At 51.8% G+C, this 261,423-nt stretch overlaps 28 protein-coding genes, 4 long non-coding RNA genes and 1 pseudogene across 82 annotated transcripts; 16 read left to right on the top strand and 17 right to left on the bottom strand.

Moving 5' to 3' along the window:
- Positions 1–23,022: 23,022 nt before the first annotated feature.
- On the bottom strand, positions 23,023–24,248 carry LOC140639689 (uncharacterized). Its single transcript, XR_012036315.1, has 3 exons — positions 24,064–24,248; positions 23,395–23,515; positions 23,023–23,277 (listed from the first exon to the last, which is right to left on the bottom strand). It is a non-coding gene; the product is annotated as an uncharacterized lncRNA (long non-coding RNA).
- LOC140639688 (dehydrogenase/reductase SDR family member 4) lies at positions 23,757–35,764 on the top strand. Of its 2 annotated transcripts, none has more exons than XM_072837962.1 (8): positions 23,757–24,008; positions 25,112–25,289; positions 30,744–30,845; positions 32,863–32,933; positions 33,030–33,081; positions 33,388–33,522; positions 33,714–33,769; positions 35,229–35,764. In XM_072837962.1, exons 1-8 carry the CDS (start codon positions 23,878–23,880, stop codon positions 35,341–35,343), a joined length of 840 nt encoding a protein of 279 aa, XP_072694063.1. In that variant the 5' UTR covers positions 23,757–23,877; the 3' UTR covers positions 35,344–35,764. The 2 variants fall into 2 exon arrangements, with proteins under 2 accessions (XP_072694063.1, XP_072694064.1); XM_072837963.1 differs by having other exon boundaries at positions 23,778–24,008; positions 32,863–32,942.
- Positions 35,765–36,508: 744 nt separating this feature from the next.
- On the top strand, positions 36,509–53,643 carry CARMIL3 (capping protein regulator and myosin 1 linker 3). Of its 12 annotated transcripts, none has more exons than XM_072837969.1 (40): positions 36,509–36,664; positions 38,155–38,249; positions 38,584–38,634; positions 38,735–38,794; positions 38,880–38,995; positions 39,211–39,308; positions 39,549–39,619; positions 39,718–39,791; positions 40,028–40,103; positions 40,187–40,275; positions 40,760–40,854; positions 41,081–41,167; positions 41,390–41,499; positions 41,640–41,717; positions 42,283–42,359; positions 42,440–42,544; positions 42,639–42,708; positions 43,196–43,277; positions 43,402–43,498; positions 43,661–43,715; positions 43,796–43,968; positions 44,246–44,314; positions 44,529–44,622; positions 44,712–44,810; positions 45,233–45,361; positions 45,546–45,659; positions 46,106–46,281; positions 47,070–47,157; positions 47,294–47,431; positions 47,711–47,774; positions 47,918–48,126; positions 48,512–48,615; positions 49,320–49,635; positions 50,032–50,160; positions 50,822–50,888; positions 51,003–51,092; positions 52,575–52,693; positions 52,780–52,960; positions 53,131–53,226; positions 53,340–53,643. In XM_072837969.1, exons 1-40 carry the CDS (start codon positions 36,625–36,627, stop codon positions 53,366–53,368), a joined length of 4,110 nt encoding a protein of 1,369 aa, XP_072694070.1. In that variant the 5' UTR covers positions 36,509–36,624; the 3' UTR covers positions 53,369–53,643. The 12 variants fall into 12 exon arrangements, 9 of the variants coding, with proteins under 9 accessions (XP_072694070.1, XP_072694071.1, XP_072694069.1 ...); XM_072837970.1 differs by having other exon boundaries at positions 53,343–53,643; XM_072837968.1 differs by having other exon boundaries at positions 43,805–43,968; positions 53,116–53,226.
- Positions 53,644–55,479: 1,836 nt separating this feature from the next.
- On the top strand, positions 55,480–61,972 carry CPNE6 (copine 6). Of its 3 annotated transcripts, none has more exons than XM_072837973.1 (17): positions 55,480–55,595; positions 56,949–57,120; positions 57,504–57,683; positions 58,037–58,111; positions 58,277–58,351; positions 58,503–58,586; positions 58,678–58,767; positions 59,123–59,227; positions 59,455–59,541; positions 59,763–59,822; positions 60,078–60,211; positions 60,299–60,353; positions 60,440–60,491; positions 60,807–60,940; positions 61,078–61,314; positions 61,499–61,676; positions 61,785–61,972. In XM_072837973.1, exons 2-16 carry the CDS (start codon positions 56,953–56,955, stop codon positions 61,634–61,636), a joined length of 1,674 nt encoding a protein of 557 aa, XP_072694074.1. In that variant the 5' UTR covers positions 55,480–55,595; positions 56,949–56,952; the 3' UTR covers positions 61,637–61,676; positions 61,785–61,972. The 3 variants fall into 3 exon arrangements, with proteins under 3 accessions (XP_072694074.1, XP_072694076.1, XP_072694075.1); XM_072837974.1 differs by lacking the exon at positions 55,480–55,595 and adding an exon at positions 56,218–56,351; XM_072837975.1 differs by lacking the exon at positions 58,277–58,351.
- A 1,737-nt stretch (positions 61,973–63,709) lies between these two features.
- Positions 63,710–67,289, bottom strand: NRL (neural retina leucine zipper). The gene is made up of 3 exons (XM_072837713.1): positions 66,495–67,289; positions 65,934–66,341; positions 63,710–65,068 (listed from the first exon to the last, which is right to left on the bottom strand). Exons 2-3 carry the CDS (start codon positions 66,312–66,314, stop codon positions 64,736–64,738), a joined length of 714 nt encoding a protein of 237 aa, XP_072693814.1. The 5' UTR covers positions 66,315–66,341; positions 66,495–67,289; the 3' UTR covers positions 63,710–64,735.
- An 8,944-nt stretch (positions 67,290–76,233) lies between these two features.
- PCK2 (phosphoenolpyruvate carboxykinase 2, mitochondrial) lies at positions 76,234–85,161 on the top strand. The gene is made up of 10 exons (XM_072837976.1): positions 76,234–76,392; positions 78,327–78,572; positions 79,036–79,220; positions 79,307–79,510; positions 79,878–80,065; positions 80,392–80,554; positions 80,823–81,041; positions 83,781–83,918; positions 84,178–84,273; positions 84,515–85,161. Exons 1-10 carry the CDS (start codon positions 76,364–76,366, stop codon positions 84,967–84,969), a joined length of 1,923 nt encoding a protein of 640 aa, XP_072694077.1. The 5' UTR covers positions 76,234–76,363; the 3' UTR covers positions 84,970–85,161.
- A 7,903-nt stretch (positions 85,162–93,064) lies between these two features.
- Positions 93,065–101,398, top strand: DCAF11 (DDB1 and CUL4 associated factor 11). 7 transcript variants are annotated; one of them, XM_072837977.1, is made up of 15 exons: positions 93,065–93,369; positions 93,851–94,225; positions 95,132–95,259; positions 95,483–95,610; positions 95,887–95,951; positions 96,261–96,361; positions 96,591–96,737; positions 96,945–96,999; positions 97,574–97,642; positions 98,004–98,061; positions 98,162–98,347; positions 98,791–98,944; positions 99,337–99,489; positions 100,334–100,440; positions 100,541–101,398. In XM_072837977.1, the coding sequence occupies exons 2-15, from the start codon at positions 94,071–94,073 to the stop codon at positions 100,673–100,675; spliced, it is 1,641 nt and encodes a 546-aa protein (XP_072694078.1). In that variant the 5' UTR covers positions 93,065–93,369; positions 93,851–94,070; the 3' UTR covers positions 100,676–101,398. The 7 variants fall into 7 exon arrangements, with proteins under 7 accessions (XP_072694078.1, XP_072694082.1, XP_072694080.1 ...); XM_072837981.1 differs by having other exon boundaries at positions 93,216–93,722; positions 93,851–94,202; XM_072837979.1 differs by having other exon boundaries at positions 93,227–93,369; positions 94,019–94,225.
- Positions 101,399–104,332: 2,934 nt separating this feature from the next.
- On the top strand, positions 104,333–105,854 carry FITM1 (fat storage inducing transmembrane protein 1). Its single transcript, XM_072837984.1, has 2 exons — positions 104,333–104,838; positions 105,217–105,854. The coding sequence occupies exons 1-2, from the start codon at positions 104,573–104,575 to the stop codon at positions 105,827–105,829; spliced, it is 879 nt and encodes a 292-aa protein (XP_072694085.1). The 5' UTR covers positions 104,333–104,572; the 3' UTR covers positions 105,830–105,854.
- Positions 105,855–108,269: 2,415 nt separating this feature from the next.
- Positions 108,270–111,079, top strand: PSME1 (proteasome activator subunit 1). Its single transcript, XM_072838021.1, has 11 exons — positions 108,270–108,456; positions 109,079–109,111; positions 109,256–109,318; positions 109,433–109,543; positions 109,632–109,677; positions 109,780–109,877; positions 110,130–110,198; positions 110,284–110,351; positions 110,459–110,513; positions 110,592–110,678; positions 110,853–111,079. The coding sequence occupies exons 1-11, from the start codon at positions 108,418–108,420 to the stop codon at positions 110,931–110,933; spliced, it is 750 nt and encodes a 249-aa protein (XP_072694122.1). The 5' UTR covers positions 108,270–108,417; the 3' UTR covers positions 110,934–111,079.
- EMC9 (ER membrane protein complex subunit 9) lies at positions 111,070–113,234 on the bottom strand. The gene is made up of 5 exons (XM_072838022.1): positions 112,803–113,234; positions 112,586–112,662; positions 111,661–111,730; positions 111,477–111,571; positions 111,070–111,314 (listed from the first exon to the last, which is right to left on the bottom strand). The coding sequence occupies exons 1-5, from the start codon at positions 112,998–113,000 to the stop codon at positions 111,134–111,136; spliced, it is 621 nt and encodes a 206-aa protein (XP_072694123.1). The 5' UTR covers positions 113,001–113,234; the 3' UTR covers positions 111,070–111,133.
- A 1,088-nt stretch (positions 113,235–114,322) lies between these two features.
- Positions 114,323–118,451, bottom strand: PSME2 (proteasome activator subunit 2). 4 transcript variants are annotated; one of them, XM_072838016.1, is made up of 11 exons: positions 117,713–118,451; positions 117,372–117,404; positions 116,898–116,960; positions 116,576–116,662; positions 116,426–116,456; positions 116,242–116,339; positions 115,395–115,463; positions 115,143–115,210; positions 114,928–114,982; positions 114,532–114,618; positions 114,323–114,440 (listed from the first exon to the last, which is right to left on the bottom strand). In XM_072838016.1, exons 1-11 carry the CDS (start codon positions 117,758–117,760, stop codon positions 114,360–114,362), a joined length of 720 nt encoding a protein of 239 aa, XP_072694117.1. In that variant the 5' UTR covers positions 117,761–118,451; the 3' UTR covers positions 114,323–114,359. The 4 variants fall into 4 exon arrangements, with proteins under 4 accessions (XP_072694117.1, XP_072694120.1, XP_072694119.1 ...); XM_072838019.1 differs by having other exon boundaries at positions 114,532–114,638; positions 117,713–118,445; XM_072838018.1 differs by having other exon boundaries at positions 114,532–114,680; positions 117,713–118,445.
- A 163-nt stretch (positions 118,452–118,614) lies between these two features.
- On the top strand, positions 118,615–129,064 carry RNF31 (ring finger protein 31). Of its 4 annotated transcripts, none has more exons than XM_072837986.1 (21): positions 118,615–119,023; positions 119,110–119,256; positions 119,405–119,560; positions 119,794–119,853; positions 119,946–120,021; positions 120,253–120,430; positions 120,912–121,314; positions 121,478–121,768; positions 122,021–122,269; positions 122,385–122,570; positions 122,675–122,881; positions 124,707–124,880; positions 124,963–125,061; positions 125,159–125,248; positions 126,375–126,489; positions 126,605–126,723; positions 127,006–127,119; positions 127,269–127,326; positions 128,020–128,116; positions 128,630–128,798; positions 128,913–129,064. In XM_072837986.1, the coding sequence occupies exons 1-21, from the start codon at positions 118,835–118,837 to the stop codon at positions 128,964–128,966; spliced, it is 3,231 nt and encodes a 1,076-aa protein (XP_072694087.1). In that variant the 5' UTR covers positions 118,615–118,834; the 3' UTR covers positions 128,967–129,064. The 4 variants fall into 4 exon arrangements, 3 of the variants coding, with proteins under 3 accessions (XP_072694087.1, XP_072694088.1, XP_072694086.1); XM_072837987.1 differs by having other exon boundaries at positions 118,659–119,023; positions 119,794–119,862; XR_012036324.1 differs by having other exon boundaries at positions 118,668–119,023; positions 119,794–119,862; positions 126,941–127,119.
- Positions 129,065–129,501: 437 nt separating this feature from the next.
- Positions 129,502–134,262, top strand: IRF9 (interferon regulatory factor 9). Its single transcript, XM_072838003.1, has 9 exons — positions 129,502–129,640; positions 130,424–130,604; positions 130,929–131,112; positions 131,319–131,449; positions 131,543–131,621; positions 131,725–131,796; positions 132,338–132,679; positions 133,532–133,647; positions 133,807–134,262. The coding sequence occupies exons 2-9, from the start codon at positions 130,425–130,427 to the stop codon at positions 133,933–133,935; spliced, it is 1,233 nt and encodes a 410-aa protein (XP_072694104.1). The 5' UTR covers positions 129,502–129,640; position 130,424; the 3' UTR covers positions 133,936–134,262.
- A 3,971-nt stretch (positions 134,263–138,233) lies between these two features.
- LOC140639717 (uncharacterized) lies at positions 138,234–143,165 on the bottom strand. The gene is made up of 2 exons (XR_012036328.1): positions 142,793–143,165; positions 138,234–138,447 (listed from the first exon to the last, which is right to left on the bottom strand). It is a non-coding gene; the product is annotated as an uncharacterized lncRNA (long non-coding RNA).
- On the top strand, positions 142,807–148,549 carry REC8 (REC8 meiotic recombination protein). Its single transcript, XM_072837998.1, has 19 exons — positions 142,807–142,995; positions 143,098–143,166; positions 143,271–143,413; positions 143,499–143,574; positions 143,684–143,804; positions 144,776–144,860; positions 145,215–145,294; positions 145,511–145,643; positions 145,735–145,807; positions 145,890–145,975; positions 146,128–146,177; positions 146,518–146,661; positions 146,992–147,058; positions 147,185–147,318; positions 147,510–147,558; positions 147,803–147,869; positions 147,965–148,096; positions 148,166–148,272; positions 148,393–148,549. Exons 1-19 carry the CDS (start codon positions 142,940–142,942, stop codon positions 148,482–148,484), a joined length of 1,764 nt encoding a protein of 587 aa, XP_072694099.1. The 5' UTR covers positions 142,807–142,939; the 3' UTR covers positions 148,485–148,549.
- A 36-nt stretch (positions 148,550–148,585) lies between these two features.
- Positions 148,586–157,557, bottom strand: IPO4 (importin 4). The gene is made up of 30 exons (XM_072837988.1): positions 157,154–157,557; positions 156,983–157,069; positions 156,784–156,863; positions 156,652–156,693; positions 156,088–156,217; positions 155,807–155,986; positions 155,506–155,571; positions 155,300–155,401; positions 155,135–155,218; positions 154,491–154,655; positions 154,349–154,402; positions 154,094–154,203; positions 153,691–153,799; positions 153,399–153,528; positions 153,095–153,208; positions 152,878–152,991; positions 152,525–152,645; positions 152,247–152,358; positions 152,038–152,153; positions 151,849–151,926; positions 151,716–151,773; positions 151,510–151,615; positions 151,224–151,417; positions 151,045–151,089; positions 150,527–150,652; positions 150,210–150,418; positions 149,971–150,103; positions 149,777–149,881; positions 149,052–149,121; positions 148,586–148,951 (listed from the first exon to the last, which is right to left on the bottom strand). The coding sequence occupies exons 1-30, from the start codon at positions 157,220–157,222 to the stop codon at positions 148,821–148,823; spliced, it is 3,240 nt and encodes a 1,079-aa protein (XP_072694089.1). The 5' UTR covers positions 157,223–157,557; the 3' UTR covers positions 148,586–148,820.
- On the bottom strand, positions 157,558–163,544 carry TM9SF1 (transmembrane 9 superfamily member 1). 6 transcript variants are annotated; one of them, XM_072837995.1, is made up of 6 exons: positions 163,244–163,544; positions 162,252–162,613; positions 160,780–161,401; positions 159,945–160,130; positions 158,752–159,025; positions 157,558–158,214 (listed from the first exon to the last, which is right to left on the bottom strand). In XM_072837995.1, the coding sequence occupies exons 2-6, from the start codon at positions 162,594–162,596 to the stop codon at positions 157,821–157,823; spliced, it is 1,821 nt and encodes a 606-aa protein (XP_072694096.1). In that variant the 5' UTR covers positions 162,597–162,613; positions 163,244–163,544; the 3' UTR covers positions 157,558–157,820. The 6 variants fall into 6 exon arrangements, with proteins under 6 accessions (XP_072694096.1, XP_072694094.1, XP_072694092.1 ...); XM_072837993.1 differs by lacking the exon at positions 163,244–163,544 and adding an exon at positions 162,972–163,227; XM_072837991.1 differs by lacking the exon at positions 163,244–163,544 and adding an exon at positions 162,921–163,207.
- Positions 163,271–164,414, top strand: LOC140639716 (uncharacterized). The gene is made up of 3 exons (XR_012036327.1): positions 163,271–163,412; positions 163,705–163,876; positions 164,177–164,414. It is a non-coding gene; the product is annotated as an uncharacterized lncRNA (long non-coding RNA).
- A 2,940-nt stretch (positions 164,415–167,354) lies between these two features.
- LOC140639713 (large ribosomal subunit protein eL37 pseudogene) lies at positions 167,355–167,845 on the top strand (annotated as a pseudogene).
- Positions 167,846–169,321: 1,476 nt separating this feature from the next.
- TSSK4 (testis specific serine kinase 4) lies at positions 169,322–171,751 on the top strand. 7 transcript variants are annotated; one of them, XM_072838008.1, is made up of 4 exons: positions 169,322–169,694; positions 170,052–170,266; positions 170,651–171,044; positions 171,407–171,751. In XM_072838008.1, the coding sequence occupies exons 1-4, from the start codon at positions 169,470–169,472 to the stop codon at positions 171,569–171,571; spliced, it is 999 nt and encodes a 332-aa protein (XP_072694109.1). In that variant the 5' UTR covers positions 169,322–169,469; the 3' UTR covers positions 171,572–171,751. The 7 variants fall into 7 exon arrangements, with proteins under 7 accessions (XP_072694109.1, XP_072694107.1, XP_072694111.1 ...); XM_072838006.1 differs by having other exon boundaries at positions 171,480–171,751; XM_072838010.1 differs by having other exon boundaries at positions 170,681–171,044.
- A 1,117-nt stretch (positions 171,752–172,868) lies between these two features.
- Positions 172,869–177,178, bottom strand: CHMP4A (charged multivesicular body protein 4A). 2 transcript variants are annotated; one of them, XM_072838015.1, is made up of 6 exons: positions 176,998–177,178; positions 175,328–175,477; positions 175,063–175,240; positions 174,158–174,272; positions 173,619–173,754; positions 172,869–173,187 (listed from the first exon to the last, which is right to left on the bottom strand). In XM_072838015.1, exons 1-6 carry the CDS (start codon positions 177,155–177,157, stop codon positions 173,129–173,131), a joined length of 798 nt encoding a protein of 265 aa, XP_072694116.1. In that variant the 5' UTR covers positions 177,158–177,178; the 3' UTR covers positions 172,869–173,128. The 2 variants fall into 2 exon arrangements, with proteins under 2 accessions (XP_072694116.1, XP_072694115.1); XM_072838014.1 differs by having other exon boundaries at positions 172,869–173,190; positions 176,998–177,157.
- A 411-nt stretch (positions 177,179–177,589) lies between these two features.
- Positions 177,590–179,023, bottom strand: MDP1 (magnesium dependent phosphatase 1). The gene is made up of 6 exons (XM_072838024.1): positions 178,843–179,023; positions 178,682–178,742; positions 178,503–178,613; positions 178,067–178,174; positions 177,890–177,975; positions 177,590–177,738 (listed from the first exon to the last, which is right to left on the bottom strand). The coding sequence occupies exons 1-6, from the start codon at positions 178,877–178,879 to the stop codon at positions 177,647–177,649; spliced, it is 495 nt and encodes a 164-aa protein (XP_072694125.1). The 5' UTR covers positions 178,880–179,023; the 3' UTR covers positions 177,590–177,646.
- A 665-nt stretch (positions 179,024–179,688) lies between these two features.
- On the bottom strand, positions 179,689–190,594 carry NEDD8 (NEDD8 ubiquitin like modifier). Its single transcript, XM_072838023.1, has 4 exons — positions 190,003–190,594; positions 180,813–180,860; positions 180,565–180,647; positions 179,689–180,037 (listed from the first exon to the last, which is right to left on the bottom strand). Exons 1-4 carry the CDS (start codon positions 190,018–190,020, stop codon positions 179,941–179,943), a joined length of 246 nt encoding a protein of 81 aa, XP_072694124.1. The 5' UTR covers positions 190,021–190,594; the 3' UTR covers positions 179,689–179,940.
- On the bottom strand, positions 188,060–189,538 carry LOC140639718 (uncharacterized). The gene is made up of 3 exons (XR_012036329.1): positions 189,399–189,538; positions 189,213–189,272; positions 188,060–188,189 (listed from the first exon to the last, which is right to left on the bottom strand). It is a non-coding gene; the product is annotated as an uncharacterized lncRNA (long non-coding RNA).
- GMPR2 (guanosine monophosphate reductase 2) lies at positions 190,400–197,809 on the top strand. Of its 2 annotated transcripts, none has more exons than XM_072838004.1 (10): positions 190,400–190,619; positions 190,986–191,106; positions 191,246–191,365; positions 194,585–194,668; positions 194,813–194,986; positions 195,747–195,828; positions 195,915–196,021; positions 196,209–196,251; positions 196,830–196,989; positions 197,191–197,809. In XM_072838004.1, exons 2-10 carry the CDS (start codon positions 191,020–191,022, stop codon positions 197,378–197,380), a joined length of 1,047 nt encoding a protein of 348 aa, XP_072694105.1. In that variant the 5' UTR covers positions 190,400–190,619; positions 190,986–191,019; the 3' UTR covers positions 197,381–197,809. The 2 variants fall into 2 exon arrangements, with proteins under 2 accessions (XP_072694105.1, XP_072694106.1); XM_072838005.1 differs by lacking the exon at positions 190,400–190,619 and adding an exon at positions 190,681–190,818.
- On the bottom strand, positions 195,252–200,922 carry TINF2 (TERF1 interacting nuclear factor 2). 2 transcript variants are annotated; one of them, XM_072838002.1, is made up of 9 exons: positions 200,390–200,922; positions 200,144–200,248; positions 199,920–200,021; positions 199,732–199,839; positions 199,549–199,645; positions 198,951–199,410; positions 198,790–198,857; positions 198,593–198,684; positions 195,252–198,471 (listed from the first exon to the last, which is right to left on the bottom strand). In XM_072838002.1, exons 1-9 carry the CDS (start codon positions 200,621–200,623, stop codon positions 198,340–198,342), a joined length of 1,398 nt encoding a protein of 465 aa, XP_072694103.1. In that variant the 5' UTR covers positions 200,624–200,922; the 3' UTR covers positions 195,252–198,339. The 2 variants fall into 2 exon arrangements, with proteins under 2 accessions (XP_072694103.1, XP_072694102.1); XM_072838001.1 differs by having other exon boundaries at positions 195,252–196,284; positions 200,390–200,763.
- Positions 200,923–206,484: 5,562 nt separating this feature from the next.
- Positions 206,485–221,848, bottom strand: TGM1 (transglutaminase 1). Of its 2 annotated transcripts, none has more exons than XM_072837990.1 (15): positions 221,710–221,848; positions 218,402–218,719; positions 218,081–218,269; positions 216,850–217,098; positions 216,324–216,442; positions 216,107–216,214; positions 215,499–215,673; positions 214,981–215,119; positions 214,744–214,847; positions 213,285–213,373; positions 212,628–212,781; positions 212,239–212,520; positions 211,953–212,113; positions 211,434–211,570; positions 206,485–206,917 (listed from the first exon to the last, which is right to left on the bottom strand). In XM_072837990.1, exons 2-15 carry the CDS (start codon positions 218,712–218,714, stop codon positions 206,689–206,691), a joined length of 2,448 nt encoding a protein of 815 aa, XP_072694091.1. In that variant the 5' UTR covers positions 218,715–218,719; positions 221,710–221,848; the 3' UTR covers positions 206,485–206,688. The 2 variants fall into 2 exon arrangements, with proteins under 2 accessions (XP_072694091.1, XP_072694090.1); XM_072837989.1 differs by lacking the exon at positions 221,710–221,848 and adding an exon at positions 219,439–220,002.
- RABGGTA (Rab geranylgeranyltransferase subunit alpha) lies at positions 221,806–227,913 on the bottom strand. Of its 2 annotated transcripts, none has more exons than XM_072837999.1 (17): positions 227,774–227,913; positions 227,407–227,463; positions 227,137–227,247; positions 226,643–226,767; positions 226,269–226,456; positions 225,823–226,026; positions 225,429–225,512; positions 225,259–225,341; positions 225,069–225,170; positions 224,856–224,961; positions 224,714–224,765; positions 224,459–224,547; positions 224,217–224,305; positions 223,998–224,114; positions 223,060–223,173; positions 222,703–222,790; positions 221,806–222,020 (listed from the first exon to the last, which is right to left on the bottom strand). In XM_072837999.1, exons 2-17 carry the CDS (start codon positions 227,407–227,409, stop codon positions 221,872–221,874), a joined length of 1,704 nt encoding a protein of 567 aa, XP_072694100.1. In that variant the 5' UTR covers positions 227,410–227,463; positions 227,774–227,913; the 3' UTR covers positions 221,806–221,871. The 2 variants fall into 2 exon arrangements, with proteins under 2 accessions (XP_072694100.1, XP_072694101.1); XM_072838000.1 differs by having other exon boundaries at positions 227,682–227,777.
- A 10,993-nt stretch (positions 227,914–238,906) lies between these two features.
- On the bottom strand, positions 238,907–240,704 carry LOC140640645 (large ribosomal subunit protein uL15-like). Its single transcript, XM_072840240.1, has 2 exons — positions 240,645–240,704; positions 238,907–239,439 (listed from the first exon to the last, which is right to left on the bottom strand). Exons 1-2 carry the CDS (start codon positions 240,702–240,704, stop codon positions 238,951–238,953), a joined length of 549 nt encoding a protein of 182 aa, XP_072696341.1. The 3' UTR covers positions 238,907–238,950.
- On the bottom strand, positions 239,452–247,189 carry DHRS1 (dehydrogenase/reductase 1). Of its 6 annotated transcripts, XR_012036338.1 has the most exons (10): positions 246,979–247,188; positions 246,344–246,517; positions 244,846–244,989; positions 244,614–244,693; positions 242,793–242,925; positions 242,343–242,489; positions 241,740–241,809; positions 241,354–241,434; positions 240,895–241,165; positions 239,452–240,769 (listed from the first exon to the last, which is right to left on the bottom strand). XR_012036338.1 is itself a non-coding variant. In XM_072838048.1 (9 exons), the coding sequence occupies exons 2-9, from the start codon at positions 246,491–246,493 to the stop codon at positions 240,753–240,755; spliced, it is 822 nt and encodes a 273-aa protein (XP_072694149.1). In that variant the 5' UTR covers positions 246,494–246,517; positions 246,979–247,189; the 3' UTR covers positions 239,452–240,752. The 6 variants fall into 6 exon arrangements, 5 of the variants coding, with proteins under 5 accessions (XP_072694149.1, XP_072694151.1, XP_072694150.1 ...); XM_072838048.1 differs by lacking the exon at positions 240,895–241,165 and having other exon boundaries at positions 246,979–247,189; XM_072838050.1 differs by lacking the exon at positions 240,895–241,165 and having other exon boundaries at positions 241,354–241,453; positions 246,979–247,189.
- A 56-nt stretch (positions 247,190–247,245) lies between these two features.
- Positions 247,246–252,778, top strand: NOP9 (NOP9 nucleolar protein). 4 transcript variants are annotated; one of them, XM_072838033.1, is made up of 10 exons: positions 247,251–247,594; positions 247,997–248,455; positions 249,397–249,507; positions 249,726–249,867; positions 249,989–250,181; positions 250,801–250,941; positions 251,321–251,446; positions 251,603–251,839; positions 252,053–252,158; positions 252,495–252,778. In XM_072838033.1, exons 1-10 carry the CDS (start codon positions 247,354–247,356, stop codon positions 252,650–252,652), a joined length of 1,914 nt encoding a protein of 637 aa, XP_072694134.1. In that variant the 5' UTR covers positions 247,251–247,353; the 3' UTR covers positions 252,653–252,778. The 4 variants fall into 4 exon arrangements, with proteins under 4 accessions (XP_072694135.1, XP_072694136.1, XP_072694134.1 ...); XM_072838036.1 differs by having other exon boundaries at positions 247,457–247,594; positions 247,965–248,455; XM_072838034.1 differs by lacking the exon at positions 249,397–249,507 and having other exon boundaries at positions 247,246–247,594.
- On the bottom strand, positions 252,745–255,643 carry CIDEB (cell death inducing DFFA like effector b). The gene is made up of 5 exons (XM_072838051.1): positions 255,461–255,643; positions 255,009–255,153; positions 253,943–254,092; positions 253,495–253,685; positions 252,745–253,332 (listed from the first exon to the last, which is right to left on the bottom strand). Exons 1-5 carry the CDS (start codon positions 255,499–255,501, stop codon positions 253,194–253,196), a joined length of 666 nt encoding a protein of 221 aa, XP_072694152.1. The 5' UTR covers positions 255,502–255,643; the 3' UTR covers positions 252,745–253,193.
- On the top strand, positions 254,798–259,172 carry LTB4R2 (leukotriene B4 receptor 2). The gene is made up of 2 exons (XM_072838043.1): positions 254,798–257,598; positions 257,916–259,172. Exon 2 carries the CDS (start codon positions 257,926–257,928, stop codon positions 259,003–259,005), a length of 1,080 nt encoding a protein of 359 aa, XP_072694144.1. The 5' UTR covers positions 254,798–257,598; positions 257,916–257,925; the 3' UTR covers positions 259,006–259,172.
- Positions 259,173–261,423: the final 2,251 nt, after the last annotated feature.

The raw sequence follows: 261,423 nt of genomic DNA on the forward strand, positions 1-261,423 counted from the left end.
GAGCATTTCTAGTTTTCATCAAAAATGAATGTCTTTATATACAACTGGTCCTGATAAGCATATAAATGTAATCATATTAAACATGAAAATGTCACCGATGAGATTTGTTTATTCCCCAATAATTGGACCAATTATAAAGCCAACTAAGATTATTAAGTGTTATTTTTCATTCTCAAAGAAAAGAGAATTTTTTAAAAAAATAAAAACTTCTTGGTCACAGCAAGAACCCAAAGGACTACTCTCCCTGTCTCTTTGCATGTATTTTACCTCAAACACACAAATACAAAAATCCACTTCAAACAAACCACTATCATTGACTCAAATCTGATCAATATAATCAGTAGAAGAGGGCTTCTGTCCATGTCATTAGAGAGAAAATACATTACCATTATTTGGGAGGCCTAAGAAGAAGCAGATCTAAGACATTTTTCCCAGGATCCCTGGGTGGCACAGCGGTTTGGCGCCTGCCTTTGGCCCAGGGCACGATCCTGGAGACCCGGGATTGAATCCCACGTCAGGCTCCTGGTGCATGGAGCCTGCTTCTCCCTCTGCCTGTGTCTCTGCCTCTCTCTCTGTGTGTGACTATCATAAATAAAAATTTAAAAAAATTAAAATGTTTTTTCCCTTGGAAATAGTAAGAAAAGTAAATAACAATCTTTTAGATTCGGTGAATGAGGCCATATGGGCTAGAATTTATTATGCAAGGTCTTAATAAAATCCTCATGCTACTCTAAATTTAACATTAGAGGGTCACCTGGATGGCTCAGTTGGTTAAGCATCTGCCTTCTGCTCAGGTCATGATCTCAGATCCTGGGATCAAGCCTCACAGGGGCGGGCCCCTGGCTCAACAGAGTCTGCTTCTCCCTCTCCCTCTGCCCCTCCCCATCGTTAGTGCTCTCTCTCGCTCTCTTACACTCTTCTGTCTCTCTCTCTCTCTGTGTGTCTCTCCTCCCAAATAAATAAAACTAATTTAAAAAATAAATTTAACATTAGAGTTTTGTTAAATCTTGTGGTAGAAATAACTAAGATGCATGCGTTATGAGATGAAACAGTAAATTTTGCTCTACTAGCTGCAGTGGACTTCAGTGCTGCCGGCCCCCAGACAGATTGTCTTCTCATCTACAGAAAGCACCTGTTATTTCCTCAAGATCTGGAATAAGACAGCACAGCAGTTCCATAAGGGGCTCAGGATGGACACCAAGCAGCGTCACTTGGTGCAAGTGGAACAGAGAGCAGGGTCAGCAAGGCCAGGTGCCTGCCCTCCCAGGCTCCCGAGGAACAGTGTGCTGGGGCCAAATGAATGGAATGTGCTATGGAGATGTCCAGCACCCACAGCACCCACCCCCTCCTTGTATTCTGCTGTCTTAGAAGATGTGTATAAAAGTGGCCTCATGTGGGGGAATAAACATTTTGTATATGCACACGAAACAGTTCTCATTTTAGGTGTCTACAGTTTAGAGGGATTCTCCAATATGCCTCAGCTTCCTCAGAAAACATGATAGCCCTCAGTCCCATGGGACACTGGATCTGAGATCTGGCTCATTCCCACACAACTTAGAAAGAGGCCCAGGATCAGGGTCCCACACCAGACAGTCCTGCTTACCTCCACCACAGATAGCAGGACATAGTTGTATATGCATACATGCACCACGTACACAAGTATACAGTTGTCTGGGCGGGGAGGGGGTTAACTAATAGATTTCATATTTTTGAGTAGTTTTAGGTTCTGGGTGATAACGACGTGTCAATGTAGATTCATGGGTTGTAACAAATGTGCTACTCTGGTGGCAGATGTTGACGATGAGGGAAGTTGGGGAGAGGGGCGAGGGGTATAAGGGAAATCTGCGTGCCTTTCATTCAGTTGTATATTTGTAATGTTCAAATTTAAGCACATATGCTTAGACTTGCCCTTTCCAGAGATAGCCCATCATCCATATGACCTAAAATAATATGAGTGGTGATTACAACATGTTTTTTTTAATGCTACCTTGAAACTAAAACTATTGCTCCCCTCAAAGACTGAGAATGGTTGATCAGCAGTGTTAACAATGACAGCCTTGCATTCATGCAAAATTATTGAGAGAAGAAAAAAATCATTTATGCCCACTGAGCACTTCGTATTGTGTCATTGTCCTAGATGTTAGCAAATTGGGTTCTTCTTCCTCTTTTCTTTCTAGTTTTTAGTAGCTTTGCCACCACCCTAGCTAGAAATCATAAAGTTGGGCACCTGGGTGGCTCAGTGGTTGAGCGTCTACCTTTGGCTCGGTCCTGATCCTGGGGTCCTGGGATCGAGTCCCACATCGGGCTCCCCACAAGGGGTCTGCTTCTCCCTCTGCCTGTGTCTCTGCCTCTCTCTGTGTGTCTTTCATGAATAAATAAATAAAATCTTTAAAAAAAAAAAGAAATCATGAAGTCATCTTTGCATTGTCAGTCACCAAATGGTCTGATTCGACAAGCCTCAGATGTCATCGCCTCCTCCTGAGCCCTACTGCTCCCTTCGCTCACACCCTCAGGGCTCCCACCTGGCCTCCTTGGTGTCTCCTCATGCCCACCCATTCTCTGTAGCCACCAGTGCTGTCTTTCATTCATTTACCAAATGTTGATTTCTTACCATGAACAAAATTGTATGTCTCTTACTTAAGACACAGGGGTGGATAAGACATCTCTCCTGCTCTCAAGGATCTCACATCTAAAAGGCAAATTCCCTTTTGTCACTCACTCTTCAGGGGACTCTCATTGCCTGTAGAATGAAATCAAAACCTCTAAGCACAGCACACTTTGTCATTGTTCATACTCATGGGATCTGGCCCCCATGATACTGCTCTGTCTTGTCTCCCACATTCTCCCACCGGCACCCAGGCTGCAGCCCCCTCAGCTCCCTATATCCTGTCCCCACCCATCCCCCAAGACTCATGCAAAACCACATCCTCTACCTGGAAGCTCCTCCCTCTAGGAAATCCCTGGACTTTTCTTCAAAACAAATGAAATCCCCTCCTCTGCCTCTCTCCCCGACACAGTAGATTCGTCCTTCCTCTTCATATATGGCTGTACAATGTCCACACTGATCTGTCTCTTGGGGGGCTGCCAGCCTGGAGAAAGGGTTAAACAGGCAATTTTGTTTATTCATTCGTCATTTGTCAATTATGCCTGCTTTGGATGAGAGCCTGACAGACACCCCATCCAGCCCTCCCAACCATCCCAAGTGGCCTTCCAACGTAGAAGAAAAGGAAGAACGCAGAAGATGTGCAGAGGCAGCCCACTGGGTCCCTGCCGAAGGGCCCGCAGGACGTTACCTTGGAGAAGTCGCCATGGCTGAATGTCTTCCTCTCAAGCTTACAGGCTCAGAAACCTAACTTCACCAACACAGAGAGAGTAGGAGAGTCTCTCGGGGCGCCAGCATCTCAGAGAGCCTAAGCTCCCGGAGTGTGATGTGGATGAGCCAGAGGGCCAAGTCAGTCACTCTCCATGTGCACCACAGCGAGTGCATGGCACCTACTATGTGCCAACCACTGAGTGCTCGGACGTGACTTAACTCACTACTCCTCACCAGTAGGAGGCAGGAACTCTTAGTATCGCCATTTTACAGATGAGGAAACAGAGGCACAGGGAGATCCAGTCACATGCCCAAGGTCACCAGTTAGGAAGTTGCAGAGCCAGAACTTTTCTCTTTAAGACTTCAGCTTGGGGACACCTGGGTGGCTCAGTGGTTGAGCGTCTGCCTTCGGCTCAAGTTGTGATCCCGGGGTCCTGGGATCGAGTCCCGTATCGGGCCCTCCACAGGGAGCCTGCTTCTCCCTCTGTCTATGTCTCTGCCTCTCTCTCTGTGTCTCTCATGAATAAATAAATAGAATCATTAAAAAAGAAAAAAGACTTCAGCTTTTTTACCGAAAGGGTTACAGAAGGGCTTTAGCCAGCCAGACCAAAGTGCACATCATCATGGGACTCCTCAGATTCTTCTTCTTTGCTTCCACTTTCTCCTCAGCATGGACAGCAGTGGTGCAGGGTTGGGGGGGGAGTGGGGGTTGGAGGGGAGCAGGACTTCCTGATGGAGCAGGTCCAGCACCCCTACCCAGTAGGTGGGGTGCCCAACCTTGACCTCAGCCAGGGCCTTTGCAGACAAGCCTGGCCGGCAAGGTTCAATGTTCACAACCGCTGCTTTAATGAGGGCATTGATCCTAGGCTCTGGGACTGTCACCACACTGCTGCCATGCAGGATGATGGCTGAGTAGATGCCGGTGAGCTCCCAGATGAAGGCCGTGGTGCCCGTGAGCTGGGCAGCGCTGCAGGGCCCAGTGCTAGTCATGGAATGAAGTGCCCTCACCCAGCGAGGCCTTAGCTCCAAGGACTGAGCTCCTTGGTGGCCACTAAAGAGAGGGGAGGCAGAGCTGGAATTTGAACCTGGTCCCCAAGTTAGTGGGGGTTTTTTGTTTGTTTTTGTTTTTAATTGTATTATTTATTTGAGAGAGAGAGAGAACAAGTGGTGAGGAGGTGGACAGGCAGAGTGAGAGAGAGAAACAGACCCTCTGCTGAGCAGGGAACCCGATGCAGGGCTCAATCCCAGGATCCCAAGATCATGACCTGAGCTGAAGGCAGACACCAAACTGACTGACCCACGCAGATGCCCCCGAAGTTGGTGTTTTTAACTATTTTGGTGAACATAGAGAAACAACTTCCAAAGGGACCAGTTAGTTATTCCCACCCTCCCACAGGAGGTTTTATCCTCCCTGTGGGGGCAAGCAATGTGGGAAGCCAAGCAGTGCCACAGGAGGGTTACTCGGTGAGCATGTTACCATGACTCCAATGTGTGATGGGGTCAGAGTAGCCAGAGGCATCCCTTTCCACAAAAACACTACACCTGTCCCTTGCCTGAGCAGCACCTAGCCAGTGTAGACACCTGCCACTCTTCAGGGCTATGTGCTTCCTCAGCTCTTGTTCTAACAAGAACAATATTTTTATTCTAATAGTTTTATTTAGGCTTTGGTCCATCTCAAGTGGCCTCAGTCTTTCTGCCTCCTTCAAGTGATGTGGCACTCCTCTGTTTTGATCTGTTCTATGCTGATTTTATCATTTCTAGCTCAGAGAGCACTTAGCTCCCCATTTCCACCTGTGCAGGTGACCTTGCTGTTGCCTCCTCATTCTGCCTCCGGGTAATATTACCCATATTTGAGATGACAAAACAGGGATTAAGGTCACAAAGCAGGTCTCAAGAGCAGACTTGAACCTAGGCCTTCCCAATACCAATCATGTTCTTTCTACTTTGCCAACTATTTAAGAGAAGAGTTAAGATCTGCAGCTACCCTGGGGCGCCTGGGTGGCTCAGTCAGTTAAGTGGCTGGCTTTTGATCTCAGCTTAGGTCATGATCTCCAGGTCCTGGAATTAAGCCCCACATGGGGCTCCGTGCTCAGCGAGGAGTCTGCTTGAGATTTTTCCCTCTCCTTCTGTCCCTCCCCCTGCTCACATGCACAATCTCTATCCATCTCTCAAAAATAAAGAAATCCTTAAAAAAAATAAATCCTTAAAAATCCTACAGCTACCCTACCTCCCCTGACCCTAGATCCTCGGGCCCAGTCTGGTGTATCTGCTTCCCCCACTTGGCCTCAGCAACCCACCCCAGGACATTCCCCTTGTTCCAAGCCTCCGTGGTGTCCCCACTTTACTTCCCCGGAGGCCCTGGTCCCACTCCATGCCCTACTCCCTGGTTGTATCTGCACTATACCTCAGGAGCAGTCCTGGCCTCTCCCTCCTAGCCGTTGCATCACATGCACTGCCCTTCTGGGGCCTTGTCCCCATCTCTACTCACCTTCACCTTTCACACTGCATCTCTCTGCTCTTTGGCCCTCAACCCCAAGATCTGACCAGATCTCTACTGCTTCACCTGGACTCCCAGGAGGACCCACTCCCGCCTGGTGCCTTCTGTCTAGCTTCAGCTTGGCTTCCACTCCCCATCCTTCCAATTATTCGACACGCTGACTAAATTATCTGGATTTTCCAAGGCCACATTGATTTCAACTATTCTGTCTCATCATCAGACCACTTGGCCCAATTTTTGGATCAGAAATCCTAGTCAATGGAGATTTATTGCACCCGGATATCATTTTCAAAATTGGTGCCACATACACAGGATACAAAATTCAAAAGGCATCAAAGAAGATCGAGTACAAATAAAGTCTCTTCTCAGCCGTGGCCCCAGGCCCACAGGCCCCCAGATCCCCTACTCAGACACTGGGACTTCGAGCAGTTTCTCATCCTTCCAAAGAGCCCACAGATCTCTAACTCGAATGGGACTGGCCATATTTCAGAAACAGCACTGCAAATTCTTAATAACTTATAAATTTTAAATTATTTAAAGAAAGAAATTAGAAAGCTCAGCTTCAATCCCATTCCCTAAATGAATTTGTGTCATTCCTCTAAACAGCATTCCAATTTTTATCTATACACACACATTTTTCATTGTTTAATCATGATAATATGAAAAATTTAGATCTACTCCCATTGCTAATTTCATACACACATTTCGTTTTCATTATTTATAATGACTTACATAATATTCATTTGGGCTATAACCCAATTATTGGGGTTTTATTTCAAGTTTTAACAATTATAAATAATATCAGTATAACCACCTATAACTTTCTTCTTTGAATTGTTGCTCTCAGATAAGTTCCCAGAGTGGTAGTATTGAGTGTAGGGACTAGTTCCTGTCACATTTAGCCAAATAGCTCTTAGAAAGGTGACAGAAGTTTGCAATGCTTCATACAGGAATGAAGAAACATCTTACTTTCATTCCATAAGTACAATAATTATGATTATCAACAAAAAAATGCTTCCTCGTACTTTCTCACTTAGCTCAGGTCAATGCCACCTATTTAGGTTTCTGTGTTTGGTGTAGGCTTCTATTAGAGGCAGTCCTCAGAGCTAATTGGACAAGGTGACCAGTTGACTTACTAGGACCTTGGCCAGGTATTTGTGGCATCCCACATAGAGGGCACTTTGGCAAGGTCATGAATGAATGGGCACATTCTCATTCTCTCTCTCTCCCTACATCCTTGGTGATATTGTTCCATATTCACCAAGCTCTTTTTATGTTCCTAGAAAGGGCAATAGTCTTTCCAATTTACATTCTTTTAAAAGTGATTTTCTCTTTTCAAGTGTCACTGCAGTTGTATTTTCCTTAGAGTGTAAAATGTGTCTAAGACCCTCCCACTCTGGAGAGCGAGACTTGGACTTGAACTTGGACTCTGCACTCGCTAGTTATATCTCTTTGACAAATCACTCAGCCTCTCAGAGGCTGAACTTCTACCAGTAAAATGAGAGAAAATAATATCTGTCCACCTCACCTAGTTGTTGTAAAGGGCAAATCAGAAGATGTAAGAGCATAAGAACTGTGTTATAAATAATGTCACTCTTGAAATATCCTTAGGACTCTGAGGCCATATGACTCTTCTCATTTCAGATCTCATCTCTTATTGGTTCTGGGAAAATATCATTGCATCTTCAACTATTGACTCAGTGCCTCTTATTTTGTCTGCTTTTCCAGGAAGTCTAACTGCAGAAATTGCAATGCTGAACTCTGTTCCCCAGAATGGCCCTCCCAAATGTTTCATTTCTTAATTCAGTTTCTTAAAATTCTGAATATATTGCTCAAGACCTTTTTTTTGTTCGATTTAAGTGGCAATTCCACTTTGTGCAACTTAAACAACATCTTCAGTTTGTCTTTTGCAATGATCGTTACCTTCATTCTTTTTAATTCTGACCCTCTCTCACTTGAGAGGAGATGGTATCCACTTCATTTCTTTGAAAAGAGGCTGCAACCGTTTTCTGAATTCTGTGTGTGGCTCCCCATGGTTGCTCTTTCTTCAGGGTTAATTAAAGCAAAGTTTTCTGTATGTTCTCTCTTCTTTTTTGAGTGATGACACTTTCTCAGAGAAGGCCACATTAAATTTTTCCAGCTTAATGCATCCTCCCCCCCCTTAAGTTATCTTAGTGACTGACCTCTGCTCTACCATGGAAAACTCTTTAGCAAAAATTCTGATTGATTTTAATAGAATTGGTGATTAGGATTTGATTTGATTTGAGTGAGTTTCTACTCACTCCACCATCTTCCTGGATAATATTCCTACCATGTCAGATCCTTCTATCCTCTGGTTCGAGAAAGTCTGGAAAGAACCCAAGACCAAAGATGGGATTAGAACCAAAGACCAGAAAAAAATGCTTTTTTGTGCTTTGTTGCTGCTTTAAGGCTCATGTTGGACCTAAGAAAAGGAGAGCAAGTATGAAGGACTAAAATGAAATCTTACCACAAACCCCTTAATAACTCGATTTTTTTTTAAGATTTTATTTATTTATTCATGAGAGACACAGAGAGAAAGAGGCAGAGACATAGGCAGAAAAAGAAGCAGACTCCCTGCAGGGAGCCCGATGTGGGACTCAATCCCAGGACCCCAGGATCACCACCTGAGCCAAAGTCAGATATTCAATCACTGAGCCACCCAGGTGCCCCTAATAACTTGATGTATTAGCTGCATTCCTAAAGTTTCTGAACTTTCCAGGCATCTTGTAAGCAGCAAAGGCTGTGTGGGTTTCTCTAGCAAATGAGGGAGATGCTAGATTATTTCCAAGGTCGTTTTCCAGCTCTGAATTTCTTCAACGTTAAATAATATTTAAGCTGTGGGTTCTGGCATTCACTGTGGTGACCAGAATTATCCCCACTTCCTGCTACCTCACCTTCAAAGTGCCCCCGTGTGCGTTTGTGCCCATGCGCATGCACACACACAGACACACCCCTACTCTGACTTCCTCATTGGTCAATTTTTCAAATCAACTGTTATTAAGCATAAAATGAACCCGTGAAAGGGACAGAGAGGAAACTGAACAGGACACTGGTCTCTTTGGAATCATGGCAGCTCTGCTCCCCGAGATCTGCTCCAGCACATGAGGTGTCTAAGAGTAGACCCCACATGCCAGCACCCCCAGCCTAGCATGGCTGAGGCACCAAGTCTCCACCCCGTCTGGACTCTGAGGGGAAGCCCTGAGGCCCTCTGGTGGACACACTATAGGATCGCAGTCTTCCATGCTTTGCAAAAGGCCCAGGAGCCCACCTGACACGAAAGCCTCTGGCAGCTTTGCCCCAGTGACCTGAAACCCTAACCAAGGGCCTACCTGTGAGGGACAGGCTAGGTCTTTGCCTCAGAAATGGTGACCTGTGTTATTTTGGGGCACGCTATTCTAGCAGCTGTTAGATTCGAGACTCAAAAAAACTAGGCTGGTTTTCAAACTGGGTGATGTTAAAGGCCTACATTTGTACTAGTATTTTGGGTAATCCAAAATCCGGAAGAAAAATTTTTTTTAGATTCAGGCAATTCAGAATGAAGCTCCTCGCCCCAGGGATCTTGTCTCTCCTTTGAACTTCAGTTACACTTACTTTACACAGGGCAACCCATTCTCAAGAAGGCACCTGTGGCATCTACTGGCAGAGAAGTGAGGCATGGCATAGTGTGAATGGAGGATGTGGCTCCCTTAAACATCGATCAGCCAACATTGTCTCTTTGCTTCTTCACTCATGTAAGCAACAAATATTTGTGAGTTTACCTTGTGCCAGTTGTGGCCTATTTGCTCTCAGATCTCTTCCCTGCCCCTTGCAAACACTGTTCCCTGTTTACTCTTACCAACTGCCTTCCAGCTGGAATGGCCAGTAGGAGACACTAGAAACTGGTGGGAGGCTGGGAAGTAAGAGAAGCCAGGTTAGTTTTTCCATCCCTCTCTCCTTATTTTGAGCACCATTTTCCTGCAAATGGGCCTACCTCCTCACCAGACAGCCCCTCCCTGCAGGGTCCTGGGCAGTCCCTTCCATAGTGCAGACTCAGCTTGTGATTCTAGTGACACCATCCCTCCTCTGTGTCCTTCGAGCCCTCTTGGTAGCAGCACTGTTCTGCGGGTGCTAATAGCTAGTCGTTTCTTCAGTCCATTCAGCTTCTCACCTCTGTCCATTACCTAAGTGATCCATTCCCTGTTTTTAAATCCCCTCTTTGAAGTGCCCAGGATGATGCTGTACTCAGTAAGAGGGATATAGCAGTGAGCAAGACAGTCCCTGATCCCATGTCACTCATAGTCTATCAGGGAAAACAAATACTTAATAAACAATCTTAATATATATATTTCAAAAGGGAATTATGTCAGAATGTACAACAGAGAGACCTGATCTAAAATAAGAATAAACTTTGTAGCTCCACAGGTAACATTAGAGATTCTGAGTAAGTGGGTCTTTACACAGGGACGCAGCCTCACGAGCTATGGGGGCAGCATGGCAAGCTTGAATGCCCCTTCTCAGCCTCCCTGGATCCAGCAGGGAAGAAAGGAAAGGTCTATAGTGAAAGAGGGAAGCTGGGGCTTTCAAGCAGGATTCCATTCACAGTAGCCACAGAAGCAGGAATGGAGTTATTCTGTCCACCTGCAGTTATTCTGTCTGCCAACTAAGCTCTGCCTGGTCCAGCCAGGGAAGAAACCAGAATCTCGGAGGAATGCATTGTCCATCCCCCTGGCAACCTCCAGAGCATGGGAGTTGGGCAACATCCAGGCCAAGGCTGCCTCAGAGAAAACGCAAACATTTAAGCTCCAACGTGACAGTATTTTCTAGGCATCCTCCCAACCCAGCCCCACCTGGTGAGAGTGAGGACAGGAGAGCCAGTGGCTGCTGTGCTCTTTTGTACCAAAAGGTTCCTGTTGTTGTCTTGCTGAGCTCAGGGCACCCTTATCTTCTCTGTTTACCCCGTCAATATTGACAAGTTCCAAATTCATTCAATGCCTCGACTCCTCTTGCCAAATCATAAAAGCTCTAAACTTGTAGATCAGATGAGGCAAACATACACCTTCACCTTTGCTACTTACATCACTGTTTACAAGATCTAAAGTGTATATTTTCAATGGAGGTTTTCCAACTGCAGACTACAGACGAGAGTCACGACTCAAATGTATGGCCATCCCAAGTCACCCCTGCCTTGCAGAGTCCTCGCATACAGATTGAGGGAGAAAGCATGTTTTAGAGTCTTCTTCTCTTTCCAAGTTCACTGCCCAACCTAGGTTAGTATTAGACCTTAGTATAGCTACTAACATTACAATTCAACATACTACTGATGTGGTTTTTGAATGTAGGTGAGGTTTGGTGGGGTCCAGGGCCGATGGCCAAGAAAGAATTCTTGAGATGTCTTCGGTGCAAAATAGTGGTTTTATTAAAGCACTGGGGACAGGACCTGTGGGCAGAAAGAACTACTGCTCCCTGCTGCCTGCTGCTGCCCCGGGTTTATGAGGGGCCACTGATTATATACTTTAGGGTTGAGGGAAGTAAAGACAAGGGAAGTTCCAAAAGGATTTTCATATGCTAAAGATTCATATGCTATCCCACTGGATACAGGAGGCCTTGCTATTTTCAAACTAAGGTTGCTTTTCCCTCTAGCAAGACATGAACATTAAGACAATTGGGAGCTTCCTGGAGGAACATTATACTCTGCTTGTCTCAAGTATTTGTCGATGGGCTGCAGGTTATGTGGACATCTAATTTTATCTATATTTCTTTCTGCCTTTGTTTCCCATTTCACTACCACCCACAGGGCTCTAGTCTTGCCTTTGAACTCCAATTACTTATAGTCTACATTGTCAAAAATCATGACTCAAGAAGTCATGATGGGTCAGTTATGGTTACTGAGTCAGGCCAAGAAAAGAAGGGAGCCCCACTATTGCTTGAGACCCTGGGCTTTTTGAGAAAATAAAGCCATAATGTCTTAAGGCATCTACTGTATGTAATGAATTAGCTTGTGTCTCTTCTGCTTCTAGAATGGTACTAGCTATGCACCATCCTTGGGAAAATTGAGGAAATAGTCCCCTGAATAATATTCTATAGACCTTAGTTCTCTTCTGGAGCCCCTGTTGAGTAAGGCTGGCCCAAGAGCTGAAGCTGGTTCCAGCAATACTTCTGTCACTCTCTTGAACCTGTCTAGTTCAAAGGACCACCCATGAATGATTACACTCACAGCATTAGCACTAGTCTGGGAGGAATGTTTATTTTAAGAATATAGGTATAAAAGCATAGTGAGAGAACCTGGAAAAACAGCCAAAGGAGCTCCCAAGAAGTCCACACCCTGGTCTCCTGATGGCCTTTTATCTTCCCTCTGCGTGTGTGAGGCTCAGCAGATGCTTATCAATTTAACAAGGTACTCATTCAACTAACCAAACCCATTCAATTTTAACAGATAACAATAAAAAACATTAGACCTATTTTTATTTGACCCAATCGCCTTTGCAGGACCCATTTTCTGGAGAGATCTCCATAGGAACCCCTACTCCCCACCTCACCCCACCCCACCCCACCCCCCCACACAGAGCCTGTGGGCAGGGAAAGGACTAAGATGCTAGAATGAGGAGCCAGTAGGGTAGAGTAAAGGCATGAGAGGGAGGATTGTGTTATCCACCTAGAACCTCCCAAGCCCTGCCCCCTGGGGCCAGGGAGAGCTGGGGCATGAAGGGGGAGAGTGAGAAGGAGGTACAAATAAATAACACTTAGTTTAGCACTTTTTTTACAGCAGTTGTTTTCTGGATGTTTCATTGATATGTCCTAGCTCCTCAGGTAGACTGTAAATTCCTTGAGTGCAAGGACTAAGTTCATGCTGTAAATCTTTACAGTGTTTAGCACAGTGCTTCTCCTGCAGATACTTAATCAGTATACTGTTGATTAATTAGAATCTGCTTTGGGGAAAAAATTGTGTACCCTTGCAACAATTACAATATGAGGTTTATGTGAAAGTACTGTATGAATATTATAAAGCTTAAAATACTTACTAGTTGTGCACTATGAGCCATCCCGGACCCTCACCATGCCTCCTGGGGGACACTCCATCACACCTCAAATGTCCAACAGCCAGCACTCTGAGCTAGGGAGCCTGTCGTCGCCACTGGAATTGAGCACAGCTTCCCCTAGAGACAGAGCCTAAGGATTTCTTTCTCACTTAATTTTCCAGAAACAGTAGTCAGGACAGAAACTGAGGGCAAAACTAACCCCTCACACACACACCCCACCCCTACTCTGCTCCCTCAAGTCAAAGCTTTCTCACCCCTCCCCCTATGTGAACACCCCCTTTATGGCTGAATTCTAGAGTCTCAACAACAGTCAGGAACCAGCTTATATTGCCTCCCCTGGGGTTTGTGGCTCAGCGAGGCAGGGGTCTGGTGCTCTCTGTGGTCCGAACCAGTGAGATCTGACTGCGTGTTTCAGGCTGGGCCTCACAGGGTCCTTCCTCCTGGCATGGCTCTCAGACTGGTCAGCCTGAAACATGGATAGTCAACACTTTGGGGTGGGGAGGGGCATATGATACTGACTCTCACAACCTGAACTCACATGAAATTGATTTAGTCACAAAAGCCAATAGGTTTTTGCAGCTGAATAGGTTTTGGTGGGGAACGTTACCTCCCAGTGACAAAAAAGATGTTAGCTGAGATCCACATCTCCTACCTGCAGTAACAATCAGAAAGCAGTGGAATGAATGCGGAATCAGGTGGGAGGGAGTTGGCTGATGTTGAAGGATCCTGCAACCAGACATTGACCATGCTAATGAACATCTACCTCCCACACTGCAGTACACCTTTGTGGTGACCAAAATGGCCACATCTACCAGAAAACATGGCTCTTCCCTGGGACAGTAGTAGAGACCCTACAAATTCTTTTTTTTTTTTTTTTTAAGATTTTATTTATTTATTCATGAGAGACACACAGAGAGAGACAGAGGCAGAGACACAGGCAGAGGGAGAAGCAGACTCCATGCGGGGAGCCTGACATGGGACTGGATCCTGGGTCTCCAGGATCAGGCCCTGGACTGAAGGTGGCGCTAAACTGCTGAGCCACCCGGGCTGCCCAAGACCCTACAAATTCTTAACTCACAGCCATCTTCAACCAAATCCTCCTAAGCTGAGCTCTCCTTCCTTTTTTCTTAATCATTCCATTGAATTTTCAATATATCTTAGTTCTTTATTAAATACGGACACAATCTTACATCATGTACTAACAAATAAGGATCTTCAACCGATACCACGATGGCAGGGCTCCCAAGGCCTTGCAGGAAGATAGGTCTCTTGCCCTTTCTCTGCACTGCTTTCCAGATTTCATCTCTACTGTACTTTGGGGGTTGGTGTTTTCTTCTATTTGTGGCCTCCAGTGGGTTCTGGCAGCCAGGTCTGCCCTGGGATCTCTACTGATCTGTCCAACAGAAACTTGCCTGACTTCTTTGTTAGGTCTCATCAGCTGTTAGTATTGTGATGTGTCATCTTCCCTTCTTTTAACGGCACTGTCTTGAGGGGTAATTGCGGAGCAATTCTGAACACCCCACTTCTCTCCACCAAAGCCACAGTTTTGGGCCATAGCTCTGGAAAGAATATCCTGCCATGCAGTCAGGTATACCCTCTGGCTCTGCTCCAAGGCAAACTTGGTCTTCCTATTTCTGCTGGTCGGCAAAAAATTAACAATCAACCATCATGACCTTTATACCATAGCAACCTTAGCAAAGAGAAATCTGGACTTTGAAAGCTATTTGGCAGGCTTGATTGCCCAAAGAAGTTCAAAGAACAGCCTAACCAATTGTGTCAAAGTCGATGGTGTTCTCTAGACCCATGACTGATACATTTTTATTCAAAATATTTTAAGTTGCTGGACTCAAATAGGCAATAAGACCTGGAAAATGATCTGCCATTCTGATTCTGGAGCACCCAGGAAACTTTCCAGCTCAATGAATGCTATACAAATAGAGACAGTTTAATGTGTTATAGGACAGTGGCTTTCAAACTTTTTGGCTCCCCAGTAAGAAATTCAAGTGAGGGCAGCCCGGTGGCTCAGCGGTTTAGCGCTGCCTTCAGCCTAGGGCATGATCCTGGAGACCCGGGATCGAGTCCCACTTCAGGCTCCCTGCATGGAGCCTGCTTCCCTCTCTGCCTCTCTCTCTCTCTCTCTCTCTCTCATGAATAAATAGATAAAATCTTTTTAAAAAATTTCAAGTGAAATGGCAACCCAATATATAAACACACATGCACACACGCACACACGCCTCCACATAACTGAACCAAAGCTTTCTTGAGACAGTACTGCCTTAGAGAAAGATGCATGTGAAAGAGATGTATTAAGAAATATTTTCAGGGAAAAGAGAGGAAGTGAGGAGGCTAGGCCACATAAGGTGCAATATCAAGCCAGAGGGTAATCTGGACTCATTCCCACAAAGGACTTGGGGGACACTGCAGGTCACACCTCAAAGCCATCTCAGTGAGAAGACAAAAAGAGCTAGAATATGTATATCTCAACCCCACAGTCTTTGGTTAAGGGCTATGGAGGGAAGGAAGGGACATTCTTAAGCCCCTCCAGCTCTCCCGTACCTTCCAACATCATGCTGGCTTTGGGCAAAGAGCTGGCACTGGATTTCCCTTGCCATGCAAGGAAGTACAGGGATCCCAGGTAACGTGGGTAACGTGCTGTATTTTCTACTCTGGCTTTTCATTGCTGTGTTTGGTTTTTTATTGCTGGCCATGGATTTGAATCTCAGTGCAGCCACTTTTGATCTGTTATTTTACCTACTTGAGGCTTTTCCTCATTCCTAAAATGAGAATAATAATATTAACTTTGCTTGTTGTGGTGAGAATTAGAATTGACATAGGATATCCCTAGCAAATAGTAGGCACTCAACTTGTAGCTATTATAGTTAATAAATGTATCCCCAAAATGACTCAAAAGGGTAGTACAAAAATTTCTTAATGCTCTTGACTGTATTCAAGACATGCATACATAAAAACCCAAGTGGTGGACTTTGGGCTCCTTTGCAGAGATACAACAGGCATCTGCACAGATATTCAGCACCTCCTGCCTCCATGTCTTTGTTTTTTATTCCCTTTGACTAATGAAGCTCATTTAAGCTCTATCTTAAATGTCTCTCTTTCATAAAGCTTTTCCAAACCACCCAAACTAAAAATACTCTTTCCCTCCTCTGAATTGCCATGCCACTCCATTTGAAATTATTTTATGGCACTTTTTCCACTTTCTTTTTTCCTCTCTGCAATAGCTATTAAAATCCTGACTTGGGAAGAGATAGACGAATCAATGGAATGAAATAGAAACCAGAAATAGGCTCAAATATATATGGGAATAATAAAGAAATTAAAACATGGGGGAATAATTCCAACAGGGCTGAGATAACTGGCTAACCATTGGAGGAAAAAGTTAACCTGGATCTCTATATCACTTCTCATACAAAAACAAATATCAGGGCAGCCTTGGTGGCTCAGTGGTTTAGTGCCTGCCTTCGGCCCAGGGCGTGATCCTGGGGTCCCGGGATCAAGTCCCACGTTGGCTCCCTGCATGGAGCCTGCTTCTCCCTCTGCCTGTGTCTCTGCCTCCCTCTCTCTCTGTGTCTCTCATGAATAAATAAATAAATAAAATTTTAAAAAATATATCAGATGCCCTAAGGATTTAAACAGACACATATTAAATATACTACATGAAAAATATTGAATAACTACATGAAAACATGAGTGAATTTCTTTATACTCCTGTAAGAAAGGCCTTTCTAAACATGACATAAAACTCAGAAGCCATAAGAGAAAAGACAAATACATTTGATTCCATAAAAATGTAAAACATATATATGACATCCAAAAGACAAATTCAAAAGTCAAACTGAGAAAAATATTTGCAACTCATGACAGTCCTTTCATAAAGAGTTTATAAGAATAGATAAGAAAACAGAGTAACAACCCAATAAAAGTGGACAAAGGATATGAATAAGCAGTTTATGAAACAAAACATATAAATACCTGTAAATATGTGAAAATATATTCAATCATCTTAATAAAGAAATGTAAATTTTTTAAATGTTTTCACCCAGACTGGCAAAAATTAAGATGTTTGGTGAAACTGTGCTCCAGGAGGTTGTGAAGAGCTAGGCATCATCACACTGAATTGCCCTTTAGGAAGGTTCCCTGAGACCAGAGAAGGGCAAGCTTTTCTGGAGGGCAACTGACAATTTCTATCAAATGCCAAAGTACATACGCTTGGCTTAATGACTCAACTATTGGCGTGGGTTTAGTACAGAGTCCTCCTAGCTATGTGGACCAAGATGCTATTGCAACATCACTTGTATTCGAGAAAAGGCAAAAACGACTAAAAACAATAGAGAACTGACAAATAATAATCCATCCAGATAATGAAAAAAGGAACAAGAATGAAGTAGATCTGTATGATCCCGCTAGTCAAAGATCTCTAAGATATACCAACAAGTTGAGGAGTGTACAGACACACACTGACACACATAAAAGAGTGCACATAAAAAATGAACACTGAATAGGGTCTTTGCTCTAGTTAACAGTATCGCGTCAATGTCAATGTCCCAATCTTGATATTGTATTACAGATGTCACCTCTATAAGGTGTCATCACTGGGGGAAGTTGAAGGAAGCATACACTGGGACTCTAGGTACTGCTTTTGAGTCTATAATTGCTTCAAAATAAAAAGATTTTTTTAAAAAACAAGGCGCAGAATGTGTGTATTGTATAATCCTTGGGTTTTTTAAGAAGTATCAAAAGATGAGAACAAACCCTTTGTCATTACGTTCAAAATGAGTGGGTAGAGTCTATGCAACCAGAAGGACAAACACACCCATCCCCTTCACTCCCAAGGGTTTGCTTGCAGCAAAAGGATAATAAATCCTTAAATTACCCCCATTTCCTTTGCAGAGATTAAAAGAAGTGCAGTTTTGTTCAAGAATTTGATCTGGCCCAACAAAAGAGAAAACCCTCAGAAGTAGACTGCTCTGTCCTTTGGCAAGTCTTGTGACAGGCCTTATTCATTTCAGACCATAGGCCTCTTACACTGTTCTGTAAAAGCAAGGCAAAGGAACTGAAGCTGCTTTGCATAAGAATGTCAAATGCTATCTCCAGAGAGGGCAGGCTGGCACCTTTAGGGACATGGTTCTCTTTCTTACTGTAGCTTTGGATAGCATTCTCCCTAAGAATCACTATTGGTTCTTAGAAGAGTGTGTGCGTGTGTGTGTGTGCATGTGTGTGTTCAGTTCCTCACAGGAAAATGGAATACCTTAGGAGAGACAAGGGGACTTTCATCTCATCCTCCAGTGAGATCTCAGGGAAAACATGGAGCTCCAGAACTGGACTTGCACTATCGTGGTGGCCGAAGTCAGCCAAAATGCACCCTGCAATTTTCTACTAATGCCCCTCATCAAATAAGTCAAACTGGCAAGAATTAATAGCTTCAGAAGACTTTTGCTTCAGAGTGCTCTGATGCTCTGATTCCAGGACAAGGACGGATCCTCTGGAAGACCAACTCCTACTGTCGCATTGGAAAGATTCTGAAGAAAATGTTAACTGTGTTTCAAGCAGCCTAAAAGCTATATACCTTTAACCAACTGACCTGTGTCCTCTAGCTGTTAACTTGACTAATTATAGCTTCTTTGAGATTTCAACAGAACACTGACTCTGGGGAAATAAGGAACAAGATGTTCTAAGATCAAGCTTGACCATACTAGAAACTAGCCTTCCCTGATGCTAGCAAGTCTGCTTGAGATCATACCAAGAATAATTAACTGCTGTACTATTGGTTTCCTGCACGTGGACCTTCACCACTTACCAGTGCTTCCCCCTGAACAACCCCCTGCTTGGTCCAGGACTTTGGAGATGGTCTTTGGACACTAGTCCACCATCTTCCCAGGTTACCCGCTTCCTAAACAAAGCAACCTTTCCTTCCCAACCAATTCGTGTCTCTAGAGTATTGGCTCTCGAATGTCAAGCAGCCAAACTTGGATTTGGGTAATGAAAGAGACTGCCAGTGAGTCCTCAGCAAAGCAAATGCCTGATTGGAGTCAGGAGTCAGAAGAAGGGTGGAGTAGGAATAACGCCTGCAAAAAGAGAGGGAGGAAGCAGGACTAAAAAGGAGCTGTTGGACAAGGTCTGACAATAAGGCCAGCCCAATAGGAAGCTCTAGAGCAAATATGGCCGATTAGAAGAGCCCTGTGTGAGGCAGAAATAGGATAGTCCTTGTCCGCTGTCCTGCTGGGTCAATGGCTGGGTCCAGTCTGAGAAGGAGTTAATTGTCAGCTGAAGGCTAGCAGCTAATCAGGCTCCCAGCAGACAGCACAAGTCCTTTCTAGAAGGAGGATCTGAGCTGTTTCCTGCATCTCCATGTCTGCATCTTGCAAGGCCTGTCTCTGTGGGAGGAAAGGGGGAAACCACAATTTTGAAAACAGGGTATTTGTGCCTATAAGGGACCCAAGGAGAAGTCATAGTAGGCATCCCTTTGGGGGGATCTGCCCCTCTATATTGTAATTCACACTACCCACAATTCCTCAGTGAATTTCTTGGTGTGATGGAATTGTAAGGAATAAAGAATAAAGCAGCTGGGGAAGTGTGATCTTCCCCATCTTATCCCTGTCCCAAAGCTTGTGTCTCAGCATCCACGTGGAAACCACCAGAAACCTAGAATCCTGGAGTTCCTGGAAGCAACCAGCAGCAGAAAGCACTAAAGACCAAGACAGAGCCAACTGCTACCTGAAAATAGACTGGGGAACACCCCACCACCACCACTACCACCCGTTCCTAATCCTGGAAATGGGGAAAAAAGAAGCAATCATGGGCGTGGGGAAAAGAGAAGCCAATGACTGTCTTATAAGAACCTTTTAAGAACCCATAGCACAGAGTTCCTGAGAAGGACCTGTACAAAGACTGGATGCATGAAACTAAATGGTGTTCATGAACAGTTGCCTAAATACAGGGCAATCGGGGAAAAATTGAAAAACCAGAAATTCAGTAAGCTATACAAGAGATATGAGATTCTAGATAGGCCAGTATCTCACAAAATTAATAAGCCTTGCCATTTATATTTTTCTTTGTTTTGTTTTGTTTTGTCTTATGTAAACTTGACACCCAACATAAGGCTTGAACTCACACCTGAGATCAAGAGTCACATGCTCAACTGACCGAGCCAGCCAGGCACCCCAAGCAAGCCACTGCAACTGAATGAGCAAAGACCCAGCCAGTCTCTAGCACTGACAGATACATTCACTGCTTTAGTTTGGGGTTTTGCTTTGGGGGTGCCTTGTGGGGGGGGAGGGGTTGCTTTCTTTTTAAGTAAATTACTTGCCAACATTCAAAAATCAAAGAGTTCATATTAAAATTCAGATTTCTACCTTCTGTTTAAAAATTCCTAAGATCTGGCATCACAGGGCTGGCATCTTCAATGCCAAACTTGGGTGGAAGTGAGTACACATCAAGTGTGCAGGCTGCAGGTCAGCAGGACCCACCAACCTCTACGGGCTCCCAGCCATCAAGGCCACACAGTGTTGCCAACACACTGTGTTAAGCTTCAGCTATCAACCAAAGTTTAAACTTTCCTATGTGCTACGTGGAAGAGGGTAGGACAACAGGTAAACTCACTTTAGAAAAACAAATCCATCAGAACTGGTCAAACCTTTTTTAAGGTAATTTGACCATAGCCATTAATTGAAAACATTTGACCCATGTTACAAATGTTTTTGCACCAAACACAAAAAATATATACATGCAAGCTTGTACACTGAAGCATTGTTTGAAATAACAAAACACTAGAAGTGACTTAAATGTTCATCAGTAGGAGACTGGCTAAATAAATTAGGGAATATCCACACAATGAATATACTGTACAGCTATTTTTAAAAGGGAGAGAACAAAGTAGATCTATTGTGTACCACTCAGAACATTCTCTAAGAATGTATTTTAAGAAATGAAAGAAATAAAAGGAAAAAGGGGATAAAGAAGAGCAAGCAGTTTGAAGGACAGTATATATAGTGTTCTTGCACTCATCTGAAACATTTTTAAGGGAAAAATGCATGCAATGCATAGGAAACTTCTAGAAGGATACACCAGACCAGGAGCTCTACAGGGAGTAAGTAGAAACAGCATAGGGAAGAGTTACTTTTTCAGTTTTCACCTTAAAACATTCGGTCTCTTTTTAAAATCATGAGCATGTGTTATTTTCATAATTTAAAGACTAGATATTTAATGATTAAAACAACAGTGCTGAAAGTAAAATTCCAATTCAGAGAAAATTAATTTCTATGAAAACCGTCATTCCCCAACAATGTCAGAAAAAGGAAGCATAGCTATTCAACATACACAGCAGGTCAGGCTGTCATGACTCACTCTGGTTTCACATCTGGGGATGAAAATGCCTACCTCACCAGATTAGAAACAGTCAATAAAATTTATAAAAAGCACCAACACTTGCCACACTCAGTGAGTGAGCATTCAGTAAAGTTTGCTGTTATCCCACAGCCCTCCCTCCCACGCCACCCAGTTCTGACTTGTGTCAACGACCATCTAGGATGATTACTGCAAAATGCAAGACTTAAATTCCATCCCAGGTGAATGTCAGCCCTCAAGGAAGATGGGAGTGTCTCCCCAACAATGAAGATCCTCAGGATCTGCAGATGGTACCACCTCCACATACACCGCAGCAATCCCATTGCCTATTACTGCTCCCCATTTCAAAGAGACTCCTACACACCCAGGTATTTCCCCCAAAGATTTCCTACCCCTCCTACCATCTCCAACAAACCAGCTTGATGAAGAGTAGGAGCTAGAGGCTCCCACACCACTTGCCTTCCCTCTACGCTTTTCTATCCACAGATCCCCCTCCCTAATGTCCCCTGTGCTCTCCCAAAAGAAATGGTCCTGGAGGCCAAATATCAACCTTGTCCATGTGATGTTCACCAAGCTCCCAGGCCAGAATTCTCTTTTTCAGAACACTTTGGTCTTTGAGGTGTGGTCTCCCTCCTCACCCCAGCCTCAGCCCCTGGATCTGGCTGCCTGCCTCTGCTCTGGATGAAGAGAGATCAGATCTGCTGTGATGGCCTTTCCCTGTGAGCCCAAAGCCCTGAGAACCCCCACTCCAATCCTCCTACATACTCTCCCCAGGGCCCACAGGTGGAGAGCACTGGGAAGGGTTCCCACAGTGCATTAGCTCTGAATGGGGAGGGGAGGGGGAATGTCATGCTATCCAGCCTCTGTTATCAATAATTCATGAGGTTCAGACTGAGGGGCACCAGTCAGAGAGTCAGTTTTCCCCGGATATGGGGAAAACTAGACTCGGCTCTCTTATCTCATCAGGATGTGCTGAGTACCAAAGCTGAGGACCGCATCTGTAGCTCCTTGGTTGAGGAATATACTATAAATCCAGTGCATGCCTGATAGATCACTTGCTACCCATACATCCCCTTTTGAACGTTGAAATCTCTTTTTAGCTGCTCTGCAGAACTACACGTATACTAAATGAATTTCTAGCAAGTATGAATTCTATTAAACAGCAATCCCCAGAACTGAATTTCATAGACTAGGACTCTCTCTCCTCTAATTGTAAGGACTGATATAGAGTTGCCAGACTGGTGATTTTACCAACTAACAACACTTTTCTCAACGTACCCATCTGCTTTCATCATCTTATCTTAACAAAAAAGACTAACACATACACACACACACACACACACACACACACACACAAAAGGAGCAAAACATATCCCCGGATAAAGAACTGTCAAGTTAAATAAGCTTAGCTTTACGAATCTCACTATATTGCCTTTCTCTGTCTCAGTTTGCCTTGAAGGAGTGCAAACTTTGCCATGGATCAGCACTACTTCTCAGTCTGGCGTTTGGAGGCCACTGTGTTCAACCAATCCAGACAGATACTTGGGGGTCTTTTGGGGCCTTTCTACAGTGTCCCATATGCCCTCCAGATTTATTAATTCTCTCAGAAACCCAGAGGAGAGATCATTCCAGCCTGCTCAGCAGAAGTGTAGGGTGCAGTCTCAGATCCAGAATATATAGCTTGAGAGGACTTTATCCATCATCTCCCCTGGCATCCTCTGTTTACAGATGAAGAGCCTAGCCTGTAGCAACGATAATAATAACTCTATGGTGGCAAAAATTACTACGTGTTTAGTAGTTTCCAGTTTATAAAATGCTTTTACCTTCAATAAATATTTATTGAACTGGGACAAAGGCTAAGATCTGGGGACATGGTGATTATGGAGAATTGAGTACCCCTGGGTTTGTGTTTCCATCACTGGCTGGGAGATCCTCTCCCCTCTTGCTACCACTTAGGCTCTGTACAATGGGGCAGTCCTCTTGGAGTAGAGGGTACCAGAAGTCTGATCCAATCAGGATCTTCTTCCCTCTGCACACTGGTTACCATAGTGATCAGAGTCTGCCCTCCGGGCCTATGAGGATGGAGGAGACCGTCAGCCAGTGTGAAGGGCAGTGCCAGACCTAGCCCGGCTGCTCCTCCCCATCACATCTGTCTCCCAGGCTCCTCCACCCTCACCTGAGACCCTCACCTGATGACTCCGTAAGGACCACAGGCCTCACTTCCACTGGCAATCTCCAAACATTTGCTCTCTTGTGAGCTAGCTATCACAGACCCAGACTTTCTTGGAGGTGGAGGTGCATCTCGAAGTTCTGGGAAAGAAAAACAGCCAACTTTAAGGCTCTCCCGCCCCGCAAAGATAACAAGGTCAAGCGGCGGGACGTTGCCGAGGGCAGGGAAGTCTGTGGGTTCCCGCCAAGAGGCGGGCCCCAAAGGGACGGCCAGAGCGAAGCCGAGGACAGCAGGGTGCGGCAGCCGTGGGCCGGCAGGGGGCGCTCCGCAGCCACAGCCCGCTCCCGGGAGCCAGGGGAGCGGGGCGGAGCTCGGCGAGCCGGGCTGGGGGCGGGACGGAGGCGTGGCGCCGGGCGAGGAGCTCGGCCAGGTCCCGGTTCCTCTTCCTCACTGCGGTCGTCCCGCCCGGGTGTCCCGCATTCCTGCACCGCCAGGCGGTGCCATGCAGAAGGCCGGGCTGTCGCTGGCCTGCGGCGCCCGGGCGTGGAGGTCTGTGCGGAAGGCCAGCTCCGGGATGGCGCGCCAGGACCCGCTCGCCAATAAGGTGGCTCTAGTAACGGCCTCCACCGACGGGTGAGTGCCGGCCCGGAGTCTCGGGGGCCCCAGCTCTCTGCAAACAGGTACTAACCCCTTGACCTCTGCTTCCCGGCCTCCGACTTCACTCCCGGGCCAAGTCCGACCCCAGAAGGAAGGAGCCACATGGTGGGCCTGCAGCGCCTCCGAGCCCTCTTGCCTTCGCCCCCCTCCCACCGGTCTCCTGGCACAGCTGCCCCGGGTTCAACTGCGCCACTTCAGAGCAGCCTCCAGCAAGCCAGGCTCCCAGGGCTCCGGGCGGCCCCAGGCAAGCCCCAGGCAAGCGGCCCCACCTAGAGTCTGGGAAGACCAAACACCAGGAATCCGAGAGCTCAGGATTCAAAAATCCCATCCCACGGCCTCCATCGACTGTGGAAATGTTCCAGCCACTGCATTTGGCGCCCCTTAACCTGGACAGGACACAAGACCCATGTGTCCAGGTGTTTTTTTTTTTTTTTTTTTAGCTCAGTACATTTTGCCCTTGCCCTGTTTCTCACCCACCGCTCTTGTCTATCCATTTCTCATCCCCACAGGACTTTGCTAGATGCCGGCACTACACAAATCTAAAATACAAATATATGCAAAATGCTAATGGCAGACACTTCCAGAGTGTGTAACCCTTACTCCCACAGGAGTAATGTAAAAAATTTACATTTTTTACTAGAGACCCACCCTTTCACATGCCCCCCCCCCCATAATTAACAATATAATTTTGAACCGATGTAGAATAAGTAAGGGAGGTATCTGGGGCAAGGGCTCTTTCAAATGAGACCCTTCAACCATGGAAGTGGCTGTTGCTCATTTCTCTCCTCTCAGTCCCTATAGGGTATGGGGTGGATATGAGGAAGATATTATCAGTTCCTAGGAACCTAGCCCGAGGGCCAAAACCCTGGGGGGAAATCAGTAAATGAGTGCTAAGAACATGTTAAGCCCGTCCATCTGTGCGGTAATGGCTGTGCCACTAGCCCGCTTTTACATGTAACGCAGACAGCACGTCCAACAGAGGCAGAGCTGGAATTCAAACCTGGGCATTCTGACTCCGGAGCCCACCTCTCAACCATTTCCCCTGTCCTGGCATTGACAGTTATTTCTCTCTGCCGCAGGATCGGCTTCGCTATCGCCCGGCGCCTGGCCCGGGACGGGGCGCACGTGGTGGTCAGCAGCCGGAAGCAGCACAACGTGGACCGGGCGGTGGCAGCGCTGCAGGGCGAGGGGCTGAGCGTGACCGGCACCGTGTGCCACGTGGGGAAGGCCGAGGACCGGGAGCGGCTGGTGGCCACGGTGAGCAACAAGGATATGGGCACCGAGCCCGGAGTGGCAGAAGGGAGCCAGCCTGAGCCTCCTTCCCTGCTTTCCTAGACATCACTGATGTGATCCAAGCCAGCAGTATTAACTAAGACATAACCGGTAGTTCTGCCTCCCCGCACTAATCCTCCAGCACGTTTTTATTGTGTTCCTTTCTGTTATGTCTCTGAGAATCATCCCATCCCAGTCAGAAAATCAAAAACCACTCTAATGCTTCAACCCTGCATCATCCCTTCGGTCACCCAGAAAAACAGCTGGCCCTGGTTCTCCAGTAGTTTCCAATCTTTTTTCTTTTTTTTTTTTTTTTTTTAAGATTTTATTTATTTATTTATTTATTTAAGAGAGAGAGAGAGAGAGCATGAGCAGGGGGAGGGGCAGAGGGAAAGGAAGAAGCAGACTCCCCACTGAGCAGGGAGCCTGATGCTGGATTCCATCCTAGGACCCTGGGATCATGAACTGAGCTGAAGGCATACGCTTAACTGACTGAGCCACCCAGGCATCCCTAATAGTTTCCAAACTAATTGGGAAGATGAGAAGGGTAAATGCAATTGCAAAATAGATGTTCCCAGCTACAGGCTAGTAATCAATTCCCTGTTCTTTAGGTTATAGAGTTGAGTCCCTGGGAACCTCCAGGAGGCAGCCCGCCATGTTTCAACCACCTACTGTGTGCCATCCACTTTGTTCAGAGCCTTCATGGGTTATCTCTAAACCTGACAACAACCCAAGCAAGGCAAGGACTATTCTCCTGGTTTCGGAACATTTGGAACATTCTGCTCCGAAAGCTGGAGTAGCATCCCAAGGTCCCTCAGCCAGTTAGAAAGAGCTGTAAGGCAAACCAGACCTGCTGAGCTGACTACAGATCACCAGGCATTTCTCCATTAGCATCAGGTCAGGTCGTTGGTGCCCACTTGGATGTAAGTCTCAAAGAAAGTGTCTAAGCCAGTGTCAGAGTTGGTACTTGGCACCAGCCTTCCAGCTACACAAGAAAATACGACTATCTGGCAAAGGAGGCTGCTCTTCTCTCAGGCTCAGAGCACACACATTATGCCCTGGAGTAGAAGGGAGAATCTACCCTGGATAGAAAGTACAGGATGGTGCTAACAGATTGAAAGGGTGACAGAAATAATTTGGTAATCATCATAGAAGAGGGGTACCCTAAACAATGGTAAACAGTGGTAGGATAGACAGGATAGAATCATTCTGTTTTAAGGAACCATTTGGCAGATGCTTGAATGTGCATTGGAGAGAGCCAAATGTGTGTCGGAGAAAGTTACCTGGGTGGCTCAGGTCATGGTCTCTGGGTCCTGAGATCGAGGGCTCCATGCTGAGCATGGAGTCTGCTTAAGAGTCTCTCTCTCCCTCTCCCTCTGCCCCTCCCCACCCCCTCTAAAAATAAATAAATACACCTTTAAGAAAAAAAAAGAAGAAAGGAAGTCACCTAGTCTGGCATAGGTGGCTGGACAGAGCCTGAGATCGGGACCTTGCTCCTAAGGGTGAAGAGAACCATCTGGGAGATCCAACTGGGATCAGCCAGTTTGCTGACTAGCCATATGAAATGTGCTTAGCAACTTAAGGTCGAAATCCCACCAGGGAAACCACCTCTCACCCCACCAGGTCCACTTAACCTGTCCTACAGCCCTGGCTCAGAGGTAGGGGCTTGAGCTAGACCTCCGGGAGCAGGGGAGACTGGACAGATAGAGGAGGAACAGGGTTCCTGATGATCTTGCAAAATAAGCAGCCAGCCAAGGAGGGACTGAAGGGAACAGGGGAGCCCTGTGAATCCACAGCAAAGAACACAGGCTCTGGAGTGCTGGTGGGAAGTTTAAGGGACGAGGGTCTCCATAGCCTCCTAAAGGAGTTCAGATGTTCTTGGAGGAAATAAGCCATGTGAGGTTTCGAGCAAGATTTGAAAAGGATAATCTGGCACTGGTAAGAAGACATATTAGAGTAGAAAAGACTCCGAGACAAGAATGTTAGCAAGGAAGCTGTTTCTGTCATTCAGGTCTAGAGCAGCAGCAGTGGGACCAGAATGGATACACCCAAGAGACATTCAGTGGGAGCCAAGTGAGATTTTCTTTTTTCTTCCTAACCCACTGTCGAGAAATGGGAAATAGGAGGGATGAGACAAAAATAACTCTCAGGTCATTTGGATGGCCAGTGTCAGGGTGGAGAATGCCAGGAGAGGAGAGGATACTTATTAGTATTGGAGATGGGTTCTGCGTGTTGCCAGCTGCTACCCTGCAGTGGGGAAGGCCGCTCCTTAAGAATCGTTACTATCCGGGGCACCGGGGCACCGGGGCGGCTCAGTCGGTTAAGCAGCTCACTCTCGATTTCAGATCAGGTCACCGTCTCAGGGTCATGATATTGAGCCCCACGTGGGACTCTGAGCTCAGCGGGGAGTCTTCTTGAGATTGTCTGTCTCCTTCTGCACCCCCCTGCCCTGCCCCCACTGAAGCGCTTGCTTTCTCTCTCTCTTTCAAAAAATAAGTAAATAAAAAGACTGGTTACTATCCACTGGCTTCCAAATCTGCACTGCAAAGTTTCTCAAAGGTGTGGGGAACAGAATCCAGATCAGCCACTTCTCCACTTGACTATACTCTTTCTAAAAAATATACCTGTCGGAACACAGAACACTCAACTCCTAACCACTTCAGTGTAGTGATCACACAATTTAGAGTAGGCTTAGGAGACACCTGGGTGGTCATTGTGCCTTTCTCATGAGTCTTCTATGGGTCTTTCTCTCTGTTCAATCAAAACCTAGACCTTTCTCCTCTCCAAGCTGCTGGGTCCCCTGCCCCCAACCATACACTGGCAGAGTACAGCACACACCCCTTTCTAGCTGATTCTACACTTCGCTCATCACAAGTCCATAGCCAAGACTTACACAGAGCCAAGACAGGTGACCGGAGCTTTGTGCCGAGACACCAAAATTTAAAGAGAGCACCAGACAGTATATTGATACTGGTTTCAAAAGCTTATGTGACTTTAAATTTTGTTAAATTTACATGTTGACAGCCCAAGCATTCCTTCCGCGGTGTGGAAGCAACTGAGCTTAGCACCTGGTTAGCAAGAATAATTAGTTAAAACGGGAGCCAGCAGATGGTACACATTGTTAATAACACCCCTCTGTGTGCCAAATCATGAAGCACAAAGTTGATTGAGGGCCCATTTAGTGCTGCTCGCCCAAGGCATCAGAGTCGCCTGTTCTGGGTAAATGCATAGTCTGGTTTTAGAGCCACGTATCGTTGGCAGATTCTGGTTGGCCACTCGTTACTCTGGCACATGCCTTCACTGCCTACTTTCAGTTTATTAGCGAGGTGAGATGTTGCCGTATCTTGGCTTCCCCAGTTTAAATCTCGGTTTCTGCCTTGAATCTTCCCCACCTCCATGCCAATAAAGGGGGGAGGGGAAAGAGAAATGACATAACTGAGTGGGAAACTGCTTTAAGCCCAGGCTGGTGGTGTCTTCCCCACTGTGGCTCCTGGGTAGCCACTTTCATAGTGACCCCAGCTCACTTTTAGAGGGCTCTTAAGAATTACCTCTGTGGTAGAAGGGAAACCATGCTCAGATCTGTTGCCACTAACTAGGTTGTGCCCTAAGCAGATCACTTGGCCTTTCCCAAAGACCCAGTGAGCAGGCCTCCTGTTCCTTAGCCAACCCTCATATGTCATTACTGAGAAATTCACTTCCCTGGACCTCAGTTTCTTCACCTGCATTGGGCTGAGTGATCTAAAGGCCCCTCCCAGTGGTGATGTCCTGTCAGTCCATTTAAAACAGTGTCTCCGGAGTGCTCAGCAGCTGAGAGTCTGCCTTCGGCTCAGGGCATGACCCCAGAGTCCCAGGATCAAGTCCCACATCCGGCTCCCCAGAGGGAGCCTGCTTCTCCCTCTGCCTGTGTCTCTGCCTCTCTCTGTGTGTCACTCATGAATAAATAAATAAAAATCTTTTTTTTTTTTTAAATAAAAATCTTTAAAAAAAAAAAAAGTTTCTCAAGGGGCACCTGGGTGGCTAAATGGTTGAGTGTCTGCCTTTGGCTCAGGTTGTGATCCCAGAGTCCTGGGATCAAGTTTTGCATCACGCTCCCCATGAAGAGCCTGCTTCTTCTCCCTCTCCCTCTCTCTGTGTCCCTTATGAATAAATAAAATCTTTTTTATAAATAAATAAATAAATAAATAAATAAATAAATAAATAAATAAATGAATGACAGTTTCTCAGGACATCTGGGTGGCTCAGCAGTTGAGCGGCTGATCCCGGAGTCCTAGGATCAAGTCCCACATCTGGCTCCCCACAGGGAGCCTGCTTCTCCCTCTGCCTATGTCTCTACCTCTCTCTCTCTATGTCTCTCATGAATAAATAAATAAAAATCTTTAAAAAATAATAAAAAATATTAGCTGAGGGGCACCTGGGTGGCTAAATGGTTGAGTGTTTGCCTTCGGCTTAGGTCATGATCTCGGGGTCCTGGAACTGAGCTCATGTCAGGCTCCAGGCTCAGTGGGGAGTCTGCTTCTCCCTCTCTGTCTGCCCCTCCCCCACACTCATGCTCACACTCTCTCTCTCCCAAATAGATAAATAAAATCTTTACCCCCCTCAAAATAAATATATAAATAAAACATTTTCTCTGTTCAGGTAGGTGTGGACAGATTGAGTTTGAGATCATGGTAACTCAGTCAAGGAGAACTGGACAGTAGGCATTTGGATAAATGGGACTGGGACTTGGTGCGAAAAGTAAAGAAGTCTAGAAGTGGGTTTTTTTTTTTTTATTTTTTATTGGTGTTCAATTTGCCAACATATAGAATAACACCCAGTGCTCATCCCATCAAGTGCCCCCCTCAGTGCCCATCACCCAGTCACCCCCACCCCCTGCCCACCTCCGTTTCTACCACCCCTAGTTCGTTTCCCAAAGTTAGGAGTCTCTCATGTTCTGTCTCCCTTTCTGATATTTCCCACTCATTTTTTTCTTTCCCCTTTATTCCCTTTCACTATTTTTTATATTCCCCAAATGAATGAGACCATACAATGTTTGTCCTTCTCCAATTGACTTATTTCACTCAGCATAATACCTTCCAGTTCCATCCACGTCGAAGCAAATGGTGGTATTTGTCATTTCTAATGGCTGAGTAATATTCCAAAGAAGTAGGTTTTGAGGTGGGACCTGAAGCCATGAGAATAGAGGAGCTCCCCAAAGGGAAAGAGTAAAAGGTCAGCAACAACCCTGGAAGTGGGGGCAGGAAGAAAAGACCACAAAAGAAACTAGACCCAAAATGTTTAGCAGTAGAACTTAAGGAAGCTGGGGAGGGAAATGTTTCAAGAAAAAGAGATGTCATTTTGACATCAATTTGTTCCTAAGAAGAAAATCTTTATCCACATTGATAAATGCACCTCCCTCACTGACCTGCCGTCCTAATTCAGACCTTATGCCTCTCTCTCCAGGCTGTGAACCTTCATGGGGGCATTGACATCCTGATCTCCAATGCTGCAGTCAACCCTTTCTTTGGAAACCTAATGGATGTCACTGAGGAGGTGTGGGACAAGGTGAGAGGCGATTAAAGGAGCAGGAGAAAGGCCTTAGCAAACAGCCAGAACAAACTCAGGCTGCTTTTAGAATGCATTTGTCAAGTGCCTCTGTACATATGAGGAATCTTTGTAATTTGCCCACACCTGGAGTGCACCTGGTGAAGGGCAGTGGGAGGTGGCTTCCTCTATCCTTGCCCCTCTTTCATTTCTGCTTCTCCCCAGTTTGGCTCTTCCCTTTGCTCCTTGCTAGCCTTCTTCTGCTTCACTCCCCATCTCTCTCCCCGCACCTGCTCATCCAGGCTCTTCTTCCTGGTGTTTTTCCAGCAGAGACATGGCAGCTCGATGCCAATAACTAATACACTTAAGCCTACACACACACACCCTCCCCACCCCCTTTTCAGCTGCCAAAAAAGAACGATTTCTCATTAGCTGGAAAACTTTAATAGCTGCTAGTCAAGCGAAATGACCTGTTACCACTTTATAACATACAATGTTTGAAAAAGACCCATGCTCTTTCCTTCTTAACCTCAATGTCAAGAGAATCTGAGATCCAGATGTCTAACTTCAAGTGTGGAATATAGGTTTTTATGTGAGCACACATAATTATATTTGTGATGTATTTCACATACCTACAGCTTTTAATTATGAAGCCTTAATTAAAATATTTGTCTTTGTTTACTAAGGTTAATATTCACACATATTTGGAAATGCTGAATTTTTTATGATCTCCCCTGGTTTGGCTTTTCATTCTGATGTCATCAATAACTTCTCAACACTGAAGTTTAAGGATACTAAAATATTATAGTTTGTTTATCAGTGTTTCACAGACATAAAGACCAAAGTGCCAAATGCACTTCAGTGAGTCAGTTCCTGATTGATATTCTTTAAAGTAAAGAAACATCTTTCATGAGCAGTCTGAATAAAGACCACATGAAAATCAGTTTTAAACTAAGTAATTTTTCTTTTTAATTTGCATTTTTTAAAATGTCACAGTACATCAAATATAAATTCAGTGGTTGATCCTTGATTAAACCCTGGATTTTAAAAATAAGGACATTTGAGGAGGCAATTGGGGAGATTTTGTTATGGACAGCGTATTTGGCAAAATCATTATTACTAATGTTGAATGTCTTGGTGTGATACTGGTTGGTGGTGTGTAAGAATGTCCTTATTCTTTGGAAAAAATGCTAAAGTTTTACTGATAGAGCATTGTGATGACTGCAACTTATCTTCAGTGGTTCAGGAAAAAATTATGCAGCTACAGAGGTAGGACACATGGGGGAAAATGTGAACAATTGGTGAATCTAGGTAAACGATATCTAGAGATTCATTGTACTTCTATTTCAACTTTTCTGTAAGATTAAAAATTTTTAAATAATAAGTCGGCATGGAGGGTATGGGAGGGGAATATCCCAGCAGTAACTAGAACAATGTAAATGAGGATTGTGCATTTGTTTTAAATTATGGATGTGGGGTTTGACTGTAGACTATGTTTCAAAAGTACCCCCTCAGGATCCCACTTTCCAATAAATGTCCATCCAGACAGTCCATCCCGGAGGGCCAAAAGCATCTGATTCCTCAGCTCAGAAGCCAGAGAAATGGCTGGAACCACCCCAAGTGCCCGAGGTCAGGCCACATTTTCCCTGAGCAGCACAGCCCACTCTGGGGGATGTCCAGGAGGCCAGCCCAACTCCAGGTTCTTCCTAGTCAGAAGAAACACAGAAAATCCAGCTCAAATCCAAAGTATTCCAGCTAATATAGGCCAAATCGTGCTCGGTTGGTTAGGAAACAAGATAGACCAGGTTCCTTTGTTTCCCATAGGAACCTAATATGTCATTCTCTAGCTGGATAAGCCTCTGAAAGGGGCTTCTCCCTGGCCTCGGCTCCTGCACTTGCAGGCTCCAGGCAAACCATCTTTGAGATCTGCACCAGGACCCAACAAACATCTCAGGAAATCCGCCCTGGGAGTCCTCATCGCCCTGCCTTCTCCAGCTCTTACCTCATGCTCTTTCTCCTTCTTCTCTCTTGGTTTCAGATCCTGGACATTAACGTGAAGGCCACAGCCCTCATGACCAAGGCAGTGGTGCCAGAGATGGAGAAACGAGGGTACAGACAGTAAGAGGGAGCCTGGGTATGATAGACCTCATGTGGGCTGAGGGCCAGGATCCCATTGGGAAGAGGATCATTGTCTTCTTTTTCCAGAGGTGGCTCAGTGGTGATTGTGGCCTCCATAGGAGCCTACCTCCCGTTTCCTGTAAGATCCCCCTTCTTTACCACTTCCATTCCCACCCCCACTCCCGATCCTACATTTTTCCACTCTCCCAGTCACCCTGAGAAGTATATGTCCCCTTTTAGAATCATACCACCAAGCCCCTTCCGACAAAATAGACACCTTGCCTCTACAAACCTTAACCTATGTGTGACTTCCCACAAGACAATTTTCTAGCTAGGACCCTCCCTTTAGGAGACTCCTCTATTATCTACTGCCCTTTATGCCTTACAGTAAGAACCAAGAATGAACTGGAAACAAAGACGCTGACCCGCTGTCTCCTTTCCCCAGGGCCTGGGCCCCTACAATGTTAGTAAAACAGCATTGCTGGGCCTCACCAAGAACCTGGCCAGAGAGCTCGACCAAAGGAACATTAGAGTGAACTGCCTGGCACCAGGACTCATTAAGACTAGCTTCAGCAAAGTGGTGAGGACTGCCAGGACCCTAGAAGGGTATCTTCCCAGATGACGAACCCCAGTATCTTCCACCCCCACCACCCTGGGCTTTTGGACAACCTCCCCCCTTCCAGCCACCTGTCCAGAGCAGACCCCACATGCACCTTTCTCCCTCTCTGTCTCCTCTTCTGCCACATAAAAAGATGTCCCTTTTTCCCACAGCTTTGGATGGACAAGGCAAGGGAGGAGAGCATTAAAAAAGTCATGCAGATAAGAAGGTAAGGCTGTCACAGGGGAGGGTTGAGAAGGACCAGGACGAAAGGTCTCGTCCCTCACACAGCCCACAGCTTGCTGTCACTTGGTCCCACAGCCAACACGAGCTCTCCTCTGCCGCAAACACAGACCTCATAAGTCCATGAGCACTGCATCACTACAGTGGCGCGTGCTAGAGGTCCTCTCCCACTGCACAAACCAAACACAGAAGCTCTGGGTTTCAGCAGAGCGCTGCTCTGGGAGAAGCCCTGACTTCTCTCTCCACCTGGGTGTGGCCTCCATCTCTGGGCAACCCTAGCGCCCAGGGACCAAGACCAAAACCAGAACCTTTTTTTTTTTTTAGTTCCCTTTGAATAAAAAGCCATGTTTCTAAAGCTCAAATTGATGATCCTCCAATACAGATAAAAGGACTGAAGAGCTTCACGGCATCCCAAAACTCCCCTTGCTAAGAAAACTCACCTCTTCCCCACAGGGCTAGCCAAACTGTTCAGGCCCCTTTGTCTGGCTCCTCTTCCTCTATCTTCCCTGCCTCCAGCTCTTGGCTACCCTGTCTTGTCCCTTCAAGTACACATTCCAGCAATGCCTAGTCTTTACTGGTCCAAACATCCCAGACCCCCTCAGGTGCGCCCAAAGCTTTTCTGATGTCAGGCATGAGCCGCACACCTAGTTCACAACTCGCTGACATGTCAGAGTACCATCATCCTGGAGCCCCAGTGAATGTCTACATCCTTGGTCTTAGATGTGCATTAGAATCATCTAGGCACTTGTGAAACGACATATGTTCAGGCTCTACTCCCAGAGTTTCTTTTTCAATTGGTCCAGTGTAGGACCTAAGCATCTTTTTTCACTGCACGTTACAATGTGCAGCTAGGATGGAGAACCGCACTAATCCAGCCTTCTAGGTTTGAAGTGACCATTCTGCCCACCTCTAGACCATTCTACAGCAGTTAGGTTACAGTGTTCCCTAACTATGCAATCACTGATACAAGCACTGAGAATTAGCACATTCTCCCAAAATGAACCTGACTTTAAGGGACAAAAATAGATTCCTGAAAAAGTTGTCTGTGAATTGAAGCCATACAAATGCAACCGTTTTAAACAAACCATTTACTGTCTCACAGACTCCCAGACACTGGAACAGTATACACACACGCGAAACAAATAAAATCGCTGCTCACCAGTTTATCTGTATGACGTCAGATTTTGCTGTCCTGAGTTCTCTAAAAACCAAAGTATCTCTGTATTATTGAATATAATGTGTGGTGGGTTTTGCAGGGTACAGTATTTATACAGTATTTATTACGACAGCTCATCATCATGCCAATCCTATTTGATTGACAGGAAGCTTGTACACTGGTCCTGATAAATCACCTGATACTTCTTGATTAAACAAATTCATTCCCTGTGGGCCAGATCAGGGGTTGTTTGATTTTCACTACCTTCCTTGTTGCCCCTATTCTCCAGGATGGGCAAGCCAGATGACTGTGCAGGCATCGTGTCATTCCTGTGCTCTGAAGATGCCAGCTACATCACTGGGGAGACAGTGGTAGTGGGTGGAGGGACACCATCCCACCTCTGAGGACCTGGAGAGACCTCACCAGGGCAGAGATTGGGCTCCACACCTGAGTTCTCTTCTAGTATTCATTGACTTTCCTTTCCCACCTCTGCCTAATATATTGCTCACCTTACACCCCGCCCCACCCCCCAAATCAGTTCTGCTCTGTGAAAAGATCCAGCCTTCCCTGTGGTCAAAGTATCCTCTTGTGAGGATTCCCTCTGTTGCTGTACCCTTGGATACAAACTTCCCCTGAGAGTGTAGGGCAGGCCTGCTGAGAAAGCTATGTCTACCTTGGCAAAAACCAACCAGTATCTTTTTCCCTTGCATGGGGGAACTTGAGGGAGATGGGACTGAAGGAACCCAGGTGGGAAGAGCAGGGTGGAAAATCAACAACCTGCAAAGGGAGATGCAAATAAAATGCGGATGATTGTGTTGCTTTGAATCGGTGTGTTCATTTTTCATAGGAGTGGTAGCCAAGCAGAGATCCTAGGTGGACTACATGTCTGCATTTCCCCCTAATCCTCCTCCCTGTCTCCAGGACCTCAGCTTGATGCTCAGGGGTGGATATGTCTGCAGAACTGCCGGCTGAGAGGAGGTGGCTCGGGAACTCCCGAGTGATACTCTCGGCCTCACACCTATGGGGCTGGTGCCAAGGGCACTGCAGGAATCCCCACAGCTGGGCAAGTGGGAGGGAGGATGAACATCCCCAGATCTGGCCAGGTCCTCTCCTGGCATCGCCCTCGATCCTGAGTTCCCTTGCGGGTCAGCTTGTAGGAGCTGGACGCGCGTCCCTAGCAGTAAGGCAAAAGGGAGGGGCCTTGCAAGGATGACCCAGGAGGGGTCCCCGGGCCCACAAATAAAAGAAATGGGTTCTGCTCACGGGGCCCAAGGAGTGGATGGCACGGAAAGTGTGAGCCACCCCGTCCCGGAAGCGGCCGGCTCCGGGGGACACGCACGGGGCGTCGCACTCGGGAGCCGACGGGAGGGGTGGGCGCGAGCGCGCGCGGGGTCTCACGCGGCCCGGAGGCGCGGCGCGCATGCTCAGTCCCGCACCTCCCCGGGCGGGGCGGGAGACCCGGGCTTCTAGGCCCGGGAGCGGGGGGAGCGGGGGAGCGGGCGGGAGTGGGGGGGAGGGGGGAGGAGCGCTCGCGCAGCCGCCCCTGACAGGAGCGGGCTCGGCGGCTGCTGCAGCGCTGAGCGCCCGGGCCCTGCCGGAGCCGGGTCTAGCATGTGCCGCGGCTCCCCGGCGGCGGCGGCGGCGGCGGCGGCTCCTCTGCAGCAACGGCGGCAGCAGCGGCCGCCATGGCCAAGCCCGGCGCGGAGCTCACCCGCGAGCTGCAAGGTACGAGGCTGCGGTGGTCTCCGGGACGCCCCGTCCCGGAGCATCCCAGACCCAGTGCGTTCCTCCCCGCGGTGCACCCCTGCCCCGGTGCCTCCTCCCTCCCCGCGCCCCAAGCATTCCGGCTCCAAGGCAGCCCCCGGCCCCTGCACCCTAGCTCGGGGCATCGCAGTCCCCGGAGCATCCTCCACTGCCCGCCTCGCCTCACCCCGTCAGGACCTTCCAGCCCCAGAGCCGCCCGACGCGATCTTCGGTGACAGGTGCAGTCCCCTGGCGCTCCCTGGGGCTGCCTCTCATTGCTCCTGGCCCATCCCTCGGCGAGGCGTCCAGTCTCCCCTCCGGAGAGTCCCCGCTTCCCCGCCGGGCGGGGCCGCGGGCGCTGCCCCTGGTCCTGGCCGCCTCTGGGCTCAGCACCCTCCCTCCTCCCGGCCCCGCCCCGGAACTAGCCCTGAGAGCCCCTCCGGCAGCCCGGCAGCTCCCAGGCCAGTGGGGCAAAGAAGGGAGTCAGGGAAGAGGGCCCCACTGGAGCTGAAACCAAGAGCAGGGTCTCTGCAGCTCCCCTCCCACAACCCCCGTCTTAGCCTGCCCCTTCTCCCTACTTCTACCCACACCTCAAGGTCTCTCCTGTTTGTGAGGTTCTCACACTCAACCCAAACCAGGGCCCGACCCCCAGCACTATCACAGCCCTCACTGCCCCCTGCCCCAGGCGGGAGCCTAGTCTAGCCCACGCAGAAACCAGGACGCTCAAGGGTACTCAAGAGGCATGCTGCGCCGTGGCAATTTCCCATATCTACACACACACATAAACACGAGCATCGGATGTGTGTGTACACACATCTTAACAGAAACTGCACCCCCACCACACAAGCGCATGCACACACACGCACTAGGATATCTGGATGGTTTTACTAGGAAATTTAAACAGTAACTCCTTACCACCACCACCACCACCACCCCTGCCTCCCACCCTCATCCCCAAAGCAGAGCCGTCTTTCACAACTACAAGCATGGCACACTCATTCACCTATCCACCCCTACTAACACCACACACACAGCCTCCCTGGCGTCGTCAGAAGGCAGGCACGCATGCATAGTAAAAGGCAGATGCTCACACCCAGACCACCCAGAATATAGTCAAAGGGACACCCCCACACCCCCACACTGACTCACTATGTATGTGTTGATGGCTGCTGGAGAACATGGGTTGGAAAAATCCTTCACACCCGCCAAAGTGTAAGACACACCCTCCCACAGACAGTGTCACTCAGCAACTGTCCCCTGACTCAGGAACATCAGGAGCCAGAGTTTTCTCCACACCCCCCTTCCTCTCTAATAGGAAGAGAAAAGCCACCCAAGAAGGAAAGCCTCTCTCTCTCTCTCTCTCTCTCTCTCTTTCTTTGTCCTCTCATCTGACCCCACCCCTGGAGAACCCTGGGGAGGTGGGGATGGCCAGGGTAAGGGGAGCTCTGAGCAGGCCCCTCACCCACCCACAGATAGCATCAGGAGGTGCCTAAGCCAAGGGGCTGTGCTCCAACAACATCGGGTGAAGCTGGAAACGAAACCCAAGAAGTTTGAGGATCGAGTTCTGGTGAGGGCACTGCTCTTAGGCTGGGGGCTGGGGGAAGGAGCAGGCTGTGGGAGCATAATCAGGGGCAGCTGGGCTGCTGAGAACAAAAACACCAGGAGGCAGGGGAGACTAGGGATGGTGGGGGTGTGAGGAGACCAAGGCTGTGGAAGGGAGCAGGCCGGACTAGGTGGCTGTCTAGGAGCCCAGGGTGGGGCTGAGAGAGAGGGAGGACCCCTGGAGCAGGGGGCCACTGCTGATAGGAGTTGCACACAGGCTGAGGGGGCTGAAGGTGGACGGGAGGCCTTGGGCCCAGGAACTGCCACTGGCTGCTGACATTCTTTCCCTCTCTCTGAAGGCCCTGACGTCCTGGCGCCTCCACCTCTTCCCTCTGAAGGTCCCAGCCAAGGTGAGTCTGGCTGAGGAGCAGGGGTACCCCTGGACTACTCCTTCCAGAGTTAGGCACCCTAACCTCAAGATGAACATCCCCATGCCCACCCCCTCCACAGGTGGAGAGCTCCTTCAATGTCCTAGAAATCCGCGCCTTCAATACACTCAGTCAGAACCAGGTGAGTAGCAGGACTTGGGCCCTACTCTTGGGCCAGCAGGAGGAAGGATTTGATGTCCAAGGCCTTGGTTCCCTCTTTCCTCCAGATCCTAGTGGAGACGGAGCGTGGCCTGGTGAGCCTGCGGCTGCCATCCGCAGAGAGCGTAGACCAGGTGACGCGACATGTGAGCTCTGCCCTCTCCAAGGTCTGCCCTGGCCCCGGGTAAGTGGCAAAGGAGGAATCTTGCAAAGGATTAGACAACAAGGAGACTTCTCCTTCATTCTCTCCTTCCCCTGGACCTGGGCTCCTGGCACACCGAGGGGAAGAGCCCATATGTCCCCACTCGTGCTTGTTCCCAGGGACCCAGAAGCTATAACAGGAGAAGAACTGAGAGCCTCTTTCCACCCCTCTCTGGGATGGATTTGTTCGTTTTCCAGGTGTCTAATCCGGCGTGGAAATGCTGACACCCCAGAAGGGCCCCGAGACACATCCCCCAACTCTGAGACTTCCACATCTACTACTCATAGCGTCTGCGGTGAGCAGGGACAGACTCGATGGAAGTGGAACCTCAACTACCCTGCCCTTGTCCAGAGTCCCTTGTGCCTGAGGCTTTACCTGCCCCGAGGACTCTGTAGCTCTCAGACCTCAGAGGTTCATGGTGTAGCGGGTACCCAGGACACTGGCCACATACAATGACCTTCACCTTTCCTTGAGCCCCAAGCCTATTCCCCACACCCTTACCCCTCATGGAGCCAGCTCATGTTCTGCCCCACAGGTGGCTTCTCCGAGACCTATGCTGCCCTGTGTGACTACAATGGACTGCACTGCCGGGAGGAGGTGCAATGGGTACGTTGGGCAAGGACCCAGCAGGTGGGCAGGTGGGACCCAGAGGGAGAGGGCAAGGGATAAGGGGAGCAGCTGTGAGCCAGTTCCACCTCCCCAAGGATGTGGACACCATCTATCATGCCGAGGATAACCGGGAGTTCAATCTTTTGGATTTCAGCCACTTGGAAAGCCGGTAAGCGGATGGAGCAGAGACTCAATCCCCCCCTTCCAGCCTCAGCCCAACCCTGGCCCTTCCAGGCTCCCTCTTCTAGTCTTGCCTACAGCTCCAGCTCTATCTCCCCAACCCCACTCCCCCTTTCCCTCTACCCATCTAGACTTTCCCCAGCCCAACTACCCCATCCCTAGATTCTTCTTTCCTGCCCTGGCTACCTGCTCACCACTTGCCTGCCCCCTTCAATCTGCCCACAGAGACTTGGCCCTAATGGTGGCAGCCCTGGCCTACAATCAGTGGTTCACCAAACTCTACTGCAAGGATCTGCGACTGGTAGGGACTAGGAGGGCTGGGAGGAGGGGCTGGAGAGTGGTGTCCTCTCTGGCTCCTGATCAAAAAACCCCCTCTGTCCTTAGGGCTCTGAAGTGCTAGAACAGGTGCTACATACCCTGAGCAAGTCTGGGAGCCTTGAAGAGCTGGTGCTGGACAATGCTGGGCTTAAGACGTGAGGCCAGCCTCCTCCCTGGGCAGTAGTGCCCCAATGATGTAGGCTTAGGGTCACAGAACCTCAGAGCATGATGCGGCCTCCAAGCTATCTCCTCCAGCTCCTCACTTGACAGAAAAGGAGACATAGGCCCCAAAAGGGCACAAAGCAAGTCTGTGGTCAAGCTGGGACTCAGACCCAAGCCTCCTGGCCCCCCAGCTCCAGGGCTTCTCCCAGTATGGTCCATGCCCCATCCCTCTCTTCTGTCAACTACCCAGCAGGGTGGGCTGCTCTAGTCTCAAGGACCCAGAGCTAGGCTTTGTCTTAGTACAACTTCCCAACTTCCCACTTCCTTCAGAGTGATGACAAGCTCCCTGGCAGGGCCCAAGCTGGTCCCCACCTGTGGGGGCCTCTGACCTTTCCAGAGCCATGCAGGCAGGCAGGTGGAAGAAGAGGGGAAGCCCAGGGGCTGGGACAAACAAATCCTTCCTCCCCTTCCCTGAAGGGACTTTGTCCAGAAGCTGGCCGGGGTGTTTGGGGAGAACGGGAGCTGTGTGCTGCATGCCCTCACTCTGTCCCACAACCCCATCGAGGACAAGGGTGAGCCCCAGCCCTGAATCCTACCCCCCACAACACAGACCCCTGTCCTCGCCCAGAGCCCAACGCCGGGCTGAACAGGGGCTCTATGGCCTGATGCCAGCCCTTGCCCCAGTACTACTGTCCTTGACCCCGGGCCTATACCCCCTTCAACCCCTCACCCTGACTCTGCACCCCTGATGCCCACCACCTGCCCCTCACTGGGCCCATTTCTCTCTCCACTCCCCAGGCTTCCTCAGTCTGAGTCAGCAGCTCCTCTGCTTCCCCACTGGCCTCACCAAATTGTGCCTGGCCAAGACTGCCATTTCCCCTCGAGGTACTTGCACCAGGACCCCCGACCTCTGACCTCAGCCCCCCCATCCCACCCTCCCTTAGCATCCTCTGGAGCCTTGAGTCCCGGAGGTGGACCAGCACACTCACACAGTATCGCAGGGATCCAAGGAAGGGAAATGAGCCACATCTCAGGGTGGGGAAGAATTGTGGAGAAGGGGAGAGGTGGGGATGGGGGCCAACCCAGCTCAGTGCCCACTGTGCTCAGGGCTCCAGGCGCTGGGCCAGACCTTCGGGGCCAACCCAGCCTTTGCCAGCTCCCTTCGATACCTGGACCTGAGCAAGAACCCTGGGCTGCTCGCCACAGATGAGGCCAATGTGAGTCCATGGGACATAGCTGAAGCCCTGCAGAAGCATGCTCAGGCTTCAGGACCTGGGAATCTCTGCCCTATAGCTTGGGGGTAGAGGGGCTCTGTCGCCCCTTCCTTCCCTGGCAGCCCCTCTGTCCTTGTTCCCAGGCCCTCTACAGTTTCCTGGCCCAGCCCAATGCTCTGATGCACCTGGACCTGGCAGGGACTGACTGCGCCATTGACTTGGTAAGGGGTCGGAGACAGAAGAGGTGATTTAGGGAGGCTAGGGTGGGTCCCTGCCTCACCACCCTTGCCTTGAGTGGACAGAGCTGGCAGGATGACTCGAAGTTCAGCTGAATTATAAGGCAACGCCAGCTCACACCTCTGGGGTATGCTATCCCGGCCACTGCCCGAGGTCCGACTGGCTGTGCCTGAAAGCCAGCCCTTCCTCTACTCCGCAACTGTGCACCCTGGCATAGGGCTGAGCCCATCAGGAGGAAAGGGCTCTTCCTCTAACTTAAACACAGTGCCTCATGAGCCCCTGGTAGCCCTGGCTTTACACATTCACTACCTGTGAGACTCTCCCCACCCCTGGGGGTCAGGCAGGGAGTAGACCCACTTTCCACAGAGGGGAAAACTGAGGTATTGAGAGGCAAAGTGGGCATTCATAGAAGGGCTCACACAGACCAACTGCTGAGGGTGACGAGGGTGATGAGCCAGGACCTTGAAGGGGAGGGAGGGAGGAGTCCTTGCCAGCCCCTCCCCACACCCCTCTCAGCCCCTGTGACACCCACCATGTCTCTCCCCACAGCTTCTGGGAGCCCTGCTCCACGGGTGCTGCTCCCACCTAACCTACCTCAACCTGGCGCGCAACAGCTGCTCCCACAGGTGGGAGCACGAGGGATGCAGGGAGGGATGGGGTGAGCCACACCTTCCCCCTCCCTTGCTGATCCCAGGAGTCTCTGCAGGAAGGGCAGGGAGGCCCCGCCGGCCTTCAAGCAGTTCTTCAGCAGCGCCTACACACTGAGCCACGTCAACCTGTCTGCCACAAGGCTGCCCCTGGAGGCCCTCAGGTCGGGTGGGTGCAGGGTTGGGGGGCGTCCAAGAGGGAACCATGAGAGAAGAGGGTGAGAGGTAGAGATGGGCCCGCTGACCTTCCTCCCACAGGGCACTGCTCCAGGGCCTCTCCCTCAACACTCACCTCAGTGACCTGCACCTGGACCTCAGCAGCTGTGAGGTGAGCCCCCCTTCCCCCAGCACCACCGCCAGTCCCCCACCCATAACCCCACAGTTCATTTCCCCAACCGTCACCAAACGCTGGCTCTATCTTGCCTCTGTGCTGCACCCCTGCGGCCCTTGGACCCACCACACCTCCATTTTCCTTCTTAGTCGGTAGTTGGCACGCTGTCTTCAGAAGTCATTTTCAGCCACCCATCTCCTCCTCCCTGGAAGCTTTGGAGCGAGAGATACTAGACATTTCCACCAGAGGGCAGGAGCGAGCTATCTCAGAGCAGCCACCTGGAGAGATTTCGGGCTAAAGGGAGACGGGGAGAGAGCCCTGGGGAAGGATCTGGTGTGGAGAAGGGGCCTCCTGATTTGACACCTGAGACCTGGGCTGGCCTTGAGTCCTGGTGTGACTAGTCTCTGAGCATTAAAGGTGCCCTCCCTCCACCCCCACCCCTGCTCTAACCGCCCTCCCAAACCCCCCCACCGTGTCCCTGCAGCTCCGCTCAGCAGGAGCCCAGGCTTTGCAGGAGCAGCTGGGGACTGTCACCTGTGTGGGCAGCCTGGATCTGTCAGACAATGGTGAGTAGGGGCACTTCCCTTCCTGGGAACCAGTGGGGTCAGGGCTGGAGCATGGGGAGAACCCCCAAGGATGCTCCAGTGAGCCTCAGGCCTCAAGGCCAAACTTCTCCCATCTGTTGGCCAGGGTTTGACTCCGACCTCCTGACGCTGGTGCCTGCACTTGGAAAGAACAAGTCCCTCAAGCACCTGTTCCTGGGCAAGAACTTCAACGTCAAGGCCAAGTGAGGCCCCTCCCCATACCCACAGACCCCACTCCATCATCCACCTACCCTTTTGTCTCACTGTGGCCCCTCTGCCCCCTCTCCTGCTCAAGTCACTTCCTGCTCCGCCAGTACCTCGACCCCGGCCCCTCCCCTCCTGCTCTGAGCCCTGACTCCCCACAGGACCCTGGAGGAAATCCTCCATAAGCTGGTGCAACTGATCCAAGAAGAGGATTGTGTGAGTTCCTGGGCCCTGGGAGGGACCCACAGTGGCAGGGGCTACGGGGACCAGGCCCAACCCCACTCTTGCCCACACAGTCCCTGCAGTCACTGTCTGTGGCAGACTCGCGGCTGAAGCTTCGCACCAGCATCCTCATCAATGCACTGGGAAGCAACACCTGCCTAGCCAAGGTAGACCTGAGCGGCAACGGCATGGAGGACATCGGGGCCAAGATGCTGTCCAAGGCCCTGCAGATCAACTCCTCCCTCAGGTGCAGTGCACAGCTGGGCCCCGACCTGGAGCTTTGGTGCCCCCCCACAACACACACGGACACAGACACACACGCACACAGGCGCACACAGGCGCCCTCCCCCCCCTTGCCTGTTGCTCTGTACCCCAGCTTCCAGGACACCCTCAGGCCCAGAACCATCCTGGAGTCAACCACATCACCCAGTAAAGGAGGGAGGACTCCAGAGCAGGCTAATGTGCCTGCCAGAAACAGGGACCCAGAGGGAGGAGCCACCAGCTACTGTTCACTGTCTCCCTAGAACCATCCTATGGGATCGGAACAACACATCTGCCCTGGGCTTTCTGGACATTGCGAGGGCCCTGGAGAGGTGAGCGGACCAGGGCTCTGCCCTGACCCCAGTCCCAGCCTCTCTGGGCCTAGACCAGGCCTGTTAGACCAGCCCTTACCCCAGCTTGCTCAACCTATTTGCACAGAAATGCTAGGAAAGGCCGAGGGTGAGGGAAATGGTCGGCAAGGGGGTGTGGGGAGCAAGGGCCGGTCCCCCCCTCTCCCCCACCCAGCTGTACCACTGTGCCCCACAGCAACCACACACTGCGCTTCATGTCCTTCCCTGTGAGCGACATCTCCCAAGCCTACCGCAGTGCCCCTGAGCGCACCGAGGATGTCTGGCAGAAGGTAGAGGCCTCGGCTGCCGGGTAGAACAGGGAGGGGCAGAGGCCAGCCCATGTCCCAGGCCCTGATCCCTCCTACCTCATCCCCTCCAGATCCAGTGGTGCCTGGTGAGGAACAACCACTCCCAGACGTGCCCCCAGGAGCAGGCCTTCAGGCTGCAGCAGGGCCTAGTGACCAGCAGCGCCGAGCAAGTAAACGTTTCCCTCTGGGACACATGGGGCATGCATGGGGCATGTGGGGCTCAGGTCTGACACGATGGAGCATGCACATGCTTGGGGGCAGGACATGAAAGAGGCATTTTATGGCATCTATAACTGGACTGAGTATGTGGGACAGCAAAAGACAGGACATTGGCAGTATGGCCTCAAACATGAGAGGACGTGTGGGGGGCCCCAGACAAGGAGTGTGCAGGACTGCAGGAGCTCCCCTGGGCATTCAAGGGCATCCCAAGAAGACGAGAAAGCAGACCCTCCAGAGACACCACCACCACCCCATCAATGCCAGCATCAGGAGCACTGCCCCAGGGGACCCAGGAGTGGGGTGCCTGGGGTCCCACCTTAGGAAGATAAGGGTGCAAGTGTCCACCCTGACTCTTCTACTGGCTGTGCTCCAGATGCTGCAGCGGCTGTGCGGCCGAGTGCAAGAGGAGGTTCGGGCACTGAGGTTGTGCCCCCTGGAACCTGTGCAAGATGAGCTGCTTTATGCTCGGGACCTCATCAAGGATGCCAAAAATTCACGGGCGGTGAGCCCTCCATAGCCCCAGCCTCCCTCACAGACCGAGAGCCCAGGAAGGCCAGCCACACTACTCCAGGAGTATCCGGGCCCTGACCCATGCATGCATCTGCTCTCCTCACCCAGGGCCCCCAGGGACATGGTCAGGCCCAATTTTGACACACACACCCCCATGATAATCCCTTCCTCTGCAGCTATTCCCCAGCCTCTACGAGCTGGGCCACGTGCTAGCCAATGATGGGCCTGTACGACAGAGGCTGGAGTCGGTTGCTAGTGAGGTGTCCAAGGCTGTGGACAAAGAGCTGCAGGCAAGTCCTGAGGGAGGAAGCCCAATGTTGACCAAGGGTCAAAGCCAAGGGCTAAGATCAGCATGGGGATATTACTGGGGACAAGAAGGAGACACAGAGTGGAGGCCACCCACACTCCCAGTATGTCAGGCATTGCTGGCAAACAGGGCTTGGATTTTTTTCTGCTATCTTCCACTTTGGCCTCTGAACTCCAATCTCTCCCCTCTGGACTCTGATCCTTGGACTGACTCTCCCCTGTCCATATGGTAGGGTGGAAGGGACACTTGCCAGGATGTGGGGGAGCCTGAGTGTCCCAGGCTCTCCTGGTAACCAGACCTGGAATGTTTGGTGGGCCTTTCAGTCTCACCACAGGGGGCTGGAGAGATAGGCTGGAGGCTCTCCTGGTGTGGTGCCAGCCCTGACCCTGCCCCCCCATGGGGCTCTGGCCTCCCTTCCCCCCATACCAGGTGATCCTGGAGTCGATGGTCAGCCTAACACAGGAGTTATGTCCCGTGGCCATGCGAGTGGCTGAGGGGCACAACAAGATGCTGAGCAATGTGGCCGAGCGCGTCACTGTGCCCCGGAACTTCATCCGAGGGGCGCTGCTGGAGCAGGCAGGACAGGACATTCAGAACAAGCTGGAGTGAGAGGCGGAGGGGGTTGGCACTGGGACGGGGCTGGATTTGGCCCAGAGCACTTAGGGACTTGGGGCCCAGCTATCAGCAATGAATAATGAATGGCACAATCTCCATTACAAGGGATAAATCTTTAACTAACTGCAACCTTGCTATTTAGGGTCTGACTGGTCTTTGCCCTAGAATCTAAGTGCTGAGCCTGGGTTTAGGAGCCTGGCAAGTACACACAGGAGTACACTCACACACACACAGCCACGCACAGACACCAAGATTTATCTCCCAAAACAAAGCACAGCCTCTTCAGAGGCGTGGACAAAATTGAAGGGGGGGGGGGTGCGTGGTTATATTCTGCCCCTTCCAGTTCTTGTTGCCTGCACCCCCGCCAGAGCCCTCATTCTGGGTACCACCCTTCACCAAAGCAGAAGAAAATGATCACACACATACATGAAACGGCCAAGCTCAAGCCAAAAAGTTTCTGGGCTTACAGCAGAGACCAGCAGGGTTTATTCAACACCCCAGTTTACCCAGCTCTGCTTTACTGGAATTCCAGGAGCCTGGCCTGGAGGCCTCTTGCTCCCCTTCAACTCCTCTTTGCCCGCCCTCCTGACCCACACACACCTATGCTGGGGGTCAGTGGGTGGGACGGGGCATGTCTTTATGGAGACATAGGGGAGACCTAAGGTGCCTCTATGGACAGCGAGGCCAGCTGCCCACTCCCCTAGGCATCTGAGGAAGGGTGGGGCCGAGGCCCAGGGGCCTGGAAGGGGTGGCTGAGCAGTCCTACCTGTACCCACAGCGAAGTGAAGCTCTCAGTAGTCACCTACTTGACCAACTCCATAGTGGATGAAATCCTGCAGGAGCTCTACCACTCCCATAAGAGCCTGGTAAGACTTCAGAACCCACCAGGCTCAGGTGCACCCTCCACCCCACATCGTCCCATCTCCCCCAAGCAACCCTTCCCCAAAGCCCTGGGAAGTGGGCAGCTTCCTTGGGAACCTGTTCGTGCCTGTCCCTCCCCAGGCCCGGCACCTGGCCCAGCTAAAGACACTATCAGATCCACCGTTGGGGCCAGGCCAAGGGCAGGATCTGTCCTCCCGGGGCCGAGGCCGGAACCACGACCATGAGGAGACCACAGATGATGAACTTGGGACCAATATTGTGAGTGCCTCCACCCTGCACTCCCCACCCTAAACTAGAAACCTGCAAAACACTGTCCCTTTCCATTTCCCTGGGCTCCCCTCTCCCCGGTCACTGGGCCTGGGTTTCATCCTCCATCCCAATCCAGCCTCGCCCCTTCCCTCATCCCAATCCCTCAGCCACCCAAGGACAACAGGGAGGCAGGAGGGTCTCTAAAGAGTAGGCTTTTCAAGGAATAGCCTTCGGGTGAGGGTCCTGGGACTTGCAATCACTCCCCACCCTTCGTCTCCATTTCTGCAGGACACCATGGCCATCAAAAAGCAGAAACGCTGCCGCAAGATCCGGCCAGTGTCCGCCTTCATTAGTGAGTCCCCAGCCTCAATTCTAATGTCCTCCAGGTTCCTCCACCCTTCCCAGGCCCTGGTCCCTTTCTTTTTAATTCTGTCTCGCCAGCCTGCTTTCTCCCTGTGCCTCCTGCTGGTCCTTCTAAGGCTACTGTGCCCACAGGTGGGAGCCCTCAGGACATGGAAAGCCAGCTGGGGAGCCTGGGGATCCCCCCCGGCTGGTTCTCAGGACTCGGGAGCAGCCAGCCCACAGCCAGTGGCTCCTGGGAGGATCTGTCTGAGCTGCCCACTCACGGCTATAAACTGAGGCATCAAACACAAGGCAGGCCCCGGCCCCCCAGGACCACACCTCCAGGACCCGGTCGGCCCAGTGTGAGTCCCCAAATCCTCCCAAGAGGACCAACTTCACTTAGCAATGCCACAGCCAGAGGTTCTAGCTTTAGGACCCAAATGCCAGAAACATCAGCCTTGGGAGAGCAGGCAGGGGCCGAAGAAGGCCACCAAAGAGAGGATGGGATTATCCAGTTCTCCGAGATAGGAAATCTCTATCTGCCAGACAGCAGCGGTTCCCATCTGGGTGAGGAATAGAGCCAAGAGCCACCAAACTTAGGAAATGCCCCATGTGCACTGAAGTCTCAGTTTCCATGGGACAAACAAGAGGCAAGTCCAAGTCCAAAGAGGAAGGCCCTGAGTGGATGGGGGCAATGGGGAGGACTTCTGCATCCAGATGAGATACCCTCCAGGACTTTCCTCCCAGCAGATGCCAGTGACTGGGACTCGTCAGGAGAATGGGATGGCCACCCGCCTGGATGAGGGGCTGGAGGACTTTTTCAGCCGAAGGGTCATGGATGAAAGCTCCAGGTGTGGCAACTAGATACAGTCCCATTTTCTGCAGGCCCACAGGCCCTGTAGGGCTCCTGTGTCCTCCCAGCAATCACAGGGGCCTCTCCAATAGCAGGTTCCAAAGCCAGTCCCCCTGGAACATTTCCCCACGTTCTCATCCTTCCCCACCCAGCCCTTAACTCTCAGGTTCTCTGATTGTCCTCAGGACAGCTGGAAGGGATGGCCAGGGTGAACCACCACAATGGCATGATGGAGACAGGGGTGGGTGAATGGGGGAACAGCAGGCCCTAAGATGGGATGGCAGTCAGTGGAGAGAGGCCTGGAGGGTATATTCTCCGTCACAGTCCTTCGGACTCCCTAGCATCTGTCCAGAAGAAACAGTCGCCTGGAAAAGCAGAGAGAAGGGTGAGGGGTCAGGGCCAGGGGGTGCCTGGGAGGAAGGAGTTGCTGTGGAGATGGGGGGAAGGAGGCTGCTGGAGGGTTTTTACAGGGAAGTTGAGGACACCATCTCCCCTGAGAACAAAGTGGAAAGGATTACGGGGTAGCAGGAGAGGCTGGATGGGAGAGGGAAGTGGGAGGTTTATTAGACCTAGGCCTACACTAGTGCCAGCACTGCCAGCACCAGCCAAGGGTAGGGGGTGGGGGTGTCCTGATCTGCCCCCGTATTTGGCATTTGCATCTGCCCTCATGGCTTTGTCACTAACTCACCCAACCCTGCCCAGCTACCCCCGGACTCTGCGGACCCTGCGGCCAGGCCTCTCAGAGCCACCGCTGCCTCCACTCCAGAAGAAGAGGCGCAGAGGCCTGTTTCACTTCCGCCGGCCCCGGAGCTTCAAGGGGGACCGGGGCCCAGGGTCCCCCACCACCGGGCTCCTCCTCCCTCCGCCCCCACCCCCACCCCCAACTCAGGAGAGTCCTCCCAGTCCAGATCCCCCCAGCCTCGGCAATAACTCCTCCCCCTGTTGGAGCCCAGAGGAGGAGAGTGGCCCCCTCCCTGGATTTGGGGGGAGCCGAGGGCCTTCCTTCCGCAGGAAGATGGTAAGTGAGGTGAAGTGCTGCATCCTTCCTGGTTGCTGTTCTGCACATAGCCCACCCATGTACCCAACCCAGGTAGTTAATGGGAGAAGACTAGGACTCAGGATTCTCGGGAGCTTTGGTCATCCCGATGGCCCCCTACCCCCCCCCCACCCCAGCCCCACTCCTTGAGCGGCCTAAGCCTGGTGACCCAGAGCATGCTGGGAGTGCTGCATGCAAAGGAGGGCAAAAAAAAAAAAAAAAGGACTCCTCTGAGGAGTCAGAGGAGGGCCAGAGGGCTGGGGCAGGGGAGCCCCCGGGCTGGGCGCTGAGGGGGGAAGGGCCCTCCCTTGCTCCCTTGCTGCCCTTGGAGCCCCTTCTCCATCAGGAACTGCTTGTAAACCCTAGGCCTTGTTCCAGGGCACTGAGGGGGCAGAGCCAGGGGAGGGGGGCCTGGCCCCTGGGACAGCACAGCAGCCAAGGGTCCATGGTGTTGCCCTTCCTGGGTTGGGAAGAGCCAAGGGTTGGAGCTTCGACGGGAAACGAGAGGTGAGGGGGAGCCCAGGCACCCAACCGTTCCTACGGATCCCCCGTCTGCCTTCCCTTCCATGCCAGTCCCTGCTGGGCCAGCAGAGAGAGTGAGTCTGTGGTGTTAGAAGGTGTGAGCCGCAGGTCTGCTCCCGTCAGTCCGCAACCTTGCCTGCCTCGAAAGCCTGGGCAGGTCACCTCCTCCTGGAGCCTCTACCTCCTTGCGAAATGGGCAGTCATAGAAATACTGACTTCTAGAGCTCACTTTCTGAAACTTTGGTGACTTGATTACCACCTTCACAATGGATTTTTACCCTCTCCACCTACCAACCTGTATTACCATTTACACATTTTTCTTTAAATCAACTTACCTTTTTAGCTTTGGTCCTAAGCATTATTTTTTCAAAGCGTGGGCTTCCTGTACTAGTCATGTTTTTTTTTTTCTACCACACATAAAATAAGCAAATAACTATTAAAATAACAGTATGCTCCTTCGTCTAAACCATTTCTTATGCCCCTCGGGTGGTAGGGGTGCCACTTTCAGAGGGAAGAGGGTCCAAGGGTCTAGGGACTGATGCCATGAGAACAGCCTGAGAGGCCAGAACAGAAACCCTCTCCTCACTAACCACAGCCCCAGTGTGGAGGATATTTTTCTTATGACCTGACTCTGCTGTCCTTTCAGGGCCCAGGCCCAGACCTGGAGGGCAGTGTCCAGGCTTGGCAGAAACGGCGCTCTTCAGACGACGCAGGTAAGAACAGTTGCCCTCACTTCCTTTCCTTGACCCCTCTCTCAGGGGCCCCTCCTGATGTGCCTCTCCCCTTCCTCCCTTTCCCCCTTTCCCCATCCCCTCCCCGTGCTCCAGGGCCTGGGGCCTGGAAGCCCCCACCGCCACCCCAAAGCACCAAGCCAAGCTTCAGCGCCATGCGCCGAGCAGAGGCCACATGGCACATAGGTATGGAGCGCCTCTTCTCGGGCAGCGACACTGAAGGCCCAGGGTGTGCCCAAAGAACCAGAACCCACAGCCCCTGTGTTGGGGAATTTACAGCCAGGATGGGGCAGTGAGGATGTCACCACCGTAAACGTGTTTACGGATATTTACAAAGCTACGTGCAAAAGAAAACGAACAAGCCCATCCAAAGCAACGTCCTACAAAACAAGTTCTGTTTGCCAGCCAGGGTTAGCAGATAGGAACAATACTTTGTGGGTGGTTCCAGGGAACTCTGGAGGGCAGGTGCCACCTCTGGCCACCATCAGCAGAGTGGCACTTCTGTAAAGAAGGCCTCTCTCTCTGCACCTCAGGGGGTAATAGGGTGGGCAAGTACCCCACCTCAAACAGGGCAGTCTCCTCCAAAAGTAGCTTGCCACGCTATCCTCAGTTCACTCAGAAACGTGCCTCAAGGAAGGGGCAAAAGGCATGCGTTGGAGATCAGAAACTGGATCTCAATCCCAGCTCAGCCACCACTTCCCAAGTCGACCTTAAGCAAATCATTTACTTTCTGGCTTCAGGACTCTGAAGGAGTAAATAAACTGTGACATGATGCTTTCTTTCTGCAGGAGCATCTTTCACTTAAGGAGCCTCTAAAGGAAACTTGGTCAGCTGGGCATCAACTGAATTGCCCACAGGCCTAGAATATGACCCTCCAACAACATCAACATGGACAAATCTCCCCATAGAAGTAGACACTTGCTCCCCTGCCCCACTCCCATTGCAAGGCTAGGGTACAAGGGTGTGATGCAGAGCCTGTGCTCCTGGCCCGTCCTCCGAGGCCGTCTTTGCCACTTATCCCATCCCACACACAGACCAGTTCAAACACCTAAAGTGAGGCTCCATCCTTCATTTAGAAAACTAAAAGAGTCAGATACTCCACTGTGTACACACCTACCACCAGCACCTTCCAGGTCCCTCTTATACCTCACATATACACAACACAGACAACACCTTCCAGTCAGCATACCCTTGGGTCAGATTGCATAAAGCCACAGAGGCGGCAGGAGGAGGGTGTCAGGACATCTCTCCCCAGGGCTCTCACCATCTAAATCAGACTGGCAGACAGAATCCAGCAAATGCCAGGCTGCAGCCTTGGCAGGGCCCCGGGGCACTGCAGCCCTGAATAGACAGCCATGCCTGTGGACCCAGCGGTCCCTGCACCCTGGCTCTGCTCCAGCAGGAACAGGCCTGGGGACTACTCTTCAAGAGGAACAGCCAGGCCAGAGCACCCATCCTCCAAAGGCAATGGGCTCCAGACAGTCCTGGAGGCCAGGGGCTATGAAAACATGAGAGTGAGGGATACATCCAGGACAGACACACAGGAGCAAATGGGCTTGGGGGCAGGAGTGTGTCCTGGCTTCTAGGGCGTCATGAGGACAGAGAGGGCAGGACGAGCTATGCAAGAATGCCTTTTCCTGCAGCTTCTCCTCTCTTCTCATCCCCCAGCGGAGGAGAGTGCCCCCAACCACAGCTGCCAGAGCCCCAGCCCAGCCTCTCAGGATGGGGAGGAAGAGAAAGATGGGGCCCTCTTCCCAGAGAGGACCATTCCCGCTAGGAATGCCAAGGTGAGGGCCAGCAAGGCAGATGAAAGGGGTCCTTGGATGAGGTGAAAGGACTAACTGACTGACCCAGCATTTTTCTTCTTCTGCAGCTACAGGACCCCCCTTTAGCTCCACGGCCTCCCAAACCAGTGGCTGTGCCTAGGGGCCGCCGCCCCCCTCAGGAGCCTGGGGGCAGGGAGGAGGCTGAAGCTGGGGGTACAGCCCCAGGAATGAATAAGCCCAGGCTGAGGCTGGGCTCCCAGCAGGACCAAGAGGAGCCTGAGGTCCAAGGTCTGCCACCCAGCCAGAGGGGGGGTCGGGTGCCTCAGAGGCCTTACTGCCCACATCAGGACCCCCTCCTGGGCTTGGAATGAGTCATAGCCTGCATAAGTGCCTGGCCTATGAGCTCTACTCTTGTGTCGGGCCTGCCTTGACTGTCATTTCAGGGCCCCCTGATCCAGGCCGCCGGACTGCCCCCCTGAAGCCCAAGAGGACACGGCGGGCACAGTCCTGTGACAAGCTGGAACCTGATAGAAGACAGCCCCCTGACCCCACAGGTGCCAGTAGGGTGGGCAACAGGGCGGTCCCCCTCTGCCTGACGTGGCATACGCCCTGCCGAGAGGCTGGCTCTCCCTGTCCAGGAAACAGGACTCCCTGGATTTGTCCCCAGCAGGAACCAGTGAGCCAGGAACAGACTGACAGCTACTGCAGCACCCTGCCCAGCCCTCCTCTCGACATGTGCCTCACAAGGACTCAGACCCCAACCCTTCCACCCACACCTCCAGGCCCTCTGCCCTCCCATCCCACAGGGGCAGGATGGCAGGATGAGGTGTGGGGACAGGAAGGGAAGGGCCACCTGGAGAGAGGGAGGCAAAGCTTGGGACAGAGCCGTCCTCTCTCCTGGAAGGGCGGATCTGTCCCTCTATCCCCAGGGACTCTCTCCCTCCTTGTATAGAATAAAAAACCAAAATCACTGCCTGCCTCATCTCTGCTGTCTTCCCCCATTCACTGCCACCTCCACCCCCACCATCTGCTCCCCTTTAGTGCACAATGTTTGGTCGCAGTAGGGAAAAGTAAGGAATACCCCACAGGAATGGGAACAGGAGCCCAATAGGAGAGGGATGGACCTGAGAGGTACCAAATGGGAGGGTACTGAGAAGTGCCCCCTGAGTGGGTGGCAGGGGTCACGTGCAGGATCGGGGCTGAGCTGACTGGAGCAGAGACTGAGATGACACAAATGCTGATTTCTCTGTGTGTGTGCCCAGCTCTGGGAGGTGTGGTGGGATCAGAAGACCCCCGTGTACCAGGAGGAGATGGGAGCAGTATACGTGCAAGCCCACATACAGGCAGGCTCACTAATGATGGGATTAAATGTGTTGCATTATCCTAGGGGTGCCATCAGTAGTCAGAAACCTCAACAGTAGAGTGGCCTGAAGGTGAACAGAAGTGCCTATGGCAAGAGACAATCGAATTATTTGCCTCCTGTTGGTGTACTAACAAATACTACTTTGGCTTTCGAGGCTCCATTCAGGGGCCTCTTCCTCTGTGAAGCCCTTCCTGATGCCTTCCCCTGACTCATTTAAATTGAACCCTCCCTCTTTGTGACCTGTGGCCTCCTGAACCGGTCCGTAATTTTGCACCTGTCACACTTCATAGCATTTGTGTGTTAGCTTATCATCCCTCTGTCTGTGGGTCTGTCTGTTCTTTACACACGCACCTCCCCCAGGGGCAGGAGCCATGTCTCAATCACCTGTGCAGCCCCAGCCCCTGGCGCCCAGGAGACGTTCAACAAATGGCTGCTAAATTATTATGTGAGCAGTTCAGAGGAGGGAGGGTAGAGATGTTCAGGTGAACCCTCTCGTGTACTCATCCCAGGTCACCATGGACCCAAATGTCTTCACGCACGGCATGCAGCTACCCAGGCAATCCCTCACTGTCCCTGGTCTCAATAGGGAATGACTAATGACTTGTTACCTCACGATCTGTCTGTGGCATCGCCCCTCCCACAAGGATATGACCGCTCGGGCTGAATATGGGGGGAGCGGTGAGCCATGGGTGCTGGGAAGATGCCATCGGTCCTTCGGCACATCTCTCTACTGGCAGCCCCCGCTTCAGGATGGGAGGCTGTGTGCCCTTAGGTGACTGCATCCATTTCCTTAAGTGTGTCCCTGTTTAAAAGCAGTTAGGGAAAAACAATAATAAAATAAAATAAATAAAAGCAGTTAGGGAGCTGGACCTCATTCTCAAAGCTATGAGATTTAGCGTGGCACGGGATGATTTTTAAGGAGCATGTGAAGATCTCCATTCTGTTGTATTTAGGTTGGTGTGAATGAGTGTACGTGTGTGTGACAAGTATAGCCCCGTGTTCTTTGATGTGTTACTGCGAATATCCTCAACAAGCGTGATGTGGAGAGTGCTGTGAGACTGGGTGTGTTTCCTTATGTGTATTGGTAGGGCTGTAACTGTCGTGGTGTCACAGTGAGTTTATGTGCTGGCGCCTGTGTGTGTCAGTATCCCATGAGTCGTGGGTGCGTGTGTCTCCATCATCCCCCAGCGTGAATGTGTGTGCACACAGGCACTGTCACAACGTGAGCGCGGGTGTGGGTGTGTCACTGTGTCTGTGGGGGTCCTGCCTCTGAGCCACCCCCAGCCCGCCCTCCTCCCCGGTTCTGTGGGTTCTGTGGCTCCTTCCTCGGCAGTGGCCCTGCCCCTTCCCTCTTCTCCCTCCCAACCGGTTTGTGCGGGGGGGGGGGGGGGGGGGGGGGGGGGGGGAAGCTGGTACTGCGGGCCCCCCCACCCCTCCCCATCCATGCCCCATAAATAGCAGCAGAGCCGGAGCTGGAGCCGGCGCCAGCGGCTGGAGCAGCAAGGGAGTCAGGGCCAGGGCCAGAGAGCCGGAGAGAGGAGCCCCCCGACTAGAGCCCAGGTGAGCCTACCCTTCCTTCCTAGCTCCCAGCCTGGCCCAGTCTCCATAACAACGTCTCCCCCAGCCCCCAGAGAGGCCTCCACTTCTGCCCGATCCTCTCACCACCACATGCTCCTGCCCATCTCAGGGACCCTGCAAGAACTGGGAGACTTGTGACTGGAAGGCAGAGACCCCCACCCACCCACTCAGACCCTCCCCTCACATATCCAGAAAGGTACGCACTATGGGGAGGGGGGGTACCCTAGCCAGAGAAGGGTCCCAGTCCTGAGGGAGGTACTGGAACTGGCACACCCTCCTGGAAACAGACACACAACCAGGGGACAGACACACAGGGTGGGGGCATTCAGACATATCAACACACACTCGGCTGGGGAAAGCACGACACAGGATCAGAGACAGCCTCACCCTGCGATGTGGACAGACACAGATAGATGGACTGACCGGCCGTGAACTCGGGCCAGCATCCCCCTGCCTGCTGCTGCCCGAGGCTTGGTACCACTGCTGGGGGAGGGTGGCATGCGTGCATCCCACGGGCAGCATGGAGGGGGCTGTGGCTCCCCAAAAATCCTGTCGCTAAGAGACAGTGCCAGTGCTGCCAAGAAGTGTGAGAACAGGGGAGGTGGGGAGGGAAGCGAGACTTGTCATAGTGGGAGTCCCTGCCAGGAACCTTGGAGGAGCTTTCAGCAGGCAGAGACCAGCATCCGTCTCCAACTGCCCAAACCCACCACCCCTCCCTTGCCATGAGCCACCCAGAAGGTGAGTAGGGTGAGGTGGAGAGGGACAGCCCCACAGGGCACCTTATGAGCAGCCTCCTCCCGCTCCCTGCAGACTCCATTCCTGAGGCCCATCCCCTTTCAGGCTTCCAGGGGCTCCTCCACCCATCTCCCCACTCCCTTGCCCCAGTTCAGCTCCCTTGTGCGTGCCAAGACTGAGTGCGGTGCTGGCTCAAACATCAGTCGGGAAATAGCAGAAGGTGCTGAGATAGCAGAAAGCTTAGATCAATCGATGGCCTAGGAGCCAAGACTGCCAGGAATGCCCCCCCACCGAACACCCCCAGCCTTCTTGAGCCTCATCCACGAACAGTAGGCCAGCAGGAGTGACTGAGGCACACGGCTGTGCGGCTGTGCGGGAGCGGGAGGCTCAGATCCTCCTCCCTCCTTGTTCAGAGCCCCAGGGAAGCCAAGCTGAGGGCAGGGGTGAGGGTGAGTAGGGGGGAAGCAAGAGATCTATGAGATCCTAGGGCCTCAGGAAGCTTGACAAGGGAGGAGGGGGGCCTAGGTTCCCAGAAGACAGACCCCTCCCCTGGCAGATGTTCCCTTTCCAGTGTCCAGGTCATCTGTTCTGTCCCCACAGTGACATGTCAGACCCTGAGATGGGATGGGTACCCGAGCCCCCAGCCATGACGCTGGGGGCCTCACGGGTAGAGCTGCGGGTGTCCTGCCATGGCCTCTTGGACAGAGACACACTCACCAAGCCCCACCCCTGCGTGCTGCTCAAGCTCTACTCTGATGAGCAATGGGTGGAGGTGAGAACAGGCTTGGTCTTATCTTAACCTCCTGGCCTGGGGAGGATGGGGGCTGGGAAGGGGCAAGGGAAGCCTCACAGGGGAGTGTGAGGACCCTGAGGGGCCTCTTCTAGGCAGTGGGGGTCACCCTGGGGACAGGTGTTTCATCATGACAAACACAAACCGTTTTACAGCTTCCAAAGTCCGCAGAGTCCCAGACAGTCCTGAGATGGGCCCTATGGCTCAGTGGGCTGGCAGCATCCTAAGCTCAGGGCTGAACCTACCAAGGGAAGAGCTAGTCACCGGGGGTATGGGAGCCCGAAGAAAGCTGGCATGAGCAGGGTGGTCCAGGGCAGGGCAAAGTAGCCTGGTGTCCCAGAGGGCCCTCGCCCCTCCTGCTGCAGGTGGAACGCACAGAGGTGCTACGCTCCTGTTCTAGCCCGGTCTTCTCTCGGGTGCTGGCCCTTGAGTACTTTTTTGAGGAGAAGCAGCCCCTGCAGTTCCATGTGTTTGATGCTGAGGACGGAGCCACCGGTCCCAGCAACGACACCTTCTTGGGCTCTACAGAATGCACCCTGGGCCAGGTTTGCATTCCCATTCACCCTACCCTCGTAGGCTTCTGCCTCTGAAAGCCAAAATAACAGAAAATCAACTCTGGAGTGAGTTCATTCTGGGCTTGGACCCCCATCTCCACCAGTTGCTGGCTGTGCAGCCTTGGGCAAGATCCTTAACCTCTCTGAGTCTTAGTTTCCTCATCTAAACAATGGGGGTCATCACATTGTTTACTCTTAAAACGTTGCTGTGGAAATTAAGTCCAACCCTAGCCCAAGCACAGCCGCTGTGAACACTCTAAGGATACCTAGTACCCTGTCCCTTGTTCCCTGGCCCAGGCAGATGGGGATGTCACAGCTGGGTCTCCCTCCACTTCCATCTCCAGATTGTGTCACAAACCAAGGTCACCAAGCCATTACTGCTGAAGAATGGGAAGACTGCGGGCAAGTCCACCATCACGGTAGGCAAGATCACCTTGTACTCACCCTTAGATGGGGCATTCAATGCCCTCTCATGGATATCCATGGTGACATCACGTCCAGGACTGGCCCTCACTGAAGGGACAGGGCATAAAGTGGCTCTTTGGGTGGTAGGGGGGAATCCTGCCACTTATATCCCCTTGCAGATTGTGGCCGAGGAAGTATCTGGCACCAATGACTATGTCCAGCTCACCTTCAGAGCCCACAAGCTGGACAACAAGGTGGGAACCCCCAGAGTCTTGGCCCCCATCTTCCTTGTTAGAGAGCGTAGGCCCCCACTCAAGACAAATCAGAGCTGCTCCCTCCTCAGTTTTAGCTGCCTCCCCTTGCAGACCTCACCAGGCTCACATGTCCTTTCCTCTGTGTCCCCAGGATCTGTTCAGCAAGTCTGATCCTTTCATGGAGATCTATAAAACCGATGGGGACCAGAGTGATCAGCTCGTCTGGAGGACTGAGGTTGGTGACTGGGGCTGAGGGGAGGGAGGGAAGAAGAGCAAGGTAGGGGAACCCAGACAGGAGGTGACCAGCTCTCTGGTGTCTCTCCAAGGTGGTAAAGAACAACCTGAATCCCAGCTGGGAGCCATTCCGCCTGTCCCTGCACTCCCTATGCAGCTGTGATGTCCACCGGCCTCTGAAGGTGAGGCCCCGCCAAGCAAGAGCCGCCAAAGAGCGTTCAGCCCCTGTGGGAGACATGGCCCCTGAGCCTGTCAAGACCCCTCCCCCTCCCTCATGTGATAAGCCTTTCCCACTGTGGAGCAAAGACCCAGGCATGGCTCAATACTCGCACACTGTGTGCCTTTTATCAAGGCCAAAGTCTGGGCCAGATGGAGCCAAAAAATAAAGTTCAGCAGGTAGCCTCTTTGGGCAAACTGAGTTCATGTGTGTGGGCCCAGGGACTGTTAGCCCCCACCTCCCTAAATCCCTCCCTCTGCTCCCCAGGAACCACTGCAAAGTGACCCTGACCCTTTTGCCTCCCCTCCTTGCTTTCTCAGTTCCTGGTGTATGACTATGACTCGAGCGGGAAGCATGACTTCATCGGCGAGTTCACCAGCACCTTCCAGGAGATGCAGGAAGGGACCGCAAACCCTGGGCAGGAGGTGCCGCCGCAGAGACCCCCAGCCCCTCAGAGTCCCACCCAGATCCCTGGGAGAGTTCCAAGAGTACTGAAGAGCCCAGGATGTGTGATGAGGGAGAAAGGGTGGAAAGTACCCGGGCTCTGTCCTTAGACAGAGGGGGTCTTGCTCTGGGAGGCCCAGCTGGAAGGGAGACAAGGGGTCACCACAGGAAATGGTGACTCTGGGATTGTGGGGTGTGTGGGGTCTAGATGCAGTGGGACTGTATCAATCCCAAGTACCGGGACAAGAAGAAGAACTACAGGAGCTCAGGAACCGTAGTCCTGGCCCAGTGCACGGTAAATCCCAGGGTCTGCCTCAAGTCAGACCCTCAGATTCACCCCTGCCCTTGTCTCAAAGACCAGTTTCTCCTCTTCTGAGAACTGAGAAGCCCTGCCCTATCCCACCGGGAACTCCAACCTCAAAAACGTGTTTTTCCACTTACCCCATGGAAGCCCCGACCAGTTACCTCCTGAAAGAACGGTCGGTCCTGCTACTTTACCTCTCCCCCTCCTGCTAGGTGGAGAAGGTGCACACCTTCCTGGATTATATCATGGGCGGCTGCCAGATCAGCTTCACGGTAAAGGGGACAGGGGACAGGGGACACAGGCAAGAGTAAGAGTGAACAGAAGGAGCTCCAAATCCCCACTGCCCCTATTTTGGGACCTCTCAGGAGGCTTAGTATGGTCTTCTTGTACCCGACACCCACTCCATGATAAGGCTCCCTGTGGGCTTGACTGGGTTTACCTTAGTCCTCCCTACAGATACTAGCTCTGGGTGAGCCTCTCTGTTAGCTCTCACGGATGCGGTGTGACCCTCTCCCCACTTCTACTAGGTGGCCATCGACTTCACTGCCTCCAATGGGGACCCGAGGAGCAGCCAGTCCCTACACTGCCTCAGCCCCCGCCAGCCCAACCACTACCTGCAGGCCCTGCGTGCCGTGGGAGGCATCTGCCAGGACTATGACAGGTGGGAGAGGGGTAGACTGGGGAGGAGGGAGGCCAGGAGGGAGGCCTGCCTTGCCGGTTAGGCCCCACAGCCTTTTCTTCTCCCCAGTGATAAACGGTTTCCAGCATTTGGCTTTGGCGCTCGAATCCCCCCTAACTTCGAGGTAGGCTGGATTGAGAAAAAGGGAGGATTTGTTGGGAGAGTGCGAAAGGAAGGAGAGACATCTTCTCCCGGCTCTCGCCCTCACAGGTGTCCCATGACTTTGCTATCAACTTTGACCCAGAAAACCCGGAATGTGAAGGTAAGAGGAGAGATTTTCACTGGCCCACCTCCCCCCATACACTTCGTGCAGCCTGTACACCCCATGGCACAGACTCCATCCTCATGGGCCCAGGCCTGGGCTGATCGGACCACTCAGCTGCTGTTTTCATTGGGGACTCCTGGTCCCTGGCCCACCATCTGCCTGGCCTCCTCTCCCAGAGTCTGGACCATCCAACTCTCCCGCTTAGTGAGGAACTTAGGGGGACAGGCAGTCCTGAGACAGGAAAGGACCTCTTTGCTTTAAGGGTGTCAAAAGGCCTGCTAATCTCTGCTGGCTTCACCCCCTCGCCTACAGAGATCTCGGGGGTCATCGCCTCCTACCGCCGGTGCCTACCCCAGATCCAGCTCTACGGCCCCACCAACGTGGCCCCCATCATCAACCGCGTGGCCGGGCCAGCGCAGCGCGAGCAGAGCACCGGCCAAGCCACGGTGAGGAGACGCAGCCGAAACCAGGCACTGCCCCACTGGCTGTGCCCTGGTGGGGCCAGGGCCGAGGCTTGAGCCTGGGGCAGGGGCCAACGCCCTGGCACACAGAGCCTACCCCTTCTCCCCGCTGCCTGCCCTAGAAGTACTCGGTGCTGCTGGTGCTCACGGACGGCGTGGTGAGCGACATGGCCGAGACCCGCGCAGCCATCGTGCGCGCCTCCCGCCTGCCCATGTCCATCATCATCGTGGGTGTGGGCAACGCCGACTTCTCGGACATGCGGCTGCTGGATGGCGACGACGGTCCCTTGCGCTGCCCCCGAGGGGTGCCTGCGGCCCGAGACATCGTGCAGTTCGTGCCCTTTCGGGACTTCAAGGATGTGAGTGCCCGGCCCCCCCTCCCGGCTGAAGGACTCAGCTCCCCAGGCCCTCAGGCCCTCAAATCTCACCCATCTGTCCCACTTGGGGTTGATGGCGCGTGAGGAACACTGGCTCCCCGCGGGCCACCCCCGAAATCCCCATTGTCCGGCCCCCCCCTCACCCCGTCCCCACCCCCACCCCCAGGCCGCACCCTCCGCTCTTGCCAAGTGCGTCCTGGCTGAGGTGCCCAGGCAGGTGGTGGAGTACTACGCCAGCCAGGGCATCAGCCCCGGGGCTCCCAGGCCCTGCACCCCGGCCACGACCCCCAGCCCTAGCCCGTGACTGCCTCCCATCGGACCACTGACACTCCCTCCGCCTCTCAGTGAGTCCCGGGGCCCTAAGGGGTGGGGCTTGGTGGAGCACGTGGGGGCGGGGGCTCCGTGCAATGCAGAGGAAGGTGCTAATGGACTATCCATCCCACCGGTCCCAGGTGCCTGTCCTGACCCTTGTGACTCGAGTGCCCAGTGCCTCTCCCCCTTGGACCAGCTGTGCCCCCTAGGTCCTGGAAGTGCGTGGTGAGCCCTGCTCTTTCTCTCCAGGCCCCATACCCCTCAGCCTTGTAACTTTCTTCAGTTATCCTGACTTTCTGGTCTTTAATAAAAGGAATCACTCCTAGCACCTTGGCCTCTATCCATCGTGCCCCATATGGCCATGGACAGTCCATAACCCCCGCCCATCCACCCACACTATTTAGAAATGAGGACCAGCCCTTTCAAGTCTGAGCCACAGCTCCTATGCAGCCTGGTATCTCAGCGGTTTCACCCCAACTGTGTGCCAGTGGGATCTAAGGAGCCCCTCCCTCACCTCCCAACCCCAGGGGGCCCAGCACCATGGAGGTTAATTGCCAGAGATGCAGGGTGGTAATGAGGGGCTGTCAAAGGGGCAGGTTGATGCCCTCTTACAGCTGTCTCCAGAGAAGCCCTGCTGAGTCCTCCAGGAGCTGCACTCCAGCCCCCACACAGCTGTGGGGCAAGCCAAGCAGGGGCGTTGGGGGGACTGAAGGAGGGCAGCAGGTCTGTGAGTGAATTATGAACACAGAGGGGGCATCTAAGGTCTGCGCAGCCTGGTTTTCCTGGGGACGTGAATGTGCGCATGTCCTCATACACTGCACATCCCTGCCTCTCCATGAGTGTGGTCTTAATGTTTCAGGAAGTCAGTCTGTGTCCCCTTAATAACATTAACAACAGCAGTGGACGTTATTGTTTGGCATGTATGAAACTTTGTGCTACATGCTTTAAATGCATTCACTCTCACTAGCATCATTTACCCCATTTTTCTGGCAAACCACGTGAGGCTTCATTTAAATTCACCCATCGTCAAAGAACTGGTGAGCCTGGAATTGAGCCCAGACCCATCTGACTGAAGTGCCCACACTCTTAATCACTAGTGTGCAACTTCTGTGTGAGCCCCATCTAGAGACCCAGGTGTATGTATACATGGGCTGATTGTGTGTAGGAGAGCAGGTGCCTATGGATGGTGTCTCTGCCCGTGTATGTGTTGTGCAGGCCTCAGCCAGTTAAGGAAGGTGTGCAAGAGCAGTATTCAGTCTGGACTGAAGCTCCAGAGAGCAGGCAAGGACACAGGTGATAATCCAGAACAAGAGAAGAAAAGATGGGCTCCTGGAGGGGTCCTCGCTGCCCCAGCCTCTTCCTTCAATGATGCTCATGGGAGGAGATGATGGAGGAGAGGCCAAAGGTGCTGTGAGCCACTCAGGAGAGAGGAGCCAGAGCCAGAGAGGGTGGCTAGTGGCCAGTGGCCAGTGGTGGAGAAAGAGAAAAGAGGAAGAAATCCTGGGGGAAATGGAGGAGATGCTTCCCATTGCAGGTGTCTGAGTGGAAGAGGGACAAGCTGCGCTAGAGGAGGGGGAGGAGGGAACAAGAACTGTGAAGAGACAGCTGGGGAGGGGGTGGAAAGAGGGGGCAGAAAGGAAGAGAGACATATGGGAGCCTCTTCTCCACCCTCAACTGCTTCTCCCTATTTATTATGTCCCTTAGAGGACCTACGACAGTGGCTGGTGAGGTAGATGCTCCCAGCTCAATGCCTCTGCTCTGCCCAGAGCCCCCGCCTACTCTCTCTGTAGGCAGATGAACTAGAGGGCTGGGTAACCATGGCAACTATGGGACCTCAGGATAGCCATAGGCAGGCCTGGCCCAGTCACTGCTGCTCCTGGGCTTCTGTGCTATGGTGGTAGGAGGAGGAGGCTCCATCTGGCCCAATCCCCACCCTTCCACCTCATTTTCATTGGGCCTCCAGAACCGATACTACACACACACACACACACACACACACACACAGCCAAGAGCAAGGCTAAAGAATGAACACATCCTAAATGGCAAGAACATTTAGCCAATGGCATACAGTTCTTCCTGAACTTCAAGTTTAATTCACAAAAACCACATTCTTTCAACATCTTATCATACTGAGTAAAATCTCATCTCAGCCCTCAGCAAGGCAGGAGGTAGCAAGGGTACTCTATGCAGGTTTGGAGGGGCCAAAGCAGCCCAGAGGGAACAGCAGAGGACCAGTGTGTGGGCTCATCCACTGCCTAGGCTGCAATCAAGAAGCGGGAGCAGGACAGGAAGTCCCTTTGGTGAGGTTATTCTGGGGGCTTCTTGGGGAGACTCTTGGCACTCCCACACCAAGGAGATGCCAGAACTGGAAAGGTGTCAGAAGTCATCCAACCCAGGATTAGATGAGGTAACCAAATCCCAGTGAGCTTCCCTAGGTGACAGAGGTATCCCGTGGCAGAGCTGGGACTAGCACCCAAGTCTCCAGAGTTCTCTCCCAGCCACTCTCAGAGCTCCTCAGGCCTTTACTGCCCTGGGCCCTGGAGGCCTCTAGGTTGGGTAGGAGTAAAGCCTCTTGGAGAGAGTTCTTAGTCTGTCTTGCTGTTGGTAACTGAAATCTTGAAAACGCAGTAGTCCTAAAATGGGGAGTTTACAAGCCTCCGAATGAGGCTTCATTGCTAATTACCACCTTCATGCACTACAGGTTGAAAACCTTGAATTAAATTCTAAACTGAGGGGGAGTCACACCACTCCCTCGGCTCCCATTCACTGTCACCCAGCTACCATCCACACCTCCCCACCCCACCCCATAGTGCCCAGCACCCGCCCCTCCAGATCTCAGTGTCCTGGTCATGTGGGGCGGAACGGGAGGTGGGGGATTCTGTGTGCTGCCTGCGTGAAGAGAGAAGACCCCTCTCCCAAAAAATAACCAGCATCTAACCTTGGAGCATGTCTTGAGAGGATATTTACGTATAGTCATACTACGGAGCGTCTGGACCAGAAGGCGCTCAGTAAACCATCTAGTGAAAGGTACAGTGGCCTCCTGGGTGGTGCCCCCCACCCCCTACGACACCACTCCCCGGCCCCCAGCGGCTCAGAGGAAGAAGTGGGCGTGGTCCCCGGCCCCGGGGCCGCTCGAGGTCAGCCGGTCACAGCGAGCCTTGTAGAGGTCGCGCTCCCTGGCCAGGCGGGCCACCTCGGCCCGCAGCGCGTCCAGCTGGGCGGCCAGGCGGGCGCGCTCGGCCTCCAGCCCGCGCCGCTGCTGCAGCCGCTTGGAGCGACAGGCCTGCGCGTAACCGCGGTTCTTCAGCGTGCGGCGCCTCTGCTTCAGCCGCAGCGCCTCGTCGCGCCCGCAGCCCCGCAGCTGCCGGTTGAGCTCCCGCACAGACATCGACACCAGCGCCGCGTCCGAGAACCGCTCGGCCAGCTGCAGCGGGAGAGGGCAGAGGGCTGGTCAGCGCCGGGTCCCGCCCGGCTCCGCAGTTCACACTCAGGGGGCCTGCGGGACCGCCCGCCCCCCCGCCGAATCCACCCGGCAGCCCAGACCCCGCCCCAGGCCCCAACAAGCCCCGCCTCCCCGGGGGACGCGCGCCGCTGCGGGCCGCCCCGCGCTGCAGGCCTAGCCTCCCGCCTTCCTGCGAGCCAGCCGCGCGCCTGGCACCCACGCCGTCCCCGCGCGGTGCTCAGCGGCGGTCCGCAGGCTCTGGGTGCCCCGTGGACACGCGCCCAGGCCAACCCCGCCCCGCCAGTGCGCCTCGCTCCCCTGTCCTGAAGGCCGCAACCCTGTGACCCTCAAAGGATTTGGATTACATCCTAATGCCCTCAACACCCCCATCTGTGTCTATAATTAATAGGATGAGTCCCGATCCTTCCTGAGAAGGTTGGGGGCTGGGGAGGCACGATGTTTGGAAAGGCCAACCTCATTCCCGTTCCCACAGCCTCAACACGGTTCCTTCCACTCCGCACACGGCTCTTTCCGTGTTTGCACAGACTGAGGATATTTACCTCCCCGTCATCAACCGCTCCCCATTAATTCTCAACTCTCCCCTTCTAGTCCTCTCCTTGCCTTCTCTTCTCCCTGTTCCTCCGGGTTCATACTAGCCATTTCTCTCCATTTGGAAAAAGAGGAGGGGGCAGAGGTATTTTCTCTATTTGATTTCTTTCAAGGGCTCCTCCTTTCTCCTGCCCTCGGGCTCTTCCCCAATCCATAAACCTCTCCCGAAATTCTCCTTCCTCTCTTGAGCTGTCCTGCCTCACCCTGCCTCCCCTCAGACCACTCACTGATCACTCACCTGTGTATGCTGGGCTTCCGTCCCCTCGGGGCTCCCTGGGTAGTAGCCGTGGGGCCCCTCGATGGGGACTGGACCCTGACCCTGCAGCAGCTCCGCAGCCTCCTCGGGACTCAGCCCCAGTGCCTCCCCAGTTCCCAGCTGCTGCTGCAGGGTGGCCAGCCAGTACAGCTCCTCCAGGCCTGGCCGGGGGCCCTCAGTCGCTCCCGCCATGCCTGGCTCACTGAAGGTGGGTGAAGGAGGCACTGAGCTGTAAGGTGTGGAGCCCAGCGAAGCTGTTGGGGGGCCAGATCGCCCCTCAGCAGGTTCCCGTTTTACCTCAAACTTCATCAAGTCAAAGTCATTGACATATTCCATAGCCAGGGGGCTGGGAGGCAGTGCCATTCTGGGGCTGGTTTGCGGGGAGTGCACCTGCAAAAAAAGAGGAGAGGTTTGGAGCAGCATCTGCAGGCTGCCTGCCAGCCTCCTCCATCAGAACCTGCTTCTCCCAGAGCCCAAGTGCCCTGGAGAGCCGGAGTTCCAGAAAGCTGGGGTGATGTGCAACCCTGTTCCCTAAATAGTCACCTCTGGGCTGCAGCAACTTTTCAGGTGGCAGGGGCTCCTGACTGGGGACAAGCAGCTTAGAGGCCTGACTGAGGAAGAGGATAAATAGCACAGCCTCTGGCCCACTGGCGCCTCTGGGAGCTCTGAAAAACAGGAGGAACATGGCAGTGCTCCCAACTCTAGTGCTGGGACGTACTGAGAGGCTCTGCCATCTCAAGAGACATCATTCCATTTCCAAGCAATCAAAAAAATTTTGCTTAATTAACTGTGACAGAGTATGTGTCTATTTTAGGACAATGGGAAGGCACAGATACCACGACTTAATTTAATGTATAAGGATAATGTGATGTTATATTTCTCTCTCAGAATGCCTAGGTCAATGCCTTGCACATGGAAGGTCCTCAGTGCACATCTGTTCTATGGGTGAATCAATTAATCAATCCCTTTTATAGGAGCATGAGACTTTCCAAAGAAAAAAGAAAGATCCTAGAGTCAGTTCTAGAAAGATCAGGACTGAGTGGTGACCACCTTTCCCCAAGCCAATCTCTCCAAAGGGAACCAACTAAAATTGGTTTTCCTCCTTCTACTCAGAATCTGCTATGTTCTGTGAACTGGACAGATTGCCTTCCCCTTTCTGACCCGGGTTTCCCATTTTGTTCCATAAAGGCAGTTAAACTTTACCATTTCCCAAAGAGTGTTCTGGGAAGCCCTAAGTCTGAGAAATACCCAAGAAGTTGATGTTCAGATCATTTTGAGAGATGCTGCCTCCCATCCCCACATTCTGCAGATTCACAAAGCATAGCAGCTTATCGATCTGACGAGTCGTTCAGTAAACTGTCTGTTCAAACTCAACCCAGAGTGTCCCAAACTTATGTCAGCAAGGAGCTCTCCTCCCTGTTATCAACTGCAGAGTGTGTGCTCACCTGAGGGACCTCAGGCTAGATGACCTCAGACATCCTTCCCAGCCTGTAGCTCCCAAGTTCTAGCCCAGGTCTCAGTTCCAACAGCCCCACTGCCAGCCAAAGGTGCAAGGCAGGGAGCAAGGCAAAGGTGCAAGGCAGGGAGCACTCATCCCCAGGGCTTGGCATTTGGCTCCATCTTGAGACCCCAAGCCTAGGCAGCCCTCTTTCTAAGGACATCGCAAACCCTCAGGTTCTGCTCCTAGAGGTGGGAGGAGAGACAAATCCTTCTCTCTTCCTTGCCCCTGGGAAGGATTGTTGCCTTATCTCTTGAGCCCCTCACCCTTGAGAGGACAGGGGTGGTAGAAACAAAGACATAGGAGGTGCCTGGGGGGCTCAGTGGTTGGGCATCTGCCTTTGGCTCAGGTCCTCATCCTGGGGTCCTAGGATTGAGTCCCACATCCAGCTTCTCTCAGGGAGCCTGCTTCTCTCTCTGCCTATGTCTCTGCCTCTATGTCTCTCATGAATAAATAAATAAAATCTTAAAAAAAAAAAAAAAGAAACAAAGACACAGATTGAAGGAATAATCCTTGGCAGGGAAGAGATGGTGAAATGCTGAGAGAGGTGTCCAGAGAGAACTAAATGAAGAGATGCGTGGGGAGGGTTATTTGTCTTTCTGATGTGACAGCACTGAGGGACATAAAGCCAGTCAGGGTGGGAGTGGGGCAGGGAACAGATGTGTGGGGATTCTGAAAAACAGACAACAGAGAGCAGACAGCAGGTGACAGAGGAGGAGGCTGCTGGTGAATGGCCCCAGGTAGGCCCCTGGCACCCAGGTAGGCCCCAGATATACTCACCTGGGGAATGGTAGCAATGATGTGGTCAGTGTCAGAGTCAGGCAGGCACAGCTTCCCCAGAGACTGGAGACCCCATTGAGCAGGGCCTGGTGCCTCAGCACTCAGAACAAGGCGCTGAGGGCACCAAGCCCACAGGGCTCTCTTAAAGGGCCAGTGCTCTGAGGTCATCCGTGGTCCTCAGGCCTCTAGCCAATGAGGTAAGGGGATCATTTGCATATCTCATTGGCCTGGGGGGCTGAGGGCAATGAGAAGAGGGGAGAAGACAAGTATGCCTATTCTCAAGGAAGGAAAGAGGGCATCTGCCCCAACAAAGCTCCTCACTGATGGTCCTTCTCACAGGTGCCCAGTTCCCTTGTACAGAGAGCTGCTTTGGCCTGGCCAGCCACCCTCGGGTGAACATCACCCTCAGCCCTCAGCAACTGAGAGCCTGGGACTGGAAAAGAGGGCCAGAGAAGCTCCTGGTGCCCTCACCCTCCAACACACTGCAGCACCTTGGCAGTGTTTGCAGGAGTACGAGCAGTCCTGAACCCACTCTTTCTCACCTAGCCAGTTGGGACTGTTTCTTGTTTTCAGGAATCCGCACACTTCTGTCCCCTGCCTCACTCCCACTGTGACTGGCCACATACCCCTCACAGCTATTGTATCCAAAAGACAGGCAACCATCCCCACGGTGAATGTCCAGGACTTGGCCACCCAGTCCTCAGCCTCTCCCACTCTCACTGAGCCAGCCCCAGGACAGGCAGCCCAGCTCAGGAAAAGGGGCAGCAGAAGGGAGAGTGGGGGAGAGTGGGGATCTCTGCTCCTTCCTTCCGGGCCACCTCAGGACACTGAAATCTAATCACCACCAATCCATCCGAGACACTTCTGTAACTGCCCTCACACGCCCTCTGCTTCCTCTTGCCTTTTCCCTGCGTGTCTCTGTCCCTCTATCTTCCTTCTCCTCATCCTGGTTCCCAGATGGCTTGAGGGTGACCTACATTTTCAGCCTAATCCCCTAACACCTCTTAGAGCTCTCATCCCTGAGTAGAAGTTGGAACGGGGATGCTAGGAATTAGCTAAGGAGGTGTTTAAACCTGTCTGAAGCTGTTTAAAACAGGGTGTGTATGAGAATAGAACTCTAGGAGTTAATGGTTATTCCCTACCTGGTGAAGATACTCAACCATTCCCATGGGGTTAACGGGCCCTCTGTCTTAAGTCAGAGAGAGACCTGGGTGTCCATCGGCCCCAAGGATGATCGGTTATAAAAATTAACCTTGTTCATGCCTTAGGTGTTGGGTGAATAGCTGGTGGATTCAGATGCCCTAAAACAGTAGTTCTCAAAGTGTGGTTCCCCCAACCAGCAGCATCTCCTCGGAACTTGCTAGAGATGCATATTCTCTTGTCTTACCTCAAACCTACTAAATCAGAAACTCTGGGGATGAAACACACACACACAAACACACACACACACACACAATCTGTGTTTTAATAAGCCCTCAGGCAACTTTGATGAACATTGAAATTTGAGAACCACTGGTCTACAGAATACCTACAGCTAAGGCAGCTTTCCCTCTGTGTGTGTTGTGGGGGCAGGGGGGGGGGTTGGGGGGTCCCTCTTACCATGCTTACAGGTACACACCTATAAGAAGACCTAGATCAGAAGACATCATTCTCTTCCCACATCTGTCCTGCATTGTGTGGAGCAGAGACCATTGTCCCTATTTAAGTAATAAGGCTTCTCAGTGTAATTGCCTGGATCTCGCTGTTTTTTGCAGAAGAACCAGGGCCTGGGGACAATATCACAAAGTGGGAATGGAGATCATGAAGACAGAGAAGACAGACACACTCGTCCATGGAATGTGGCTTTGCAGCATATACCCAGGAAAGGCCCCCAGAACTTCCTGAGTTGAAGAAGTGTTGAATGCAGCCCCTTTCTCATGCCTGGCCCCAGCCAGACACTCGCCCCTGAGCAGCTGTCAGGTCTGTGTTGATCTTCTTGTTTACTGGACAGCTCAAAGGAGAGATGGGGGGGAGGTGCTAAGCTGCTAACGGGCTCAAAGAGTCAGACTAAACAAGCTCAGGCTAGCTGAGCCGCTCAGGGCTCAGACAAGGTGCCACTGGCTAGGGAAAAGTGTCCGGGATGTGAGGGCTGGGCCAAGAAAAAGAAGCAAGGGCACAGAAAGGAGATGCCGTGGCAATCGGTGGGGCCCCAGAAGGTGGTTCATGGACCATCTTGGTGGGGGTTGACCCGAGCCTAGGAGATGCACACACCAAGACATCTGGGGACAGGGAAATGGGAGCGAAAAAGATGAAGCCAGGTGGACTTCAGAGATGACAGAGGAGAGGAAGGGAGGCAAGGAAGCTTCGCTGAGTGGGGCAGGAGGTGTAGGCCTGCTTCTCCCTCTGCCTATGCCTCTGCCTCTTTCTCTGTGCCTCTCATTAATAAATAAATATTTTTTTAAATAAATAAAAGAGAAAGGAAGTCTTCTGGGGAGGACCAAGAAGGGAGTGAGGGGCCATGAGAGGGGTGATAGGAACAAGGGACCAGAAGAGCAATGGTGATAGAAGGAAGGGACAGAGGAAAGGTAAGACTGGGGACCAAGAACTTAAAAGAAATACAGAGGAACAGACAGACAGAGGGTCAGGCCACAGAGGAAGCACAGTGGCCAAAGGACACAAAAGGAAAAATATCTAAACAGAGGGATGTTGGACAATGGGGGAAGAGGGCCAGTCAAGTGAAGTGCCGGGAGAATTGGGGTACAAGATGGAGAGGGAGGAGAGGAGATTGAGCCAGCAATCCAGGGCGCCATCACTAACCTCCTCTGTCCCATACTCCCTTTTTGGAGTCATAAGACCCTGTAAGCCGTACAAGTTCTGGCTTTTGGTATCTAGATTTTCAGTAATGGATTCAGGTCTTCAAACCTCTTCCTGGTCTACCTGGTATGTTCATTTGACAAGTGTTTACTAAGCACCAGGCATTGTTTTGTTTTGTTTTGTTTTTTTAAAGATTTATATTTATTTATTCATGATAGACACAGAGAGGGAGAGAGAGGCAGAAACACAGGAAGAGCGAAAAGCAGGCTGCACGCAGGGAGCCTGACGTGGGACTCGATCCCGGGACTCCAGGATCGCGCCCTGGGCCAAAGGCAGGCGCCAAACCACTGAGCCACCCAGGGATCCCCAAGCACCAGGCATTGTGCTCAGCGTTAGGGACACCTCGGTAAATCAGACTCACACCTGCCCTGCCTTCGTGGAGCGTATAGCCTGATGAGACAGGAAGACATCAATTTATTGCCCTTAGGCCCAGACAAAAGTGGTCTCTACCCTGGGCTCTGTGCTTTTGGAAGGTTCCATTCTGGCTGTGTCCCACCCCTTGGGGTGAGGAATTCAGGCCTCCCCTGCCCACCTCTATGGCCCAAATACCCAGGAATTCCCTACCTACCTCTAGGGCCCACATGGACCTCTCTCCTGGGTTGACCCTTGTAGAAGTGGACCACATTACTGGTATACACATCTCCAGAACCAAAGGCTGGCTGACAGTGACTATTTGCAGGAGGTCACAGACAGAATTAGGACATGTAGACAGAGAGGTCTACATGTGTGCACATGAGGCCCCTCACAGTACAAGATGGTGTCAGGATTGAGAAAAGAAGCAGGCCCAAAGGCCAGGGGCCAAACACATCTTCTCCCCACACCACCACATTCTATTGTAGAATTCTTAGGGCTCTGAATAAAGTCCAAATCTGAATTCAAATTTGAACTAAATTCCAGACCATTATGCATATATCTATCAAGGTAGAAGAATAGAACATATTTACCAGTTTCTCTTTTTTTTTTTAAGATTTTATTTATTCATGAGAGACACAGAGAGAGAGAGGCAGAGACACAGACAGAGGAGAAGCAGGCTCCATGCAGGGAGCCCAAAGTGGGACTCGATCCCGGGTCTCCAGGATCACGCCCTGGGCCAAAGGCAGGCACCAAACTGCTGAGCCACCCAGGGATCCTATTTAACAGTTTCTTAGCATAAGTTCTACACTTTAAATATTTAAACGCAAGGGAGTACCTGGCTGGCTCAGACAGCTAAGCAACCGACCCTTGGTTTCAGCTCAGGTCATGATCTTGCTTTCATGGGTTCAAGCCCCTTTGTGTCAGTTCAGTGTGGAGTCTGCTTCAGATTCTCCCTCCCTTCGCCTCCCACTCACTCCAGCAGAGCTTTGCAGTCCAAGTTTAGGATTTGGGCTTTTTTTTTTTTTTTTAAGATTTTATTTATTTATTCCTGAGAGACACACAGAGAGAGAGGCAGAGACACAGGCAGAGGGAGAAGCAGGCTCCCTGTGGGGAGCCCAATACAGGACTTGAACCCAGGAATCCAGGATCATGACCTGAGCCAAAGGTAGATGCTCAACCACTGAGCCACCAGGTGCCCCTGAGCTCTAAGAGCAGAAAGAAGCTACTAAAGAATTTCTGGCAGGACTGTGACATGATCAGATTGTGTTTGAAAAGCTCATTTTGGATTTAGTGTAGAGGAGGGAAAAACGGAATCAGAACCAGATTAGGGGGCTAATGCAGTATCCAAGTTGAGTTTGGAGGATATCTTAAGCTGGAAACAAGCTCTGAGATGGAAGCTTGTGTACAGGTGGTTTCCTGCGGGGCAGGGTGGGGGGGGGGGTGACTTTTAAAAGCAGAGAGAAAAACAGGACTGGATAGCAGGAAAAGCAGAAATGCACTGCAATTGCACAGAGGCTTTAGCTGATCCCACAGGAGCTCTGGAGCTTGGATGGACCAAACTGAGGAAAGGGGACCAGGCCTTTGAGTGGGGCAGGAGGTGTAGGCCTGCTTCTCCCTCTGCCTATGCCTCTGCCTCTTTCTCTGTGCCTCTCATTAATAAATAAATATTTTTTTAAATAAATAAAAGAGAAAGGAAGTCTTCTGGGGAGGACCAGTCCTCTTCTGCATCAACCAGTCCTTGGATACACGCTGCCCCAGGAAAGGGGTGTTACATTTGGTGAGACTGCTCCCTTCGGCCACAGGATGTATTTAGCTGTGAGCCATTAGCAGCCAATGCTCCAAGGCTGGGACAATGAATACCTGGATCCTAAAGAAGGAATCTAGGTGGCACACCACAGCATCCAAGGGCCAGACCCAGAGAGCCTTGGGGAAGAGAAAATGCAGACCAGGGGAAAGCTGGTCACACCCTGCCCCCTGGTGGTGGTGTGGCTGGAACACTGGGCCTACTGGTTGACCAGGCTGGGTGGTGGGCCAGGGAACCATAAAAAAGTGTAGCAAATAGGGGCACCTGGGTGGCTCAGTGGTTGAGCCTCTGTCTTTGGTTCAGGTCCCGATCCCAGTGTCCTGGGATTGAGTCCCACATCGGGCTGCCACAGGGAGCCTCCTTGTCCCTCTGCCTATGTCTCTGTCTCTCATGAATAAATAAAATCTTAAAAAAAAAAAAGTGTAGCAAATAAAGAGAATCAACACTATAAGGAAACCTTCATAGGAGCCCCTAAAGTTAAGGAAGGAAGGATATAATGGAGCTTCAGGAACATGAGACTTGTCTACTCTTTTATTCAAATAGCATTTATTAGCTGCCTATTACAGGCCATTCTACTAGGAACTAGGATAAAAACAAGACTAAAATGTGGGTCCTTCCTTCAAGGAACTAACACTTGAGTAAGGATTATAGAGATACAAAAGCAACTATAGTAAAGTGTGAGAATTTCAAAAACAGAGGTATGTATACAGTATAAAACCAACACAAATGACATAGATGTTAATTCTAAGAGTCAAACTGACTTCACCTAGGAGGGAATGTTTAATTTAAATCTGAACAGCTGAAGGGGTTCACAGAAGTGCTCTGGAAACTGCAGCTGGGTATGTGGGAGAGGTGGCAAGTAGGGAGGTGGCAGTGATAATGCTAGATAAATAGGAGCCAGATTACAAAGGGTATCAGTTGCCACGTTGTAGGAAGCCTCGAAGGGATTTTAAGCCTGAAAGTGATATGATCTCACTTTTTTTAAAATGATAAATCAAGGGGACACTATAGGATTGGAAGGGAAAAAAGTAACCTGGTAAGAAGAGTCAGAAAGGCTTGGATTCAGATTCCATTTCTCTCTGATGACCAGCTATGTGACATTGAGTAGATGACAACTTCTTCTAAGGTTGTGAAACTGAATGAAATGATGCGTGTAAAGCTGTTGGCACAGAATCTGATCTAGTGGCCACACAATAAACATTATCCCTCTTTCTCTTAACTCATCAAAGTGAAGTTACATGCGGAGTTTGGAGGGTAGCTTAGTGGAAGGGAGTCAGGTGGCATTTGGAGAGGTGGGCATCCAAGAGGTGGCTTGGAAAATATCACCTGAAGCCAGGTGAGAGGTAAGCCCTGAACTAAGCCAGTGGCCATGGGGATAGACATAGATTTGAGAGCTAATTAGGAAGTACAGATCCAAAGGTTCTGGTGTCTGATTGGCTCTGGAAGAGAAGAAATAGCCTAGACTGATTCAGGTTCCTCTGGAGCAACTGCCTAGATGCTGGTACCATTCACTGAGATGGGGAAGCATGAGAGCAGGTGCAGGATTATGGAAGAGGTGATGGCCTTCGGCAGATCCATGCTGCCACTGGCATGCACAGCTTTAAGCCCAAAAGGTGGACAAGAAGGCAGCTGTTTGAAGTGGAGTAGGTGTGGACAGAGTTTGGATATAGGAACTGGAGGAAAGAATCCCAAATATATACACATGAGGTTGAGTCCAGGATGCAGACTGGGTGGAAGAGATAGAGAGCCAACAGCAAGCCTAAGGCTGGAGGCCAGCCCTCCTTGTCCCACTTATTCTAGCACAAAACTCTGAGAAGCCTGAGAATCAGGATTGTTTCTGTTGCAAATGGCAGAAATCCACTGAAAGTTAGCTTAAGCGAGAGAAGAAATTTGTTGACTCATATAACTGAAATCAGGGAACTGCAGCTCTCCATCCCTCTGCTCTACTTCCTCCAGGCTGCCTTCCATCTAGGGCAGTGCCAAGCTGACACCCAGCAGGTTTATCCTACCTGGTTTATATCCTACCTAGGTTTATATCCTATCCTACCTAGGTTTATATCCTACCAGCTCAGCAAACCCAGCAGAAAGAGAGCCCATTTTGAAAGTTTACAGCAAAAGCTCCCAAGAGGGAACTCATGCCCATCCCTGAACATTCCCAATCGCTGTGGCCAAAGTGAGGGACATACAAATTGGCCAAACTGAGAGCCTACCCATAGGAGACCCATATGATCACAGAGACTGAAGAGGTGGTTCCCCAAAGGAACATCAGGGTGCTACTACCAGAAAGGGGGAATCAATGCTGGGCAGGTGCCTACCATAGACATGTTTGAGTTTGACATACTATGGCGTTTGGGGTGATACTCAGTGCTCTCAAGTTGGAGACCTGACTTGAGAAATTACCTAAGGACTTGATGGTGGTGGTTGGGTGGGACAGATTTGTTCTCCGGGAGAGTGTGGCAAGAACAGCCAGGGCAGAGGCCCAAAGGAAAGACTCTGGGGGGAGAGGCACCACCACTTCATGCGAAGGCAGAAGAGAGACCTCATCAGGAGAAGCAGCAGGGATATGGGGTTATGGAACCTTAGCCCTGGGGCCCTGGGGAAAAAAAAAAAAAAAAAGCCTGGGTCTCAGAGTGCCCAGTCCCCAGGAAAAGGGAAAAGGCAATGTCCACCCCCCAGCTTCTGGACTTCCAGCCTCCTTGGGCCCCTGCCCTGGCCTCACGCCTCGCCTCGTTCCTGGCTTGTGTGCCACCCCAGTGGCTCCCAGCCCCAGCTCGGGAGCAAGAGTCCTCAAAGTTACATCATGTGCAGGGGACGAGGCGGGGCGGGGCGGGGCGGAGCGGAGGCGGGGCCGGCACGGGGCCCGCCGTCCAATGGGAGGGACGGGTTTGGGCTCGGATGCGGGCGTGGGGCGGCGCCTGGCGGGCCTGGGGCCCGGGACCCGCGGAGCGAGGGTCGCGCCCGCCGGGCTGGGTTCCGCCCCCGCAGCCTCCCGCCCGCCTCCCTCTTAAGCGCCTCCCGCCGGGCCGTCGCTCCCGCTCGCGGCGCCCGCTCCCGCCCCGCCTTCCTTACCTCCCCGGGTCCTCGCGGCTCGCGTGGCCACCCCGCAGCCCCCGCCCAGGTGCCATGGCCGCTGTGTACCGCCCCGGCCTGCGGTGAGTGAGCCCCAGCCGGGGCCGACCCGCACCTCCCGCCGCGCTCTGCTGCCCGCCCGCCGCCGCCTCCTCCGCGGGGGACGCGTGCTTCCCAGCGCCCGGCGGCCCGCGGGGGACCGGGGTGGCCTCGGCCGCTCCGGGTCGCCCCCGCTTCCGTCCCCTCCTCCCCCTCCCTGCTCTGCTGGTCTCTGACCGCGCGGTCTCCGTCTGCCGCTCTTAGAACTTCCTCCCCCTGCTCGCTTCCCCCCGCTAAGCCCTGTCTCCTCGACTCTTCCTTTCCTGTGCAGAGGTAACTCTTGTGCCTCAGTTGCGATCAGAAGCGGGAGGGCCCTGGGCTCAGGGGTGCATGGACCCCTGGGGGGTTGAGCTCAGAGCTCCCCAAAGAAGGTAGAAGGTAAACCTCCATTTCCCAGCCTCCCGCGAACTGGAGGGAAGCTGGGTGCAGCCAAGGGACCTGGGGCCAGGGCAGGAGGGAAACAGGCTGCCTTCAATTCGTATATGGCTGGCTTCAACCCCTGTCCAGGACGGGAGCCCCTTGGCCCTCTACCTTTTCACAGCTTCCCATCTTTCCTGGGTAGCCTCCCTTCTCCCCAGAATCTGTCCCAAAGTCTGAACTGACCCCATATCTCTCCAACAGCTGGTTCCACTTTGCCAGCCCTTGTAGGTGGTCTTCGGAGCAGAGGAAAAGGAGAAGGTCCCACTTAGGGGACTGGAGAGGAGTGGGGGAACATCACCAGCGCCTTCCTGAGCCAGGCCCCCTGTGGGGAGAAGCTCTCCCCAGGACTGGGTGCCTTTGAAATTAATGGTCAGGAATAACTCTCCAGGTTCCAAGAGTCCTCATCCTCTGCCCCTGTGGCCATACTGGGTTTCCATCCTGCTTTCTCCATTGGAAGCCAGCCCGGGTCCCCCTCCAAGCAGGCTCTGGCTCCCACATCCATGGTCTGAGTGACTGTTCTCCCTCCCCTAGGCTGACAGCCTCTGAGTTTGAGCTTTCTGCAGTCTGATGTTCCCTCCTACCACTAACACCCGAAGCTCTCTAGGCTTCCCCTCTGAGGGGAAGGACAGGGGCATGCAGTCCAGTGTGTGGAGCAGTTTCTGGTGGGCAAGGCCCTGGCATAGGAGGAGGGTAACTTCCCTCTTGTGGCCTTTGCTCTCTGGGTTACTCCACCCTGGGTCCAGGCCAATCAGAGCAGACCCTGCTTCTCCCTCTCCCTGTGAAGAGACAAACAACAGGGACCCCGCCCTCCTGGGAATGGGCTTGAACCCTAGCCAGTGACATTCCCCAACAGTCAGCTTTCAACCCACCTACCCAAAGGCAACATCTTATGCAACCCTTGTTGGCCAGATGAGCAGGTGGGGAGCCCTAGCTCTGATGCCTGAAACCTCAATATCCAGCTATTCACTCTCTGTGCAAGAGAGCCTAATCTAGAAACCTGGGACTATCCAACTCAAAGACTGGGTCCTTTGCTGAGGCTTTCACAGTCTTATAGCATACACGCCAGAAGAAAAAAAGTAAAAATGGCTGCTTTTTTAACTTATAAAAATTGTACTTGAGAATGGGAAGAACAGGGATGAGACCTTCAAATACGAGACACATGAAACTCACCTAGGCACAGCTTATCAACACTGGGCCATGGGGCACCTCCTCATTTCCGACATCCAACCAGACACAGTTAAACGTGGGCGTGGGCTAAGCCAGCAATAACCTCAGCATGCCTACACACATGCTCCATACCGCCAGGCATGTGCCCTTTTTCTCATTGGGCAATACCTGTCCCTTGCTGAACAGGAGACTCCCTCGCTGAGACTCACAAAGCCCATGATATACACGCTTTTGCACACTCCCTAGCACCCATCAGGCTTCCTATCCCCTTGACTCGCCCATCTTCCATGAGAACACCCTGCTCACCACCTCTCTGCTTCTTGTCTTGCAGGCTTAGCTGGCCTGGGCTGAGCCCCTGGGGCTGGTCATCCTGGCGCAGCATCCAGACCCTGCGGGTACTCAGTGGAGATCTGGGCCAGCTGCCTGCTGGGGTTCGAGACTTTGTGGAACGCAGTGCCCACCTGTGCCAACCAGAGGGCATCCACATCTGTGATGGCTCTGAGAGTGAGAACACTGCCACACTGACCCTGCTGGAAAAGCAGGGACTTATCCGAAAGCTCCCCAAGTACGACAACTGGTAAGCCCTCAGCCCCATGACCCACCCATGAGGTGGGGGCAGGGACAGCTGCTTGCACCGAGGCCACTTTTGATTTACCAAGACAAAATCAAAGTTAACGAGACCATCCCAATGAAATGAGCAAGAATGGGACCTCTGGGAGAAACAGAATCAGGAATTAGTGGGATTGGTCTGTATTTTTACATTAAACAGAGCAGCTGACACAAGTAAAAACCTGTGCCTTTTTTTTTTCTCTCTCTCTCCCCCAAGTTCAGAGAGTTTTCACTAAGGACCTTTAGAAGGCTGGGCGGAGGGAACTACCCCCTTAGATGGGATAAAATCTGGAGGAAGCAACTGAGGTGCAAATGGATGGAAAGAAATCAGGCCCACAGAAGACCTAGAGTCCAAGTGGGACCTGAAAGATTGGATCTGGGGATGAGGGAGTTCGGCTGGCCACATCTTCCTGATAACCCTTCTCCCCCAGCTGGCTGGCCCGCACAGACCCCAAGGATGTGGCACGAGTAGAGAGCAAGACGGTGATTGTAACTCCTTCTCAACGGGACACAGTGCCCCTCCCCGCCGATGGGGCTCGTGGGCAACTAGGCAACTGGATGTCCCCAGCTGAGTTCCAGCAAGCTGTGGACGAGAGATTCCCGGGCTGCATGCAGGGTAACCTGGGCAGGGACACAGAACCAGGGGCACTGAAGGTACGAACAGGTTAGAACCCCTCATCCAGGTGGCATTTTCTTCCACAGGCCGAACCATGTACGTGCTTCCATTCAGCATGGGTCCCGTGGGCTCCCCACTGTCCCGCATTGGGGTGCAGCTCACTGACTCAGCCTATGTGGTGGCAAGCATGCGCATTATGACCCGGCTGGGGATGCCCGTGCTTCGGGCCCTAGGAGATGGCAACTTTGTCAAGTGTCTGCACTCGGTGGGCCAGCCCCTGACTGGGCAAGGTAAGTGTTTGCACTTACATAGTGTTTGCACTTACATAGACCTGCTTGCACTCGGAGGGAACTCCAGATTGTACCCATCCTAATTCGTGAAATACCTAATTCCCAAAATCTAGGGCAGCGGTCTGGGCTGGAGATGATGCCGTACTGCCAGAGCACTTTGCACAAGATTGAGAAAAGTCAATTGTCCACGTCCCAAAACAGGGACATGGGAACTGATGGATATTATGAGGTGGAGGGCCTTAGCCCTCATTGGCACCACCACTGCTCCTAAGTGTCTCTCCTGCCAACCCCGATCCCTCCAGCCCCTAACACCTCAGTCCCTGATGCCCTCGCCAGCAGCCAGCTCTATGACCCCATTGTCCCCCAGGGGAGCAGGGGAGCCAGTGGCCATGCAATCCAGAGAAAACCCTGATTGGCCATGTGCCTGACCAGCGAGAGATCGTCTCCTTCGGCAGCGGCTATGGTGGCAACTCCTTGCTGGGCAAGAAGTGCTTTGCCCTTCGCATCGCCTCTCGGCTGGCCCGGGATGAGGGCTGGCTGGCAGAGCACATGCTGGTGAGGGCCTGGTGAGGATCTGGGCAGCTGCAGGGAACAGGGCAGGGGTGGGGCCTGGCTGGCAGCATTAGCCTCACCTCCCCACTGCCAGGTGCCAGGCTGGTAGGCAGGGATTCTGCCCAAATGACTGAAGCTTTGGTCCCAGGCTGCTGAACACTGAGGGGGCTCTGACTTGCCACCACCCCAGCCCCATGGTGAGGTGTTGGCACCTGTTTAGCAAATAAACATTTGTCCTCCCTGTTAATAACCCCCAGCTGTCCTTTCTGTGCAGACCATAACTGACCTTTGGTGACCACCTCTTCGTTCCCTCTCTCCCCAACACACAGATCCTGGGTATCACGAACCCGATGGGGAAGAAGCGCTACGTGGCGGCAGCCTTCCCCAGTGCCTGTGGCAAGACTAACCTGGCCATGATGCGGCCAGCACTGCCGGGCTGGAAAGTGGAGTGTGTGGGGGATGACATTGCCTGGATGAGGTTTGACAGTGATGGTGAGAGGCCCTTGGATCATAGTCGCAGTTCTGGCTCTTACCAGAGTGTAAGAGTCTCCCTTCAAAAAAAAAAGAGTCTCCCTTCCACTGCTTCTGGCAGACCTGCTCCATACCTCCTGGCAGCAGTCTAGCCACCTAGAGACAGAATCTCCCCATCAGATCTGGGGGCCAGCTCAGGGCAAGCAGGAGCAGAACAGAACCTTCCATGGCTGCACCTCTCAACCCTTCCTGGTTGGTCCTTCTTTTCTTTCACTTCTCCTCCTAACAGGTCGACTCCGGGCCATCAACCCTGAGAATGGCTTCTTCGGGGTGGCCCCTGGTACCTCTGCCACCACCAATCCCAATGCCATGGCCACAATCCAGAGTAACACTCTCTTCACCAATGTGGCTGAGACCAGCGATGGTGGAGTATACTGGGAGGGCATTGACCAGCCCCTTCCACCTGGTGTCACCGTGATCTCCTGGCTGGGCAAACCCTGGAAACCTGGTAAGTGGAGTGGGAGAGTTGTGACAGCCTCCCCCCGGCTCAGTACCTTGATGATATAAAAGCCTTCTCTCCACAACCAGCAGCCATCCTCCAGGACCTCTGGGAGGCACAGGAAGTTATGAATATTCCCAGTTTCCAACCCCAAACTAGATCTCAGGTCAAATCCCAACTCCATTAAGTACTGGCTTTGGGATCTGGCTAAGTTGCTTACCCTCCTGAGCGTCAGTGACCCCATCAGTTAAATAGAGGTAGTTACCAAAGTACCTATCTCCTAAAGCTAATATGCATGCAAAGGGTTTAGCACAGTGCCAAATACATAGCAAATTATCAATAAAAATAAGCCGGAATGTTTTTTTAAAAAAAGGAAAGGCAAAGACTGCTTTGAAATTTTTTACCGGGCAGCCGGGGTGGCTTAGCAGTTTAGTGCCACCTTCCGCCGAGGGCATGATCCTGGAGACCCGGACTAGAGTCCCACGTCAGGTTCCCTGCATGGAGCCTGCTTCTCTCCCTGCCTGTGTCTCTGCCTCTCTATGTATGTCTCTCATGAATAAATAAATTAAAAATCTTTTTAAAAAAGTATTTTTACACAAGGAATTGGGCTCAAAGTACAGTCCATAAAGTTTGACCCATTAGGAAGGAGGAAACCTGACCCTCCCCCTGCCATTTGGTTCCCACCATCCTCTGTATAACAACCATTGTCTAAAGGTAAGTGTTGGGGAGCCTGGGTGACTCACCAGATAAGTGGTCGACTCTTGATTTTGGCTCAGGTCATGATCTCAGGGTCATGATATTGAGCCTCCTGACCACTCTGCACTCAGCAGGGAGTCTGCTTAAGATTCTCTCATTCTCCCTCTCTCTTCTCTCTTCTCTCTCTCTCTCTTTCTCTACGCCTGGGTGGCTCAGTGGTTGGGCATCTGCCTTTGGCTCAGGGCATGATCCTGGAGTCCTGGGATCAAGTCCCACGTCGCTCCCTGCATGGAGCCTGCTTCTCCCTCTGCCTGTGTCTCTGCCTCTCTCTGTGTGTCTCTCATGAATAAATAAATAAAATCTTTTTTAAAAAATTCTCTCTCTCTCTTCCTCTGCCCCTACCCCCCTCTAAAATAATAAATAAATCTTTAAAATAATAGTAATAATAATAAATAAAGGTCTGTGTTGTTACCCTTGCCCTTCCTCATCCCTCTAACACGCACAACCCATTAACCCAGTCTTCTGTTTGTCCATCTTCTGGATGAAATCAGACCAGTTCTTTTGCCGCTTCTTTAAAAAAAAAAAAAAAAAAAAAAAAAAAAAAGATTTTATTTATTTATTCATGAAAGACACAGAGGGAAAGGAAGAGAAGACACAGGCAGAGGGAGAAGCAGGCTACTCACAGGGAGCCCCATGTGGGACTGGATCCCCAGACCCAGATCATGCCCTGAGTCGAAGACAGACACATTCAACCACGGAGCCTGGGCTGAGCCACCCAGGCAGGCGTCCCTCTTTAGCCTCTTCTCTAAAAGCTAGTCTCTCAACCCTGTCATTGCCCCTGGAGCCTCGCAGCCCTGCCCCTCCCCCACCCCTGCCCTCTGGACCTTCTGCAGCCAGAGAGCCCTGAGAGCTAGGGAAGGGAGCAAACAAGTGCCTGCTGGGGACGACATGCTTGTGGTCGCTGAAGCCTACATTCACATTTGCTGGGCTGGCTGAGCATGCTCCCTCCTTATCTAATCACCCCTCACTTTATCCACCACCATCATTAAGCCCTCCCAGGCCTCCCCACCCAACAGAGAAACCCAAGAAACTTTCCTACTTCCCTGCAGGCTAATTCCCCAACCCTTTCATCATCTCTAGATTCAGGGGTATAAGTAGGGCGTGTTGTGTCCAGCTGTAACTCCCGGAATAACCCTGTGCCAGGGACCTGAATTGGGGGTTGATGGAAGTACAAGAGGCTCTTACATGCAAGTGGAGGCAGGAGCTGGGAGTTGGGAAGGGGACATGGTGGGAGTAGGGGACTGGCTCTAGAACTCCCTTGGTCCCCCCAGGGCTGACCAGCAACCTCCAGCAGAGAAGACACCGTGTCCACTCAGGGTCCCCATGGTGCTGCTTTGTACATATGCCACTGACTTGGTCCATCCCCTCTCCAGGGCACCTGAAGGGGCCAGATGACCTCTGTTCCTCAGGTTATCTCTGAGTTCTCCAAGCCCTATCGCTCCATCTGGGTCTGAGCAGACCCAGGGAAATCACCAGAATTCTGCTAGCTTCAAAATGAATTTACATTTTGATATCTCAGAAGATCCCATCTTCCCCTAGTTGCTGATGGAAAGCCAGTGGTCTGAAATGCTGATCTGACAGTCTCAGTTTTTGCTTCAGATTTGAGTGTTTGTTTAAATAATAATCCCATAAATAAATTGTTTCTGGGATAAATTTTCCGCTCTAACCTTCTGCCACTAGCTAAGCCCATTCCTTTGAGCACTGGTCAATGCCAAGTAGCTATAGCTTGGCATAAACAGTAGTGTCTTGCTAAACCCCAATTCCTCACCCACTTTTTCTCACATAGCTCAGCTGGCAGCATCATTATAGGTAAATAACCTGATCTTTTGGGGGACATGTCCTGACTCCCTTCTCCCTCCTCCTTCCCACAACAACGGCTTGCAGGGAATTGATAACACAAATGGAAATTGTGCAAGAGTGCATGCAAAAGTAAATGTGTGTTGGGGGTGGATAAGTCCTTGGAAGTGATAGTGGTTGTATTTCCCCTGCCAGGAGACAAAGAGCCCTGTGCACATCCCAACTCTCGCTTTTGTGCCCCGGCTCGCCAGTGCCCCATTATGGACCCGGCCTGGGAAGCCCCTGAAGGTGTCCCCATCGATGCCATCATCTTTGGAGGCCGCAGACCCCAAGGTAAGCATCGTGTGGGCTCCATGCCTTCTGGCTCCATTTTAGGGCCCGCCTCTCTCTTGTACTTCCTGGATTGCCAGCCGTAGCTTTCTGGCTGTAGAGCTGTCCCCTGGAGAATGCAAAATTAGGGGGAGGCATGGGATTCAAAAATGGGATGGCAAAGATCCTAGGAGAGCCAGGCCAGGAGTCAAGATCAGCAGTAGGGATGGAGTGAGGGTCCAAAGAAAAAAGCCACCTGTGACCCTGTTCCCCTGGGTTCTAGGAGTACCCCTAGTATATGAGGCCTTCAACTGGCGCCACGGGGTGTTTGTGGGCAGTGCCATGCGCTCGGAGTCCACTGCAGCGGCAGAACACAAAGGTGGGTGCCCTCATACCCCTCTTCTGAGTACCCACATTGCTGCTTCTCACCCTTCCTGAGCCAGACCTTCCTCCTGCCTGCCCTCCCCACGTGTCTCTTTTCCGGATCCCTTCTGTCCACCCTGCTCTGAGGAGATTCCAGAGCCACCAAAGTTTCGCGACTCCCTCCAGCCAGATGCAGGGTGTCCTTGCCTTCTCCGATAACAAGACAGATTCCTTACCTGCCCTGCTCCCCTCCCCAGGGAAGATCATCATGCACGACCCATTTGCCATGCGCCCCTTTTTTGGCTACAACTTTGGGCGCTACCTGGAACACTGGCTGAGCATGGAAGAGCTCAAGGGGGCCCGGCTTCCCCGCATCTTCCACGTCAACTGGTTCCGGCGGGACGAGGCAGGCCGCTTCCTGTGGCCAGGCTTCGGAGAGAATGCTCGGGTGCTAGACTGGATCTGCCGGCGACTAGAGGGAGAGGACAGTGCCCAAGAGACGCCCATCGGGCTGGTACCCAAGGAAGGCGCCTTGGATCTCAGTGGGCTGGGAGCTGTAGACACCACCCAGCTGTTCTCACTCCCCAAGGACTTCTGGGAACAGGAGGTTCGTGACATTCGGAGCTACCTGACAGAGCAGGTCAATCAGGATCTACCTAAAGAGGTGTTGGCTGAACTGGAGGCCCTGGAGGGACGTGTGCGCAGGATGTGACCTGAGGCTCCAGGCTAACAAGAAAGCACAGCATCCCCCATCCCTTCCTACCCCTCATCTAGGGATAGGAGAGCCACCAGGCTTGCAGAAAATATGAGTAATTTGATATAACTGACATCTGGGTGCCATGAAACCAGGCCACAGACTTCCTCTGGCACTCTGTCCAATAAGATGCTCATTTATTTTCCACAACTTTCTTGCTGTTTTCATTCCTGCCTGTCTTCACGGGCTTCTAACATCAATTTCACAGTCGTCTTGCAGCCCTCCAGGCAGGCAGCCTGGCCTGGCACAGCCTCGTGGTTTCCAGGACCTCACAGGCAGCTCTGCCATTGGGCCTTAGATGTAGGAATTTCTGGGAGAAGGCACATCAACTCTATGTTCCGAGGTCTTAAAAAGATGGGGCTTCTGTGAGCTGCTCAGTCTAGCTTCTAGGCCTAAAGTTCTTGATCTCCTTCTGTGAGATGCAGAAGCCTCTATAACCCCATTCCCGCAGTTCCATTGTCAGTTGTTAAACCTGTTCTTCCTCGTGCCTGACCTGAAATTGGGACTCCCAAAGCATACATGAAAACGTATTCAATATTAAGACAGCTAACACTTCTATAGTACCTTCTATGTGCCGGGTACTGTTCCGAGCATGTTACAAAACAACACTTTGAAGCAAGTACCACATTACAGAGGAAGAAACAAAGGCCCAAGGAGGTCAAGTAATTGTCCAAGCCCACACAGTGAACAGTAGAGCCAGGGTAAAGAGTAACTGCATAGACATCTCTCATAGCAGCAGCAGACTTGTAGAACTAGAAGGACTTGGGCAGCCCGGGTGGCTCAGCGGTTTAGTGCCGCCTTCAGCCCAGGGTGTGATCCTGGAGACCCAGGATAAAGTCCCACATCAGGCTCCCTGCATGGAGCTTGTTTCTCCCTCTGCCTGTGACTCTGCCTCTCTCTCTCTGTCTCTCATGAATAAATAAATAATATCTAAAACAAAAAACTAGAAGGACTTTAGATGTCCCCCATCCCATGCTTCTCAAACTTAAAAGTACATATGAATCACCTAGGGATAAAATGCTCATTCAGCAAGTCTGAAGTGGCCAGAAGATTCCGTTCCTCTTACAATCTCCTAATTGATGCTGATGCTGCTGATCTGGGCACCATAGTTGAAGTGGCAAGGCCTTGGCCTAAATCCTCAGAAATCAGCTTTAGAGGGAAACCACAAAGAAAGCGATGATCCTCCATAAATCAGGGGCACCGGCTAAGGGATAACTTCACCTCTGATCTGAATCAGGTTGAGTGACGGTATAAGTTTGGGAAGATGGAAATCTGTACCCAGAAAATGAGAATAAACTTCAACAAATATAATGGAGTTACTGGGAATTGCCTCCAAAGAAAACACTGGAGGAGGAAACACTAAGTGTTTCATAGAGGACAGCCAATCAATAGCTACCATGTATGTGTAAGCAGAAAAGAATCTAAGGGGATCCCTGGGTGGCGCAGCGGTTTAGCGCCTGCCTTTGGCCCAGGGCGCGATCCTGGAGACCCGGAATCGAATCCCACGTCGGGCTCCCGGTGCATGGAGCCTGCTTCTCCCTCTGCCTGTGTCTCTGCCTCTTTCTCTCTCTCTCTGTGTGACCATCATAAATAAATAAAAATTAAAAAAAAAAAAAAAGAAAAGAAAAGAATCTAAGGTCAGAGTGGATCACGTGCTAAAACATGGTTAGTAATGGGGTCTATTATACTTAAAAATATACAGCCAAATCCTCAGCTTCATGAGCAGCATATGGTAACTGAGAATAGGATCAGAGGCAGCATAACATAGATGTTAGGCACACAGTAGAGTCTGGGCAGCGGTGCTTTGAGTTTCTTCATCTGTAAAATGGAGATGTGCCTGCACCTCACAGTGTTGTTAGGAGGATTCAAAGGGTCAGTGGAGCCAGGCACTCAGAACTATGCCTGGCACAGAGTAATCATCGGCTATATGCTAGCTGCTCTCACTTTTCCACTCTGTACTGATTGGAGTAGACCCTATAAGCCTCTATCACATATTGCTGACTCCTCAGTTTACGAGGAAAATAAGCAATGTAAATAATATTTAGGCGAGAAAGAAAATAGGTTTGGAAATAAGTCCCTCTATGAAAGAGGCAGGGAAGTGGGGCTCCAGGCCCCTCCTGGTATCCACATGCTAAGTGATATGAAGGTACTAGTCTTAAAAGTGGTTTTGATGATTAGAATAAACTTGGGCTGCGTGCCTTGCAGCTGCAGATACATGATAAAACATAGTTAACACATTTTAAGTAACCTTTTCATTTTAAGTAATTTCTTTTTTTTTAAGATTTTATTTATTTCATGAGAGACACAGAGAGAGAAAGAGAGGCAGAGATACAGGCAGAGGGAGAAGCAGGCTCCATGCAGGGAGTCCAACTCAGGACTTGATCCCGGGTCTCCAGGATCACACCCTGGTCTGAAGGCAGCACCAAACCACTGAGCCACCCAGGCTGCCCATTTAAGTAATTTCTATACCCAATGTGGGGCTCCAACTCACAACCATGAGATCAAAAGTTGCACACTCTTCTGAATTGAGCCAGCCTGGCATCCCTAATCTTTTTAAAATAAAACACAGGTAGGGCACCTGGGTGGCTCAGTGGTTGAGCATCTGCCTTCCACTCAGGTCGTGATCCAGGAGTCCTGGGATTGAGTGCCGCAATATATCTGCCTATATCTCTGCCTTTCTCTCTGTGTCTCTCATGAATAAATAAATAAAATCTTTAAAAAAAAAGAAATTACTTAAATAATCTCACACACACACACGTACAAAAAACCATGAAAAACAAAGGTATAGCTTCATAAACTTAAGAAAAAGTGAACAGGGATCCCTGGGTGGCGCAGCGGTTTGGCGCCTGCCTTTGGCCCAGGGCGCAATCCTGGAGACCCGGGATCGAATCCCACGTCGGGCTCCCTGCATGGAGCCTGCTTCTCCCTCTGCCTATGTCTCTGCCTCTCTCTCTCTCTCTCTCTGTGACTGTCATGAATAAATAAATAAAATCTTTAAAAAAAAAAAAAAGTGAACACCCTTTAAACCATCACCCAGGGCAACCCGAGTGGCTTAGCGGTTTAGCACCGCCTTTAGCCCAGGGTGTGATCCTGGAGACCCAGGATCGAGTCCCACATCAGGCTCCCTGCATGGAACTTGCTTCTCCCTCTGCCTGTGTCTCTGCCTCTGTGTGTGTGTGTGTCTCTCATGAATGAATAAAATATAAATAAATAAATAAATAAATAAATAAATAAACCATCAGCCAGAGAAAGAAACAGAACTTTGCAGACACCCAAAGCCCCCCACCCCTCCCCCGACATCACAGCCCCCTTCACCTTCATCACAGCCCCTCCTTGGCATAAATGGATACTTATGGTGCATGATAATCACGTCCTTTAATTTTATTTTTGTGGCTTTATCACCCAAATGTGGATCCCTAGACATTATACTTCAGCTTTGCCTATTTTTAAGAATTTCATATGCCTTTGAAGGCATGCCTTTCAATCTCCACGCTCCCCCTCCATTCCTTTCTTTTCCCTCAATTTAACCATTGAAGCATCCAGACTCGGAAACTCAATGTCTAGATTCATTAATTTACTAGGGATTTCAAAACAGCTATATTCAAACTCTGTCATAATAGATGGAATACTTTTACAAAAAGACATCCCTTCAGGGGCACTTGGGTGGCTCAGTTGGTTATGTGTCTGCCTTCTGCTCAGGTCATGATCTCCAGGTTGGGGAGGGGGATCAGGCTCCCCACTCAGGGAAAGAGTCTGCTTCTCCCCCTCCCTCTGCCCCTCCACACTGCTCATAAATTCCCTCTCTCTCAAATGAATAAATAAAATCTTAAAAAAAAATGACATCCCTTCATCTAGTTCATTACCCTGAGGTACAGTTTATAAAAAACAGCAAGATAACTGATTCTTTTCCCATATTTACTAACTTCAATATAATGATTTGGTTTCCTATCAACCTGCAAAAGGGCGAACAATTAGCTTTACACACACACACACATACACACACACACACAGCATAAGCAGGCGGGGAGTAGGAGAGTAGAAGGGGGAGAAGTAGGCTCCCCTGACCTGGCTTATGATCCCAGGACCCTGAGATCATGACCTGAGCCAAAGGCAGACATTTAACCAACTTAGCTACTCACCACTCCTGAACCTCATAGATTTAAACATACTTAACGTTTATTAAATTATCATTTTAATGCTCAAATTGTCCCAACTTTGGCCATGAGAACTTAGCTTCTGAGTCCTTCTGCCATCACTCTGATAGTGGTTGCTGTCTTCTTGCTAACTGGTAAGATGAGTTGTTCCACATTCATCTTATACATTTCCCGCCCCAGTCGTGGAATCAGCCACTTCTTCAAGTTCTGGTTGCTTTCCATGGGAAATGGTATTTTAAGATCAAAGTGGTAGGAGTGTACATGGCTACGGGACTGGTCATTGTTTTCAGACCTTTTCAAAGGATAGAGACAGTAAATCACCGCAAGAGTTCATACTTATATCCTACTCAAATTCCCTGGCTAAAGGGTTTTTAACTTCTGTACCACACCTGTACCTCCCCTCTGCCACACAAAAAATTCTGGTTCTCAAGGACACAGAACATGAGAGTATTAGAAAGCCCATAATTACTCAATTGCTTTATACTCAATAGATTTTAAGTCCTGGGTAAATTAGCATACTTCCCCCTTTCCTTCTACACAGCATGCTACAAGAAGATAATGTATAAACACATGTCATCAAAACTTTCCCTTTTGTAGTCCAGAGCTAGACAAGTGTCCCAGGAGCTTTGTATAATTGCCAAGCTGGAAGGTGGGGTAAGGGAGAGAGGACGGGGTTAGCTTGGAAAGGGAAAAAAAAAAATCTGCTCTCCTTCTTTCCTCTCGAGCCTAGCCCGCCCTCTAGTGGGGATGCTAATGAGCAAGAAACAGCCAAAGGAAGGTCAGAGAGAAAATCAACTTAGCAATCACTAGAACAGGTCCTAAAATACCTAAGGGTAGAAAAGCCCTCTGTGGCTTTAAGTGGCTTCAGGTGTAGCTGGGGAAAGCAGAAGCTGCCCCAAATGAAAAGCACTTTACAAAATGTCACCAAGCAAAAAAAAAAAAAAAAAAGTCACCAAGCAAAGTGCTAAATTTCAAAATCATGACAGAGAAGGCCAATAGAGTTTCTTAGAATGACTTAATTATAATTATTTTTAAAATTATAATTATCTTAAAAGAAATGCTATTTTCTTTCAATGGACATGTAGTATATTCTAAGATATAAATGCTCATATATTTAAAAAGTATATAAGTCACAGGTGACAAGTTTTTTGTTTGTTTGTTTGTTTTTAAGATTTTATTTATCCATTTATGAGAATCACAGAGAGAGAGAGAAGCAGGCTCCACGCAGGGAGCCCGATGTGGGACTCAATCCTGGAACTCCGGGATCACGCCCTGAGTCAAAGGCAGACACCCAACCGCTGAGCCACACAGGCATCCCCAGGTGACAAGTTCAAAAGCTTAAAAATCTTTTACATACAGAAATCAATCTGTATGGATCCGAGATAAAATCCTATATTCTTTAGCATTATCTTCATGTTAAAACTCATTTTGGTCATAAAATTTCAGATTTTTAAAAATATGACTTTTAATGTTTTATTCAATAATATACAAATTCTATATTTCAAAGGTCTGAATTTCTATTTCAGTTTTAAACTGAGTTTGTAAGGAGAGGCGGAGGCTAGGGAAGAGGTAATCAAGAAATGCATTATTTAGAAGATGAGTGTAACAAGTTTTTGTTTCTTTTTTGTGGAATTCAAAAGTGCTCAAAACATTAATCCTGATGCTTTGTTCATGCTACACCTTTGTCATTAATTCATGCAAGGCCTTCCCCGTTTTATTATTTGTTTAATGATATAATGAATCTGAATATTTTAGATTTTTTTTTAGATTTTATTTATTTATTCATGAGAGATACAGAGAGAGAGGCAGAGACATAGGCAGAGGGAGAAGCAGGCTCCCTGAAGAAATGTGTGGGAAATATCAGAAAGGGAGACAGAACATAAAGACTCCTAACTCTGGGAAACGAACTAGGGGTGGTGGAAGGGGAGGAGGGCGGGGGGTGGGGGTGAATGGGTGACGGGCACTGAGGGGGACACTTGACGGGATGAGCACTGGGTGTTATTCTGTATGTTGGTAAATTGAACACCAATAAAAAATTAATTTATTAAAAAAAAAAAAGGAGCAGGCTCCCTATGGTGAGCCTGATGCAGGATTCGATCCCAAGACCTCACGATCATTCTCTGAGCCAACAACCACTGAGCCACCCAGATACCCCTAGACCTCTTGAATGGGGAATTGAAACCATATTATTTTTGCGTCCATCACAACATGTCACCAGAGGAACTGACCACCACCTTTAAAAAAACAAAAACAAAAAACCTACCAGTGAAACTTGCACAATTTCCCATGGCATACAAGTTTTTGTGAGGTGTGTGTGTTTTAATGATTTCAGATTTTCCAGTCCGGATAACCCAGAAACCACAGAATCCTAAGGCCTCAGTAAATGTCACAGGGAAACTAATAGTAAGTTACCTGACAATGAGAGGTGGGTAACGGGCAGAACCGACTACATACATAACCCGTAGAGCCCAGAGCAAGATGAAAATGCGGAGTGCTTGTTCAAAAATTAAGAATTTGGTGGGATCCCTGGGTGGCGCAGCGGTTTAGCGCCTGCCTGCCTTTGGCCCAGGGCGCACGCCGGGCTCCCTGCATGGAGCCTGCTTCTCCCTCTGCCTGTGTCTCTGCCTCTCTCTCTCTCTCTCTGTGTGACTATCATAAGTAAATTTTTTAAAAATAAAAAAAAAAAATTAAGAATTTGGGACACCTGGTGGCTCTGGGGTTAAGCGTCTGCCCTGGGCTCAGGGCGTGATCTTGGGGTCTCTGATCGAGTCCCACATCGGGCTCCCTGCATGGAGCCTGCTTCTCCCTCTGCCTGTGTCTCTGCCTCTTTGCCTCTCTCTCATGAGTAAATAAAATCTTAAAAAAAAAAAAAACTTTTTAAATTAAGAATAAGACGGCGATAGCAGGACATTAAACCAAGCACGGGGCCCTTGGAAGCGTAGAGCCCAGTACCGATCGCACGCCCGTATGTGGCCGCTCTAGTGATCAGAGATGATAAGCTCGGCTCTACCTGTCTGGAGGCCAAGAAGCGCCCGGGTCTGACCACACCCTCGCCCTCCTAGGGACACTGAGAGGCAGGGGGGCCCAGGGGCAGCTAAGAGCCCTCGCACCCATCCCTGAACTCGGGGAGGCCCTAGGTGAGCTCGCAACACTTCCCAGAGAATGCGGACTGCCGTGCAGCTAGGAACCAGGGCCTTTGCACTCGGCGCCGCGAGGTCACTCGACCTCCTGCCTGGGAGAGGATCCCGAGACGTGGCACGTCCGGGCCTTGGGCTCAGTGGGTTACTCATCAACCCAGAGGAGGGCAAGGAGGCGGCTCTCAGGCACTCCCCGGACTAGGCGCCCGGGCCGGGAGGCCAGCCGAAGACCGACGATCTAGGGAAGGTCTGCAAATCCCGGAGAGCCGAGGAGAGTCTGAGGGAAACAGACTGAACCGGAAAGGCCCCTAGAGACCCTGGCTAGTATTAGGGAGCGTCTGCAAAGACCGCGGAGAAAAGCCAGGGATCGTCTAAAAAGTGGCCAAAGCAGCTAAGGGCTGGTCTAGAAAGGGCGGTCCCCACAAAACAAGGCTCCCGGATCCCGGAAGAGAGGGTATGGAGGCCCGGATCTCCCTCTGTGACGTAAGCACACCCCAAAGGCACTGGCCACCCCTTAGAGCAAAGCCGAATGAAGCTGCAGCCAACAAAAAAAAGGAAGGCTGAAGCCGGGGTGGGGGCGGCGAGTGAGGAGAAAGGGAGGCCCTGAGAGATCGCCTGGAAATTGTGAAGCCAAAAGAACGTCAGGGGCCGACAGCAAATTGTATCTTTCGCTAAAGACACCTCCAGGTAGCGAAGCACCGACTTCTTAAGCCCCGCCCGTCACCCGTTAAGCGTAGTTCCGCCGTCTCTCAGGAAGCAGCCGTTCCCCACTTACTCCTCCCAACCCCGAGCGACCGCCCTCCTCGGTGGCGCGCTCTCCTCCCCCCCCGCAGCGCTCGCCCACTTTCTCCCGCCCATCCAGCAGTCGCCGCGCTCCGCCGTCCAGTTAGCGGGCCAAGGGGGCGGGGCCGACAGGGGCGACGCGTGACGTGTGCAGCCGCCGGCCGGGCAGCCGGGAGATGCGTGACGAAGGAGGCGCGTGACGGAGAGCGGTTGGCCGGGCTGCGGCCTCAGTCGGTGTAAACAAGGCCTCGAGCCGCTGCGGGTCCTGCGACCGCTCCTGGCTGGTGGGTGGTCTCGCGCGGGGCAGGAACCCGGCTCCAGTGGGAGGGGCTTCTCGGCTTCCTCCCTGCCTCCCCCACTTGGCGTACACACCCCCGGCACACCACGTGGGCGTGAGGCGAGAAAGGAGGGGGTGTTAAGTCGAATTCGAACCTTATTGGTTGTCGATGCTGCCGGCTTTTGCAACGGAGCGCTCTGATTGGTTCCTAAGGGGGGCGTCGGGGGGTCTCAGAGCCCTAAGGCTTTTGATTGGTTAGATAAGATAAGCTAATGAGGCGCTTTCTTCCGCGAGGGGTTTTGATTGGTCGGCCAAAGAGGTTACCTGGGAATTCACCCACCCCTCCAGGGACTTTGATAGGTGAGTTTGAGGTAGAAAACTGAGAAATTCCTCTTCAAAGGATTCTCATTGGTGAGCTAGGGTAGCGCCCTAGGCTTCACTCTCTGATTTTTTTTTTTTTTTTTTTTTTTTTTTTTTTTGCTTCACAGAATTGGGGGTTTGTGTTCCTGAAGCCTTGGGAGTTGTCACAGGCTACAGAGAATCTGTCCTACAGATTTCAATCCCTAGGAAGGGTCGCCCTCCTAGAGATAGCTACCGTTCTATCTCGGGAGAACCCTGGTGTTTCTAGAGCAGGCTTTGCTTTCACCGAACCTAAGGAGGTGACAGGAGGAGTCCCTGCACAGGACCTAATGATGCTGTGATCAGAAGATGGGATCACGGAATAGCAGCAGTGCAGGAACTGGGTCCGGAGACCCCTCCGAGGGCTTGCCCCGAAGAGGTGCTAGCCTGCGTCGGAGCGAGGAAGAGGAAGAGGAGGATGAAGATGTGGATCTGGCCCAGGTACTGGCCTATCTCCTCCGCAGGTAACTTACCCTCTGATGTGTCCCCACCAGGGATCACCACAGTCCCTTGATCCCAACTCCAGGCAGGGAGGTTACAAAGAATAGGAAGTGAGATTAGCCCAGACCAGCTGTTCTGTTTGAGCTTCCCTTCTGGACACTCAGGCACTGAGCTCAACACCCAATAAGAGTTGTTTTTAATTAGGGAGGGTCATGAAGACGACTTGCTTTTGTGTTTGAGGGGACTGTTGGGGAGCCTCTCTAGCTAAGACTACACAAATGGAATCCATTTTCCAAGTAAGTGAAAAATAAAATAAAAACCTTGCTATGATAGAAAAGGAGTGACGTGAAGGGTAAAGAGAAGAGCTGGGGAGGTGGGTGTTGAACTTTCGAGAAGTTGCTGACATGTGATATGAGGCCATGTGGATTTACTTGAAAAACAAGTTTAAATTAACCTAACTCTTACCCTGTTCTTGAGGAAAGAATGCTTTGAGGAAAGTGACCACCACCAGTAATTGACTGGAAAGGTGTGCCACTGGCTCCATTTCTTAGCTGTGGCTCCTTGGGGAAGAAGACAAGCTCGGGGATCCCTTCAGAATACTGTGTTCTGTGATGGACTCCTCAGGCAGAGGCTCAGAAGGAAATGCTCTCAGAATTTTTAGCTCCTTAGGAAGTCAACTTAGTAGGTGTGTCAACTTCCATGGAATGTTGGGGTTCTCTACTCCTGCTGTAAGCACGAAGATTCATTTCCTACTGTATCTTATAGGAGACTGAAAGTAACAGCCAAGGTCTGGTCAACCTCAAACTACAACATGGGGACAGTACGAGGGTTTGAGTAGCAGGTGATCTAAGAGCTGAGTAGCCATTGACTCTGAATTTGGTTGGTTTGGGGAACAGATCCTCCCTTTTATCATGGGCATCTCTCCACAGAGGCCAAGTGAGGCTGGTGCAGGGAGGAGGTGCAGCAAATTTACAACTCATCCAGGCCCTCTCGGACTCAGAGGAAGAGCATGACAGTGCTTGGGATGGTCGTCTTGGGGACCGATACAACCCACCTGGTAAGAGGAAAGGCAGATTGAGACACTAACATCTGAAGACTTTCATTAGAAAACCCTTTTTCTGTTTTTTTGCAAGAACAGTAGGTTAAATTGAAAGAAGATGGGATGATTCAGGGAATGAGGGAGTCTTTGTAACCCCAGTATATTCAGCCACATCAAGTGGGCTGGAGGACAGTCCTGGGACTGGATGACCTAGGATGGAACTTCTCCTTGGTACTCACAGTGGATGCAACCCCTGACACCCGGGAGCTGGAATGCAATGAGATCAAGACGCAAGTGGAATTGGCCACAGGGCGGCTGGGGCTTAGGCGGGCAGCACAGGAGCACACCTTTCCTCAGATGCTGCACCAGGTAGGCCTCTCCACCTCCAACCAGCCTGGCCACAGGACTTTTGAGGTAGCCAGAGCCCTGCCTGCCCTAGAGAAGAGGGAAATAAACCTTCTAAGGAATCCTGAAGTGCTGGAGCTGGAGACTTCTTAGCCAGCCTGCATCAGAGTTTGGTGGGACATACTTGTGTATGTGGTGTCCATTTCTGCAGCAAGAGCAATATCTTTGGAGGAGGGGGGTTGGTGCGGCTGAAGTGGCCCTCTGTTTCTGCTAGCAATATTCCCCAATCCCTTCCTTTAGAGAGAACGGGGCCTCTGCCACCGGGGAAGCTTCTCCCTTGGAGAACGGTCTCGAATGATGTCTCAGTGAGTATGGGGCTTGGTGGAGAGACTCTAAGAGCCAGATAGGTTTTATCCCCTAAACTTTGAAGAGGCAGGTGTTAGAGGATGCTCAGGGATATTAAAGTTAGGTTGAATGGGATCAAAGCTTGAGGGTAAACAAACTGGAAGAGTATAGAAATTAAGAGGATGATTGAATGAATGAAAGAAAAGGGATCGTACCCCAAGGCAAAAGGGAAGTCCACCCTTGTACTCACACTCACTGTTAGGATTCTGCTAACCAGGACGTTCCTCTTCCTCAGCTCCCTTTACCTTCACTTTGCCTCTGCTTTCCAGCTTCTTGCCCAATGATCTGGGCTTCACTGACACCTACTCTCAGAAGGCTTTCTGTGGCATCTACAGCAAAGATGGTCAGATCTTCATGTCTGCTTGCCAAGGTACCACCAGACCCTGGTCCTGCAAACTGCCCTGGAACAAGGAGCATACCCTCTGACTGAGGCTAGAAGGACCCAGGCCCAAGGAACTCCCTGGGTTAGGGATGCTTGGCCAGAACATGTTTCCCATGATCAAGGGAAGATTCCACAGATGTACAGAGGAAGAGAGGTCAGATCTAGAGAGGATGCCAGGAGGGGGTTCCCTAATTCTGCCTGATTCCTACTTCCCCAGACCAGACGATCCGACTGTATGACTGCCGGTATGGCCGCTTTCATAAATTCAAGAGCATCAAGGCCCGGGATGTAGGCTGGAGCGTCCTAGATGTGGCCTTCACCCCTGATGGGAATCACTTCCTATACTCAAGCTGGTCTGATTACAGTGAGTATGCCCCAGACTTCCACTGGCTCTCCAGCTCTGGACCTCTCCAAATGTCCATGTCCTCTGTGCCAGGACTCCATGCCTCCTCCCGGGAAAATCACTCCCAGGGTCTCACATCCTTGCCCTTTGCTCCGTCTCCTGCCTAACTTCACTTCCACCCAAGTTCCCCCAGCCCTGAAAGATTCTTGTTTCTCTTGCCTCTCTTAGTTCATATCTGCAACATCTACGGGGAGGGAGACACACACACTGCCCTGGATCTAAGGTACTGGCTTCCCTCCTTGGGCAGACTCTTCAGAAACTTCTCAAGGAAGGCTCTCCAGGAGCAAACCTCTTGAACTGGAACTCCTGCTTTGAGGGAAGAGTACACTGGTTGCAAGTGTCTCTGTGTGGATTCCTGGGAGGGAAGCACCTATCCTTGTCAGCCAGAGGACCAGGGTAAAATAGATGGTTGTAGGATTATTTAGGGTTCTCATGGAGGTAATTCACATTCTGGGACGTATTGGCAGGACTTTTTTTTCCCCTTAGAAGTACACCTTGCAACCCTCATTAGATTCTTTTTTTTTTTTTTTAATTTTTTTTTTAATTTTTATTTATTTATGATAGTCACAGAGAGAGAGAGAGAGAGAGGCAGAGACACAGGCAGAGGGAGAAGCAGGCTCCATGCACCGGGAGCCTGATGTGGGATTCGATCCCGGGTCTCCAGGATCGCGCCCTGGGCCAAAGGCAGGCGCTAAACCACTGCGCCACCCAGGGATCCCCCCTCATTAGATTCTGTGTAGACTAACAGAGGCTGAAGGAGGCCCACTTCACCCAGCTCCTTCTCTGCTTCTTTTTAGGCCAGATGAGCGTCGCTTTGCTGTCTTTTCCATTGCTGTCTCCTCCGATGGACGGGAAGTGCTAGGAGGGTGAGTATCGGTAGGGGATGCAGCCCTTGATCAGGGAGAGGGGAGTACTCCCAGAGGCCAGCTCTGCTGTCTCAGAGACTACTGGACACAGCTATCCAGGCAGCTGTGGAGAGCAGCCAGCCTGTTTTTCTCCAAGGTCAGCGTTTCAGAGCTACTTCACCTCTTGCTCACCATTTCCCCAGCATGAAATGAAAGGTCTCAAACCTCCTTGCAAACATAGCTAACTTTTCTCCCACCTCCTGCGTATAGAGACTGGGGCTTTCCCTTCAGCAGGACTCTGCAAGAGAGACTCTCCAGAGCATACATAACAATGATTCTCTTGGTTCTGGCCCCAGGACCCTCTTCATCCCTTCCCTTTCAGGGCAAATGACGGCTGCCTATATGTCTTTGATCGAGAACAGAACCGGCGCACCCTTCAGGTATTGCTCTCGAGACTTAGAGCCTCTGCCTCCCAGTCCTTGGCCCTATTAGAAGACCTAGCAAGAGGCCCTAGGTATTCTGGCTTCCTTCATCCCCTAGATTGAGTCCCACGAGGATGATGTGAATGCAGTGGCCTTTGCTGACATAAGCTCTCAGATCCTGTTTTCTGGGGGTGACGATGCCATCTGCAAAGTGTGGGATCGACGCACCATGCGGGAGGACGACCCCAAACCTGTGGGCGCACTGGCTGGGCACCAGGATGGCATCACCTTCATTGACAGTAAGGTGGGCAGTGAAGCAGACCTGCACATCCAGGTTACAGTTGTCCGGGAGCATGTCACAGTGGCCTGGTGTAGGGACTCACCGAGCTCCTTATTAGTTAAGGTTTGCAAGAGCTGGAGTTTAGGGAAGGGCTTAAGCCAAGAAACACGAGATCCTTCTGTATTCACCAGCCCTGAGCAGGGCAGGGCTTTTTGTAGAAGGAAAGAAGACCATTAATCCAGGATAGAATGGGAGGCCCAGCCAGTGCCTGGGGCAAAGAAGGGAAAACCAAGCCAGGGGGTGGGTTCTGTGGTAGAAAACCAGCAGTGAGCTGGCCTGGATGAAGCAAGAGGCAAGCTAAGTCAAAGGACTGGCATTCTTACCCTTTACCTGGAGAAGAGCTAGACAGACACAACCACCAGTATTCGCAAGCTCTGATGCCTTGTTATCCATCTGGGGATTCCCAGGGTGATGCCCGCTATCTCATCTCCAACTCCAAAGACCAGACCATCAAGCTCTGGGATATCCGACGCTTTTCTAGTCGGGAAGGAATGGAGGCCTCACGGCAGGCTGCCACACAGCAAAACTGGGACTACCGCTGGCAGCAGGTGCCCAAAAAAGGTGAGTGTGGAAGGTAGAAGCTGACACCTGGAGAGTGGAGAGTCAGGGGTGGAAGTTCCAATACTTAGCCCCTGGTAAGACCTAACAGGGGCACAGTGGATTTAACTATGGCCTGGAGAAACCCCATCCCCTTCGCCACACATTAATTCTTTGCCCAACTGTGCGGAGAGTTGGGGCAAGAGGCTGGAGATCACTCAGAACCAACTAATACAAAAGTATTTCAGTGTTTTCACAACCAGCAGAGCCACCTGGGGGAATATTAGGTGGGGAAAGAGCCATCAGTTGGGGATTGAAAAGGCAGTCATCTGTGAGTATCGATTGTTGCCGAGGACTAAGGGTGAGGGAAGATCCAGACTCCCTAATCTCCGGGCTCTCCGTGCATCCCTACCCAGCCTGGCGGAAACTGAAGCTCCCAGGGGACAGCTCCTTGATGACCTACCGGGGCCATGGGGTGCTGCACACCCTCATCCGCTGCCGATTCTCCCCCATCCATAGTACGGGCCAGCAGTTTATCTACAGCGGCTGCTCTACTGGCAAAGTTGTTGGTAAGGATTGTGTCAGGACAGGGGGCCTTGGGAAAGGCAAGAATGTTTCTCTGGCATTTCACCTGTAACCACCAGTGACCACCGTAAAAAGCCCAGTGGTGACTACAAGTGAAATGTAATTTAGCCTGGAGCAGGTCAGCCTTAAAACAGAGAAATAGAGAACCTTATATTCATCAGCATTCTAAATTAAGAAAGGGAACATAGAATTCTAATCAGTAAATATAAAAGATTGCCAGAAATATATGCAATTCTGTTTTTTAAAGAGATTACATATGAAAGGTGGGGGAGGGGGGATCAGAGACAAAAAGACAGCAGTTCCAAGTAAAGGATGTGCAGCCCCTAAAGCCAGAAGAGCGTACAGAAAGGCACACAGACACACCCACCGCTTATAAGGAGCCTAGGATAGTGCCATACTTAGGGAGGCACTCGGATAGAGACCCACTGGGAAAGAGAGAATGATGCACCTCCATCCAGATGGGGAAGAGCAAATTCAGATGTCTGCAGATGGCCCATTGTTCACTTTGGTTATGCCTTCTGTGTCTTCTGGGTTTCTTGGAAAATTGCTGTAAAGAGCTTTAGAACCATGTTGCGTTTTCTTAGTGTAGACCCTGTGACATTTAGCTAGGGGTCAGGGAGAGATACCCAAGCTCTGCTGGACCATACTCTCAGCCCAAGGTAGGGAAAAGAAACTGAGGAATTAGAGCACCCTCTGGTGTGGGCTTTGCTCCCCTATGAAAGCAGGGAAGTTGCCTAAGAGATAGGTAAGTAGTGCAGATGAGGAACTATGAGGGGTGCTTGGAAGGTACTCTGGCAGCCCCTCTCCACTCCGGCCTTCCCTGGACAGTGTATGACCTCCTCAGCGGCCGCATCGTGAAGAAGCTGACCAACCACAAGGCCTGTGTGCGTGACGTCAGTTGGCATCCGTTTGAGGAAAAGATTGTCAGCAGTTCGGTGAGGTTACAAGGGTTTGGGGGGCAGGGACCAGTGCATGTCTGGGACTTGGACCTAGGCGGGGCAGCATCTCCTGACTCTTGTCACCTCTGCTCTGCAGTGGGACGGGAACCTGCGTCTGTGGCAGTACCGCCAGGCTGAGTACTTCCAGGACGACATGCCAGAATCTGAGGAACCCCCCAGTGCCCCTGCCCCGGTGTCCCACCCCTCTACAGCCTTTTCCTCCCCCCAGTAATTCTAATCTCCAGCCCCGTACACGGAGAGCCTCTTACAAGCTCTCTGCCTCTTCCTGCCTTTCTCCCTTCCGGGAGATCTTTGGGGACTCACTGGCATTGGATGGGGGAAACACAAGCCCAGGTTTGGGGGCCCTAGCTGAGCCCTGGAAGATCCTCCCCAAGGGGCGGAGTGGACTCCTCACATGCTCACACCCAGTTGGCTAGGGTCTCTATCTCTGGCCAGGGTCCAGCAGGACTGCCATTATCTGGGGTGTGCCCTTTGTCAGCAGGAGAACTGTCCTGAGTGTTTTTAATCATGTTTGGATGTTAAGTGTTAGCTCCTAGAGTAGATGCCTGAGGTCAGGTCTGAACTGAGCTGTCAGCCGGGCCTATTGCCCTGTCCTTCATATTGAGGATTAGACTGGCCAATCAGAAGGCCAGGCGTCCTGGCCATTCTTCCAGAGATCCTGAAGGCTAGAGCTCTAGCCTTTTTGGGGAAGGCATCCTCAGCACCCTGCTGGGGTGGGAATTATGTCTTCTCCTGCTCTGTCTGGGTCTTCAGGGTGGGACAGGCTGTGGTGTGAGAGGCTCCCAGTGGCCCCACACAGGGCAGGCCTTCCCTTCCCAGACTGTTCCATCATGTTGGCAGCCAGCAGTATCAAGGAGGGATGTTGAAGGAGGACTCCTTCGTCCTCTCAATAAAGGCTTTGGCTCCCTCAATAAATTCTCTCTGTGGGAACCAGGCTCAGTGTCTGTCTCTGTCTCACTCTTTCTTTTTCCTATCTGAGGCCTTTTATCCCCTGACTTCAAGAAAGTAGTTTTAACAGAGCCTTCAGATATGTTTCTCTGTGGGGAAAAAAACACCCCTTTGATGCCCCCAAGATGAAGAGAAATACCAGAATCATTTGTTAACTGAACTCTGCAACAGCTTCCTCACTGAACTCAGAAACTTCCAGCAAGTAGAAATCAAGATAGCAAGAAGTAAGCACGTCTTAGATTGGAGCCTGGAACACCCACATCAGCTTTGTTCTGGGGCTGGCCTTGGTACCAGTCTGGTCTATGAGAAGAAGTAGCCCAGAGCCAGAGAGAACCTACGGGTTTTGATGCCAGGCCTCACCTGGTGCTTCACATTCGGGACCTCACCTACCCTCACAGCCAGCCTTTAGTAAAAGTGTGCAAATGGCAGTGTGCACAGGTCAGGCAGCATGACCCTGAGCAAGCCCATGGTATGGTCAGTAGGGAACTTGGTTGGGATTCATATGCAGCTCTGATCCATCTGTCCCCATGACATTTCATTATCCCTAATGCAATTTCCAAACCAGGGTGCACACCTCCAGGGGTTCTGAAAAACACAACAAGGGGTGAAAGGGATACCTCTTTTATGGCTAAATAGGTTGTTTTAAAAGAATAGATTGTCCAGCTGCCCAGTATCCATGTGTTCTCTTTCCTCTGACTGCTCTGCCTCATGTGAAACTGCCATCCCAGTCTCCCTCGCCACTGGCCCACTTCATTCCCCTTCTGCCACTTTAACCCAGGGATGCCATCCATCTCACCCAGAACCTTAGTATTACCTCCAGCGCACTAAAATTAGAAGCAAATTAAAATTATTAGTATCCTCAAAGCCTTTAATCAAGGCCCCAAGGACCATCCATTCTCATTAAGAGATGCATTTCCAATACAATTTTAGTTTATTATTAATTATCACAATGTGTAAAATCTTTGCTACACTAATTACACATTTTGTACTACTAACATGTATTATGAGAACTATATCCAGAGGAAAAATGTTTTAACTTCTAGAGCCTTATGATCACAGGAAATATTTAAAAATTAAGTTTTAGGGATCCCTGGGTGGCGCAGCGGTTTGGCGCCTGCCTTTGGCCCAGGGCGCGATCCTGGAGACTCGGGATCGAATCCCACGTCGGGCTCCCGGTGCATGGAGCCTGCTTCTCCCTCTGCCTGTGTCTCTGCCTCTCTCTCTCTCTCTCTCTTTCTCTCTGTGTGACTATCATAAATAAATAAAAAAAAAACTTAAAAAAAATAAAAAAAAAATAAAAATAAAAAAATAAAAAAATAAAAATTAAGTTTTAGTGGCACCTGGGTGGCTCAGTTGATTAAGCAGGCCAACTCTAGACTTCAGCTCAGATTCTGAGCTCCCAGGGAGTCTGCTTGGGATTTTCTCCCTTTCCCTCTGCCCCTCGCCCTGCTTGTGTGCTGGCTCTCTCTCTAAAATAAACGGGTAAATCTTTTTTTAAAACAATTAAGTTTCAAATTATATATATTGTTTTTTTGGCAGAGAAGTGTGATCAATAAAAGACCCAGGCATAAAAACATTCAGATAGATTCTGTGGGGGAAGTCTAGTAGAAATATAATTTCTGACTATTAAGATTTTGTCACTTTTTTAAAATGGTTAGTGGTAAGATATATAATCACTGTATTAGCTTCCATTGGGTATATTTAAAAGAATGAATGGAAAGATGATTGATTGATTGATTGATTGATAGATAAATAGAATTGGAAATTATGTCTTGTGCAACTATTTAAAATTACAATGAAAAATTTTTTGTCAACTTAAAAATATGTGAGGGGTTCTTTAGGTCTTCCTATTAGGGTCCATAAACAGGGACTATGTTGAGGTTTAGGCTTTAGGATCTAGATGGAATCTGATTAATCCATCTTGATCCATTTATGGATCTGGGCACTGAGGACCAAGGAGGGTTAGTTGATTTTCCCAAAGTCACACAGTTCAGGATTCGGGTACTTGCTTGCTCATTCCTTTCACTACTTTGTGAGCCTCTACTGTGCTCTGAAATCCCCAATTCTGAGGAATGAGGAAGGATAGCAAAAAGGGATCTCAGTTACTGAATGACAGGGACATCCCTTGGGTAGGTCGCTCTCTGCCTTGTGGCTCTAGCCCCAGGGGTCAGGCTGGGAGGCCAATGTAGGGCTCAGGACCCAGGGTAACCAGTTGGAGGACACACCTAAGGTTTTGATGGGCTCCAAGCTGGGGATTTCCCTTGTAGGGTTTCCCCCACCCCAATCCCCATCATGTGGCAGTAAGCCTAATCTTTGGGGTTCTGAAAGTCCAACCTGGGCCACCACCATCTCTCATACAGTACACCTTCCACAGGACACTTGAGCTTCATCTGTTGGCTGTCATAATAAACATACCAAAGAGTGATCCCATCTTAGATCTGATGGCTTGTGCATTGCATAACCACCATGGTTTGCATAGGGCCAAACTAGCCCCTCAGAGCCCTTCACACCAGACAGGGCCTGGGGCTAGGTCAAGGCCCTAGGGTCCGGTGCACCTAAGTGGATACCCCTGCCGATGTGCCTCCCCAGCCTGAGCTGGACGCAGTACCGTGCACGGCCACCTTGTGCATCCTGCAGTGGCAGGCTCTTGCACTCAGAATTCAGGAGAGGAGCCGGATCACACTGATGATGAGGCAGACACAGATTTTTTTTTTTTAATAATTTCCAAGGTCTGGTTAGTTTGAATCTTCAGGACCCCTGATTTCCCTGCGGAGCAAACATGGTAAGGGTGGGGTGGGGTGGGAGTGACCAGCTGACCAAACAGACAGGGAGACCCAGGAAGGCTGTGGACAGGACAGCGAACAGCAGGCCTGGCCCTCTGACATGAACCAGAACATGGTTGGAGTGGGGACACAGGGCTAACAGGAAAGGACACAGGCCACTGTCAGGACACACATCCAAAGCTAGGACCCTGCTGACGTGGCAGCCCTCCACCCTGGCCCCTTCTGCCCCCCGCCCCTCTCCCCCGCCTGCCAGCTGCCAACAGGGCTCTGCCCTGTGTCTGCCACACCTGTCACTGCCTGTCCTTGTCCAGGGGGGGCCCCATCAGCCCCTCCTCAGCTGCCCAGCAGAGCAGGCGGTTAGCGGGGAGGGAGGGAACATGGAGCGGGGGCCGGCAGTGGGGGCAGGGCTGGGGGCCGGGGCCCGAATCCGGGCATTGCTGGGCTGCCTGGTCAAGGTGCTGCTCTGGGTGGCCTCTGCCTTGCTGTACTTTGGAAGTGAACAGGCCGCCCGCCTCCTGGGCAGCCCCTGCTTACGGCGCCTCTACCATGCCTGGTTGGCAGCAGTGGTCATCTTTGGGCCCCTTCTGCAGTTCCATGTCAACCCTCGGACTATCTTCGCCAGCCATGGCAACTTCTTCAACATGTGAGTCCGCTGGAGGCTGTGGGCGCCGGCTCCCTGCACTCTGGGATCCCAGCTCCCACCTCCAGGTTTCTGTCCTCCTGCCAGTCTGGACACTAAAAATAGGCTAGGTGGTTGAGGAGAAATTGGGAGGTGGGGGGAGGGGAACAGAGTCATGGGGTACAGGGGAAATCAGAAGCAGGGCTGAAGAGCAAATGTGGCTCCGGGAAGGATGAATGGACCTCTAAGGAGCCGACAAAATTTAAGTGGATGGGGAGGAAGGGGGGGAGCAACGGGTGATACTGTGTAGGACTGGGGACGGAGCAGCGTGGGAACACAGATGGCGTGGAAGCTGGGGCGGAGGGGTCTCAGTAGCTAGTCTCCCTTCTTCTGTGCCCACAGAAAGTTTGTGAATTCAGCATGGGGCTGGACATGTACCTTCCTGGGGGGCTTCGTGTTGCTGGTGGTGTTCCTGGCTACTCGGCGTGTGGCAGTGACTGCCCGGCACCTGAGCCGGCTGGTGGTGGGGGCAGCGGTGTGGCGGGGGGCCGGCCGGGCCTTCCTGCTCATCGAGGACCTGACCGGCTCCTGCTTCGAGCCTCTGCCCCAGGGCCTGCTGCTCCACGAGCTTCCAGACCGCCGCAGCTGCCTGGCGGCTGGCCACCAGTGGCGGGGCTACACGGTCTCCTCCCACACCTTCCTGCTCACCTTCTGCTGCCTGCTCATGGCCGAGGAAGCCGCAGTGTTCGCCAAGTATCTGGCCCATGGGCTGCCAGCCGGGGCCCCCCTTCGCCTTGTCTTCCTGCTCAACGTGCTGCTGCTGGGCCTCTGGAACTTCTTGCTGCTCTGTACCGTCATCTACTTCCACCAGTACACTCACAAGGTGGTGGGTGCCGCGGTTGGCACCTTTGCCTGGTACCTCACCTATGGCAGCTGGTATCATCAGTCCTGGTCTCCAGGGAGCCCGGGCCACGGGCTCTTCCCTCGGCCCCACTCCAGCCGCAAGCATAACTGAAGGAAATAAAGGCAAATCAGGCCTAGCTCTGGCTCTGCTCATCATTTGGTTGGGAGGGGGGTTGGGGGGCTCAAAAAGGGTGGGAAGGGTAAGAAGGGAGTCAGGCAGTCTCAGTTCCTCGGTCATTCCTTGCTGTTAGTGACCATAAATGTCCTTCCTTATGTTTGATCTCCATCCCTCCTGGTATCCTTTCAAGTCTCCCAGTCCTTGCAGACTTCAACCTCTCTGGGGGGCCTCCGATGTCAAGGAATGGCAATGCTAGAGCAGATAAAAGTGCCCTTTGGATATGGGCAGCACTCCCGTAGAGCAGGTGCTTCATCTCCAGCCTGGTTGAATTGTTTTTCTGCTTCCTCCACTGAATCCCTCTTCCGCCTTCCTTAAGGGCCTGCCTGCCTGGGCACATTCACGTAACAGGTATTTTTTGAGTCAAGCATAATTCCCATGCCTTAGGAATAAGAAAGATGGGATCCCTGGGTGGCGCAGCAGTTTGGCGCCTGCCTTTGGCCCAGGGAGTGATCCTGGAGACCTGGGATCGAATCCCACTTGGGCTCCCTGCATGGAGCCTGCTTCTCCCTCTGCCTGTGTTGTGTCTCTGCCTCTCTCTCTCTCTCTCTCTCTCTCTCTCTCTCTGTGACTATCATGAATAAATAAATAAAATCTTAAAAAAAAAAAAGGAATAAGAAAGACAAGGTTTCTGCTGTTTGGGGGCTTAGTGGCTAGCGGGGGAAGCAGATAATTAACTCACAAATAATAGCACACACTTCTCTTGTGCTTACTATGTGTCAGGCAGAGTTCTAAGTGTCTCCAAGTTCTTCAAATAAACCAAGACATTTAGTCCTCATAACAACACTATTAGGTGGGTTTGGTAGTGTTCCTATTGTACAGTTGTGAAAACCGAGGCACAGAGGTTAAGTGACTTGTTCACAGCTAGTAGATATTAAAGCCAGAATTAGAAACCCAGGCGGTATGGGTCCATCATCTGTGTTCTAAACCAAGGACTAGCAACTACAGCCCTCCTGTGGCCAGACTTCGTATGGCCTGAGAGTTAAGAAAGGTTTTTTACATTTTTAATGATTGAAAAAAACAAAGAATAATATTTTATGGTATGTGAAGATTACACAGAATTAAAATTCCAAGGTCCATAGACAGTTTTATTAGAACCTAACCCTGGGGATCCCTGGTGGCGCAGCGGTTTGGCGCCTGCCTTTGGCCCAGGGCGCGATCCTGGAGACCCGGGATCGAGTCCCACGTCGGGCTCCCTGCATGGAGCCTGCTTCTCCCTCTGCCTGTGTCTCTGCCTCTCTCTCTCTCTGTGACTATCATAAATAAATAAAAATTAAAAAAAAAAAGTTATCTGCTCTAATGGCAGAGTTAAGTAGTTTCTACAGACACCATAGAGCCCTCAAAGCCTAAAATATTTACTATCTGGCCTTTTACAGGGAAAGTTTGTCAAACCCTGGTCTAAACCACACTATGTCCCCCCTCCCCAAACTAAATAGTAATAGTAGAGAGCTAATAGTAGAGAGCTCAGTGCTATGAATGTACTAAACCAGGTCGGTTTGTAATGGAGACTTGGCAGGGAGATACTTTATAAAGGATGATGGAGAAAGTTACCTCTGGAGAGGTGACATTTGAGCTGAGAACCTAATGACAACTCCAGGCAGGGAAAGGGTGTGTCAGGCCAAGGGACTGGTAAGGCCAAAGGCCTGAGGCAGGAATGAAGAAGGTGATACACGACACAACAGGTTTAAGCAACAATGGAAGGCCGGGTTATTTGCAAGTGTAAGGAAAATGGCAAAGCAGTACAAAGTGAAGTTGAAGGAGAACAGGTGCCAGGCAGTCCAGGCAAGCCTTCTGGGCCAGGAAAGCCCTTTAGATTTCATTCTAAGGTAAACAGGAAATTGGGAAAGAGCTTTAAGCTGGAGAGGTCTGTGTGGAGAGTAGAGAGGGGTGTAATCCACAATAAGGATCAGGAGGGAGCTGACGGGGCCTGGGTTGAAGAGGTGACAGCGGCTGAATGTCACCGCATGGGTCAGACGATGCCCGTGGAGCCAGGGCTGGGGAAGGGAGGCCAGAAAAGATGGAAAGGAGCCAGATAAGGCTTATCACCGTCCCAGGCCGAGCAGGGACACAAGGGAACCAGAGTCCGGGAGCAGGGAGGTGGGAGGCGGGAGGCGGGCCCTGGCCGAGTGGCCGGCCTACGGGCTCCCGGAGGCGGGGCCGCGGTGCGTGGGGAGGCGAGGCGAGGCGAGGCGAAGCAAGAAGTAGCAGGGGTGGTGGCCGTAGGCTTGGGGACGAAAGGCGGGAAGCGAGGAGGCGGGGAGGGAGAGGCTGGGCTTCGAGAGCAGGGCGGGGAGGGGAGGCGGGCCGGGGCGCAGGAGGCGGTGGCAGCGCTCCTCGCGGCCGGCAGGGGGCGCCCGGCCTGCCGCCGCCCTCCGCCCGCCCGGCTCCGGGGCTGGCCCCGCCCCCTCCGGCGCCGCCGCTCGCCGCTCCCCAGGAAGGCCGAGCGGGCGGCGAGCGCCGCTTTCGCTTTCTCTTCCCGGTGCACGCTCCGCGTCTCGTGCGGCGCTAGGCCCCCCGCCCCGGCTATGGCCACGCTCAGGGTCCAGCCTGAAGCCCAAGCCAAGGTGAGCGCTGCGGGTTCGAGGACGGGCCCGCTAGGGAGGCGTGGCTCCGAAAGGCTGCAGGCGTCGTGCCCGGCCCCAGCCCCCGTCGCGGGTCGGGGTCGAGGTCGGTGGGAGCCCCGGTGAGGCTCGGTGCCAGGAGCACCTGTGCCCCGGGAGAGACAGGCGAGGTCCGCCTGCCGGGAGAGGCCGGCGGCCGAGGTCCAGCGGAGTGCGGTGAAGCGGAGAGCTGGCGTGGAGGGGAGGTCCGCTGGCGCGGGGCCCGGGGCCACACACGGACGGGGTGCGAAGCTGCCCCGCCACCTCATGGCCTTTCCCACGGGAGGGCCCCCGGCCACTCCACAAGGCACTCCGTCCCTGCCCCAGTCGCAGAGGCTCTTACACCCCTCCTTGTACAGCCCAGGAGACCGGAGCGATCTGTTCTCACTTGGACCATTCGCCCTTCACCACCAGAAATGTTCTCATCCCCCACATCCAGCCCCACGGGGATCCACTTCACCCTCCCCAACCCCACGGGATGCGTTCCACCCGTCCCCAGGTCAGGCCCTTCAAAACCCTAAGGGAACGGTCCTCAAGTGAACTGGCCATAAAGCCAGGTGTGTGAAGGGCTGCCTGTGTCCCACAGGTGGACGTGTTCCGTGAAGACCTGTGTACCAAGGTAAGACCTGCCCCATCAGCACCCCACCCCTACCTAACGCCCACTGCTCAACCCTTCCTTGCTGGGCAGTGTCAGCCCTGCTTCACTGCCTCGAAGAATATTTGATTCTGACCTCCGTTTTCCCCTACCCCACCTCACACACAGACAGAGAACCTGCTGGGGAGCTACTTCCCCAAGAAGATTTCTGAGTTGGATGCATTTTTAAAGGTATTAGGGGCAGCAAAAAGCTAGAGAGAGGGGTCAAGGGGAGAGTCTGGGGGGCCATCAGAGCGAGGTGAGAGGGATGCCCTTGCCTCCAGCCCTCCTCCCACCCTGCACCAGGAGCCAGCTCTCAATGAAGCCAACCTGAGCAATCTGAAGGCCCCATTGGACATCCCAGTACCCGATCCAGTCAAGGAGAAAGAGAAAGAGGAACGAAAGAAACAGCAGGAGGCAAGCTGGGAAGAGCTGGGAGGAGGGGCCCAATCATGGGGAAAATCAGCCTTCAGCCTGACTCCCAAGAGCTCCTCTCTCCCTGCAGAAGGAAGAAAAAGATGAAAAGAAGAAAGGGGAAGATGAAGACAAAGGTACCAACCACTATGAAGGGACTTGAGTCTCACTTCCCAGGAGCTCTTCCCTGCTCTCACACAGTCCCAGCCTGGTGACTGACCCCGTTGCCCACTGCCTAGGTCCTCCCTGTGGCCCAGTGAACTGCAATGAGAAGATTGTGGTCCTCCTTCAGCGTCTAAAGCCTGAGATCAAGGATGTCATTGAGCAACTCAACCTGGTGAGCCCTCCCAATTCCATCTCTAGGCTTCAGATCAAATCCTTTGTCCTCCTTGGTTCCTGCTAGGTAGAACTTAGCACCAGCAAGGCCTGAGCCGGAGAGCACAGCAAATGCAGCCAGAATTGTAGGCCCTGGGGCTTAGGACAGACTTGGCATACTTCCCTCACCCACTGTGGGCAGGGAAGCAGAGGACAGGAACCTGGAAATTAGGTAGGGAGCTGATGTGGCTTTGATGCCTTTCCCTCCTCCCAGGTCACCACCTGGTTGCAGCTACAGATACCTCGGATTGAAGATGGAAACAATTTTGGAGTGGCTGTCCAGGTGAGAGCGCTACCCCACTCCTCTGCCCTTCTTACTGCTCCAGTCCACGATGCTTTCCACTTTCCCCGTTGCATTCTTCCCCCAGGAGAAGGTGTTTGAGCTGATGACCGCTCTTCACACCAAGCTGGAAGGCTTCCACACTCAAATCTCCAAGTGAGTGACTGCCCACCGGCACCTGCATTCACATTCTGCCTTTGCCTTGCACAGAGCCCTGGGCTCCCTCTTCCTTCTCCCACTCCATATCCTTCTACTTCCCACAGGTATTTCTCTGAGCGGGGTGATGCTGTGACCAAAGCAGCCAAGCAGCCCCATGTGGTAGGTGAGGCCTAAGTCAGGGTACATGGGTGGGGGAAGGATGCATCTGAAGTCTGGCCTGACCCAGCTCTCCCACAGGGTGACTATCGGCAGCTGGTGCACGAGCTGGATGAGGCAGAGTACCGGGACATCCGGCTGATGGTCATGGAGATCCGCAATGCTTATGTGAGGAAGTGAGGGCAGGGATGGGTAGAGGCAGCTTTCCCAGGCCACCTACTCCCTGACCCTGTAGGCTGGGGGTGAAGGGTGACAGAGCTTAGCATCTCCATAATGCTAGATATGGGGCACCGGAGCCACTGGGGGCCTGTGGCTGACCCCCACTCCTCTCTGGCCCTGTAGGCTGTATTATATGACATCATCTTGAAGAACTTTGAGAAGCTCAAGAAGCCCAGGGGAGAAACAAAAGGAATGATCTATTGAGAGCCTCCTTTCATTCTGTAATGGGTCCAGCAGAGACTATCTTATCTTCTACTGAGGACTCCAGACTTTCCCCAACTTCAGCCCATTGAGGCTTCTCCCTCCCCTCGCCTCCCAGGCACAATAAATAGTCATACCATTGTCCTTCAGCCCAACCTCTTTATTAGATCCTGACCCTCCCCATCCCACCCCCCAGCCCTGGCTCAGGTATTTCCATTGGTGGGACCAACCCATTGGGTGATTTGGGTGTTCAGCTGCTGGTTGGTCCAGTCCTGCCGGATGTCATCAAGGTGGCAGTCAAAGTCCACAAGGTGCTGGTGGGCCCGGCCCTCCAGGAGTGCTCCCACCATCTGCCGTGACTCTTCCCAGTCCCTCCACATCACTCTGAAATAATAACCCCCGTGGAGGTCAAACTCAGCAGGCAGTGGGGCCAGACACTTGGCAGAGATTAGCATCTAGAGATGGACCCTTGGGGCAAGATCAAAGACAGAGGAGGCCCAGGAGCTGTGGGTTTCCAAGAAGAGGTGGAGGGAGTGGGGCACTCACAAGTTCTTGTCCTTGGGGACCCAGCGGAGACCATGGTTTTCCAGGACAATGACAGGGGGCACATGAGGCTGAGGCACCAGTTTCTGATTGTCCAACTGTGCAGACAAGGAAAGGCTGGTGAGGGTTTCAAGGATCCCCCTTCCTACTTTCTCACCAACTCCACACCCAGAAACCCAAAACTCACCATAACAAGGACTGCATCAGGGAAGAATTCTGCAATCCGCCCAGCAATTTTCAAGGCCAGGGGCCCAGCACTGTGTAAAGGGAAGATCAGAGGAGTGAGGAGCTGACTATGGGTGGACCCTATCCATCTGAGCTGGATTTCCCAGATCTCTTCGATGATGGTACCATGATGGCCTTTCCCTGTAGCTGGCCTTGGGGGTCAGACCTGCTAGAAGTTTCATACATAACTACTTAATGCTTGAGTGCAGTGGAAAACAGGTGCTCGGGACTGCTAGTCAAGGTGAAAATCAAAGGTCATCTTTTGGGAGGGTAATTTGGCATAGCCACCCAAATTTAAACAGTATATTATACGTATGCTGACCCAGAAATTCCACTTATAAAGAATTTACTGTAATGATTGGACAGTGTATTAACAAAAAAAAAAAAAAAGGGAAACAACCTCAATATTTAAGGCATTAAATAAATCCTAGTACATCCATACTCATACTACATAGCTATTAGGATAAATTTTTTGGTGTAGACATGGAAAGATGGCAGATACTTACTGAAGAGGGAAAAGCAAATTACAAAACTGTATAATTTGATCCAGATACGTGGTTAATACAAAAGTAGAAAACTGTTTCTCTACATAAGGAAAAATTTCCCCCCAAAAGTTACTGGTTGGGCTTCCTCTGTGCTCTTTTAGCACTTGGCCAGGCCAGCCACCTCAGTTCAAATCAGGTGCCAGCTTGTACTGATACACAGCTATCCTCCCCACCCCCACCACAGCTCTTCCAGGTTGCTCCTTCATACCCAGCCTAATGCCTGGTGGATCTAGTCCCTGCTCCTAAGCATGTGACGAAGGAAAAATGGAAGGAATGACCAAGAGTTCTCTCGATCCCTCATCCCGTAACCCTTAGCCTTCTGCCTCCGGCTACTCCACTCACCTCTGGTCGTCCAGAGCTGCATTGGCATGGTAGTACCCAGCCACTATCAGACCGGCCTGCGCGCCCCACACATCCACCTGCCGTGGGAAAGGGGCCATCAGAAACTCAATCGTGCGGCCCGCCCTGGAGGTGTGCACTGCTGCCAAGGCCGGGGATGGGCTTGGGCTAAGGGTGTTAGGGGGGTTCGCGGCGGTCGGTGGGCGTCCAGCGGCGGCACCTGGTTGAGGGCGACCTCCAGCATGACGGACAGGGCCAGGTGGCTGTGGAACAGGGGCACACAGTCGGTGAGACACAGACACTCTCCCGACCGCGGCGAGGGCGCCAGCAACAGCCCGTTGACGGAGGCGTGCGGGTACCGCGCGGCGTGCAGACACATCTTCCCGTAGGCCCGGGCCGAGATCTCCACCTCCCCCATGGCGAGCGAGGCCCCAGCTCGCGTCCGCGAAGCTCCCTCCAGCGCCCCGGCGCCTTCCTTGGCCCCTTCCCTTCCCCGCAGCTTAGATTCGGCAGTGACGCTGACTCGGGCCGAAGACAGCCCGCCGGCTCCGGGGGACCCGGGTCCCGGCGTCCGGCCCCAGGCCCCCACTGGCCCGGAACGTAGGCGGCCCGGTAAGCACGCTGCGGCGCGGAGCCCCGCCCCCGCCCGCCCCCGCCCGCCCCCAGGGGGCGGCCCCAGATCCGCGCGAGACCCGGGGCACTCGAGCCGGCTGCCCAGCGCAGCGCCCGCTTCTGGAGCCCCGCCCACATGGTGCTCCTTGGTAGGCTCGAAGGTTCTCATTTTGCCCAATCATCGGCCGCCTCCAAACCTTGCCCCGCCTTTGTCTCCCGCGAACCGCAGAAAACTAGGGAGAACCGCTCGCAGGCGGATTGGCTAGGCTACTGGACTGCGGCCCAGGATTGAGGACGGCTGCGTCTGATACCTGTGCCGCCGCTCCCGCAGGCCCAGCAAAGCCAGCAGGGTGGAGCGCGCGCCCGGCGCCGGGTGTCCCAGGGCGCCGGGTCTCCGAACCTGGGCACCAAGCGGACTGCCTTGCTCCTACTATAGGATGAGTGGATTTGTACTGTAGGCCAGCTCCATCGCTAACGAGCTGTGTTACTTTTGCCACCCAGGATATATGGCCCTTGGTTTCCTTAATGTAGTCTCTGCAGAAGTAAAAGAGGTAATTGGCTGAAGGAGGGGGGAAGAGAACAAATTTACAGACCCATCCTTCCCTTTATGTCCTGCGATATTATTTCCTTCAACACAGTGTCTTGGGAGTGTTTTTTTGCCCTTGTCGACTCTTGAGAAGGAGTCCCACCTTTCACCCATAATTCTCCCAGTGAAACCTCACTCAGGCTTGCTCTGAGCTGATGATGAGTGTTCTTTCTTCTTTCCCTGATCTCAGCCCCAGAGCTTTCTCCAGATTTGCTCAGCTTTCAGTCCAAAGCCTGCTTATTCCTATAAGAGGTATGTGCAAATGCCACTTCTTCCAGGAAGCACTCATGAGCCCCCCCAGATGGAAATGATCTTGCGAAATCCCCAAATACAGGCTACCTATATGGCTGTCATGACATGTCACAATCTCCACTCTGTTCTTCACGATGACTTCTTTCTTAAGAAAGAAGAACAGGACAGGCTTCCCGTTCATCTTTGCTGTCATGGCATCCCCTCTCTTTCCCACCAGTAGATTCACATTCAGTATCTGGACATAGGTGACAATAAATGCCTTCTGAACAAATGACACACACCAGAGGTAATCCACATAATCATAGGTCATTTATTTTTTTCCCTGAACTAGTACATAGATGGCTTCTCTTCACCTTTTGGGTTGATAATTTTCTCTAGGTTGCTGCTGATAATATGATAAAGCTCAGCCTGGAAGAAAGCCAGAAGGGTGGCAGTCAGGTTCTTGGCTTTCCCCCTATCCCCCTCAACCATCTCCCATAGGGGCTTATTCTATACTCACATAGAAGGCCCTCAGGTCCAGCACCATGGCCCTGAGCTCCCCATAGGCTGCTTCATCTCTCTCATGCACCAGGGCCCGGTAATCCATCTGGGATGTGGGAGGCAAAGCTGAGTCAGCCCCATGAGAGGTTGGGACATTAATCTGGTTTCCTCATATAGGGAATAGGTAACTTGAGGATGAGCCCCTTTTCAGCACCAAGAAATGGAATCCCACAGGATCAGCAGAGAATGGGGTCAAGGTTTTGGAATCCCAAATCAGTTTTTTGAGCCAATGCTCTTGGCTTAATATTTTCCATATTGGGAAGGTCAGAAAACAGACAAAGAAGACCTCTAGCCCCTCCTTCCTTGCCCCACCCCCAGCCAGCCTCAGCTAAAAGGCTGATGACTATCTACTCACTACATGAGTCTCCTTAGAGGCCTTGGCCACAGCATCCCCACGTTCTGAGAAGTACCTGCCAAAAGCAAGAGGATAAACACAAGAATGGGTAATGAGAGAGAACTCTTTCAGACCCTTTCCAGGGCTCCCCATTGTTCTGATAGGATTGCCCTGCTTTGGAAACCCCAAAGAAATGTCCCTGCAGCCACCCATGCTGGTCCTCCAGCTGCCCTCACTTGGAAATGGTTGTCTGGAAGGCTTCCACTTTGGTCTTGACTGCATTCACCCTCTCTAGCACCTTCTCCTGTGATTAAAAGAGAGAGAGAGAGAGAGAGAGAGAGAGAGAGAGATGGGAGGCAAGAAAAACACTTCGTCTCCTCCCTCCTTCACCCACCAACTTCCTCCTCCTCCCAGATCATAGCTAGTTCCTACCCCTCACTCCCTAAGTCTCTCCCTGCTCTCAATGTCCTCATACACCCTTTTCTTACCTGGATTGCCACCCCAAAGTCATTTCCATCCTCAATCTTGGGGATCAGGTGCTGGATCCATGTGATCACCTGAGTTATGATCATGTAGGAATCATTCAACAAACTTACTGGGTTTTTCCTTTTAGCTGCCACTTCCTAATAACTATATTTAATTGAGGACTTATTACTGTACCAGGCACTGCGCTATATAGATCTCATTTAATCTTTACAGCAACTTTTAAAGATACATGTTCTTACTATATTCAAAGGATGAAAAAAAACTGAGTCACAGAGTGTCCAAGAAACTTACCTAAGGTAACCAGCTAGGTAAGTATAGACTCAGGATTTGAGCCCAAGCGGTCTCTAGGACCTAGGCTTTTTTTTTTTTTTCTTCTTCTTTTTTTAAAGATTTTATTTATTTATTCATGAGAGACCCAAAGAGAGAAGCAGAGACATAGGCAGGGGGAGAAGCAGGCTCTCCGAGGGGAACCCGATACAGGACTTGATCCCAGGACCCCGGGATCACAACCTGAGCCAAAGGCAGACACTCAACCGCTGAGCCACCCAGGTGCCCCTAGGACCCAGGCTCTAAACCAACTCATGATGGCACAACACCTGCACTGTGTACCTAGTACAGAGGTGGGTTCTGACAATATGGAGGTGGACACAGCAGGCTCTGATTACAGGGATATCACTGTGAAATCAGAGGTCTAGCGGAATGAGAACCCAAGGTATCCAAACCCAAAGCCCAGAGGAAGTTTCCTATTTCAGAAACAGGTCCCTGAGTGAAAGACTTGCATCTCCAAAGGAGACGAGGGCCTGGCCTGGCTTGTCTTCCCTTTCTCCTTCTCCCAGTCCCCAGGCTTACCAGAATGCATTTTTCTTTGAGAGTCCAGACTTCTGGCTTAACCAGGGCAAGTAAGGCGAGAACCTTCTCATTTCCAGGGAGAAAGCCACACTTGGGAACTGTGAAAAAAAGGGCATTCAGGCCCCTTCTCATCTAGCAGTCAATGTGCCATCTCTTCTTCCCCAGCCACCCCTTCCTCTCTTACCTTCTTTCTTTTCCTGCTTATCTGTTTCCATCTAAGGTAAAAAAAAAAAGGGGGGGGGGGGGACAGTAGCTTCAGGAAAGTCTTGGGAGGTTGGAGGCCCATCATCTCCACCTGGTTTATAGTCTGAGCTTTGCATCCTAAGTGCCTCACCTCATCATCCTTGGGTGGAGGGTCTGGGATGGGGATGTCCAGCGGGGCCCGGAGAGAGGTCAGGTCAGCCACATTGAGGGAGTCCTCCTGCACAGAGCTCCTGTCAGTGGCGGCCCAGCCTATGCCTCTCATTCTGAGTCACAGCCTTCCCTCCAAGCAGCCCACCCACCCTCTGCCCAGGCTCAGGCCTCACACCATCCTAACGCTTCCAGTCCACTACTCATAACTGTTCTCTGCATGCTGAGCCCAGTTGTTAGCTAGAGGGGGTGGGTGGAGAGGAGAGAGGCCTTGGGATGGGGTGGGAGGAGTCCCCACCACTCACCTGCAAGAGTTGATTCAGGTGTATGATTTTCTGTGGCAAGAACCTGTAGAGGAACTCCTCTGCCTGTGGGTTACATTGCAAGGGTGGGAAATCTCGGAAGATGCTCCAGAGGTGTCTGAGAAGTAGGACTGGAAGGGTCCTCGTAAATCACTGACTCTAATACTTACAAATAAGGAAATGAAGCCATGAGAAGTGAAGGGACTTGCCCAAGCTGGGAAGTGGCAGACCAAGGTTAGGACTTTGGGGCCACACCTTTTCACTCCACACCAAAAGAGGGGAGAGGAAGTGGCAGAGGTAGAGAGAATATTAAAAGGAGTCAAACTAAAGGTAGAGATCAATAATTAGGAGCCTTGGGTGAAGGTTTGATAAGGGAAGTAGGGCCCAGGATGGATTTGGGGGTCACTCTGAGAGGTTTCTGCCCTCAAGTACTAGTCTAAGATTCCGAGTCAAATCGCTTGAATCTAGAAGACTTACCTCCTGGAAAAGATTTTGCCTGAAGACATCCACCTGCACAGAGAGCAGTACCCGGATGTTGGTTAAGGGTCTCAGTTGTCAAGAGTGAGATCCCACTCACAAACGGATGCCCTCCAACTTGGCTCAGGCCCTCCCTACCACAAGCCAGATCTCCCTGGAAGCCCAGGCTCAGTGCAGAGACCGGCCAGAAGGCAAGAATCTGGGGATCCCCGCCGGGAGAAGTGAAAGCACTAAGGAGAGGTCGAGTTCTCTGGCCCGGCCTTGGTCCCCTGGAGTACCCAGCCTGGCCTCCATCCAGGAGGGCTCCCCGGCCCTTTCCTGGCCTCCCGATCCCCCATTACCTGTTTGCGGGCTTCCCCGCTCAGGCGCAGCGCACAAGGCTTGGCCATGCTGCTCCGGTTGCAAGATCTTGGGTCTCCAGGCTCGCCGCCGGCCTTTCGCTTTCACTCCACAAGTCCAGGCCCGCCCCCCTCAGCCCCGCCCCCTTCCTTCTTTTCCCCCTCCCTCTGGCAGGCCGCCAACGGCAGGCAGCCCCTCAGTCATTCTCCGCCAGCGGCGACTAGTAGAGGCGGCGCGGCCTTGGTCACAAGCCCAGGGGCTGTCCGAGGGAGGCGCTGGGATAACCCGGCCGGGGCTGCCCCTCGGAGAAGGGGAGGGGCTTCCAGGGGGAGGTAAAGGCGGTCACAGGAAAGTCCAGAGTTGGGGTGGGAGGGGCTGGAGAGTAGGGAAAGGGAGTGTTGAGTGGTGGGGCTCCCCCTAGGAGGCCCGACTGCAGGGAGGGGCCCGAGGGGGATCAGAGTGGCAGTGGGAGGGAGGGCCTGAGGCTGAGGAGGGCGAGGAGGGACGTGGAAGGGAGCAGTCTCAGGGAGTCCCTCCGGGAGGGCGCTCTGCCTTCTCAAGACCGACTAGGGAAGGGCCAGGACTCGCTTGAGTAGGGCCCAGACCGGCCAAAGCTGAGTCCCGGCAGAACGGGGCTTCCCCGGTGGGTACCGGCGCGAGGCCGACTGCTCTAGACAGAGGAGGCCCTGAGGGAAACGAGGGGACCCCGCGCCTGGGGCCGTCGGGCACCAAGGCGGGGCCGCGCCAGCTCGGCGTTCGCGGCCCAGGCGCTCTGGGGGCGGAGCCAGGGACCACTTGCCTCCTCATTGGCTGGGCCCCGGCTTCCCTCTTGGCCACGCCCCCTCGCTGCCCGACCCCCACCCTGTCCTAACCTTAAAGCCCTCCCCTTCCCCTGAAACTAGGTCGCAATCCCGCCCTCTTCGTTAGTACTTCCTGTTCCCGGCTAACACTGGCGCAGGGCCCGGGGCCGAGGAGTGACCGTGGCCCGGGTGACCTGGGGCGGCTTTGCCGACCGAGTCGGGCCGCGACGCCGGACACCGGGCGGGAGGGGTGGCGTTCAAGCCGCGCGCAGCCTGCGCCAGGTCCCGGCGGGCGACGCGGCTGGGGCTGACTCCTGTCTCAGGATGCCGGGGGAGGAGGAGCGGGCCTTCCTGGCGGCCCGCGAGGAGCTGTCGAGCGCCCTGAGGAAGGATTCCGGGCAGGTGTTTTCCGTAGAGCAGCTCCGGCCGCTATTGGTCACATCCCTGCCGCCAGCGGCCCGCTACCTGCAGCTGGACGCCGCACGCCTGGTCCGCTGCAATGCTCATGGGGAGGTGAGGCCCGGCCCCGCTCGGGAGGAGGCCAGGGGAGCTGCGCCCAGGGTGGGACTCACAGCTCTCCGCTCTCTGACTGCTCCCAGCCCCGAAACTACCTCAACACCCTGTCCACGGCCCTGAACATCCTGGAGAAATATGGCCGCAACCTTCTCAGCCCTCAGCGGCCCCGGTATTGGCGCGGGGTCAAGTTCAATAACCCTGTCTTTCGCAGTACGGTGGATGCTGTGCAGGTGAAGCCCCTGGGCCCCTTATGGGAGAAGGGGACTTGGCCTGGGCTAGGGGGTTGGTTAGAAAGAGCCTGAGGCTGTGCTTAATGGGGAGGGGTCCAGCCCTTTTGAGAAGGGGGCTTGGTGGGTGACTGGTTTGAATATGCGGTAGGGGGGCCGGGACGTTCTGCGATTGTATGGCTACACAGAGGAGCAGCCAGATGGGTTGAGTTTCCCTGAGGGGCAGGAGGAGCCAGATGAGCACCAAGTAGCTACAGTCACACTAGAAGTACTGCTGCTTCGGACAGAGCTCAGCCTGCTGTTACAGGTGAGATGTTGAAGTGTCTCTAGTCCTGAGGACTTAAATACCAGATCTGGGGAGCCCACCCTCACTCCCAGAGGCAGTCTGGGGCCCTTCATGCTGCTGAACCATGGGCATAGTCCCCATAGCAACCTGGGAACTCCCATACTCTTCTTCCTGTGGATGTTGAGAAACCAGGGCTTTGAGGGAGGGCCTTGTCCTAGGGTTCCAAGTAGGAATGCTTCATACCTTGTTTGCAGAATACTCACCCAAGACAACAAGCACTGGAGCAGCTGCTGGAAGACAAGGTTGAGGATGATGTAAGGAAGGTAGAGATGGGGCTTTAAGACCTTATGACCAAAGGGGAAAGGGGTTTTGGGACACACAGTTGCCCTGCCCTTTTTTTTCTCAGATACTGCAGCTCTCAGAGTTTGCCCCCTTACTGAGAGAGATTGCTCCTGGCCCCCTCACCACACCCTCTGCCCCAGGTATCGTTGGTCCTATGAAGGGGGGTGGGAGCGGTTTCTAATAGACTATATTGATGGAAATTTGAGGCCCTCCTCTGTTTATCTTCTTTGCCCTTTAAAAGAGATTAAAATTGTTTCCTTGGGTCTGGATATGTTGAAAAGTAGTCTGATTTGTTCCCTTTCACAGCAAATTCAGATGTAACTTGATCTTTTTCAGAAAGATGTTCAGTTTTTCTTTCTCCTATTCTCCAGGCTCCACTCCTGGTCCCTGCTTCCTCTGTGGTTCTGCCCCAGGCACACTGCACTGTTCAACCTGTAAACAGGCCTTGTGTCCAGCTTGTGATCGCCTATTCCATGGACACCCGTCCCGTGCCCATCACCTCCGTCAGACCCTGCCGGGGGGCTCCCAAACCACCCACCTGACTCCCAGGTGAGAGATCTTCTCTTCTGGATAGGAGTGAAGTTGAGAGAATTTAAGAGTTACATATATATCTACTATACGTCAGTTTCTACGTTAAAGACCTTAATAGAAGGCAAGCAGCCAGTTACTGCCCTCCAAGAGGTCACAGAGGTACATATCAAGCAAGTAGCAGTCACAGCAAGATAGGTTATTATGTTGTGCAAATAAGATAGGAAGAGGAGGAACCTAGCCTAAAAGACTAGCTCAATCAGTAGGATTTCTAAGCACCTAGTATGGGTCAGGCCCCAAGTTAGGAATATCCATCAGCAAGATACGAGCTTTAAGTTATAATTTAAGTGTTGAATAGGCTGTGGGTATGGAGTGTTCCAGACAAAACAGCATGTGCAAGGGACAGGGTCTGTGTTGTCCCACAGAGAACGAGGGATGCCCGGGAAAGAGGGACCCAGGCACCAGGGCCCCTCAGCAGACCACCTCTGCTTTTTCATTACAGCTTACCTGCCTTAGCTCCACTGCGGCCTCAGTCAGCATCCCTGCTGGCCCTGGGAGACAGCTCTCTTGTGCTTCCCCTGAAAGCTTCCCCTGATCCTGCAAATGCCCGTCTGCCCTGGCACTGTGCTGCCTGTGCCATGTTAAATGAATCTTGGGCAGTGCTCTGTGTGGCCTGTGATCGGCCCCGAGGCTGTAAGGGGTTGGGGCTGGGGATTGAGGGTTCCCAAGGAACTGGGGGCCTAGAACCTGAGCTTGCACGGGGTCGCTGGGCCTGCCAGAGCTGCACCTTTGAGAATGAGGCAGCAGCTGTGCTGTGTGCCATCTGTGAGCGACCTCGGCTGGCTCAGCCTCCTAGCTTGGTGGTGGATTCTCGGGATACTGGCATTTGCCTGCAGCCCCTTCAGGTAACCTACTCCTTACAGCTCTTTCTTTGCACCTGTCACCACCCAGGCCATTCTCTATTTCCTCCTCTCCTGTTTTCTTGAGTTCCTCTGTGTCTTTCCCCCCAGCTCCCTACATTTGGGCCTCAGCCAGCCTTCAATTGGGTAATACTTTTTGCCTTCCCAGCAGGGGGATACTTTGCTCTCCTCTGCCCAGCCTCCAGTCTGGTACTGTATTCACTGTACCTTCTGCAACTCGGGCCCTGGCTGGGTGTGTGCTATGTGCAACCGGACCAGCAGCCCCATCCTGGTACAGCAGGCCCCCCAGCTCCATGCCAGCTCTTTGGAAGAGCGACTTCCTGAGCCACGGCCTCCACGGTGCCTCAGTGCCCCCCTGCCCGGTTACTGTGGGGACCCTGAGAAGCAGCGCCAGGACAAGATGCGGGAGGAAGGTCTCCAACTAGTGATGAAGATCCGGGTGAGGATTTAGGCCTGGAATGAGGTAGGGTTGAGCTAGTAGGGGAAGGGAAAAGCTACAGTGGATTAATACAAGTTCTTGCAAAACTTGCTGTTGTTAGCAGCAGCTGCCTCTTACTGAACACTTCTCACATGACAAATATCATACCATGTACTGCTGACATGATCGCTGTCAGCATTGTGGTTCGGGCTGAGGGTGGCTGGAGGGTGTCCTTCCTGATGGGCCATCTGTCCGGGTGGGACTGTGCCTTAGGAAGGGGAAGCTGCAGGTGCCTGTCCAGAGGAGGTCTTCTCAGCTCTACAGTACTCAGGCACTGAGGTGCCCCTGCAATGGTTGCGCTCGGAGCTGCCCTACGTGCTGGAAATGGTGGCCGAGCTGGCAGGACAGCAGGACCCGGGGCTGGGTGCCTTTTCCTGTCAGGAGGCCCGGAAAGCCTGGCTGGACCGTCATGGCAATCTTGATGAAGCTGTGGAAGAGTGTGTGAGGGCCCGGCGGAGGAAGGTACCCGCTATGCTGGCAGGAGGGTGGACAGGGTTGAGGACTATGGGTCTCAGAACCTCTCACACTCTTTTCCTTGCCATCTCCCTCTTCACTCCTCTCTACCCACAACTCGCAGGTGCAGGAACTCCGGTCCCTGGGCTTTGGGCCCGAGGAGGGGTCTCTTCAAGCATTGTTCCAACATGGTGGTGATGTGGCACGGGCCCTGACAGAACTACAGCGCCAGCGCCTAGAGCCCTTCCATCAGCGCCTCTGGGACAAGGGCCTTGATCCCACTCCTTCCTGGGATGGGCCAGATAAGCAGGTACTAGGAGGAGAATCCACTTGGAAGAGCAGGGGGAAGGGTGAGGGTAGGATTCTTGGGGTCTGACAGCCACTTCTTCCTCCTGTACTCGAATCACATTGTAGAGTCTGGTCAGACGGCTTTTGGCAGTCTACGCCCTCCCCAGCTGGGGCCGAGCAGAGCTGGCACTGTCACTGCTGCAGGAGACACCCAGGAATTATGAGCTGGGAGATGTGGTGGAAGCTGTGAGGCACAGCCAGGACCGGGCCTTCCTGCGCCGCTTGCTTGCCCAGGAGTGTGCCGTGTGTGGCTGGGCCCTGCCCCGCAACCGGGTAAGCACATCCATCCCCTACTGTGTCTGGCCTTAGAATGACACTGTTCCCTTTGCACCCTGCTCCATGTCAGCCCCTGTCTCTGGCCCTGTCTTCTACTCTGCAGTTGCCCATGTGCTCCTGATGGCATCTAGAAAGGGAGGGGCAGGAATAAACCACCTCCTGGCCCCCACTATTATTTTTTTTAGGGGGTTTATTTATTCATGAGAGACATAGAGAGGCAGAGACACAGGCAGAGGGAGAAGTAGGCTCCCTGCGGGGAGCCCGATGTGGGACTTGATCCCAGGACCCCGGGATAATGACCTGAGCCAAAGGCAGATGCTCAACTGCAGAGCCACCCAGGTGTCCCTGGCCACCATTATTTTTACTGTGCCACCATGAAGCATTTCAAACACAAAATGTAGGATTTCTTCCTCCATGCCCCCCCAATGTATTCATCACCATGCTTCTGCAGTTATCAATATGTCGCCAATCTTTATTCCATCTACACACGCAAAATTGTTTTCTTTTTTTTTTTTTTCCAAAATTATTTTCAAGCGGGCAGCCTGGGTGGCTCAGCAGTTTAGCGCCTCCTTTGGCCCAGGGCGTGATCCTGGAGACCCGGGATCGAGTCCCACATTGGGCTCCCTGCATGGAGCCTGCTTCTCCCTCTGCCTGTGCCTCTGCTTCTCTCTGTGTCTTTCATGATTAAATAAATAAAATCTTTAAAAAAATATATTTTCAAAGCAAATCTTAGGCATCCTCTAGTCAACATGTAAATATTTCAGGCTGTATCTCTGAAAGGTAGAAGTTTTTGAAAACACAGCCACAAATATCATTGGCACAACAAAAAAATTACCAGTAATTCTTTAATTTCATCATCAAATAAGTGGTTGGTCGGAGCAGACCACTGCTTACTCTAGGCCAGAAGGGCAGTGTGTGGGCCAGATACAGTCGAATTTAGTTAGGCTGGCTCTGTTTGTTTTTTGTTTTTAATTTTTATTTTGTTATGTTTTAATTTTTATTTTAGAATAATTGTAGATTCTCAGGAAGTTGTAAAAATAGTATAGAGTCTTGAGTGCTCTTTACCCCCCCCTTCTCCCATTGGTGACATCTTCTGTAATTACTGTACAATATCAAGACCAGGAAGTAAACACTGGTACCACATGAGCTAGACTGCAGACCTTGTTCATTTTTCACACGGATGAGTGTGTGGCTCTGTGCCTTTTTTTTTTTTTTTTTAAGATTTTATTTATTTATTCATGAGAGACACAGAGAGAGAGGCAGAGACACAGGCAGAGGGAGAAGCAGGCTCCATACAAGGACCCATCATGGAACTCGATCCCAGGACCCTAGGATCACGCCCCAGGCCGAAGGCAGGCGCCAAACCGCTGAGCCACCCAGAGATCCCGCTCTGTGCTATTTTATTCTGCTTATAGGTTCATGTCACCACCAAGATATAGATTGTTCCACCACCGTTAAAGTAACCCTCTTGTACAACCCCTCTATGGCTGCAGCTTTCTTCCCTTCTTCCTGTCACCTGACAACAACCAGTCTGTTCTCCATTTCTAGTTTTGTCCATTCAGACATATTGTTTGTTTGCTTTCCATTAACATGAATGCCTCTGGAGGGCACTCTTCCATTTCCTTGAGGCCTCAGGATTGTCTGTTTTCTTCCATCACAGTCTTCAGACATTCAGATTGCCTGCTAAGCACTTATTGGAGGTTGCCACATTGGCCAGTTGTTAATCAGACCCTGGTTTCCAGTAGACACCTGGCTGCTGCCCCTTCCCCACTGCTGGCAGCTGTGGCTTCAGACCCCCTCCTCCCCCTGCCTCCTCCTACAGATGCAGGCCCTGACTTCCTGTGAGTGCACCATCTGTCCCGACTGCTTCCGCCAGCACTTCACCATCGCCCTGAAGGAGAAACACATCACAGACATGGTGTGCCCCGCCTGTGGCCGCCCTGACCTCACCGATGACACGCAGTTGCTCAGCTACTTTTCTACACTTGACATCCAGGTACTGCAGTCCCTAAGACTCCGGGTGCCCTGGCTTTGAACAGGAACCCTGCCCACCCACCACTTCTGCATCCTGTCCCCAGCTTCGGGAGAGCCTGGAGCCAGATGCCTATGCACTGTTTCACAAGAAGCTGACTGAGGGTGTGCTCATGCGGGACCCCAAATTCTTGTGGTGTGCCCAAGTAAGTGGCCTGCCCAGGGGAGCTGACTGGAGGGGGCAGGGAGGAGGGCAGGGGGCCAGATCAGGCCTCAGGTAGCTTTATACTCTTGTACCCACAGTGCTCCTTTGGCTTCATATATGAACGGGAGCAGCTGGAGGCAACATGTCCCCAGTGTCACCAGACCTTCTGTGTGCGCTGTAAGCGCCAGGTGAGGCCCATTCATCCTTTCAGAGTAACTTGTCAGACTCGGGGTATGCTGAAGCATGGAACAGATGTGAGCTCTGGGGTCAAAGAGCTCACAGTAGTCAGGAAAGGAGGGAGAGAGGGAGGGAGGGTGAAAGGTAAGGTGAGGAGGAAGAGTGGGGAAGGAAGGCAAGAAAGGCAGTGAGGGAGAGAGAGAGCCTGAGTACACATAGCATAAGTTCTATAATGAAAACAGGAATCTCAGATTAGGAATAACAGAATACACCTACTTAGGATGGAAAGGTCAGACAAGTCTTCTCTAAAACGGTTTAATTTAAGCTCAGGCCTGAAAGTTAAGAAGAAGCCAACTATGCAAAGGATATTCGGGACAGAAAGAACAACACGTGGAAAGTCCAAAGTCAGAAAAAGTGTTGTGTGGCTGGAGCCCCAAGAGCAAGGGTGAGAGTGGCAGGCGGTTGGAGAGGAGCTAGCTGCCAGATCAGGAAAGGCTGTGAGGCCAAGTGAGGCAGGTATTTGCCTTTTATTCTAAGACTAACCAAGGGGTGATACTATCTCATTTGCCTTTTAAAAAGTTTGCCATTTAAAAAAATAAAAAATAAAAAATAAAATAAAAAGTTTGCCATTTGATTGCTCACTTTGACGGCACATATTCTAAAAAGTTTAACTTCTAATGCCAAAAAGTTACATCTGTGTTACAAAACACAATAATAAAATGACCACCCAAGACCCTATCACTGAATCTCAGATCTAGAACACTGCCATACTGTTGAAGCTGCCTGCCTTATGCTCTCCAAGGCACTATGGCCACAGGCGAGCAGGAGTGGAGGTAGAGACACCAGTAACCGAGGCAAGACCTGACCTGGCCTGGAGTAGGGTGGCCACAGCAGGGATGAAGGAAAAGGGGACAGGGCTGAGGTGGGTTTAGGGGGGTGGAAATACAACCTGCCGGTGAATGTGTGCTAGTACAAAGAGGTGAAAGAACCAAGCCTGGCCCCTCAGTTTAAGACTGGAGCAAACAGTGAATGACAGTGCTGTAAAGTAAAGCCAGGGCCCACAAGGTATGAGAGGCGGGGTCCTTGGGAAGGGCCCAGGGAGGAGCTTTCATGCGAAACTTGCTTTCCCTCCTGCAGTGGGAGGAGCAGCACCGAGGCCGGAGCTGTGAGGATTTCCAGAACTGGAAACGCAACAATGACCCCGAATACCAGGCCCAGGGCCTAGCCCTGTATCTTCAGGAGAATGGCATCGGTAAGGATGTGCCACTGGGCCTGTCTGCCCAGTCATTTGTTACTGCCAGAGGCTCTCTTCCCAAAGGCCTTCAGGAGCAGTGGCAGCACCAGCCCTGACCTGCTGTTCCTTACAGACTGCCCCAAGTGCAAGTTCTCGTATGCACTGGCCCGAGGAGGCTGCATGCACTTTCACTGCACCCAATGCCGCCACCAGTTCTGCAGCGGCTGCTACAATGCCTTTTACGCCAAGAATGTGAGCCTGGAGGAGAGGATGGAAGGGATTGGGGGGCGGGGGAGGGATGCTGCCATTGGGTGTGAGGGGCAAAGGCACTAAGGAGTAGCCTAGGGGAAGAAAAGGGGAGGCCAGTGGGGGTGTAAAGCACCTCTCTCTGTTCCCTCTCCCCTTCTGCTTGCCTGCTTGCCTCCAATGTCTCCATCTTCCCCCCCTCTTCCCTACACCCCTCATACAGGGGTTCTGAGAAGCCAGGACCCCAACCGTCTCCAACTTCCCCTCTCCCATATGGGTTTCCGCCAGAAATGTCCAGACCCTAACTGCAGGGTGAAAAAGTCCCTGCATGGCCACCACCCACGAGACTGCCTCTTTTACCTGCGGGACTGGACTGCTCTCCGGCTCCAGAAGCTGCTACAGGTCAGGGGTGGCCAGCCACGCTGGGTTTGCAGATTGCCCAGGGTAGAAGGCCAAGCACAGGGTGGCAAGAAAGGGAAGGCTCTGGGCTGGGCAATTCAGTAGGCTGGCATCAAGGGGAACCTAACGCCCAACCATCTGCCCCTCCTCAGGACAATAATGTCATGTTCAACACAGAACCCCCAGCAGGGGCCCGGGCAGTTCCTGGCGGTGAGTGTCTGAACAGGCCTCAGAGAAGGGGGTGAGGGCGGGCTCCCACTGTGTTGTGGGTAAAGGGGAGGCTTGGGTCCATGCTCAGAGCTTGGCCTGTGCCCACTTGTGGCTTCTTGGCAGGTTAATTTCACTGGGTCTGGTTTCTCCGTCTGTGACATGGGAGTAAGACCCCTACTTTGTAGCTCGGCTGTTTACTTGAGGCCATATTCAAGCACTTGGCACTTAATCCTGATTTTCTTCTCCCATTCCCAAAGGATAATGATTCATTAGTTAACTCAAGGAATATTTAATGAGACTCAGGAGTTGCACTGTTTTAGATTCCATGAGGGCAACAGAAAGATGTTACACCCCACCCCTTATTACCATAAGATAAGGCCTTCACAGCATGAGTTAACCAGGCACAAAGGATCATAGTCCAGAGTTGTCTTGAGAGTATGTGACAATAAAAAAAGAGGGTACATGATTATGGACCAAAACCAAGCTTGGATAAAAGCAGGGCCTCTGCTTCTGTGTCAGAGTTGGTCTCCCATGATGGTGTCTCTAAGTACCCACTCCTCTCTGACCCCAACACCATTAGAGCAGTCCCCTCCCTGAAGCCTGTCTCCCATGCCTCATACCCCTCTTCTCTGGGGGCTTTGTGGTCAGTCACCTCCTCCCAATACAAGGGTCCCTTCCTTCCCTTATCCTTAGGTGGCTGCCGAGTGATGGAGCAGAAGGAAGTCCCTAATGGGTTCCGGGATGAAGCTTGTGGCAAGGAGACTCCAGCTGGCCATGCTGGCCTCTGCCAGTGAGTGTCAGGCACGGCATGGAGTTGGGGGCAGGAGGATACACCTGGGTAGTCAAGGGGATCTCTGGCTGTAGTAGGTCCTACAGGGGAAGTAAGAGAGGGTCTCTCTGGGCAAGGGCGTGGCTAGGTAGTAGCCAGCAGTGCACACAGGGAGATAGTACCCACCACTACAAGTGGCAAGAGTCCCCGGTCCTGTTTGTCTGAGTACACCAGTGCCCAGCAAGGTGTGGGGCACACTTGGTTAACATTAGCCAAATAAGGGACCCCTGGGTCACTCAGCAGTTGAGCATCTGCCTTCAGCCCAGGGTGTGATCCCGGAGTTCCAGGGTCGAGTCCCCCATTGGGCTCCTTGCATGGAGCCTGCTTCTCCCTCTGCCTGTGTCTCTGCCTCTCTCTCTGCATCTCTCATGAATAAAAAAAATATATATATATATAACATATATAATAAATATATTATATATATATATATTAGCCAAACAGAAGAACAAATACTCCACCCTGTCATCTCTGCAGGGCACACTACAAAGAGTATCTTGTGAGCCTCATCAACGCGCACTCACTGGACCCAGCCACCCTATATGAGGTGGAGGAGCTGGAGACGGCTGCTGAGCGCTACCTGCACGTGCGCCCTCAGCCAGTGGCAGGGGAGGATGCCCCTGCCTACCATGCCCGCTTGTTACAGGTACAGCCTCCCTCCCCCCAGCCTCGCCTTTGACCCACACTCTACAAGTCTTCTGTCCAGCCTGCATCTGAGCTCTGGGCTTCCAGTGTTATCATTTTCTCTCTCCTCCTGCAGAAGCTGATGGAAGAGGTGCCCTTGGGACAGAGTATCCCTCGCAGGAGGAAGTAGTGGGGTGGAGGGGGGCAAGGATCCTCATGAGTGTCTCAAGGCCGAACCTCCTCAGGAACAGCTCCAGCACCAATAAAGAGGCATCTCCTTGCCCAGGCTTTTTGGTGGTCTTCTTCTGCCCCACCATCTGGGGCACCAGGGAAAGGGGGTGAACAGAGAGCTTTGCTGAAAGGGCCGCCTGCAGCCCACCACAGGACCCTCCTTGGACTCAGGGCCAGGAAGGAATTGACACCATGGATGGCCAAGGAGGCTGTCCCCAGCCAGCCACCCGGCCTGGGCTTTCTCCTCCCCAGCGTCCTTTGTTCCTTCATGGAATCCAGCTGATATTTGAGGTCACCTGCCAGGCACCAGGCAGGCACGAGGGGGTAAACACAGATGCACGGGTGGTAGAGGGCTAGCCAGAGGCCTCCCGCCAGACTCCAGAATCCTGGCCTCCCTGGGAAGCGGCAGCGGCTGGCAATCAGGGGGGTCTACGGGAGCGGTGGGGGCCCTCGGATGCTGCCGCCCCCTGGTGGCGCGCGGTTGCCCTGCAGCTCGGACCACGTGATTTCTGAGAAGCGGCGGCGCCTGGAGAACTGAAACTTAGGGTGGGGACTGTAGGAAGGGGCGGAGAGATCTGGAGGGTGCCGGGCCGAGGGCAGCTTGCATCTTGGGACAGCCAGCTGGCCGCGCAGGTAAGACCCGCCGAGAGTGGAGGTCAGCCCGGGTCTAGAGCTGGAAGGCCCGTCCGGATTAGAGTTGGGAGTGGGGTCTCCTGGGGCCCCTCTGTGAAACAGGAATCTACAGATGGCCTGTGAGCCGGGGCCGGGGCGGGGGGTGGGGGGTGGGAGTTGGCCTGAGTGAGAGGCTGACCAGGGGTCAGGGGCCCCAGCCCTAGAAGTAAAGGGCAGGAAGCCCTGCTGCTAGATTGTTCAGAGGCCCAGCTCTGGCTGCCCGTTTGTTTTCCTGCCTTCTGGCCCTGCCCACTTCCGCCGCAGCCCTGCCCCACCTACCTATAGGGGAAGGGTGGGGGTCAAGGACCAGGTTGTTGGGGGGTAGTGGGTGAGGGGCCATTGAGGCAGGCATCTCAGAAGCGTATACTGCCACTGCAGATGCTTGGGCTAGAGACCGGGCCGGTCCCCACGAGCCACACCAAGAGAGTTCTCTGCCACACAACAGATTTCCCCAGAAAGTCTTAAAACTAGTACCAGTGTGTAGAGTTTCCTCCCAGATGTCACAGCCTGGGAGGTTAAAAGAGATGTGTCTTTTGTTGTTTTGTTTTGTTTTGTTTGTCATTACTAGTGAAGGGACAAACCTCACCATTCAGCCTCAGAATTTTTGAGAAAGGTCTACAGGCAAAAGATAGATGGGATTCCGGGGTCCCTTGCCAGAATCCAACCCCGGTGGTAAGGATCTTGGCAGACGTCCCCTCCCAAAGCGTCAGTCCCACTGATGCCACCTGCCACTCTTGTCCCTAGGATGGCTTCAGGCAGGGCACGCTCCACCCGAAAGCTGCGGAACTGGGTGGTGGAGCAGGTGGAGAGCGGGCAGTTCCCAGGGGTGTGCTGGGACGACGCAGCCAAGACCATGTTCCGGATCCCCTGGAAGCATGCGGGCAAACAGGACTTCCGTGAGGACCAGGATGCCGCCTTCTTCAAGGTGACAGCGCGGAAACTGGAGCCTCCAAAGGAGGGGTGGGGTATACACTGAAGCTCTCACCCCCAAGGACTTGTGTCTGCCTGGGTTTCAGATAAAAGGGAGATGGGAGGGTAGAACCAGCTGCGTGATCATCACATCCCGTGCATGGCGAAAATGCCAACATTGTGAAGGATTTCAAGAGGGCAGTAGCGGAGCATAAACCTGAGCGCCGGCCCTTCTGTGCAGATGCTCAGGTGGCCCGTCTGCCTGGTGATGCTGGTGCAAGTAGGGGGTCAGCCGGGGTATGTAACATGCTGTCTCTGCTTGACTTCCTGTGTTTTGAAGGCGTGGGCCATATTTAAGGGGAAGTATAAGGAAGGGGACATGGAAGGCCCGGCTATCTGGAAGACTCGGCTGCGCTGTGCACTCAACAAGAGTCCTGAATTTGAGGAGGTGCCTGAGAACGGCCATAGGGACGGAGCTGAGCCCTACAAGGTGTATCGGCTGCTGCCCTCCGGGACTCTCCCCGGTGGGTGTCCCCTTGCCCCACCCCTCCTAGCAGCAGCAGACCTGCCTCTCTGCAGCCCCTCGCTGGGACCTCTGCCCCATCACTGTCCTTGGCGAGCTCTGCTAGCTTCTCCTTCCTGGGCCTGCCCATCCTTCCACGGCCTCCTGTCCTACCCTCTGTACCCACTTAAGGCTCTGCCATTTCTCCCCTTCCACAATATTCCACAGCCCAGCCTGGGACCCAGAAATCACCATCAAAGCGACATCACAGCTCTGTGTCCTCCGAAAGGGAGGAGGATGAGAGGACCGTGAAGAATGGTGCTCCCAGTCCCTCCTTGCTTGTGGACCCCTTCAGAAATGTAAGAGCAAGGGTAGGAAGGGGGGGGTGGCGCCTGAGGGCAGGGACCGTAACTAGGGGAGAGGTGGGCCAACCATAGATCCTGTGTCTGCAGGAGGAGGTGGGGGCCAATGGGGGAACGAGCCGTTCAAACTTTGGGAGTAGCAGCAACAGCAGCCCTGAGCCCCAGGAAGGTACCACGTCCCCCGCCTCTGTTCGTCCCCCCACACTGCACCCTCTGGCCCTTGGAGTCCCCAGTCCTACTCTGAGCGATGCACACCGCTGCTTCCCTTCTAGGCACAGGTACCGCTGAAGCCCCTTTCCAAGGAGATCAGGTGTCACTGGAGCTTCTGCCCCCTCCGGGCTCAGGTACGTGGCGTTTCTGACTCATTCCTGCGCCCTGTCCCCCCCGCCTGTCTCCCTGCGGACATGCATGCATCATTGTGTCTGGCAGGGCTCATAGCAGCCCGGGCCCACCTTGCCCAGACAGAGGCACTGGTTTCTAGGCAGGATACCTGGCCAGACTCCAAACACAGCTCAATTCTCAAAAATACCCTCTCTACACTCTGTTCCCAGGAAATCCACTTTGAGACATTAATTCTGGGGGTCAAGCAGAGACCCAGGCTCTGGGACCTAAACTGTAAGGCCCTGGGTGATAGGAAAGTCTGGCAGGAGGTCCCTAGGCTGGTGAGGGTGGCGATGGGGCAGATGAGGAGGTGGCCCCTGGCCTCAGAAGATGAAGCTGCTACCCCTGTCCTCCCTTGGCTTCTCTCGCTGGACCTCACGTTTCTCATCAGCAAAATGAGGGTGTGGGGTTCTCGAGGAGCCCCTCCATCCCCCAGGCCCTGGGGCTGACCAGGCGGACCCCTCAGGTGAAGCACAGGGGCAGCTGGTGGTTCTCTGTCCACAGACTACTCGCTGCTGCTCACCTTCATCTACAGTGGGCGCATGGTGGGCAAAGCCCAGGTGCAGAGCCTGGACTGCCGCCTTGTGGCCGAGCCCTCTGGCTCCCAGTGCGGGATGGAGCAGGTCGTCTTTCCCAAGCCTGACCCTCCAGAGCCCACCCAGCGCCTGCTGAGCCAGATCGAGAGGGGTGTCCTGGTAGCCAGCAACTCCCGGGGCCTCTTCGTGCAGCGCCTCTGCCCCATCCCCGTCTCCTGGAATGCACCCCAGGCCCCACCTGGCCCAGGCCCACATCTGCTGCCCAGCAATGAGTGTGTGGAGCTCTTCAGAACCACCCACTTCTGCAGAGGTGAGGCTGTTCCAGCTGAGCTGAGCCCCTGGCTCCTTGTAGCCCCGCCCTGGGACCTGATAGGCTCTGCCACCACCCTGTGTTTCTGCCAGTAGATCCCTCATCACAACTGATGTGTGGCACCCTGCCCTTGCACCGTGCACATCCTGTGGGGCCCTGTGCTCCGCCCTGGCAGCTGTCTGGCAGCCACCCTTCCCTAGTCCAGGCCTCGGAAGATGAGGCTCAGGTGGAGCTCAGCACACATGTCACGTCTCGGGGACTGCCCCCGCCTGGCAGCATGCAGTGATGGGAGGTGTGCCTGCTGGGCCTCTCCCGCACAGGCTCCCACACACACCCTCCCCCTATTCACCGGCCCTGCCACACTCCGGGCAGCTCCTCTGGTCATTCTTCTCCCATCCACTTCTGGAATTCTACTTCTGCCTCCCTTCACCTGTAAATCTGGCCAGGAGTGTAGGGGACACAGAACGGGAGAGTTCCAGGGCCGTGGGTGCCCTTGGGGGGGGGGGGGGGGGCGGTGAGCCAGCAACAGAGTGGGGCACCTCTGTGTCAAGCAGACCCGGCTGCCAGGAGGACTCTTAAGTTCTCCAGCAGAGAGCTTGCAGATCGTATAAAAATCAGTTACCTCAAAGTATTATTCGAGGAAGGGGCGCCCTTTGCTGTTTGCACATGGGAGTAGCAGCTTAGTTGCCACCGTTCCTCCTGGCATAAGGCAGCTGCCTCACAACCCTGCGGCTCCAGTTCTGGCCCCACAGCCATCCGTCTTTGTCCATGGTGGGCCCCTCTCGGTCCCCTCCCTGCCTGTGGCCCCTGTCTTCTCTTTCTTCTAGCCCTTAACCCTTTTTCCTTCATCAGACCTGGTCAGGTACTTCCAGGGCCTGGGTCCCCCACCTGAGTTCCAGGTGACACTGAATTTCTGGGAGGAGAGCCCCGGCCCCAGCCGTACCCCAAAGAGCCTCATCACGGTGCAGGTGAGTTCAGGGCAGGGGAAGAGTAGGCTAGCCTGCCCCTGGAGGGCGTGTGTTGGGGTGGTTCCAGCAGGAGACGGGGCCTGGGGGGAAGACCTCCTAGGGTAGTGTCTGCTCTTGGCTGTGCTCCTGACAAGCTCTCCCCCACCTTCTCTGGCACAGATGGAGCAGGCCTTTGCCCGACATTTACTGGAAGAGACTCCAGAGGAGCAGTCAGCTGCCGTGTCCCTGCTGCAGAGCCTGGGAGACCCTGCTTCCTCCTCTCCTCTCTCTTCCTCCTATCTGCTTTGAAAGAGACTCATTCTCCACGCTGTTGGCCTGCCTCCCTCGGTGACAGTTCTCCGTGGTTGTCTCTGACAGCTGCGTCCTTCAACTGCTTATGTACCCGGCTGGTGGAGAACTCAAGGATGATCTTTATACCCCCTGTTTTTTGTTTTTGTTTGTTTGTTTTTGTTTTTTTGAGATACACCTTTCATTTCTGAGGAACTGACCTGGGAAAGTCCAAATGGTATGAACTCAGGGGACCTTTCCCTCTTCCCCCAGTCCTAAAGCCAAGCACTTTACATTTTCTTCTTAGATGTTCACTAGGGATTTAAAATAAAATTTTTTGAAAGAGGAGTCAGTATCTGCTTTGTTGGGATGAAAAGGTAGCAGGGGTCACAGGGAAGTGAAAGAGATGTAAGGTGAGAGTGAGTACTTGGGTTCTCTTCCTGCTGACCTCTCTGGGCCCTTTTCATCTCCTCCACCGGCAGGTTCTGGCTAGGACGCTGTCTGGGCTCTGTGGGTTCTGGGCCTGGGGAGAGGGGAGAGGTTAGCCACCCGGAAGAGCACAGCCTACAGCTGCTGTAGCCACCAACCTCACGCGGAAAAATCTGGGCTCTTCTCTTCTTGGCTAAGGCCTCCGATTCGGGCCTTACAACAGGCTTAGGGTTGGACTCTGGGCAGGAGTTCTAAATGAACAGGTGAACTTGGAAGTTGCCCTCAAATTCTGGGCTACAAGCACTGGGGCCTGGAATGGGCGGCAGAATCAGAGGGAAGAGCTGCTGAGCCTCCTGTGCTGAGGGAGACCAGGCCCTGGCACCTCTTCTCCCAACACATGGGGTGCTATCCTCTCAATGGAAGGGACTCCCAAACTGTTTTCCTTGCTCTACCTAAGCCCCATAGAAGACCATCTGGCCTAGGCTGCAACGTCACCCACACTTGCTCACTGAGATTTGAGGGCTCCAGGTCAGCTGGCCCCTCTGAGCCCTTACCCCCTGGGTTTGCCACCAAACTAAAAGTTCTTCCTTTTTAAGGCCACTCGTCATCTTAATCTCTCCACTCACGTCCAGACCTAAGTCACCACTTAGCTGATGTTGCAGCCTCTAGCTCCCCTCTTCCTGTAGGGGACCCCAGATTGGAGGAAGAGAGGCTCCCAGACCAGACTCCTTCCTGTCAGGCTGCTCTTGGAAGCCTTGCCTGGTTCACCTACGTGATCAAAACCTAGACGCCTAGACCCTCAAGGATCTTCCTACTGGCATGTTTGACAAACTTCAGTGCTGCCCTTGAGCTTCCTGCCTGCCTCCTTGGATCTTCCTCCCATTCAGTCTTGCCCATCGTCCTCCTGAGAAGCCAAGAGCCCAAACAGGCCTCTGCATTACCAGGGAAGAACGCAGGTACTGAGTGCTCAGGTACTCGAACTCCAGAGTCCCTCTGCTTGCTAGAATCCCTCCTGTGCCCTTGCTGCCTCCTCAACTTCATCTTCTTTATTTTTAATTTTAATCCCAGTATAATTAACATACAGTGTCAAATTAGTTTCACGTGTATAATTACTTATCCATTTCTTTATCGATGGACACCTGGGCTGCTTCCATAGTTTGACTCTTGTAGATACTGCTGCTATAAACATAGGGGTGCCTATATCCTTTTGAACTGGTGCTTTCATATTCTTTGGGTAAATGCCCTGTAGTGGTCACTGGATCATATAGTAGTTCTATTTTTAATTTCTTAAGCACCCTCCATACTGTTGTCCACAGTGGCTGCACAGGTTTGCATCCCCAACAGAAGTGCACAGAGTTCCTTTTTTTTTCCACATCCTCACCAACACATGTTGTTTCTTGTGTTTTTTTTTTTTTTCTTGTGTTTTTGATTTTAGCTATTCTGACAGGCGCGAGGTGATAGATCACTGTGGTTTTGATTTGCATTTCCCTGATGAGTGATGTTGAGCATCTTCTCATGTAGCTGTTGGCCACCATCTGTCTGTCTTCTTCTTCTTCTTCTTTTTTTTTTTTTTTGCTAAAAGTTGCTTTTATTTGTAACCTTTTTTTCTTTTTTTTTTTATTTTGTTTATTTATTCATGATAGACAGAGAGAGAGAGGCAGAGACACAGGCAGAGGGAGAAGCAGGCTCCATGCAGGGAGCCTGATGTGGGATTCGATCCCCAGTCTCCAGGATCACACCCTGGGCTGCAGGCGGCACTAAACTGCTGCACCACCGTGGCTGCCCTCTGTCTGTCTTCTTTAGAGAAATGTCTGTTCATGTCTTCTGCCCATTTTTTTAATTGAATTATTTGGGGATTTTTTAGTGTTGAGTTGCATAACTTCTTTATATATTTTGGATACTAGCCCTTTATGAGATATATCATTTGCAAATATCTTCTCTCGTTTAGTAGGTTGCCTTTTAGTTTTGTTGATGGTTTCTTGCACTGTGTAAAAGCCTTTAATTCTGATGTAGTCTCCATAGCGTTTTTTTTTTTAAAGATTATATTTGTTTATTCATGAGAGACACAGAGAGGCAGAGACACAAGCAGAGGGAGAAGCAGAATCCCTCCATGCTTCCCTCCACGCAGGGAGCCCGATGTGGGACTCGATCCTTGGACTCCAGGATCATGCCCTGAGCCAAAGGCAGACGCTAAACTGCTGAGCCATCCAGGCATCCCTTATTTTTGCTTTTGTTTCCCTTTCTTCAGGGGATGCATCTAGAAACATGGTACAGCTGATGTCAGAGAGCACTACTTGTGCTCTCTTCTAAGATTTTTATGGTTTTAAGTCTCACATTTAGGTCCTTAATCTATTTTGAGTCTATTTTTATGTATGGTGTAGAAAAGTGTTCCAGTTTCATTCTTTTGCATGTAGCTATCCAATGTTCCCACCACTATTTGTGGAAGAGACTGTTTCCCTTTTCATATACTTACCGCCTTTGTTGAAGATTCATTGATCATGTAATTGTAGGTTTAGTTCTGGGCTCTGTATTCTGTTCCATTGGTCTACATGTCTATATTTTTTAAAGATTTATTTACTTATAAATAAAAATTAAAAAAAAAAAAAAAGGGATCCCTGGGTGGCACAGCGGTTTAGTACATGCCTTTGGCCCAGGGCGCGATCCTGGAGACCTGGGATTGAGTCCCACGTCGGGCTCCCGGTGCATGGAGCCTGCTTCTCCCTCTGCCTGTGTCTCTGCCTCTCTCTCTCTCTCACTGTGTGCCTATCATAAATAAATAAAAATTAAAAAAAAAGATTTATTTACTTATTTTAGAGAGTGAGTGAGAGAGTACGTGTGGGAGGGGCAGAGGGAGTGGGAGAGACTCTCAAGCAGACACCTTACTGAGCACAGAGCTGACACAGGGCTCAATCCCAGGACCCTGAAATCACAATCTAAGCCAAAACCAGGAGTTGGATGCTTGACCAACCGTGCCACTCAGGCATCCCTCTTTGTGTCTGTTTTTATGGCAGTACCATACAGTTTTGATTACTACAGCTTTGTAATATAACTTGAAGTCTGGATTATGATGCCTCCAGCTTTGCTTTTCTTTCTTGGGATTGCTTTGGCTATTTGAGGTTTTTTTGTGGTTGCATACAAATTTTAGGATTGTTTATTCTAGTTTTTTGAAAAATATTGTTTTTCAAAGTTACTATTGCTAGGGATTCATGCTATTTTGACAGGGATTGCATTAAATCTGTAGATTGCTTTGGATAGTATAGACACTTTGACAATATTTGTTCACTTCATGAGCATAGAATCTCTTTCCATTTCTTTGTGTCATATTCAATTTCTTTCATCAGTGTTTTATAGTTTTCAGAGTACAGATCTTTTACCTCTTTGGTTAGGTTCGTTCCTAGGTATTTTATTATTTTGGGTACAATTATAAATGGGATTGTTTTCTTCATTTCTCTTTCTGCTGCTTCATTATTAGTGTATAGAAATGCAATGGATTTCTGTACATTGATTTTGTATCCTGTGACCTTACTGAATTCATTGATCAGGTCTAGTAGTTTTTTGGTGGAGTTTTTAAGGTTTTCTATATATAGTATCATGTCATCTGCAAATAGTGAAAATTTTAATTCTTCCTTACCAATTTGGATGCCTTTTATTCCTTTTTCTTATCTGATTGCTGTGACTAGGACTTCCAGTACTATGTTGAATAAAAGTGGTGAGAATGAACATCCTTACCTTTTCCTGACCTTAGGGGAAAAGCTTTCAGTTTTTCCCCATTGAAAATGGTGTCACCTGTAGGTCTTAACATATATGGCCTTTATAATGTTGAGGTATGTTTCCTCTAAATCTACTTTGTTAAAGGTCTTTATCATGAATGAATGTTGTACTTTGTCAAATGCTTTTTCTGCATTTATTGAAATGACCATATGTTTTTTATCCTTAACAATATGACACATCATGATTGATTTGCAAATATTGAACCACACTTGCAACCCAGGAATAAATCCTTCTTGATTGTGACGAATGATTTTTTTTTTAGTGTATTATTGGATTCAGTTTGCTAATATCTTGTCGAGGGCTTTTGCATCTTTGTTCATCAGTATCACTGGCCTGAAAAAAAAAAGAAGAATCACTGGCCTGTGGTTTTCTTTTTTTGTTTGTTTTTTGTATCAGGACAATGCAGACCTCATACAATGAATTTGGAAGCATTCTGTCATCTTTTTTTTTTTTAAGATTCTATTTACTTATTCAACAGAGATAGACAACACAAGCAGAAGGAGAGGCAGAGGGAGAGGGAGAAGCAGGTTGAGCAGGGAGCCTGCCATAGGACTTGATCCCAGGACACTGGGATCATGACTTGAGATGAAGGCAGATATTTAACTGAGACATCCAGGTACTCCTATTTTTTTTTTTTTTGAACAATTTGAAAAGCATAGGTATTAACTCTTTTTTAAATATTTTGTTGAATTCACCTGTGAAGCCATCCAGTCCTGGACTTTTTGTTTATTGACAGTTTTTTGATTAATGATTGAATTTCATTGCTGATAACTGGTCTGTTCAAATTTTCTATTTCCTTCTGACTCAGTTATGTTTCTAGGAATTTACTCATTTCTTCTAGGTTGTCCAATTTGTTGGCATATAAGTCTTCATAATATTCTTTTATGATCTTTTGTATTTCTGTGGTATTGGTTGTTATTTCTCCTCTTTCATTTCCGATTTTGAATGCTTTTCTTTTTAGTCTAGCTTTTAACAGTTTATAAATTTTGTTGATCTTTTCAAAGAACCACCTCCTACTTTCATTGATCTATCCATTTTTAAATTTTTAAAAAAGATTTTATTCATTTATTCATGAGAGACACAGAGAGAGGCAGAGACATAGGCAGAAGGAGAAGCAGGGTCCCTGTGGGGAGCCCGATGTGGGACTAGATTCCAGGACCCTGGAATCAAGACCTGAGCCAAAGGCAGATGCTCAACCACTGAGCCACCAAGACATCTCTCTGCTCTAATCTTTATTATTTCCTTACTTCTTTCCTTTTATTGGTTTTGGGTTTTGTTCTTCTTTTTCTAGCTCCTTTAGGTATAAGGTTTGAGATTTTTCTTGCTTTTTGAAGTAGGTCTGTATTACTATAAGTCTTCCTCTTAGAACTTCTTTTGTCGCATTCCAACAATTTTAGACTGTTGTGTTTTAATGTTCATCTGTCTGTATTTTTTCTTAAGATTTTTTCAATTTATTTATTCATGAGAGACACAGAGAGAGATAGAGAGAGGCAGAGACACAGGCAGAGGGAGAAGCAGACTCCATGCAGGGAGCCTGACGTGGGACTTGATCCCGGGTCTCCAGGATCAGGCCCTGGGCTGAAGGCGGCGCTAAACTAGTGAGCCACCCAGGCTGCCTGTGTCTGTATTTTTTGATATCCTTTTTGATTTCTTCATTGACCCATTCATTGCTTACTAGCATGTTATTCAATCTCCATGTATTTGTGATCTTTCCAGATTTTTTCTTATGGTTGATTTCTAGTTTCATAGTGTTGTGGTTAGAAAAGATACATGGCATGGCTTCGATGTTTAATTTGTTGAGACTTGTTTTGTGGCCTAATATGTAATCTATTCTGGAGAATATTCCATGTGTGCTTGAAAAGAATGTATATTCTGCTGTTTTAGGATGGAATGTTCTGAATATATATGTTAAATCCATCTGGTCCAATGGGTCATTCAAAGCCACTGTTTCTTTACTTTCTGTTTAGATGACCTGTCCATTGATGTAAGCGAGGATTAAAGTCCCCTACTATTATTGTATTACTATTGATTACTTCCTTTATATGTTATTAAGTGCTTCATGTATTTGGGTGCATAAGTATTTACAATTGTTTTATTTTCTGGTTGGATTGTTCCATTTATGATTATAGTGTCCTCTTCCATTTTTCTGCCATACCCCACATCCAATCCATCAGCAGATCCCCTTATTCCTTCAGAATCTATCCAGAATCTGACCACTTTTCTCTACTTTCACCACTAACACTTTGGAACAAGCTACTGTCATATCTCTTTATCCTTCCTTCTACATCTTTTTTTCTCCCTCCACTATTGTCCACCTTTGCCTATTCTCAACACAGTAGAGATTGTCTTAACACATAAATCTCATGTCATTCCTCTGCTCAAAACCCTCCATTAGCTGTTGACTCCTACAGAGTAAAAGCCCAAATCCTTACAGTGGCCTCTGTGCTCCTTGTGATGTGACCCCTATCTTCCTCTCTAACATCACCCCTTGTCATTCTTGCTCCAGGCTCCTTGAACTTAGCATATTTCTGTCTCAGGACCTTTGCAGTTGCTGGGGGGTTTCGTGTAAAATATCCTTCCTTCAGGAGGGTGCTTTTGCCTTCTCCCTCAGAGAGGGCTTCCCTGAGCACCGTACGTAAACAGCAGCGCTCACTCTTCTCTATTCTTCTATGCTGCCTCATTGTTCTCATAGCACTGGTCAGCACTTAACATATTTCTATTTGTCTACTTGCTTATCATCTCTCCTTCCTTAACCCCTAAGAACAGGGACTTGGGGCATCCCGGGTGGCTCTGCGGTTTAGCACTGCCTTTGGCCCAGGGCGTGATCCTGGGGACCCGGGATCAAGTCCCACGTCGGGCTCCCTGCATGGAGCCTGCTTCTCCCTCTGCCTCTGTCTGTGCTTCTTTCTCTCTCTGTGTTTCTCATGAATAAATAAATAAAAACCTTAAAAAAAAAAAATAAAAGAACAGGGACTTGTTGGTTCATTGCCCTATCCCCGGTGCCTAGAGGAGTACATGACACATAGGCACATCATAAATACTTGCTGAACAGAGGGATGGATAAGTACATTACTCTATTTCTTATCTCCTACACTAGGTTCTAAGTACCTTAAGGGTGGATGCCCCCTTTGTCATCTTTGTGGCCCCATGTGAATTTATAAACATTGATATATGTACAGTGATTGAAACAATTTGTATTATTTAGAAACTAATCTAGCCAAGCATCATGGAATAGGTACTATAAACACTGGAACAGAGTTCCCAACCAGCCTGTCATTAAGAAGCTTTGTGGTCTGGGAAAAACCATCATATGGGCCTGTTTTCTCACCTGTAAAAGCAAGTCCTGTAAAGCTTACAAGGACTAAATTTGGAAATCTGTCAGCTTTGACTTTCCGTGGTTGTAAATTTGGGGTATTTGACAAATGTTTACTGCCTAGGTTCCGGGAAGCAGTTGGAGAAAGAAAAAAAAAAAATCTCAAGCTCAAAAGCTTGTAGACTGAAGGAACAAAATAATACAGGGTCAGCTCAGCCGCAGTAAGAGCCGAGTGTTACAGAGGCAGAAGCAAGCCCTGGGGTCAAGGCTGGGAGGGGCATCCTAGGCCAAACACGAGGCTGTACAAAGGCAGGAGGCGCAGGGAGAAACAGTGGTTTGAGCCGAATGGCTTTTGCATGCAGAGAGGTATGCCCCGCATCGCACAAAGGGGCGGTCTGCTTCAGCCAGAACAGTCAGAGCTGGAAAACAGCCGGGCAGGGCATGCCCATGGGCATGCTAAAATTGTTCAAGTTTAGCAAATGACTGAGCATGCTTCCTGTGAGATCTGACTTCGTCCCCACCGATCTTGGCGGCTTCAAGCCCACCGCACACCGTTTCCGCCTGCCCAGGGCTGCGCGCAGAGGCGGACCGATCTTGGATCTTCGGTGCTTGGTTGGGCCTGGGTGGGCTTCAGGGGAAAGGGCGAGGTCTGACCTCAGGTCAGGCGCCCAGAATGGGGCGGGGCAGTTGCCCCGGGCATGACCCGACCTTTTCTAGTAGTTGAAACCCCTTGTTACCAAGCCGGCTGGGGGGCGGGGGGGGGGGGGGTTGGCTGGGACGAGCTCCTCGCTCATTGGTCAGCAGAGAAGTGCCACCGAGGAACCCTTGTTACCAGAGGCGAGAACGAGAGTCCATTGGTCAGGACACCTCACAATGGCCCGCGCAGCACGTGGGCTCCTTCTGATTGGCCGCTGCCCGCCAGGAGCCGGGTTGCCTCGAGGCCAAGTGGGCTGCTCGGCGTCCTGGAGCAGAGCGCCCCCAAGCCCATCCCTGCTCCCCATTGGCTGTTGTGGGGTCCGCCGCCATCTAATGACGAGGGAGGCGCCCAGCCCCGGAGCGCGCGCCCCCTGCGGCGGGATCTAGCCGCGCCGGGACTGCAGGTGCCCGAGCGGAGTGCAAGGCCCGGGAGCCCGGGAGCCCGCGCCCCTGCGGAGGCCCGCCGCCCGCCCTCGGAGCCCGCCCTCGGAGCTCTGCACCTCCAACCCGGAGCCGACCCGGAAGGCCCCAGTAAGTTCGAAGCAGCCACGCGGCGTGTGACCCCACTCGGGGCGGCAGGCGGGGGCGGCCCCCCCGGCGTGTGTGCAGTCCGCGCCTCGGTTGCCTCCTCGCCTTAATTGTTTCCCCGCCGCACGTCGGTTCCTTTACCTGGCGTCCTGGGGGCCACCCGGGGTGCCGCCTCTCCAAAGCCTTTGCCCCGACGCTGTCGGGAAGCCCAGTGCCACAAAGGACTCGGATCGAGACCGAGATCCAGCGGAGGAGTGGTGGGGACGAGGGTGAAAGCCCGGTGGGACGATGTTCTACTATCCCAACGTGCTTCAGCGCCACACTGGCTGCTTCGCCACCATCTGGTAAGGGCCCAGCCGTGAGCGCCGGGAGGGGCACCCAGGGGCCCCAGCCCGCGCTGCCCCCGCCATCCACCCCCTCCTCCGCCCCCCGCCCCCCGCCCCCAGGCTGGCAGCGACCCGCGGCAGCCGGTTGGTGAAGCGCGAGTATCTGAAGGTGAACGTGGTGAAGACCTGGTAAGGCCGGAGGAAGGGGAGGAGCGGCCTGGCCTGAGCGGGCGGGGCAGGGGAGGAGGGGCGGGCCGTGGCGCAGCGTGACCAGGGCGCGTCGTCCCCCGCAGTGAGGAAATCCTGGATTATGTGCTGGTACGAGTTCAGCCCCCGCAGCCTGGCCAGCCACGGCCCCGCTTCTCCCTGTATCTGTCAGCCCAGCTGCAGATCGGCGTGATCCGGGTCTACTCTCAACAATGCCAGTACCTCGTAGGTAAGGCTGGGAAGGCTCGGAGATGGGGCAAAGCCGAGTGGCCCTGGACTAGGCATGCGCTCCACCTTGCCACCCCTGCCCACAGAGGACATCCAGCACATCCTGGAGCGCCTGCACCGTGCCCAGCTGCAGATCCGCATTGATATGGTGGACACTGACCTGTGAGTGCCCCGCGGGCCTGAACCACTCAGCCGCCGGTGTGCGACCTCCCTGCTTGGAGTCAGCCCTCTGCCTCAGTGCTTGACAGCCCACATTTTCCCTCTCTCTCAGACCCAGCCTGCTGCTTCCTAACCACCTGGCCATGATGGAGACCCTGGAAGATGCTCCAGACCCCTTTTTTGGGTTGATGTCTGTGGATCCCACACTTCCCAGCCCCTTCAGTATCCCTCAGGTAGGCCTCACCGATGAGTTGACAGTGCAGAAGGGGAGTGCTGTCCCTGTGCCAGTCTAACGCTGGGGGGCTGTCATGGTGGACCCCTCCCAACAAAGACGGCTCCACTCATCTATTCAAGGTCACCCTCCAGGCAACTCTTGTCTCAAGTACTCTCCACACAGTTCCCACTGCCAAGGCTCTAATGCAGCCGCTTATCATCTCTTAGCCCTGGGTTTCCTGTCCTTGTTCCTTGTCCACACCCTGACACCTCCACAGCTTAAGACAGCAGCTACTTTCTTCTTTCAAAGATGCCTCCAGGGCAGCCCGGGTAGCACAGCGGTTTAGCGCAGCCTTCAGCCCAGGGTGTGGTCCCGGGATCGTGTCCCAAGTCAGGCTCCCTGCATGGAGCCTTCTTCTCCTTCTGCCCATGTCTCTGCCTCTCTCTGTGTGTGTCTCTCATGAATAAATAAGTAAAATATTAAAAAAAAAAAAAAAAGAGCCTCCAGCGGTTCCCCACTACAAGCGGCTCTCCACGCCTGTGCTGGTCACCCTCGTTCTGTATTAAGTCATATGTATCCGTAGCAGACCTGGCTCCAATGTCACCCCTTTCTATGAGGCGTTCTCCCTGGCCAGGCCCACACGTTGTTTTGGAAATGAGTACTTGGCTAGGGGCTTGTTTCACCCTTTGTGTGGACTCTTGCTGGGGTCCTATATGAACTGATCTTCCTCTTAGACTATAAGCTACTAAAGCTCAAATGTCTTTTCTGTTCCTCTATACCCCACAACACTTGACATGAGGATGCAGTGCTTCCTGCACAGAAAAACTGTTCTTATGGGGCAGGAACGGGAGGCAAGAGCAAATGGCGAGTGAGCTCAGCGCATGCTCATGTCACAAGGCTTAAACACGAAGCCTTAATCTATTGTCTGAATAAGGTGGTGGAAGTAGGAAAACGGGCTGAAGATAAACCCTTCCTTTTTCCTCCCCAAAGATTCGACACCTCCTAGAGGCTGCAACCCCAGAGAAAGTTCTTGAGGAGGCCCCTCCTGAAGTCCCCATGGAGCCTCCGAAGCCAGGTGAGCAGAGAGAGCCTCCTTCCCAGGAGAGGCGTAGGAAGGCCCAGGAACTGAAGAAATGACCATCTTTCAGCTTCTCTTAAGAGCCAGGCCCTGTGAGGGGCACTTTGTCACCTTATTTCTGCCTCACAAGAGTCCTGTGAGATCAGAATTCTTAACCCCATTTTACAGAGGAGGAAAATGAGGCCCGTAGTGGTTAAACAGCATAGGCAGGGGCGGATTGCCAGTGACCGGCCCAAACCTGACCAGAACCCAGGCTGACTTGATTCCAGAGTCCATGCTTCTGCCTTACCACATGGGTGTGGGAATCTGGAAGGAAGCAGAGGGCCTGGTGTGACTCTCCTGCCCCTCCAGACAGGATCCTGGTCACTGTGCTGTCTCCAGAGGCCATCACCCTCCAGGAGGCGGAGCCAATCCGCATGCTGCACATCGAGGTGAGTTGTCCCCGAGCAACAGAGCCTCAGGCCTAAGGCCTGCCTCTGGAGGCTCAGCCCACCTTACCCGGCCCTGTCTGCCCCCCGAGTCCTGCCTTCTTGTCTCCATTTCAGCAGGCCTCCTGCCACTCACCTCTCACACCCCATCTCCTAGAGCTACTGCCTTTTCCAGAAATGGAATTGCATTCCCTCTCCTTACTCCTCCTCTCTTGACAGGGTGAACAGGACCTCCCAGAGATCAGCCGCCGAGACTTGGACCTGCTGATTGCCGAGGAAGACGAAGCTATCTTGTTAGAGGAGCGACTAGGCAGGCCTCTCCGGCCTCGTAGGGCCCCTCCGCCAGTGGATGGTCAGCGCCCTGGCACGGGCAGGCCGGGCGGGGGCAGTAGTGCTCCCATGTCTGCTCTTCTGCGCTCTAAGCCCTGATTTTCTCTGTGCAGTATCCAAGGAGGAGCCCCGGGCTCTTGAGGGGGAGGCCGAAGTACCCCCACTCTCACCTGCAGCTCTCACACTGTAAGGGCAACACCCCCTTGGGCCAGCTAGGGGGTCTGTGCTGAGAGGGCTGACCTCATTTCTCTTGCCCGTTTTCCCTCAGGGTGGAAGGGGTTGCAGAGCCACTTCCTGTCCTGGTCCCGGAGGAGCTGAAGCCAGAAGGCTGGGAGCCCGAGGCCCTACCTACTGGTGAGTGCCCATCCTGCCTGGGGCCTTCCCCAGCTACTGCAGCCAAGGGCCCTGGATTCCACCTTGCTGAAGGGAGGCCTTCTAGCTTCTTGCCTGGGTGGCTGCCGGGGTGAAGGGGTGTTGCAGATCTGGGACCTAGAATGTTGTTGCAGAGGTGACCCCTCCTCTGGAGCTGCGTCTGCCAGCCCCCCTCAGCCCAGAGGTGAGTAGTGCCCTTCCAAGCTCTCTCCCCCTTTGCCCTATTCTCACAGCTCCCAGAGCTGCTCATCCCTACTCAGCTGCCCCAAGCCCTAGGCAACTGCTAGCCAACCTGGGTCTTTGTGCGAATGGTAAAAGGTGCCCCCGCCCACGCTCCATTTTGTCCAGCCTGCACTTCCCAGGTGGGTCCCCTCCTGTGAGGTCAGAGCTGCACTTGAGGCCCTGCCCAAGCTCTCTTCCAGGGTGCCTGCGGAGCGGGTATGTGGGGCCTGTTTCATAGTCGGCCAATGTGGCAGGAAAAGGAGTAATGGGTATTCTTGCCCCCACCTCCCCTCTCCACTCAGAGGCGGCCTCCAGTGCCCCCACGTCCTAGGATCCCACCCGCTCGTCGCCGCCGCCGCCAATTATTGTTCTGGGACAAGGAGACTCAGATCTCCCGGGAGAAATTCCAGGAACAACTGCAAACCAGAGCCCACTGCTGGGAGTGTGTGAGTGCAGCCCAGGTTCTGCAGGGGAGGGACGAAGGGAGGGAGGCAGGCAGGGAGGGCCTGGGGCCATGCATACTGGGGCTTCTCATCTCTGAGGCTGCACTGGGATCCATCCCCAGAGAGCACGTGTTACAGGTCTACACATGTTCCTTCAGTGACCCACATAGCCCATCCATGGGCACCAGTAAGCAGTGAGCAGGGCAGGCAGGGGCAGAAGCCTGACACTTGGAAGGTCAGAGGCCTTGGAACAATGAATTGCAAAGAGGTGGAGAAGGGGCAGGGAGGAGTGGCTCACTTCTGAGTTGGCTCTGCCCCACTTCCCCCTTACAGCCAAAGGTGCAGCCTCTGGAGAGGACCATCAGAAGCCCCACAGAGCTATTCCAAACCCCGACTCACTGTAAGGAATGGTGGGAGCTGGCATGTGTGTGTGTGTGGGGGGGGGAGTTGAACCCATATTCCTTGCTTGTTGTGTTCCTCATACCTCAGACCTCATCCCTGCTGCCCTCCCTCCCTTCCTCCCCAGCTGGCTGGCTGCCCCCAGAACTGCTGGCTCTCTGGACCCACTGTGCACAGCCACCCCTCGGAGCACTCAGGCGAAGGCCACCTCCGGAGCCTGAGGAGGAAGAAAGGAGGATGGAAACCCCAAGTGATATCGAGGTAACTGCACACCCTGGGGACGGGTGCCCTCAGGGCCGGCCCCCTCTTGAGTTCCAGCAGGCTGCCTTCTGGGCCCCTCCCACCCCCCAGGCCAGTGGCGCCAGGTCCTATCCCCAAGTGCAAGCCAGCGTCACCCTGCCTGGGTGCCTCTGTGACACTTGGGGACTTAGTTCTCTTTCTCCCATCCCCAGGTCCTGAGAGAGGCCCAGGAGCCCAGTGGGCCCCTCATGCTGTCTTCAGGTAGGCACCTGGGGGAGGGGACCATTACCCCAGCCACTATCCCAGGAAGCTGGTACCGTAACTGCTGATGGTTTTTACTAGAGGAAGCATTTAACGTAAGGGGGCCTAGATCTCTTTAACAGTTTCTCCTACCTGTGTACTTTGAACAAGTCACTGCAGTGGCTGCTACTTCAACTGAGTGGCCTCAAGGTCCCTGACCACTCAGATCTCAGCAGACCCCCTTGGGATCTTACCTTCCCAATAGAGCTCTCTCTAGAAACGGCTGAGGAAGAGAAGTCCCGTGTCAGCCTCATCCCCCCGGAAGAACGGTGGTAAGCCACCCACCCAGGTGACTTTGGGTATGGCCCTCGTCAGTGTCACAGCCTGCCTCCCTCCTAGCTCCACTGACTCCTCTGTTTTCTCCCAGGCCCTGGGCTGAGGCAGAGCAGCCAGAGGCCCCTGTGTTGCCTGTGGTGCCTGAGGTCCCTGAAATGCCCCTGGAGTTGCCTTTGGAGCTGCCCCCGGAGCCCAAGTTGCTGTCGCTGGAGGCCGTGTACAGGTGATGGGGAAAGGTGCCTCAGGGTGGGCCCAGGCGGGGACTTCAGCTCATAGCTCTTGATCCCCCCAGGGCTGTAGCCCAGGAGCTGCAGGCCAACAGGGAGCCTGATTTCAGCAGCCTGCTGTCCCCCTTCAGCCCCCGCTGGATGGCCGCCCGGGTCTTTTACTTGCTTCTGGGTGAGTGTGTGTGCGTGCGTGTGCACGTGGTGGGGGGAGGGAGGGAGGCAAGGACACACAGGCCAGAGGCCGCTACACAGATTCCCCCCCTGACTGGCCCCGTCCTCTTCTCTTGACCAGTGCTTGCAGCCCAACAGATCCTTCGCCTGGAGCAAGAGAAACCATATGGGCGCCTCCTGATCCGGCTGGGGCCTCGATTCCATTGTGGTTAGAACTAATTATAAAGCCACCGGGAAATTGGCTATATTAAACTACGTCTTCCTGCCTCTGTTCTCAACATGTAGCTCTATGCTTCCTGCTCTCGGAGCTACTGTTCAAGCACAAACTGAACTGCCTTTATTAGGGAAGGATGGCAAGAATCCATTTGTATTGTCCGCGGCATAACCGATTGAACCCAGAGACACCCTCCTGAAGCAGCAAATCGGGGCTGAGATTCCAAGTGGGTGTGAGGCCCAGAATCTTTGGTAAGGCGTATGCTGAAACTGGCCTGAGAGCCAGGCCCGGAGCCTGGCAGACTCGGTTCCCTCTGGCCTGGTTCAGCACCCAGTCTAGGTGAGGCCCAGGACAGCCTGGAGCTCCTGAGCTTTGTCACCAGGCAACGAGCCCAGTGCCAAGTGGAAGCTGTCAGTGTGCTGTCTGGCCAGGAACGTCAGGAGCAGCAGCAATGCGGCCTTGGTGTCTGGGTGGAGAGCGAAGAGGGAGAGATCCGGGGAGGACTGGCCCCCAGACCCCTAGCTGCGCCCCCCACCCCCGGCCCTGCCCACGACTGCCACCCTCACCTGCGGGAATCTTGTCGTCAGCCAGAATGAGGCTGCAGATGCGCAGGAGTTCAGGAGCCACATCTACAACCTGTGGGGGTGGGGCAGGGGGGCTGACTCAGGTGCCAGCTCCCCTAGGTCCTGGGACCAGGGTTGAGGCAGGGCCTCCCACTGGGGATACTTATAGTGTGATATTGATTCACATCCAAGACAACTGAGAAAGCCGAGAAGGACCCGTGAAACGTGGGGGGATATTTTTTTTAAGGGGCCAGATTGTGACCGAAGATAACTGCAGGTTAGACCCAAAGAAGCTCAGACACTCAGGGGAGGTCCACCATCACAAGTCTCTAAAGGTGCGAGACACAGGACTGATGGAACCCGAGTCCAGACCTTGCTGGTTGGCACAGACAAATCTCATTCAGAAAACAGAGCTGCTCTGATTGGAAGGGATGGGGGTGGCCCAGAGATATATATGCTCCATGGAACACAGTCTGAAGGAACCCCAGTGCAGGAAGAAGTCAGCCTAGGGAAGTTATACCAGGGGGTGCAAATGGCCAGGGAGGATGGAGCCTCCCTAGGGAAAAACACAGGTGAGAAGAGGCCCCTCCCCTCCCATTTCAGCCCTGGCTGCTAACCCTGGCAGAGTAATGACAAAGTGTCTGAGGGCAGCTTAAACTTACTCCGCATCAACTACAAGGGAGGCCAACCCTACCTCTGGCTGGAGCGTCAAGCTCCCTCCCAGTTACCTGGTCAGGGCTGCTCTGATACAGGAAGCTGAAGAGGTGCCCTATAGTGACCCACTCCTCCAAGTCCTCCTTCAGTGGCAGGGCGTGCAGCAGGGCAGCCAGCACCTGGACACAGACATGCCTCAGGCCCCCTGTTCTGTAACCCTTGCACCCCCCTCAGTTTCCATGCCCTGCTGGATGCCTGCAGCCCTCACCTGAGGCTCTGGTTTCCTGGTGGGACCGGCCATCAGCAGGCGGGCCAGCGCCCCACAGATGTTGTCACGGACCCGATCATGGCGCTCCCGTGCCAGGAGGGGCAACAGAAGCCCCAGCAGCTTGGGGAAGTATCTGGTTCCACAGTCAAGGAACAGGCCCATGGGCAGACATCTTCCATCCCCGAGCCCCAGAGATACTCCCAACCCCACCTGTGCCCCCTCCTGTAAGCCGAGGATACTCCTGAGCAGGGCGGCCACCGTGCTCTGCCAGCACACCCAGCCCAAAGATGGCATTGCTCCGCACTTCGGGGTCTGCCTCCCGGGCAGTGCTCAATAGCACAGGGAGCAGCCGGGACACGAACTGGGCGGAGGCACCACCCAAGCCCTGAATGGACTCTGCCAGCGTCCCCACTGCAAAGGACTTCTCTGCCACCGTGCAGCCCTGTTTCTGGTGCGGGGAGGAGTGCAAGTCAGGCTGCGACTGGGAAAGAGTGGTGGGCTGGGCACAGGGTGCATGGGCCGAACAGAGTTTGAAGGCAGAGCGTAGAGCACTCACCGTCTTGCACAACAGCAATGGTAAGAAGCTGGCAAAGAAGGGGGCAAAGGTGTCTCCCCCCACGGCGGCTGCCAGGGCAGGGATGGCCTCTCCAGCATGCTCTAGCAACATGGCATCGTATTCAGCCTGTGGGCCAGGTCAGGGGCTAGAGCACCAGGGCTGGCTCTGCAATGGTGGCACCTCCCGGATGCTTTGCCACTGCCACAGATGGTCCCCAGGGGTTGCTCCTGGTTGACAGGACTGGCCCCTTCCAGGCTGGCCTTGTTTGAAGCACAGCTGCTTCTCCTGGTGCACCTACTCTCCCCGCTCTCAGTCCCAGCCACCCGGACCCCCACCTGCAGGAAGCCTCTCCTGAATCTCCACTGCCTCAGCGGGAGCAGGGGTGCCTCATTTAGAGCCATTACCAACTTTTTAGCAGTTCTGGCTCCCCGAGGCCAAGGCCAGGTACCCTGTCCATCCCTGCCTTGGGGACACTACCCAGACAGCCTGGTCCCACAGTCCGGATTCGCAGCTCTCACCTGGTCTTCCTCCTCCTCCTCCTCATCAGTGTCCTGACAGGCTGTCTGCAAGAAGGGTCCTTGGCTCAGCTTGGGCTCTCCTGGCCCTTCTCATCTCTGAGAGGGGAGGAGGGGGAAGCTGGACCTGTAGCCTCTGACTGTCCCGCCTCCCTGCCCCGCAGCCTACCCACCCCACTCACCTTCCTCTGCAGCACAGCCCTGAGCATGCCACAGAGCTCAGCAAGGCGCCCAGGCGGCTGCAGTGCGAGGGGCCCACAGCCTCGCAGCACGCTAGTCAGTGCCTCCAGCACAGCCATCACCACCTGGCGCTCACGCTCCTCGCTCACCGCCTGTATATAGGACGGCAGCACCCGGGCCAGGGCAGCCTGCAGAGCTGGGGACATTATTGGCTGAGACCCCGGTCAGGTCCTACCCCTATCCCACAGCCATCCCCCGTCTCCGGAGGCCCCAGCATCCCCTGCTCACCTGCAGTGTTGGGTTCGGAGGGGCAGCTCTGACAGGCCTTGTGCAGTGCGCAGCAGAACTGCCCTAGGGCCTCATGGGCCGCCTTCCGCACATTCAGGTGAGGGCACTGTGGGTCGAGGAGGGGCAGGAAGGGCCTGCCTCATTCATGGCTAACACTGGGCCCCTTGCCCTTGGACCCCACCCACTCCATCCACCAGCCCCCTCACCTCCAGCAGCTTGAATACTTCTTCAAAGACACTCTCCACGTATGGAAGAAAGGACACACTGTGGACAGACACACAGCCATGTGGCAGGAGCTCCCAGATGGGGCTCCCGGGATCAGGAAGGGCCGAGGTTTACCTGGTATTCACAGAGATCTCCCCTAGAGCAGCACAGGCGTCTTCCTTCTCATCAAAGAAGGCATTTTCCACGCTGTACCTACAGTAGGGTGGAGAGGCCGCAGTGATTAGGCACCAGTGGGGGCAGGTCCGTCACGGGGCCCTCGCCCAAAGCCAGCATTCCTCTGACCAGAAGGGCACCCCTCCGCACCCTGAGATCTCAGAGTCCTCCTCCTCTTCCTCATCCTTGTCCATGAGCTCCTCCTCTTCCTCCCCATCACTTTCGTCATCAAATAGAAGGAAGGATCTGCTTCCATCGTACTGAGGCTGGGCAAAAGAGACACAGCAGGGACTCTGGCTCATTTGTCACCCCAGGGCAGCCCTTCCCCAACTGACCCAGCCCACCAGCTCCCAGCTCACCACAATGCCCTCAGTGGAACGTAGTGACAACAGCATGAGGGTGGTGATTTGTGGCAGGTGGGGTGCCAGGCCCTCACCCATGAGCCCTGATAAAGCTGCAAACAGGCTGTACCTGGTGGAGGCAGGTGAAGGCTGTACAGTCCCGCCTGTCACAGCCAGACAGAACAGGGAACCCCGGGGACACCCATGTCCAGAAACAGAGGACTGGGTTCCGGGCTTAGGGTTGTGGATCCAGCAGGCAGGGGTAGGAGGCAGAGTCAGGGAAAGGGCTCACTCACGTGCAGCGCCGCAAGTCAGGGTCGTCTACCTGGTCACACAGGCCCAGCCCCAGCTGGCAGCACTCCTCAGCCAGAGGCCTCATGGGCTCCCCCACTGCTCGAGCCAGCACCCCCAGTGTCTCTGTGGAGGCAAGGGCTTGATTAGTACTGGGATGCAATGATGACAAGCCAGACGTGTGCAAGGCCAAGACCTGGGAGACTAAAGTCCGCAGCTCACGGGTGATTCAGGAATCCCACCTATTTCTTAGGTATCCTGGGAAGAGAAGATACTTGTGCCACCCTGGAGTAGATGTCCAGGAACGCCTCGGCCCTTCTCCGGCACCGGGCAGCGTGCCTAAGAGCCCCTTACTCACCCAGGCTCTGGATCTGCACAGGCTGCAGGTCCCCGTGGCCTGCCAACAGGAATTCCCGCAGGTGCTCCATGATGGTGGGGAAGTAGGGCAGTAGGGAGGCCTGGGCAGCTGTGGCTGTGGGACAGATAGAATCAGAGCTGGAGTGGGGATCAATGGGACCACCTGCCACAGGCTCTGGGAAAACCCTGTACCCAGCCTCCTGCCTCCTGCTCCTCACCAATGGCCCCCAGGGCGCTCACGGCCAGCTCCTTGGCCCGGGGGCTGCTGGGATTCCTCAGAGGCTGTAACATACACTCCATCAACTCGGGAAGGTAGGGCTGCACTTTAGGACCTGTGGGAAAGGGCATTCCTCTAACACCTAGACGAGGTCTCCTACATTCTAAGCACCCCCTTGTGCCTTGGGCTGACCTCTACCATCCAGCCCAGGGTTCCTCTCCCTACCACAGACAGTGGTTCAGGGGGTTCCATGTCCCACCGCCTTCCTCCAGAGCTCTAGCTCTGTCTCCTCCCTTGCAATCTACCTAGGTTCTCCACGAAATTCTCCAGGGCATAGCAGGCTTTTGCAAGGTGGTTTGTGTGCCCGGGAGGCACTGACTTCAAGTAGGCAAGGAGCAGGGGCATCACGTCCCCGGAATAGCTGCTGATATGGGGCTGGGGAGAGAAAGGAGGCTCCGAGTCAGCTGACCAGGGGTGGGCCCTGCTTAAGTGTTAGTGGTGGCAGGGCGAGCTAAAGAGAGGAGGCTGAGGGGAAGCTGGTCCTGGAGATGGGTGGGGACTCTGCCACAGTGGCCACCCACATTCAGCCTCACTGACCTGGAGGTTCTCCGAGAACTGGCCCAAGGCAAAGAGCGCAGCGTTGCGCACCACTTGTGATGGGTCCTCCAGGCCTTTGCACACGATCTGCAGCAGTGGGGGCAGCAGTCTGGGTGGGGTGGAACAAGACGATGCAATCTGAGGGATAGGGCCAGAAAGCCTGAGGCTAAGCCCTCCTCATTTCCCCGGAGGAAACCAAGGCTTTCTCCATCACCAATCAGTAGGCACCACCCGCTGGTCCCTATAGCTGAGGTGCCTATTTAAATTATCTTTCAAACCAAGGCACTTGAGACTGAGGGGAAATGCTTCTGATAATTAAGTTCCAACAAGACCAGGACCACCACGGACCATGTGGTAGTACTCCCCACAGCCTGCTCTCAATCCAGGGCAAAGGAAGAAACACCTCTGTCTGATGTGGTCACCAGCTCCATCGGACAGTACAGCCAGCACCAGGAGCCCAGCCTTACGCTGGTATGGTCTCTCACTCCGCAAGGCTTCTTCCAGCATGGGCATCTAGGGGAATAGTACTCTCCTGAAACCCTGCTGCAGGTCTGCCCAGCCCCACAGCAACCGGCCCTCCACATCTGCCAGGGCCCAAACATCCTGAGTGTCAGAAGACTTGGGGAGAAGGGCACCATAAGGACAGGGCCACACTTACCAGCAAGGGACAGAGCTTCTCAGGGGGCAAATGTAGTGCCAGCATGTCCACGACCTGAAAAAAGACAGGAAGACTTTGCAGGACTCCACCTCTGCCCCACAGCTACCTAACACCCCGTCCCTACCCATGTCCCATATCTCACCTGTACAGCAAAGTGCTTGGGAGTCTCTCCCACCAGCCCAATCTCCAGCTCTTCCTCTTCTGAATCCTGGTCCTCAGGATCCAGCTGGCCCAGGGCAGGCTCGGCAGCCATAATGGGGAAAAGTGTGTGTAGCAAGGGCGGCAGGAGACGATTCTTCAGTAAGGCCTTGAGAGGGAAAGGGGAACGGTGTCCCTGAGAATCTGCTGTTGAGATGGAGTCACATTAAAAACTCTAACCTTCGGCTCCTGGGAGGCTCAGTAGGTTAAGCATCCAACTCTTGATTTTGCTCAGGTCATAATCTCAAGGTTATGAGATTGAGCTCTTCCTTGGGCTTCATGCCCAGCATGGAGTCTACTTGAGATTCTCTCTCCCACTTTCTCTGACCCTTCCCCCGCTAGTGTGCAAATGGCTCTCTCTCTAAAGTAAATAAATCTTAAAAAAAAAAAAAAAGAAAGAAAAAGAAAACAGCCTCCTATGCCACAAAGGGTCCAAGCAGGAAGACTCCCAAACTCCCAGCCAGGAGGTGGGGTGAGGCCAGATCAAGTTTTGAATACTTAAGCATACCCCTGAGATGAACAGAAAGCCAAGGAGTAAGGCAGAGGGTAGAAACGGGTGTGTGGTAATGTACATCAGAAAGTACTTACCTTGCTCTTGACTTTAACCAAGAAAGTGAGGCAGCAGAGAATACGTACGCGTATTGCATCACCCAGAGCCACGTTTCTAGCCACCTGCCCAGAGATGAACTTGAATCAGAGAGAAGCAAGGAAATTCCCAGCAAGCAGCAGAGGTGGTGCTCATCCCTGGCTCACCTCCAGGCAGAATGTGAGGACCTCAGGGAGGTGGGAGGTGATGATGGGCACCTCGGATTCCAGCAATTCATCCAGGGCCTCCACAGCCTCACAGGCCTTTGCCTGCCAGACAGACAAGTTATAGGATTACCATGCTCTTTTTTAGTGGACCAGCCGTGTGCTCTTATACTCTCCTTCCAACAGAGCTCTTGCTTAAATGTTCTCACCTCATCTATAGGAATCAGAGTCTGCATAGCCACAATGAGCTTGGGCACCAACATCCGTGCGAGAGGCTAGAGGACAGAAAGCAGAACGGATGCTCATTCATCTCAGGCCCCTAAAGCTGGCAGCTTCCTCAAAGCCTGGACACAGGAGGAGCCCAGGTACAGCCACCCACAGTATCCCTTCTCAACTGTTAGGGAGGACAAATGGCAAGGAAAGAATCTCAAGTAGCTCTATATCCTGCAAGGGTGAGGACATGGGAGCCCAAGGCCAGAGAACCAGGGAAGGTGAGGACCCACATCTCACCACATCATCAGTGCCCAGGTAAGGGGCCATGGTGGTCAGAGTGCGCAGGGAGTAGAAGAGGAGCCCAGGAGAGCCCACCTCACCAAGGGTCTCATTCAGAAGCCGAAGGAGCTCCCGGTGGTGGGGTTGGAAGGCCTCAGGTCGGGAGGACACCACCACACTTAGCAGCAAAAGCCCCATCTGTCCAGGTATAGGGGATGAGAGAAAAAAAGTTTATATGGTCTATCCAGTCTCTCAGTTCCTCCTTCCCTCCCTCCCAGCCACCAACCGTGTGCTCATACCTCTCTCTCCGGGATGTGGGCGCTGTGGGTACTGTGCTGAAGAAGTTGCATGAGCTGAGGCCAGGCCTCCAGGCCTTCCTTTCGAAAAATGGTGGCTGAGAGCTGGGCCAGGCTAAGGCTCACAGAGTGCCTGCAAATAGGAGAGATTCCCCCCCACCCTCAATCACCCTCCAATACCCTCCCAACACACACTGGGCCTGTCTCCATGGGGTGGCCAGGACAGAAACCTCCAAGTGTGGGCAAGGGTCTTTGCCAAGTTGGGACACATAAGACGGTGGCTCATGGGGAGACCAGCAGCAAGGTGGGTATGCAATCTGGTGAGCCTAGTCTCACTCTGAATTTCAGTTACATTTTTCTGATTCAGGTTTGGGAGACCATCATGGCCCACTCTCATGAAATTTACTCTTCAACACAATCTTAGAATCCTTGCTCCACTCTCCGTCTAGAACTGAAATCTTCTCCCCTCCCCAGGCCCTGCCTGGAGCTGAAACACAAGGCAGAAACCCATAGCGGTCTCAGCCTGGAGTCAGTCAGGATCCCCAGAAGAGGCAGGTAGACACTTACTCAGTCTCTCTCTGAAGGGCGGTCAGGACTAGGGACTTGAGGCTGGAACACAGGTGGCAGGTGTGGGTACTTGGGCCGCCCAGCAGCCGCCTCCGCCCGGCCCCGCCCCGGCCCCGCCCCGGCCCCGCCCACCTCTCCCGAAGCTCGGCCGCCAGCCGTCGCCAGCGGGTGCTCAGTCGTCTGCGGGTCAGCACAGCCGCGAACTGGCGGATCTGAGGCGAAGAAGCACGCCTGTGAGGGTCCGGCAGGAAGGTGCCGAGCAGGGGGCAAGCCGGGGCTTGACCGGTGGCGTACTATGGGGACGCCTGGCGGGGAGGGGCAGGAGCCTCACCTGAGGGTCGGCCGCCGAGGCGAGCAGGTCGCAGAGGGCGGGCAGGGCGGCCGGGTCCCGAAGAGCGGTCTGGAGCTGCTCGGTGGCCTGGGGGAGATGTCCGGGGGTCAGAGTCGGGCCTTTCCCACCGCCTCCCATTCGCCCCGGCCGGGTCCCCCGCCTGTCCCGTACCCGGCGGATGCGCTCGGTGTCCGGCAGCAGCAGCTCCCGCAGGAGCTGCTCCAGGCCCGCAGGCTCCATGGCAGCAGCCGAGCCGCCGCTCCTGGGCCGGGAGGGGGGAGGGACAGCACGTGGAGGCCTGAAACCCACTTCCGGCGGAAAAGGCGTTGCTCCGGGCCCCTCCCGTCGCCAGGGTGATTCGAGTTTCCCACTCGGAGCTCCGGCTTCGCCACTTCCGCCCGCTGCGCCGCGGACACGGGCCCTGGCAGTGCAGGTTCCCCCAGCGGAGAGTCCCAAGCGCCGCGGAGAACTCGCGTTCCGTGCATTCCGCGGCCGACCGGGCTTTCTAGGGAACAGTGCCCTTAACGGCAGGCCTCGAATTCCTATATCCAGACCAAACCCTCCAACTACAGGACCCTTTTTCTTAATAAATTTTATTTTGATAATTGTAAAAAGAAAGATCAGGACCAAGACTAAAGGCAACTTAAAAAGTTCAAATATATACTCCTTATATAATAGAGATTTGTAATTCCAGGCCCTCCCGGGGGAAGGGAGGCCCAAAGGGCAAAGGGGAAGGCAGCAATGCCATCACACAATTCAGCCACTCAATCAGAAGAGATCAATGGGCCCCTGGACGTGAAGAATGGGAGAGAAGTGCAACAGTTTTGCCACCCAAAACTCAGTCCATCTTGAGGTTAACATAGATATAACGGATGAACTTTAGGGAAGAAAAAAAGGAGATGGTGCCTAGCATGAGGAAGAAGACATAACCAGTGAGTAAGGAGTAACCAAAAAACTCTACTGTCTGTACTGCCCCTGACATGTTAGAGCGCCGGGCATAGTAGAAAACTGAGTAGAGGAAGATGAAGAGCCCAGTGGAGCCAACGCTCAGCACAGATCGCCACCACCAGCGGTAATCCTCCCCAGACAACTGGAAGTAGGTGAGTGCAATGGAGATGCAAGCCCCCACGCTCAGCAGGATGGCGAAGACAAAGAAGAGGATGCCATACAAAGTGTACTGTTCCCGACCCCATACTGTGGCAAAGATGTAGTACAGCTCCACAGAGATGGCACTGTGAAGAGAAGAGACAATACACAGCATTAAAGGGCTGTGTGCTGCCAGCACAGTTACCGGGGCACTGTGGAAAAGTGGGTCCACTCCACTCCCTGCCCTGGAGTTCCTGGCTTGTTGGGGACTCCTCCAACCATGACTAGCTGTGTTCATCTCAAGAATACCTTCCCTAATCTGTTGAGAGCAAGGATCTTGTCCGTTTTATTTTCTGCTGTATTACTCGCCTGGCACTAAAGGTACTCAACAAATTGAATGAGCAATCATATGGGCTTCAAGCCCCACATGGTGCTTGTGGACACTAATGTCAGAAACCAGAAAGGTGGTGGAAGGAGCAATGTCTCTGGAGAGCTTTCTAAGTGAGACAGCCTCATCTGTTTGAACTAATTCAAGCTAAAGTCCTGCTTGGAGCAAGGAGGACCCATTTAATGATCTCTAAATGGTACAGCTGAACCAGGGATTATCATTCTTATTGGGTTAGGGTACTGGGGAAAGAAAAGCCAGGAACCTGAGTGATGGCCATGGCCTAAAGGGAGGATACCTGAAAGGCAGGAAGCCTCCAACAGTCATGTGGATGAGCGTAGACTTGTACCAGGGCTGCGGTGGGATTTCCCGGGCGATGTTCTTGGTGCGACAAGGTGCATCAAAGGGGCTAGCATTGTTCTTCCCGAAGATGCCTCCAATGACAGTGAGGGGAAAGCCCACCAGCAGCCAAACCGTCAGAAGCAGCAGGATGGTGGTGGCTGGCAGAGCCTGTGTCGAACCATTAGCCCAATGCACCGAGTTTACCACACTCCACGTCAGGAAGAAAGGCACTGCAGGGACGGGCCCCCAGAAGGTGGGTCAGCAGGAGCTACATCCCCTGGGGCTACCCACTCAGATTAGACCTAACAGGAGATGGGTGAAGCATCCTGTTCCCAGGCAGACCTCACCCTTCCACACCTCGTTTCCTGTTCCTTATCTTACCAGCATCCCCTCTCCCATCTGTTATCATTAAGGATCAAGGCAGCTGTTACATGGTGATCTAAGAGTAACACAATCCACCTGCCTCCAAGGGCCTATCCTGCTGTGGCATCAGTGATTCCTAGAATGAGACGTTCCTTTGGATTAAGGCCTTGCTTTCAGAAAGCCCTGGCTCAAACATAAATGTGATGGGATATAAATCAGACAGTTAGGATTGGGAACACAAAAAGCTTCAGAATGCACATTACTGCCTTTGAGAAGACAACCTGGCTTGTAAGGCTACAGTCGGGTAGCCACCTCCAAATAAAGGTTTTTTTAAAGAGGGAGTATCACAAAGTTAAGTTCCAGAAGGAGTATTATTTCACTCTTAATAATGGTCGAGAACACAGGTTCTCGGGACAGACTGCGTGGGTCTGAAACTTGCTTCACTCCCTTTTAGCAGAGTAATCTCAGGCAAATCACTTAACCAGCATGAAGTTCAATTTCCTCATCTGTAAAATGGGGACAATATTGCCTACCACAAAGGGTTACTGTGGGGATTAAATGAGATAAAGCTACGTTGGATGCTTACCATGCTAGAACATTTTAAGGACTTAATTTGTGACTATGCAAAAGGAATGCATTCTTGTCTTTTGCATGGTTTTCTTGTTTCTTTTGCCCATTTTTATTCCCTTAGAGCCTTACTCTAACTTTGTCCCAGGTTCCACAATGTATTCTAAGCTCCTCAGTCGGCCCACCAGGCCAGCCCACCAGGGAAAGGGCAGTCCTCACCAGAGAAGAGGCTGGTGGTGAGAATGATGTTCCACACCCAACGCTCGCCTCCAATCTGCCGGTAGAAGTGGCTGGACACGTAGCCAGAGATGCAGCAGGTCAGGGCATACAACAAGATGGCTGCCGAGTTAATGGCCCCATGACGGTGCACATTGAACATGCCCAGCAGCGCCATGACAATAATGCCTGCAGGGTGGTAGTGGAAAGCCTGTGTCAGGTCTCACCTGTCGTTTTTCTGGCAACTTCAGAGGAATCAGACCCCTTTCGCCCAGACCTAAAGTCTCCAGGAAGACAGTATAGTATCCCCTAATTCTGTTGTCTGGCAAACCCACAACGGAATATACACACCTGGGCAGCCCAGGTGGTTCAGCGGTTTAGCGCTGCCTTCAGCCAAGGGCATGATCCTGGAGACCCGGGATTGAGTCCCACATTAGGCTCCCTGCGTGGGGCCTGCGTCTCCCCCTGCCTGTGTCTCTGCCTCTCTCTCTCTCTCTCTCCGTCTCTCTCATGAATAAATAAAATAAGATAAAAAAGGAATATACACACCCTTTCTTTTTTTTTTTTTTCTTCCAATTTGCTTTCACACCCAGCATGGAGCCCAAAGCAGGGCTTGAACTCACGACCCTGAGATCAAGGCCTGAGCTGAAATCGAGTTGGACACTGAACCGACTGAGCCACCCAGGTGACCCTGTACACATCCTGTCTAAGGCCACACCACCCCTTAGGTCTGCCCCTCACCTTGGACAGAAGAGAAGACCTGTAGATCTTTCCAGAACAAACCACCTCCTTAGTTCTACCCCTTGAGAGAAATCCCTGATTAATTTTATCACCTCACCAGTGCCAAGGGCCAGGAACTGGGCACCCACACCAAGCACAGCACAGAGCAGACCACGGTATGGAGGGAATCGGAAGACATCTGTGTGGATAATTTTCCAGCCATTGTCACCTTGGTCAAAATCATCACCAGAACCTGCAGATGTAGTCTCCTCGTCCAAGTTGTATCGAGCCAGGTCGTTTCGAAGCACACGCATAAGAATGACAGCCACAAAACCCACCAGTAAAAACACAAGCACCATGGAATTGATGATGGACAACCAGTGGATTTCCAGGGTTCTGGGAAAGAAACCACCATCATCACCACGGCGCCTGTCACTCCGACGCTCCACTGAAGTCTCAGACCAGCGCACACTGTAGGTGTGGGTGAGGCCTAAGAACTCATCAGGTCGCAACCCATCTAAGCTATGGGGCTTGACATCCCTCACAGAAACGTTGGCAAATATAATTCGATCTCCATGGAATTCTAGGTGGAAGTCCAAATGGGTCCAGAGCCCTATCTTGTGGCTGTGAGGCAGGAAGCCACTCTCCTCCATGTAGCCCACAAAGCCACGGATTGGCAAGTCGTCCACTACAAATTCAAAGTAGTAGAGTTCCTCAATGGCCTGGCGCAGTTGTTCCACCTACAAAGAGCAAGTCAGGAGTCAGACAAAGCCTCCCAGCCATAGGGTTAGAGAAAGATTTCACTACTGACATTTTGGGCCAGATAATTCTTTACTGTGGGGAGCTGTCCTGTGCATTGTAATATGCACCATCCCTGGTTTCTTCCCACTAGATGTCAATAGCAGCCCCTTACCCCCACCCCCCGTGGTAACAATCAAAATGAGCTCCACACATTGCCAAATGTCCGGGCAAAAGACGTAGAAAAAGGAGAAAGGCAAGGTGTAAGGAGGTCTGGGTAGACTAAAGAGTAAGTGCCCTAAGAGTGTAAAGGAGCTAGTTAAGAAAGCCAAGAGGTAGGTATGGAAGGAAGCAACTATGCAGGAGTGACAGTTGGACCTTGTTACCAACAGAGCAGCTTGGAGTCAGGAGCCCTGGGCTCGAGTATCACTTCTCCAATTCAATATCCATGTGTCTTGGAAGTCACTTTTGAGCAAGTATGTTTCTTCCTCAACTGAATACAAATAATATCACCTGTCCTGCCTACCAGTGGGGTTGTAGAAATCAAGTCAGCCCATTTCCATAGAGGTGGTCTAAAACCATAAATTGGGGATCCCTGGGTGGCGCAGCGGTTTGGCGCCTGCCTTTGGCCCAGGGCGCGATCCTGGAGACCCGGGATCGAATCCCACGTCGGGCTCCCGGTGCATGGAGCCTGCTTCTCCCTCTGCCTGTGTCTCTGCCTCTCTCTTTCTCATGAATGAATAAATAAAGTCTTTTAAAAAAAATAAAATAAAAATAAAACCATAAATTGTAAGGCACGGTTATTAGTTCCTGGGAGGGAGAGCTAAGTGCTGCCAATGTGGAGTGGCTAACCTGGGCAGAACTGAGCTGCATGTGGCACAGAATTCTTTTCTCCACATTCTCCCGAAAGCGGATCTCGTACAGAGATTCGGCCATTCGGTCCCCATCCAGCACTTCACCCAGGCTAAGGCTTTTGTGACGGATCTTCTCAGGGCAGCAGACCGGAAGCTGATAGTAGTGGTAAGTCTCCTGAGGGTTGTGGTAGGGTCCCACTTTATTGACATAGAGAATGACGGGGTCACCGGTCTTGTAGTGTGTCACACCTTCCACCCGTGGCTCCTGGCCTCTGCCCAGCAGCAGTATCAGGAATGGCAGCCACTGGCAGCTCCAACTCCGCGGGGGCCCTAGGACTGTCATCCTTAAGGCGGTGGAACCTGTTTGGGGGAATCCTGCAGTTATGAAAACCAGGGATCAATTCCGGACGCCCCAGGCCAGGTCCTTCGAAACGAAGCCCCATGGCTCCAATTTCTCCCCTTGGCCTCTACAACCCTCCCTCGAGAGGCGCCTCCGCCGACCCCCACACAGTGCTGTCTCTCCGCTGCTCTCTCATCCTGTCGATCGGGGTCCCCGTCCAGCAGCCCGCCTGCCCGGGACCTCCCGCGCGCCCCAGCCTGTTTCCATGGCAACGCCACGCGGCCTCGCACCTCGGGCACCTTCCCGCGGCACCCCCGGGGTCCTCACCACACGGGTAGGGCTGGCCTCCGCGGCCCGTAGCTGCCCTTGGGCTCCTACCCGGGTCTCCCCGAGAGCGGCGCGCCAGCTGCGGCCGGGAGAGGACCTGACGACCGACCACCCCGGGGTTGGCCGCCGCAGTGCCTGCTCGCAGCGGCCGGAGCCACACCGCGCGGGACACCACACCCGGCCCAGGAAGTGCTCGCGGACGAGCCTTCTCCAGCCGGGAGCCCGGCCCAGCTCTGGAGAGCCCCCAAGGCTCGGCTAGCCCGCCCCGCGGCGGGGGACCCTCCCGGCGATCTGCAGAGCGACCCAGGACACGTCAGTCTTACCACTTCCGCCTCACCGGGAGGGGTCCTCGGCCCCGCGGGAAGCTCCTCGCCCGGAGCCTAGAGGCGACCACGCCCCCGCTGCTGCGGCCGCCGCGCCGCTCGGCCCACCGCTTCTCCGGCAGGGGCTACGGCTGAGGCCTGGCTGCGAGGACGCGGACGACCCTTCGGGGTAAGAGTCGCCGCCAGACCGCCCGCCCGTCCCTGGCAAGACTTGGGCACGGGCGGAGGCCGGGGAGCCGTAGCCCGGGTGGGGGCTGGGCCCACATCTAGTGGACGCCCCGGAGCGTTTGCCGGCTGAACCAATGGGGCTCGCCACCGACCGCCGAGGGCGAGCTCTGGGAGGCGGCCCGTGCCCCCAACCCGGGCGGGGCTGAGACTTGGGGCGTCACTGTGCTAGGACCGCGCGACAGTCCAGGCAAGGGTCCTGGAGTCTGGATCTCACCTCACTGCTTCTCTCCCAGCCCGTCACGAAAGGCCTCCCGCCGGAAAGTAAATACGTAAATAAGAGCATCTTGCCGAGGCTGCACCGGAGGCCTTCCTGTTCATGTAATGACCGTCCCATGTTCGAAGATGGCAAGCCTGAGCCAGGTCTGGTGCTGAGGCACGCAAACAGGGTGTCAGCCCTTTTATCCGGTGAGTTGGGCAGCCCGACACGCTTATTGTTACTTTCAGGTTAAGAATCGTGGCGTACGTTCGACACTTTCGATGTTTTTGTTCGTATTTATCCGTTATGTGTTTGGGAATTTTGTATTGCAGATTATCCTGTCCTGGAAAAGTTTACACTTGTCCGTCTCCGCTATTTTTTTTTTAAATTTATTTATTTATTCATGAGAGACACCGAGAGAGGCAGAGACACAGGCAGATGGGGAAGCTCCCTGTGGGGAGCCTCCGCTATATTTTTTTTTTAAAGGTTTCTTTTTTATTTATTTATAGAGACAGAGAGAGAGAGGCAGAGACATAAGCAGAGGGAGAAGCAAGCTCCATGCAGGGAGTCCGACGTGGGACTCGATCCTCGGTCTCCAGGATCACACCCCAGGCCGCAGGTGGCGCTAAACCGCTGCGCCACTGGGGCTGTCCCGTCTCCGCTATTTTAAGGGGATGAGCCTTTAGGGGAGTTTCGAAGATCAGACCCAGGGGCAGTGACTTCCGTTTGGCCACGTGGGGGCAGCATGTAAGTATGGAGACTTAAGGTTCCCTTTGCCTGGGGAAAGTAGTACAAGGGAAAAATCACAAGTGGCTTCAGGCCTGAAAAGTCCTCCATTTACCCACTTCTGACCTCTCTGCCCCAACCCTCCTCCCTGGCGGAGGAGGAGGTGAGGTTCCAGGAAGTAGGAGATGGGAGTTTTTTAGATAACCAATGAGTTTTGTAATTATAAAAGTAACTTAAAGAAGCCAGAAATCTGGGACCCTTTCTCACTTACTCCCTGGTCCCACTCCCCAGCCTCCTTGGATCATTGCCATTTGGCCCCCTGCTGCTTATTTCCTTAATATCTTCCAAATACTTGCCTTCCCTGGCTGCCTTGGTTCAGGTCCCATCCTCTCTCACTTAAATTACCATAGTAAGCCACCTTGCTAGTCTCCTGGTCACCTCCGCTCTTGGATCCATTTTCCACTCTGCTGCTGTAAAGATTCATATTTATACACACACTATATATATTATTTCCTGCAACAGTGGCTCTCAAATCTTGGTGTGCATCAGATTCAGCTAGAAGCTTATTAAAAACAGAGAGACCAGGGCACCTGGATGGCTCAGTGGTTGAGCATCTATCTGCCTTTGGCTCAGGGTATGATCCCGGGGTCCTGGGATCGAGTCCCACATCGAGCTCCCTGCATGGAGCCTGCTTCTCCCTCTGCTTATGTCTCTGCCTCTCTCTCTGTCTCTCATGAATAAATAAACAAGATCTTTAAAAAACAAAACAGAGACACCTAGGTCCACCAGAATCAGGATCTTAGAGGAGGGGGTGACTGGGCATCATTATTTTTTTAACAGGCTCTGACTTTGATAATTTTTTTTTTTTTAATTTATTTATCATAGTCACAGAGAGAGAGAGAGAGAGAGAGAGAGGCAGAGACACAGGCAGAGGGAGAAGCAGGCTCCATGCACCGGGAGCCCGATGTGGGATTCGATCCCGGGTCTCCAGGATCGCGCCCTGGGCCAAAGGCAGGCGCCAAACCGCTGCACCACCCAGGGATCCCTGACTTTGATAATTTTAACCAAAATTTGACCATGAGTACATAGGATAAACTCTAAAAAGCGTGGTATATGAGGCCTGTCAGACCTGGATCTTTACTACTTCTCCAGGTACCTTACCTTTTGGAACCCTTCCTGTATTCAGATTAGAATCTTGAATGCCGGGATGCCTGGGTGGCTCAGTGGTTGAGCATCTGCCTTTAGCCCAGGGTGTGATCCTGGGTCTGGGGATCGAGTCCCACATTGGGCTCCTTGCAAGGAGCCTGCTTCTCCCTCTGCCTATGTCTCTGCCTCATTTTCTCTGTGTGTCTCATGAATAAATAAAATCTTTAAACAAACAAAAATGAATCTTGAATGCCATGTTTTCTCAAGCCTGCAAGCCTTATATAGTTCCCTCTGCCTAGACTGCCCAGTCTACCATTCCCTGCTTACCTGCCCAGAGACTCCTCTTGAACAGTGCAAATGCCTCCTCCACAAAGCCTGCCTTTACATCTTCCAGTTTTTGTTTATAGCACTCTTAATCTCACTGTACTGTTATTTTACTTATTTGTCTGTCTTCCTTGTTAATTACTAAGTATCACAAGAAGACTATAATTTATCCATCTTGATATCTTTAGGACTTAGCAGTGCTTTTGTATAAAGCAGGCAGCTTAATACACGTTTCGCGCATGAACTGGTTTACCTCCTAGACGTGATGAGGGACAGAACTGCCACCAAGCTACCTACTTCTCCAGGGGCCAGCTACCTATCCAGAGGAGCAGGAGATGGGCCGGGCTGGGTGGGCCTCCTTACCATGGTGTGCCCTGGACAACTTATCTTGGTTGTTTGAGAATGTACATTTAGCTTCTAACAAACTTTGAAACCATCCTGCCAGCAGGAGCAGCAGGCTGTCAGATAGGAATTTACCAGTAGCCTATGGCATAATCCATACCATACCAAACTCCATAAATGGAGTTGAGGTTTTTTGTTTGTTTATTTTGGAGGGGGAGAGATAGAAATAAAAGAAATCTGATTTTTCTCTTGTTCTTTCCCCTGCGTGCCCCCCCTCACCCTGTACACACATAGTCTTTAAATCCAGGTAACTGGGCAGCCTGGGCTGGCGCTCAGTGGTTTAGCACCACCTTCGGCCCAGGGCATGACCCTTGGAGACCCGGGGTCGAGTCCCACGTTGGGCTCTCTGCACGGAGCCTGCTTCTCCCTCTGCCTGTGTCTCTGCCTCTCTGTCTCTCATGAATAAATAAAATCTTTAAAACAAAAAAAAAAATCCAGATAACCCCTCTATCAAGAGACCACAATCTCTTGTCCTCTCATTCCCTCCAAACTTGTTCTTCCGTTTCACCGAGACCTGCAACCCCTCCTTTTGTCCCTTTGGACTTTTTCTAGCTTGTTTCTAACCCATGCAGCTGACTCTGTATTGCATCATTTCAACTACATTCTTGCCTGTGTTCTTGATGCCTCTCTTCCATTATTCTTTCTTCCCAGCTGCCAAGAGAAACCTTCATCTTGGGTTCATCGGCCAATATGCAAGCACCTATACCCAACATGCTAAAAAGAATCTTAACACTGTGTTAAAATCACGTGTCTATAAATTGTGTTTTTAACCTCATTTGGACCCCCCAATGCTGCCCAGTGATCCTGCTCATTTTCCGGAGGAGCTCTCTTCCATTTCTCCACAACCCATTCTTCTCAAATCTCTGACTTCATCTCCCTCTTCTGGTCAGTTGACCTCCCTTACAGCCCCAGTGAGATATGCAAGCAGAAAAAAACACAATTACAGACACTACGTTAGATGCTGTGACAGAGAAAGTACAGGGGCTCTGGGATTACCCAGAAAGGAGGAACATCCAGTTTGGGTTTGAGTGGTCAGCAAAGGTGTCCTTAAAACAGCTCAGAGCTAAGCCCTGAAGGGAGAGTCAGGGTCCGCCAAGACAGAGGGAACAGCAGTGAAGGACAAGTGATTCTGTTTGGCTGGAGCATTACATGTATGTTAAGAGATAAAACTGGAGAGATGTTGAAGCCATATAAAAGAATTTGGGCTTTTCTTTGGGGTCGGCCGTGGAAACAAGATGACGAAGGGGACATCATCGTTTGGAAAGCGTCGCAATAAGACGCACACGTCGTGCCGCCACTATGGCTCTAAGGCCTGCCACCTTTAGAAGTCCACCTGCGGCAAGTGTGGCTACCCTGCCAAGCGGAAGAGAAAGTATAACTGGGAGTGCCAAGGCTAAAAAACGAAATACCACTGGGACTGGTAGAATGAAGCACCTAAAAATTGTATACCGCAGATTCAGGCATGGATTCTGTGAAGGAACGACACCTAAGCCCAAGAGGGCAGCTGTTGCAGCATCCAGTTCATCTTAAGGATTTCAACGATTAGTCAAAATAAATGTTCTGGTTTAAAAAAAAAAAAAGAATTTGGACTTGATCCTGAGGAGAAAGGGGAGGCAATGAATTGTTTTAGGTGGGAATAAAACCAGTGTTATGCCTTGGAGTTCAGGGTGAAGACCTGAGGGGAGCAGAAAGCTTGCTAGAGTGATCGGTTGATGGAGGTTTGACCTAAGACAGTGGCAGCTGCTCCGAGATCCCAGAATGTATTATGAAAGATAATTAGGAGGGAGAAGAGGTGACAGATTGGATGTAGGGGCTAAGGCAGACAGAAGGGTCTAGGATGACACCTGGGTGTGTAAATTGAAGCAATGAGTATAGAACTTAACAGAGAAAGTCTAGAGCAAGAACCTAAAGAGTTCAGTTTTGGACAGGGTGAGTTTAAGATACTTGGGGAAGACATGTCCATGTGCTGTCCAGTGAGCAACTGGTGCTGGAACTCCAGGGGACATCTGGGATAGAGATGAGATTAGGAGCAGTCAGCATTGATGTAATGTTGGGAATGGGTGAGATCCTAATGGGAGGACATAAAGCTTTGAGGAAATAAGGCCTGTGGTAGAACCTTCAGGATATGATGGAGGGACAGATAAAGAAGATAAGGCTCCAGGGAAGTCTGAGGAATGGCTAGAAGGATAGGAGTAAAACTATAGAACTTAGGGTCATGGAAAGCAAGACAAGAATGCATTTCAGGGTTCACAGGTGGAGTCTATTACACCCCTTCGATCTGAGAGATCCTTGTAACCCTGTAACTGTCTTTACTTGTATAAAGGTGTAGAAGTGAGGTTTTGCAACTTTGGAGTCTAGGCTTCACGTGACCATGCAATTTCTCTTTTTTTTTCCTCTTAAAATTCAGTGCTATTATGTCAAAGAACTCTGGCTAGTCCCCTGGATAGTGAGACCATATACAGCAGAAACAAGCCATCCCAATTAAGATGAGGCCACCAGAAGAACCAGCCACTGAGCCCACCTCAACTTGCAAAAGAAAAAAAGAAAAAAGGCGGTTGCTTTAAGCCAAAAAAAAACAAAAAAACAAAAAAAAATCACTTAAGGTTAAGATTCCTTAGAATAGGCTTCTCCAACACCTTGTAAGTCTCTGTAATATCCTCACACGTGTTTCTCATGCTGGAGAATACACTCTAGGAGCAGAGGGTCTCTGTTGGCGTTATGGGCTATTTTGGCCCAGTACTCGCACACTGCCTGGCACACAGTGGGTGTTCCATAAACGTGGATGGTTGAAGGGACTAGATCTTGGCCGGGGCAGGGGGGCGGGCATCTCACCAGGTTGCAGAGGTTGCCTCCAGGAATATATTCCACAGTGCACTTCATTCTCAAGCCTCATGGCCAGGGGCACAAAGAAGGTGAATTGTGAGGTATATGGAACACAGGACCTTGGGAGTTCCGTAACCAGGGGGAGAAAGAAGTAACAACAGCTAGTGGGAACAAAAAAGAACTGCTGCTCCCTTCATCCCCCTCCACGTTCCTAGTGGAGAGTTGAGCCCAGCACCCCAGACTCGCGTGACTATATAGGCAAGCATTTGGAGACTAACTTTACTTTGGTATCCTAGCCCTCAGTAGCTCAAGGTTGGCTTTCTGAGCAGATAAATAGGCTTTTAAGTAGCAAAGTTCCCTGCTCTCAGCAAGCCTGACACCATGGGGAAGGGAGACACCTTGGAGATAGCACCAACCCCCTCTGCCTACCGCTCTGTAATGGAGGAGTACGGTTACGAGATGGGCAAGGTCATTGGCAATGGCTCCTATGGGACGGTGTACGAAGCTTACTACACAAAGCAAAAGGTCATGGTGGCTGTCAAGATCATCTCAAAGAAGAAGGCCTCTGAGGACTATCTTAACAAGTTCCTGCCCCGTGAGATACAGGTTGGAAAGGGGGCTGGAAGAGGGAACTCATACTGAGTTGCTAAAGACTTCTCAGAAGAGGGTAGGGTCAGGAAGGGGAGGAGCCAGCACACCTGTTCCCTCCCCCACAATCAGGGCTGAATGTCTTACTGAGCAGCAGGAAAAGGACTCCATGTAAATTCAACCTCTTTCCATTCACCCACAGGCCCTCACAAAGTAAAAGTCCAAAGCATAGGGTTCACCCACAGCCCACCAGCTCTCTGGAATTTAATCCTTTTGCATGGTTCTAAGTAGGTTAGCAGTGGGATGGCAGGAGGGCTGGGAGCACAGCCAGGGTTCTCCCTTCCTAGGTTTGATGGATCCCTCTTCTGGGGCCAGGTAATGAAGGTCCTGCGGCACAAGTACCTCATCAACTTCTATCAGGCCATTGAAACCACATCCCGAGTATACATCATTCTGGAGCTGGCTCAGGGTGGTGATGTCCTCGAGTGGATCCAGCGGTACGGGGCTTGCTCTGAGCCCCTTGCTGGCAAGTGGTTCTCCCAGATGACCCTGGGCATCGCCTACCTGCACAGCAAGGGCATCGTGCACCGGTGAGGGCACGGCCACCCAGGCTGGGGCCTTTGGGCTCTCAAGGGGGTATCATGCATGTCTCCCATTTTCTTCCCTTTTTTTTCCCCTCCCTCAACCTTCCTCGGTTATCTAGGCCTATTCATCCCCTCTATTGTAATGCTTTGCTCAAGAATGTTTATGTAGCGCCCTCTGTGAGCACGGCACTCTATGAAGTACAATGATGAGCCCCAGTGGTCCTCAGGTACCCTCCTCTCTCACCTCGCGGCTCTGCTCACAACTCCGCGGCTCCTCCCTCTCTACCTTGTGTCCTCATGACCGTGCCTCTCTCCCACTCTGCCTTTCCACCTCTAGCCTCTGACCCCTGGCCCTTCAGCTCCCGGTCTAATACTGAGCCCTCTTCCCAGCCTGACCCCCAGCCTTTCTGCTGCTGGTAGGGACTTAAAGTTGGAGAACCTGTTGCTGGACAAGCGGGAGAACGTGAAGATCTCAGACTTTGGCTTCGCCAAGATGGTGCCTTCTAACCAGAGAATGCATAGTAGCCCTTCTTACCGCCAAATGAACTGCTTTACGCACCTCAGCCAGACCTACTGTGGCAGCTTTGCTTACGCATGCCCGGAGATCTTGCTGGGCTTGCCCTACAACCCTTTCCTGTCTGACACCTGGAGCATGGGCGTCATCCTCTACACTCTAGTGGTCGCCCGGCTGCCCTTTGATGACACCAATCTCAAGAAGCTGCTGAAAGAGACTCAAAAGGAGGTCACTTTTCCATCTAACTACTCCATCTCTCAGGAGTGCAAGGTGCTGGCTCCCCCAGGCGGGCTGAGGCCTTGGGGATAACCTACAGGGAGGGAATACCCATCCTAGGCGTCCCCACCCTGGGGGAAGCTCTTCCCCACCAGAGCAATCTCACACTTGAGCCCCTACCCTAGAGTAGTTGCTGGGGAGGGAGTTAAAGGGCTACCCCTGGGCGTGTGAGGGATAAGCAGGTTTCAGCCTCTTGTCTCTTTAGGCCAGGAGGGGATTATGTAAGGGTTTTCCCCCAGGGAACCCTTCCTTCCCTTCTCCTCCAAGGAGATAAATGCCAGGCTCTTCAAGATAAAATCAGGGCCATACCCCCTTTCACCAGAGTGGTGTGATGGGCTATCTTGCTTCTCTCTCAGGTCCAACAGCTAGTTGCCTGTGTGGCACAATGGGGGGCAAGCTCAGCCAAGACCTCTCTCTCCTCTGCCCTAGAACCTGGTCCTTCAGACACTATGCCAAGCCACCAAGCGTGCCACCATCCTGGACATCATCAAGGATCCTTGGGTGCTCAAGTTCCAGCCTGAGCAACCCACCCATGAGATCAGGCTGCTTGAAGCCATGTGCCAACCCCCCAGCACCCCTAATCGGCACCAATCCTTGGAAATCAACACCTAAAAGTGGTTGGTTGAAAGGGGGTTGAGAGAGGAGCAAAGCGGGAGGGTCTGGGGCTAAAAATCTATAAATCTATTTCTGATTTAGTTTTACTAGCTGGGGTCAAAGACATTCTTTCCTCAGGGGAACCTTAGCAAGAAACACTACTGAGGGTAAGAGGTGGATTTCTAACCAGTCTGGAACCAGCCATATTGGCACCTGTGAAGTCCACTTGGTAATTCACAATGTAGCACATATGCTGCTCATGGGAGAGAGGGTGCTGGGATGAATGCCCACTTTTGGGAAGCTTCATTATTCTGGCTAAGGAAATGCTCACTATTTTGTATCTGTGTGCATTCTAAATGTTCAAGTAGGGGGGTAGAGGCCCTGGCTGCTGTTTGGTTATGGCTCTATCTCTGTTTACTGTCCAAAGGGATGGCAATATTCTCTTTGAAGAACAAATATCAGGGGTATCAAGATGTGTGATGTATCTTGGTTCCTGCTCCCTCCTCCAAGTAGTTGTTTTACTATTGAAAAAACCCCAGTGAATCATGGCCCCTCAATTAGTGCTCTTAGAAACAAACGACAAGGGCGCATGGGTGGCGCAGGTGGTTGAGTGTCCTGAGCTCAAAAGCTCAGGGTCGTTGGATGGAGCCCTGCATCAGGCTCTGTGCTCAGTAGGGAGTCAGCTTGGGGTTCTCTCTCCTTCTCCCCCTGCCCCTCTTGCTTATGCACGCGTGTACTCTCTCAAAATAAATAGCTAAATCTCAAAAAAAAAAAAAAAAAAAAAAAAGTTCAAACCAAGCCAGAACCGTGGGTTCTGAGTAAAGGAAAGCCAGTTGCTCCTTTATCCCCATATCGTCCCTCCCTTTCCTAAAAATGGGCTTTGCAAAAGGAAAATGAGTAGTAAATCATGGGGCTATCTTGGCAGAGGCATGATTGAGGGAAAGCAATGAAAGAGGACTCAGAGACAGTTCTATACAGTTCTAAGATAAATAATACTTGTGCTTAGCCTCAGCATTAGGCAGCTCTAGGACAAGCCAACTTGAAAGATGAAATAGTACCTACTTAGAACATAGTGGGCCAAGATATTGTCAACACCCATTTTTTTCTCTGTTCCAACACTTCATTACTTCCTTTCTTACTCCCACTGTGATTCATTGCTTGAAACAAAGCTCCAAAGGCCAGGGAAGGGTTTCAGATGTAGACAAGGCAGTGTAAGCACTACAGTTCCATCTGCCCGATTTTATTGGGAACGAGGGCACCGTGACTGCTATCAAAGAGAAGGGGGCCTGGGGGCTCCTCTCGCGCCAACATCCTTTTTCAGAGTTGGGCCAAGAAGGGGAGGGCAACAACCCCTTTCCAGGCAGGGTCACACTATCACCGCTCAGCAGGACCTCCCCAACAGGCTAGGATCCTTTAGCTTAGCACTTGGCACTTAAGGAAAAGAGACCAATGAAGGCAGTGCCGGGAAAAGCAACCCAGACTTATCAGGATACCCACTCAGCCAACTGCTTAAGTGCTGCTTCATCTTCGTCTGCTTCGGGAGCTTCTTTGACAAGGATACCCAGAGAAAGAAAGAAGTGTTAGGACCTTAGCAACTTCAACAATCCCCTGCTATAACCCTGAGAGTCCCTTGGGTTCTCTCTCCCTAGCAAAGAAGCTAGAGGTGTGGTCCTTCTGCTTGCTGGGCTGCTGCTAATTCCCAGAGCACCCTGTAAAATTAGGAGAATGGGCCTCTTTCTCCTAGCACTTGCAGCCCTATACCAGGAGGTATACAGCTTGCTGAGTGAGGCACAAGCTGGAATTTGGTCTTCATTCCTCTTCAGCCAGGTGCCCTTATGCAGTCAACAACCTGTGCAACTGTAGCAGCAGCCCTCTCTGCTTGGTTCCTTTGAAGCAGGATATAAATGGAATAGCCTTTTCCCTTATCTATCCCACCTCCTCAAGTCCTTGAGATAATAGTATAGCCCCGAGTACCTGGTCCCACAGGCAGATGTGTAGAGGGTACACTGGGCAGTTCAACGGGGGGTTCTTCCTCTTTGTCACCCACGGTTAACAAGTCCCGAGCCAGTTCCTCCTGCTCCAGCAACTCTAGCTCTTCCAATAGCTCATCCTGGATATGGAACAACAAAATTATTTAAGATGAAGAAATGAGGGGCTCCTGGGTGGCACAGTTAGTTAAGCATGCGACTCTTGGTTTCAGCTCAAATTGTGATCTCAAGTCCCTGATCTCAGGGTCCTAAGACTGAGCCCCATGTCGAGCTCTGAGCTCAGCAGAGTCCACTTAGGACTCTCTCTCCCCCCGCCCCTCCCCTCCCATGCTCTCACACACTCTCTCTAAAATAAATACGTACACTTAAAAAAATAAAATGAAGAAAGGAAATTTCTACTTCCAAAAATATATCACTTTTGGAGTGCCCCACATCCCCCAAACTTGCCCCATGATTCTCTTGAGTATTCCTTCTGGCTGGTCTCATGTTTTCTCCCATATTCCCTGACCCCTCACTCTCAATCACCTCATCTACAACATCTCCAAAGCCCACAGGCCGAGAAATGGCATCTGAAATCTGCTGGGCCACCTCTTGTTGTTCTGTAATGTCAGCCATCAGTTCATCCACCTTGTCAATGTCCCTGAAAACAAGGTATACAGTCAAGAAATCAGGCAACAACCCTCCTGACTGTCCCATCTCCCCTCCTGTCTGTGGCCTCAGACTGATAAATCCATGGGTATCAGAAGAGATCCCTGGGAAATTGTACAGAGAGACAAGGCTGGCCTGAAAATTGGCAAGAAGCCACAATGGGGAAGACAGGCTGCACTGCCCTTTCTGAAGATCTTTAAAATTAGAAAAATCGGGATGCCTAGGTGGCTCAGTGGTCGAGGTCCTGGGATCGAGTCCCACATCAGGCTCCCTGCATGGAGCCTGCTACTACTTCTTCTTCTTCTTCTTTTTTTTTTTTTTAAAGATTTTATTTATTTATTCAGAGAGAGAGAGAGTCAGAGACACAGGCAGAGGGAGAAGCAGGCTCCATGCAGTAAGCCTGACATGGGACTCGATCCCAGGACTCCAGGATCAAGCCCCAGGCCAAAGGCAGGCGCCAAACTGCTGAGCCACCCAGGGATCCCCCTATGGAGCCTGCTTCTCCCTCTGCCTGTGTCTCTGCCTCTCTCTCTCTGTGTCTCTCATGAATAAATAAATAAAAATATTTTTTAAAATTTTTAAAAAATTAGAAAAATCATCTTTCCTCCCTGTAATGCTTTGGCCAGCAGAGATCTTACAGGAAGCAAGAAGACTGACCAAGGTCTAGCTGTCATAGCCATCTATACTGTAAATTCACATTCTGAGGTTTTAAGATTCAAATTATAATACCAATCTATTTTCCCCAGTGCCTGGATCCCCTGCTTCCCTCCCCCCGTACCCACATGTCCTGGTAGGCCTTCTTCATGCCTTGGGCAGCAAGCTCCATGGTACGAAGCACTTCTGCATTGGTGGTGGCATTCTCAATGGCCTCACGCTGAAACTCCAGGGTGGATAATGTCCCATCGGTTTGTGCCAGCTGCTGTTCCAATCTTTTCTTCCTCCGCAAAGCCTGTAGGGCGGCTGACCCAGCCCACACCCTGAACATCAGAACCAAAAATCCCTTGCTTCCCACCTAGGCCCGCCCCATTGGCACCTCTCCCCCATTACCTCTCTTATTTTTGATCCCATGCTTCTTGGCCATTTGTAACTCCTGTTGAATCTTCTGCTCCAGAAACTCCTGTTTCTTTATCAATATCTTCTCTGTCTCCTTCAGTTTCTGTATTGCCTCCTCAGGGGTTGGTCCCTTCTCCTTCTTCCCTGGAGTCCAATCAAGCAGGCCCATATTATGTGAAGGAAAAATATTAGCCACCAGTCACTGAGTGCATAATATGTGCGAGGCACTTCACTGTGTTATTATGAATCCCAAAATGACTCTCTACAATGAATGTATTATCTTCAGTTTACACATATGAAAAGTTACAGAGATGTTAAATTTTTTTGTTTAGAATCACAACCAGTAAGAATTGAGGAGGAATCGAAAGGTGGTACTATGACTTCCAAATCCAGTATTCTTTTGCTATTCCAAGCTGCCTTTCAAGTAATTTCTAGGCTTTTTTTTTTTTTTTTTTTTAATAATAGACTTTGTTTTTCAGGGCAGTTTTAGGTTCAAAGCAAACCTGAGTGGAAGGCATAGAGTTCTATACACCCCCTGTCCCTACACATGCACAGCCTCCCAGTTATCATCTCCCAACAAGAGTTTGATCTGTTTTTATAATCACTGTTCCATTTGCTGTCCTAGGAGATGCCCAAGGTCCTGACTCCACAGGATCAAACTGAATAAAGTACTGGGACTAGAGGGAAAAAAAAAAATCTGATCTCAATTTTCCCCTTCCTTTTCTGTACTTCTAACAATTAAAAAAAAAAGAAAGAAAGAAAGAAAAGGATGGCCTTTGCCTGCTTAAAATCCTTCCACACTCTATTGCCTCTACAGGATAAAATCCAAAACTAATGAGACATACAAGGCCCTTCTTGGTCTGGCCTTTGTCTACCTCTCCATCCTCTTTATTTTTTTTTTAAGATTTTATTTATTTATTCATGAGAGACAGAGAGGCAGAGACACAGGCAGAGGGAGAAGGCGGCTCTCCGCAGGGAACCCGATGAGGGACTCCACCCCAGGACCGGGGGATCACCACCTGAGCCCGAGGCGGGGAGGCCAGCTCTCGACTGAGCCCCCCAGGTGTCCCTCTCCATCCTCTTTAGCACGCGCGCGCCCGCGCACAGGCGCCAGAACTCCTTTCCCCCAAATACACCAGACTCTCTCCTGCAGTTACCTCTCCCTAGAGTATCTCAGTTCTCCACCAAGCATACCTCTAGCCTTCTGGGTCACAACCCCCCACACTGCTTGGCTTCGGCGCTTCCCTGGTAGGAACAGCCCCGCCATGGAGTTGCTACCCTACACTGCGCGTGCCAGTTTTTGTTTGTCCCCCATCAGGAGCTTTAAGCAGGCAATCCTTCATCACCTCAGATTCCCTTGGCCGGCATAAAGGGTGCACTAGTGCTTCGGGAAGGGCTAGATGATGATAGCCGGGGACTCATCCCCCACCCAGCCTCAACAGGGGGGCGTCCATCCACGTCTCGGGCCGGCCCCCCGCTCTTCCCTCGGGGGGCGGGGAAGGGAGGGCAGCCAGAGCCAGGCTCCCCGACTAGGCGGGGCCTCCTGCCACGTGAGGAGGCCTCGCTGGGCCGCGGACGGGGTTTTCGGGACCGCCCGGGGCCGCGGCCTTCCCCCGCAGCCCCGCGGCCAGCACCTCCCGCCGACCAGCGTCGCCCCGGCTCACCCCTCCCGAAGAGTCTGCCGAGACCACTCATGTCCACCCTCGCGGGCCCGCCTCCGCCCCACCGCGTCCCGCCACTTCCGCCTTGCCCCCGGGAGGGTGCGGCCTCAGCGCTCAGGCAGGCCTGGGCCAATCCCTCCTTGGGGCCCCGCCGCGACATCATCAACTGGAGCCGACCCGGCCACTTCTACCACGTGACCCGAGCCACCCCAACCCACCCACTCCCCTTAAAGCGGCCGCTTCACTTTGGGCTGTAAAAAGGCCGCCCCCACCCCGACCCCAACACACAAGGTTTGTTTTCCTGGAAGGGAGTGTGCAGAATCGTGGATTCCACTACTTGGGGCCAGTGGAAGAGTTCTTCAGGCGCTTGACAGAGCTCAGGAAACGGGGTGCGGACCGGGCGAGCACAAGGGGGTCACAGTCGGGAGTGCCCCGATGAAGCCTAATGCCGCCAGCTCTGCTCTTGGCCCCTCCGGATAACCGATAACAGATGCCAGATGCCAGCTACAACGCTAGAAAAGTAGATACAAGCCGGAAGCTCTCTTCCGTCGCACACAAACATACTTTAATAATTTACAAATACACCTGAAAATGCCTTCCTGATTTCCTTTCAGTTTTATGCTCAAATGAGGCTCATCCACAGGCCTGGATCTCAGGGCCCAGCTTGGGCCTTTGCAAATGTCTCTAGTCCTTGAGTTAGGGTTTGAAGATTCATTCCATTCTGGACATGAATGCAGGTAACTCCTAGAAAGAAAATAAGCCACATTTCATCAGGCCTTGTTGTCCTCTCACCCAAGGCTATCATGCAAACTACCCATCCTGTGCCTACCTGCCTAACCCCTCATAGTAACCCTTTCTCCTCATCCCCCAAAGGGCTAATCTCAGCACTCAGTACCTAGTTTGCTGACGTCTACGATATTCCGCTTCTCGTCATCAAAGAAGATCATCTGGGAGAAACCAACTCCAGTCTTCTGCTGCAACCTGTGCAAGGAGGGGCAGGGAAGGGCCACGCTGGTTTCTTAGCTCCTTCCTCCTCTCTGGTCTCCCCGTTCCTACCCTTACCTCCACATACCTCTCAAAGTGAGTGACCTTGCTGCCTGGGTAGATTTCCCGATGAACAAAATATCTGTCAAGGCCAAAGAGCTCCAGTAGCTGGTTGGCCCCTTCGATCTCCCCCGTCCTACAAAAAAAGTGTCATAGATGGGATCCGGAAGGCCTGGGCTGCAAGCCAAGTTATGTTGAACCAAGGGGAAATCAACTTGTTATTTTTCTGGGATAGGTAGGCATCCTCGGTCCTCACTCAACTCCCTAGCGTCCCCGTCTGACACAGGCGGCGCTGGGCCAATGTTTAATAAACAAAAGGCACCGGAGACGGTACCTTAGGCAGATACGCAAACAGGTGCAAATCTGCACGGCCCAGGTTCTTGCAGCCACCGGGTTCCGCGAGACGTCTCCCGCGCGCGTCTCCCGGCGCGAGGCCGGCGGCGTTCTTCAGGGGCTCTCCTTACCGTGAAGCGGCCGCGACGGGCACGTCAAGGTCCTGCAACTGCTGCAGGACGTCAGGCACCTCTGGGTACAGCCGGACGGCCTGGCCCCGCCTATCCCGGACGGCCCCGTCGCTGGAGGGCGAGAGCGCGCTCAGCCGCGGCCCGCCCGGCCGCCGCCCGCCCCGCCAGCGCCGCCTCACCTGCTCCTGTGGAACGGGGGGTCTACGTGCGTGTCCACCCAGAACGGCCAGAGCGTGTAATCTGCGGGAGGACGGAGGCGGGTTCAGGCTCGGAGCGCGCAGGCCTCGGGCGCTGCGGCCGGGGTCTGGAGAAGGAGAGCTCCCCAGTCCCGTCCGCTCACCGAGATCGAAGACCGCCAGCTTCGGGAGCCGCGCCATGACCCGGCCGGCCGGCTGCGCGCTCCGAGGCGAGGCTCTCTTCGCGGCGGCCGGCCCTGCCCCGCCTGCCTCCGAGAACCGGCGACTAGAGCGGCGCGGCGCGGGGCTGCGGCCGTCGGCCTGGACACCGCGCCGGAGCGCCTTCTGCTGGGGGAGCGGGGAGGGACCGCGGCAAAGTGCTGGCGCCACGGCCCGGGGCCGGCCCCTCCAAGGCACCGGCCTCCTTACTTCTCCTCTCCACCCAGCCTGGCCGCAGGGGCTACACTAGTGAAGCCAGGGAGAGGAGCCTTTGGCACTTTATCTTACCAGTTGAGACCTAAGTGACCCAGAGCTTGTCACTCCCCAACCTTTCTCCAAATCGGCCTCTCTGCAAGTATAGCACCCAGAGCCCTGAGCAGCACTCAACACAGCCACAACAAATGTAGTGTTCGTAAAGCCCTTGATTGAAGCCCTTCTTGAATCAGGCCCGAATGTCCAGTAGGGCTACAATGGGAGTCACTGTCCCGGTTTCTACCTCCCACATCAGTAGTATACTGGTAAATGTGTAACAACCAGTTTGCATTGTTTGCCACTTGTGGCCAATTTCAAGCTACCAGCATGAAATCACTTAGGGGATTGGGAAGAGATGCCAGTGTAATTAGATCTCCTGAGCTAGTAAGCCCCGCTCCAGACCACCTAGAGTGGACTTTCCTAAAGTCTGATAATCCCCACCCCAAGGGCACATTCCCCTCCATTGTCCTACTTCTTCAGAGGTGTAAATGAGTGTGAACGGGGCCCATTTCAGTCACATTTGTGCAATACAAGAAAGATTCCAGGAGGTTAGGAAATATTTTATTGACAACTAGAGAGGGAAGCACACAGGACTGCAAACTAAAACCCAATAGCCAGCAAGGGCCCTTTGGGCCAGGAACACTGCATCCTAGGGTCCTCACCGTCTCCCACCAAACAAGACTGGGCATCCAGGAGAGGGGGCAGTGGCTCTGGTATCCCACAGAGTGAGAGGATATATGGTGCCTCATTATGAGCGACAGGGTAAGGAGGTAAAATGGAGGGAGGGCCCATCACTGCCTAAGACCACCTCCTCCTCTCAGAGCCAACACCAGGTGGAGGACTGAACCACCTAAGATCTTGTAATCAGCTGCTGTCTTCTCATCATTCCTGCAGGAAGAGGGGGGAAAAAAAAGACCTTAGAAATACCATCTAGAACAGGATTCTAACACTGGGTTTCTTAAGTCTTTTTCCTGGTTTATGAACTCAGGTGAGAAAAAAAAATTACATCTTTATTTTTACTAACCCTTAACTGACATTTGATATTTTTAATTGTGAACATAGGCAAAAAACCCACAGTGGTATTAGCAACATGAGCCACCTGTTAACAACAGAAATTATTTTCATATCATATTACAACTCTTTGTAAATATTTTGAAAATGTCAAAATTATGGTAATTAGACCCACTATTAGATCTTAATGTATTAATAAACTGCATATTATATCACAAACTTGTTTTTAGTAGTTTGAGAACTGTATCTCAATATAATTTTGTAAATCTATGTATTTTATGTCTGCAAAAATCTTATTCTGAGAAGGAATTCATAGGCTTCAAAGGATCTGAGGCTCCTCCTCCAGTATTTGCTCCCTCAACCTCACGTAATATTGCCACACCTCATACCCATGTCAAACTCACATCTGTTTTCCACTATAGATGAGCCGCTGCTGCTGTGGGGGGATTCCCTCTTTCTCCTCCACACGCTCCTTGATTCGCTCCACCTTTAGGGGTACAAGTAATCAGGGACTGCTAAGGGGTAGAACCATGGAAGTGGAAAGAACAAGAGCTATGCAGATAGCATGAGAGGGAAAAGGACTGAGTTCATCAGCATATCCACACAAATGTGCAAGTAGGGAGACAGGCATGAAGTATTGGCCATATATTACCTTGTCTGTGGGTTCAATGTCAATCTCAATCTCCTTTCCGGTCAGCGTCTGAAACAGGCAAGTGTTTTATGAGTCCTACAGCCTAACATACAAGTTTTCTAGATAAAACACCCTGCTCTGGTCTCTGGGGATCTACAACTTCTGAGAGAAGCATGTTCAAGGCAAAGCTGCTTGAAGAATGTGACCCATACCTGTATTTATCAAACACTTTTAGGCTGTAGACAGTTTTGATAGGACAAGATGCTGTGAACCATTTTACGCCCCCCCCCATCTTCCCACCCCACCTTATTAGAATCCAAGAGAATATTGGCATCCCTTTGATGAGATAGCAGTAAGAGATGTCCTAAGGACAGCATGCCTTTGAATCAGGACGCTTTTGTTTCCTTATTAAAGCTAGCAATTAACATATAATTTTTCAAATTCTCAGGGACACCAGAGACCACCCCTAGCCAGCTTTTTGTTGTTGTTTTTTAAAAATTTTATTCATTTGAAGAAAGCGAGCAAGCATAAGCAGGGGGAGGGGCAGAGGGAGGAGAAGCAGGCTCCCCACTGAGCAGGGAGCCCAACGTGGGCTTGATCCCAGGACCCTGAGATCATGACCTGAGATGAAGTCAGACACTTAAATGACTGAGCCACCCAGGCGTCCCAGCTTTTTAAGTAACACTAAAATTCAATATTCCATTCTCCTGTAACTTCTCCAGACTTCTACCTAAGTACTAAATTGCAGCTCTAGTCTTGACTTCTTCCACAGGCTAAAAGTTGCTAATACATGTAATAATTACACTGATTGTATACTTTAAAATGTTGTCCTTCGGGCAGCCCTGGTGGCGCAGCGGTTTAGCGCTGCCTGCAGCCCAGGGTGTGATCCTGGAGACCCCGGATCGAGTCCCAAGTAGAGCTCTCTGTATGGTACCTGCTTCTCCCTCTGCCTGTGTCTCTGCCTCTCTCTCTGTGTGTCTCTATGAATAAATAAATTTAAATAATAATAATAAAATGTTGTGCTTCATCTAATTTAATCTCCCATTCACCCTTGCTTTTTTTTTTTCATCCTTGCTCTTAAAGCCCTATCTGCACCAGTCTACAGTAATCCAGACCACACCAGCCTGATTAGGAATATTTCTTTGTTTCTACTGTTTTCCTTGTTCCCATACCCTCCCCCACTCTTTCCCAAATGTTTAAGGACCCTTTAGAATTGATGACTGGTTCCCAGCGCACTTTAATACCTATTGCTAGTTGTTTAAGTGTCAAACCCTCTAATTTACACTCCGACCTTCAGAAAAAACAGAAATTCATCTTCCTAATCTAAGCACAAAGCAGTTTGACACATAAATGATGAGTATTTGTGAAAGGGCTAAGCACACAAATGATTACATTATGACCACAGCCAACATTTAATTAACACTTTCCAACAGCCAGAAACTCCCCTAAGTGCATCCATATATTTAATCCTTGTAAGTATTCATGAGATATGTACTATCACTATTACCATTTTATAGATGAAAATGGGGCTTGGATAAGTTAAAAAGCATGCCTATGAAATCAAAAGGAGAGTGTAGACCCAAACACACTCTCTGGTCCCAATGCCTGTGCCCATTTTTTTTTTTTTTTAAAGCTCTGTACGCAGTACTGCCTGAGTCTCACTGGTCTGGTTTTGGGACCCAATGTATGCTGTGATAGGTTAAAAAAATAACATATGGTTTCTACTTATGGTATTCACATTGATCAGCATGATGAAGTACTTAGGACCTAATTTCTCAACCATGAGAATCAGTTCAGTAAAAAAAAAATTTTTTTTTAATATTTTTTAGATCCAAGAGTGACTCCTTTAGTTTTATTTGGGTGCAAAAGAATAAATTACAACAGTGATTCTCAAGATTCTACCCCAACCCAAGCTGGGCTGTGTGACAATTTATGGGAAAAATGCAAAAGTGAGATTTTTCATAAAAATATATTCAGGGCACCTGGGAGACTCAGTTGGGTAAGTTTTCAACTCTTGATTTGGGCTAAGGTCATGCATGATCTCAGGGTCATGAGATGGAGGCCTGAGTCAGGCTCTGTGCTCAGCTAGGAGTCGGCTTGAGATTCTCTCTCCCTTTCCTTCTGCCCCTCCCCATGTTCTCTAAAATAAAATCTTTTCTAAAAATTAAAAATAAATAAAAACTAAAAAAGTTCTGAATGATAGAAACAACATACGGTGTTTTCTTTAAGCCCTTTCGGACAAAATGAAAAGTTTGCAATTCTGTATCATTCATAAATTATTTCACTTTATTGATCTTAATACTTTATTTTTTAAAAAGATTTTATTTATTTTGAGAGTGAGAAAGAGTGCACAGTGGGGAGGGGCAGAGGAAGAAGCAGATTCCCTGCTGAGCAAGGAGCATTAAGCCGGACTCAATCCCAGGACTGTGGGATCAGGACCTGAGCTGAAGGCAGACAAGCAACGGAGCCACCCAGGTGCCCTGATCTTAATACTTTAAATGCAAAAATTCTTCAAGCAGATAATCTATTTCTAGATTAACTAACTTAAAGGAAAAACCTGAAACTTGAGCAAATATCCCAAGAAGAACGTGTTTATTAAACAGGTTTACTGTAAACCATGAGGAACAGCCTAGTGCCTATTAATAAACTATTCAACTATGGTACAGAATGAAGTGTTTATTAGCAACAGTTTGTACACTAACACAGAAAGATCTAAAGAATGTATAATTAAGTATCATTTTCCATTTGTAGCTATATACATATGTATTTGCATAGAAAAAAGGATTAAAAGCATACATATCTCCTGTAACAATAATTATCTTTGAGGAAAGTAGCACTGAGGAGAGGGTTTATCAAGGGTAACTTTCCCTTTATCTGCACTATTAAAATTTCTAATAACAATATACTCCATGACATTTATAATAAACAAATACTCATTCTGATTTAAAATAAGAAATTTTAAAGAGTATTAAGTACCCTTAGAGGGGCGCCTGGGTGGCTTGGTTGGTTAAGGGTCTGCTTTTGGCTCAGTTGGTGGCCCCAGAGTCCTGGGATTGAGTCCTGCTTCCATTGTTACTCCCTGCTCAGTTGGGAGTCTGCTTCTCCCTCTCCTCTTTGCCCCTTCTCCTACTCATGCGCTCTCTCAAATAAAACCCTAAAAAAAAAAAAAAAAAAAAAAGACTAAAAGAGAACTGCTCTCCCAAGGCTAGGATGCTTGGACCTAATGACATTAAGAAAAGAAAAAAAAAAAAATATTGGTTTGTAAAATTTAAAACTCTAAGGACTGGCCTTTGTTTCTGACTGTAGAAGCTTATATATCCAAAGAACAATCTGGCAAAGTGGTGTCCCCATAACAACACTTTCAGGAAGATAATCATGACTATTAAAAAGTGTATCTATGACAATGGTCATTATAGCCTTTTGGTATTGAAAAATTACAATCAACCTAAATATCAAACAACTGAGGGTTAAATAAATTATGACAGAGGGAAAATTACATAATCCTCAAATAATGTGTGGAATAAGGATATAAGTCCAATTTTGTTTAAAAAAAAACACACAAAATACATGTGTATCCATACATATGGTTTCAAAAAATTTGGAAAGATAATATTCATGAATGTTTTTATCTTGAGTTGTGAGATTATGGATGCTTTTAATTGTATCACTTGTGCATTTCTGTATTTTTCATTTTTTTTAATATCATGGATACATTGTAATGAGAAAAATATTATTTTTAGAACAATGTCCTTGATGAGAGTATAAGAAAATGATTCTGTAAAGCAGCACTGTCCAAGAGATGTAAATGTAACGCAAACCACACATACAATTTTAAATATACTAGCAGTCACATTTTTAAAAGGTCAAATTAACTTTAATATTCTTAAACCCAATATATTCAAAATATTATCAATTCAACGTATAATCAATATAAAACAATATATTTTGCATTCTTCTGTTCTAACCAAATGTTCAAATTTCTGTGTGCTTTTCATACTTGCAAGCATGTCTCAATTCAGATGGTAAATTTTCATCTGAAACACCTGATCTGTATTTAAATTTCATAATTTACAATTGAAAAGGTAGATTTACATACCTAACTTGTTCCAAGCATACTTAAGTTTTTCACTGACTAAATAAAGTCTCAGGCTTTATATTTATATAAGTAAAATTAAATACAAAAAAAAATAGGTAACTCAGTCTCACTAGCAACTTGTCAAGAAGCACTCAATAGTCCATGTGACTAATAGGTACCGTTAGAGCATTCCAGCTAATATGAGAAGTAACAATAAAATTAGACATCCCCATTTTGTAATCACCAAAGAATTATAATAGACCTAGGCAATGACTAACATCATAGAATGCAAAACAAGTTAACAGAACTCCATACCATACCACCGTCTATAAATGATTCTCACAAGAACACATACAAAAGACAAATCAAGCTTCTAGATGTTATTACCAATCAACAGGAAATACTGAAGGAATATATATTAAAAATCAACATGGGAAGAGCGGCCTGGGTGGTTCAGTCGGTTGAGCATCCGACTCTTCATTTCAGCTCAGGTCATATTTTCAGGGTCTTGAGGTGGAACCCTACCTCAGGCTCCCTGCTCAGCAGGGAGTCCGCTTGGGATTGTGCGGTGCTTGCTCCCGCTCTCTTTCTCTCGCTCTCTAAAAATAAGTCGGGAGGCCTGGTGCTCAGCAGTTGAGCGTCTGCTGGAGTCCTGGGATCAAGTCCCTCACTGGGCTCTCTGCATGGAGCCTGCTTCTCTTCCCTCTTTTATAAATAAAAAATAATAATAAATAAATAAATCTATCTTTAAAAACCAAAAAGCCAGCATAGGAATGTAATCAGCAAAATCCAAACTGTGGGAGACTCTATCGCACCACCTAGTTTATTCAGCAAAAAGGGGAAAAAGGAGGAATTACAGGTTTTTTGAAAAACACTTAAAATCCCTATCAACCAAATGCAACATATGGATCTTAGTTGGACTCACATTCAAACCGTACAAAACAAATGAGAGAATGGGATACATTTGAGGATAGTGAGAACTCACTTAATCTTTTAGATGTGATAATTATAGTTACTTTAGAAAAAAAAGTCCTTTTTTTACATATAAATACTAAATACATACAAATAACACATGCTATGCTATTAGGGATTTGCTTCTTAAAACATCAGGTAAGAAAAAAAAAACATCAGATAAGGAAAGTTAGTGAATATAATTAAGATTGGCCATGAGGTGATAGTTTTTGAAGCTGGATATGAGGTGCTTTATATCCTCCTCTCTCTTGTTGTATATGTTTGAAATTGTACATAATTAAAATTCAAAGAATTGGACAATTTTAAAAGACACTCTTGATATGTCTTAGTGCGTTTCTTCCCCCATATCTGGTCACTGTGACTTTGGAATACATTCAATGCTGTTTAGCAAGTCAATGATGAACCTAAACCTAACATACTGCTTTAGGCACCAGAGGGGATATAAAAGAAATTAAGTGATCCAGCTCTTGCCAACAATCTTTCTCTTTTTTTTAAAGATTTTAATTTATTTATTTGACAAAGCACAAGCAGCAGGGAGCTAGCGGCAGGCAGAGGGAGAGGGAAAAACAGGCTCCCTGCTGAGCAGAGAGCCCAACATGGGGCTTGATCCGGAGACCCTGGGAGCATGACCTGAGCAGAAGGCATTTAACCAATTGAGTCACCCAGGTGCCCACCAACGATCTTTTCCAAGTAAAGATTTACAACCAAGAAACAGTGAGGCATACAATGAATAGAACCAGTATAAAAGGAAATGCCATGTTGAATATTACTACCCAAACACAAGGTATAATGCCAAAGCGCGATGGTGGGTGAAATCACATCAGTTTACATCTGAATGAAGGGCTCCTGGGTGGCTTAGTCGGTTAAGTGTCTGCCTTTGACTCAGGTCAGGACCTCAAGGTCCTGGGATGGAGCCCAGCCTCAGGTTCACCACTCAGCAGGTAGTGTTGCTTTCTCTTCCCCCCTCTGCTCCTCCCTATGCTCTCCCTCAAATGAATAAAACCTTAAAAAAAAAAAAAAAAAAAAACAGCCTGAATGAAATTAACATTTCACACCTAGTTTAATAGCTAAAATAAAAAGGACATGACTAAAAATTAGCTAGGATATAAAGGAGCTGGAATGCTTATTCACTGCAAATGGGAATGTAAAATGGTACAACCCCTTGGAGAACTGTTTGGAAGTATGTTTTAAATTTACATAGATTTACCACATAACTCAGTAATTCCCTTAACAGGTATATACCCAAAGGAAATGAAAATATATGTCTACAAAAGAACTTGTATAACAATGTTCATAGAAGCCGTCTTCATAATAGCCAGAAACAGGAAACAACTCAAATGTCCATCTACAGGAGAATGGCTAAACAAATTGTGATAGTCATTCAATGTAATACTACACAGTAAGAAGGAACTACACAGATACGACAACGGACACAATGCTGAGTGAAAGAAACTAGACATAAAATTACATATCCTTTAACTCCATTTATATGAAATTCAAAAACAAGCAAAACTAACCTATGGGATTTTCACAGGGTATGGGGGAAAATGTTCTAGATCCTGATGCAGGATGTGGGGTCAAGGAGTACTAAAATAAAAAAGATTATTTAAAGAAGGGGCATCTGAATGGGTCAGTTGGTTAAGCGTCTGCCTTCAGAACAGGTCAGATCCCAGGATCCTGGCTCAGTGGGGAGTTGGCTTTTCCTCCTCCCCCCACTTTTGCATGCGCTTGCAAATAAATAAGAAAAGAAAAGAAAAAAAGAAAAAAAATTTTAAAGATTTTATTTATTTATTCATGAGAGACACACACATACAGAGAGAGAGAGAGACACACGCAGAGGGAGAAGCAGGCTCTACGCAGGGAGTCTGATGTGGGACTCAATCCCAGAACCACAGGATCATGCCCTTGGGCCAAATGCAGGTGCTAAACCGCTGAGCTAGAAGAGAAAGAAATTTAAAGAAGACCTGTATGCTGATTTTTTTTTTTTTGTATGCCATGTTTCAGCTTAGACTCTGAACTTTAGAGTCTACATAGTAGGAGATACATAGTAGGAAAACCTGGTTGGAAGTATTACAGAGAAATAAAGACATCAATTAATGAAACCCTAGACCAGAATAAGGGTAATGGGAATGGAAAGAAAGTCAAGTAAAAAAGAAGTTCTCAAAGGAAAAATTAGGTTCTGTAAGTGAACAATGACTCTAAAGAATTGGGTTCCAGATACCTGGTAGATTGACAGGATCAGTATGAGATGAGTATTGGAAAGATGGCCTAAGGCTGAAGATGATGTATTTAATTTCTCAGAGATGAGACATCAAGAGAAGACAAATCAGGAGAGATTTTGTTGTAAAGGACTGCAGAAAGAGATATGGGAAAAATTAGCTACATGGAGATGACAGTTGAAGAATTCACAAAGGAACTGTGCTAATAAAAACCTATAGTAAAAAAAAAAAACCTATAGTAAAGAAGAGCTAACTACTTGCTTTCGTTTGCATTTAACCTATTTTTAAAAAAGCAGTTAACAAAAAAGATGAAGGACACAGAAACCTGTTTGTGGAGGCACAAAGAAAAGTGTTTCAGGAAAGGAGACTTATAATTTTAGAGAAATACTAAAAAAAAAATGGATTCAAAGAGACAAAATCTAGTAGTAGTCCCCAGACAAGCAGCACCAGCATCACCCAAGAGCATGTTAGAAATACAGACTCTCACGGCTCCGCAGACCCACGGAATTAGAATCAGCATAACAAAATCCCCAGGTGATTCTTGTGCACGTTTAAAGTGAAAAACCCAACCAGAACGCAGTGTTTTTTTTTTAAACTGCAGGTCTCAATCCATCAGTGAGTTATGAAATCTACCTAGAATGGAACTGGAAATATCAGAGCATTACCACATATGGTAAGTTTTTTGTGTTTGTACGGGACATTAGTAAGATTTTCTTACTGTAGGTTGAGATTTTTAGAAGTTTACAAAACCCTGAACATGACTAATAACCTCTAAGAGGATGTGAGAATCCATATTCAAAAGCATTCTAGTGTTTCTCAGACTTCGACAGTGACTCACACTAAGAATTACATACAGGCTAATAACACAAACGTGTTTCATATATATTGAACATATACATATATATAACGAGAACAAAAATTTCACAGAATATCCTGATATTTCTATTTTCTTTCTTTTAATGTTGCTTGAGACCCACTGAATTGATCTCGCAATTAGTGACTTTTAGTCTAATCAAAGTTTGAAAAACCATGATTTTTAACATGCTCTTTGGCCTCAAACCTCAGCTAAGAAATGAGTTAGAAAGACTGAAGAAGTTAAGAATGGCTGTGAAGCATGGTAAGTATACTAAAGAGCTGATGAAATAACAAACTTACTCAGCAGTAAAAAGGTCAAACTAATGTTGCACTGCGTCAATTTTTAGTTTCTCTCTCGGTCTGTAGGTACGAAAGAAGCAATAGCAGAAAGGACTAATGAGAGTTGGGAATTGGTGAAGAATCACGGGAGAGATGGAGATGTAAGAAACGCTACTAGTACCAAGAACCAGGGCACGGACAACTAACCTGCCTCAGTCAAGGAAGTGAGGCTGGTCCAGGATGCCCGGCTCAGAAAGGCAGGTGCTGACTGAACACACTCCCAGCTTTGGTTCCTGAAGGCCGGCTGAGACACCGCACATTGGCGACAGCCAGCAAAGGCTTACAGTCTAGCTCCTGAGAGGCCCTCGGTTCCCCAGGCTAACGTTTTTGTGCCGTGCTTGGAAGCAGTTGCGTTAGGGGCTGGGAGAAGCAGGTAAGAAGGGCAATGCAGAATGGAGATTACAGCTTATTCCAAGAATCCGAGAAGGCGAGCCAGGCTGCTGCTTGGCCTTCTCTATGACCGTGGGGGTTCTAGGAGAGCGAGACCCCAGACAAAGGCCGCCTCCATCTGGGTCATGGCACAGTCCTGGTGAGAAAGCAGGACCCGACCCGGTATTCGGGGGGGGGGGGGTCCCCAGCCCTCAAAGCCCTCTTGGGGGGGCTACTTCCCATCACCCCTCGCGCGGAACCCTGAGGCTGTCAGCACCCTCCAGGCTCGGGAAAGGCGTGGTTTTCCTTCCCTGCTTCTCCCGCAAGGCACAGCGGCCAGCCCAGTACCACAGCGTCTTGGCAAGGCTGGAGGTGCTCCCACCTTCACTTTAATTAGCATCTTCTTCCCAGTTTGGAGCTGCACACAGATAATTTGCTGCTTCCACCGCTGCGGTCGCCGCTGCCGCTCCCCAGCAATCCGCCTGTGTAAGTCACTTCTGCTTCCGGGTCACTGCCTGGCTCCACCCCTTCCCTTCCTTTCCCCCCCCCCCCAACTTCTTTCCACCGGGTTCCCGAAAAGCTCAGGAATGTTCCCGCGTTTCGTTTTAGTGGTGTCGTAAATAAAAAGAAGGCGGCGGTTTAGTTACAGCAGAGATGACGCCTCCGCGATTCTTAGAGTCCCTAGCGAGCCGGGGCTTGGAAAGCGGGGTCGAAACGAACTACTTCTCCCGTCATGCCAGGGGACAGCTCCACCCGCTCCACCCTGGGAGTCGTAGTCTTCCGCCCCTCGGATCCGACTGCAAGCTCGGTGTGTGAACCCTGTTACCCAGAAGACCGCGCACTGCCGCTGCCGAAACCGGGATTCTCCAATTAATCCTTACCGCCCGCATTTAGCGGAACGTGTTGGCACGGCCCACAAGGCTCTGCGGGGCTGCACGAGGCTAGTTGCTAAGCAAGGGCTACTGTGGTCAACTGCCGCCCGGGCCACGGCGACAGGAAGTGAGTACCCCTCTTCCGGAAACTAATTGTGGGAATACGCCCCCTATTCCTACTCACCCCCAAATCATCTTACCCCGAATTGGTCTTTGAAAGGGTATAAGGAAGAGTAGTGGGAGCAAGGAATGCACATTTTTGGGGTCATTCACGACTCCATCCTAATTCTCCCCAACAAATAGTACCTGGGACGGAAATACCACGGGTAATTGTAACCAAGGACAGATCAGAGGTGACAGACGAGGGACCATGCCTCAGCGAATGCCCTGATCTTCCATAATTTAAGCGAGGAGAAAGATGAGCCATGCCATTAGCATTAAGGCCTATGGGGAGATTGGTTCAGATCCCCGCCCACACCTGACTTTTCTCCAGTTTTCAGATCTGTTGCTACCCCAAGGTCCCCACCATGCCTCACATCGACAGTGACATCAAACTGGACTTCAAGGATGTCTTGTTGAGGCCCAAACGCAGTACCCTTAAGTCTCGAAGTGAGGTGAGCCTGCTTTTCTAGTTGCACTGTCTTGACCCCAAGCTCCTGGTATGCCAGGACTGAGAATGATTCCTGGTTCTTGTCCTCCTGCAATACTCGTTTATTTGATGGATGAAATGCTGTTTCCTGTTCATATCTGCAGGTGGATCTCACAAGATCCTTTTCATTTCGGAACTCAAAGCAGGTGTACACTGGGATCCCCATCATTGCTGCCAACATGGATACTGTGGGCACCTTTGAGATGGCCAAGGTTCTCTGTAAGGTAGGACTTCCCTTATGTAGGTTCCTCACTGATGACCAGTTGTGTGGGCCGACTGCAGAGGTATTTGCATCCCCACCCCCATCCCAAGTCAGCTATCTGGCAAGTAAGTTAGGATGCTCCAATTTACTTTTATCCATTTTATCCATTTTCTCCAATACTGATGCCCTTTATCTGGTAAGCTCAAAGGCACATGTGAATTAATAAAATTCAAAGCTAAGTTTTGCCCCATTTTTCTGATACATAAACATAACTTTTCCTTTTCTCCTGTCCAGCAGTTTACATACCCTGCCAACTTTTCCCACCTCCCAGATCATCCCCTCCAAATCAGATTCATCCCTCCAGTTAACACTGTTGTCTAGGACACAAAATATCCACTGTTTTAGTCAGAAACTAAATACAGTTTGAGTGTTCAAAAATTCGTAGCTAGAAGATCCTAGAGAAGCAGCTGTTAATTTTCTTTCATGTCTACTATCCTTTTTCAATTTTTATTTTTTTTAAATCTTCCTTTTCTTTAAGTCTTAGGTTTCTGGGAGTTGCTGGGATGTGCCCAAAATGGAATGTGTTTTTCTTATATACAGGTTATTGTTCACTTTGAAAATAGAAGATGCTGCTCCTATCAGTAATATTACCTGCCTCTATACTTGTAGCTGAGAAGGTAGATAGATACTGTGGGCACTCAAAGAACATATGCATTCTTCTGGTTAATCCATGTAGCCCTCATTGTTGGATTCTGCTGCTGCTTAAGGCTCTGTTAGCCTTAAGGACTTCATCATCCTTTCTCTCTTTTTGATCGCTGTAAGTCTTTGTGGAATGTCTGTTGTCACTTCTCTGAGGTTGATAGTTATACAGTTTTAGTACTTTATTGCTGTTGCAATTCACTAGCTGCTTAGGAATCTTCTCGTCCATTGTCCACCTGCTCTGCCCAGTAGAGTTGAGGAATAGTGAATCTGACTTCAGCATTAACAAATGTGCGGGAGGGATCCCTGGGTGGCGCAGCGGTTTAGCGCCTGCCTTTGGCCCGGGGCGCTATCCTGGAGACCCGGGATCGAATCCCACGTCGGGCTCCCGGTGCATGGAGCCTACTTCTCCCTCTGCCTCTGTCTCTGCCTCTCTCTCTCTGTGTGTGTGACTATAATAAATAAAAAAAAACAAAAACAAAAAAATAAAAAAATAAACGTGCTGGAATAATACGTGGACTTTCTGGGGACTGTCTTAATGCTTTGAGACTGGCTTTCAGTACCGCTGATGAATGCTAAAAAAAATAGATTTTAGAGGTATAGCCAAATTTCACAGTAATAATAAGGTAAAAATATATAAAAATATAAATATTTTTTCCTAGATCTCTAGCTTGGTATGTAATTGGATGTGCTCATCATGTCACACTATACCAGTATATCTCCAAGGTCTACTGACCTCGTGATTTTTTTGTCTGTATATCAGCATATTGATGGCAGAATGTTGCTGAGAAAGCAAATCCAGTACCAGCTTTAGCTAGGTAGTGTTGATGAGTGAGTACAGCAATATCACTTCCTTACTCCTAGCTGATACTTGACTTCCTTGGATTTGTCATTTGGAAGACTTGAGCTATCTCTGTCAACCGCTCTTGTCTATTTGCATGCCTGCACTTTTAAACCACAAGCACTAGTGGGATGCCTGGGTGGCTCAGTGGTTGAGTGTCTGCCTTTGGCTTAGGGTGTGATCCCAGGGTCTAGCGGTTTGGGGATCGAGTCCCACGTCGGGCTCCCTGCGGGGAGCCTACTTCTCTATGCCTATGTCTCTGCGCCTCTCTGTATGTGTGTCTCATGAGAGAGGCAAAGACACAGGCAGAGAGAGAAGCAGGCTCCATGCAGGGAGCCCGACGTGGGACTCGATCCCAGGACTTCAGGACCACGCCCTGGGCCGAAGGCAGACGCCCAACCACTGAACCATCCAGGGATCCCCAATAAATAAAATCTTTTAAAAAATAATAATAAAAATAAAGCACAAGCACTGGGGTGCCTGGCTGGCTCAGTCAGTGGAGCATGTAACTCTTGATCTTAGGGTTGTGAGTTCATACCCCACCTTGGGTGTAGAGATTACTTAAGAATAAAATCTTTATTTTTTATTTTTAAATATTTCATTTAAAATTTTCATTCATTAACAGTGGCCTTTGAGTGCCTTTCTCAAAGTATTGGGATATTGTTTTGCAGTTTGTTGACCTAGAGAATACAAATCTGGTGAGTTAATTGTATCCTTGAACTTTTTTGACTTAAGTACATGGAAATGGACGTTTTAGGTTGTCCATGTCTCCAAAAAAATTTGTTCTTTACCCCAGTAGACATGGAGAAAGAATAGGGTAGCACCTTATGGGCTCCATTAAGGCCTTATTTTTTGTGAGCATTTAGACTCACTGAATTACTGCCAGTAAACGAACCAGAAGATACCAAATAGGTTAATTCAGTACTAGGTTGCCATAGGGGGAGGGGCTGAATCAGTGCAAGCAGACACTGGCTCCATCCAGCCTCTTCATGGTTCTTTCTTGTCTGCTGCTTGTCCCACTGCACCAACAGCTTGCCTTTGTTACCTTTTTTTTCTTAAGATTTGAGAGCAAGCGAGTGAGCGAGCATGAGTGGGAGAGACATAGGGAGAATCTCAAGCAGACTTTGTGCTGAGCAGAGAACCCAACATGGGGCTTAATCTCACAACCCTGAGATCATGACCTGAGCCGAAAACCAAGTCAGATGCTTAACCAACTGTGCCACCTAGATGCCCCTTTATCACCATTTAAAATTTTTTTTAATTTATTATTTTTTAAAGATTTTATTTATTCATGAGAGAGAGAAGCAGAGGGAGAAGCAGGCTGTGGAGCCTGACGTGAGACTCGATCCCGGGTCTCCAGGATCACGCCCTGGGCTGAAGGTGGCACTAAACCGCTGGGCCACCCGGGTTGCCCTCTTTGTTACCTTTTAAATCAGAAGCCCTGTATGTGCAGATAGGTAAAATCCAATCCAGATGACTTAGTACTTAGTGTTGGACAAGCATTGGCTTATGGTATAAAGCCCTACTGGTATTTGTAGGGAGAATAATAAACTAAAATTCCAGCGCAACCAGCAGTTTCTTCAAGTTGTTTTCCAAATTTCAGTCTATTTCTCCTCAAATAGAATACTATAAAGGTCTATTTCTAGCAAAAGAGATGCTAGTGAAGTTCTCTCCTTTTTGATGGCTCTTTCTTCTCCCCAGTTCTCCCTCTTCACAGCTGTCCATAAACACTACAGCCTCCAGCAGTGGAAAGAATTTGCTAGCCAGAATCCTGACTGTCTTGAGGTAATGCTGGTCCTTTCCTGATCCCTTCCTTATCCCAGTTTTCCAAGCATCTCTTTTTGGCTTCCTGGGGACAAACCCTCACCTTCCTCTGCTGGCTGCTCACTGGGTCATTTGTGACATGCAGTGGCCCTGTTTTCTTCATAGCATTTAGCTGCCAGCTCAGGCACAGGCTCTTCGGACTTTGAGCAGCTGGAACAGATCCTGGAAGCTATTCCCCAGGTGAAATATATATGCCTGGACGTGGCAAACGGCTACTCTGAACACTTTGTTGAGTTTGTAAAGGATGTGCGGAAGCGCTTCCCCGAACACACCATCATGGTATGTTTCTGTTACCCGTAGTTGGTACATTCCTCCTTTCACTCCTTCCTGACACTCCCATTTTGTTACATCAGTTCATTTCTCCTGTGCTGCATTACCATTTTCCTAGTCTACTGAATCATGTCACTGGGTGATAACCCATGGTTCCATGCTTAAAATGTTTAGATTGGTTAGTGCAGTTATCTCTGTCCCTCAACACATGCCTTGTACATATCTATGATATATATTCATCTGCCTACTGAAGCGGACATGTACTAGAATCATATTAAAAGGGTTGCATGGAAGAGTTTTATTTTTTTTACAAGCTTAGGGGACTAATGACAAGGCCTCGTTTTCTCCACAGCCTCAAGGGGCCTCTCTGTACTGTCTATACAAAGTAAATACAGCTATGCAGATAGGTATTTAGCTTACATTACTATGTCTTTTCCTTTCTCTGAAGTCAGAGATTTTATGGCATAACTGCATAAGGACAAGGTATGTTTGGGTCTCTTGGAAAGAACAGGGAGATAATCTACCGTAAGTCAGCTCTGCCCTTGGTCCAGTTGGGCTCCAGCTTTACCCCTAGTGCAACAGTGACACTGGCCACTCACCCCCTTACCTCAGCTTGGGAAGCAGTCCTTTCCCAGTAGAGGGAACCTAGGTACTCTTCTTTGTAATAATGTTGGAAGGTTATGGTTCAGGCTTGGCGTGTATGAGAGCACACAACCTCCCCTCTCATTTTTAACCCTCAGAGTGCCCTGTTTCGATTGCTTTGTCTCAGGCAGGGAATGTAGTAACAGGAGAGATGGTGGAAGAGCTGATCCTATCTGGGGCTGATATCATCAAAGTGGGAATCGGACCAGGTAAGTGGTTCACTGGGTGCCAAAGGCTACCTGTCTGGTGTCAAACGCCTGTGAACACTTCACCATTCTCATTGCGTTCTTCTCAGGCTCTGTGTGCACCACCCGGAAGAAAACTGGAGTGGGGTACCCACAGCTCAGTGCAGTGATGGAGTGTGCAGATGCTGCTCATGGCCTCAAGGGCCACATCATTTCAGTAAGGCCCAAGGGCAGGGTAGGGTACAAGGCTGCCAAACATCTTCTTTTCTGCGGGGTGTGGAAGCTGTGGTAGCGGTGGCTCAGGATTCCTGGGTTCCTGTCGGCTTTGAGGTGGGCTGCAGGGACATTGCTCAGAATGCTTGGGAAATCCACGTTGTCTCTTCCTAGTGGTCCTTACTTTGCAGGATGGAGGCTGCAGCTGTCCTGGGGATGTGGCCAAGGCTTTCGGTAAGCATGTTGGGAGAGCACAGAGGGAGAGTCCTGTAGAAGAGGATAAGTCACCTCTGAGGATCAAGGATCAGGCTTGGGGAGGCCGAGAAAGCCATTCAAATTCTCTCACAATATGAACCAGTAACCCTGAAGCTGTAGTGTCATCTGGGGCAAGCCAGCAAGAGAAATCCTGAGACTCTGATAGAGACTTCCCAAGTGCAGGCCAGGTCCATCTGTAATATCCCCAGACTGTTGGACTAAAGTTAGAAACCTTTGCCCCTGGGGGACACTTGAAGCTTTGGCTGCACACAGTGAAAAGAAACAAAATGGCAAAGGCAGCAAAAAACAACAACAACAACAGAAGCCAGGGAGGGAATCTCCAGATTCCTTTTAAATTCTTGGAGAAATCAGGCCCACTGAGGAGTAGAGGCCAGAGCAGACCAGGCTTGTGTGGGTTGTGTGTCAGCTAGGGAAACAAAACCAGGAACATGTTATACTCATTGATAGGACTGAGAATTTGGGGAGTTGCTTCTGAGGGTGGGCATGTGGGCACCCGGACCAGATTCAGTTCTTTCCCCCCTTCTTGATGCTGGCAGGGGCAGGAGCTGACTTTGTGATGCTGGGTGGCATGCTGGCTGGGCACAGTGAATCAGGTGGTGAGCTCATTGAGAGAGATGGCAAGAAGTACAAGCTCTTTTATGGGATGAGTTCTGAAATGGCCATGAAGAAGTATGCTGGGGGAGTGGCTGAGTACAGGTATGTGCAGAGGTCCAGGAGCTGAGGGTTCCTGTAAAGTGTGACCAAGAGGGTGGTGGCAGAAGTCCTGGCTGCTGGGAGGTGCACGGTACGATTCTTGGAGGAAAAGCGGTGAACTGGGGTAAATGCCAGAGACCAGGGAAGAGCCATTGGGCTTATGAATCCAAAAGGAAAAGGTAAGAAAGTTTTTCCTCCTCTAAGGGCCTCAGAGGGAAAGACGGTGGAGGTGCCCTTTAAAGGGGATGTGGAACATACCATCCGAGACATCCTTGGAGGCATCCGCTCCACATGTACCTACGTGGGAGCAGCTAAACTGAAGGAGTTGAGCCGGAGAACCACCTTCATCCGGGTCACCCAGCAGGTGAATCCAATCTTCAGTGATGAGAGCTAGACCTGAGCAGCTGTGCCCTCTCAAGGCACTAGCACCTCCCAAGTGGGTTCCTCACCCATCCGAACTACTATGGCTATTTATCACTCAGTCATTTCCAGTTGTCTCACTGCTGAGGGCTCCTGCAGTAATTCTGTACTCTGTACACACATAATGCCCAGGGCACACACTGGGGAGGAAGCGAGGCAGCCAAGCTAAGAAAATGAAGACAGTCAAATGCACACTGGGGACCCAGCATCCTGAAGATTATTAAAAGGAAAAGATGCTGGTTCCTATCTAGGTGTTTAATGTGGCTTTGATCTGGAAGAGTTAGGCTCTTGAAATCATGTTTTGGTAATGAGCTTCATTAAATAGGAGCTTTGAATACCTAAAAAGCTCAGAAGTGTTGACGCATTTTAAATATCTCAATAAAGAGACCTCAGTGACTTTAAAGAGATTCTGGATCTTTCTGCACAAGCCTCGCATCTGAGTGCTGTTCCAGGGCAAATAGAAGCAGAGTTGGCATAGTAGAGTCAAGGACAGGAAGCACATTTTCCATGTAGTATCTCCATCCTAGTGCCACCACTCCCGGGTAGTCTGGCGGCATGAGAGTTTACAAAGTACATCCTGGCATCATGACACACAGCACTTTCTAGCATAGCAAAGGGAAATTTCTCTATCAACCCTTCTTGGCACACGTGAACAACATTTTCCAGGGGGAAGTGCTAAGGCAAAGGGATTCCTCCAGCCTTGGTGAGGCCAATTCTAAGGAATGACCTACACTAACTTGGTAAGAGCCTTCACTGCCCTTCCTCACACCAAGACCATGTTTAACAAATCCAAATTTAGATTAACAGGGATTACAGAGTTTTTAGCAAGGCAGTCAGGTACCACGCTTGGGGATTCCACTTTATTCCCACTAAAACTGTGTATAGAGCTGAGGAAAGAGACAGGCAGGGTGCAGAGGGAATTCTCATCCTATCCTAAGTGTCTGGACTTGTCCCTGTGGTCATGGAAGGGACAGACATGGCACTGGGGCCAGAAGCGGGGAGGTATTCATAGAAGGTGGGAATCAAGGTGTCAAACTTTGTCTTCTGAAAGTCTTCCAGAGACTCCTGCAGAGAAGGGAGCAGGGAAATACTATCATCATCTCAGTCCCTGAGCCCTCCATATTTTGGTGGGTTTCTCTGGTTCTGCTCAGCCCCTTCCCCCAGCTTTCTGTGCCTTCCTACTCACCCTTCCTTCCTTCTGGACATTTTCTTCTTCATCAGAGTCCAAAACCAAGTCCCCTATGGTAATGACAGAGCTGCACAGAGATGGAGGACACACTGTAGGAAGGAAACCAGAGTCAAAGCACCCTTCTAGGGGGACAGACCCTCAAGAGTCCCCAAGAGAGGAGGCTGTCTGACCCAGTCCTGACTCAGGATACTTACCTGGTTTCCTAGCCCTAGGAGGGGACAGTGAAAGTCTCAGGGGGTCCGCTGGGCAGACCAAACAATTCCTGCAGGGGGAGCAAGCAAAGAAGAAAGGAGAGGTGAGGGGAAAGCAGGCAAAGAATGTGCTGCTGGTAGGGAGAAGCAACTGTTCCACTCACTCTTCTTGCTCTGAAGCCAACAGGTCAGCTGGGTTCTTCAGAATCCTTTCCCCCAGGATTGGGGACAGATTCTTAGACTTTCCAGTGGAAGCTGCTCTCGTACCCACAGCACCTGCTGGATCTGCCATGTGCATCCCATGTTTTTCCTTGTTCTCCGGCTCAGATATGACTTGGGATGGTGAACCCAGATTCCTAAAAGGGAACAGCATGACTGTGGGGCGCTCCTTATGGCCTCCCTTAGTGGATGCCCATTGGGACTGGATTTTTCGCCGGCCCAGAGGGGCCAGATTAAAGTGGCAGCCAGCTGTAGGTACTGGGTGCTTCCTTGAGGCTGGTTCCTGAGGAAGGTATGGGCCAGGCCTGGCTTTTGGCAAAGGATGGTGAAGTGCCAGTTTTGGTTGCTGAGGAGGACTCTGCTCCGTGGGCTCTGTCATGCTCACTGAGTCAGTAACGGAGGACTCTGGAAAAGAAAACGAAGCTCTTTAGGACAGAAACACAATTCAGTCTGGTTTCTTATGCCTCAGGTCCATGTAACCTTTCCAAGAGCCCATCTCAAAAGGTTTCAGGCCAAACAATCCACCCTCAAGTTCCCTAGTACCTGAAAGTGGCCACCCCATGTCCACACCATATTGGCTCAAGGCAAAAGAAGAGGTGATAGAAACTCCAGGCTGCATCCAACTCAGCACATCCTGAAGCTGTGGGCAGAGGGAGAGAGGCATGAAGACCACAGTCCTTGATACAACCATCCCACGCACTGCCCTTCTTTTTGCCCCAGGAAAACCTGCTGTGTTTGCAGTGCAGGCAGTGCTTTTTCTAGCTGACACAAGTATTCAAAAAACAGCTTTTCCATGGCAGCCAGAAATGGTTCCCCATACTCTTGTTCAAGTTCCTGCAGTGGGGAGAAAAGGTCAGAGGAGGATTAGGAAAATTAACCGCATAATAGCTTCCAAACCAGCCAGCCAGTCTCACCTGCAGCTTGGAAGCCAAGTCCACTGGGGCCTCTGCTAGTTGCTTCACCTGTTGGCAAAACGTCTCCTGTGCCTCCGAGATCTTCCTCAGATCCTGCTTTGTCTGTTGAGCGTAATGAAAAGCGGACAGTCTAGGGTCACCAGGACCCAGTGGCCGGAAGGAGAATCAACATCGTGGCACCCAGTGTTAACTGGGGAATAAGGCTTGTTCCAGGGGTTACTCACAGCTTTGGGGTCCCGCACTACGTGTCCAGACTCTGGGAAATGATGGTGCAGGACGTTCAGAACCTGGGCCCACGGCCGGCCCTGCAGGATCAACTCCACCACTACCTGTGAAGGGTACTAACTTCACAATCTGCGCTTTGGGGCCAGCTGCCCTTTTCCAACCAGTCCCAACCCCAAGTGGTCGGACCTCATCAGGTCCTCTCGCACCCGCCCTTTTCTGTCTTCCAGCTGCTCCTGGTCCGATACCTTGGCGTTTAGGCCCATACACAGGCGTTCGTGGTGGCGGTAGCGAACCAAACCGGGGGCGGCAGCGCGCAGCGACCGCAGGAACTGTAACACCCGCGGGAAGTGCTCCACGCAGCGACCCCGCACGACGTGCCAGCAGGCGGCGGCGGCGAGGCGCAGAGCGGCGGGACCGGCCCCCGGGGGCGTGGCCGTGGCCGCGGGCTCCGCCCCCGGGGCTGTCCCTCTGGCCGCCATCCTCCGCGCGAGGCTTCGCGACTCCTCCTGCGGGCGAAGCTTCCGGTGCCTCTCAGTGGCTGGGCTCCGGCGGTCCGCGCCGGGAAGCTCGCGATCCGATGCCGCCCATGGGGCGCCCGAGTCCTGGAGGCCTTCAGCGCGCGCGGGCGGCTGGGAGGAGAAGCCAGCCGGCCCGGGGCCCGGGGTCTCGGCCGCGCCGCCGCCCCCTCGCGCCCGAGGGCTACCCCGCTTCCGGCTCTGCCGCAGTTTCCCTGCCCCGGAAAAGGGCGGCAACGGAGAGCCAATGGGCCACCGGCGGGGGGACGCGGCGTGGCGTCATAAGGCGACGCCTCCACAGCGGGCGCCGCCCCCGCCCCGCCCCGCCCCGCCCCGCCCCGCCCGCCGAGCCCGCGAGGCCCGGCCCCGGTACCGCCCCACTTGCTGGTCTGGGAAGCGAAGGCCCTGCCGTGCCCCTGCCCCGTCGTCTGAGCCACTGCGGTTCCGTTCCTTGGACGGAGCCTCCGAGCGGCGTCGGCTTCCCGTAAGAAAGCAACTGTTCCTTTCGCGAAACAGGAGAGGGCGCCCGCCTTTCAAAAATGAGGTACTTGGGACCCCTGGGTGCTCAGCGGTTGAGCGCCGCCTTCGGCCCAGGGCGTGATCCCGGAGACCCGGGATCGAGCCCCGCATCGGGCTCCCGGCATGGAGCCTGCTTCTCCTCCCTCTGCCTGCGTCTCTGCCTCTAGTTCAGTGTGTCTCATGAATGAATAAATACAATCTTAAAGAAAAAATGAGGTACGGAGTTTGAGAAAATAAAGAAGGTGGTTAACTTGGTGTTTGATTTATTTATTTATTTATTTATTTATTTATTATCTATTTATGATAGAGAGAGAGAGAGAGAGACGAATAAATAAAGTGAGAGAAGCAGAGACACAGGCAGAGGGAGAAGCAAGCTCCATGCAAGGAGCCCGATGCAGGACTTGATCCCCGGACCCCAGGATCACGCCCTGGGCGGAAGGCAGGTGCTCAACCGCTGAGCCACCCAGGTGTCCCTGTATTTTCAGTCTTTACATGTCTGTCACCCCCACTGAGTGGGAAACCCCAGGGGAGAGCTGGTTCCTTTTTGTACATGCAGCATCTTGTTTGTGTATTTACAGCTAACACAACCAGCTCCTTTTTCAGCCTTCTTTCTCCTGTCTTAGGAGCCCCTTGTCTTGAAGCCTTGTTACATTCATAGGTTCAAAAAGACAAGTGGTCAGTCAGAGCTTAGAACTTTGGCCAGGTAATCTCATGGCTGCTGCGGGCGCAAGAAGGGTCTTGGGAGGGAGAACATGGGAAAAGTCCAGCTAAGAAGAAAAATAGAAGGTGGTTGTCCTCAATTCTTACATGCATAGGAGCCGACCCTTTGGGAGCTTGTTAAAACAGACTTCTTGGCCTCTGTTCCAGGGATTCTGGTTTGTGAGGCACCCAGAAACCTGAATTATTGACATCTCAGTTGATTTGAATGTAAGTGGTCTAGGGACTATGCTGGAAGAACCCTGAGCTAAGGGAACAGTTTCAGTCAGACCAAAACGAATCCTCCAAGTCACCCAAAGGAAAATTGACTGTGTGTCTCTGAGCATCACCTTCCCCTGCAGTTTCCTCTCTCTGGGGAGGGACCCCTGTCCCTCCATCCCCGGATGGCACCCAATCAGTGCTGCTCTACAAACCTGAAACCTGGGGCTTCTCCTACTACTGCTCCTCTCCGCCCTCCACCCTGCCACATCCTGTCCTTCCCAAAGTTCTGTGAACTTTGTCTCCTAGATGTTCCACCAAGCTTTCTACTTCTGTCCCCAGCACTACCGCTCTGGCCCCAACTACCATCTTGAGCATAAATGACTATGATTGCCTTCCAGTCTGGGTCTCTGCATCCACACCAACCCAGCTCTGATCTATTCTTGATACTACAAGCCCAGCAATCTATCCAAAACACAAACTGGTCCTGTCACCTCCAATTCCTCAAAGCTTTCAAAGGCTTCCCACTGCTCTAAGGCAGACAGAGATCCTTAATCTGGCCTATGAGGCCCCACAAGGTGTGGCCTGTGCCCCTCAACTCCAGCTCCTACACTCTGCCCTTTGCTCTCTCTGCCTTAGCCACATCATCTTTCAGTCTTGTTTACTCTTCCAGACTTCCTCCCACCACAGGATCTTTGCACAGGCTATTCCTTCTGTCTGCAGTGATCTCTTCCCTTTCCTCTACCTAGATATCCTCCTCCAAGGTCACCTATTTAGGGAAAGCTTTCCTAACCACCACCACCAGGCCAGGTCACATGCCTCTACTGTAAACTTCAGAGCTATTTACCCTACTTTATTTCATGTAGTTATTCTGTTTCTTTCGTAGACTGCAGGCTTCCATAGGGCAAGAACTAGCATTGTCCTGTGCTTTAGCACTTAGTCCATTGCTTGGCACACATCACTGAATATTTGTTAAACGGGCAAAGGGATAGGTCCATTAGCCACTGCCATGGCTGGATCCTGCCAGTCAGTCTCTCCTGTAAAATTTTGGTCCAACTGTGGACAAATACACCCTTTCCAGGGTGGACCTTAGAACAGCTGAAGGTAGCCATTATTTTTAAAATGTAAAATAAAGGGATCCCTGGGTGGCGCAGCGGTTTGGCGCCTGCCTTTGGCCCAGGGCGCGATCCTGGAGACCCGGGATCGAATCCCACATCGGGCTTCCGGTGCATGGGGCCTGCTTCTCCCTCTGCCTGTGTCTCTGCCTCTCTCTCTTTCTCTCTCTGTGACTATCATAAATAAATAAACATTTAAAAAAAAATGTAAAATAAAAAATTTAAAAAAACTTTATTTAAAAGAAAGTGCAACCACTATGATCCATAAATCTAGGAAACATTTGTAAGTCACATCTCATGCATTTTTGCCTTTATATTTGTAATTAGCTCCACCTGGCTTATCATAGGGAAAATAAAAATCTTTGGTGTTTTTATTTCTTTCAGAATTTGCCAAGCACTGCATCCAAAAGGGCCAGCCTTCCAGCTTCCATGCTTATTTGGGGGAGAGCTCTGCGGTCCACAGGGCCTGCTATACTTCTTCCACCCACTTCATGTCCTCTTAGAAAATCAACCACAAAGGTTGGTACATGAGCTGCCAGGCTTCGACACCCAGGTCCAGCCTTTGCTCCCTGAGCCAAGGGGCTGCAGGAGCTTCTAGCATTAGCCATAGGCTTGGCCAAATCAAACCCACTTGGCGGGGGTTCAGGGACCCTCAAGCCTAGGATGGTCCCCTTCCCTCCTGTCAGGCCTCAGTTGAAGCTACCAGAGTCCACACTAGTGACCCCAACTTTAAATCTTGGGGCAGAAGGAATTAAAGAGAATACTGGTTCTTTACACTCAGGAAACCCTGAGCTACTGATGCAAAGAATATACCACCTCCCTAGTGATCAACTTTGTATACCAGGTGTCCCAGGAGAACCGAAACAGGTCACCAAGACTCTCAGACAATGACTGCTTCATCAGTCCAGCAGCAGCAACCAAGAGGGCAACTCTAGTGGATTTCTTAAAACCAAAACTATCTTCTGTTTATTTAGAAAGAAAAAGGGAGGGTGCCCAGGTGGCTCAGTTGGTTGAACATTTGACTCTTCTTTTTTTTTTTTTAAAGACTTTATTTGTTTGTGGGGTACCTGGGTGGCTCAGTGATTGAGCATCTGCCTTTGGCTCAGGTTGTGATCCCGGGGTCCTAGGATCGAGTTCCACATCAGGCTTCCTGCACGGAGCCTGCTTCTCCCTCTATCTGTGTCTGCCTCTCTCTCTCTCTGTGTCTCTCATGAATAAGTAAATCTAGAAAGAAAAAAAAGGAAGAGAAAAGAAAAGAAAAAAAAAAAGAAAAGAAAAGAAAAGAAAAGAAGTATTTATTTGCAGGAGAGAGAGAGAGCACAAGCACGGAGAGGGGCAGAGGTGGAGGGAGAGGCAGGCTCCTTACTGAGCTGTAAGCCCAACAGGGGGCTCCATCCCAGGACCCTGGGATCATGACCTGAACCAAAGGCAGACGCTCAACCACTGAGCCACCCAGGTGCCCCGAGCTGTTGCCTTTAAATTGTAAGAAGCAAACATCTCTCTTTTTTTTTTTTTTTTAAGATTATTTATTTATTCATGAGAGACACAGAGAGAGAGGCAGAGACACAGGCAGAGGGAGAAGCAGGCTCCTTGCAGGAAGCCCGATGTGGGACTTGATCCAGGACTCCAGGATCACACCCTGGGCCAAAGGCAGTTGCTCAACCACTGAGCCACCCAGGCGTCCCAAGAAGCAAACATCTCTTATGCCACTCAGCCCTAGGCCCCATTCTAGGGCCTGGGACCAGGGTGTGAACAAGACACAGAAGGTCTCGGTTCTTACAGAACTCACATTTCGGAGAAAGGAGACAATTTAATAAATACTCCAATGTCAAACAATGAGTGCTAGGCAGGACATGAAAAAAGATAGGATGACAAAAGCTAAAGAGACCAGGGGGCAGGAAAACAAATCAGATTGAGGGCCAGGGAAGAGCTCCCTGAGGAGGTAGCCTGAGCTAAGACCTGAATAACAGGGAGGAGCTGGCCTTGTAGGCTGGGGGCTGTGCTCCTCCAGGAGGAAAAGCAGGGGCCAGGCCTGTAGAAGGTTTTGAGCGGAGGACTGACTCAATTAGATTTACCTGGCCATTCTGGCTGCTACATGCAGAGCAGAGGATTAGAGGGCAAGAGTGAAAGTGGGGGAAGTGATCAGGAGGCTGGGGAGCAATCCAGGTGAGAGCTGAAGGCAGCTCTAGTAGCTGGTAGTGGAAGATGCTGGACATCTCTGTACGGGAGACAGACCGTCAAGATTCACTGATAGAATCAATATGGGATGTAAGAGAAGTCAAGAATGACCCCAAGCTTTGGGGCCCATGAAACCTGGAAAGATGGAGTTGCCATTTGCTGATAGAGGGAAGCCCGTGGGAGGATATGCTAGAGGAAGTCAGGAATTCAATCTTGGACACAATACATGGGGCGTCTATGAGATATCCAGTAGACATGCTGAGAGAGCAGTAGATAAGCAAGTACTGAAGTCCAAAGAAAACAGATACAATCTGGGGACCCAGTAGTCCTTAAAATCATGAGACTTGGCAGGGCTCGCCACGGCAGAGTGTAGCCAGGTAGGGGAGCTCCTGGGTGAAGGCCTGAGACACTCTAACACACCGGGGCTGAGCAGGCCATGAGGATGGCCTGGAAGCCAAGACTACTATCCAGTGTAAACATGAGGTTTGGGAGAATATTTACTGCTGTAAGAAAATGCTCACCCCAGATTGCATGGGGGGGTGGGGTGGGTAGGAAACAGCATATGAAATGCAACATTAACAGCTAATTTCCATACCTGGTGGTGTTTGAGGCTTCTTTTCTTCTTTACAATTTTCTATATTTTCTCAATTCTCAACATTGAACATGTATTACTTTTGTGAAAACTCTCAGAAGAGGACATTTGAAAATAAATATTGGAAAGTGGTTTTTGCTGTTCAGAGAGAACTCCAGACTATCTGTACCTCAAATACGTATCTACAAAAGGCAGTTTAGATCCTTCACTCCTACTGTAGATGCCATGGAAGGGAGGCAGTCCAACCCCACTCCAGGGGGCTGCCAAAGGGTTTTGGTCAGTAGATGAACCCTGGGGGGGCTGGGGGGGGTGCCTTGAGTCAAACACTCAAGGTTGTCCTGACGCTAAGCAGGCACTATCTCAAGAACTGCTGAGCTGGTATCATCGCTTAACTTGTCAGCCAGACTTCTCAGAACCAGGGGTGCCAGAAATGCCACCTGCATCCCCAGGACAGACTGTGAGTCCACACTCCTTGGCCTGCCATGAACTCACAAATGGATGGACAGTTTCATTAAAAACAGTTCATTAAAAAAGTTTATTAGCATCTGTGCTGCCCTGTGCAAGTGAAGATTGGCTCCCTCCCCAGATGCCGTGGCCTCCCCACCTGATCCTTTGGGGAGCAGCTGTGCAGTGGGCACTTGAGTGCACTTGTGCACTTGAGGCAATGTCCTTGTTCATCTGACTCCAGTCCCATTGCTCCCGGCCAGGGGCTAAGCCCCACCTCGAGATGCCATAGGGATGGTCTCCCCCAAGGGACTATTGCCTCCAGCATTTGAAAAGAAGCCCCCACCCCCAGGGGCTGGAGCCACGTCCACCTGGATGACACCATGCACCTGGGAGAGCTGTGGGCTGTCCAAGCTGGCGATGAGCTGGCGGGGGCCTGGCCGCACAGGCACAAACTTCTGGTGTAGTGTCACTGTCTCGTTGCCCCCAATGTCCCTGTGGGGAGAGACAGGGTCATAGGCCTGGAGTGACTGGCGGTAGAGTTTGGAGGAAGGAATGATGGGCCAGCCAGGAAAGAAGGAGCAGGAGATGGAGCCCTTCTGGCATTTCTGGGCTCAGCTGGAACCCCCATACCCACAGCCAGGACAAAGCCTAAGCCCCAAGGCCTCCTGGCCTTTGCCTTTGCATAGCCGGTCAGCAGCCACTCTCCCAGCTGCCTAAGCTGGGAATCTTCTGGTCATCCTGGGACTCTTCTACCACCCCCTCAGAAACACCTGGACAGAGACTGCTGTCTTGTCTCCCTCACCTCTCTATCACCAGTGCTCCTGCCCTAACCACACCATCCATCCCTAAGCCATCTGGGGTTTCCAGGATGAAGGAAACTTCAAAACAAGACTTTGGGGACACCTGGGTGGTTCAGTTGGTTAAGCATCTGCCCTCAGCTCAGGTCATGTTCCTGGGATCCTGGGATACAGCCCCAAGTCAGGCTTCCTGTTCAGTGGGGAGTCTGCTTCTCCCTCTCCCTCTGCCCCTCCCCCTGCTTGTGCTCTCTTGCTTTCTCTCTCTCTCTCTCTCTCTCTCAAATAAGTAAAATCTTCAAAAAAACAAAACAAAACACAAGACTCTGGGGCTCAACACAGTATTGCCAAATAATTTCAGTTTTGCCAAGAAAGAAAGTGGAAAAAAATTATCCTCTGCTATGATCATCTTTCCAAACCAGAAGGCACATTTTTAATACCCCAAAACATTGAAAAGATGCTATCTCAGAGAAAAAGAAAAATTCTCCCCAAGAGCAGACAAGTGGCATCTTTAAAGTGACAAACACCTGTGTGCTTGTGAGAGACAAATATACGTGTGTCTGTGTGCACACACATACTACAACGTCTTCATTTTCTCCACACACATACTACAGCATCTTCATTTTCTCCCTTCTTCATGGACCTCTGGAAATCTAGTCCCAGACCATCCCTCTGGGAGTCACAATTTCACCAACCTTCTAACTGGCCTCCTTGCCTCCTATGTTCTCTTATTTTTCTACTCTAGTCTCTAGTCACTTGGAAGTGAACTGAACTCTTCGAGGGCTTGGCTTCCTTGGTGCTTATGGGATGAGACTGCAGCTCCCTAACCCGACACACAGGCTCTCTGACTCAGCCCTGCCTGTGCAGCCTCATCACCCTCCACCATTCCTCCTGCCCACCAGCCCTGACAGCCAGCTCCTTCCCCTCCCTGAACTCACTCTGTTTTTGTGCTCTGCTCCTGGGCTGGTTCCAGGCCCCGCTCACGCCACCCCCTCAGTGAGGGCTCCCTTGAGCACCTCCTGCCCTTGGAAATGAACCTCATCCTGCCCTGAGCTCCCACAGCAGTCTGCTTGTGCGCTTTACACACTGAACACAATTGCATTTCCATCATGCCTGCTTGTGTCTGTTAGCATCTGTCCTCCCCTGCCTCTGCCCCGAACCCTTGCCTCCAGCCCTCTCTTCAACCCAAGCCCACCCTGGGGATCTTCTTTGGAGCCTGACTCTGTGCAGACACCTCAGTCCTCCAAGAGAAGGCACCACCACCCCAATTTCAAAGATGAGCTCTCCTTGGGGCAAAACATTCAGCTTGGAACCTGCTTCCAAAGGGCTTCTCTGGACCACCTGTACTCTTTTCTTCTACCACTGTTAGCTGCGTGGTTTACAAGTTACTAAACTTCTCCAATTCTCACTTTCTGGTCTGTAAAACGGGAATGAATGTAAAATGAGGGGCAGGATCAGATGGTCTTGCAGATGCCTCTAAGCTCCATGAAAGAAGGAGGGAAGAAGTGGAAGGTGGGGAGAGAGATATGATCTACCTGTTAAGTTACAGACCTCATATCCAGACTTATCATAATATATAACTGGACATTACATCTATAACTTCATAGGTAGGCTATGCTGTGGCTGGTTGCAAATCTGCATTTTTAACTTGTGTCTACTTTTCCATGAATACAAGCTGCAAGTTGTTTAGGCTCAGGCCAGCCTTCCAAAGTCTACTTCATTCAGACTAGAATCAAACTGTACTATCTCAGAACAAAGCCTTTACTTGCACCATTATTTCCAAGAGAAGTTGCTTTCCAGCTTCCAGCTAGCAATGTCAAGACCCCTCCCAGTCCTGGCCTTTGGGTCAGCTGTGACCTTGCCACACCCACGTCTGCAAGCACATCACCTGCTATGGCTGGAATGTGCCTGAAACTGAGTGCAGTCAATGAAACCAACTCTCTGACAAGGACACCAGGAATTAGACATCCAAATGAGTACTGTCCTTCAATTATGTACTTGTTCAACCATGTTGCCAAGGCTTGAAACATTTTTAAAAACTCTCAGAGTTTTCTTCAGAGCCACCGAAATCCACAGGTACATCATGTGCACCCAGTCTAGTCTCTCTCTGTCCCTCTCCCCTCAATGCCCCATAGACACCCTGTTCCTCCTTTACAGCCAAGGAGGATGGAAAAGAACACTATTTTTGATGGAAAAAAGCACTATTACCCCCTTGTCCACTTGCCTTATTAATTAGTCTTTGCTCTAAATGGCTTCGGACTGTTTCCCCAAAGTCAAACCTGCCCCAGAAGGCCCCTCTAAAGACATTCTAGAGACTATGATTCAGGCTGCGAGGGAAATCCCCCAGAAGAGTTTGGAACAGACTTCCAGCCTCCCCTGGTGACTGGTTTGGCGGTGACAACAGCCACCTGGAGGAGTAAGTCTGGAATGTTTATTAAGTGGCCAGTCACCCCACTGGGTGGCACACCTTATGCTTAATGGGTTTCCATTCCACGGCTTTTGATGTGCCAACAAGAGCAAAGTAGCACCCGTCTTGGAATCTAATATATCTGAACCACCCGCACAGGGACCTCCCCCTTGGAGTTCTCAATTGTTCTGTAGACCCCACACTGCATTCGAAGTAGTGAGGAGCCAAAGAATGTCCAGGGAGGACCTGCCTTGAGAAACCATCATCCAACCCTCTTGTTTACTGGAGGGAAGACTGGGGCCTTTAAAGGCAGGGGTTAAGGGGAGGCTCACAGAAGCCCCACAGCTAAAGAGAGGGGCTGGATCTTCCCATGCTCAGCACATCTCTTTACTCCTAGGCAGGGGCAAGAATCAAAAGTCTGGTGGAGGTGCTGAGGGGACTCCAGCTCGGGGTTCCCTTGGAACAGGGGGACCTCATCTGCAGGTGAGAGATGCCTGTAGGGTGAGCTACCTGGGAGCCCCAGACTGCACTCTCTAAGGTGACAGAGACCCACGTAGGGCAAAATGGGGAAAGCACTCCTTTGTGGCATATCGCATCATCCAGGGTCAAGGCTGGGGCAAAGATCAAGAAGGCAACTTTTCAGCTTTGGTCTGTTGGCAAAAGCGGGAGCCGCCAGCAGGCAGAGCCTACTGTGTGTCCAGTCAAGGAATGGGCAGGGTGGGCAGGGACCCTCTGCTTCCCCACCCAGCTCCTCCATAGGGGCCACCCCTTTCCCTCAGGCACTCTTTGTCAAAAGAGGAAAGTACCTGCCCCTGTCCCCAGAAGTCTGATTTAAAGGTCAGCCTCTGGCCTTCTCTGCTTTCCCTCTGTGCTATTCCAGGGAGGGACACACCAGCATGTGTGGGTCTATGTCAGAGAGGACAGCACAGGCCCAGGGACACAAGCCCTCAGTGTGTCCTCACTGCATTCAGAGCCTCGCCTGGCCGGGGCAGGGTGGAGGGTGGCCCAGGGGGGCAGGTGGAGGGCCTGAGGCACAAGGCCCTCTCCTTGGGAGCTGCTGCTCAGCCCTCATGGCACAAACGAAGCAATAGGCTTGAGAGCCTGCCTGTCGGATGTGCCCTGGTGGGAAGAGCACAGTCCGCCCCTTCTGGGCTGGGAGACCTTGTGAGGGATGGCTGCCAGCTTCCCTATCGCAAAGTGGGGGTGATGGTGGCCATACTTAAAAATAAGAATGGCCAATAGAGGCTCATGCTGTGTGCCAAGGCTGACACTACTTTCCATGAGTATCTCACCCAGCTCTCCCAGCCACCTTTGGAGCCGGAACAGTTATCACCCCCCACTTTCCAGGTAAGAAAATAGACTTAAAAGAGACAAGTCATCTGCTCCAGGGCACAGAGCCAGTGAGTGCTGGAGCTAGGACTTGAACCCAAGTCTTCAGGATCCCAAAGCTTTGCTTTTAATCACATGATGATCGTGACTGTACTTTAAAGGTTTTTTGTGGTCTGCAAAGGAGATAATGATCCTCAAGTGCCCAGTCGGTTCCTGAGTGCTGGGCACGTGTTGGTGATGAGTTGCTAAGATTCCTAAGTGAAGTGTTGGCTCCCTAGTGAGGAAGGACCAGCCCAGCCGTAGGCACAGGGCAGGTCTCCTTAAATGCTGTTGGCCCTGAACTGGGTCAGGAGGTATTGCTGGCTGGCCCTACTGGGTCCTGGCTGACTACTGTCCTGACCAAGAGAGAAAGCAGTGTGGGACCCGGGGCAGTCTGGGAGGCAGGAAAGGATAGGGGCAGGGGAGAGGCGAGACTCACCCCACATTGAGGATCTTGGGTCTCTGTAGCCCGGAGCCCTCAAGCCGGAAGACGACATTGGTGAGGGTGACAGGCAAGGGGTTCTTGAAGACAATCTGTACTTCGCACTCCTGGCCAACCACAGCTGCCCCCAATAACTAGGAGAAAAAGAGGCCCACCTCCACATCAGAGACCCCCGCCAGATACAGTGGAACCACACACTCCACCATACAAGGGAAAACTCTCTGCATCCAAACCTCCCCAAGTCCCACATTTCTGTCACTGAGAGAAATGGGGCTCCACAAAAGCCAGAGAAGCAACTCCAACCTGCTCCCCCACCAAAGCTTCTGCAGGGTTGAGAATATGAGATCCAATTTTACAGATGAGGAAACAGGCCCAAGAGCCCAAAGCCAGTCTCTGACCTCCTTCTCCTGGAACTGCTCACCAGACCAGGCCTCTCCCAGCTTACTGCTCTCGCCCCTTCCCCTAGTATTTCCCTCAGCCCTAGAGCCTCCCGCACATCCAGCAACCAGCACTCACTGTGAGGGAGAGATCTGGGGTGCGCAGACGGAAGGTATGCTGTTTGGCCAGCACCTGTCCATTCTCCTTGACGTGGCCTGAGACATTGAGCAGCATGGACCCCTGGTCTACGAGTTGGGGCCGGTATTCCTTGTAGGCCACAGGCATGGACACGCGTTCCGCTGGGGAGGAGACTCAAGGTGTCACCAGGACCTGCTTACACAGGCACGGCCTCCTGGGGTCTCCAGGCCCATGGCCATGGGATGCCTGGCCATCAGTGGGGCAGGGCTGGGGAAGAAGCACTTACTGGCCCCTGGCGCGAGCACCACTTCCTTCTTGCTCTCCTTGAAGACAGGCCCTGTAACACCAGTGTAGAAGGTGACTGAGAGGTAGAGATGCAGCTTCACAGTGCGGGTGCTGCTGCCGCGATTGGTCAGCACTACGGAGACTGTCAGGTCCTGCCCCATCACTGCGTCTTGGGCCTCCACCTGCAGGGCCACATCCTCAGCCGAGTCGCGGTTGGTGTACACGTTGGGTTTGCTGCCATGCGCAGCTGCTGTCTCCACCGCCTTGCGCTCTGCTTCTGAGCCTGGGGGTTAAGGGTCAAGGTGAGGTTATAGCCACTTCCGGGGTGGGCACGTGCTCAGTGGAAACCCTTGGTATAGGCCAGAGTTGATGAGGCTGGAAGGATGGTACCTTCTGGGTGTTTATAGATGTGGGTGACATCGTCCTGCATGTTGGATCCAACAGCTTTTGTGACAATGAGCGTGCCAATGGCCTTCTCTTCCACATACACAATCTTGAAGCTGCCATCGTCCTGTCGCTGCCAGTAAACTTTGTCACTGTTGACCTGTTGGGGGAGTGTAGGGGGTGGAAGCCAAGAATGAGCAGGCCAGAGGGTCTGAGTGTAGGCCTAACCCCCAGCTGCCTTCTCCTGACCTCCAGCAGGAGGGAGGGCAGGATCCAAAGGTTGGGAACTTCCTGGCACAGCCAAACCGGGAGACTTTCCAAGCTGAGCCAGATGAAGCCAGAGAGCAGAGAAGAAACTGGGAGGGTCCTTGCAGTGCGTTTTAGCATTAATAACAGTAATCCCTTATGCTCCTTCACGGACTTTACAACTTATAAAGCAGGTTCGTACCCATTATTTCTTTTGATCCTGAGTACAGGAAGCACAGCAGCCATTATTATCACCCTTTTACAGTTGAGGAAACCTAGACTCTAGAATAAGTGACTTGCCCAAGGTCACACAGCTAGTCAGTCAGCAGTGAAATCAGGACCAGAGAGCCCAGGCCTGACACCAGTGCTGTGGTTCTACCAGACAGCCCAAGAAAGCATCTGGAGCATGGCCCTCACCTCGGCAAAAATGAAGGGTGTGTCATACTTCATGTAGACTAGGCCATTCTTGATGGATTCCACAGAGCAGGGGCCACAGCAGAAGATCCCTGGGGGAGCAGGACAGAAGTGAAAGATCCAAGGAGGCCAAGGGGACCCTGTGATCCTGGGGAGAGGCCCACCCAGCCAGGTGCAGTGCCCACTGCCTCAGGGGCAGGTGCCACCTGGTCCAACCCAGGGAAGTAGCACAAGGAAGAGCTCAGGTCGATTTGGGCCTCAGCCAACCAGGGCGGGGCTAAATGTGGGACAAGCCTGCCTTGATAACCAAATCATCAGCACATCCTTCCTCCACTGTCTGAAGCTGGATGTTGGCTGTCTGTGACCCCCCGAGGTCAGGACCATCCTGCATCAAGACAAACCCAGAAGAAGGGAGAGGTGGGGAAGAAGGCAGCAGGGAGCACAGTCTGGCTGCCTGGAGCTGGAATGTTGAGGCGGGAAGGGAGGGCTATTTGAGAATAGAGTGGATAGCAGGTCTAGTTTTTGCAGAAATGTGTGCACTGGGGAAAAGGTGATGTTGTCAGCGATGATTTCTGAGGGCTGGGTAATGGGGGCTATTTTCTTCTTCGAACTATTTGAACCCTGGTTTCATTCCATACTATGCATACAACGTAAAATGAGCAACGAAACAGTCAAGAGGGGAACTTGGGTGAAAGTGAGAATGTGTGAAGGGAGGGAGTCAGGGACGGGAGGGGCTCTGCCGCTGACCTAATGCTCTGTGCCCTAGTGAGAGCCACTCCACTTCTCTGGGCTAGCAGTACCCATGGGTCCCACAAAGGCTTGCAGTGGTCCCCATCCCAGCTGATCTTCAGCATCACCAGGGGAATTTTCAGACTTTCAGAAACATAGACTCTTCACATCAGTCTATCCCTGGAGTGCCTGATGTGTCAGGTCTGGGATGGGACCTAGACATTTACACAAAACAAAACAAAAGCGTCCTGAGAGAATAGGGAAAATTTTACATTTTGTGTTATTCAATTCTATACTCTTTCCCTCCTTGCAGGCATGTATTACTTATTATAATGACCTTTCTAGCTTTAAAACTATACATAAATCAAAGGATCCTTCAATTAATTATCTCTGGGATATGTAAGCAAAAAAGCAAATGAGAAGCGTGGGTGTCTTAGGGAGGGAAACCTCTCACTGAACTCTCTTGAATCTTTTGACTTTTGAGCCATCTCAATATAACAATCATAATAAATCATAAATAAAGAAAATCTAGGCAAAGAGTTACACAGAAAGGTGAAAATCAGCTAAAGTCCAATCAGTGATGCTGCCAGTAAGCCTGTTTACAGAAACATAGGGGTGAAAGGGCCTGGCTCTGTAGGCCAGACTGGCACTGACCCCCGGGGTCTGTCCCTCAGGCTGGGAGACGGGCATGGGGCCACGGTGGGGCACAGGAGAAGGCAGGACCCCGGCTCACCGCTGCTGGTCTCCTGGGGCGTGGCGTCTACCACTTGCCACCCGTCAAAGCCAGAGGGCAGGTCTGGCCTCTTCATCCAGCAGTCATTCCACACGTGGAAGTTCCTAGATGGACACAGGGAGCGGCTGGGTCTGAGCCACCTGCTCAGGGCCTCCCCCGTGTCCTCTCCACATCCAGGTGTTAGGGGTGACCATCCCTCAACAGGGATGGGCGGCCCAGCCCTGGCCCCAGCCTCACCAAACAGAATCATGGTTCAGGTGCTCCAGGGGCTTCATGTTCTCGTCAAAGTAGATGTCCATGGTGAGGGATGTGTCTGTGTCATGTGCCGAGTTGAAGTTGGTGACAGTGCGGGTAGCCAGGCCCAGGCAACGCAGCACTGTGGAAGGGCCAGGGTTGGGGTTCACATCCCACACAGGGATGGGGTGGAGGCAGGTGAGTGAGGTATCAGGTGAGGAATAGCAGTGGGACAAGGCCACTGGGGTTCCCAAGCAGGGTCAGGGGTCAGGAGGCCTTTGGACCAGGGAGCACTGGGAGTTAGGGGAAGCCAGGACACCTGCCCGACCTTTTCCTGCCTGGCCCTCTCTCTCCTCTCCCCTAGGCCTAAGTAGTTAACACTAATTAATGATAATTAAGGCCAGCCTACCAACCACCCCCTCAATCTGTCCCTGCACTATAGTCACCGCTGGTTGGGGCTCTGGATTCCCTCCCTCTTTCGTGTAGGGCCCAGGCTGCTCCTGTCCCAGTCCCTCCACTACCTGTGGTGGTCACACCGGCGAAGACCCAGCACTGGCCATAGGGGACAGAATAGCCAGTGCGGAGGTAGCTGAGTAGGATCTCCACGCTGCCCACCCACGCTGAAGGGTTGGTGCCTCGAGAGTAATCACCAGACCAGTTTCCAATCAGGACCCCATTGTCATCCAAGGAGTTCACCTGCCCAGGACAGGATGGAGTGGGGTGGAGCGGAAGGGGAGGGTCAGGACCTCCCATGTGGTCCCCAGCCCTGCCCCTGCCACCACTCCTCAGGATCTAGCCAGCAGCCTAAGCCCTGCCCGCCCCTCCCAAAGACATCAAGTCTTGCCCCCTCACCCCCCACCCCCCACCAGATCTGACACAGTAATGTGAATCCTGGGTGTGCCAAGTTTTGGGCTTGGCCCTACATTCCACAAGAGCTGGGACCAAAGCCAAGAAGCGTGGGGTGGCGCCACACAAGGAGGAAAGAGAAGGAGTGAGACCCCTCCCATAATACCCTTTGCAAGAGGAGGATAGGGCTAAGTTCCTGTAGAAGTCAGAAAGGGCAGGAGCAGAGGGCAGGGGAGGCGAGAGGCAGATACATAATAGCACTCAGAAACACGGGGGTGCTCACCATGGCAGAGATGACCCGGGAGACACTGACAGGGTCCCCACGGCCTCCATATGGCATGCCCCGCCGGTCCAGAATGTACAGGCAAGCATCCAGCACCCCATGATCAAACTGGAGGGAGGGAGAGAGAGCAGAGGTGACCCCTTAGCCAGCAACCCCCCTCACCCCACTCCACCTGCCTTTTACTCCCGCAAGCACACTTGGCCCTGGCCAGCCATACCTGCCCATAGTTCCAGGTCCGCTCACCAATCTGTGCTTCAGTCCCGTAGTAGATTCTCCCAGACTCATTAAGCACGTACTCCTGTCGCCAGTCCTCATGGTCCACGTACACGATGTCCTCTATGTCCCCAAAACACAGGCCTGGTCCCCTCTAGCCCTCTGCCTGGGCCCCACCTGCCACCTGCCCCTGGGCCAGTTCTGCAGGACTACTGTCCACAGAGGAGGGGGGGGGACACCTCAAGCCTGATACCTCCTCCCTGGGAGGGAGAACAGAGCATGATAGAGATGGTGGGAGGAAGGTGATGGAACCAGGGCCGTTCACCAGGAGAGGCAAGGCTGCATGACCTTGAACTGTCATGCAGTTCATGCAGTCCACTATGCTGGACCTGTGTTCCCTCACGAGGACAATAGGAGGCTGGCTTCTCCTAGAGCCAGGCACCTAGGCACCTAGCCTAGGATTCTAGGAGGAAAACTCTGACCCGCCTACCTTCCCATCCACACCGAGCTCTTGACTCCAGCAGACTCACCTGGGCACCAAGGATTAAAGAGGATGTAGATCTCGTTGTGGGGGTCAAAAGGCAGCTGGAACTCGCCAGCCTCTGAGTGTGTGCGGACAGTGAACTGAAACTTGCCGATGATGGCATTGGGGGAGGTGTGGACTCGGAGGTTCAGATTCTGCCCACTGGCCTTGGTCACCTGGGCTTTCCAGCCTCCACTGCCCCCCTTGCCCACTGGGATGATCACGTGGGTGCCCTTTCCCACCTCAGGGTTGTTTCCTGGAGTAGGGGAAGCAGCAATTAGCTGGTGAGGCCTCTCGGAGAGGAGACAGAGCCTTAGACTTCTCCCAGCCCCACCCAGAATGTGAATGAGCCAGGTGTGTGTGTGTCCCTGAGTTGGGCCGTCACCTTAGTCTGTGACAGTCACTGAGAGCAGCTGTCCCCACCCGATGCTTGCCCGCATGCCAGGGCAGAGCCTCAGTCCAACATCCCAAACCTGTTCTCCTGACACTGAACTCAGGGGTGGGTAGAAGAGATGAGGCCACCATCACCTTCGCCTGTCTGACTGTCCCAGTGCCTGGGCTGGAGGAACAGACACCCTGGCTGGGTCCAGATGCCTCTACCCCATGTGAAACGGCAGCCCAGATCCCGAAGGCCAACCCTGCCTACACCGTGGGGCTGTAGCTTCCAGAGCCTAGAGCATCCCTGGTGGCGGTGATGGGGGTACTTGGGAAATTAGAGGCTGGGGTGGGCCAGGCTAGGTCCTAATCAAAGGGTATGAGGAGTCGCCCGCCCCCGGCAGCAGCATAATCACCAGCCTGTGCAGTCAACGGCCACCAAGCAACGCGGTGAGGGAGGCACCTGCCCTGGGCCATGGGGACAGAGAAATAGAGTTGGACAGAGAGGAGAGAGCCAGCCACACCCTGGGGAAGGACAACAGACCCAGAGAGAAAGACACACAGAAGCCACAATAAATAAGACATTGATTGCAGCGACCACCTGAAGAGAAAGTATTTTGAGACAGATGCTCCTGAAGGCTCAAAGAGGGGGAGCTTAGGGAAATGGGACACCAGCACTCTGAAACACACTCCTATGCTTGCACCTGTCTTATCTGGCAGAGGTGAGGAGTGTGGTGAGGGAGGAACTTAAAGATATCCCTTTGACCCTAATACCAGAGCTGGGAGGCCCTGCTAGCCAGCGCCTCCTCCTCCCCCCCACCCAATTCTAGGGCTTTCACCCTTCCACTGCAGGCCCCACTGACCAATAAGCAGCTCCAGGGCGACGCGATCAGAGGATTCATAGGGGCGAGAGAAGTGCAGAACCATGTGAAAAGGCTGCCCACGGCGTATAATCAACTCATCGTATTCAAACTCATCTGTGTGGTGCTCTCGGCGATTCTGGTCTGACCGCGAACTCAGCAGATCCACACCAGTCACCACCAGCATGCCCTCTGCAAGGCCACGGCACTAGGTCAGCAAAGCCCCCATCCTTAGCCTCCCAGGCCCCCCAGAGATGTCAGGATGAGTCTCAGGCCCCATTAAGGCCTTTCAGCTCTCAGAGAAGGTGGATAGGAGGGCCTCACCTCGGATGGTGCCATCTCCAGCTGCGTTCACACCGCTGGCCCGGGAGCCAGGCCGGCGGGAATCTGAGCCCCGGGAGTCGGGTCTTCGCCTCCCAGAGCCAGACCCTCGGTCTCGGTGGGGCTCAGGTCCCCAGTCATCATCTGCCCTGTTTCGGCAGGAGCAGCAGCCACAGCAGCGAGCCCAGAAGGAACGGCCTCCTCGACGAGACCGTCTCTCTGGCTCTGGCTCTGGCTCTGGCTCTGGCGAAGGTGTGGTAGGGGGCTGCCAGGGGTTCCCGCCCCAGCGGCCCACATCTGAACGAGGACCATCCATCACGCCTGAGTGGAAGAAGCAGTGAGTCTCTGATCACTCACTCAGGTCTCCTGTACTTCGAATGCCCCAGGCAGCACACACAGAAGCCCTCCCTCCATCCAGAGAGCTGACTCAGTCCCATCCAGCAGACTGAGATGATCTTTTGCCCTGGAGATTCCCCCAGACCCAACCAGAGATCCTCCCCAAAGATTATTTTCAGGTTCACCTAGAGAAACTACCCACAATGCCGAGAAATCGTCTCCCTCCTACCCCCACAGTGACATCCACCAAACCAGATGCCCCATTGAGAAACCTGCTCTCAAGGACCCATCCCAGAAAGGAGTGGACACTTGTCACAGCCTCAGGACCCAGAACACAGACCATCCCTGGGAGATGCTCCCACCATCTGACAAACTGACAGCTACTCAGTTTGGATGTAGGAGCTGCCTGCCTCTAGGACCCATTCTTAGCAGATACCCCATCCAAGGCTCCTTGCAGAAGACAGGTGGGTGACATGTGGGACTCGGGGTCCTTGGCATTCTCCACATTGGGTCAAGCACCCACACAGAGCTGCAGGAGTGGTGGGGTGCTGCAGGTGCGGGAGCCCGTGGTCCCCGGGGCGCAGAGCTTCTGTGTCTGGGAACCTGACCAGGGCTGGCAGGCTCGGGCTGGCCTACACCCCACCTTGCTGGGGCCTGACCTCGGCCCCCTGGGCTCAGCACCACCATCCCCGACAGAGCCTCACCTGGTGGCGGTGCTGGCGACAGCAGCGCTGAGTCCAGCAGCCAGGTCGGGACTGCTGGGACGGGGCTGGCGGCTGGCAAGTGGAAGGTGTGGGGCCAGGGCGGTACGTGGTTTATGAGGGGGAGAGGGCGGGGCTGAGGCGCAGAGAAGGGGGAGCCTGATTGTTCCATCCCCCCACACAAAGGCCGGCCTCTTGGGGCTGTCTCTGGAGGTAGGGGCAGGAAATGGGACCTAGGCACGTCCCCTTTCCCATTTCGAGGAACTGTGGAAAAGTGATGATACAGGGTGGGGCCAAGGTCTGTCAGGACTCAAAGCTGAGGGGAAAGTGGAAGGCTTTGGTGAGCCTGCCCCACAGATGGACCCCACTCCCTGCCAGACTGGTGCAAAAAGGGCCCCTCTCCTGGCTGAGAAGCCCGTGGGCAAGGGGCCAGGGTGCCTTCCACCCACGCCCCTATGCAGTGTTCCCCACTCCCAGGCCCCCTTTCCTGGTCCTGCCCAGGGAGTCCTGGGATCCTAGGCTGCCAACTGGTGACATCAGCAGCCAGGCCCTCAGACTGGCTCCACCGGCCAGCCCCTGACCTGCCGGCTCTACCAGATCTTCTCACCCCCACACCCCTGTCCTTCCTTCTACCTCGGGCTGCTTCACAGCCCCTGGCATGAATGAACTGCCCCCAGCTTCCTGTGTCCCTGCAAGTTTGGAACTGGACTGGGGACTGGGGGGTGAGTCGGGGCAGGAGCAGCTTCTTGTTTTCCAGCCCCAGCCTGGGAACTGGGTGAAGGCTCAGGCCCTGGCTCTGAGGCACAGGTGGGAACCGAGGCCCCCTCCCTAGACTGCAGGACACCCCCTCCCCTCACCGAGTGGTGGCAGTCAGCTGGAGTCCAGGATTCTCCAGCCTGGAATTCTTCCCAGAAATCCTGACCAACCGGCTCCAGGCACCTGCCCCTGTGTGGATCCCAACTCCACCCTGGCATCGGAGAACACCGGGGATGCCCCTGAGAGAGAGCCCTTAGGCAGAGAGGAGGCCAGGCATCTTTGGGGAGGCTCTCCTGAAAGTTCTTTGGGAAGGTGGGGCCCTTTGCTTGGGGTCTCTTCCCTCCATCCCGCTGTTGCCCTAGCTCTGCCCATGGGCCACTGCAGAGAAGACAGTGACAACAGGGTGGGCCAGATGACACAAGGAAGCAGAGCTGAGGAAGGGCAGAGTTTGGTGATGCATCGGGCTAGGAGGGGCCTCGGGGAGTGGGGACTGAGGCTCCAGGACCTGGCAGGGAGCCCTTCACACCCGCACTGACCTATGCCTGCCCAGCTCCAAGCCACAGATCTGGCAGGGAGTCCACCTCCACCTCTAACACTCTCAGGGAACGCACAAGTACAAATCAAAATTCCAAGCAGGTGTCAGGTGGGTCAGCCAAAGGGCTTTGCTGAGGTTGCCTGCCTGTGCATCACTAAGAACATGGGAAGGGGCAGGGCCCCCGTAGGTTCCCAGAGAGCTGGGAAATGCCCTGTCATACTCTCCCCCTTCTGTTTCCCTTTCCCCACCTAACCAGTTTTGACTCAGTGCCCTAGCCCCTGAGCTGCTCCCCTCTCCTCCCTTCAGGAGACTCAAGTGCCTCAGGGCTTTATAGTCGGGGTGGGGGGGGCACCATGGGAGGGAGCAGACACCCAGCTCAGTGCCTGGGTGTGGAGGCCAAGCTCTGCCCATCACTCTGCATCAACACGGAAGAAAGGGCACAAGTCTGGAATCCCCGACCAAGGTGCAGAGACAGCTGGAGCTGGGGCTTCGGCACGCAAGCCCAGCAAACTTGGGCATGCCCTAATAGCGGCTTCCTCGTTAGTACAATGGGCCTGACCATCTCATCCCTGAGCACTTGGGAGGGCCAGCTGAGATGGAGGATTTTTGAGGGCTCTTCAACCGCAGGATGCTACTCCAGAGGACAAATGCTGTTGTAACCCGTGGGTGGAGCATGGACACTCTGGTCAGCTCCTCATGGGAATGGCTTTCTGAGCTGTGGTCAATGAGCCAGGGCACAGAAGGTATCTGGAAGGGGCAGGAGTCACGGGAAAACTTTTCTGAGTCCTTCTAATTAGACTTACAGCTGCTTTGTAGCCCGGCCCCAACCAGAACCTGAACCCAAACCCAATCCCAGTCCCAGCCCCAACTAGAAGGTAAACTCAGATTTTGCCGATTCTGCCCCAGCACCGAGACTTTGGTTCCCCGTGGTAAGAACAGCTGGATTTGACATAAGATGAAAGTGTGAGAGAAAGCTGACACACCCTAACTCTCTCCCTTTCTCTTCCAGAACAGATGGCAGAAGGAATGGTGGTGATGGTGGTGATGGTGGTGGCGGTGGCAGCAGCAGCGTAGCAGCCTGAGGGAGCCTCTCCATTGTTTATTCAGTCCCAATAAGTTAAAGAACGAGGGCAGAGAAGGGTCTCCTAGACAAGGATGCTGTTAACCAAAGGCAAGAGCTCAGCCAGGTACTCAGAGGTGCCCACTGCTTGGCACAGGGGGTTGCCCTGCAGGTTGAGGAGGACCAGCCTGGGGCAGGAGGCAAGAGGCTGGAGCACCATGCGCTGCTGGAGGCCTTGGGCAGGAGAGTCAAGGAAAGCGTGCCAGGTTCCCCCAGACCCACGTGCTCCCGGGTGCCCATCACCAACTTCCCTCAAGAATGGGGACTGCTGCCTGGAAGTCTGGCTGACAGGCATCTTGCACATTTCCCTGGACGGAGTAAGGCTCCAGACTGCAAACCCCTGCCCATGGGGCCAGGCAGGAAGCCCAGAAGGCGGGCAGGCGTGGTATATATACTAAGGCCTGCTTTAACTTTCTTTTTGTTTTTGTTTTTTTTTTTTTTTTTTTTTTTTTTTAAGTAGACTTCACACCCTACATTGGGCTTGAACTCAAGACTCAGATTAAAAGTCATATGCTCTACCAACTGACCGAGCAAGGCCTCCCTAACCTCTAATTTTTTTAAGTAAAATCAGAATTCTAGATTTTTTAAATACAAAACTTCTTGATTTTTAAAATACTATGTGTTATCCAAGAGTATCTGCAGGGCGCTGGTTTGTGAACTCCAGCTTGAAGAAGTCACTCCCACCTGGCAAAACCACCAGCGCAACTCAACGATGCCCCACATAGCCCCAGGCTACCTCTCCTTAGTTGAGACTGCCAGACCCCCCTTTCCCACTCACCCCGCTGGCTGGCTGTCCCTTCCCAGCGTGGCACCTCATCCCTCCCACTGTCTGAAGGGCCCTCAGAAGGAAGGATACGGTTGTTACACAGCGAGAGCTCCTGCAGCCGGGGCAGGTTAGTGACACCATCCAGGGACTCTATGGCATTATCATTGGCCTGCAGGACCTGAGGAGCAGGGAGGGCAAGGAAGTCAAGGCAGGGCAGGCAGCTGTCAGCCTGGGACTGGTGTAAGCAAGCAGGGGGGAGCTCAGGGCGATCAGCTTACAGTGAAGGGAAAGGCTGCTGGGGGCAGGTCAGGTCACGGGGACAGAGAAAGCAAGGGATCACCTGCAGGGGCAGGGAAGATGTGGACAGCTCTTTGGAGGGTGGGCCAACTTCAGAGGGAGAGGAGAGGGAAAAGGACCACCCAGGACAGTGGTGGAGGAGTGCTTTACCTCAAGGCAGCGCAGGGCAGCCAGGGCAGGGGGCAGGGCTCGGAGACGATTATGTGACAGGTCCAGATGAGTGACCAAGAGCAGCTGTTCCAGATGACAGAGTACCGTCAGATCCTAGGGAGGAGGATGAGACACCCAGGGAGACTTGGAGGAGGGTCCCCAGCCATTGCTCACGCGGCACTTACCCTCTGGGTCCCACACAGGCCCTTGGGGGCACTGGCCGAGGACAGGACAGAGCAGGTGAGACGCTTACCTTACGACCCTCAGCAATACACGCTCTGCATCAAAGACAAGGGACAGATGAGGGAGTGCTGGGGTGGGGTGGCTGGCAGGTGGATGGGGGGAGGCAGCCTAGAGTGGAGGCAGGTACAGGGGATGGCAGAGGGTGCTGGGGTAGGCACAGCCGCTGCCAGAAGCAGACCTGCTGAGTCTGGGGGGTCCGTCTGGGGGCAGTGGAAGGCTGCAAGGATATGACCAAACTGCTGCAATGGAAACACTGACTGGGAAAGACTACAAAGCAGGAAAACAGCCCGGGAAGTTTGTCAAACATCTCTGGAAGTTACCCAGCTTCGGGTGCTGGGGCCTGCTCTAGGGAGAGAAGCATCGGAGCGGGGGGTGGGGGTTTCAAGGAGGGCTCACTGGGAGGGAAAAATGAAGATGTGACTGGTCCCAGAGAAGAGGGTGGCATGAGGAGGCCCTGCTGACTCAGGATTTGAGACTGGGTAGCACGAACGATGGGGCAAGTGACAGAAGGCAAGATGAGGAAGGGGGATAGGCTTGAAGGGAGATGAATGCCATCTTGGTTAGGAACAAAGCCTAGAAAGGCACCTGAGACTGAGGCCAAAGCCAGGGGCACGGTGAGGCCAGAGTGCCTCAGCTCAAGCCCATGGAGCAGACACCAAAGCTGGCCAGGTCAGGAGGAAGAAGGCAGTCCATACCTTGTGACCGAGGTGCAGCACGCGCACCTCGGCGTACTCCATCTTGAGCAAGCTATTCTCTAGCAGGAACTTGCTGCGCAGGTCATCCAGGTACGCTGCCCGCATCGGGTCCACAGCCTGGGGGGGAGGGGGATGACAAGAAAAGCCCATCAGTTGTCTTCCTGCCACTCACTGGGCCTCTCCTGCAACCCCTGTCCTGTTCCCACAGGCCTGACTTGCCTTGAGGGTCTGGAAATACTGCAGTGTCTCTTTCTCATACAGCAGGGGGTCCAGTGCCCGCATCAGCAGGATGATGGTGAGCAGGCACCCTGAGGAGATGGTGAGGAAAAGGACTGTCTCTTCTAGATCCTCCTGTGCTCCCATCTCTTGAGACCCTTCCTGCTCTCCCCGAGAAGCCCTCCTGGAAAAGGACCTCCTCAGAAGAGCAGGATCTCAGGGAATGGTAGGGAATGGGGCCTCACACTTATTCTCAGGCTCCAGCTCCTGCAGCTCCTTACAGGATTCAAGTTCAGACTGCAGCACCGTGGACTTCTCCACTGACAGCTCACACCTGAGGATGGACAGGGCGGGGGAGGGGATGGTGTCTACTCTGGGTACCAGTCATCCCTGGTATCCAGTCTGAGACCATGTGCCCAAGCCCCCAGCCTCCCAGCCCAGTTGCCTGATGCCCAGAGTCCAGAGCCCCTCCCCTTGTCTGTGTGCTTCTCTGTCATCACCTGAAAAGCTGCTCATCCGTGGCTGAGTCCCGGCACCAGCCCTCCTGGTGGCCTGAGAACAAGAATGGGTAGTAGAAAGGGGGCCCCCGTGAGAGCAGGAGAGGGATGAAAGTGCTGCCTCAACGGGCAGAGGTTGTGTTACCTTTTAAAAGCACACACTCCTTTTGGGCATCGCCTGCTGTCCAAATGACACGAAATGTATGGTGGGGCAACTGGTCATTGAGGGAGGTGGCGGGCAAGTCACAGAGCTGGGAGCACTGGGTTAAGGAAATGCTTGAGCCTCACCACTTTTCTGACTATCCCACTCCAGCCCTGCCCCAGTTCCCCCCACTCTGCTCCTCGAATCCTGGGATACCCAGACGTGGCCAGGCCAGTTTCTGCCATCTGGGGTCCTCCATTCCACAGCCAAGGGTGACTCGTCCACCATGAGCAGCAATGTCTCTGTCCTGGGCCCCACCTGGCCCAGGGGACAAAGACAGACCTGTCAGCCCCACAGCACCAGACCCACATCCATGATGCTTTCTCGGAAAAGCTGCAGGACTCACCAGGACAGGCCGAGAGAAGGAGACAGTCAGACAGGCCTCATCTCGGCTCACGTGCAGGCAGCGCAGGGCATCCTGGGGGTCAGCTGGGGAAGACACAAACTCAGCTCCCCTTATATCCTCTTCTGTTCTTTCAAAACCCTAAAGACCCAGCCTCTTTCCCCACTGCTCACCTCTTCCCAGGAGCCAGCGGTGATAGAACCAGGCGCTCTGATCATTGGGGTCAGTGAAGAAGGCGTTCTGTACCAGCTCCAGTTCTGAAGGGGCCAAGGAGCATGGGCTATGGCCAGGACCCTGGTGGCTCCTGGCCACCCCAGCATCCCACCCTCCCCCTGGAGTGCTGCCAGCCCTCGGTTCCATTTATCTGCTGGCCTTGCACAGCAGCTGCATCTTTCCCACTGGACACTTGTGTTCCCTGCAGCCGGGGGCTGAATCTTACACACCCCCAAAGCCAGGCACAAAGTAGGTGCTCAATAAGCCCAAGCAGCAGGTTCAGGAACAGGGTTAGGTAACAAGGCTGGAAAGACAGCACCATAGTCTGCCCCAGCACCCTCTGACCCTGCTAACCTTTGAGGAGCACATCCTCAGGGAGACGTCCCTGTGGTCCAGAGTCTGGCTGGGGGTGCAGCTGGGGCAAGAGACAGGAGCGGTAATGCCAAGAGGAGTAGTTGGAAAAGTTTCGGGTAATGAGGCTGTCAGTGAAGGCTAACTCCTCTGCAGGAGGCACAGCTGCCTGAGCGGCCACAAAACGCCGGTAATCCCAGCAGTGAACTAGGGGAACAGTGACAGCACATCTCAGAAGTAGGGCAAGGGGAGCTCCATAGCTGGAACCCCTCAAGTTCTCTTAGAAGCCCTCAAGAAACTCCCATGTGTGTTCTACAGGGTATTGGTTTGTCTCCATCAGCCCCTTTGCCATCAGCTCGCAGGCCCATCCTGGCCATCCCTCCCAACTCTGGGCCTTCCTGAGGCCCCAGTAACCAGAATGTAGGGCAGATCAGCAGGCAGACACGTACAGTTCCGTTCATCAACCTCGAGGAAGCGGGCACATAACTCCAGCTCCCGGGCCCAGTTGGGCTCCGGCAGGCGGCCCAGCAGCCAGCAGCGGTGGTGCCAGGTACCATAGGACTTGGGATTCACCCGCAGGCAGCTTTCCAGGAAGCCCAGTTCTGTCTTCACCAGAGCTGCCAGCTCCTCGGGGGACCTGCACCCAGAGGGAAATGGGACTCAGGGCCCTCCAGCACTCAACCTCAGCTCACCTCTGCCTTTCTACACCCAGCCCTCCACTACCCTCTGCCTATACCCCTGGCTGCCCCATTCTTCCTCTACCCCTGGACCCAGGCAGGGCAGGGCCAGCACCATCTTCCTGGGGCCCTGAACTCCTACGCACTTTTGGGCCTCCAGCCGCTGAAGCACCTCACGCCGACAGTTCCACAGGGTGGCAAAGTCAGGGTTGGCTCCCAGAATCTGGCTTGTCAGTTCCAGCACTGATTCATCCAGCTCACCAGCCTGGCGCTGAGAAGACAGGCAGCAGGGTCAGAGATCAAATCATTCTCCTACTGTGAGGTTAAGTAGCAATAATCAGAACTCCTGAATATTCTGTAAACACATGCTACACAATAGGTACCACGCAGAATGCTTTATGGGCTTCTGGGTATCCTCTCAATGAATTTTCACAACAACTTTATGCAGTAAGGCCCATTTTACAGAAGAGCAAACTGAAACTTAAAAAAAGTCAAGGACTTGCCCAAGGTCGCACAGCTTAGCTTGTAAGTCATAGAACCGAGATATAGATCCAGGCAGTCTGACTCTAAGGCCCAGCTCCTGGCCTCTGTGCTATACTAAGAGGCCACCTGGAAAAGGGGCTACCCCTAAGGGCCCCACCTTCTGGAAGACAGTCTGGGTGGCTGACTGGTAGAGCTTCAGCTTCTGCTCCCGCTCTAGCCTTTTGGCCTCCGCCTGCTCTTCCGAGGTCTTCACCTTCAGGCGCCCGTGCTACAAGGATCGCGGGGGCGGGGTTGGAGGGGTGCAGGCTGCCTCGCAGGGGCAGACCCCCGAGCCCCCGACGGCGCAGCCCTAGCTATACAGAGGGCAACGGAGGCGAGGCTACGCGGTCCGCGGGCATGCGGAGGTGAGGGGCTGGACGGTTCTCACCATGGTGCCGGCTCAGGGTTCAGGACAGGGGAGGGGTCCAGAGAAAGCCCGAGAGACCTGGGGAGAGAAGTGTCAATCACGGGAGCCCCGCCCGCTAGCCCCGCCCCCAGCTGGTCCCCGGAAGCCGCACGCGAGCCTGTGCCGAGGACCCCGGCGAGAGCGGGTCCCGGGACGCGCAGCGCTTGTCCGGGAGGAGGCGCCCACCCAGACCGGCACTCGCGCCCGTGCCGCCTTGCCGCAGCGCGACCCTCCGGGCCGGACCCACGCCAGGGCACCTGAGCGACGGGGACCACTCCGCGCCCGCGGGCTGCCGCTACCCGCCCACCCGCAGATGCCGGGCGCTCCCGCCCCCCGCGGGCGGACCCACCTGCGCCGAGGGGAGGTGTCTGGGGGGCGCGCGGAGCTGCGGCGCCCGCCACCGAGCCCGGGCGTAGGCTAGAGCGGCTCCACGCCCGGCTCTCCGAGGCGCAGCGCCCTCTGCAGGCCGGGGAGGGGCCGTGGGCGGAGTAGGCGGGCTCGGGAGGCGCGTGCGCCCGTCCCCGCCCAAGAGGCCACAGCCCTGTGATTAGCCCGCTGGTGCCTCCGAGTGCGCATGCGCGGCTTTGCAGCGCGCGTGGGAGCTGTCGGGCCTTGCGTTTGGTCAGCTGCTCAAACTGCAGTTTTTTAGACAGCGGGGGGCTCACGCACTCACCATCCCGCTGACATCACTCTGGGCACCGTGGCCGCCTCCTAGTTGCCACATCGAACGGGTGGAGTCTCCTGTCTGTAGCTTTTATGTAGCCGACTTCCTGCCGCGTGACAACCTTTCCTGGCTTCTCCTGCGCCTCTGAACCGCTCTTCCTCGCTGTGCACCTTCTTCCGTAGATGTTGGTGATCGCCAGGGCCCTTTCCTCACCCCCTTTCACATCACACGCTATTCCTGGGAGAACATTCACAAGTCCAAGCCTTCTCCCGTTTGGAGTCGGAGCTCCCCAGAGCTCTGTCCTGGACCCACAGATTTTTCTGGCCTCACACTTTCTCTGGGTGACTTCATCCACAGTCATGGTTTTAATTACTCCCTGTAAGCTGATAACACTCAAACTTGTGTCTCCAGCCCAGATGTCTTGTGAGCTGTAAAAATGAACATATATATGTACACATTCATCAGCCTATTGGACGTCGTCACCTGGGTGTTCCAGAGACATCTGAGCCTCCTAAAGTAAAAGGTTTCACTGTATTCCATCCATTCTTAAACTTTGGCCTTTATGTTTCCTACTATAGGGAATGGCACTATTCTCTCCCCAAATTTCTGTAGTAACTCTTAAACACTGCACTAGAATCCAAGCTCATTTCTTCCCTGTGTGTTGAAAGCCTTTTCAATGTTTCCCCAATCTCTACTCTGTCATCTCCATTATAAATTCATCATCTGTGCTGCTGGATCAGCTTTCCTAAAATGCAGGTTTGATCATATCACATCTCTGCCTAAAGCCTTCTGTGGCTCCTGGACCAGCTCAGGAAGGTTTCCTAGAGAGCCTTCCTGGGGTTCAAGGTGGCCAGTGAGTGTGTATATGTGACTGAGCCTATGTGATGTATTTGTGAGAAGTGTGTGTCCATGTGCCCTGTGTTTATAGCTCACATTTAAGAAAGTATGGCTTTAAATTCTTTATATTTCTTCCACATCTTTCTCAGGCTCTGCAAATGTATGTATAGTGCCCGCTATATAGTCTGTCTTTCCTAGGCCCTATAATGAATCACAGAGGAAAAGAGACACTTTTCCTGGCCTTGTGTACTTGTGGTCCTAGTGAGGAAAGAGTCATACCACTTATTAGTTAGCTTTGTGTCAGGCATTGTGACAGGAGCTCTGCGTGCACGCAGGATTGATTATATGTGGAGGCAGTAAGCAGAGTACTTGTGAACACAGACCCTTCGGTGCTTGGGTGCACATCCTGGTTTTGCCACTTATTAGCTGTGAGATCTGGGGCAACGGACTTTGTATCTTTGTATCTCCTTTTTCCAACAGTATCATAGGAAAAATATTACCTACCCGTGAGAGTTGAAGTGAAGATTAAATAAAAGAATCTAAAAAAATAAAAAATAAAAATAAAAGAATCTATGTAAAGTGCTTAGCTTAGAATAATCCCTATATCAGGTAAGGGCTCAGTGAACAGTGATGGTAGTAATATTATCATTATTATTATTATTTTTTTATTTATGATAGGCACACAGTGAGAGAGAGAGAGAGAGAGGCAGAGACACAGGCAGAGGGAGAAGCAGGCTCCATGCACCGGGAGCCCGACGTGGGATTCGATACCGGGTCTCCAGGATCGCGCCCTGGGTCAAAGGCAGGCGCCAAACCGCTGCACCACCCAGGGATCCCTATTATCATTATTTCTAATCGTCATGAAAAACAGGACATTGAGGTTCAGAAAGATTAAGGGCCATCCATGTAGTAAGTGGCCATATAGGACCTGTGTCTGGTCTGATCCAGCTCTCCCACCTCACCAACTGCTTTCTTTCTTTCTTTCTTTCTTTCTTTCTTTCTTTCTTTCTTTCTTTCTTTTCTTTCTTTCTTTTCTTTCTTTCTTTCTTTCTTTCTTTCTTTCTTTCTTTCTTTCTTTCTTTCTTTTTCTTTCTTTTCTCTTTCTTTCCTTTTTTTTTTTATCACTACCTGCTCTTGCTTCCTGCTCTACACATGCTCTACACAGACTCACATGTACAACCAGATACCTGGGACCACAGATACCCACAGGTGCAGATTTTCCAGGTAGTCTTATATCCTAGTCACTATGAGAAGAGGAAAGAGGGTGGTTGAAGGCCAAATCAGGCATGAGATAATTTTTAGTGATTAGCTAAAAATTAGTGATAATTTTTAGTGATTGAGATAATTTTTAGTGATTAGCTAAAAATTAGTGATAATTTTTAGTGATTGAAACTGGGAAGGTTGAATCAAGTTGGCTTGAGAAAGGAAGTGAGTCTCATGAAAGAATCTACTTCTGAGAAGAGAGGGCTGGGTTTAGGAAAGAGAGGGCGGGAAGGGCATTTCAGGCATGTACTGGGATGTGGAGGTGGGGGAGAGAACAGACCTGGGTGGTAGATAGCCAGGTACCTTTGGAGATAAATTGGAGACAAGAACAATGGAATTAATGACAAGCCCCTTGCTTTAAAGCAAAGGGAGCTATCAGGAGTTATATCTGGTTTCCTGTGTGGGAGATGGGAACCACACAGGTGTCTGAGGGCCGTGATCTGAATAATGTTTAAGGAAGAGATCTTCCTGCCCTCTATGTCGAGGAAGGAACAAGCAATAACTGAGTACCAACTGAATCCCACACATGTTATTTAATATACTCACTGCCGGGCAGCCCAGGTGGCTCAGCGGTTTAGCGCCGCCTTTAGCCCAGGGCCTGATCCTGGAGACCCAGGATCGAGTCCCACGTCGGGTTCCCTGCATGGAGCCTGCTTCTCCCTCTGCCTCTCTCTCTGTGTCTCTCATGAAAAAATAAAATATTTAAAAAAAATAATAATAATAATATACTCACTGCCTATATCAAGTTGGTATTACTATCCTTATTTAAAACAAGGAAACAATGCATACAGTGGCTTCACAGAGATTAAGTTGCTTGCCCAATGTCATACAGTTGGGAGGAAACACAGCCAGAATTCAAACCAAAGCCCGGGTGGCTGCCCACCGCATAGGTAGGAACAGCCATTGCTAGAGGCTCAGATTTGAGCTTCTTGAGGCCTAGAACTCTGGTTCTCTTCATGCTGACCACCTCTTCCGTGCCAGTTATTTATTTGCAACCACTCCCTAACACACACACAAACACACACACACACACACACACACACACACACACACACACTGACACTGTTCCTAGAAACCTGAGCCAGTCATGGACCGGAGCTGGTTGGAGGGAGGAAAGAGATCATGAGCCCTGGGTCAGGGCCCCAATCAAAGTTTGGCTAGAAGCCATAGTCTGGAGGCAGGGAGACTAAAGAAGAGGTGGGTACTGGCACTGGTGGTAGGCCTCGTGCAGTGTGACCATGAATGAAATCTCTTGATATTTGTTTAGGATCAGAGCTGGACCTGAGAGTGTGCTGGGTGCCAGGGATACGGTGCAGGACCAGAAAGACTTGGCTTCTGTCTTCCTGGAACTAGACTTAATACAGTGCTTTACTAGGCCAGAACTTCCCGCAATGTGGAAATGTTCAATGTCTGTGCAATCCAGTATGGTCACCACTAGCGCCTTGTGGCTATTGAGCACCTGAAATGCGCCTAGTGCAGTTGATTTATACTAATCTAGTTTTTTTTTGTTTGTTTGTTTTGTTTTTTTTTACTAATCTAGTTTTAATTTATGTTCCAACAGCTACATGGGGCTAAGAGGCTAGTATTGGACAGAACAGGTCTCATGGGTGAGACAGACATGTCAGCATGTAAGCTAGGGTAGATCAGGGGCCCATGAGGAATGGGCGCTGACCCAGACTGAGGTCAAGAGGAATTTGTTCTGGATCTGGTGATATATAATGGTTTATAGTTTGTTTTCTTAAACTCCTAATTTTTTTTTCTTGTTGTGAAACTTGTGCTTCATTAAGCACAACATATATACTGAAAGTGTAAAGCTTTGATCCTCCTACTTTAAACTCTCCAGCCACAGGTATGGGAAAGGGGTTATCATGTAGAAATACAGGGAGTAGAGAGGAATGTGAGGAGGGGGCAGTCAGTGAGTGGAGATGGACCCATTATGAGGACAGACTTTATAATAATTGAAGCTGTCTAAAGATGGAATGAGTGAGTTGTGAGTTTACCATAATGGGAGGTAATCAAACAGGTGTTATTAAGCCACTTTTGGACAATGTGGTAGAAGACATTTAAGGACCCATCCCAAAGTCCTGAAAGGTTCTAATCCTTGGGATAGACCAGTGGACCAGAGTGACAGAAAGCCCAAGAAGATCCTCTACGCTGCCGATTCCCCCAGTCCTGGAGTTCCTTGAGCACTTGGCCTGAGTGCTTGGACTTTTTTCTCTTCTCTCTGCTCCCCAGTTTCTCCTGCCAGGCTAGGAAGATTCTTCAGTGGCCCACAGTGCCACCATATGCCCATAGCACATTTCCTGACTGGGGAAAAGGAAGAATCAGGCTCACTGATGATAGGGGAGGGCAGACCCAAAAGACAGAAGGACCCCAAAGGGAAAGTCCCCACAAAAGAGCCTCATATTTCACCGAGGGCACAGTGGGTGCTGACTCATGCTGTCATTTCTGGGGGAAGAGATGCAGGGAAAGCATCCAGGAATTGGGCTGAAAAGCTGGAAAAACTCCCCAAGCCAGAACTGGAGCCTCTGTTGCAGGAGCCAGGCACTACACAGGGGGTCGTGAAGATGACAGCATTGCCTTAAAATTGCTCAGAGTGAGACAGGAAGCTGAAGGGACTCCATTGTAGAAGGGCTCCACTCCTAGGATCCTGGATGGCTCAGTGGTTGAGCATCTGCCTTTGGCTCAGGTTGTGGTCCTGGGGTCCTGGGATGGAGTCCCACATTGGCCCCCCCTCAGGGAATCTGCTTCTCCCTCTACCAATGTCTCTGCCTCTCTCTCTGGTCTCTCATGAATAAATAAATAAAATCCTTTAAAAAGGTTGGGGCGGGGGCTCCACTTCTGTTTCCAGAGAAACATGGGTTTCATTTACTTATGCTCTATATTTCACCTTGCATCTGAGTAAACTAAAGAAGGACTCCTTTGTTCCCACTCCAAGAGGGAGGCTAGAAAGTTAGTCATTCCCTGAGTTTCATCCCAGGTCCCTAAACACCTGATAACATCTAAGAAGAACCAGATCCTGAGCATGTTGCAGGATATTAGCTTCAAACAAACCACTGTGGACATTGGTGTCAAAACCTTCTATCTTCAATGATTTATGGAATAACACCTGACATTTGCCTTTGATTGGGCCCTACCCTGGATGCCTGAAAGAACATGTGCCCTGGACCTTTTTCCAATATAAACCCTTTAACCCCAAGCAATGGGGAGACCCACTCCTTTTCTGAGACACTCCATCTGCATACTCTGTCACTTATGCTATTCAGTAAACTCTGCTCTTACCTCCTCCTGACTCAAGTTTGAATTTTATCCTATATGAAGCCAAGGACCCTCTTGGCTGGTGCTGTGGAACCCCCTCCAGGTCCTTGGACCCAGCCTGCCTACATCAAGAGCACTGGTGGCGTTAGGAATGTGGCCAAGAACCTCACTGCCTGGCAGGGCCTGAGAGGCAACCACCATTGCACAACTCCAGGGGGCCCTTTGTGTATAGGGCATATAAAATGTGAGTAGTGCCAGGCAGCAGCCCTGAGGTTTTATACCCACATGAGAAAAAAAGCCGTGGAACAAGGTAAGACTGTGTGTACCTGGAGCAGAAAGGGTTAGATGCTCGAGTTGATAGATGAACATAGGGGACAAACTAACTAGTCCGGGAAAGAAGGAACTGCTTCCTTGGGGATAGGCCCAGACCTTACCCCTTCCTTATTCCCTTCAATCATTCAACAGATAGCAACTAAGTGTCCTCTGTGCTGGACACAGTGACAGGCATGGGAGTCATAGTGTTGAGAAAAACACAGATATAGTCCTTGCCCTCATGGAGCTTATGGCCCAGTGTAGGACTGTCCAGTAGAACTTTCTGGATGATGAAAATACTGTAGAGAGGCGGACAACTGTATAAGCAAGTGTAAGGTTACAGTCATGCCCTTATAGAGAGGGGTGTATGCTGGATGTGTCCTATGGTTGAGGGGAGCTGCCCTTCTAGGGTGGGGAGATTTCCCAGGGAAGCGAGCTCACGGCTGGGGCTGTCAGTATGGGATAGGACCCTGGGTTTGTGGCTGGCTGCACACCTCCTCTGTGCCACTCCATCAGTGAGGTCTATGGGGTGTAGCATCCCCATTTCCACTCTCACTGTGAACTACCCAAGGAGGCTGGTTTGATCGCATGTCCCCTCACCTAGCCTGGTGCCACAGCGCTTGCTCAATGAACATTTACACAATCCAGCCAGTCATCAAGCAGCAATCATTGAGCCCCAGAACAGCTCACCCCACAGCAGTGACGGAGACCGCCCCTGCTGTCATTGAGCTTATACTTGAGTCAGGGAGACACACCTTGTAGAAACAAATACATACAAGAAGTGATTTTAGCCAGTTATAAGTGCCCCAAGGAGAATTAAAGAAAGGACTGACAAAGAGTTGGTGGTGGTGGTGGGAGTCCTGGGGAATAATGAAAGAGTGAATGAATAAATGGTGAGCAGTTTAGGTCAGAGGATGCACACTGTGCTCCACTGGACTGGGGCAGGGATTAGGAGGGGAGCCAAGACTCTCAGATCCCAGGGTGGGGAGCTTGGGTAGGGAGGGGTCGTCAGGGGTGGCTGCACTCCAGGCCTCATGGGCAGGCCTGAGTAATGTGGGAGGTAAGGGACAGGGAGTGCTGTGGGATCTCAGTGCTCTGAATAAGGAACGAGTACACCCAAAAGTGCTGACAGCAGTAGCACCATGTGCCAGTCTCCTGTGCACATTCATGACAGGTTTGAGTTCTGAGGGGAGGGGTGGAGCAGGAAGGGCCTGGAGTTGAGATTCAAGGAACTTGCCTTGGGTTGGCCAGCCTCCCAGGGTTCCCTAGGGTCCCCACAGCTGGCAGCCTTGCCAGGCAGTCCTCTCCCAGGCCCAGGCCACTGAACAGGGGGTAAAGAGACTTTGGAGATGTGTGTGATGAGTGGGATTGAGGCCAAGGGCTGAGGAATATGGAGAGCAGTAGTGTGGGGAGGGTCAGTCCTGGGTACATAGGCGGACTGGTACATCTGATACCAGGTGGGGAAGGGAGTCCCTCTCCATGGGGCTCCCATTGGGCCTGTGAGCTCAGCCACCCTCTGGGTGGTGTGGACACTCCAGGCACTGTTCCAATCTGTCTGTAGGGTTCAAAGTTTCTGTGAGTGTGTGTGTGTGTGTGTGTGTGTGTGTGTGTGTGTGTGTAGGAGAGGTGAAGGGTTCAAGATCCAACCCCTGACCTGGGGCGATTGTCAACCTTATCTAGGGGATGGGATGAGGACATCTGTGGCTCTGATACTAGTCAAGAGCCAAGTGATTGTCAGATGTTCCCAGAAAAGGGAAGGAACGATGGAAGAAGGCAGAAGTTTCTGGTTGAAATGGGCCCTGTGAAGACAATTCTAGCAAGTGGTAATGGAGCTGGGGCTGGGAGGCAATGGCACCTTAGGGAGCAGATCAGCTGGAGCAAAGGCAAAGAAGGGAGAGGGTCAAGGTGAGGGAAGAGCAACTGTGAAGTTGGCCAGGGTATCCTTGGGTTGAGTGAACTTGGGAATCCTTTCACCATCCTGCCCAATCTCCAACCCTCTCTGCTAGAAAGAAAAGATCCTCCCAAACCAAAACCAAACAAAACCAAACAAAACCAAACAACCCAAGCATTAGAGGCAGTGGGGAAAGAGCCCACACTCTGGAGTCATACATTGAAGCTAGACACTTTTGCTATAAAAACTTGCAACCTAGACAAGTTCCTCAAATTTGTGAGCCTTTTTGAGTTTCCAAAGCTGTAATCAGTACCTGACCTCATGTGGCAGATGTGAAAAGATTAAGTAAGACCTAGGCGGATGGTCTAGGTCAGTGCAGGTGCTCAGTGGATGCTAACTCCCTCAGCTCCTACCGTAATGCAAGTCTCTGGCTGGCTTAGTTTTGTTCAAGAGAAAGTAAAAGTCCAACACTGAGTTACCTTTGCTCCCACCGGCATGAGCCCCTCTAGGGATGCCAGCATTGTCTGTGGAGTTCTGGCTTTCCTTGTTTCTTCTGCAACCACCTCTCCAAGGAGTGGGGAGCCAAGACCTGCTCACTCTGGAGGACAGGTGCATCTGAGTCTGCATCTGCTAACAGAGATAGCAGCAAGCTGACTCTCCTTCCTCCCTCTGCCTCTTCCCCAGCATTTCTCACAGGCCCCTCCATTTCCAGGGGCCTAAAATGGGGTCCTTTTCCCTCCTAGACTCCCTCATTGTCACATGAAGCACAAGCAGCTTCCAGTTCCTCTGCTCTTCTGGCACACAAGTTCAGGCAGGCCCCAGACCCCCAACCTCGCTCCAAGCCAGCTGGCCCACTTCTGAGCTCCCCAAGGCACCTCAGTACAGAGGGTAGCGGCGTTCACTCAGAGAAGGTCCAGCCTGTGCCCATCCTCAGCCCCTGCTCAGGGTGGATTCTGCATCTGCAGCTCGGCGTGAGCACTCCGGGCTGGGTCAGCCTGGTCAAACGGGAAGCCCCGCGGCTGTGTGGATGGGCCAGAGCAGACACCCACAGTTGCATGCGGGGTGGGGTGGTTGGCCAAGGTGTGTGTTGGGGATGGGCCAGCACAGAGATGAGCAAAGGCTGGGTAGAGGGGTAGATTCCAGCTTTCAGGACAAGTCACTGGGGAGTTGTTCCCATCAGTTCCTGAAGGCCCCTGTGGGTGATGTGAGAGTGGGATGGGGATTCAGGCAAGGGGAAAGAAAAGCCCACATGAGGGCCCCACAGGAGCCCGAGCCCAGTGGGGGAATAAAGATGAAGTAGCTGGGGGCAGGGCTGCCCATTTTCCTTCTTCTCGCTCCTACCTACCCATAGTCTTCCAAGGCCTCGATTCTTCTGAGATCTTTCTTGAGGCCCCTCCAGCTCCTTGGTCTCCCTATCGCTGGGCAGAGATCCCATGGTAACCTCAGAAGTCACTTTGCTACAGCCTGCCCCCATCCCATTTGGTCCCTGGTCCTCACCCACTTGGTTAGTCTACTCCTCCACAAAGCCCTGTCTCTGGACCCTTCTGCCTAGGCCCTCTCAGGCCCCCATCCTTACATTGCTCCTCCTGGCACCACAGCCCATCCTCTCCTGCTCCTTCCCTGGCCCCTGTGCTGAGTCTTCTCCCTGCCCTTCAATTTCCTGGTCATCTGGCGTCAGCTGCAGCCTCCTCTGTACCCAGCCCTGGGCAGGGAAAGGTGACAGGTGCAGGCAGGCCTCATAAAACAAAGATCTGGTTCTCAAAGTGCTTTCAGTTATCACCAGGAGACAATGAGATGACCATGGGGAGACCCAGGGTGGGGACTCAAAGAAACAGGAGAGGTCAGCATAGCCAGGATGCCTCCCAGGCCACACAACTCTCATTCCTTTCAGGCTTCACTTTCCTGGGAGTGTTACGACATCCTCATCTCTGCCTTTCCCTGCAAAATCTCTCGGTTCCTGCCTCCAGGCATCCAGGGTCACCCCTGCTCATCTCTGTGCTGGCCCCTCCCTGATACGCACCTTGGCCAACCACCCCACCCTGCATGCAATCATGTGTGTCACTGCTCGGGCCTGTTCACACAGCCGCGGGGCTTCCCGTTTGACCAGGCTGACCCAGCCCGGAGTGCTCACGCCGAGCTGCAGATGCAGAATCCACCCTGAGCAGGGGCTGAGGAGGGGACAGGCTGGACCTTCTCTGAGTGAACGCCGCTACCCTCTGTACTGAGGTGCTTTGGGAGCTCAGAAGTGGGCCAGCTGGCTTGGAGCGAGGTTGGGGGTCTGGGGCCTGCCTGAACTTGTGTGCTAGAAGAGCAGAGGAACTGGAAGCTGCTTGTGCTTCATGTGACGATGAGGGAGTCTAGGAGAGAAAAGGACTGCCTTTATGCCTTCGTATGTACCACTTATTTTTTAAATTAGAAATAATTAAAAAAAGAAAGAAAGAAAGAATTAAGCCTCCCCTTCCCCATTTTTTAAGTCTCTGGCTAGTATCACTTCCTTGGGTTCTCTAATGGAGCTAGTTGCTTCCTCCAGTATTCTCAGGGTACTCCGTGTAAACTTGGCCATGACACTTGTCTCACAAACTTAACTAGTCTTTCCTGGTGTCTGACATGGTGCTGGGAAGAGTGTAGGCATTTAATACACAGTTTTTAGAAGAAATGTCAATCCCCTCAATGTCCTGAGACTGTTACTGGGTTTCTTAGATGTTGAATCTCTTGTGCCTCCAATCAAAACTCACTGTCCACATTTCTTTCCCTCAGAGCACTGTTACTCTATTGCTTGTTTTGAAGAGTAACTGATGCCTGTTAGGGGGAAGCAGGGTGTTGTACCAGAAAGAACACTGCCCTCTGTTTTCCTGCAACTGAGGACCAGTTAGACCAGGACTGAGGTAGGATTGAGTCCCACATCGGACTCCCTGCAGGAAGCCTGCTTCTCTCTCTACCTATGTCTCTGCCTCTGTGTGTGTGTGTCTCTCATGAATAAATAAATAAAATCTAAAAAAAAAAAAAAAAACCCACTAGGTTTAACTCCATGTGATGTGGACCCTGGGGCCCTCAGCTCCCCCACTTCCTCTGGTCAGTGGAAAATCTAGATGGCTCCTAAGGTCTTCTGGGGCTGAAGTGAAAGTCCTTTGTGGGCCAGGGCCTGGTTTGTCTTGTGCTCTGTGCTCCTCCCAAAGCCAAGAATGGTGGTGATTGGAGCAGCGCACATTCTTTAATATTTGTCAAGAGAAGGAACTGGTTTTTTTTTTTTTTTTTTTTTTTAGCACTTGTTAGCATTTAATGAACCTCCCCCTATGTGGCTTCAAGCTAACAGAACGCAGGCACCCCCCACACCCTTTATCGTTTCCTCAGCTCTTCTACTGAAGAATTTGGCCTTCACGATGATAGGCTGTTTTGGGAGCTTTCCCTTTCCCAAAACTTTGTAGTAGCCCGATCGCACATCGATAATAGGAGCAGCTCCAGCCTTGTTTTTGGCGGCATTTACCTGTGTCTGCTCACTGACTAAGGTCCACACTTTATCAAGGTTGACAGTTGGGCAAAAGCTCTGGTTTCTCTTTAAGTGGTAATGTCTCATACCGACTTTTCCAAAGTAACCTGGGTGATATTTGTCAAAGTTGATCCTGTGATGATGCATGCCACCAGCATTACCCTGGCCTCCTGGGTGCTTCTGGTGCTTGCCAATGCGGCCGTGGCCATGGCTCATGTGGCCCCGAAGTTTCCGGGTCTTCCTCAGTCTGGATGGTATGTTGGCGGCCCAGAGAAAAAAGGGAGGAACTGACAACTTAGATGGCTACATACTGCCTTGTGTTTTATACATGTTATTTCATTTTATTCCCAAAGTGGTGGGGTCAAAATTTGTATGTAGATTTACATGACTCTGAGGCCCATATTCTTTCCATAATCCCTTGCGGTCTTTAGAAAACAACACCATCAAGCAAGGATTTGTTCTAATGGTAGCTGTGGAAGGCTGCAAGAGGTCTAGAAGCCCTTATTCATATTGCATTTAGGCAATGCCTCTATCCATCACCAGCCTTAGGAGATAATAGGAACTTTGGGTGGTGAGTGGAAGGGGGTGAGAGGGTGCTAAGAATATCTGACCACTGTGATCTAAATAGAGTGCTTGGGCAAATGGTGGCATTTAGGTACATAGTTCTAGTCATGTGCTAAGCCAGCTCTTTAAAAAAATAAAAACCCTGATTAGCAGCCTTTGTTGGTTTCTGTGGCTTCTATACTCTCACTGTGGCTAAATTCAAGCAACAAACGTGAAGTTACCACTGATTGCAGAGTTGGAAGAGAAGCACAGCCAGCACTCACAAGCCGCTGAACTGCCCTAGCACATCACTGGGACAGTAAGCAGAGCCGTTCCCAAAAGCCACAGGAAGGTCATAGCTCTGCACATGCTATGGCAGCTTTGGGAAGCCTCAGCTCTCACTTTGCATTTTCCAAAGATTAGAAATGATTTTTGCACCTCTGACTGACAGCAGCCATCCCATTCCACCGATGGCCATCTAGGCTGTTGCTGCAAAGGCTCCCTCAGAGTGGCTCTTGGCTCCTCCTTGCCACACACACCCTACTGCCTTGTCTCAGGCTGGGACAGCCCCTGGAGCAGGGCCTAAAGGGCTCTTGCAGTCAGTTCCTCAGGAAGCAATTCAGGTGATACCATCCCAAGAGGAAGGATGAAAGTATGTCAGTACCATCAGCTATTCCTCTGCCTTTCACTTGGATTTGGACACTACTTTCCTCCCAAATGCCAGGAAATCATAAATGCTAAAGAATCTGCCCTAGCTGCCCTGAAATCAGGCCCAGCTAGAAGGCAGCAGCCATCGCCCAAAGAGATGGTGGAATGAGGGGGTGGGAAAGTCCTGAGACAGGAGTATGCCTGGTTCTGGTTGTGGAGGGACCTTGTTCCCCAGCTGAGGGTGTGGAAACAGTCCTCGCAGTCAAAGGGCAGGTGCCCTGAGATAGGCAGCTCTACAGGGAAGAGCATGAGCACACCTGGAGGAAAGGGGCTTTGTCCTGGGAATGGTACTCCTTGAGGACCCGAACATTTTGCATATCTTGTAGTCTTTCTCTCAAGTACTTAACACTTTGCTGAGCACAGAATCAACAGTCAAAACTCACTGAAAGAGAAATGAGACTTTTATTAGCCCCCAGAATATTTTTTAACACTAAGGCAAAGAGTAAAATGTAGGGGCAGGTAAAATTAAGGCATAAAGGGGGATCCCTTAGGGGCCCCAGGGCTCACCCAGGAAACACAGTGGAAGCTTTCTCTTCCTATCAAGGGTATGTGGTAGGCAGAAGAGCCTGCCTTGTTTCACTGAGACCTGCCATACCATGTAGCCTGAGAGAGAACAGAGTTGTGACATCAGGCCAGGACGGTTAGAATTTGCTAGCGTAGAGGGTCATAATCCACTTGGGCATACGAAGGAAGCCAGGCAAGTAGGAGGCCAGCCAGCCCAGGCTAGAGGCATGGGAGAGAACCGAGCTCAAAGACAAATAGTCTTGGATGGGGCGGCCTGTGGACCACAGGAAGAAGAGGAAGGTTAGAACCTCACTTCCCACTCCATAAACACCTCTACCCTGGCTGAAGAGCCCAAGTGGGATGTGAGGGAAGAAGGAATAGGGAGAGAGTGTGGGAGAAGGAGGAGTGAGCACGCAATGGAGGAAGGGAGGTCCAGGCTGGCTGCTGGGCCAGAGCTCTTACCATCCACATCCTGAAGGCTGTAGCGGCGAGCAAGGTCACAAGATGGCAGCACCTTCCCACTCAGGCTCAGGATATTGGGGTCTGTGAGCACAAATGACAGCTGAGAAGGCAAGGAAGTGACACAGTGTGACAAGGTTTGGGCCCGATGGGACTGGGTAGCGCTCAGACAGGTTTGGGTGCCCAGAATTATTTCTCCCTATTCCTAGGAAGTTTCCTATACTTCTTGTAAGCCAGTTCCTGAGGCTCCCAAACCTCAAACAGGGCTGCTTTGGGTCTCCAGAAGCCAGAGAAAAGAAGGGCATATTCCTCAACCACTTCCTGAGCTAGGACTCACCCTGCAGATTCTTCAGGCCCTTCTTGTTACCACCTGTCTCCAACCTCTTTACCTGTTGCCAAAGCCACCACACATTTGCCACTCATTTCTGTGGTCTCTGCAGAGGAGAAATTAGATCTGAGCTGAAACACAGGGGTCAGAGAAGTGAACGGTTAATCTCCAAGTGAACTGCCCACATTTCTTCCCCACTTTCAGTTTCTATTCCAGGAGAGACAGGCCCTCATCACTGTACCTGCAGGACTCAGAATCTTAGAAGGTGTTGGAACCACTTTTCCCTACATTCAGGTGAGCCCTGTACTCCGGCACCAGGACCCACTGCCTCTCCTAAGTGGAAGCATCCTGGGATGTCAGCTATGTCTGGACCTCCTAGGTTAGTTTAGTGCAGGGGTCAAAAGCAGAGGCCTCAGGGCACGAGGCCTTTCCACTTATGGCATACATGACTTTGAGCAAGTTTCTAATCTTTCCAGGTTTTGGTTTTGCCATCTGTAAAATGGAGATATCTCCCTTACAGGATGAAAGGGCACAGCATGTGTCCAGTGCTCAGCCTGCTGTAGTAGGCACTGGAGGACTGGCTCTCTGGTTACTGTCTTGTCATTGAGGATGGAGAGGCTGAGTCCTCTGCATTCTCTACCTCCCTCACCCTCCTCTTGCCAACCTGTTTCAACAGGGGATCGTCAGTATTTTCGTTTTTCACCACGACCTCCTTCACTAGTTCTGTTTGCACCATCCCTGGCCACAGAGACACGTAGCTGACCCCATGGCGCCGCAGCTCCTGGGCACAGTCAGCAGCCAGCCTGTCGCACTGTAAAGGACAGAAGGCAGGGTGAGAGCAGGGTACCTGGCCATATCGCCTTCCTCCCCTGCCTTCCCTGCTTTTGCTGGGATGCCCAGCCCCTGCCCTTCCCAGGAGCCCTGTCTCAGCTGTCAGTGGTCCCCAGTATTTTGCCACCCAAGAGCCCTGACAGAGGAATTATCTGTGGAGCGGCAGAGGAGGACGTGGGGGCCAGTGGGCTGTACTACTCTGACCACTGGGGATTATGTCTCCTGAGCTATAGGTACCATCACTGTCTGATGCCTCCCTAACCCGCGGCTATTGGGTCCTCACCGCAGCTTTGCCCACACCATAGGAGACATTGAAGAAATACTGCAGCCCTCCAATGGAGGAGATGACCACGATGAGCCCCTGGCCAGCTGGTACCATGAGCCGTGCTCCATACACCGAGCACAGGTAGTGGCCTCTAGAGGGTGGGGCAAGGAAGAAGGAATAAATGATGTTCTCTTTGGCCTAGCTGCTGTAGCCCTGGAAGCTTCCTCTGCCCTCTAGTGGCTGCGTCAGCTGGGGGAGGGCCACATGGGGGTGGCTGCAGAGCTGGAGAATGAAGGGCTAGAGGCCACTTTCTGAGAGGAACACTTGTAAAACAAACCACCAATGGATGAGTGCAAAGCAAAAACTCAGCTTTCCACCTTTTTTGTAGGGAAAACCCAGCACACACATACTCAGTAACCAGAAAAATACTTCATTTGCATGGGAAACAGGACCCTCCAAGTGGAAACAAGTAGAGGGAGTTATATTTTCTTTTTTTAAAAAAAGGTTTTATTTGGGGATCCCTGGGTGGCTCAGCAGTTAAGCGCCTGCCTTTGGCCCAGGGCGCGATGCTGGAGTCCCGGGATTGAGTCCCGCGTCGGGCTCCCGGCATGGAGCCTGCTTCTCCCTCCTCCTGTGTCTCTGCCCCTCTCTCTCTCTCTCTCTATCATAAATAAATAAATAAATCTTAAAAAGGTTTTATTTATTTATTCATGAGAGGCACAGAGAGAGAGGCAGAGACACAGGCAGAGGGAGAAGCAGGCTCCATGCAGGGAGCCCGATGTGGGACTCGATCCTGAGATCACGCCCTGAGCCAAAGGCAGACGCTCAACCAGTAAATGTGTATGTGAATGTGGGGGGGTGGGGGTGAGAACGTGTTGCTAGACTCCCAGAAGGCTCACAAAGTGGCCTTTATCTTGGAAAATTCATCAGGGCTCAGGGACCAAGGTCTGAGCCTCTCTGCCTTATAGGTTCAAAACTCTGACTCAAAAGAGATCAGGTTGTGGAGAGCCTCTCTCTTTTGAGGGCTAAGTGTGTGGCGTTGCCAATTATCAGCTCTTTGGGCTTTCTTTTCTTGCCTCTTGGCTAACCATCCCTCTGTATCTTCATCATCTTTCTTCTACCTTGGAAATCACAGCTGGATTCTAATCCTGCTTCCCTGGGATTGCCACTAGAAGCTGTGGGTGTTCTTCAATGCTTTAGTCACAGATTTTCAGATAATCTCTTAGTTACTCCCACAGGTGGCTGATCACATCCACGGAGTACAGTTTCCAAGAGGGCACCATCATTCCAACAATAAAAAAGAGACCCAACTAGTGTGTCATACTAGGCGAACTCTGAGTGCTGTGTTTCATCTCACTCCTGTGCCAGATGTATGTGTAACTCTGACGTGGGAATGCCCTTGCCTGCGGATCTGGAGTGAGGATGTGGAGGCTAAAATGGCAGGCACTCGCTCTTATGGACCTTCTCTTGATCTAAGACAAAAGAATTTCTTTCCCTAAATATTTTTGTTAATGACAGCTACAGGTGGTATGCCTTACTGAGGAAAGGAGGCTCCCTTCTGGGCCATGCATTTGGATGTGCAGAGTGAGGCAGGAGAGTGGCCAAGAGCAAGTTCAGGTGAAAATTCATGATAGAAACGAGGTAAAAGTCAATATTCTCAGGTACAGATCTACCTGAATGGAAATTCTCCAGAGGTGTGAGACAAATGGGACAAAAAGGAGAAAAGGGAGATGGGAAAGGCAGAGGGACAAGGAGAGGGCATATGGGGAAAGGTCCAGGCCCTCAGCTGAGTGAGGGAGGAGAACTCAGCTCTTGGGGTGGGACAAAGGGAACACTCACCTCAATCCAACATTATTGATATCATCCCAGATGGAGGCTGGGCTTTCCCAGAATGCCTTGTTAATGTTCTTCATAATTGCCTGGAAGACACAGGGAGTGTGATGAAGGATGATCTGAAGGCAGGAAGGTATGAGGGCTGGATAGTGAAAGGGACAGTGAGCCCAGGATGAGGACCCCGGGGTCAGAGGGGGAGGTTAGGAATGTGGATCTGGAATCAAAGTTTAAAGGGTACCGGGACTCCGGCATAGGCATTGTTGACTAGCACATCCAGACGCCCCTGCTGTTCCTGATCCACTTGCTCAAACAGCCTTTGGACTTCACTCTCCTGGCTTGAATCGCACACCACGGGCACACACTGGCCCCCTCGAGATTGTGCCTGGTGAACGACAGAGGGTGTATGAGTTTATAGTTGCAGATGAGTGTGAGACATAAGGCAACTCTCTTCAATTCCCAGCATGGGGGGGGGGGGGTGCCTGCGGGTAAGAGTAGGAATGGAGACCAGCAGCTGAGGGAAGATGGTGAGCAATACTGCCCTCTGGTGCCTGTTTGAGGAGCTTCAGGAATGCTAGGTCCTTTCCCTAAAGACCCAAAGGACTGAGATTCCAGGTTTAAAATCTACATTCACTGAGGCCTACCAGCCGCAAGGCCTTGAACTCTGCTAGTGGAAGGCAAGGGACAAATAAGGCAGGGGTGGGGAGGTGGGGGGGGGGGCTGCTCCTGGGACAAGAGTATCATTCTTTTTCCTTGTCCTTGGTCATTTCCATCTCTCATGCCCTGAGCTCCCACCCTTCACCATTCACCATGTAACCCCTACTGTAGTTGACACTAACAAAAATATTTAGAGGAAGAAATTCTTTCATCTTAGATCAAGAGAAGGTCAGTAAAAGTGAGTGCCTGCCATTTTGGCCTCCACATCCTCACTCCAGATCCACAGGCAAGGATGTATGTGTCCCACGTCAGAGTGACACATACATCTGGCACGGGAGTGAGATGAAACACAGCACACAGGGTTCGCCTAGCATGATACACCAGTTGGGTCTCTTTTTTATTGTTCACGATGGTGACTCTCATTCAGTCCCAGCCCTCTGACTGTCACCTCGCCAGTGCTCCCACCTGGTAACTGAAAAATCAAAACTCTCAGCTATTTCTACTTTCCGTTCTATCACACCCTCCACAGATGTGTCCCCATCCTCTAACTTCACAGGAAGAAAAATTCCTTATTCAAGGCCAATCCTCCTATTCTCCGGATCCATGCTCTGGGTCCCACCCTCTTACCTCCTTGCTTCCTAATTGCTCACCCATGCTCCCAGAGCATTCTGCATCTGCCTCTGATTGCCTGCTGGGCCCTATCTTTTAAAAGCAGAAGTGACATTTTACCAGTCTTGGTTAACCTCAGTGGTTCACACAGTGCCTGGCAAACCACATATTTATTTAACTGAAATCCTGTAGAAAAGTCAAGTGAAGTACACAACTCAATAAAGTCTTGCCTAAAACAGAGGAAAGCACAGGTCTACGACCGTTCAGTTGCAATTCCTAAACCCCTGAAGGTCTCAGACAGAAAGTTTTTTCATAAAACTCAGCGGCAAAATTTGATCTGACCTCAAGTTATTTAAGGGCTTTACTTATTCTAGTTTAAGTATTCACATTTTGTTGAGGAATATCATGGCTTCAGGTAAGGGATCAGTGGAAGGTGTGGTTTTGGGCCTTGTGGTTCAAGAGGAAGCACCCACCTCCTCAGCAGTGGCCTGCAGTGTGTCCATATGGCGGCCTGTGATGTAAACTGTGGCGCCGGCTTGGCAGAGCTGCAAGGCGATGCCGCGGCCAATACCCCTGGAAGCACCAGTCACCACGCACACCTTGCCCTTCATAGAAGCTGCCATGGCTCACAAGCAAAGGGGGAAAACCTGTGGAAGCAAAGACTTGCTCTAGAGAAAGCCTACGAACTGTGTATATGGAAGGGTGACCTGGACAGTGGTGGGGGGAGCCAAGGTTGGACTCCTATGAGCAGAGAGAAGTTTCAGAACGGGACAACAGTGCAGGCCCCGGGGTAAGGCTGTTGGTCCCTTTTGGGAGGCCAAGGAGTTGGCCACTGCCTTCCTGCGAAGGGACCGTCCTGGGACTAGGACTATGACCCCAGGGGCTGGGTGGGCCTGTCCCCGGTTAGATACATACTGGGACCCTAAGAGGTGGGGGATGCTGGCACGGCGGCCCCTCACGGCAGCTCCACGCAAGCTGCCGGCTGTCTAGAGCTCTGGCCTCTGGCCTGGCCTGGCAGGCCGAGCCCGAGGGCGCGGCTTCCGGGTCGGGGGCGAGCCTGAGGCCCCGGGGACCCCGAGTCCAAAGGAGAGGGAGCTCGCGCCCCTACCTGACGCCCGTGCTCTCTCCCGGCGCCGTCAAGCCCGGAAAGTCTTTGGGCTCGAGAACTTCGACTCCAGCTCCGGGGGCGGGACGCGGTGACGCAACTGGGCCAGAGGGCGGCCCAGGATGAGCCGGGGACGTGGAGGAGAGGCTCGGTCCGGACGGTTCTCCGCGGGCACAGGCAACGGCGGCCGGAGGCGGGGCGACCCAGGAGCGGGGGCGCGGCCTCCGGGCGAGGGGCCGTCGCGGGGCTGTGACGTGTGCGCTGCGCCCCAGCGCGCCGCCGTTTCCGGTCTGCGTCGGGCCTCGCACGCTCCCGGCTGTCGGAGGAGCCCTGTGGCTTGGGAAAGGCTTCGCGGACGGACGAGGGGCTCTAGTCCTCATGGGGCTGGGTCCGCGCTCCCCCCACAGGGCGGGGCGCGGGGTCCCAGCAGGCGGCAAACGAGGGCGCGGGGCCAAGGGGTCGGGGCGCCCCCCGCCAGGCCGCGGGCACTGCCCTCCTGCGGAGGGGAGCTCGGAGCCGGCCCTCGCCGCGCACCCGCACCTGAGCCCCGAAGCTCTGGGGTATTTCCGCCGGGCGCTGTCCGCCCTCAAGGAGGCTCCCGAGCCCGGAGCAGAACGAGGTGGGGAGCAGCTGCCGGGTGGGACTGAGAGGGAGTCTTTAGGCAGAAGTTCCAGGACAGGCAGGGAAATTTTCTCGGGTCCCCAGGGCATAGGGACTGAGTCTCCTCTGCCATGTCCTCTTCATCGCTCCCCGCTTCTCCCTCTCTCGGCTGATGAAACATAACCTTTTTTTTTTTTTTTTTTTTTTAAGATTTTGTTTATTTATTAGCGAGCAAGAGAGACAGCACTAGTGGGGCAGGGGCAGAGGGAAAGGGAGAAGCAGGCTCTCCAGACGAGGGAGCCCCACGCAGGGCCCATCCCAGGATCCTGAGATCATGACCTGAGCCACCCAGGGGCCTCTAATGGAACATAACCTTATCCTCCTCTCAGTCTTTAAAATATTTCTTTTCTTGTCTACCCAGAACTGATGGTGCACAATGTTTTGAAGGAAGTGGAGGCTCAGGCCCTGGCCTTGGCCACAAACAGGACTGGCAGTGAGATTATGCAGGAACTGTTGGGATTCAGTCCCCTGAAATCTCTGTGTCGAATCTGGGCCGCTTTGCGCCCCAGTTTACGCCTAGTGGCCTGTCATCGATGTGGGGTGCATGTATTGCAAAGTGCTTTGCTGCAGCTGCCTCGGTTGCTGGGGAGCCTGGCAGAGAAGGAAGAGGAGGAGGATGTGGAGGAGGAGGATGGCAAGGATGGACCCTTGGAGAACCTGGAGGAGCTGGTTTTGGGACTAGCCTCTGAGGTGTGTGACGATTTTCTTTTCTACTGTGGAGACACACATGGCAGCTTCGTGGTCAGAACTCTGCTGCAGGTGTTGGGAGGGACTCTTCTGGAGTCTGAGAGAGCCAGACACCGTGGCTCTCAGTCACCTGGTAAGTATATGAGGGAGGGAAGTGGACCTAGAGGAGAAGAGAGCTTAGGAAGTCCAGAAGAAGGGAGTAAGCAGAAGAGTAATTCTTCATGACTGAAGAATTAGCAGAGAAATGAGGATGAGGCTTAACAAAGCAAAGATTAGTGCGCACAGAGGCCCAGTGTGTTAGTGTGTTTGGGGGGACAGCTAGTAGAATGAGCCAGGGGTGAGAGGTGATTCCTTTGAGCAGTGGATGTCAGGCTTTTTTTGTTAGACCACAACTTACAGAATTCTCTTTTTTGAAACATCACTGAACTTGCCTATACTGGACGCAAACAGAACTTCAAGAAACAACACTCTTTTTTAAGATTTTAATTTCTTTCTTCATGAAAGACACAGAGAGAGGCAGAGACATAGGCAGAGGGAGAAACAGGTTCCATGCAAGGAACCTGATGCGGGACTCGATCCCAAAACCCCAGGATCACGCCCTGGGCCCAAGGCAAACGCTCAGCCGCTGAGCCACCCAGGCGTCCTGAGAAACAATACTCTTAATATATGCAGTCCACTTCAATGTTTTCCTCTCTGTTTTTTTTTTTTTTATTCTGTTCTATTCCATTGAAAAAGTGCTAGTCAAGATCCACTAAAGTGATTTCATGATGTACTCATAGGCAGTGACCTACATTTTGAAAAACTTCAGGAAATAAGGTTAGAGAGTTTAGATGAGGCCAGATTTTGGAACACCTTAAATTCCTGACTGAGAGTTGGCCTATCTCCTATGGACCACTGGGGAGCTGGTAGAAATTCCTTCGAAAAATTAAAACTCCGTTCAGTCTTCCAGATGTGAAGAGATAATTCATACGTGTTCTGCATCTCCGAGCTGAACCCTTCATCATCTCTGGAATTATTTTCCCTCCTGGATGGTAGTCTGTGATCCCAGCACTGCACATGTTTTTGATCTTTCAGACACACAAAGGGCCCCAGCTCGGGAGTGTAAGCCAACTGATTTTGAGGTCCCTAAAACCTTCTTGAATCACCTTCAGGACCTGAGCTCTTGTTTTCTGAAGGACATTGCTGGTAAGGATGGTCTAGGACCTGTTTTTCTGGAGGTGATTGTCATCATGCAAAGCCCTTACTTAGATCAGTCTTCCTCTTCAAATCTGATCTGGTTTGATATTTCGAAGACTCTGATTAGAGCCTTTAGGTCTATAGCCCCTGGTACCTTATCGCTTGAGGTTTGAAGTTTGTCTGGATTTTGGAAGAAATGCTTTTATTATTTCTGCCCTCTTCCACAGTATTTATCACTGACAAGATCTCCAGCTTCTGCCTTCAAGTGGCCTTGCAAATCTTACACCGCAAACTGCCCCAGTTTTGTGCTCATCTCTGCAGTGCTGTGATCAGTTATCTGAGTAGCCGCAACTCCTCAGCAGACGGCAGGTATGTTCAGGACCTCAGGATCCTCCGAGGTTGATAAGGCTGTGTGAAGTGAATGGAGTGGTGTGGGTGTCTTAGATGATGTACAGTAAAGGCTGCCTGGTGACCTTCTCCTTGTCCCTAGCCCCCTACTGCTATTTCTGCGGGATCAGACGAGCTCCAGACTCCTGGAGCAGGTTCTGCTGGTGTTGGAGCCCCTGAGGCTCCAGAGCCTCTTTGAGGATCACTTCCAGGGGCAGCTGCAGGCCCTAGCTGCACACCCTATTGCCAACTTTCCTTTGCAGCGTTTACTGGATGCTATTACTACCCGTGAGCTGGTGAGTTGGGAACGGGGCTGGATCTGTTCGTGTATTCCATTGTTTCTGCTACTCTTTGTTCATTGGGCTTTATTTTATTGTGTGCCTGCCCCGGTGTCTCTGGTGGTGTGCTGGCCATTCCCTTGAAAGGTTATTCCTGGGGGCTTCTCAGAGCTTAGGACAAAAGTGCCTTCTTCCCAGAAAGGATTTGTGTTGGCTTCTCAGGTGCCAGTACCAGCAGGAGACTGGCTTAATCCAGATTTGCAGCTTGAGGTTCTATGGCCCATTCAGACTCTGGGTACTTGGCTACAAATCTGTATGAGTGCTGGACCTATTGACATAGTTTCTTTTTTCCTTTACTGCTTAGCACGAAGGCATACTTGCCTGTGATCTCATGGATTGGGAGTTGGGGTAGAAGAATGGATTTAATTCTAGTATCCCCTTATCTTGTGCTTCCCCCAAGTGAGGCAGTACTCTAAGACTGCCCCCTTGTCCTAGACTTTATGTGGCAAAACCAAAGTCCTGATATCAGCAATGCTTATCTAGCATTTTTATTTGTTTTCTGGAGGAAGATATCTCTGAATAACTTAATCCACTGTTACAGAATGCCAAAGATTCTTCATTCTCTGTCTCTCCTCAGCTGTCCCCTGTGTTTGAGGAGCTGAGCCCTGCCCTGGAAGCTGTGCTGGCTCAAGGTCACTCAGGGGTGGTCATTGCCCTGGTGGGGGCCTGCCGCAGAGTTGGGGCCCACCAAGCCCAGGTCCTGCAGCTGTTGTTGGAGGTGATGTTACCTGCAACCTGTTTATGCCCTTAGTTCAAATTCTACCTGTTAGGGCTTCTCTGAGCTTCAGTGGTTGTATCTCTGGACTCAGGAGGTCTAATGCCCAAGTTCACAGATAGAGAAATGAAGCCAAACCCATCTCATAGCCCTGGAATGAAAATTGTCTCCCAGAACTAAGAGAGCAGTTTGTTTAAGGACTAAATGTTTATTTAACCCTATTATGTGTATAGAGACTGGGAATATAGCAAGGCAGATGAGATTCTGCCCTCATGCAACTTACATGTTCATGTCTTCTGAATGCTTTCCCCTGTCAAGAGAGTTGGGGTTAGGGATGAGGGAGTTGGTTCTCAAATTCATCGTGTTTTGTCTTCCCCTGTAGGCATTCCACTGTGCAGAGCCCTCTTCCCGGCAAGTGGCCTGTGTGCCTCTCTTTGCCACTTTGATGGCTTATGAGGTGTACTATGGACTGCTCGAGGAGGAGGGGGTAGTGCCCACAGAGCACCAGGTGAGGTAGGGGAGGAGCCAAGCCAGTGACTAACTGGGAACCGAGAATTAAAAAGTCCTTCATTCTGGTGTTGCAGGTGGTGAGATCTCTGGCTTCATTTAGGCAGAGGTGGCAGTTTGGTGGCTGCCTCTTGATTCCTTCTGTCTGTCCTTCCAGGTGGAAATGGCCATGGCCCAGGCCCTGGGGGAAGTGACAGTCCTTGGATCTCTGCTGCTCCAGCATCTGTTGCACTTCTCTAGTCCTGGTATTATACTGCAAAGTCTGGGTGCCTTGACGGGACCACAACTTCTGACTCTAGCCCAGAGCCCTGCTGGGTCCCACGTGCTTGATGCTGTCCTAACCAGTCCCTCCGTGACACGCAAGCAGCGCCGCCGTGTGCTGAAGACCCTAAAGGTTCTAGTTTCTGTTTTGATTCCCCCACTGACATCCATTAAAAGAACATGAGCTTGCCCCAAGACTGTCTTTCAGAGTCAAAGAGAGAATATATAGTTCCCAGACTCTTTTGACTCAGACTGTAAACTTCTAAAACTTCATTTCACCTTTGCCCTCCCCAGCATACCTTTGTGGACTGCCATAGGGGGACCTACTTTGCTTGTCTTACTGCAGGGACAGTATGTGGCTCTGGCCTGCAGTCGCCATGGCAGTCGTGTACTAGATGCCATCTGGAGTGGAGCAGCCTTGGGGGCCCGGAAGGAAATTGCTGCTGAGCTGGGTGAGTACCAGCACTTCTCTCTGACCTTTCCAAACTTGACTCGCTCCAGATGGCTGGGTGGCTGGGGAGGGGACTTAAATTCAGCAGACTTCAGTTCTAAAGGGTGGTGTGGCTATGGGTTCTTAGCAGTCTGCTCCCCTTCCCTTCTCCTCTGCTGAGTATGCAGCCCTGTGCCCCTACCCCTTCTCACTTCCCCACTTTGGAGAATGAGGTATTAATTATTCCAAGGTCAACCCAGAGCTCAGGGAAAATAGAGGGACCTTCACCCAGAGAGAGTCCCTTTGAGCTTGTGGGTGACTGCATGATCATACTTCACGTGAGTGGTTCCATTTGCAGGAGAACGGGACCAGGAGCTGATAAGAGACCCTTTTGGCCACCATGTGGCTCGAAACGTGGCACTGACTACTTTCCTGAAGCGCCGAGAGGCTTGGGAACAGCAGCAAGGGGCAGTGGCCAAGCGGAGGCGGGCTTTGAACTCAATACTTGAAGACTGAGGCCTTTGGATCTGGGATTAGGTGTTGATGGGGGAGGGATAAAAGGCATATCTGTCCTTTCCCCTTTGTAGTTCAAGTTGGAGTCAAAAGTCTTAATAATAAGTATTTTTATATTTTTATTGGAAATGTTTTTGTTATTTTGGGGAGAAGGATATAAAGAAATTGAGATCTCAAGGTGAAGTCAAAGGCTGAATCCAGTGCACTGGGAAGCTTAGGGACAGGAGGAATTGCAAGAAATCTAGATGTAGCAATGGTCAGAGTGGAATCAAGATGCTTGGGGATGGGTTTGTGGCCTTTTAGGGTAAGGGGGAAGCTGGAAAGATGGCTAGGAAGAGACAGTATTCTTCGGGAAAGGGTATAGGCTAGAGGTATAAGGCCTTATGCCGATGGGACCTGTTGCAGTGGGGTCAGAAGACCATGGGGAAATTGGGTGAGTTCTCTCATCTGCACTATCCTCAGATCTCCAAAGCTGATGCTGTCAGAGTCCTTACAGTGTGTCTTGGAACAAGTCTAGGGGCAGAGAGCAGCTCAGAGCCCCTTCTCAGTAGGGATGGAGGCGACCCTGCCGCTGCCAATGCCACTGCTCGGCCCCTTCTACTAGGTGGCGAAGGCTGGAGGAAATTCCCAGCAGCATGTGGCCTAGGCCTTGCAGCAGTGCAGATGTCCAGCGGAGGAGCTCCCTGAAGGGCAGAGACAAGATGGAGTTGGGTGGGTGGGGGAACCTGGGAGGAGGCCATAGAGGGGATTTTCCACAAGGGAGCCCTAATAAGATAGGTAAATGCAGGAATTAGGGGGGCTGTGACTGTAGGGGGATGGGGAAATATGACATGTTGGTCTCTGACCTGAGTACTTTCTTTGGGCCAAGTCCTTGAAAATCACAACTCATGGAGTAGAGCCCGTAGAATGTGGCTTTGACATTGAGGCTGCCAAAGAGGTCTCGAGGGTTTTGCTTGTATACGTCGAAGGTGATGCGGGCGATGTCTTTGCTGTGCTTGGGCTTCTCCCGGCCCAGGCCATATGACAGCATCCCACTCTGTAGGGCACATATGACAGCATCCCACTCTGTAGGGCACCTCCATCAGTGCAATGCATTCCGACTTGTGGATACCCACCACTGTTCCCCATCAGCACTGGGTCAGACCCACCCTCACCTGGACTGTGTGTCCCCTATGAGGTGTCCCTGGCAACTCTTCGCCTCTCTTGGTACCTCTGATCATGGTTGGGCCCGAGAAGCTTGAAGAAGATGTAAAGGACTGGTGGCCCACAGCAACCCCACCGTGGGCCTCTTACCCTGCTGGGGCTCCAGCTCTGCCCACACTCCAGCACCATCAGGCACGTGTCATCCTCCAAAAGCTGGAAGAAGTCCTCACTCTCCACAGCGGTCCCATCCTCCTCCAGCACCAATGTTAGCATCCCACTCAGCAGGAGGGCCTCTGTTGCCTGCCCAGCCCCAGGAAACAGGAAGAAAGGCGTGGAGTTTAGCCATGCTTCTCTCTCTCTCTCCAGCTACCTCGCACCCATTGGTTGGCTCTAGATGCTGGTGGATATCCCAACTCCACTTCCCAGAAAATTGCCAACCCTTAAGATGGCACCAGATCTTGGTATTGTTCAGTTGCTGGGGGTCCCTCAATAAGGGTTGACTTTTTTCCTCTTTGTTCCAATGTCATCGTCCACATTATTGTCTTCTCCCCCTATTCCCCTCTGAGCCACTCTACTGGCTTGGAATTGAAAAGCGATCTTGCTTCTGTTGAGGACCATCCTTCAGTCTTCTCTCCAGTGACCTAGCTCCCTGTCCCCCTGCCCTTGGAGAGCCCTCCAGAATGGTTTCCTGCAACAATGATCCTTAACCTTTTTAGTCTTTGTTAGTGCCAGATATCTACGTAGCACTTGACATACGTGGCCCTCTTTGACTCCTCTCAACAACCCTGTGAGGAAGGTGTATCATTATTTCCGTTTTGTACATGAAGAAACAAGATTTGATAGAACGAACAACTTTCTACAGGTTGATACCAGCAAACCAACAAGTCTTCATAGGATCAGGACTTTAAGTTGATTTGTCATACAAATTGCCTTTCCATACTGATTTCTGAAGGCCAATCCTCTGACCTCCCTCCTGCCACCCCCCACCCGCCCTCCGCCCCCATCTATTCCTTCCTCTACCCACTGGAAGAGAAATGAATTGACCCAAATACAGCAGGGTCATTGGGCTGACCATCCCCCTCCCCCCTCTTTCTGCCCTCAGAGGGAGGGGCAGCCATGTAACTAACCTCAGCCTTTCGGTTCACTCCAAGTTCTCACTCTTCTCTTGCCCCCTGGCTGCCCCCACAAGAGGAACTTAGGGATCTGGCTCACTTACCTTGTCCAGCAGTTCCTGGCGGGTGGCAGCTGTCAGACCTTTCCGGGTAGTCCGCTTGTGATCACAGACTCGGAAGGGTCGCTGGGGTGGTGGAGGTGAAGTCCAGACTTTCCGGCCAAACTCAGAGCTCATATTGGATACTGACCTGGTAGTTGGGAAGAAAGGTCAAGAAATGAGTTTGGTGAGTGTGATGGGGGTGATTGGAAGTAGGGTGCTTGGAGAGTTAGGGAGGGATCTAGGTTTGGAGATCAGAGAAGCCTAGGGAGAGAGGGAGAAACCATGGAGTGGGAGTGGTGAGTGGTGATTCCATAGCCGGAGAGGCCCACTGTAGAAAGTGAGGGCGGGGAGGGGGAGTAGTCCATGAGTGTCTGGGTCTCCTAGGGGCTGGATGGAATTTTGTTACCGTGCACTATCGTCAGAGTTGGAGGGTAGAAAGGAGGGTTAGAAATCACCTGAGCAGGCCACTGGGGTTCAGGGCTGAGAGGTACTCCATGGTGGAGGGAAGGAGCAGGGGAGTTGCCTCTCCCGGTGCGGTGCGTTCTAGGCTGGGTGGTTCTCTCCAGTGCAATAGTGGTGGTGTTTTGTGTCACAGAGCTGGGATTTCAGCCCCAGGGAGGTGGGGGATGAGTCAACCCGGACTCTGCCCCCCCCTGCCAGGCCAGTAAGAAGGGCAAAGTCCAAGGGGGAGGGAAAGAGGAAGGAGGGGCCTGGATGGGATCATGGAGGTGGGATTGAAGCCCAGAGTTCCCCGAAAAAGTCACTTGAAGCTTGTGTGTGTGTGTGTGTCTGGTGGCGGTGCGTGCTGAGGATAAATGGGAACTATATAAGAGGATGGGATGTGATCTCTGGTCTTTCTATGGAGAGAACTTCTAGGGATAGTTTCTGGTTCCCAATCCTGGAGAAGCTGCATGTACGTGATGTGTGCTGTACTTGCTGCCACCTACTGTGAAAGCTGTAAACTGCAGCTTTGGGAGTATAGGGGCCAGGCTGAGGGTGGGATCGTGGGTAGGGCTTGGACACAATGAGGAGTGAGGCAGTGTGCCAGGGTGGGCTGTGAGGGGAGGATGGATTGTGCTCCATGGATCCAGGATCACCAGGATCCTGTCGGGGACCCTGGCTTCCCGCTTTCCTGCTTCTTCCTCCTTGATCTAGGGGAGGGGCTGGCTCAACATTTCTCTGGCTTTGTTCTCCAGAACTGCTCTTTGTAGCCACACTGAATTAGGCACTTTCTCTCTCATCTTTCTCTTTTGGCCACTTAATGGGCATGAAGGAAATGTGAAGAGGGGAGACGTCCTCTGAGGGCATTAAGACTAACTTTTGGTGCTCTGAGTTCCATCTCTGATTTCAGCGACAGTTGTGGTGGACGTTTGTATGGAAGCCCAGACTCTCACTAAGACTGAACCCATCACATGAGTGTAAATCTGCTTTCCTGCCTAGGTGTCTGAAGCTGTGGCAGCCTACTCAGCCTCCTGACAAGTGTATCATGCCTCTGGGACAGCCCTCAAACCATGGGGGATACAAGCTGGGCACCAATGCCCCGGTCTTCTGTCTTTCTGGAAGGCATTCTGTGTAATTCTGAGAGCTTCCTGATCCCTACTGAAGAGACTCAAGAGCATACTCTTCCTCGCTTTCTTTTCCCTTCTTCTCCCCTGCTCCCTCACTCCTGCTCCCTGAGCAGACCTTCCAGTTGCAGGATTACCTGTACCCACGCCCTTAATTCAGGCTGTGCTTTGGAAATAACCCAAACTGAGACAATACTGTCCTCGCTCCCAAGGAGTCCCCAGTTCCAGCTGCTGACTGGGAAGGGGTCTTTCCCCTTACCTCAACTTTATCAATGTACCTGGTCTCCCTCAAATTTCTCCGTTTCCAGGCTTTGCCTGACCTTTTCACCTAGAGGAGACTTCTTGTCAGTATATCTCTACTAACGCACCATTTCCTTTCTTCTTATCTTGTATCTTGATGTGGCCTGGTGTTAGGGTCTCTTCGAGGTTATGTGTTATGATTCCTCAAGGAGGTTATAAGCTCCTTGTACCTCCGTGCACCCCCATAACTCAGCACCAAGACTGGAAGCTGTCACTAACAGCCCTGGGGAGGGGGGTGGGGGATGACTGGGGCAGGGCCTAAGGTAAGAGATGAGAGGTGTAGGTAGGAAGGTGAGGAAGCTGAGTTTGGGTCACCTTCTCTGCTGAGTGCAGGTCAGGGAAGCCTGAGAGCATAACAGGCGGCGGCAGGGTTGGGGTAACTGGGGCCAGAAGTGGGTGAGGGATGAGTGCAGATGCATGACCCAGAGTCAGGATTCGGCCGTGTCCCCACTCACCTACACAGAGAACATTACCTGTACCCTTCAGCTTCTCCTGTTTCCCAGGGAGGCGGCCTCTCACAGGCCTGGACGTGTTAGTGATGGGAAGGAGTAGAATGCCCGAGGGGGCCCAAGAAAGGCCTGAGAAGAGAGAGCTCCACCTCATCGCTCCTCATTCTCATCTCACACTGCAAACTTGACAGGAGTAGGCACCTCACCCGCTGCTGCTGCTGTGCCTTTCGGCTTCTCCATGCCCCTTGTAGGCCTCCGAGCCTACTAGTTCCCAGCTGGGTAAGTAGATTGGCTCAGGGACCTTTACTTCCCACTGCTCACTTTGAGCTCAGGCATAGGAAGGGGGCTGGCCAGAGGAGGGGCCCAGCTAAATGGGTGGAGGTGGAGGTAAGGGAGAGCCTGGGAGTCAGGACTGGGGCAGGAGATTTGGGTTCCAAGAAATCATGTTTGCGTTGCGGCTAGGGTCTTCTCTCCTAGACAGAAGAGACAGAAGCAGGAGGAGACACAGTCCCTTCTCATCTGGCAGAAGGGGTACCGTGGGCTTTTGCCCCGACCCCTGAATGCCTTCCATTGGCCCTTTCCTTCCCCCTCGGTAGGTGCTGAAGAATGTTGGCCTGCTATCGGCCCCCGGGGAACGAAACGCTGCTGAGCTGGAAGGCCTCGCGGGTCACCGGCACCGCCTTCCTGCTGCTGGCGGCGCTGGTGGGGCTGCCGGGCAATGGCTTCGTGGTGTGGAGCTTGGCGGGCTGGCGGCCCGCACGGGGGCGACCGCTGGCGGCCACGCTCGCGCTGCACCTGGCGCTGGCCGACGGCGCGGTGCTGCTGCTCACGCCCCTCTTCGTGGCCTTCCTGGCGGGGCAGGCGTGGCCGCTGGGCCAGGCGGGCTGCAAGGCCGTGTACTACGTGTGCGCGCTCAGCATGTACGCCAGCGTCCTGCTCACCAGCCTGCTCAGCCTGCAGCGCTGCCTGGCTGTCACCCGGCCTTTCCTGGCGCCCCGGCTGCGCAGTCCCGCCCTGGCCCGCCGCCTGCTGCTGGCCGTCTGGCTGGCCGCTCTGCTGCTCGCCGCCCCGGCTGCCGTCTACCGCCACCTGTGGGGAGACCGCGTGTGCCAGCTGTGCCACCCGTCGCCCGCCCACGCCGCCGCCCATCTGAGCCTGGAGACCCTGACTGCCTTTGTGCTTCCCTTCGGCCTGGTGCTCGGCTGCTACGGCTTGACACTGGCGCGGCTGCGGGGTGCCCGCTGGGGCGCTGGGCGGCAGGGGTCGCGGGTGGGCCGCCTGGTGAGCGCCATCGTGCTGGCCTTTGGCTTGCTCTGGGCCCCCTACCACGCGGTCAACGTTCTGCAGGTGGCGGCTGCGCTGGCTCCGCCGGGAGGGGCCCTGGCGAGGCTGGGCGGTGCAGGCCAGGCTGCGCGAGCTGGAACCACCGCTCTGGCCTTCTTCAGCTCCAGCGTCAACCCGGTGCTCTACGTCTTCACCGCCAGGGATCTGCTGCCCCGGGCAGGCCCCGGCTTCCTCACGCGGCTCTTTGAGGGCTCAGGAGACGCCCGAAGTGGCGGCCGCTCCAGGGAGGGGACCATGGAGCTCCGAGCTACCCCTCGGCTCAAAGTGGTGGGGCAGGGCCACCGAGGCGGTGGAGACCCCGGGGACGGGATGGAGAAGGACGGTCAGAGATGGGACCCTTGACTCCAAACCCTACAACCGGGCCTGCCTCTTCCCTATTCCCTTCCATCGTCCCTCCCTGCAGAACTCAGGGAACCACTCTGCAGCATTTGGGGGATGCTTCTCTGGCCACAGTTTAGATCTTTCTGGGCAGAATTATATACCTGGGGCAGGCCCAGTTTCCTCCAAACTGAGGGATTGCAAGCGGTGATGGTATTGTGTGCTTGCGGGTTGCCATGTGCCCATGTACCAGAGCTGCTTACTTATTGCCAATAGCTACTGTGAAATACACTGGAGTGGGGGCATTCCATGATGGCTTAAGCATGCCCCCACTGGTAGTCCATCATGCTTGAGTTGTACTGAAGCCACCTGGTTCCCCGCTGGGTCAGTCCAAAGCTGGGCACTGCCAGCCTTCAGTGGCATCTTGACTTATCCTCCTCAGCCTGGGTGGCCTGGTTCCCTCAGGCCAACCTACTGAACCACTCTGGAAATAAAGGAAGAAAGAGGAAGGAAAGGTATAGATGCTTGAATGAGCAATGAGGATAGGATCCATTCTTTGGGGTCTGAAAGAGCTGAGTGAAGAAAACCCTGACTCTGGAAGGGGAAAGACAATCTTTGGAGTTTGAAAGGAAAGCTTTCCTGTCTTGCAGTTGGTACTGTCGGGGAGGAGCCCTGGGAGTCAGATTTGTCTTCCTCTCTGAAGCCAACTTTTTTCCCAAAGTTCACCAGAGTTCGGGAGCAGGCACATGCTCACCCTGGGGACATTTGGGGCTGAGATGAGCAGGTCTGGGGAATGGTGTGGATGGTTGGAGGACAGGAAGGATTTTTCAGGGAGGTGCCACCTCTCCTTTGTCTCCTTTTTTTCTCCACCAAGTCTTGACTCCTCCCAAGAGGAGAAGTTATTGCTCCTCCATAGCTCCTCCTGCTAGCTGTTATTCAGCACCCTCCATACTTCTTGGCTGCTGTCTTTTGGAATGCCTCCATCTCTAGCTCCCCAGACTGTTCTGGATCCTGGCCCTTTTGCATTTGGGGATGTAGGATAGGATTGTTTTTAGTGGATGACCACACACAGGTGTGGTCACTAGAGTGACCAACTCATCCCCGTTTGCCCAAGACTTTCCCAGTTTTAGTCCCGAAAATTCTCTTGTCCCAGTCCTCTCAGTCCCTGGCAAACTTAGATGGTTGGTCACCTGAGTGCTCCCTCAGACCATCACCACAAGTTCTACTCTGGTGATGTTTACATCACCCAGGCAGAGGCCTAGAAATAGCAAAGGAAATTCAGGCCTCAGGGTCACCCAGGGCCACCCAAACTGCGGCGGTCTAGAGTTCTGGATCTAGTACCTAGATTAGAGTATCTAGTCTGAAGATGGAGGAAGAAAGGCCATTGAGAGACATGGGGATGGGGAGTAGTTTGTTAGAGGAGGCAAAGACAACACAGCTTTCATCAGAAGGAGCCTCTGATTGACCCTGAAGCAGCAAGCCAGAACTTTCATCCTCAGACACCGATGGCAGGGGCTTTTTCCTGTTCTCATGTGCCGGGGCAGAGGCTCCCTAACTTCCTCTCTTCCGTAGCCCCTGTCTCACACAACTTCTGTGGTCAGAGAGCCCTTCCTCAACTCTGCCTTCTTGCTGCAGTTTCGGCACATTTCTTTGCATCACATCCTCTGCCTCTGGGTCAACTCTGTGGTGGCCTTTCTCGAAGCAGAGAAAGTGGGCATAAGGGTAAGGGACCTCAATGACCATCCTTCTATGCCACATCTCTCTTCACAAGTGAGAGTTGGCAGGGAAGCAGGATGGCTCACAGGCAGACCAAAGGAAAGACTTGTCAGATCTTAGCTTCTGCAGGAGAGGTCAAAGGGGGAAACTGCCCTCCCTCCAGGCAAGGAGAAGAGTGGCCTTTTGGGGGGCTGTTTGCCTTTGCACATTCCTGGTTTCCCCTCCTGGCAGGGCAGATGTGGGGCATCACTGCCCCCACTTCCTCTCTCTATGCTCAGCCTCTACTTTCTCTGTCCAGTGGGACTGGACAGCCAACTACAGGAAGGTAGGAAAGAGGTCGTGCTGACCTCTTTGCTCAGTGCTCAGATATTAAATTCAAATCCATGTGGCAGTGGCCACATGGGCAAGCACAGGGCAAGTGGCCAGGGAAGGAGGAAGAAATTGACATTCTGTACCATACTAAGGAGATCCTTTGGACTTTGGCTTCTGCCAAAGGGAAGGGAGAGTTGAGTGACTTAGAATTGAAGCAACCCTTTTAAATGAGGGAATAGGTGGGAGTGCTGGAAGAGAGCCCTCCCTCTCCAAAGTCACTCATGGTTTGAACCCAAGCCAAAGACAGGGTGCTGTCCTCTTTAAGTCCTGATGTTACCTAAACCCAAACCCATAACTAAGCCACACGTCTAACCTACACTTCCTGTTAATCTAAAAATCTACAATATTTATACA

Source organism: Canis lupus, chromosome 9 (genome assembly GCF_048164855.1).
Source record: "Canis lupus baileyi chromosome 9, mCanLup2.hap1, whole genome shotgun sequence".
NCBI classification, from domain to species: Eukaryota; Metazoa; Chordata; class Mammalia; order Carnivora; family Canidae; genus Canis; species Canis lupus.

Bases quoted from the DNA above. Each gene is read 5' to 3' on its own strand.
- LOC140639688 (XM_072837963.1), top strand. From the start codon at position 23,878: ATGCAGAAGGCCGGGCTGTCGCTGGCCTGCGGCGCCCGGGCGTGGAGG. The intron at 30,846-32,862 runs GTGAGAGGCGAT...TCTTGGTTTCAG, and splicing joins CTGAGGAGGTGTGGGACAAG to ATCCTGGACATTAACGTGAA. The intron at 33,082-33,387 runs GTAAGATCCCCC...TCCTTTCCCCAG, and splicing joins GAGCCTACCTCCCGTTTCCT to GGCCTGGGCCCCTACAATGT.
- CARMIL3 (XM_072837964.1), top strand. From the start codon at position 36,625: ATGGCCAAGCCCGGCGCGGAGCTCACCCGCGAGCTGCAAG. The intron at 46,282-47,069 runs GTGAGAGGCGGA...CTGTACCCACAG, and splicing joins GACATTCAGAACAAGCTGGA to CGAAGTGAAGCTCTCAGTAG. The intron at 53,227-53,339 runs GTGCCAGTAGGG...ATTTGTCCCCAG, and splicing joins ACAGCCCCCTGACCCCACAG to CAGGAACCAGTGAGCCAGGA.
- CPNE6 (XM_072837973.1), top strand. From the start codon at position 56,953: ATGTCAGACCCTGAGATGGGATGGGTACCCGAGCCCCCAGCCATGACG. The intron at 57,121-57,503 runs GTGAGAACAGGC...CTCCTGCTGCAG, and splicing joins CTGATGAGCAATGGGTGGAG to GTGGAACGCACAGAGGTGCT. The intron at 60,212-60,298 runs GTGGGAGAGGGG...TCTTCTCCCCAG, and splicing joins ATCTGCCAGGACTATGACAG to TGATAAACGGTTTCCAGCAT.
- NRL (XM_072837713.1), bottom strand. From the start codon at position 66,314: ATGGCACTGCCTCCCAGCCCCCTGGCTATGGAATATGTCAATGACTTT. The intron at 65,069-65,933 runs GTGAGTGATCAG...CTCCCGCTGCAG, and splicing joins CGGAAGCCCAGCATACACAG to CTGGCCGAGCGGTTCTCGGA.
- PCK2 (XM_072837976.1), top strand. From the start codon at position 76,364: ATGGCCGCTGTGTACCGCCCCGGCCTGCG. The intron at 79,221-79,306 runs GTAACCTGGGCA...TTTCTTCCACAG, and splicing joins ATTCCCGGGCTGCATGCAGG to GCCGAACCATGTACGTGCTT. The intron at 83,919-84,177 runs GTAAGCATCGTG...CCTGGGTTCTAG, and splicing joins TGGAGGCCGCAGACCCCAAG to GAGTACCCCTAGTATATGAG.
- DCAF11 (XM_072837977.1), top strand. From the start codon at position 94,071: ATGGGATCACGGAATAGCAGCAGTGCAGGAACTGGGTCCGGAGACCCC. The intron at 96,362-96,590 runs GTACCACCAGAC...CTACTTCCCCAG, and splicing joins CTTCATGTCTGCTTGCCAAG to ACCAGACGATCCGACTGTAT. The intron at 98,348-98,790 runs GTGGGCAGTGAA...GGGGATTCCCAG, and splicing joins TCACCTTCATTGACAGTAAG to GGTGATGCCCGCTATCTCAT.
- FITM1 (XM_072837984.1), top strand. From the start codon at position 104,573: ATGGAGCGGGGGCCGGCAGTGGGGGCAGGGCTGGGGGCCGGGGCCCGA. The intron at 104,839-105,216 runs GTGAGTCCGCTG...CTGTGCCCACAG, and splicing joins CATGGCAACTTCTTCAACAT to AAAGTTTGTGAATTCAGCAT.
- PSME1 (XM_072838021.1), top strand. From the start codon at position 108,418: ATGGCCACGCTCAGGGTCCAGCCTGAAGCCCAAGCCAAG. The intron at 108,457-109,078 runs GTGAGCGCTGCG...TGTGTCCCACAG, and splicing joins AGCCTGAAGCCCAAGCCAAG to GTGGACGTGTTCCGTGAAGA. The intron at 110,199-110,283 runs GTGAGAGCGCTA...TTCTTCCCCCAG, and splicing joins ATTTTGGAGTGGCTGTCCAG to GAGAAGGTGTTTGAGCTGAT.
- EMC9 (XM_072838022.1), bottom strand. From the start codon at position 113,000: ATGGGGGAGGTGGAGATCTCGGCCCGGGCCTACGGGAAGATGTGTCTG. The intron at 111,572-111,660 runs GTGAGTTTTGGG...TTGTCTGCACAG, and splicing joins CTGATGCAGTCCTTGTTATG to TTGGACAATCAGAAACTGGT. The intron at 111,315-111,476 runs GTGAGTGCCCCA...TTATTATTTCAG, and splicing joins GTCCCCAAGGACAAGAACTT to AGTGATGTGGAGGGACTGGG.
- PSME2 (XM_072838016.1), bottom strand. From the start codon at position 117,760: ATGGCCAAGCCTTGTGCGCTGCGCCTGAGCGGGGAAGCCCGCAAACAG. The intron at 117,405-117,712 runs GTAATGGGGGAT...CTCTCTGTGCAG, and splicing joins GCGGGGAAGCCCGCAAACAG to GTGGATGTCTTCAGGCAAAA. The intron at 115,211-115,394 runs GTAAGAAAAGGG...TTTTAATCACAG, and splicing joins ACTTTGGGGTGGCAATCCAG to GAGAAGGTGCTAGAGAGGGT.
- RNF31 (XM_072837987.1), top strand. From the start codon at position 118,835: ATGCCGGGGGAGGAGGAGCGGGCCTTCCTGGCGGCCCGCGAGGAGCTG. The intron at 122,571-122,674 runs GTACTAGGAGGA...ATCACATTGTAG, and splicing joins GGGATGGGCCAGATAAGCAG to AGTCTGGTCAGACGGCTTTT. The intron at 126,724-127,005 runs GTGAGCCTGGAG...GGTTTCCGCCAG, and splicing joins ATGCCTTTTACGCCAAGAAT to AAATGTCCAGACCCTAACTG.
- IRF9 (XM_072838003.1), top strand. From the start codon at position 130,425: ATGGCTTCAGGCAGGGCACGCTCCACCCGAAAGCTGCGGAACTGGGTG. The intron at 131,622-131,724 runs GTACCACGTCCC...CTTCCCTTCTAG, and splicing joins CAGCCCTGAGCCCCAGGAAG to GCACAGGTACCGCTGAAGCC. The intron at 132,680-133,531 runs GTGAGGCTGTTC...TTCCTTCATCAG, and splicing joins AACCACCCACTTCTGCAGAG to ACCTGGTCAGGTACTTCCAG.
- REC8 (XM_072837998.1), top strand. From the start codon at position 142,940: ATGTTCTACTATCCCAACGTGCTTCAGCGCCACACTGGCTGCTTCGCC. The intron at 145,808-145,889 runs GTAAGGGCAACA...GTTTTCCCTCAG, and splicing joins TCACCTGCAGCTCTCACACT to GGTGGAAGGGGTTGCAGAGC. The intron at 147,059-147,184 runs GTAAGGAATGGT...CTTCCTCCCCAG, and splicing joins ATTCCAAACCCCGACTCACT to CTGGCTGGCTGCCCCCAGAA.
- IPO4 (XM_072837988.1), bottom strand. From the start codon at position 157,222: ATGGAGCCTGCGGGCCTGGAGCAGCTCCTGCGGGAGCTGCTGCTGCCG. The intron at 155,987-156,087 runs GTATGAGCACAC...ATACCTGGACAG, and splicing joins CCCACATCCCGGAGAGAGAG to ATGGGGCTTTTGCTGCTAAG. The intron at 151,090-151,223 runs GTGAGTGGGGTG...CCCTTCTTGCAG, and splicing joins GGGCTGTGCTGCAGAGGAAG to ACAGCCTGTCAGGACACTGA.
- TM9SF1 (XM_072837995.1), bottom strand. From the start codon at position 162,596: ATGACAGTCCTAGGGCCCCCGCGGAGTTGGAGCTGCCAGTGGCTGCCA. The intron at 159,026-159,944 runs GTGAGGACTGCC...CCGTCCCTGCAG, and splicing joins CACCACCAGCCTCTTCTCTG to TGCCTTTCTTCCTGACGTGG. The intron at 158,215-158,751 runs GTATCCTCCCTT...TTCTCTTCACAG, and splicing joins GGAGGCTTCCTGCCTTTCAG to TGCCATCTCTGTGGAGCTGT.
- TSSK4 (XM_072838006.1), top strand. From the start codon at position 169,470: ATGGGGAAGGGAGACACCTTGGAGATAGCACCAACCCCCTCTGCCTAC. The intron at 169,695-170,051 runs GTTGGAAAGGGG...TTCTGGGGCCAG, and splicing joins TCCTGCCCCGTGAGATACAG to GTAATGAAGGTCCTGCGGCA. The intron at 171,045-171,479 runs GTGCTGGCTCCC...CCTCTGCCCTAG, and splicing joins CCATCTCTCAGGAGTGCAAG to AACCTGGTCCTTCAGACACT.
- CHMP4A (XM_072838014.1), bottom strand. From the start codon at position 177,157: ATGATGTCGCGGCGGGGCCCCAAGGAGGGATTGGCCCAGGCCTGCCTG. The intron at 175,478-176,997 runs GTGAGCCGGGGC...ATTGGACTCCAG, and splicing joins CGGCAGACTCTTCGGGAGGG to GGAAGAAGGAGAAGGGACCA. The intron at 173,755-174,157 runs GTGATTGAGAGT...TTCCATATCCAG, and splicing joins TTGGAGATGTTGTAGATGAG to GATGAGCTATTGGAAGAGCT.
- MDP1 (XM_072838024.1), bottom strand. From the start codon at position 178,879: ATGGCGCGGCTCCCGAAGCTGGCGGTCTTCGATCTCG. The intron at 178,743-178,842 runs GTGAGCGGACGG...GTCCTCCCGCAG, and splicing joins GCTGGCGGTCTTCGATCTCG to ATTACACGCTCTGGCCGTTC. The intron at 177,739-177,889 runs GTACTGAGTGCT...TTTTCTTTCTAG, and splicing joins CGTAGACGTCAGCAAACTAG to GAGTTACCTGCATTCATGTC.
- NEDD8 (XM_072838023.1), bottom strand. The intron at 180,648-180,812 runs GTAATATATGGC...GTACCCCTAAAG, and splicing joins ACATTGAACCCACAGACAAG to GTGGAGCGAATCAAGGAGCG. The intron at 180,038-180,564 runs GTGAGTTTGACA...CTCTTCCTGCAG, and splicing joins ATCTATAGTGGAAAACAGAT to GAATGATGAGAAGACAGCAG.
- GMPR2 (XM_072838004.1), top strand. From the start codon at position 191,020: ATGCCTCACATCGACAGTGACATCAAACTGGACTTCAAGGATGTCTTG. The intron at 194,669-194,812 runs GTAATGCTGGTC...TTTTCTTCATAG, and splicing joins AGAATCCTGACTGTCTTGAG to CATTTAGCTGCCAGCTCAGG. The intron at 194,987-195,746 runs GTATGTTTCTGT...GCTTTGTCTCAG, and splicing joins TCCCCGAACACACCATCATG to GCAGGGAATGTAGTAACAGG.
- TINF2 (XM_072838002.1), bottom strand. From the start codon at position 200,623: ATGGCGGCCAGAGGGACAGCCCCGGGGGCGGAGCCCGCGGCCACGGCC. The intron at 199,646-199,731 runs GTTTTCCTGGGG...CTCTGCCCACAG, and splicing joins CTGCACTGCAAACACAGCAG to CTTCAGGATGTGCTGAGTTG. The intron at 199,411-199,548 runs GTACTAGGGAAC...TTTCTTTTCCAG, and splicing joins CATGGGGTGGCCACTTTCAG to AGTCCTCCGTTACTGACTCA.
- TGM1 (XM_072837989.1), bottom strand. From the start codon at position 219,607: ATGGAACAATCAGGCTCCCCCTTCTCTGCGCCTCAGCCCCGCCCTCTC. The intron at 215,674-216,106 runs GTGAGCACCCCC...TGTCCTGGGCAG, and splicing joins CCCGGGTCATCTCTGCCATG to GTGAACTCCTTGGATGACAA. The intron at 214,848-214,980 runs GTGAGGCTGGGG...GTGTCCATCTAG, and splicing joins CTGAACCATGATTCTGTTTG to GAACTTCCACGTGTGGAATG.
- RABGGTA (XM_072837999.1), bottom strand. The intron at 226,457-226,642 runs GTGCGTAGGAGT...CTCTGGGTGCAG, and splicing joins CAGCGGCTGGAGGCCCAAAA to GTCCCCCGAGGAGCTGGCAG. The intron at 224,115-224,216 runs GCAAGTCAGGCC...CCTCCCCCCCAG, and splicing joins AGTATTTCCAGACCCTCAAG to GCTGTGGACCCGATGCGGGC.
- LOC140640645 (XM_072840240.1), bottom strand. From the start codon at position 240,704: ATGCAAAATGTTCGGGTCCTCAAGGAGTACCATTCCCAGGACAAAGCC. The intron at 239,440-240,644 runs GTGTGCTCATGC...GGCAGTATGTAG, and splicing joins ACAAAGCCCCTTTCCTCCAG to CCATCTAAGTTGTCAGTTCC.
- DHRS1 (XM_072838046.1), bottom strand. From the start codon at position 246,493: ATGGCAGCTTCTATGAAGGGCAAGGTGTGCGTGGTGACTGGTGCTTCC. The intron at 244,694-244,845 runs GTACCCTTTAAA...TGTGTCTTCCAG, and splicing joins ATGCCTATGCCGGAGTCCCG to GCAATTATGAAGAACATTAA. The intron at 241,166-241,353 runs GTAAGAGCTCTG...TGTGGTCCACAG, and splicing joins CAGCCTTCAGGATGTGGATG to GCCGCCCCATCCAAGACTAT.
- NOP9 (XM_072838033.1), top strand. From the start codon at position 247,354: ATGGGGCTGGGTCCGCGCTCCCCCCACAGGGCGGGGCGCGGGGTCCCA. The intron at 249,868-249,988 runs GTATGTTCAGGA...CCTTGTCCCTAG, and splicing joins AACTCCTCAGCAGACGGCAG to CCCCCTACTGCTATTTCTGC. The intron at 250,942-251,320 runs GTGATGTTACCT...CTTCCCCTGTAG, and splicing joins TCCTGCAGCTGTTGTTGGAG to GCATTCCACTGTGCAGAGCC.
- CIDEB (XM_072838051.1), bottom strand. From the start codon at position 255,501: ATGGAGTACCTCTCAGCCCTGAACCCCAGTGGCCTGCTCAG. The intron at 255,154-255,460 runs GTGATTTCTAAC...CCCAACTACCAG, and splicing joins AACCCCAGTGGCCTGCTCAG to GTCAGTATCCAATATGAGCT. The intron at 253,686-253,942 runs GTAAGAGGCCCA...TGTGCCCTACAG, and splicing joins AGAGCTGGAGCCCCAGCAGG to AGTGGGATGCTGTCATATGG.
- LTB4R2 (XM_072838043.1), top strand. From the start codon at position 257,926: ATGTTGGCCTGCTATCGGCCCCCGGGGAACGAAACGCTGCTGAGCTGG.